At 41.8% G+C, this 288,358-nt stretch overlaps 7 protein-coding genes across 13 annotated transcripts; 3 read left to right on the top strand and 4 right to left on the bottom strand.

Annotated features, from left to right (window-relative positions):
* Positions 1-60,430: 60,430 nt before the first annotated feature.
* On the bottom strand, positions 60,431-184,874 carry sugct (succinyl-CoA:glutarate-CoA transferase). 3 transcript variants are annotated; one of them, XM_075451916.1, is made up of 15 exons: positions 184,705-184,874; positions 183,340-183,391; positions 183,184-183,257; positions 183,015-183,100; positions 149,162-149,212; positions 147,814-147,934; positions 143,981-144,072; positions 141,711-141,854; positions 131,270-131,365; positions 121,491-121,562; positions 119,030-119,127; positions 118,760-118,862; positions 77,945-78,191; positions 69,306-69,369; positions 60,431-60,790 (listed from the first exon to the last, which is right to left on the bottom strand). In XM_075451916.1, exons 1-15 carry the CDS (start codon positions 184,835-184,837, stop codon positions 60,685-60,687), a joined length of 1,539 nt encoding a protein of 512 aa, XP_075308031.1. In that variant the 5' UTR covers positions 184,838-184,874; the 3' UTR covers positions 60,431-60,684. The 3 variants fall into 3 exon arrangements, with proteins under 3 accessions (XP_075308031.1, XP_075308032.1, XP_075308033.1); XM_075451917.1 differs by lacking the exon at positions 77,945-78,191; XM_075451918.1 differs by lacking the exons at positions 69,306-69,369; positions 77,945-78,191 and having other exon boundaries at positions 60,646-60,790.
* Positions 184,875-186,709: 1,835 nt separating this feature from the next.
* On the top strand, positions 186,710-204,973 carry gal3st2 (galactose-3-O-sulfotransferase 2). The gene is made up of 4 exons (XM_075452421.1): positions 186,710-186,819; positions 196,406-196,495; positions 200,102-200,474; positions 203,813-204,973. The coding sequence occupies exons 1-4, from the start codon at positions 186,764-186,766 to the stop codon at positions 204,635-204,637; spliced, it is 1,344 nt and encodes a 447-aa protein (XP_075308536.1). The 5' UTR covers positions 186,710-186,763; the 3' UTR covers positions 204,638-204,973.
* Positions 204,974-207,320: 2,347 nt separating this feature from the next.
* Positions 207,321-219,928, bottom strand: eci2 (enoyl-CoA delta isomerase 2). 4 transcript variants are annotated; one of them, XM_075451922.1, is made up of 11 exons: positions 219,674-219,742; positions 218,024-218,085; positions 217,794-217,897; positions 213,244-213,342; positions 212,938-213,129; positions 212,793-212,862; positions 211,998-212,100; positions 211,621-211,741; positions 209,579-209,668; positions 208,060-208,203; positions 207,321-207,980 (listed from the first exon to the last, which is right to left on the bottom strand). In XM_075451922.1, exons 2-11 carry the CDS (start codon positions 218,025-218,027, stop codon positions 207,825-207,827), a joined length of 1,083 nt encoding a protein of 360 aa, XP_075308037.1. In that variant the 5' UTR covers positions 218,028-218,085; positions 219,674-219,742; the 3' UTR covers positions 207,321-207,824. The 4 variants fall into 4 exon arrangements, with proteins under 4 accessions (XP_075308037.1, XP_075308034.1, XP_075308035.1 ...); XM_075451919.1 differs by lacking the exon at positions 219,674-219,742 and adding an exon at positions 219,749-219,928 and having other exon boundaries at positions 207,322-207,980; XM_075451920.1 differs by lacking the exon at positions 219,674-219,742 and adding an exon at positions 219,749-219,927 and having other exon boundaries at positions 207,322-207,980; positions 218,024-218,082.
* A 188-nt stretch (positions 219,929-220,116) lies between these two features.
* rheb (Ras homolog, mTORC1 binding) lies at positions 220,117-231,963 on the top strand. The gene is made up of 8 exons (XM_075451923.1): positions 220,117-220,236; positions 223,524-223,595; positions 223,673-223,740; positions 223,827-223,909; positions 228,051-228,107; positions 228,586-228,633; positions 231,105-231,186; positions 231,253-231,963. Exons 1-8 carry the CDS (start codon positions 220,185-220,187, stop codon positions 231,343-231,345), a joined length of 555 nt encoding a protein of 184 aa, XP_075308038.1. The 5' UTR covers positions 220,117-220,184; the 3' UTR covers positions 231,346-231,963.
* Positions 231,964-239,456: 7,493 nt separating this feature from the next.
* crygn2 (crystallin, gamma N2) lies at positions 239,457-242,425 on the top strand. 2 transcript variants are annotated; one of them, XM_075452503.1, is made up of 5 exons: positions 239,457-239,477; positions 240,471-240,562; positions 241,169-241,325; positions 241,681-241,826; positions 242,253-242,425. In XM_075452503.1, the coding sequence occupies exons 1-5, from the start codon at positions 239,457-239,459 to the stop codon at positions 242,386-242,388; spliced, it is 552 nt and encodes a 183-aa protein (XP_075308618.1). In that variant the 3' UTR covers positions 242,389-242,425. The 2 variants fall into 2 exon arrangements, with proteins under 2 accessions (XP_075308618.1, XP_075308617.1); XM_075452502.1 differs by lacking the exon at positions 239,457-239,477 and having other exon boundaries at positions 240,437-240,562.
* Positions 242,426-250,328: 7,903 nt separating this feature from the next.
* nub1 (negative regulator of ubiquitin-like proteins 1) lies at positions 250,329-268,137 on the bottom strand. Its single transcript, XM_075451948.1, has 15 exons — positions 267,959-268,137; positions 265,263-265,379; positions 264,286-264,453; positions 264,114-264,178; positions 263,975-264,039; positions 261,785-261,943; positions 261,581-261,669; positions 260,615-260,721; positions 257,153-257,339; positions 255,601-255,708; positions 255,352-255,504; positions 253,463-253,609; positions 252,170-252,250; positions 251,895-252,081; positions 250,329-251,012 (listed from the first exon to the last, which is right to left on the bottom strand). Exons 1-15 carry the CDS (start codon positions 268,058-268,060, stop codon positions 250,870-250,872), a joined length of 1,878 nt encoding a protein of 625 aa, XP_075308063.1. The 5' UTR covers positions 268,061-268,137; the 3' UTR covers positions 250,329-250,869.
* A 242-nt stretch (positions 268,138-268,379) lies between these two features.
* On the bottom strand, positions 268,380-279,928 carry LOC142370443 (uncharacterized). The gene is made up of 4 exons (XM_075453021.1): positions 279,911-279,928; positions 278,139-279,378; positions 277,759-277,887; positions 268,380-270,016 (listed from the first exon to the last, which is right to left on the bottom strand). The coding sequence occupies exons 1-3, from the start codon at positions 279,926-279,928 to the stop codon at positions 277,856-277,858; spliced, it is 1,290 nt and encodes a 429-aa protein (XP_075309136.1). The 3' UTR covers positions 268,380-270,016; positions 277,759-277,855.
* Between the last annotated feature and the right edge of the window lie 8,430 nt (positions 279,929-288,358).

Here is a 288,358-nt window from a genome sequence, read left to right as displayed (position 1 = left end):
CTTCCCTTGATTTTGCTTAGTTTTTAGTTGACCAAAGAAAGCTCTGGATCTTCATCCAGCTCTTTTGTAGATTTGAATGTTCGTACATGTTGAATAAAGGAGTCCCCAGAATTGAACCCTGAGGAACTCCACAAGCCATTTGAGTGATTGGGCAGAAGCTTATGGTGTACAGCAGTTATTCTCTCCTCAGTACAGATGGCTTCATCCGTCCGGCAGGGTGGATGTGAGTGGGCGGGGCTTGCTTCTGACTTCAGACAGCCTATATTATTATTATATTTCATCTTGGAGGACACTGTGGCCGGGTTTTCATTCTCGTGTGAATAAAATCTGAAGAAGTATTTGGAAAAGCCTCGATAAGAATAAGACGCTGATGGTTTAAAGCAGTCAAAGGCCACATCAGCATAATCGTTGCTCTTAAAGGGCCAGATGTAACTTATAAATGTAACTACTCCTTAATATTAAATGACTCTTAATTTATTACTTATTCAAGTTACAAATATTACATATATATATTTGCATAGATGTTAAAAAAAAATATGTTAGCTTGTTGCTCTGTTATTTTATCATAAATCCTTTTAATTTGTAGGTTATGAAACCCACATCAACTCCATCCATCAACGATGAAACTATCCAAGTGAATAAAGAAAAATAACATCAAACACAAGTTATGATATTTACTTTGTTCAGAACTTGAAATATCAAACAAAGCGAGCTTTTACTCAATTCAATTCATTTTTATTTATGTAGCGCCAAATACAACAAATGTCATCTCAAGGCACTTAAATAATAAAGTCCAATTCAAACCAATGGGAATTCAATTCATTGTAATCATAATTATTTATAAAATAATCCAATCCATTCATATAGAGCCGATTCAAAAACAATTTCCTAGCAAAGGAAACCAACAGATTGCACCCAAACTTGTCTTCAGCCGCATTGTTTTCAGTTGTGGCTTTTAGCGAACACATTCTGCTGCGATCGCAGTTTGCCTTTTAATTCTTGGGCAGTTTGTTGTTTTTCTTGATGCCTGATGTCGGCACACTCACAACACAAAAGACCGTTTCTTCTCCTTGAAGCACAAACACGTATTCGCCTTCCGATCTTTGTTGAAACAGAAAAATTGATGCAGATTTAGGGCATCTGGGTATTTGACTTATTTATTTTTAGACAATCAGACCTTTTAAGCTTTCGCGGGCCACATTTGGCCTGGAGTTTGACTCACATTTAAAGTCAGTAAACTCGGCTGTGTGGTGTCATCAGCAGGGGGCGGTATAGGCTGTATTATTTGGGGTTGTAATTCAGTAGAAGAAGTACAACAACTTCTGTGTTTGACTTCCAGAAGAGGAAAAATGAAGGAAGCTCTTCTTGAGGAGTTACTTTAATCTCTGGGAATATCTGGGACATTAGATCCTATCTGGGACTGAGTTTACTGTTCAACAGCTGGTGAGTCGAGCATATTAATTTGAACCTTTTCTTATTCACATCATCTCCATAAACCGCAGAGGAAACCAGGCCAGTGATCCTGCAGATAAATTACAAGGTAAACCTCAGAATAAACAGAAGGCAGCTGCAGATTCTGCTGATTTTCTGCTGAAATCTCCCCACACGGACGGATAAAACTGCCCAGTTGGAAGGTTGGATGAGCTGATATGCTTCTTAAAGGGACAGTTCGCCTCTTCTGACATGAAGCTGTGTAACATCCCATATCAGCAGCATCATTTCTGAACATCTTCTTACCCCCTGCTGCGTCCTGTGAGCAGAGTTCCAGCCTCGTTTTGGTGTTGATGAAGGTAGTCCGGCTAGCTGGCTGGGGTTTAAAAAATAAAGCGTTTTGCTTCTCAGAACAATATGCGTTCAACAGAGTAATACATTTGCATCACAGAATGGTTCTCCAGGAAAAAGTCAGACCTCACAATCGCTTGGCCCTATTTTCTCTCCCTTCGTATCACTGCCTGCTGCCGCCTGCCGACAACCGCGCCTGTTACGCTGTTTGCTGCTCAGAAGCAGGGGACGGCTCGCTCTGCACTTCGGTCTGCACAGCACGGAAAGAAAAGACAAGGAAAGGAAAGGAAAGGAAACAAAGCAAAAGGAAAGGAAACAAAACAAAACAAAAGGAAATGAAAGAAGGAAAAGAAAGGAAAGGAATAGAAAGGAATAGAAAGGAAAGGAAACAAAATAAAAGGAAAGGAAACAAAACAAAACAAAAGGAAATGAAAGAAGGAAAAGAAAGGAAAGGAAACAAAATTAAAGGAAAGGAAACAAAACAAAAGGAAAGGAAACAAAATGAAAGGAAAGGAAACAAAACAAAAGGAAAGGAAACAAAATTAAAGGAAAGGAAACAAAACAAAAGGAAAGGTCTGACTTTTTCCTGGAGAACCATTTTGTGATGCAAATGTATTACTCTGTTGAACGCATATTGTTCTGAGAAGCAAAACGCTTTATTTTTTAAACCCCAGCCAACTAGCCGGACTACCTTCATCAGCACCAAAACGAGGCTGGAACTCTGCTCACAGGACGCAGCAGGGGGTAAGAAGATGTTCAGAAATGATGTTGCTAATATGGGATGTTACACAGCTTCATGTCAGAAGAGGCAAACTATCCCTTTAAAGCCTCACCTGCATGATAAGCATGCCTGTTCGGCTCATACAGACACGATGAAGACGGCAGTTTCCTCCAGGACGTGCGCTGACCTCGGGTCAGATGCCTCCAGACGGCCGCTGTGAGTCACGGCGTGTGACTCACAGCGGGGGGGAATCCTCGTGATGCAACAGCAGCCGCAGACGGTTGCTAAAGTAAAGCCGCCTCGCAGTGAGACAGCAGACACGTGCAGGCATGAGCGCTGCATCACCTCAGGCCGCACCTTTGTTGTGTTTACCTGTAAACCAGGATGGAGACACTGAGCCTTCCCTCCTCAGATTAAACTCGATTCATGTTCGACCAGTAGAAGATGATCCTCTCTCGTAAGAGGACGTTCAGTTAGCGTCGACCTGCTGCTACACAGAGACGAGGGCTGTGTTCGAAACCGCATACTACATACTGCATACTACATACTGCATACTACATACTGCATACTGTATACTACATACTGCATACTGCATACTATATACTGCATACTACATACTGCATACTACATACTGCATACTACATACTGCATACTGTATACTACATACTGCATACTGCATACTATATACTACATACTGCATACTGTATACTACATACTGCATACTGCATACTATATACTGCATACTACATACTGCATACTGCATACTATATACTGCATACTACATACTGTATACTACATACTGCATACTGCATACTACATACTGTATACTGCATACTACATACTGCATACTACATACTGTATACTACATACTACATACTGCATACTACATACTGCATACTGCATACTATATACTGCATACTGCATACTACATACTGTATACTGCATACTACATACTACATACTGTATACTACATACTGCATACTACATACTGTATACTACATACTACATACTGTATACTACATACTACATACTGTATACTGCATACTACATACTACATACTGTATACTACATACTGCATACTACATACTGTATACTGCATACTACATACTGCATACTATATACTGCATACTACATACTGTATACTACATACTACATACTGTATACTACATACTACATACTGTATACTGCATACTACATACTACATACTGTATACTACATACTGCATACTACATACTGTATACTACATACTGCATACTGCATACTATATACTGCATACTACATACTGTATACTACATACTGCATACTACATACTACATACTACATACTGCATACTGTATACTACATACTGCATACAGCATACTATATACTGCATACTGCATACTACATACTGTATACTACATACTACATACTGTATACTGCATACTACATACTACATACTGTATACTACATACTGCATACTACATACTGTATACTGCATACTACATACTACATACTGTATACTACATACTGCATACTGCATACTATATACTGCATACTACATACTGTATACTACATACTGCATACTACATACTACATACTACATACTGCATACTGTATACTACATACTGCATACTGCATACTATATACTGCATACTGCATACTACATACTGCATACTGCATACTATATACTGCATACTACATACTGTATACTACATACTGCATACTGCATACTACATACTACATACTACATACTGCATACTGTATACTACATACTGCATACTGCATACTATATACTGCATACTGCATACTACATACTACATACTGTATACTACATACTGTATACTACATACTACATACTGCATACTACATACTGTATACTGCATACTGCATACTGTATACTACATACTGTATACTGCATACTGCATACTACATACTGTATACTGCATACTGCATACTACATACTACATACTGTATACTACAGACTACATACTGTATACTACATACTGTATACTGCATACTGCATACTACATACTGTATACTGCATACTGCATACTGTATACTACATACTACATACTGCATACTATATACTGCATACTGCATACTACATACTGCATACTACATACTGCATACTGTATACTACATACTGCATACTGCATACTACATACTGCATACTACATACTGCATACTATATACTGCATACTGCATACTACATACTACATACTGCATACTGCATACTACATACTACATACTGTATACTACATACTGCATACTACATACTGTATACTACATACTACATACTGCATACTACATACTGTATACTGCATACTGCATACTACATACTACATACTGCATACTACATACTGCATACTACATACTGTATACTACAGACTACATACTGTATACTACATACTGTATACTGCATACTGCATACTACATACTGCATACTGCATACTACATACCAGAGATGGGACCAAGTCACACATGTGCAAGTCCCAAGTAATTTTTTCTTGGTCAAAGTCACCTTATCATTGCAATTTTACCTGCAGAATCTGATCTTAATAAAGTGAAAAGACAAAGATATAAGTAACTGTCAGTAAACATCATTGGCCAATGTGTCCAACCTGTCAGGGCTGTGCGATACTGCAAAATTTGGTATCGATCCAATACTAAGTAAATACAGGGCCAGTATTGCCGACACCAATACTTTCTACTACTACCATCTACTTTTGTGTAACATTTCGGAGAATCTAGTATGCATCCGGGAACTTCTCGCTTACTCAAACTCGCATACTAACTCAAAAAGTTAGTATGAGTAGTATGCGGTTTGGAACACAGCCAAGCTGTCCAGGACAAATCTGTCATACCTTTTAAAACCTGATGGAGGCTCAAAGAGACTTCAGTTTGTCCAGAATCAGAATCTCCTCTCAGTAATAAGTCTGAGCTGGATCACATCCATCCTGCCTGAAGTCTTCCTGTGACGGAGCAGCAGCATGTCCTCGCTGTGGAGCTTATTCTCTGTCACAGACCCGACGGAGGCTTTATTCCTCCGGGATTCAGTGCGTAAAGTGAGCTCGACACATGTCAGAAATATTCACTCTGTGTTTCTGAACATTTTCATTTACATCTGTCACATAATAGCCTCTGATAATGATCAAAACGTCTGTTTACAGCAACATGTGACCTCAACCTGTTTTCATTTGAAACGTAAGAATAGTGCACGTGTTTTCTGTTACCGAACCTGCTCAGAATCACCACGAGCTTGATCTGGAGGGGGAGCCGTTTGGAATGAAGCCATCCTGTTAAGTAATTATGTCCATCTGACAGGTTTCAAACATGATTTTTTGGTACTTGGATCAATGTGTTAAGAAATGCTTCTGTTGTCTGCCTTGGATAAAGAGGAAGCTGGGGAGAGAGACGGCGACCCAACTTTACTGTTTCTATCTGCATGAGGTCATCTGTACCTCATGCACACAGTGACTCATTCCTGATGGCTAACGTTAAACAGATATTCCCTGTTTTATTTCACTGAATGTTTGAACAAAATAAGCAGAATATATCAGGGCTCCTCTGACAGCTCGGTGTCGCAGATCCAGCTCTGCCTCTGCCGAATGAGCCGCCTGTACAGGTGCTAAAGGTGCATGGCTGTGGTTTCTGTCTTTGACTTTCAGAGCAAATGTTACTCTGTTAAACACAATGTGGCAGGGAGCTTTGTCATATCGTTGGTAACTCTGAGAAGAAGGCGAGTAACTGTCTAAGTAGCGGTGACTGTCAGAGACTGAGTATGGAAGACCAAAACTGCCACAAAATCAAGCAGAAATATTAAAATGGCTAAATAAATACGTTTATACAGTGGAAACCGCTTATAGTGGTCACGGATATAGTAATCAACCGCTTATATAGATCAAAAGGCTTGGGACAGAATCATTTCTATACAAATGCCGTTTAAATAATTTGTTTATTGTAATCAAGAAATCCGCTTATAATGTTCATTTTTGGCCATTTTATGAATGTAAACGTGCAAAAATAATTTTAAAACTACGTGTAGCTATTTTATTTTTTTACTCCCTTGATTCCTTTCTGGACGTCTGCTTCTGCCTCGCTAGCTAACGTAACGAGCTGACACCGGGCAGCAAGCGCGCGAATCATGGCTGGAAAAAGGAAGTCATTTTCTCTGAATGAAAAACGTAGTCTCCTCGAGGCATATGACAAATTACCAAAAACGAGCCAACGAGATGCTGCGGCGAAGCTTGGCATTCCTCAGGCTAACCTGTGTAGTCTAATTAAGCAACGAGAGACGGTCATGAATGCTGACGACGGAGAAAGAAAACGCCGCCGCCCGGGAAAAGCACCTGAGGAATGCCAAGCTTCGCCGCAGCATCTCGTTGGCTCGTTTTTTGATAATTTGTAATTAATACGCCTCGAGGAGACTACGTTTTTCATAGTATTTATAGTATAAGTCATTGACACTACTTTTTAAATAGATCCTGCAGAGGTTAAAGGAGGAAAGAAGCAAATCTAGTTGTGGTTTCAGCTGCTGGTTTTTATTTATTTTTTTATTTTTAGAACATTGTGAGAAAAGGCATAAAAAGAAGTTGGAGTAATTGACAACAAGCAGACTGTGGGTGATTGCAAATTAGTATATATTCTTTTTAATTGGTGTTGAGTTCCACTGAATTGTGTGTTTGAAATGTGAACCGGATGACAAAATGATGACAAAACTCTGGGTTTTTCTGCTGAAATCCTTCCACGATCAGACTAAGAAGCCAGAGCAGCACTCACCCTGACACATGCAAACATGTGTTTGTGTTCTCTTTGTGCTTTAATTATTTGTAGATTTTAGGGTGTGTTGTGACATCTGCATGCAATGTTTTGTGTGTGTGATCCACAGCAGTGTGCAGACATTACCCATTGTGACTCATCTCTGGTTAAAACCAACCCAGGACAGAAATTTCCACTTTTCGGTGACGTTGTTTTTTTTGTTTCCTTCCAGAAAATAATTTTAACGCACAGCGGGAGACAAAGAACCGAGCCGTCTTTATGTTTGTTGTTGAATTAAATCAACCCAAACAGACCTGAGGTCATTGTTCGGGTCCTTCGAGGGAAAGTTTCTCAAACAATCTGTTACTGGTTTACTTCTTCAGCCACCAAACCAAATCACTGCTGATTCTTTTGATGAGTTTCTCCTGAAAACATTCACCTGTTGCCTCCTTTTTCTGTCAGATTTTGTAAAAGTCGTCGTTCAGGATCTTGAACACATCCTCAAAGTCAAAGAAAAACTTCAAGAGGTGCTTGTAACGGTTGGGAAATACCTTGGAACAACATTGAATCCTTAAGCACTAGGGGTGGGCGAAAAAATCGATTCATGTACATATCGCGATTTATTTTTTATTTTTTATGGGATGATTTTAAAAATCGATTTTTCTCCCCTGAATCGATTATATTACGTCATATCCGTGTCCAGAAAAACTTCATTACATTAAGTTATGTTAAGACTAGCCCACATTTGTGCTGTGTGGACGTTTCAATTAATTTTGTAACTTTAAAAAATGCTGTACATGTTGAGTACCTCTTTTTGTCTCAGTTGAAATAAATGTCAGCTGCTGGAATGACTGACACAGACTGATGTGCATTGTTTATGGGAACGACATTCATTCCAGAAGTGTATGATTCAACTTGTTTGTTTTTTAAGGAGGAAGAAAATTGCAATTACTGATTATATCAAATCGCAATACTTGTAGAATCGCAATTATCAAGAATCGTGATACAATCGAATCGTGACCAAAGCATATCGTCCCAGCCCTAATGAGTAACAGTGTTTGAGAGTTGTTTTATCAGAGTTTGTAGGTCCTTAAAGAGGATTTAGAGGTCCTTGAACAAAGCAACCTCGAGAAAGTGTGCAAGTAATCCTTGAGGATGCATATGAGATGGTGAGTTTTTAAGGAGAAAAAATATGTAGGAAGCAGGTCTTTGAGAAGTTTCTAGGATGCAAACATCTATACGAAGGAGGCGTAGGTCCTTGGAGAAGTTTTGGAAAAGTTTTAAGAGGGTTCAGGTAACAATGAAGAGGAAGTTCTGGTCGTTTTATAGATTGTGGAGTTCCTCAAAAAGGCTTCGGGATCGATGATGGGGCTCCTGAGCTCCAAGAGTTCAGCAACCCTAAAAGAGGTTAAAAAGAAAAAAGGTCCTTGAAAACAGTCCAATGGTCCTTAGATGTGGTAAGCTTTCAGAGTTTCAGAGAGAGGAATCATTGGAAGGTTCTTGGCCAGCCACCAAGGAGAAAGATATTCCAGACATTCAGAGGTTTCCTTTTGGTTCTTGGTGTAAAAGTCAAGGAACACGTCCTTCAAGTGCCTCCAGTGGTCTTTAAAAAAAATAATAATAATTATATATGTTTATTAAATTTTCAAAAGACAAAACAGAAATGCACACATTTGGCTCACATACACATCCAGACTTAAATTAATACAGGCGAGAGATTCAGGAGTCATCCTGAATTTTATTTTATCCATATTTTATTGCTTTCACTGTTCTTTTATTGTTTTTTTTTGTTTTTACTTATTCTTCTCTTTATTTTTTACCTGCTGTAAGGCACTTTGGTACATTGTAATGATTGTTTGTAAAGGGCTGTATAAATAAATATAAATTAGATGAATAAATAAATAAATAATAATAATAAATGATAATAAGATAAGCATTCAAAATAAACCAGGTGTACACTGCCATGCATGATGCATTCACACGATCAAAGAAAGGTACACAGAAACAAAAACATATCAATTAAATGGTAGGGTGGTATTCTCAGCTATGATACAAACCCTCCTGCAAGAATGGTAGAGATATTCAATCCAATATATGACAAAAAGGGTCGCCATGTTTTACAGAAAGCATCCTCTTTGCTGTAATTTGAGCCTCAGATGGGGCTTTATCCATTATCCAGTTCAAAAGAATACACTTTCCAGCACAGAAAGCAAGCGTTTGGTGAAGTTTTCTCTTAAATCTGTCAGTAATGGACAAAGCAGCAGATACGAGGGGTCATTATTTCTATTAGTGGACAGAATCTTATTCATTTCTTGCTCAATGACCCACCAGAAACTGCTGGACTTTTCCACAGTGCCACAAACGATGTGTAAAACTGCCGGTTTCGGTTTTACACTTGGGGCACAGTGGTCTTTGAGCAGGATGCAGGCATGTTTTCTTAAAACTTTTCCAGAGGTCACAGCAGAGATTTAAGTGATCTGTCTTTGAAGATAATCTAGAAGTCCTTAAAGATGTTCCCGGGACTTTTGAGTTGGCCGTGCAGCTCCTTCAGGTGTGATTGAGATGGGCTCATTTCATGGGTCCTTGAAGAAGCCTTTGGTGATCTTTAAGGGGCTCTCTGGAGAACCGGGGCAGTTGAGTTGTGCCGGAGGAGGTTGTTGCTTCTGAACCGTCTCAGGATCCGGGCTGCCGAACACTTTAAACACAACAGTTAAGGCGAGACACCACAGGTGAATAGGGTAATATTCTAAAATAATAGATATCACCATGAAACTTCCTCAGTTGGTTACTTATACAAGTATGAAAAAAAAATGTATTACAAGTTTTAGAAATGTGTATGTTTAATTATGCAAATGAGGCATTATCTCGTTTAATATGCACAAATTTGCATATATTTCCGGAAGCTAGATCTGAACATATGATAAAGCCAGGTGCAAAATTCTTTTTTCATTTTGTTTACAAACAAAATGAAAAGAAAATTACAGAGGGATTTCAGGATATCTGCTTTCATCTCCTAGGAAATCAAAATATACTGCCCATAGCCTAAAAACATAAATTTTCGCCATATTTTTTATTATAATGTCACATAAATCAGGCCAGGAATGATTTATCAACAAATCCTTCTGTAAATATCTTCAGAATACTGCCAAGTGTATAACTGGAAAGTTTGGTGTTAGTAGCTGCTCCATAGGCTGAGATATTGATACTGGAAAAATACAAAAAACTGATTTCGAGAAAACGGCATTTAAAGATTTAAATAGGGGAATTAATTTTGGTAAATTTGGGCAAAACGTGCTGCCGCGATTAAACAAAATGTGATAAAATAAACATTTTAATTTATGTTTTGAAATAACACATATTGAAGGAGTAGACTGGCCCAAAATCTAAAAATTGACCACTGCATTAAATCACTGTTTCGCCTTAAACTTAAACAGTTCCAGTTAAACTGTTCATCTGGGCCACGCCGTCAGAGTTTCTGTGTAAACACAAACCGAACCGGGTTTCAGACCTGAATGGAAAAAATGCCCCTCCAAAAATAAGTAAAAAAACAACAAATAAAAGATGTTTTTGCTTGAAATAAGCAAATAAATCTGCCAATGGAACTAGTGAAAATCGGCTTGTCAAGATTTCTTGAAATAAAATGTGATATTTAGGACTTTTGAGTTAAAAGTGATCTCGAAATTAGCTTAAAAACCTCTTCAAATGATTAAAAAAAGCTTGTTTCATGTGAAATATGACTCAAAAAAATTTGTTTTTAAGACTTTTTTCATTTAACAAGATGTATTGTCTTCAAACAAGTCCCTATATCTGGCTGAAATAGAACGTGTTAGGCAGTTGTGTCTGATATTAAGTGTAATGAGATACTCAATGAGACAAATACACTAGGTAAGATTTAGATTTTTTCCAGTGTATGAATCAACTCTGACAAATGCTGATGCTTCCCCAGGGTGTCGGCTGACCTCTGCTCTGATGTCATCCAACCCGATGATGTCGTCTGGTTATTTTTCTGTATTTCTTGCAGAGTGAAGCTGTTGCTGCAGGAGGGTGAAACGAGGTGAAACGTCCCATCTGACCCTTCAGCTGCACACAGGCTGCAGTAAGTATGTGACTGCAGCGCACACACTGACGCGGTGATGATCTCTGCAGAGCTTCAGCTTGTTGTTTCCTGGTGGGAATGTTTCCAGCTGCAGAAAGTTTCCAGCTCGGTTTGAGGGAATTCCTGCAGAGGACGGAAACCAAAAGCCCGGTTTGTTTCCAAGCTGCGGTCTGAAGGAGGAGAGGGGACTCGCACACAACCGCTGGTTTCCTTATTTTCTGTCACGTTAAAGTGGGTCCAGGATCAGAAACTCATATTCCTGAGCATAAAAGTTACCAAAAAAAAACACAGTTTGATACCAATGTTTATTTATTAGGGCTGGGCAACGATTAAAATGTTTAATCTAATTAATCACATGATTTCCCTGATTAATCACAATTAATCGCATTTGTACGCAGAATCCAAAAATGAATCCAAAAGTAGCGTATAGCTTTTAGCATTTAGCTTTATTTTAAATGTGCTGCCATATGAATGAAAGTGCCATAACATTTGTTGTGCAAACACACTTTTAACATCAGCATCTTTCTGTAGTTTTTATGTAGAAGCCTCGCTCCACTGTCTGTTTCCTTGAATGACTTGCTGCTATCAGTTGTGTGTTTTGCCTTTAAGTGATATTTTAGACTGGAACTACTACGCTGAGAAGACAATTCAACTTGGCAGTGTTTACAGATGACTTTGGTTCTGTCGACTCCGCCGTCTGGAAGAACTTTAACATGAAAATGGCCGAGTAAAAGTTCCGTACCCTTCTCCATGTTTGGTGGATCCGCCGATTACTTTCTTTTCCTGTTCCACAGCAGACAGCAACAGACTTTTACAAAATAAAAGCCTGTGAGCAACAGACTTTTACAGAATAAAAGCCTGTGAGCAACAGACTTTTTCAAAATAAAAGCCTGTGAGCAGCAGACTTTTACAGAATAAAAGCCTGTGAGCAACAGACTTTTACAGAATAAAAGCCTGTGAGCAACAGACTTTTACAGAATAAAAGCCTGTGAGCAACAGACTTTTACAGAATAAAAGCCTGTGAGCAACAGACTTTTTCAAAATAAAAGCCTGTGAGCAGCAGACTTTTACAAAATAAAAGCCTGTGAGCAGCAGACTTTTACAAAATAAAAGCTTGTGAGCAAGAATTTTACAATAATAAAATAAATAAATAAAACCTGCGTTAATGCGCGATAAAATATTTGTCGGCGTTAAATAATTAACGAGTTAACTTTTCCAGCCCTACTAACATTACAAACAGCTGACAAACGGTAAATATAATTTCAGGCTAGCTAGCTAACCAGCCAAGTTGTTTTCCCTCAACTAAAGGAACACTTAAGGAATAAATTAAAGGTCAAATTCCGTCTTCTTGAGATGAGTCATGTCTGTCGAGGTGGTTTTTTACGCTGGAAATTATGGAAATTATATTCACGGGGGAGAGGGAATGCCATTGGCCCACACTGCCGGTTCTGACAGGGATCCAGTTCCAGGAGCCTCATAAGGATGAGGAACACAAACCTCAAGAAGAATTAAAGGAAACACCCGTGTTGCTCAAGCTCCAGCAGATGGAGGCGTGGATGGAAAACCTTTCCAGAGCAATCAACAACGACAAATGTATCGATGGCTGGGAAGAACACTCTGAAGCCAGAAATCAATAGCCTCCAGGGACGAGATGGAAATTTTGTTTGTAGGGAACACGCAACACAAAAAAAACATGAAAACGGCAATAAAAGGCGGCAAGTGACACACGATGGCTGGAAATCAAACAGTGAGCGTCTGTTTGGGTGAGGAACGAGCAGCAGTCGCCACCTCTGACCTCCCGAACAGTAAATACTGACGGCAGCTTCCAGTCTGGGACTCTGGCAGGGGTGGGGGGGCCCGGTCCTCCGAGGCTGAATATTTTTATAAACACAAGAAGAAGAAAGTGGCTGCCAAAGTCCCACTCTGTGATCTCCAATCCATTTCCAGCTGAACGCAAACAGATGGGCCCCCAACTCTGAGCAGAGATGGATGGATAATCAAAGCTTCGAAGAGAGCCACGAAAACATAAACGGACGGATAGAAGACTGATGAAGAGGACGGATAGAAGACTGACGAAGAGGACGGATAGAAGAGCGACGAAGAGGACGGATAGAAGACTGATGAAGAGGACGGATAGAAGACTGGAGCGACGAAGAGGACGGATAGAAGAGAGACGAAGAGGACGGATAGAAGAGAGACGAAGAGGACGGATAGAAGAGCGACGAAGAGGACGGATAGAAGAGCGACGAAGAGCACGGATAGAAGAGAGACGAAGAGGACGGATAGAAGAGCGACGAAGAGGACGGATAGAAGAGCGACGAAGAGGACGGATAGAAGAGAGACGAAGAGGACGGATAGAAGAGCGACGAAGAGGACGGATAGAAGAGAGACGAAGAGGACGGATAGAAGACTGATGAAGAGGACGGATAGAAGACTGGAGCGACGAAGAGGACGGATAGAAGAGCGACGAAGAGGACGGATAGAAGAGAGACGAAGAGGACGGATAGAAGAGCGACGAAGAGGACGGATAGAAGACTGATGAAGAGGACGGATAGAAGACTGATGAAGAGGACGGATAGAAGACTGGAGCGACGAAGAGGACGGATAGAAGAGCGACGAAGAGGACGGATAGAAGACTGATGAAGAGGACGGATAGAAGACTGATGAAGAGGACGGATAGAAGACTGGAGCGACGAAGAGCACGGATAGAAGAGCGACGAAGAGGACGGATAGAAGACTGGAGCGACGAAGAGGACGGATAGAAGAGCGACGAAGAGGACGGATAGAAGACTGATGAAGAGGACGGATAGAAGAGCGACGAAGAGGACGGATAGAAGAGCGACCACGAGGACGGATAGAAGAGCGACCAAGAGGACGGATAGAAGAGCGACCAAGAGGACGGATAGAAGAGCGACCAAGAGGACGGATAGAAGAGCGACCAAGAGGACGGATAGAAGAGCGACCAAGAGGACGGATAGAAGACTGACGAAGAGGACGGATAGAAGAGCGACGAAGGGGACGGATAGAAGAGCGACCAAGAGGACGGATAGAAGACTGACGAAGAGGACGGATAGAAGACTGACGAAGAGGACGGATAGAAGAGCGACGAAGAGGACGGATAGAAGACTGACGAAGAGGACGGATAGAAGACTGACGAAGAGGACGGATAGAAGACTGACGAAGAGGACGGATAGAAGACTGACGAAGAGGACGGATAGAAGAGCGACCAAGAGGACGGATAGAAGACTGACGAAGAGGACGGATAGAAGAGCGACGAAGAGGACGGATAGAAGACTGACGAAGAGGACGGATAGAAGAGCGACGAAGAGGACGGATAGAAAACTGACGAAGAGGACGGATAGAAGACTGATGAAGAGGACGGATAGAAGAGCGACGAAGAGGACGGATAGAAGAGCGACGAAGAGGACGGATAGAAGAGCGACGAAGAGGACGGATAGAAGAGCGATGAAGAGGACGGATAGAAGACTGATGAAGAGGACGGATAGAAGAGCGACGAAGGGGACGGATAGAAGACTGATGAAGAGGACGGACAGAAGAGAGATGAAGAGGACGGATAGAAGAGCGACGAAGAGGACGGATAGAAGACTGACGAAGAGGACGGATAGAAGAGCGACGAAGAGGACGGATAGAAGACTGACTAAGAGGACGGATAGAAGACTGATGAAGAGGACGGATAGAAGAGCGACCAAGAGGACGGACAGAAGAGCGAGGAAGAGGACGGATAGAAGAGCGACGAAGAGGACGGATAGAAGACTGACGAAGAGGACGGATAGAAGAGCGACCAAGAGGACGGATAGAAGACTGATGAAGAGGACGGATAGAAGAGCGACGAAGAGGACGGATAGAAGAGCGACGAAGGGGACGGATAGAAGAGCGACCAAGAGGACGGATAGAAGACTGACGAAGAGGACGGATAGAAGACTGATGAAGAGGACGGACAGAAGAGAGATGAAGAGGACGGATAGAAGAGCGACGAAGAGGACGGATAGAAGACTGACGAAGAGGACGGATAGAAGAGCGACGAAGAGGACGGATAGAAGACTGACTAAGAGGACGGATAGAAGACTGATGAAGAGGACGGATAGAAGAGCGACCAAGAGGACGGACAGAAGAGCGACCAAGAGGACGGATAGAAGACTGACGAAGAGGACGGATAGAAGACTGACGAAGAGGACGGATAGAAGACTGACTAAGAGGACGGATAGAAGACTGACGAAGAGGACGGATAGAAGAGCGACCAAGAGGACGGACAGAAGAGCGAGGAAGAGGACGGATAGAAGACTGACGAAGAGGACGGATAGAAGAGCGACCAAGAGGACGGATAGAAGACTGATGAAGAGGACGGATAGAAGAGCGACGAAGAGGACGGATAGAAGAGCGACGAAGGGGACGGATAGAAGAGCGACCAAGAGGACGGATAGAAGACTGACGAAGAGGACGGATAGAAGACTGACGAAGAGGACGGATAGAAGAGCGACGAAGAGGACGGATAGAAGACTGACGAAGAGGACGGATAGAAGACTGACGAAGAGGACGGATAGAAGAGCGACCAAGAGGACGGATAGAAGACTGACGAAGAGGACGGATAGAAGAGCGACGAAGAGGACGGATAGAAGACTGACGAAGAGGACGGATAGAAGAGCGACGAAGAGGACGGATAGAAGACTGACGAAGAGGACGGATAGAAGAGCGACGAAGAGGACGGATAGAAAACTGACGAAGAGGACGGATAGAAGACTGATGAAGAGGACGGATAGAAGAGCGACGAAGAGGACGGATAGAAGAGCGACGAAGAGGACGGATAGAAGAGCGACGAAGAGGACGGATAGAAGACTGATGAAGAGGACGGATAGAAGAGCGACGAAGGGGACGGATAGAAGACTGATGAAGAGGACGGACAGAAGAGAGATGAAGAGGACGGATAGAAGAGCGACGAAGAGGACGGATAGAAGACTGACGAAGAGGACGGATAGAAGAGCGACGAAGAGGACGGATAGAAGACTGACTAAGAGGACGGATAGAAGACTGATGAAGAGGACGGATAGAAGAGCGACCAAGAGGACGGACAGAAGAGCGAGGAAGAGGACGGATAGAAGAGCGACGAAGAGGACGGATAGAAGACTGACGAAGAGGACGGATAGAAGAGCGACGAAGAGGACGGATAGAAGACTGACGAAGAGGACGGATAGAAGAGCGACCAAGAGGACGGATAGAAGACTGATGAAGAGGACGGATAGAAGAGCGACGAAGAGGACGGATAGAAGACTGATGAAGAGGACGGATAGAAGAGCGATGAAGAGGACGGATAGAAGAGCGACGAAGAGGACGGATAGAAGACTGACGAAGAGGACGGATAGAAGAGCGACGAAGAGGACGGATAGAAGACTGACGAAGAGGACGGATAGAAGAGCGACGAAGAGGACGGATAGAAAACTGACTAAGAGGACGGATAGAAGACTGATGAAGAGGACGGATAGAAGAGCGACCAAGAGGACGGACAGAAGAGCGACGAAGAGGACGGATAGAAGACTGACGAAGAGGACGGATAGAAGAGCGACGAAGAGGACGGATAGAAGACTGACGAAGAGGACGGATAGAAGACTGATGAAGAGGACGGATAGAAGAGCGACGAAGGGGACGGATAGAAGACTGATGAAGAGGACGGATAGAAGAGCGACCAAGAGGACGGATAGAAGACTGATGAAGAGGACGGATAGAAGAGCGACGAAGAGGACGGATAGAAGACTGACGAAGAGGACGGATAGAAGAGCGACGAAGAGGACGGATAGAAGACTGACGAAGAGGACGGATAGAAGAGCGACGAAGAGGACGGATAGAAGACTGATGAAGAGGACGGATAGAAGACTGATGAAGAGGACGGATAGAAGAGCGACGAAGAGGACGGATAGAAGACTGATGAAGAGGACGGATAGAAGACTGATGAAGAGGACGGATAGAAGAGCGACGAAGAGGACGGATAGAAGAGCGACCAAGAGGACGGATAGAAGAGCGACGAAGAGGACGGATAGAAAACTGACTAAGAGGACGGATAGAAGAGAGATGAAGAGGACGGATAGAAGAGAGACGAAGAGGACGGATGAAGTCCACACCTCCATAAATGACAAACAGCTCTGAGGCCTCAAAAAACTGTGATCAGGGGCAGGAATGAGGGCTCTGGGAGGTGGGCCGAGTTCCTTCCTCACACCAGCTCTACTTCCATTTCCAGGCTAAAACGTACCTGTGAAAAGATCCCCAGGAAAACGGTTCAAATCCAGTTGTTATAACCGGTTTGCTACTGAAATAACTGAAAACTCAGGACAATCTCCAGAAATGTAGCTCCACATGTTGGTCACAGCTGCCCGAGTCGGTTTGTCCACATATCCAAAACACAATGGTTAAAATGGTCCAATGGCTCCGTATCCCCAGCCTTCTGTTAGTAGGGCAGTGCCCACGTGACATCACAAAAACCTCATTTTTATTCCCTGGCTTTTAACCCAGCCTGAGACTCTGTTTCTGTTATTGTTTTATTGTTTTTATTGTTTTAATATTGTTTTTTTTTTTGGGAAAGTAGAAACAAGCTAAATGACTGTGGAAAGTCTAATATCCTCGTATAGTTCCCAGCTTATCAACCTCTCGGCTAGCTCTCAGCAGAGCAAAGCTAGCTCTCTGCTAGCTCTCAGCAGAGCAAAGCTAGCTCTCAGCTAGCTCTCAGCAAAGTAAAGCTAGCTCTCGGCTAGCTCTACTGAGCGTTCGACCAGGAATTCTTGAGCTAGCTAAGCTAGTAGCCAAACAAGCTAGGACCTCTGGGCTGAGCACTCGGCTGAGATGATTGTCTGAGAGTCGAGTATGTCTGCCTGAACCAGGAGGTGTTCCACTGCAGGTCCCGAAAAAACTGAGCTGTTTTATGACCTGTGGTGAACTGAACCTTTATTTCAACACTTATCAGATCCTGAAGGAGCGAGCTGCTCTCTGACCTGCGGTGATTTTTAACAGTTTGGCTGTGTTCGAAACCTCATACTTCTCCTACTACTCATTCTAACTTTCTGAGTTAGTATGCGAGAAGTTCCCGGATGCATACTAGATTGGCCGAAATGTTGAGTATGCATCATGAGGTTACTAGTCATACTCAAACTACCCAAGATGCAACGTAACGTGTAATTTCCTGTCAAAACGGCAGTTTTAAGCTAGCTACAACGAGGGTAGGTTCACTTCCTGTTTTCAAAACAAAAGCACCAACTGTATGGTAATGGCTTTCCCTATGATAAAAGGCAACGGGTATTTTATTTTGTGAAAATAACCGGAAGTGCGTTAGCTCACTGCGGCTAGCTTTAGTAGCACCGAATTCGTGGGAACAAAATGGTAAACAGCCGGTATTTTGTCAGGTTTTCAACATGTTGGGGATCTAAACGACTACTTTCTCACCTGAAAATGTTTCAAATGTTGCTAAAGTTTACAGAGTTTAGAGCTTAAGGGAAATCAGCTTCAGGCCGGCTGATTTCAGCTCGGGCAGGAACGAAATGCATTGTGGGTAAACGCTCTGCATACTGTCTGATCGAACAGTATGTAGTATGCAGTATGCAGTGTGCAGTATGTAGTATGGAAGTATGCAGTATGGAGTATGTAGTACGCAGTATGTAGTATGCAGTATGCAGTATGTAGTATGCAGTGTGCAGTATGCAGTATGTAGTACGCAGTATGTAGTATGCAGTATGGAAGTATGTAGTATGCAGTGTGCAGTATGCAGTATGCAGTATGCAGTGTGCAGTATGTAGTATGTAGTGTGCAGTGTGCAGTATGTAGTATACAGTATGCAGTGTGCAGTATGTAGTATGCAGTGTGCAGTATGCAGTATGTAGTATGTAGTGTGCAGTGTGCAGTATGCAGTATGTAGTATGTAGTGTGCAGTATGTAGTATGCAGTATGCAGTATGTAGTATGTAGTGTGCAGTATGTAGTATGTAGTATGTAGTATGTAGTATGCAGTGTGCAGTATGCAGTATGTAGTGTGCAGTATGCAGTATGGAAGTATGTAGTGTGCAGTGTGCAGTATGTAGTATGGAAGTATGCAGCCTTTATCTCCTGCTGTCATCACGCTGCCACGTAGTCTGAAAACAGAGACTGTTGCACTGGTTCTTTAAAACTTCTGAGAGAAAACTTCACCGTTATGAATGAGAGGGGTGTGCATGTGTGCGTGTGCACGTGTAAACCCAGTAATGGAGGTGTATGGGTCCACCGGGAGAGCTGAGTCACTTCTCTCTCTGGCTGACCTGCCGGTGAGCGCCTCAGGTCTGGGAAACACATCGGAACTGACGGCCGCCACAGACAAAAGCTCTCCGCCAGTCTCACGTGCACGCACACACACACACACGCACACACACACACACACACAGAGGACGTGACGCTGACTTCCATTCATTTCCTGGAGACTTACCCTAAACATGGAAGCGGATCTGGAGCCTGAAAAGCAGAGATTTACCTCACGGTGACTCGAGTTTTGCTCCCATCAGAGGAGCCGGTCGCCGCAGTCTGACCGTGTGTTTATGTCAACGTGCACACACACACGTGCACGCGCACGGAGGACAAGAGGGATGAGGGAGAAGCTCTGAGGGAAGAAAATATTCCTGTGGAAACAGAAAACACAGGAAGCAGAGGGGAAAAGGAGGAGGGGGGTGGAAAGGAAAGGTTGGAAAAGGGCTGGAGCAGAGAAGCAGAAATTATTTTCAAGAGCGGCGATGACAGGTTATAAAAGAAATGAACATCATCATCTGTCTCTGGGATTCTTTTGCTTTACTTTGTAGTTATTTCTGTGTTGGTGTCACAGTTTCTGCTCTTTTAAACTTTAACGTGCAAAAACAACAAAGATTTATGAGAAGAATGTTGATTTAAATCATCAAAAAGTATGTTTCCGTTAACACTGAATCTCATTCATTCACAGAGGAAGAACAATAACGGCCGTGTTACTACCATAAAAGATGTGCAGAAGAAGAAAGTGGAGGGATGCTGTTTGAAGGAACACTTTTTAAAAATGGAGAATCACATTTATTACAGGATACAAGAACCTGAATCAAAGAAAACATCAAAAGAAAGAAGAAATATCAGAATTAACAATCTTCAGCGTCAGTCCTTAAAAGTTCTGTAGCCTTTAAAGTGTCCTGATCAGCAGTTCTGCAGCTTCCTGAAGCTCTCTCAGAGTTTCTCTTTGGACATTTTCTGCTTCTTCCCTCATCTTCAGTCCAGTCCTTGTACCTGAGCATCTTCAGAGGAATGTGTTTTTTCTTTGTTAAGCCACTTAACTGGGTTTATGTTCATGTTGGAACATGTTTCAGTGGATCTCTGCAGCTGTTACCATGGAAACATCTGCAGATATTCACTTTAAAGCTGCTCAGAACTGAACTAACTCTGGTTCTGCCTCAGATTCTGGGTTTATGTTCATGTTGGAACATGTTTCAGTGAATCTCTGCAGCTGTTACCATGGAAACATCTGCAGATATTCACTTTAAAGCTGCTCAGAACTGAACTAACTCTGGTTCTGCCTCAGATTCTGGGTTTATGTTCATGTTGGAACATGTTTCAGTGAATCTCCCTTCTTTTTATGGAAATATATTTAGACATGTAGATCTGTAGATTCAGTAGGTGGATGACATTCGAGATGGTTTCTCTCTATAAAATCAGTAATTGTCACTTTGAGGGTGGAACTCTGTTTTCTCTTCCTCTGCAGGGGTCCAACACTCATCCTTCCACCTTTAAGTCATCAGATATTCACGCTGTGATGCTGTTTAAATGCCCCGTTTCCTTCCACAGCTGCTAAATGCTGCAGATCACTTCAGCATCATCTGCAGCTCTGAACCAAACACAGATGACCTTCCTGTTGGAACGGGTCAGCTGTGAGAGTCGCACACATAATCAGGTCCTGCAGGTACGATGCAGCAACAACACCCTCTCAGAGCGGCTTCCACGTCCAACAAACATTATGTAAACAAATGATAGCACCTTTATATTTATGTAAGACCCTCAGCTCAGTGACTCACTGCACACACAGGAGCTGAGGCCTCACAGCAACACCAACATTTTCTTTGGGATTTCTTGACAGGAAGAAAAATGTGGAATAACAACAAATATAGTCTGCAGACAGGCCCGGACTTAGAATGCATGAGGCCCCTGGGCCACGAGTCTTAGAGGCCCCCCCAATGGCCACCCCGTCACCAACCAGCCTCCATATATATGTTGCACTGTTACAGATTACTGGATGAAGTGCAGCCTGTGGAAATACCTAGTTTATACAGAACCCAAAGCTTCAAGCTGTGATCAGATATGCTGTTGATCACATCCTCACAGACCATACCTGGTAATCACGTTTTCAACTGGGTACGGCAGCTGCCACACCTCGGCTCCAGGGGAAAATGTAAATGTTCGTTTTTCTTTTTTTTTTTTTTTAAATGAATTTATGGAATTACTCTGTGTCAATTTGTAATGATTATTCTATTATTTAATACATATAAATGAACTACAATTGAAATTCTGAACAACACAATCAATTTATCGAAGTATCATCTTCCCCAACACTTGTATCCCCTTTTGAAATGTGGTATCCCCCCCCCCCTCCCTCCCACGAGATGACGGAACCCTGGAGGTCAAAGCTGATGTTACTAGCGGGAGATGTTGTTTGCTAATTAATGTAAAATATGAAAAGGAAGCAGAAAACTTTAGATTTATTTATCACCAAAAAAAGGGTGATGATGGGTCCAATGTTGCCCCAGCGGAGGAGGAAGGAGGACCAGGTAGTGAAGGCGGGATTCAGGCTGTTAACGAGGCTGTCCACTTTAGCACCTCCGCCGCTAATGCTAATGCTAATGTTAATGCTAATGCTAACAGGGAGACGGAGATTGTCCATTGTTATGTTAGCGGCTATGTGAGTGAGACTGCATTTGCACACAGATAAGCTACATAGCAGACTTCTGTGGTGATTATTGTATATTTATTGATTGATACTGTAGTCATGTGACTATAGTGACCTTGCCGTACCTTAGCTTTGGCTGAATTGACGCCGCTGCTGGTAATACCGGTAATACAGACCGTACCTGTTCGTGATCTGTTGCACGGGACTTACTGATGTTTGCTGTAATACTTTCCGTTGGCTAGTAGTAACATTATTCGTTTTAATTTAAGGTAAACACAAGAAACTTGTGCTAAAGAAAAAATGGGCCAGACTCAGTGAATAATTCCCTATAATATAAATCTGTGAGCAGTGCTGACCAACATGTCATTGTGGTCATCAGGTGGGAACCTCCTTTCATCAGTGTTTCATCTAATTGGGCCCACGACACCTCCAGGAGGCTAGAGAGTGATCACTGGCGTCCCAGAGTCACTCCCCTAATAAGTATATAAAACAAACACTACTGGAGGAATGGAGTGGAAAAGAAGTACCCATTTCTTGGTAGGTTAGCCCATGTCACCATCTCCACCTGTTATGTTTTTATGATTTATTCAAAATTCAAATTCAAAATGTCTAGTTTAGATAATCACCTTTAGAAAATGATGGTACTTTACCACCACATCATTAAAGTCCAGGTTTCTGACGTCAAAGTCTAGGTTTTTATACAAGTGTATAGCTGGAAAGTTTGGTGTGAATTGGTGCTTCATTGGCTGATATATTAATACTGGAAAAATACAAAAATTTCTCAAAAAAGTTTTAGAAAACTGCTTTTAAAGATATAAATAGGGAAATTTAATACATTTGTATTGGAAACAATTGCTCAAAAACATGCACAGGGCCTTCGTAATAATAATATTGAATATTATTAATATAGAACACAAGCTCAATACAACACAAGATCGCGTATTAATCATTGAGAAGTGCGACATGTATGACCAACCACTGTCGTTAACTCCCTTCGGTTTCCTAACCACAGTTAGTCATCAGCTGATCTAATAGAATTTATTTTATTGCATCTTGCAAAGCGCAATTGTTAATTTCTTGTTGCATTATGGAAGTATGTAGTATGCAGCATGAAGTATGTAGTATGGAAGTATGCAGTATGTAGTATGGAAGTATGTAGTATGGAAGTATGCAGTATGTAGTATGGAAGTATGCAGTATGTAGTATGGAAGTATGTAGTATGTAGTATGCAGTTTCGAGCACAGCTACACACTTCAGAAGAAAAAGTTTCTGCTCACGTGATTTGTTTAGACGCATCACGTGGTCGACTCTGACACTTCCGTGTTTAGCTTTCGCCGAATCTCCGAAAATGCCCCATAAAACAAAACAAAAGCACCAGTTGTATGGTAATGGCTTTCCCTGTGATAAAAGGCATATTTTATTTTGTGAAAATAACAGGAAGTGCGTTAGCTCACTGCGGCTAGCTTTAGTAGCGCCGAATTCGTGGGAACAAAATAGTAAACAGCCGGTATTTTGTCAGGTTTTCAACACGTTGGGGATCTAAACGACTACTTTCTCGCCTGAAAATGTTTCAAATGTTGCTAAAGTTTACAGAGTTTAGAGCTTAAGGGAAATCAGCTTCAGTCTGGAAACGCCATGGAAACACCACCAGTGTGCAAATGCAAACTACCCAAGTCCATCAACACAAATCCCAATCAGGCGGCTGATTGGTTTAACGAAAGCTGAGGGTTTTAAACGTGAGGAAGTGGAGCTGGGTTCTGTTTCCTCTTTGTAGAAGTTGTGGGAAAGCTGAGTTTTGGGTTTGCTGAGGAGGAGGAAGGATAAACAAACAGGGTGGGACCTGCTGGTTTTTGTTCCTACAGACTGGGACTGTGGCACAGATTGTGGGGGATTCCCTCACTTTTTCCAGGAGAAGACGCCTGTCTGACGCTCGGCCCATCAACATCTGTGTTTCTGATGCACATTCATAGAACAAAGTCAGGGATTCGTGCACAGGAACACACCAAACATCTCGGTTTCTCTGTCTGCTGGAGTTTTCCACCACAAGCTCCTCTGCTGTGGGAAACCATTAAAGGTGTAACACGTGCTTTTCCACTCTCTGAATCGGCATTAACTGGTTTTATTGGAAAATTCTGTTTCTAATCAGTGTTGAAGATGCGGTGAAGCTTTTCTGTTCTGATGACGACGACAGCAGAATCACAGATTCTGAGTTTCAGAGTGTTGACCTACTTTTCTCAGAGCCTCTCTGCATCTGTGTGGCCATTTGTCCTTTTCAGGATGTTTCTTTTTACTTTTGTTTGGTGGTTGTTTTCCCTCTTTCAGTTATTTTGTGCCTTTTTGAGATTGTTTCATGTCTCTTTGAGATTGTTTCATGTCTCTTTGAGATTGTTTCATGTCTCTTTGAGATTGTTTGTGCATTCTGAGCTTGTTTTTTGTCCCTTTTCTGTGGTTTCTTGTCTCTTTGAGATTGTTTTGTGTCCCTTTTCTGTGGTTTCTTGTCTCTTTGAGATTGTTTTGTGTCCCTTTTCTGTGGTTTCTTGTCTCTTTGAGATTGTTTTGTGTCCCTTTTCTGTGGTTTCATGTCTCTTTGAGCTTGTTTAATGTCTCTGAGCTTGTTTTTTGTCCCTTTTCTGTGGTTTCTTGTCTCTTTGAGATTGTTTGTGCATTCTGAGCTTGTTTTTTGTCCTTTTTCTGTGGTTTCTTGTCTCTTTGAGATTGTTTTGTGTCCCTTTTCTGTGGTTTCTTGTCTCTTTGAGATTGTTTTGTGTCCCTTTTCTGTGGTTTCTTGTCTCTTTGAGATTGTTTTGTGTCCCTTTTCTGTGGTTTCTTGTCTCTTTGAGATTGTTTTGTGTCTCTTTTCTGTGGTTTCATGTCTCTTTGAGCTTGTTTAATGTCTCTGAGCTTGTTTTTTGTCCCTTTTCTGTGGTTTCTTGTCTCTTTGAGATTGTTTCATGTCTCTTTGAGATTGTTTGTGCATTCTGAGCTTGTTTTTTGTCCCTTTTCTGTGGTTTCTTGTCTCTTTGAGATTGTTTAATGTCTCTTTTAGGTTGTTTCATGTCTCTTTGAGGTTGTTTAGTCTCTTTGAGATTGTTTTTTGTCCCTTTTCTATGGTTTCATGTCTCTTTGAGATTGTTTTTTTGTCCCTTTTCTGTGGTTTCTTGTCTCTTTGAGGTTGTTTGTGCATTCTGAGCTTGTTTTTTGTCCCTTTTCTGTGGTTTCTTGTCTCTTTGAGATTGTTTTGTGTCCCTTTTCTGTGGTTTCATGTTTCTTTGAGATTGTTTAATGTCTCTTTTAGGTTGTTTCATGTCTCTTTGAGGTTGTTTAGTCTCTTTGAGATTGTTTTTTGTCCCTTTTCTGTGGTTTCATGTCTCTTTGAGATTGTTTTTTGTCCCTTTTCTGTGGTTTCATGTCTCTTTGAGCTTGTTTAATGTCTCTTTGAGGTTGTTTGTGTATTCTGAGCTTGTTTTGTGTCTCTTTTCTGTGGTTTCATGTCTCTTTGAGGTTGTTTAGTCTCTTTGAGCTTGTTTTTTTTGTCTATTTGAGGTTGTTTGTGTATTCTGAGCTTGTTTTGTGTCTCTTTTCTGTGGTTTCATGTCTCTTTGAGATTGTTTCATGTCTCTTTGAGCTTGTTTAATGTCTCTGAGCTTGTTTTTTGTCCCTTTTCTGTGGTTTCTTGTCTCTTTGAGGTTGTTTGTGTATTCTGAGCTTGTTTTGTGTCTCTTTTCTGTGGTTTCATGTCTCTTTGAGGTTGTTTAGTCTCTTTGAGCTTGTTTTTTTTGTCTATTTGAGGTTGTTTGTGTATTCTGAGCTTGTTTTGTGTCTCTTTCCTGTGGTTTCATGTCTCTTTGAGCTTGTTTTGTGTCCCAATTAAGATGTTTTCTGCCTTTTTACAGTTATTTGTGACACTTTGAGGTTGTTTTGTGCCTCTTTCCAAAAATGCAGTGTTTTTGCAGTTGCTTGAAATCATTTTGTGCTAATTTGAGGTTGTTTTGCATCTCTTTACAGTTGGTTGGGGTGACTTATGTGACATGTGTCTCTGTGTTTTGCTGTTTGTGTCCCATTCTTTACATTGTTTTTGTCTCTCAGCAGTTGTTTTCTGCCTTTTGCAGGGATTTCTTTGTCTTTTGGTTCAATGTTTTCTTTTCCTTTGTGTGTTTATCATATTTTTGTGTCTCTTTTCTGTTGTTTTGTGTCTCTTTGAGGTTGTTTTGGGCCTCTTTTCAGTTGTTTAGTTATTTTTTAATCTTTTTTTTGATCTCCTAACAAAAGTGTCGTACATTGTGCTGCTTGCAGGCTGATTGGGCCTCACCTGATGATGAGTGACGGGCATCGTCGGCAGCCAGTCGGCTTCAGGGACGGCTCGCGGTCCCACCTGAAGTCTTGGCAGGGAGCTGTGGATAAAGACGTGGACATTGTGTTCTTACAGTGCAACACCATGAACAACACGTCCAGACGAGAACAAACAGGAGAACAAAGACAGATTCTCTCATCCGTCCACGCCCGCAGTCTGACATTTCTCCTCCATCCAGACACAGCTGCTCGCTCGCACAGATAGCATCACGCCCCTAATTTCCCAGGGTGCATTGTAAACAGAACACACCCGTCCGCCTGTGGCAACACTTCAGACGGCGCGCACACAGCTGAGGCTGGTCCAGACGCTGCTTCCTGATCATGTCAGCCGGGCGCTTTTATGACCCTCGGAGCGCTCGGAGTCTGCTTCCTGACCTGAAAGGAGCAGTCCGACGTGCACGAGGCGCTGAGCCTGCAGAGAGTGAGTCTGCAGAGAGTGAGTCTGCAGAGAGTGAGTCTGCAGAGAGTGAGTCTGCAGGGAGGCTGCTGGACGACCTGCAGATTAAGATGCTTTAAACAGCTCCATGATGCAATCCGTGTCAGACTCAGAGCCGTAACTCACACACACGATGAAGACTTTTATTCGGTCCGGTGTGGCTCTACAACGTTCCTCATTATCCAGCCGGATGTCATGAAATCTCACACTGTCGTGTTTCTGTGTCGCTGTGGGAAAAATACTGGTGAAAAGGTTCAGATGAGTGTAAAAGACTAACAAAATGGGTCAGTCTGGTGACAGTTGTTGTACGTGTTCAGAGAAATGGAACCCGCTGTTTCCACTTCTGGACCAGCACCACATTCAGGGGGGGGGGGGGTTGCCCGGCTCCTGAACCTGCTGTCAGACGCTGCAAATGCAGAACTTCTGTGCGTAAACGTTGTGAAGCCACAAACTCCCAGCCGAGCTGCTGCTCTTATTTACAGTCTCTGCTCTGAAACAAAGCCGTCGTGTTCAGACTGTTTCCATCTGTGTGAACAGCTTAAAACTTTTACTGCAGATTAGATTACTGCACTCGTCTGTAAGTCACCTGAGACTGAAAGAATCCACTGGATCCCTGGATCAGGACCCACATGTCCAGGTTTGGTTGGAAATACAACCCCAAATAAAATAAAAAAAACACTTTTATTCAGACGTTATGAAGCCCAAATACTTCAGTCCTCGTTTCATTTGTTCATTTACATCCGTCTTTTTTATTAAAGACTCTTCTGGTTTTTGTGGATGTTTCAGCTCTTATCTGAAAGGCTTCTTTAGCTCCAACCCGCTGGTGGAGTTCAACATTTAGAAGCTGTTTACCAGCATGTTGGTCACATGACTCAGTGAATGCAAAGTGGAGGCTGCAGATGACGCCTCTGTTTAAAGATGGTGTTTCCGGGGTGGTCTGTAGCGTAGTGGGTACAGCAGACGCCCCATTTACAGAGGCTATAGTCCTCGGACGGCCCTTTGCTGCATGTTATTCCCCCTCTCTCTGCCCCCTGCTTCCTGTCTCTCTTCACTTTCCTATATAATAAAGGCATAAAAAAACAGTTAAAGATGGTGTTTCCAGTCTTCTCTGTACAGAAGTGTCCTCATCTAGGGCTGGGCGGATCGATTTAAAATATCGAAAGTATCGGTACTAACGTTGGTGTTGGGTATTGATCGATTCTTAAGTTTCAGTTTCTCTTCTGTACAACTCCAGGGGCCTCATGCACAAAGACTTGTGTGGATTTCCTACTGAAACATGGCGTACGCTCAAACCCAAATGCCCTCCAACGCACAAAAATATCCGGATGTATAAATCTGTGCGTACGCCTGAATCCAGGCACATTTCCTTTGTTCGTCCCAATCAACGTGGAACTGAGCGCACGTCGGAGCACCCGACTCCTCCCTGTCCACGCCCCGATATAAAAACATGCTCTTTATTTGCATAAACTTACTGAGTACATTTCAAATTAAAAAAAAAAAATGTTGAGTTTGTTAATTGCAAATGCAGATTATCACCCCAAACATTTCTGAGTTTCTTAATAAAAGTATTTCTATTTGCCTGAAAACTTTGTCCTGCGTTTAATTATCATCATAAACATGCTTGATTAAAGGAAAACTTCCATATTTCATTAAATAATCATGAAAATTCAAGTTTTCATTCAAATTTGCATCTTGATGATGCATTCACTGAATAAATTATGATAGATTGCTCTCCCCTACACAAAAGTAGATGGTAGTAGTAAAAAGTATCGGCAATACTGGCCCTGTATTTACTTAGTATTGGATCGATACCAAACTTTGCAGTATCGCACAACCCTATCCTTATCTTATGTGCCACCTTATGTTCCATCTTTTAGTAAAAACAGTAAAGTGTACATTAATTCCCAATAAAGCTGCTCTCATTCACAGACTGAAAATCAGCCCATTAAGACTAGAAGTCGGCTCACTGAAAGCTTCTCCAGACGGTCGCTCTGCTCTAATAAAATCCTGATTTTACAGCCACAGAATCAGCATTTAAGCAGCTTAAAGACGGCGTCTGAGCAGAGAACTCAGCTGGACTCAGCTGGACTGGATTCTGCTTGTGTGCATGTAAGCTCGGACACGGAGGGTAGTCCAGTGAAATAATAGAGATGTAACCGTTTAAACTCTTAGAGCCTGGATCCCAGATGCTGATAAATGTACTCAGAAGTAAACTTTTAGAAAGAAGTAAAAACTATTTCTGGATATTTTTTAGCTTTGAAGGAATGAAAACCTCGGAGATAGTTAACTGTAGTAAATTTATGAAGTGCGTAGACTCTGTAAAAACAAAGGACAGTTGGATTGTGAAACAATAGAGGCTCTAATGTTTAATATGCAGCAGCTGTGACCAGCCTGTCAGAGCGCGCTGAGGGCACAGCGGCCCACAGTCCCAGGAAAACGTGGCTCTGAAACCGAAGAAGTCGTCCTGGCATCGACATCAGATCCTCTGAGTTCAGGATGATTTTACTTCACTCACTGCTTTGTCTACACTCAAACCCGCAGAGCTCCATCAGAGATCTAAAAGTTTCAGTTAATGTCTGCTGCTCAGAGGGCTCAAAGGTGGGGCTTCAGCAGCTTGCTCGAGGGCACTTCAAGAGGACGAAGCCAACCGCCAACTGCTGCCAGAGAAGGACAGGAAACCAGGAAAATCTCTGATGAGGACGAAAGAAAAACAGATCAACTTTAAAGTCCCCCACTTTCCCCCACTGGGGGATGAATAAAGTATTTAATTAATATGAATATGAATAGAGTATTTTTCTATTATAAATACATTCTAAATATATATTTTCCACCGATTAATACATACATACATACATACATACATACATACATGCATATATATATACATGCATACATACATACATGCATATATATATACATGCATACATGCATACATACATATATACATACATGCATATATACATATATATATATACATGCATACATACACACATACATACATGCATATATATATACATGCATATATATATACATGCATACATACAAACATACATACATGCATATATACATATATATATATATACATGCATACATGCATACATACACACATACATACATGCATATATATATACATGCATACATGCATACATACACACATACATACATGCATATATATATACATGCATACATACATACATACATATATACATACATTCATATATACATATATATATATACATGCATATATATATACATGCATACATACAAACATACATACATGCATATATACATATATATATATATACATACATACATGCATACATACACACATACATACATGCATATATATATACATGCATACATACATATATACATGCATATATACATATATATATATACATGCATACATACACACATACACACATACATACATGCATATATACATATATATATATACATGCATATATACATATATATATATACATGCATACATACACACATACACACATGCATATATACATATATATATATATACATGCATACATACATATATACATACATGCATATATATATACATGCATACATACAAACATACACACATACATACATGCATATATACATATATATATATACATGCATACATACACACATACACACATGCATATATACATATATATATATATACATGCATACATGCATACATACACACATACATACATGCATATATATATACATACATACATACATATATACATGCATATATACATATATATATATATACATGCATACATACACACATACACACATGCATATATACATATATATATATATACATGCATACATGCATACATACACACATACATACATGCATATATATATACATACATACATGCATATATATATACATACATACATACATATATACATGCATATATACATATATATATATATACATGCATACATACACACATACATACATACATGCATATATACATATATATATATACATGCATACATACACACATACACACATACATACATGCATATATATATACATGCATACATACATATATACATACATGCATATATATATACATACATACATACAAACATACATACATGCATATATACATATATATATATATACATGCATACATGCATACATACACACATACATACATACATACATGCATATATACATATATATATATATACATGCATACATGCATACATACACACATACATACATGCATATATATATACATGCATACATGCATACATACACACATACATACATACACACATACATATATACATATATACATGTATATATATACATACATACATACATACATACATGCATACACACATACATATATACATATATACATACATATATACATGCATACATACATAAATACATACATACATACATACATACATATATACATGCATACATACACACATACATATATACATGCATTAGGGCTGGGACTTTAGCGCGTTAATTTCGATTAATTAACTACACACATATTAGCGCGTTAAAAAAAATAACGCATTTTAATCGCACACTATAATTATCATTATTATTTTTTATTTATTTATTTTTTTTAATACAGACAGATGGAAGCGTCGACAAGAGTGTGGTTGTGTGCAGATTATGCAACAAGGAATTCGCGTATCACCGCAGCGTATCAAGCCTCAAATATCACCTCAACGCTAAACATGTAGCAGCTAGCGTGGAAGCTAACGGGGGCCCAACGCAGCTTAACATCCAAGATTCTATATACTGTGTTTTCATGCATGCTACATTCAGATTTCAAATAGGGATATGTTCTGTGTTTGTTGAAATATTGTTGAAAATGTTAATTTTCTAAAGGATAAAGTATATGCGATTAAAATGCGATTAATTTCGATTAATTAATTTCAAAGCCTGTAGTTAACTCGATTAAAATTTTTAATCGAGTCACAGTCCTAGTTTTTTTTACATACATTTGTATGTGTTTTTTTCATAAATTTGCATGCGTGTTTGTATGCACTTTTTCTATTCACGTTTGTATGTGCATTTTGTACATACGTTTGCATGCGTGTTTGTATGTGTTTTTTTTTACATACATTTGTATGCGTGTTTTTTTCCCATAGATTTGTATGTGTGTTTTGTATGCACTTTTTCTATTAACGTTTGTATGAGTGATTGTATGTGTGTTTGTATGCGTGTTTTTTTCATACATTTGCATGCGTGTTTGTATGTTTGTTTTTTCATACATTTGCATGTGTGTTTGTATGTGTGTTTTTTTCATACATTTGCATGTGTGTTTGTATGTTTGTTTTTTCATACATTTGCATGTGTGTTTGTATGCGTGTTTTTTTCATACATTTGCATGTGTGTTTGTATGCGTGTTTTTTTCATACATTTGCATGCGTGTTTGTATGTTTGTTTTTTCATACATTTGCATGTGTGTTTGTATGTGTGTTTTTTTCATACATTTGCATGTGTGTTTGTATGTGTGTTTTTTCATACATTTGCATGTGTGTTTGTATGTGTGTTTTTTCATACATTTGCATGTGTGTTTGTATGTGTGTTTTTTCATACATTTGCATGTGTGTTTGTATGTGTGTTTTTTCATACATTTGCATGTGTGTATGTGTGTTTTTTCATACATTTGCATGTGTGTTTGTATGTGTGTTTTTTCATATATTTGCATGTGTGTTTGTATGTGTGTTTTTTTCATACATTTGCATGTGTGTTTGTATGCGTGTTTTTTTTATACATTTGCATGTGTGTTTGTATGTGTGTTTTTTTCATACATTTGCATGTGTGTTTGTATGTGTGTTTTTTCATACATTTGCATGTGTGTATGTGTGTTTTTTCATACATTTGCATGTGTGTTTGTATGTGTGTTTTTTCATACATTTGCATGTGTGTATGTGTGTTTTTTCATACATTTGCATGTGTGTTTGTATGTGCGTTTTTTTTATACATTTGCATGTGTGTTTGTATGCGTGTTTTTTTCATACATTTGCATGCGTGTTTGTATGTTTGTTTTTTCATACATTTGCATGTGTGTTTGTATGTGTGTTTTTTTCATACATTTGCATGTGTGTTTGTATGTGTGTTTTTTCATACATTTGCATGTGTGTTTGTATGTGTGTTTTTTCATACATTTGCATGTGTGTTTGTATGTGTGTTTTTTTATACATTTGCATGTGTGTTTGTATGCGTGTTTTTTTATACATTTGCATGTGTGTTTGTATGTGTGTTTTTTCATACATTTGCATGTGTGTTTGTATGTGTGTTTTTTCATACATTTGCATGTGTGTTTGTATGTGTGTTTTTTCATACATTTGCATGTGTGTTTGTATGTGTGTTTTTTCATATATTTGCATGTGTGTTTGTATGTGTGTTTTTTTCATACATTTGCATGTGTGTTTGTATGCGTGTTTTTTTCATACATTTGCATGTGTGTTTGTATGTTTGTTTTTTCATACATTTGCATGTGTGTTTGTATGTGTGTTTTTTTCATACATTTGCATGTGTGTTTGTATGTGTGTTTTTTCATACATTTGCATGTGTGTATGTGTGTTTTTTCATACATTTGCATGTGTGTTTGTATGTGTGTTTTTTCATATATTTGCATGCGTGTTTGTATGTGTGTTTTTTCATACATTTGCATGTGTGTTTGTATGCGTGTTTTTTTCATACATTTGCATGTGTGTTTGTATGTGTGTTTTTTTCATACATTTGCATGTGTGTTTGTATGCGTGTTTTTTTTATACATTTGCATGTGTGTTTGTATGTGTGTTTTTTTCATACATTTGCATGTGTGTTTGTATGTGTGTTTTTTCATACATTTGCATGTGTGTATGTGTGTTTTTTCATACATTTGCATGTGTGTTTGTATGTGTGTTTTTTCATACATTTGCATGTGTGTATGTGTGTTTTTTCATACATTTGCATGTGTGTTTGTATGTGCGTTTTTTTTATACATTTGCATGTGTGTTTGTATGCGTGTTTTTTTCATACATTTGCATGTGTGTTTGTATGTGTGTTTTTTTTATACATTTGCATGTGTGTTTGTATGTGTGTTTTTTTATACATTTGCATGTGTGTTTGTATGTGTGTTTTTTTCATACATTTGCATGTGTGTTTGTATGTGTGTTTTTTTCATACATTTGCATGTGTGTTTGTATGCGTGTTTTTTTTATACATTTGCATGTGTGTTTGTATGTGTGTTTTTTTATACATTTGCATGTGTGTTTGTATGTGTGTTTTTTCATACTTTTGCATGTGTGTTTGTATGTGTGTTTTTTTATACATTTGCATGTGTGTTTGTATGTGTGTTTTTTCATACATTTGCATGTGTGTTTGTATGCGTGTTTTTTCATACATTTGCATGTGTGTTTGTATGTGTGTTTTTTCATACATTTGCATGTGTGTTTGTATGCGTGTTTTTTTCATACATTTGCATGTGTGTTTGTATGCGTGTTTTTTTCATACATTTGTATGTGTGTTTGTATGTGTGTTTTTTTCATACATTTGCATGTGTGTTTGTATGCGTGTTTTTTTCATACATTTGCATGTGTGTTTGTATGTGTGTTTTTTCATACATTTGCATGTGTGTTTGTATGTGTGTTTTTTCATACATTTGTATGTGTGTTTGTATGTGTGTTTTTTTCATACATTTGCATGTGTGTTTGTATGCGTGTTTTTTTCATACATTTGCATGTGTGTTTGTATGTGTGTTTTTTTTATACATTTGCATGTGTGTTTGTATGTGTGTTTTTTTTATACATTTGCATGTGTGTTTGTATGTGTGTTTTTTCATACATTTGCATGTGTGTTTGTATGTGTGTTTTTTCATACATTTGCATGTGTGTTTGTATGCGTGTTTTTTCATACATTTGCATGTGTGTTTGTATGTGTGTTTTTTTATACATTTGTATGCGTGTTTGTATGTTTTTTCATACTTTTGCATGTGTGTTTGTATGTGTGTTTTTTTATACATTTGTATGCGTGTTTGTATGTTTTTTCATACTTTTGCATGCGTGTTTGTATGTGTGTTTTTTTTATACATTTGCATGTGTGTTTGTATGCGTGTTTTTTTTATACATTTGCATGTGTGTTTGTATGTGTGTTTTTTTATACATTTGCATGCGTGTTTGTATGTGTGTTTTTCCATACATTTGCATGTGTGTTTGTATGTGTGTTTTTTCATACATTTGCATGTGTGTTTGTATGTGTGTTTTTTCATACATTTGCATGTGTGTTTGTATGCGTGTTTTTTTACATACATTTGCATGCGTGTTTTTTTCATACATTTGTATGCGTGTTTTTTTACATACATACATACATACATACATATCTACATACATATATACATATACACATACATACATACATACATACATACATACATACATACATGCATGCATACATACATATATACATACATACATACATACATATCTACATACATACATACATATATACATATATACATACACACATACATACATACATACATATATACATATATACATACATGTAGTTATGTATGTATGTATGTATGTATGTATATCGGATTATCAGGTTCACTGATGATCCGACTGTTTCCGGCAGAATTAAATTCATCAGATGAATCATCAGGATGAACCAAAGAGTGGAAATAAATGTTTAGTTTAAAACAGGAACCAGGAAATTTTCCAGATGAAATATGTTATAAATCAATCTAAGAAAAGAATAAGAAAGAATGTGTTTTTGTGTCTATTTGTGGTCATATTCCATCTCTTCACTGGTATTTCAGTCATCTCGGGCCTCATTGTTCCCATCATAGAAGCAGCTGGTATCTGGAAATAATTACTCAAGAATAACAACTGAGTTTATTCAAATCTATCTCCAGTTTAGTATCTGTGTGTAAGTGTGTGTGGTGAATCCCTCTGGATGGGAGAATGGCCACATTATTACCTTATCAGACATGTAGAAGAAGAGTTCTGCTCAGAGGCAGATGGAGAAGAAGAAAGTTTGGGGCTGTTTGGTGAGAAATGGGGGGTCATCCTTTATTACATCACAGACAAAGAAGAGAAAACATCAAGAGAAGAGACTTCTGGGCATTTAAAGGCATAAAATAAGAATAAATCTAAGAATAAACGGGCGTGTTTGTGTTGTCTTCTGGTCAGAATGTGTAACTGACTGCATGTCAGAGGTGAACATACCCCTCAGCTGTCATTTCACGTGGGGCAAACATGAAATAAGTGTTTGGGACGGCTGCTCAACATGGATCTTAAACGAGAAGCGGATTTCTTTTCTAATGAGACTTCATTACAGACTGAACTTCCATCCAGCCAGACACAATGAGAAAATCCTGGATCCGACCCAGAAATCTGATGCTGGTAACATTTCACAGTAATGCTGCCAACAACCAGACAAACAGCAGCAGACAGCTTACCAGCGACTTTTAATGAATGTTAAACACGTTTATGTACAGTCATTCTTTAGATATTTCATGTAAAGTGTATTTATAAAATCATTTTATTTTATTACAACCGTGTTTATTGATGTTTTAAAACTCAGAATCATCGCGAACTGCGAAGATAGTCAGAAATTGATCCAAAATATGAGTCATTTGCTGTGGATTTAAAGCATTTCCATTTGAAGCTTTAACAGCCGGCTGAGCTGCAGCTGTGTGGCACACTGTCCCGTTCACGTGTTTACAGTCAGTTACTTTTACACCAGTACTTCCACACAGCTGTGAGGAATCAGAGGACTTCCTCCTGGTCCTCAGCGAGCGTCACCAACCTCCTGAATTCATCCCCGTGTCCCACGTATTTAGAGGCAGTTTCAAAGCAGAGCATCGCTGACCTGAGGGTGTGTGTGTGAACATGTCTGGTTATATAACAGTAACATGATCAATGTATTTACAATATCAGTTACACAGTGAAAATGTACTCCATCTGTGTGTGTTAATGATGTCCATGTGTGCTCTGCAGCTGGAGGGGACACAAAGCAATAAACACACACAGACACACTACCAGCTGGGAGGTCAAAGGTCGGCTGTTAGCTGGATGGAAACAGTCCTCGTCCATTTCCACTGCTGTGATACACAAATGTGCGTGTGGACACGTTTCAGTTTGGTCTAAACAACTTCCAATGTCTTTTTAAGGGTTCCAACAATAGAGGTGTTCTAATGACTCTCGAATAAAACTAATGGTCGAATTAGTTTGACCCAAACTGGACTCAGTAAATGCAGCTACAGACTGAATGCCTCCTTCCTGGAAAAAAACTCAGCTGGAGTCTGACGTGCTTTTCAAGCTCCAAAGTTACATCTTTCTGCATATTTCTGGGAGCATATATCAGGGCGTCTGAGGTGTAAAACTCCTTCTTCCTGTTCCTGGGAGCATATATCAGGGCGTCTGAGGTGTAAAACTCCTTCTTCCTGTTCCTGGGAGCATACATCAGGGCGTCTGAGGTGTAAAACTCCTTCTTCCTGTTCCTGGGAGCATATATCAGGGCGTCTGAGGTGTAAAACTCCTTCTTCCTGTTCCTGGGAGCGTATATCAGGGCGTCTGAAGTGTAAAACTCCTTCTTCCTGTTCCTGGGAGCGTATATCAGGGCGTCTGAGGTGTAAAACTCCTTCTTCCTGTTCCTGGGAGCGTATATCAGGGCGTCTGAAGTGTAAAACTCCTTCTTCCTGTTCCTGGGAGCGTATATCAGGGCGTCTGAGGTGTAAAACTCCTTCTTCCTGTTCCTGGGAGCGTATATCAGGGCGTCTGAGGTGTAAAACTCCTTCTTCCTGTTCCTGGGAGCATATATCAGGGCGTCTGAAGTGTAAAACTCCTTCTTCCTGTTCCTGGGAGCGTATATCAGGGCGTCTGAAGTGTAAAACTCCTTCTTCCTGTTCCTGGGAGCGTATATCAGGGCGTCTGAGGTGTAAAACTCCTTCTTCCTGTTCCTGGGAGCGTATATCGGGGCGTCTGAGGTGTAAAACTCCTTCTTCCTGTTCCTGGGAGCATATATCAGGGCGTCTGAGGTGTAAAACTCCTTCTTCCTGTTCCTGGGAGCATATATCAGGGCGTCTGAGGTGTAAAACTCCTTCTTCCTGTTCCTGGGAGCATATATCAGGGCGTCTGAGGTGTAAAACTCCTTCTTCCTGTTCCTGGGAGCATATATCAGGGCGTCTGAGGTGTAAAACTCCTTCTTCCTGTTCCTGGGAGCGTATATCAGGGCGTCTGAAGTGTAAAACTCCTTCTTCCTGTTCCTGGGAGCGTATATCAGGGCGTCTGAAGTGTAAAACTCCTTCTTCCTGTTCCTGGGAGCGTATATCGGGGCGTCTGAGGTGTAAAACTCCTTCTTCCTGTTCCTGGGAGCATATATCGGGGCGTCTGAGGTGTAAAACTCCTTCTTCCTGTTCCTGGGAGCATATATCAGGGCGTCTGAGGTGTAAAACTCCTTCTTCCTGTTCCTGGGAGCATATATCAGGGCGTCTGAAGTGTAAAACTCCTTCTTCCTGTTCCTGGGAGCATATATCAGGGCGTCTGAAGTGTAAAACTCCTTCTTCCTGTTCCTGGGAGCATATATCAGGGCGTCTGAGGTGTAAAACTCCTTCTTCCTGTTCCTGGGAGCATATATCAGGGCGTCTGAGGTGTAAAACTCCTTCTTCCTGTTCCTGGGAGCGTATATCAGGGCGTCTGAAGTGTAAAACTCCTTCTTCCTGTTCCTGGGAGCGTATATCAGGGCGTCTGAAGTGTAAAACTCCTTCTTCCTGTTCCTGGGAGCGTATATCAGGGCGTCTGAGGTGTAAAACTCCTTCTTCCTGTTCCTGGGAGCGTATATCAGGGCGTCTGAGGTGTAAAACTCCTTCTTCCTGTTCCTGGGAGCGTATATCAGGGCGTCTGAGGTGTAAAACTCCTTCTTCCTGTTCCTGGGAGCATATATCAGGGCGTCTGAGGTGTAAAACTCCTTCTTCCTGTTCCTGGGAGCATATATCGGGGCGTCTGAGGTGTAAAACTCCTTCTTCCTGTTCCTGGGAGCATATATCAGGGCGTCTGAGGTATAAAACTCCTTCTTCCTGTTCCTGGGAGCATATATCGGGGCGTCTGAGGTGTAAAACTCCTTCTTCCTGTTCCTGGGAGCGTATATCAGGGCGTCTGAGGTGTAAAACTCCTTCTTCCTGTTCCTGGGAGCGTATATCAGGGCGTCTGAGGTGTAAAACTCCTTCTTCCTGTTCCTGGGAGCATATATCAGGGCGTCTGAGGTGTAAAACTCCTTCTTCCTGTTCCTGGGAGCATATATCGGGGCGTCTGAGGTGTAAAACTCCTTCTTCCTGTTCCTGGGAGCATATATCAGGGCGTCTGAGGTGTAAAACTCCTTCTTCCTGTTCCTGGGAGCGTATATCGGGGCGTCTGAGGTGTAAAACTCCTTCTTCCTGTTCCTGGGAGCGTATATCGGGGCGTCTGAGGTGTAAAACTCCTTCTTCCTGTTCCTGGGAGCATATATCGGGGCGTCTGAGGTGTAAAACTCCTTCTTCCTGTTCCTGGGAGCATATATCAGGGCGTCTGAGGTGTAAAACTCCTTCTTCCTGTTCCTGGGAGCATATATCAGGGCGTCTGAAGTGTAAAACTCCTTCTTCCTGTTCCTGGGAGCATATATCAGGGCGTCTGAGGTGTAAAACTCCTTCTTCCTGTTCCTGGGAGCGTATATCAGGGCGTCTGAGGTGTAAAACTCCTTCTTCCTGTTCCTGGGAGCATATATCAGGGCGTCTGAGGTGTAAAACTCCTTCCTGTTCCTGGGAGCATATATCAGGGCGTCTGAGGTGTAAAACTCCTTCTTCCTGTTCCTGGGAGCAGATATCAGGGCGTCTGAGGTGTAAAACTCCTTCTTCCTGTTCCTGGGAGCATATATCAGGGCGTCTGAGGTGTAAAACTCCTTCTTCCTGTTCCTGGGAGCATATATCAGGGCGTCTGAGGTGTAAAACTCCTTCTTCCTGTTCCTGGGAGCGTATATCAGGGCGTCTGAGGTGTAAAACTCCTTCTTCCTGTTCCTGGGAGCATATATCGGGGCGTCTGAGGTGTAAAACTCCTTCTTCCTGTTCCTGGGAGCATATATCAGGGCGTCTGAGGGGTAAAACTCCTTCTTCCTGTTCCTGGGAGCATATATCGGGGCGTCTGAGGGGTAAAACTCCTTCTTCCTGTTCCTGGGAGCATATATCGGGGCGTCTGAGGTGTAAAACTCCTTCTCTTGTTCCTGGGAGCGTATATCAGGGCGTCTGAGGGGTAAAACTCCTTCTTCCTGTTCCTGGGAGCATATATCGGGGCGTCTGAGGTGTAAAACTCCTTCTCTTGTTCCTGGGAGCGTATATCAGGGCGTCTGAGGTGTAAAACTCCTTCTTCCTGTTCCTGGGAGCGTATATCAGGGCGTCTGAGGTGTAAAACTCCTTCTTCCTGTTCCTGGGAGCATATATCAGGGCGTCTGAGGTGTAAAACTCCTTCTTCCTGTTCCTGGGAGCATATATCAGGGCTTCTGAGGTGTAAAACTCCTTCTTCCTGTTCCTGGGAGCATATATCAGGGCTTCTGAGGTGTAAAACTCCTTCTTCCTGTTCCTGGGAGCATATATCAGGGCGTCTGAAACTCCTTCTTCCTGTTCCTGGGAGCATATATCAGGGCTTCTGAGGTGCCCCCACCCACTCAGTAATTAACGGTACACATGAGAAAGCATGGTTAGCTAGCATCTGCTGCTAGCTTCCAGCTGCCTGCTAACTGTTTCCCTGTGGGCCCCACAGAGGAACTCTCTGTATCTGTATGCAGAGCTGGAGGGTTGTTGGTGTGACTGCAGGAGCAGCTTCATTGTTATAATATAGATCTTCTTCACAGTTTTTTTTTGCTTTTTAATGCTTTAAAAATGGTTTAAATTATTCTTTCTAAACATGAGACGTCCATATCAGCTCTTTTTGAGTCTGCTGCACTACTTTCTTGTGTTTGTCCAGAACCGGGTTTCTTCTTTAACGGGTTCATCGCATTCCCCACCGTTCCAGAGGGGCGACCCATCGGGTCCGGACTGAATCTGAAACAGACATTTAAAATTGTTCCAGGCGAACACGCTACTGATATCAGATAAAGCATCTCTGCGTTCCATTAGGCCTCAGCTCAGCAATGTGTTCTGGATTATTCCCACAACAGACCTCAGTTCGACCCATTTCTTCAATCACTTGGTGCATTTCCTTCAGACAGCTGCAGAGACGTTGGCTGACCGCCGCCGCCTGCTTTCCACCATCTTGTTTTCATCGTAGTGACAAGCCTCCGACCCGGTGAGGACTCTCGGATGGATGTGGTTGAATTAAAGAGGAAACACTGACTTTGTTTGTTCACGCTCAGAAAGTCTCAATAAATCTAAAGCTTGTTGTTCGTTTCACTGCAGGAACTCTCTGTTTACCCATAATCCTTTGTGCCCATGAGTCGACCCGTTGGGCTCACCTGTTAGGCTCACCTGTTAGGCTCACCTGTTGGGCTCACCTGTTGGGCTCACCTGTTGGGCTCACCTGTTGGGCTCACTTGTTGGGCTGGGCTCACCTGTTGGGCTCACTTGTTGGGCTCACCTGTTGGGCTCACCTGTTGGGCTCACCTGTTGGGCTCACTTGTTGGGCTCACCTGTTGGGCTCACCTGTTGGGCTCACCTGTTGGGCTCACTTGTTGGGCTCACCTGTTGGGCTCACCCGTTGGGCTCACCTGTTAGGCTCACCTGTTGGGCTCACCTGTTAGGCTCACCTGTTGGGCTCACCTGTTGGGCTCACCCGTTGGGCTCACTTGTTGGGCTGGGCTCACCTGTTGGGCTCACCTGTTGGGCTCACCTGTTGGGCTCACCCGTTGGGCTCACTTGTTGGGCTGGGCTCACCTGTTGGGCTCACCTGTTGGGCTCATCCGTTGGGCTCACCTGTTAGGCTCACCTGTTGGGCTCACCCGTTGGGCTCACTTGTTTGGCTGGGCTCACCTGTTAGGCTCACCTGTTGGGCTCACTTGTTGGGCTGGGCTCACCTGTTGGGCTGGGCTCACCTGTTGGGCTCACTTGCTGGGCTGGGCTCACCTGTTGGGCTCACTTGTTGGGCTCACCTGTTGGGCTCACCTGTTGGGGTCACCTGTTGGGCTCACCTGTTGGGCTCACCTGTTAGGCTCACTTGTTGGGCTGGGCTCACCTGTTGTGCTCACTTGTTGGGCTCACCTGTTGGGCTCACCTGTTGGGGTCACCTGTTGGGCTCACCTGTTGGGCTCACCTGTTGGGCTCACCTGTTGGGCTCACCTGTTTGGCTCACTTGTTGGGCTCACCTGTTGGGCTCATCTGTTGGGCTCACCTGTTAGGCTCACCTGTTGGGCTCACCTGTTGGGCTCACCCGTTGGGCTCACCTGTTGGGCTCACCTGTTAGGCTCAACCTGTTGGGCTCACCTGTTGGGCTCACCTTTTGGGCTCACCTTTTGGGCTCACCCATTGGGCTCACCCGTTGGGCTCAACCTGTTGGGCTCACCTATTAGGCTCACCTGTTGGGCTCACTTGTTGGGCTGGGCTCACCTGTTGGGCTCACCTGTTAGGCTCACCTGTTGGGCTCACCTGTTGGGCTCACCTGTTGGGCTCACCTGTTGGGCTCACCCGTTGGGCTCACTTGTTGGGCTCAACCTGTTGGGCTCACCTGTTGGGCTCAACCTGTTGGGCTCACCCGTTGGGCTCACCTGTTGGGCTCACCTGTTAGGCTCACCTTTTGGGCTCACCTTTTGGGCTCACCCATTGGGCTCACCCGTTGGGCTCAACCTGTTGGGCTCACCTATTAGGCTCACCTGTTGGGCTCACTTGTTGGGCTGGGCTCACCTGTTGGGCTCACCTGTTAGGCTCACCTGTTGGGCTCACCTGTTGGGCTCACCTGTTGGGCTCACCTGTTGGGCTCACCCGTTGGGCTCACTTGTTGGGCTCAACCTGTTGGGCTCACCTGTTGGGCTCAACCTGTTGGGCTCACCCGTTGGGCTCACCTGTTGGGCTCACCTGTTAGGCTCACCTGTTGGGCTCACCTGTTGGGCTCACCTGTTGGGCTCACCTTTTGGGCTCACCTGTTAGGCTCACCTGTTGGGCTCACCTTTTGGGCTCACCCGTTGGGCTCACCTGTTGGGCTCACCTGTTGTGCTCACCTTTTGGGCTCACCTGTTGGGCTCACCTGTTGGGCTCACCTGTTGGGCTCACCTGTTAGGCTCACCTGTTGGGCTCACCCTTTGGGCTCACCTGTTGGGCTCACCTGTTGGGCTCACCTTTTGGGCTCACCTGTTAGGCTCACCTGTTGGGCTCACCTGTTGGGCTCACCTGTTGGGCTCACCTTTTGGGCTCACCTGTTAGGCTCACCTGTTGGGCTCACCTTTTGGGCTCACCTTTTGGGCTCACCTGTTGGGCTCACCTGTTGGGCTCACCTGTTGGGCTCACCTTTTGGGCTCACCCGTTGGGCTCACCTGTTGGGCTCACCTGTTGTGCTCACCTTTTGGGCTCACCTGTTGGGCTCACCTGTTGGGCTCACCTGTTGGGCTCACCTGTTGGGCTCACCCTTTGGGCTCACCTGTTGGGCTCACCTGTTGGGCTCACCTTTTGGGCTCACCTGTTAGGCTCACCTGTTGGGCTCACCTTTTGGGCTCACCCGTTGGGCTCACCTGTTGGGCTCACCTGTTGGGCTCACCTGTTGGGCTCACCTGTTAGGCTCACCTGTTGGGCTCACCCCTTGGGCTCACCCGTTGGGCTCACCTATTAGGCTCACCTGTTGGGCTCACCCGTTGGGCTCACCCGTTGGGCTCACCCGTTGGGCTCAACCTGTTGGGCTCACCTTTTGGGCTCACATCTGATGCATATCTGATATGAGTTTATTCTCTCCAATAAACACTAAGGTATGTAGAGAGGGCATGAATGATTGACAGGGTAGGGATCCAATCAGGACGCCATTCTCAGCCTGCGCTCCTACCGGGTAATCCATGTTATTTTTTTTATTAATTTATTAATTTTATATTCAAACTGAAAACATGAACTGAATAACTCTCAAGTCATTCAAGTCTTCGTGTCTCAAGTCAAGTGCCGAGTCTTTAACTTCCAAGTCCGAGTCAAGTCTCAAGTCTTTTATTTTTTGTCAAGTCACAAGTCATCAAAACAGCGACTCGAGTCCCCATATCTGCTGATTCTCCTTGGATATGTGGCGATGAATGAATGGGATCAGAGGCACAAAGCGTGTCATACCCCGGTATGAGAGGTGGCGCTGTACCCATTCCAGCTGTTGCTAATAGAGCCACTTCCTGTTGACCTCTTCACCACCAACAACAACAACAAACTCAGGCATTGGAGAAAGATGGAGAACGCAGAGCCAGATGAAGCTACGTCCCTCTACATTTGCTCTGTGATGAGCTGCTTGTTGCACAAACTCGATGCCCAACGGAGCATTCTCCATCGCGTTGTTTGTTTCTTTCTGACGGCGACAACAACAGGAATATCGTCTCCTTTGACTTCCGGGTCACGACCCCGGGAAAACATCTGGAGCATGCGCAGAACGCAAAGTCTGATTCACCACGTGCTTCAGCGTCTACAAGCAGGTTTAGAGTGACTTTCAACCCAGTTATCTCGGGGTCTGAATCCGATCCGATCCAATTCTTAGTCAGATTAAGGTGTCTACATGCACTTAATACCTCAGTCTGATTGTAATTTAGCCAATAATCCGATCCGGTCCAGTTCTTAGTCAGATTAAGGTGTCTACATGCACTTAATAACTCAGTCTGATTGTAATTTAGCCAATAATCCGATCCGGTCCAGTTCTTAGTCAGACTAAGGTGTCTACATGCACTTAATAACTCAGTCTGATTGTAATTTAGCCAATAATCCGATCCTTTCAGTGCCATGTGACCCCACTGAGTGGCACCTTGTTGGTCTGTGGCTATAATTCCGATTGGATCAGATTATTGATCCAAATGCTGTTCTCAGATCATTTCTTCGATCGATATTGTACTACACAAAATACAAACTGGTAGATTTGTGCTTCCACTGAAGTTATTATTGCTGTTTTATTTTATGTAAAGCACTTTGAATTGTTTGTACATGAAATGTGCTATATAAATAAATTTGATTTGATTTGATTTGTTTACTCAGTTCAGGTCAGTTTTATTCACCATACTCATTTCTTCAGATAATACCAGAAAAATGGCTTCTTTGTTAAGTTGTCTGTTCTGTGTGGACACAACACTGGTTCATCCCTTGAGTAAGGAGCCTTTCTCCTGCCTGAATGGTTCATAGCTCAGAGTTAAGTGGCTTAATAAAGAAAAAACACATTCATCTGAAGATGCTCAGGTACAAGGACTGGACTGAAGATGAGGGAAGAAGCAGAAAATGTCCAAAGAGAAACCCAACTGTTGGGATAAAACAGTCGTTATTAAACAGAGAGCAGCTCTGAATAAAGTCTTTATGTCCTTTGGTGCAGGAGTCTGTCTCTCTGGTTAGTGGACGGGTCCATGTAGGGTTCAGGTGGTCGTTCTTCTGGACCTCGGTTTGAACCGAGAACTCTTTTTAAACCGAGGCCCTAAACCAGAACATCGCTGGTCTAGTCAGGCAGGAGACTTTAAATGTTCCTCTTTTGTTCCTGACTGATTTGTGGGGAGCAGCACTTCCGCTTCAACTAATATTTTCAGTCAGAAAAGCCCAGAGACGCCCTCGTTTGGTTCATGTCCCGTCTCTGGGACTCCCTGTCCTCTATTGTTTCTTCTGAACGGGGGGAGGTCCAGCCTACCCAGAATGACCCACTCCTCCCTCCTGCCTCGGTTGTTCTGCCTGCACTTTATGTCCTGTGGGTTGCTCGGCTTTTGGAGATGGCGTGTTTGAAAAACAGAAACTTCTCTGGATGGGTTAGGGTTAGGGTTAGAAGGGTTAGAAGGGTTAGGGTTAGAAGGGTTAGGGTAAGGGTTAGGGTTATTGTTAGAAGGGTTAGAAGGGTTAGGGTAAGGGTTAGAAGGGTTAGGGTTAGGGTTAGGGTTAGGGTTAGAAGGGTTAGAAGGGTTAGGGTTAGAAGGGTTAGGGTAAGGGTTAGAAGGGTTAGGGTTAGAAGGGTTAGAAGGGTTAGGGTAAGGGTTAGAAGGGTTAGAAGGGTTAGGGTTAGAAGGGTTAGGGTTAGAGGGGTTAGGGTTAGAAGGGTTAGGGTTAGAAGGGTTAGGGTTAGAGGGGTTAGGGTTAGGGTTAGAAGGCTTAGGGTAAGGGTTAGAAGGGTTAGAAGGGTTAGGGTTAGGGTAAGGGTTAGAAGGGTAAGGGTTAGAGGGGTTGGAAGGGTTAGGGTTAGAAGGGTTAGGGTTAGAGGGGTTAGGGTTAGGGTTAGAAGGGTTAGGGTAAGGGTTAGAAGGGTTAGAAGGGTTAGAAGGGTTAGGGTTAGGGTAAGGGTTAGAAGGGTTAGGGTTAGAGGGGTTAGGGTTAGAGGGGTTAGGGTTAGGGTTAGAAGGGTTAGGGTAGGGGTTAGAAGGGTTAGAAGGGTTAGGGTTAGGGTAAGGGTTAGAAGGGTTAGAAGGGTTAGGGTAAGGGTTAGAAGGGTTAGGGTTAGAAGGGTTAGGGTTAGGGTTAGAAGGGTTAGGGTAAGGGTTAGAAGGGTTAGAAGGGTTAGGGTTAGAGGGGTTAGGGTAAGGGTTAGAAGGGTTAGAAGGGTTAGGGTTAGGGTAAGGGTTAGAAGGGTTAGGGTTAGAAGGGTTAGGGTAAGGGTTAGAAGGGTTAGAAGGGTTAGGGTTAGGGTAAGGGTTAGAAGGGTTAGGGTTAGGGTTAGAAGGGTTAGGGTAAGGGTTAGAAGGGTTAGAAGGGTTAGGGTTAGGGTTAGAAGGGTAAGGTTTAGGGTCCGTGTTGGGAGTAACAGCGTTTAAGTATAATGGCGTTACTAACGGCGTTATTTTTCCAGTAACGGAGTAATCTAATTAATTACTTTCCCCATCGTTACATCGTCGTTATCGTTCCTGAGCATATAAAGTGGCTCATTACTACAATTTGGTTGTAGTCTTTCGCCTACACATCAGCTGCCTGGAGAGAGCAGGGGTGGGGATGATGACACCGTTGCAAATGCGATGATGATTGGCTGGGTGGGCGAATCATGCCCTGCTCACGCTGTCTCACTCCACGTGCTAAACACACACAAGACAGCGGCGACAAGCCGGGGAAGTTCACAGGTAGCGTTCTCTAACTGGAAGTACCGGCACTACTTCTCACTCGTGGAGATAAAAGGCAAGAATGTGTATGTAACATGCACGCTATGCCCAGGGAAAAAAACTTTATCCACGTCTGTCTCAAGTGACTCAAATCTAATGAAGCACCTCACATCAACCCCTGCGAATATGTTGCTTCTGCAGCTAGCTAACCCAACCCCAAGCCCAAATGCAGCTAGCGTGAGCCCCAGCGAAGGAGACGGAGCCACTCGAAAACAAACACTCGATTTTTCGGGTCAGAATTTATTTATTAATTTATTTCTATGCATCATATGGCAGGCTGCAATCTATTGAGTTCAAATAAATACCGAATGTTCTAAATTACATTATTTAGTGTTTTTATATCTTCTATATAGGGAAATATTCACTGAGTCTGGTCCATTTATTTTTTTTTTTCCTTTAGCACAAGTTTCTTGTGTTTACCTTGAATGATTTCAATTAGTTAATATAAATATATTTGATGTTAAAGATGTTATAGAACATAACAGCATTATAGAACACAAAAAATAACGTAAGTAAGTAACTAATTACTTTTACAATGTGGTAACTGAGTTACTAACTCAATTACTTTTTGGGAGCAGTAACTAGTAACTGTAACTAATTACTTTTTAAAAGTAACCTGACCAACACTGGTTAGGGTTAGGGTTAGGGTTAGAACTGGTAAAAGGTTAAACTGGTGCTCTTTCTGTTGGTTCTCTGTGTTGTTCATGTCGTAGAATCACTGAAATAAAACCAGAGATTCCCTGAAAAATGGCAGCAAAAATGTTGCTTCAAATATCTGATTGATGTGAACTGTGACTCGGGTTCTGATTGGTCAGACCTCCCTCAGTGTGCTGATAGACCAGTTTCTGTCCTGAAGGAAATCCTTTAAGTCGCTCAGACACTTTGTCACATATGGAATAAATTTGTGTTTGCTGGTGTTCTTCTTCTCCTCTCCCACCCAGTTATCATCCACATATCTGAACCGGTCGGTCGGTCGGTCGAACTTTAGAGGTTCCCTCTGGGAAATTAAGGTTCAGGACCACCATACAATAACCGATTTTCTACCTCTGGGTTATGTTCAGTTAATAAAACAACAAAACTTTAACACAGCGGCGGTTCGGGTCAGAACACTGAAATACTTTCATTATATCTAATGAAATCCTTCCCCTCATGGATACCATTTCAACACTTTACATGCAGTTGCTCTCACGACCACTAGAGGCCACATGTTCTTTGAACATCGTTACAGGTAGTTTAGACATGATGTGAAAAATGAGGTGAGATCACACGACTCTGGGTCTCTCTCTCAGTAGAATGACTGGAACCAACCTAAACCTGTGAGATTTGTGCTTTTACTTTCAGTTCTTTGAGTTTGTGATTTTTATGACAAACTTTTTAAAGCTTTCTCTTTTGCCGAGTTGGCTTGAAAGACTTGGCTCTGATCTTTGAGCTCGTGACTTTGGAAGTCTGGTCCTTCTGGATCCGGCCCATATCCCTCCCACACCAGCATGCTGTCAAAGCGCCTTCACGTGTTGGTTCCACTTTCCTTCTCAGACTTTTACAGTCCTCGCAAATAGTTTTGACCTCCAACTGACCTCTGTCCAACAGAGGTGGAGATATGTCAGTCTGAACCGAAGTGGGTGGACCGAGCATCTGATGTCAGTGGTCAACAGAACGTTTATGCACTCATGACTGCCCTCTGGTTGAGCCGTGTTCAACGAGCCCATCGCAGGTCACAATGGAAACGGCCTCAGCGGCTGGTTCCTGGTCAGCAATCTGACTGTGACACAGTGAATCAGGAGGACATGTGTCCCACTTTGCTTCCCAGCAGAGTCACTGAGGACGGGCAGAAACGTGGCCGTGCTCGGCGGGGATGAACCCCGCAGCCAGGCACACAAAGGTCAGGTCACAAGCTCGCCATTGTTCCAGCGAGGATCGCCGCTTCTGATCCTGAACGTTCGCTGGCAGAGTTCAGGACGAAACAGGGGAGGTCAGAGGGTTCTGGGAGGGGTCGGGATGTAAAGACTGGAGGTTTATAATTGGACCGAGAGTCACGGCTGATAATCAGGAAAAGAGGCTGTGACTGATGGCGGTCCATGCTTTGTGTGAACTGAACCCGAAAGAGAAAAACTGAATTGTGTCAAAACTCTACTTCACAGGGAGTAATTATGGTGGAAAAATGGGGGGGGTGTTGTTTTACATGAACAGAACAGCAGCTGTGAGGGTGAAATCTGAAAACTTCCTGCAGAAAAAGAGCATTTCAACATCCATGTAATCATGATTACAGAGAAAAACGTTCTTATAAGAGCGAGTCAGCGACGTCTCATTCAACTGTCAGCTGAAGGAATGATGCAACAGATCCATTTTTATCACCGTAGTAACAGGTGGACTCGGAGAGTTCTGAGAGCCAATTTAAAGCCAATAATCAGCTGAATAAACAGTTTGTTACGCAGCTTCTAATCACCAGCAGTCACACGCTATTCTTTTTAATCTGTTTGTGGCTTTAACCCCCCGACAGAAAACACTTCATCACCCGAACATGACTTTTAATATCATTTAATGTTGACTAAAACTAATTAAGACGGTTGAAAAGACAGAGGAGAGCTGTGAGAAATGAATGTGGATGACAAGAGGAGGGTGGGGTTTCCAGCTGAAAACAGCTGGAGAAGCTTTGTTTTGTCACAGCATCATTAAAACACAGAATTTATGCTTCTCATGACTCAAACTTCAGTCTCATCACTTTTTTATGTTGTAAACATCCATCCCAAAGCAGTCCCAGGCCAGATGAAATATGTAATCCCTGCGGTCTGACACATGGCCTCCTTCCATAACACTCCAAAGGAAAGGAGGCATCCCAATCACACCCCGATCAGAACACGCATGCTTTTTAACCCCAGCTCTGTTCTTAGCGTCATTATTCACGTACCTACCTGTGTATCACGTTTGTTAGCGGAGGATTCCAACTCCGTATCCATATTCGAACTAACCTGAGTCTCAGGAAGATGAGAAGGTTCTTCTCATGAAGACGGGCTTCATAACAAAGCCACAGACACAGGAAGTGAGCCTAAGCTGCTCTAAGGTTTGACAGTAAATAAAACTTCAAATTTAACTTCAACTTCTTTCTTTACTTTTCCTGCCTCAATGAATTAAATGCCTCAGTTTTCAAACAAAGATAAACAAATAAAAGAAAATGAACTTAACACGACACTGTACCATCGACATGATTGAGGTCAAAGTTACACATAACCTGTTTTGACAATGTATCGATAAGAATAAGACAGTTTTTTAATCTAGTGAACATGCACTTTATTTCTTCATAACGATGCATTTAACAGGTGAGCTGCGAATGACCTGCCGATCGGCCTGAATCCAGAACGGAGTCTTTGAGACTCTATTCTATGAATAAAGAATATGTTAAACTCATTTGCTGGTGCATCAGTATGTGACCCTAACCCATCAGTATGTGACCCTAACCCATCAGTATGTGAGCCTAACCCATCAGTATCTGACCCTAACCCATCAGTATCTGACCCTAACCCATCAGAATCTGACCCTAACCCATCAGTATCTGACCCTAACCCATCAGAATCTGACCCTAACCCATCGGTATCTGACCCTAACCCATCAGAATCTGACCCTAACCCATCAGAATCTGACCCTAACCCATCGGTATCTGACCCTAACCCATCAGAATCTGACCCTAACCCATCAGTCTCTGACCCTAACCCATCGGTATCTGACCCTAACCCATCGGTATCTGACCCTAACCCATCGGTATCTGACCCTAACCCATCAGAATCTGACCCTAACCCATCGGTATCTGACCCTAACCCATCAGAATCTGACGCTAACCCATCGGTATCTGACCCTAACCCATCAGTCTCTGACCCTAACCCATCAGTATCTGACCCTAACCCATCGGTATCTGACCCTAACCCATCAGAATCTGACCCTAACCCATCAGAATCTGACCCTAACCCATCGGTATCTGACCCTAACCCATCAGAATCTGACCCTAACCCATCGGTATCTGACCCTAACCCATCAGAATCTGACCCTAACCCATCGGTATCTGACCCTAACCCATCAGAATCTGACCCTAACCCATCGGTATCTGACCCTAACCCATCAGTATCTGACCCTAACCCATCAGAATCTGACCCTAACCCATCGGTATCTGACCCTAACCCATCGGTATCTGACCCTAACCCATCGGTATCTGACCCTAACCCATCGGTATCTGACCCTAACCCATCGGAATCTGACCCTAACCCATCGGTATCTGACCCTAACCCATCGGTATCTGACCCTAACCCATCTGTATCTGACCCTAACCCATCAGAATCTGACCCTAACCCATCAGAATCTGACCCTAACCCAACAGAATCTGACCCTAACCCATCAGAATCTGACCCTAACCCATCGGAATCTGACCCTAACCCATCGGTATCTGACCCTAACCCATCGGTATCTGACCCTAACCCATCAGAATCTGACCCTAACCCATCAGAATCTGACCCTAACCCATCAGAATCTGACCCTAACCCATCGGTATCTGACCCTAACCCATCAGAATCTGACCCTAACCCATCAGAATCTGACCCTAACCCATCAGAATCTGACCCTAACCCATCGGTATCTGACCCTAACCCATCAGAATCTGACCCTAACCCATCGGTATCTGACCCTAACCCATCAGAATCTGACCCTAACCCATCAGTATCTGACCCTAACCCATCAGAATCTGACCCTAACCCATCGGTATCTGACCCTAACCCATCAGTATCTGACCCTAACCCATCAGAATCTGACCCTAACCCATCAGTATCTGACCCTAACCCATCAGTATCTCTGAGTGACTGAGTGGAAAAGGGTGAGATGTGTAGTTCCTTAAAAAAAAAGGTTTAAAAGAAACAACAAACACAGCAAGGAAACCTGTGGGCGGAGTTTTATGAGTCTGATTCTTTTACTCTATTTTCATTGAGCCAAAGGACAGAAGTTTATCATATTGTCATCATTATAATTCAAATCTGTGAATGTGTTTTGGTTTCTTTCAGAAAATCAGCCTGTGGTTGAGGCTGAGGCCGGTTCATGTTGAAACTGAAGCTGCTTGAAGCTGCTGAGCTGTTCCACAGGTGGGTTACTCATAACCCGCTTTGTTTCACACCGCTCCCCTCCTCCTCCGTCTGTTTTATCACCTTCCCTTCTGTTCCACATCACCGCACGTTTTAACGGCCCGAACCAGGAGATATCAAGTGGAGTAAGTTAAATAGTCCCTCAACATCAACACTATGTATTACATAGTATATTGAACCTTTTGAAAGTTTGCAATCCATGAGGGAGGGATGATATTAATAAGGTTATAACTTCGGTTTTAATTTCATCTGAATAAAGTCAAACAGTATGCTGATGATGTGATGTGATGAGTCCAGCAGGAACAAAGATGGATCCCAGTCGGTGACAAAGCTTACCCAGACATCCCTCCCTGTAACCTCATTCTTTGGGTCAGATCTGTGACCACAGGTGGAACAAAGATGGAGCAGTAAACTGAAAGCTTCTCTTTTTGAAGCAATCTGTAGCTATTGTAATCTTAGCTAGGCTACATCTTCTTTAACTGGCTCTGTGTGAATTGGACTTATCTGTAATGTCATTAAATTGATTTGATTGTATTACAGTGAATTGGATTTTATCTTTGGTGCTCGATGAATTAAACTAAACTGAATTCAGTTGAATTTTGGCTCAGCTCCTGTTTCACAATAACGTACCAGTGCACCGTCGTAGCATGCTAACGCTAACATGGCTGAACCAGAAAGAATATGCTGCTAAACTATCCATCACTCCCTCCCTCCCTCCCTCCCTCCCTCTTCTGATCATTCCATCCATCCAACATCCCTCCATCCATCCATCCATTTTCTATACCTGCTTATTCCAATTCAGGGGGGTGGAGCCTATCCCAGCTTCCACTGAATTCATTTTTAAAGTCAGTTAATCTTTTTTCGTTGGCACAGACGCTGTTGGCACCAACAGGGTTAATATATTCAGAAATTAATCAGCAGATTAAGTAATCATTTTATTTATTTTAAATAGCTGAAGTTGGTCCTATGCAGGATACTTTTGTTGGTTATCGGCTCTTTATGATTGATTGGTTCGGTAGACCTCGTATTACTGCTGCCTACCGTTTTTAGTGCAGCTTTAAGGACGTTTTGAACACTTTCAGAACATGATCAGTAGCTGCTCCGCACCCTGAAGGCCACGGATGCTGAACTTCTGCCGGTCGTCTCTTGGTTTGAGTGATTTTTTTCCCCCAGAATATCCGAGCCGAATGTCTCTGCTGAATCCATCTCTTTTCAAGTTCCTTCAGACAAAATGAGCGACACAACGAGAGGGAAAGGAAAAATAAAGAGGCCGCTGCGATGGCAACGGAGAGTCCACATCCTGCCCAGACAGGAGACGACAGGTGTGTGTGTGAGAGCTGCCTTCCTATTGGCTGCGGCCTGGAAAAGCAGCTTTAATGTGGAATCCAGCTGCCGCAGCTGCTCGACACCTCTGCATCTCCCTCCGTCTCCCTCCAGCTCGCATCAGGAAGTGGTTTCCTAAGACATTCCCGCCGGACGTCATATGAGGGAGACCCGGGTGTGTGCACATCTGTGTTTTCTGCATGCGTGTGTGCACTTCCACCATAAACACCTCGCACACTCTGCTGGCTGCAGCCGAGCCGCCATGTCATCGCTGTCACCTTCAATTTGCAGAGTAAACCGTCAGTCTGTGTGTTTCCTCGTGTGGAATCGGTGTGTTTACATGGTGACATTATGGGTTCAAATACAGAGCTCCCATAAAATAAAAATAACCGTCTTCAGCTCCTCTGAAGTGAGCGAAACTCGACTCCGAGTCCATGTTTGTTGTCGGTGTAACGAGTTGTGAAGCTGAGTAATAACACAGGGCGGTTCAGTTAAGATGATCAGGTCAGTCAGCACCCCCCCCCCTCCTCCGCCATGAGCAGCTGACTGGATGAAGTTTGACGTTTTCCATGATCATCATGTCATCGAATCCTTTGCTGTGGAGGAAAATAAGAAATCTGTTTCTTTAAACCAGCGATACTCACTGTTTATTTCACAGGAGCCACATTGGCAGCAAAATCACGGGAAGAGCCACTTTTACCACAACATAAAGTCCCCTTTTGCAAATATGCATTTCTACATATAAAACATCCCACAAACAAAGAAACAACACAGCCAATACATTTTCAATTCAGACCACATTTACCTTAATACTGGGATGAGCTGAAGCTGGCGTGCATGTCCTCGACTTTCTTCATGTTGTATTTGTAGTTTGTTGTTGTAATCATAGTGAGACATTCAGGATGAGCATGGTTTCTGTGCTGGTTTTTGCCCTTTTTTAATTAAAAACCGATCCATTGTGCCTGCATCTCGCGCTGGCTAAAGGAGCTAGCGTGCGCTGGCTAAAGGAGCTAGCGTGCGCTGGCTAAAGGAGCTAGCGTGCGCTGGCTAAAGGAGCTAGCGTGCTCTGCGGTCAAGTGTGAGGTGGTTTAAGCGGGCTGCGTTGCCAGGTTTAACAAAAACCCCTTTAGGAAACACCATTAAGCCTTAATTAATACTTAATAAAAAATATGCAAACTTAATAAAAATACTTAATACTGTGCAGTATTCGCTGTGTGTTATTTGAAAAAATGTATTGTTATTGTTAGCATATTGTTATAAGCTACTATGTGAGTGCGAGTCGCCAATTAAAGCGTGAGGAGCCGCACAATGAGTGACTCTCTGCTTTAAATAAATGTTCCATACTTTGTAAGGAGTTAAAACTCCTCCAGTTGGTGCACAAACTGTTTGACTACTTCTTCAAATTCAAAGCTTCTTCTTGGCTTCCCCACAGGTTTAAGCACTCGCCAACACACGCAGCCAGCTCAGCGTTATTTACACCACAATGATCCAGGCAATGGTGATAAAAAACATCCATTAACAAGATTATCCTGCACAGCACTGTGGTATAATCCACAGTCAAATGTTTGCATCAAAAAGGTAAAACCACCTATAAGACTGTGTCTGTGTTGAGCATCAGGCTGCAGCTTCCTGCACACACACACACAGACACACACACACACACACACACCAGATGTTAGGGAATAAGAGACGCTTAAAGAGCTGGTGAGTTACGTACATCCGAATTTTTCTCTCACACACTGAGTTCAACCCAGAGGCAGCCAACTGGGCGGCCGAGACAGACAGAGAGAAGCAGAGATCACCGGTCACACATGAAGACGGCTTCAGCAACAAGAATCACAACAACAGGGACAATAAGAACAGAAAAGCAGTAAAAAAACATCCCAAAAACAACAGCAGCAGCTCTGATCCTCCTCCTCTGATCTGTGAAATAACACAAACAAGAACAAAATGTGCCAAAAAGGCCTGAAAGTTGTAAACATTTCAGCGCTGCTGATCTTTGAAAGAGAATGACATCATCATTTAAATGTTCCTTAAATCCATGTGGAACCTCCAGCCGGCTTCTTCTCACAGATCAGTTTTCTATAAAATCTAATATCACGGGTCTACGGCACAGGTCTACGGCACGAGTCTAGGAAATGGGTCTACAGCACAGGTCTACGACACAGGTCTACGGCACGGGTCTACGGCACGGGTCTACGGCACGGGTCTACGGCACGGGTCTACGGCACGGGTTTAGGAAATGGGTCAACGGCACGGGTCTACGGCACGGGTCTACGGCACGGGTTTAGGAAATGGGTCAACGGCACAGGTCTACGGCAGGGGTCTACGGCACAGGTCTACGGCACAGGTCTACGGCACAGGTCTACGGCACGGGTCTACGGCACGGGTCTATGGCACGGGTCTACGGCACGGGTTTAGGAAATGGGTCAACGGCACAGGTCTACGGCACGGGTCTACGGCACGGGTTTAGGAAATGGGTCAACGGCACAGGTCTACGGCAGGGGTCTACGGCACGGGTTTAGGAAATGGGTCTACGGCACGGGTTTAGGAAATGGGTCAACGGCACAGGTCTACGGCACGGGTTTAGGAAATGGGTCTACGGCACGGGTCTACGGCACGGGTCAACGGCACAGGTCTACGGCACAGGTCTACGGCACAGGTCTACGGCACAGGTCTACGGCACGGGTCTACGGCACAGGTCTACGACACGGGTCTACGGCACGGGTCTAGGAAATGGGTCTACGGCACAGGTCTACGGCACAGGTCTACGGCACGGGTCTACGGCACGGGTCTATGGCACGGGTCTACGGCACGGGTTTAGGAAATGGGTCAACGGCACAGGTCTACGGCACGGGTCTACGGCACGGGTCTACGGCACGGGTTTAGGAAATGGGTCAACGGCACAGGTCTAAGGCACGGGTCTACGGCACGGGTCTACGGCACGGGTTTAGGAAATGGGTCAACGGCACAGGTCTACGGCAGGGGTCTACGGCACAGGTCTACGGCACGGGTCTACGGCACGGGTCTATGGCACGGGTTTAGGAAATGGGTCAACGGCACAGGTCTACGGCAGGGGTCTACGGCACGGGTCTACGGCACAGGTTTAGGAAATAGGTCAACGGCACAGGTCTAGGAAATGGGTCTACGGCACGGGTTTAGGAAATGGGTCTACGGCACGGGTCTACGGTACAGGTCTACGGCACGGGTCTACGGCACGGGTCTACGGCACGGGTCTACGGCACGGGTCTACGGCAGAGGTCTACGGCACAGGTCTACGGCACAGGTCTACGGCACAGGTCTACCGCAAAGGTCTACGGCAGAGGTCAACGGCACAGGTCTACGGCACAGGTCTACGGCACAGGTCTACGATACGGGTCTACGGCACAGGTCTACGGCACAGGGCTACGGCACAGGTCTACGGCAGAGGTCAACGGCACAGGTCTACGGCACAGGTCTACCGCAAAGGTCTACGGCAGAGGTCAACGGCACAGGTCTACGGCACAGGTCTACGGCACAGGTCTACGGCACAGGTCTACGGCACAGGTCTACGATACGGGTCTACGGCACAGGTCTACGGCACAGGGCTACGGCACAGGTCTACGAAACTGGTCTACGGCACAGGTCAACGGCACAGGTCAACGGCACGGGTCTACGGCACAGGTCTACGACAAAGGTCTACGGCACAGGTCTACGGCACATGTCTACGGCACAGGTCTAGGGCACAGGTCTAGGGCACAGGTCTAGGGCACAGGTCTACGGCCCAGGTCTAGGGCACAGGTCTAGGGCACAGTTCTATGCCACAGGTCTACGGCACAGGTCTACGGCACAGGTCTACGAAACTGGTCTACGGCACAGGTCTACGGCACAGGTCTACGACAAAGGTCTACGGCACAGGTCAACGGCAAAGGTCAACGGCACAGGTCAACGTCACAGGTCAACGGCACGGGTCTACGGCACACGTCTAGGGCACAGGTCTAGGGCACTGGTCAACGGCACGGGTCTAGGGCACAGGTCTAGGGCATTGGTCAACGGCACGGGTCTAGGGCACAGGTCTACGGCACAGGTCTACGGCTCGGGTCTAGGGCACAGGTCTACGGCACAGGTCTAGGGCCCAGGTCTAGGGCACAGTTCTACGGCCCAGGTCTAGGGCACAGGTCTACGGCCCAGGTCTAGGGCACAGGTCTAGGGCACAGTTCTATGCCACAGGTCTACGGCACAGGTCTACGGCACAGGTCTAGGGCACAGGTCTAGGGCACAGGTCTAGGGCACAGGTCTACGGTACGGGTCAACGGCACAGTTCTGGATACCTGGATCAGGGGTTCACTTAGTTTCTCACTCACTGCTGCTACCAGCTGCTGGATCAGGGGTTCACTCAGGATTTAACTTTTTTGTATGATGTTAAACAACTAAACCAGCTTGTAAAACCAGTTTGTGACCTTTCAGAGTGGCTTCGGCCTTACATAAGGAGGAATAAATCTGTCCTTACGGTGAAGCATCGGGGCTAATCAGGTCACGGTTAGTTCTGAAACTCCCCAGAGACGCTCATTACTTTACAGGCTGAAGAAAAGTCAAACTTCTCCTCAGAACTGTGTTTCGGTTCCATGTCATGACGTTCTCGGCGTGTTTTTGGACGCCGCCGACGCAGCGAGTCCCTCGCTAACGATGAATCACACCTGAGCCTCCCCCGTCCTCCCTTCCTCCCCCAGAACTCAAACAAACATGTCAGCCTGGGTCTCCCCTGGCAACCGCGCCACCGTCCAAATGCGTCACTTTCCCTCGAATTCAATAAACATCACGTTCGTTGGATTAATCCGCTTCTACCAGAGGATTTACTCCTCATTAATCAAGCTGTCGACCCGCCTGACGTCCTTCCACCAACGCTGTCCAAGCGCTCAGCTACACGCTCAGCCTCCCGACAGAAAGCAGCACGAATCCATCTGCGGGAGGTTTCCTCCTGACATGCGCCCGCGTTCAGAAAAGATTAATGTCATAAATAAGCTTCCACCGGTTTCCCAGAACAATATCTGCAGATGATGTCAGGACTCCTTCGCCCGGGCTCCCCACAGATTAGATCTGCTGAGAGGAGAAGCTGATGGAAACGGCATTAATCAATACTTTAATGTCAACGATGGATCAAACGTTCCAATAAAAGCTCCAAAAAGTGGAAAACTCTGCGTATGTGTCATCCCTGTAACCTTTAAAGTGTCCTGATCAGCAGTTCTGCAGCTTCCTGAAGCTCTTTGCCGTGTTGCTACCATAAAAGATGTGCAGAAGAAGAAAGAGGAGGGATGCTGTTTGAAGGAACACGTTTTAAAAATGGAGAATCACATTTATTACAGGATACAAGAACCTGAATCAAAGAAAACATAAAAAAAGAAGAAATGTCAGAATTTACAATCTTCAGCGTCCGTCCTTAAAATATAGTTTAGTCTACCTACTTATTTAGGATTGTTTTTAATACCCAGCAGTATGATGACACTTATCTTTTTCGATTTTGTTGTATTTCACTGTTCTTTTATTGTTTTTACTTCTTCTTCTCTTTATTTATTACCTGCTGTAAAGCACCTTGGTACACCGTAACGATTGTCTGTAAAGGGCTGTAGAAATAAAATACATTTCTGTAACCTTTAAAGTGTCCTGATCAGCAGTTCTGCAGCTTCCTGAAGCTCTTTCAGAGTTTCTCTTTGGACATTTTCTGCTTCTTCCCTCATCTTCAGGCCAGTCCTTGTACCTGAGCATCTTCAGAGGAATGTGTTTTTTCTTCGTTAAGCCACTTAACTCTGAGCTGTGAACCATTCAGGCAGGAAAAAGGCTCCTAACTCAAGGGATGAACCAGTGTTGTGTCCACATTTTAAACTGGATCTTTAGGCACTTTGTTCCCAGCAGCCTGTCACAGAGACACATCATTTGTTCCCATTTCTTTAGCTGCATCTGTGAAAAACAGCTTCATAGTTTCAACTTTTTTGTACATTTACGTTAAAACTGCTTTCAGTTACCAAAAGAGTCAAATTAATATAAGAAATTCAGTTTAAAAAAGATCCTAATCCCAAAAAAATGAACGTTATCACGTCTAAAAGTAGAAGAGTAGTAAAAAAACAGTCAATAATAAGAATTATATGTTATTCAACATCAAGAAAAAGTAAATAAGATTCAATTTAAAGCTTAAAAAAGGAATATAAGATATAATCTAATGACTAATTATGGAACAATTAATATAAATTAAATGATTAAACTGTTTTATGCCACCAGAAATGAATAATCTAGAAGCTCTTTGTGGGTTTTAGACTGGAATTAAGATTTGTTCCCATTTCTTTAGCTGCATGTGTGAAAAACAGCAAAGATAACACAGTGTGACAGACAGAAAACAGGATTTCTGCAGCAACAAGGTGATTCCCAAAGAGCTGTTAGCTGAAAACTTGGCATATCTCAGCATGGTGTGCAGTGTGTCCTTAAAACATTTGAGGAAACTGGACAAAAGAAGAAGTGTCAGGCCTAAAGAACTATCTCCAGCAGATGAACAGGATCTGAAAGTGAGCAAAGAATTCAAACGTTTCAGAGACGCTTTGCTGAGGCACAGAGCTCCACATCTGGGTGCAGACGATTGACAGATGTTGGATCTGATGCTGTTTAAATGTGTTGCAGTCAGAGTTTAACGCTGGAATATTTAATATCTTTCATGTTAGAATGAAGTTTTGATTTGAGTAATTAATCAAACGCCAGAAAGAAACTGGGAGTGACTGACGTGTTTTATTCAGAGAAAGCAGAACACGGGGAGTGCTTAGTGAGGAACGCCATCAGACGGCTGGAGTTATTATTATTATTTCACAGTTTCGTGTTTTTAAAACCTTCATCATGAGTTCAGTCCTCATCCATCAGCAGCATCAAACTCTCTGAGGATTTACCAGCTGTTCCCTCTCAGCCAATCAGCACACTTCGTTCTGAGCCACCGCCCTGGACTCCAGCAGCGCTTTGATGAGGTCATCACCGTAAGACAAGGTGTCCCGCAGCACCTGCACGGTGTGCTGGCCAATCAGAGGAGGGGGCGTCGGCCCGCTGGGGGAGAAGCTGCTGAAACGCACAGCTGGACCTGAACACAAACAAACAAACAAACAAACAAACAAACAAACAGAAGTCAGAGGTCTCCAGTCTGGTTCTACGTCTCTGACATCATCAGCATGACGGAGGACCTTCCTCAAACTTTACCGCCGTCTGACTAAAGTCAGCAAACAAACACGTTAAATCAGAAATACGTTTAATTTCACTCTTTAACATCAACTTAAAGGGATGGTTTGGAGTAGATTCAACCTGGGGTCATTTGAACCGTGATATCCAGCCAAGTAGCCCACCCGCAGTTTTTCCGATATTGGCTGAACATCAGCTGAGTTACTGAGTTATCCCGAATAGCTTCGTACAAGGGTTAATGGATCCTGGTCCGTATCTCCAAAATTACCACACTAAAATCACATGCCATGACACCAAACTTCTACAGTAGTACAAATATGGTCTGTACTCACAAAACGATGCATTTGGAAGTTTGAAAATAGTGCAGGAGTTTATTATTATCAACACAAGCCTGATAGCTTCTCTGCAGCTAAAGCTGCGTCGACGTCACTTCAGAGAGCTGGAAGCTTCAAAGTAAGATGAGGGTTGATCTACTACTGTAGACAACAAAGCAAGGCTGCTCAGTTTCTCCATTGATAAAATAATTTCACAACTCTACAACATAAAAATTCATAAAAAAACATGTAGAATATAGCATATATTTGTACAGTACAGGTTAACCTAGTCAGTTAGATGATCCTTGATGATTAGTTACTGGTCATCTTGGATAGTTAATTATGACTAATCTTACATGTACAGTACAGGTTAACCTAGTCAGTTAGATGATCCTTGATGATTAGTTACTGGTCATCTTGGATAGTTAATTATGACTAATCTTATATATACAGTACAGGTTAACCTAGATAGTTAGATTATCCTTGATGCTTAGTTACAGGTTATCTTGGACTGGGAATTACAACTAATCTTGCATAGTTGGTTACAAGTTAACTAACAGGTAATTTGTGAGAGATGTTCTTGGATAGTTACAAATTACCCTTGATCATTAGCTACTGGTTATATTTAATAGTTATAGTTTATAGTTACTAGTTTAAGGTTACCCTGGTTGGTAACGGGTTAACCTGGTTAGTTGGTTATGGATCATCTGGAACTGTTAGTTGCAGGTTTCTGAGGCCAGTTAAGTGATTTTTCTGACCTGTTGGTAACGGTTTAACCTGGTTAGTTGGTTATGGGTCATCTGGAACATTTAGTTGCTGGTTTCTGAGGTCGGTTAAGTGATTTTTCTTGCTTGTTGGTAACGGTTTAACCTGGTTAGTTGGTTATGGGTCATCTGGAACTGTTAGTTGCAGGTTTCTGAGGTCGGTTAAGTGATTTTTCTTGCTTGTTGGTAACGGTTTAACCTGGTTAGTTGGTTATGGGTCATCTGGAACAGTTAGTTGCAGGTTTCTGAGGTCGGTTAAGTGATTTTTCTGGCTTGTCGGTATCGGGTTAACCCGGTTAGTTGGTTATGGGTCATCTGGAACAGTTAGTTACAGGTTTCTGAGGCTGGTTAAGTGATTTTTCTGGCTTGTTGGTAACGGGTTAACCCGGTTAGTTGGTTATGGGTCATCTGGAACAGTTAGTTGCAGGTTTCTGAGGCCAGTTAAGTGATTTTTCTGGCTTGTTGGTAACGGGTTAAGTCGGTTAGTTGGTTATGGGTCATCTGGAACAGTTAGTTGCAGGTTTCTGAGGTCGGTTAAGTGATTTTCCTGGCTTGTTGATAACGGGTTAACCTGGTTAGTTGGTTATGGGTCATCTGGAACAGTTAGTTGCAGGTTTCTGAGGCCAGTTAAGTGATTTTTCTGGCTTGTTGGTAACGGGTTAACCCGGTTTGGACCTTTGGTCGGGCCCCTCTGACAGTGTCAGCGGGCTCCATGATCCCCTCAGTGGATCCACTTATATAAGGGGAGCTGCAGCCTATTAATGGACACACACTCTGTTTGTCCCGAGTTATTTTCTGGCTCTGGAACAACAAACACACACACAAACAAAGGCATGCCTCGACAGGTCAGCCAACGAATGTTCTGAGCTGCACGTTTTTACGCTCAATTAACCTCCGAGGTACAGACAACACACGCACACACCGCGCACAACGTGCACACACACAACACACACCCGGACAAACGGTGTTGTTTACTAAACAGAGATGAGCGGAGCGGGGGGTGCACGGCGAAGAAAAGGATATTGTTAGGGCTGTGAATGCGCTGAAACGCACACACGCACACGTGCACACGTGCACACGTGCACACTCAGATTCCTGCTTTGGATGGAGGGGCGCTGGAAACCAGAGCAGGAAGAGGGAGCCTCACGGGATGGTCCAGGTTGGGTGGGTGGAGGTGGTGGAGCAGGGAGGGAATTCGGCTTCCTTCAGGGGCAGAAAGCCCGTCAGCGGGGACTCGTTTCAGGGCCGGGACTAGTTTCAGGGCCGGGACTCGTTTCAGGGTCGGGACTAGTTTCAGGGCCGGGACTCGTTTCAGGGTCGGGACTAGTTTCAGGGCCGGGACTCGTTTCAGCGCCGGGACTCGTTTCAGGGCCGGGACTCGTTTCAGGGCCGGGACTAGTTTCAGGGCCGGGACTCGTTTCAGGGCCGGGACTCGTTTCAGGGCCGGGACTCGTTTCAGGGCCGGGACTCGTTTCAGGGACGGGACTAGTTTCAGGGACGGGACTCGTTTCAGGGCCGGGACTCGTTTCAGGGACGGGACTAGTTTCAGGGCCGGGACTAGTTTCAGGGCCGGGACTCGTTTCAGGGACGGGACTCGTTTCAGGGCCGGGACTCGTTTCAGGGACGGGACTAGTTTCAGGGCTGGGACTAGTTTCAGGGCCGGGACTCGTTTCAGGGACGGGACTCGTTTCAGGGCCGGGACTCGTTTCAGGGACGGGACTAGTTTCAGGGCCGGGACTAGTTTCAGGGCCGGGACTCGTTTCAGGGCCGGGACTAGTTTCAGGGCCGGGACTAGTTTCAGGGCCGGGACTCGTTTCAGGGCCGGGACTCGTTTCAGGGCCGGGACTCGTTTCAGGGCCGGGACTCGTTTCAGGGCCGGGACTCGTTTCAGGGCCGGGACTCGTTTCAGGGCCGGGACTCGTTTCAGGGCCGGGACTAGTTTCAGGGCCGGGACTAGTTTCAGGGCTGGGACTCGTTTCAGGGCCGGGACTCGTTTCAGGGCTGGGACTAGTTTCAGGGCCGGGACTCGTTTCAGGGACGGGACTCGTTTCAGGGCCGGGACTCGTTTCAGGGACGGGACTAGTTTCAGGGCCGGGACTAGTTTCAGGGCCGGGACTCGTTTCAGGGCCGGGACTAGTTTCAGGGCCGGGACTAGTTTCAGGGCCGGGACTCGTTTCAGGGCCGGGACTCGTTTCAGGGCCGGGACTCGTTTCAGGGCCGGGACTCGTTTCAGGGCCGGGACTCGTTTCAGGGCCGGGACTAGTTTCAGGGCCGGGACTCGTTTCAGGGCCGGGACTCGTTTCAGGGCCGGGACTCGTTTCAGGGCCGGGACTCGTTTCAGGGACGGGACTAGTTTCAGGGACGGGACTCGTTTCAGGGCCGGGACTCGTTTCAGGGACGGGACTCGTTTCAGGGCCGGGACTCGTTTCAGGGACGGGACTAGTTTCAGGGCCGGGACTAGTTTCAGGGCCGGGACTCGTTTCAGGGACGGGACTCGTTTCAGGGCCGGGACTCGTTTCAGGGACGGGACTAGTTTCAGGGCTGGGACTAGTTTCAGGGCCGGGACTCGTTTCAGGGACGGGACTCGTTTCAGGGCCGGGACTCGTTTCAGGGACGGGACTAGTTTCAGGGCCGGGACTAGTTTCAGGGCCGGGACTCGTTTCAGGGCCGGGACTAGTTTCAGGGCCGGGACTAGTTTCAGGGCCGGGACTCGTTTCAGGGCCGGGACTCGTTTCAGGGCCGGGACTCGTTTCAGGGCCGGGACTCGTTTCAGGGCCGGGACTCGTTTCAGGGCCGGGACTCGTTTCAGGGCCGGGACTAGTTTCAGGGCCGGGACTCGTTTCAGGGCCGGGACTCGTTTCAGGGCCGGGACTCGTTTCAGGGCCGGGACTCGTTTCAGGGCCGGGACTCGTTTCAGGGACGGGACTAGTTTCAGGGCATCGTTTCAGGGCCGGGACTTGTTTCAGGGCATCGTTTCAGGGCATGCCTGCTGTGTAGACCGTGCAGACCGAAGTGCAGAGCGAGCAGTCCCCTGCTTCCGAGCAGCAAACACCGTAACAGGCGCGGCTGTCGGCAGGCGGCAGCAGGCAGTGATACAAAGGGAGAGAAAATAGGGCCAAGAGATTGTGAGCTCTGACTTTTTCCTGGAGAACCATTTTGTGATGCAAATGTATTACTCTTTTGAACGCATATTGTTTTGAGAAGCAAAACGCTTTATTTTTTAAACCCCAGCCAACTAGCCGGACTACCTTCATCAACACCAAAACGAGGCTGGAACTCTGCTCACAGGACGCAGCAGGGGGTAAGAAGATGTTCAGAAATGATGTTTCTGATATGGGAGGTCATACAGCTTCATGTCAGAAGAGGCGAACTATCCCTTTAAGTATTTTTATTAAGTATTAATTAAGTCTTAATGGTGTTTCCTAAGGGGTAAACTGTTAAACCTGGCAACGCAGCCCGCTTAAACCACCGTCACACTTAACCGCAGTGCACGCTAGCTCCTTTAGCCAGCGCACGCTAGCTCCTTTAGCCAGCGCACGCTAGCTCCTTTAGCCAGCGCGAGATGCAGGATCGGTTTTTAATTAAAAAAGGGCAACAACCAGCACAAAAACCATGCTCATCCTGAATGTCTCACTATGATTATAACAACAAACTACAAATACAACATGAAGAAAGTCGAGGACACGCACGCCAGCTTCCACTCATCCCAGTATTAAGGTAAATGTGGTCTGAATTGAAAATGTATTGGCTGTGTTGTTTCTTTTTTTCTGGGATGTTTTAGATGTAGAAATGCATATTTGCAATAGGGGACTTTAGTATGTTGTGGTAAAAGTGGCTCTGACCTTGATTTTGCTGCCAATGTGGCTCTGGTGAAATAAACAGTGAGTATCGCTGGTCTGAAGTGATAGAAACATGATTCTGTGACTCCACCCGCCCCGGCTGTCAGTCGCTGTCACTCTGTCTTTGTGTCTCTCTGATCCAAACCAGGAGCGCTGGATTCCATCTCTGCTTCCAGTTTACGTCGCAGCCTCCACACATGCGACCGCTCAGCCGATAAACAATGAGATTGGGTTTAAACCAATCACCCGGCTGTGAACCAGGTCCTGCATTCTTGCTGTCGCTGGTGGAGTTGAAAGAGGATTCATAATTCACCATCTGGCAACGTGAAACAAAGTTTAATGTTCCCGACCAACATGAAGGGTCAGACGAGGCTTCCCCGCTCAGAGCAGACAGCGAGGTGTTCCTGACATGTGATCGGATGTTGTTGGATAAGAACGGCCGCAGGAATCCCTGAAGACGCTCAGCGACACAGTTTCCACGGTTACAAAGTCAGCTTTGAGCAGAAGAAAGCTCTGAACTGGGTTCTGGTGTCTGACACCTTCGGAGGCTAAATGTCACACTTTCCGCCCCAGGAAGGAAAAGACAGACTCAGAACCAAAAGCTCTCCGACATGTTTTGGCTGCCTCCCTAAAAGTGGCGCTCTGCTTTCACAACTCTGTCAGCTATGATTTTGTAGCACAAACGCAGCCAGACATCTGGCGTGTAACACTACCTGTGCGCCGGTCCGGTTCGCCCCGAGGCGACTGCCACTGAGCCGCTCAGGTTGGAGTTTCACGGACAAATCTGATCAAATATGACAGATTCATCAGTCGTGCTACTGAACGTGAGCTTTCCTCAGTCCGAGGCGCCAACAGGTCATCAGCAAAGCATTCGTGTTGCTGAGGTCTGTCCACATCTGTAATTACTCAGCCGGGATTCCTTCAGTGGTTGGACTGAGATCCATGAAGACGATTCCTTGTCTACAACATCCGGAGGATTCGCCCCTTCCTCACCGAGGCAGCGCAGGTGCTCATCCAGGCTCTTCATCTCCCGCCTGGACTACCGCAGCTCCCTCCTTGCTGCCATCAGACCTCTGGAGCTGGTTCAGAAAGCTGCTGCTCGTCTGGTGTTCAACCTCCCCGAGTTCTCCCACACCTCTCCCCTTCTCCGCTCTCTACACCGGCTCCCTGTAGCTGCAGCATCTGAGTTTCAGACTCTGGTGCTGGCCTACAGGGCAGTGGAAGGAGCAGCTCCTTCATACCTCCAGGCTGTGATCCAGCCCTACACCCCCGCCTGACCCTAAAGGATCTAGCATGGTTGCTGCGTCTGCTAGCGCGAGCGGTGTTGATGACGTCACGAGTTCGTGCCCGCCATATATAGTGGCGCAAGTCCGCTACTCTACAACCACGAAAGTGGAGAAGAAAACAATGAAGAGCAGGAACACTGTCAACAATGATGCTGCTGCAGTATCTGGATCATTTTAATTTTTTAATTCAGTTAAAAGAGGTGAAGGTCTGAAGCCCCCGGCATCAACAGAGTCTCTGCCCTCTTCTTTGCCTTCATGTATCTGTCCCGTAGCTTCTTCCACACATTCTTACAGAACTCTCCCTCTTTCCCCAAAGTTCTGCCCATCTCTGTGCACCAGTTTGGGGAGTTTACGTGCTCCCTGTGCTGTTTCACTGCAGTTTCGTACAGCTGTCTGTACAAACGCACCTCCTCACTGAGCCGGTCTCACATCGGTCCATCCGGTTCGTTGTGCTCGGCGCAGCACAAAAATTGACTGGTGCACGACACCGCGCTGCGCCGTCTTTTCAAGGGAAGCGCCAGGCCTGAAACGTCATTTTGACGTCACGGTGCGACACCGCCGTGACAGACGCGGCAGCTATAACTCCGGCTTAACCCTAACCCTTTTCTCTGTTCTGGCGCCCCGATGGTGGAACGATCTCCGACTGATGTCAGGACAGCTGAGTCGCCGCCCATCTTTGGCCGCAGGCTGCAAACCATCTCTGCAGGAAACACTCCCCTGATCCGCCCTCTGAGGACATCACCTGCTTCCTCCCAGCTCCGTACGCACTCCTTACCCCTTCCTAAATTGTCTTCCCATTTGTCTCTGTACCTAAATTACCGCACTTACTCTAGCACTAGTTGTGCTCTTAGCTGTTTGGTTTTGGAAGGAAACGGACTGATGTACGGAAGCCCTAAATGGCCATAGATACATAAATTTTATTCCATCTGTTTTCTCATGATAATGATTTTCCTCCTACCAAGTTTTCAATTGTTTAAAATAATTTAAGCCTTTAAATACTGGTTTATATGATGTAAACGCCAATTTCTTTAAAAAACAACAAAAAAAACCCCACAAAAAACTGCCATATTTTTACTATATAGAATGTACAACTGGAATCTAAAGGGTTAATTTTTTTTAAATACTTGAAAACTTGGTAGTTATGATCATAACTGAAGTGGAATAAAAGATTTATGGAAAAAAAGTGGAAAAAAATATTAACATATGTTTTTAGGTCGTTTTAAAAAGGAGACAAAAATTTCCCTTTTCAGAAATTAAGGAGTTTTTTTTGTCTACACAATGAAAAATTGCATTGAATATGATGTGTGTTTGAAATTCGAAAAAATAGTCAAAAATGCACAAGTGGACCAAATATGACGAGTATCAGTGTTTCCAGTGTGAAATTAGAGGAGAAAGTGCACCCCAAGTGGAGAAAGGAAGTCTGTTCTGAGGTGTTCAGAAACTCTAATTTTCATCAGCTTTAATGTGAGAAGCAGCCAAGATTTCCACAGCAAACACCACTCTGAAGGAAGGAACAAAGTCTTTTCTTTTGTCTTCATTTCAGAGTTGGAGACATTTTTAAATCCAGGTTAAAAACATTTCTGTTCTCATGTGTCTATGCATGAAATCTGTACGCTATCTTTGAACTTATCTGGACTGTTGCTTCTTTTTAAATTAATTTAAATGATTCTATTTGTTTCTCTTTATGTTCTTTTATGTATTTTAATGCTTCTTCCACTCCCTGCTGCAATGCTTTTATTTTATGTAAAGCACTTTGAATGGTTTTGGACATGAAATGTGCTACAATTTGATTTGATTTGATTTGATTTGATTTGAGACCGTAATGTAACGTCAGAGCCGTCCTGACAGTCAACAGGCGACCTCCCAGCTGAACGTCTTTACGTGTGGTTGGTACATGTCGGTGAAACACACACAACAAGCCGGCCCTGCTGGTTATGAATGTCTTCCTGCCGGGTTAAACACACACAGGGCAGAAGACGGATGACACTGTAAACACGCAGCGGTGGACCAACAGCTTCCTCTTAGTGGAAACACGCTGAGATCCATCACACCGGGCCAGCAGGACGTCCCCCCGGACCGGGGAGGACCTGTTTGTGTGTCGGTGGGTTAGTTCATAACAGTCCCGGCGGAGTTCGTGCACCACCACCACCTCCGTCATTTAACAAGCTGATGTCACAAAGTGAGGGTTACAGAGAGGACAGCAGTGTGTGCGCTGACCGGGTACGTTGATGCGTCCTGCCGTCGGATGGTCCATCTCCTGTATGAGGCCGTTGTGTTGCACCTGTAAACAAACAAACAAACAAACAAACAAACAGCTAGTTTCACACTGGTGCAGAGCGAGCTCTTTGTTCACACTGTGAAGCTCAGCGTGGTCGTCTCTGTGGGCGCCACCACAGATTAAACCTACGGGATAAAAACCTTTGGAGCTCCGGCTTCAGCCAACCTGAACGGTCGGTTCACCTGGAGTTCAACTGCTTTACAGCTCAGGTTAAATTAATTACGAAAAAGCAGAAATTGAACTGTATTTATTGTATTTTTGTGAGCTGAAGTAGAGCAACTTAAAGTAAGGCAAGGCATCTTTATTTATACAGCGTATTTCATACCACTGTGCTTTACATAAAGACAAGGCATTTAAAAGAGCAGCATAAAGCAGCATGAAAACAAGCAATTTAAAGAGAAAAAAAAATAGAATCAAAATTAAAACACAGTTAAAAGCAATCAAAGAAGAGGGGAAAAAGAAAAATATAGACGGATGAGTATAAACTAATTTACATGTTTGAGGGTTGGGCTAACCCTAACCCAGGCTGTTAGGGCTAACCCTAACCCAGGCTGTTAAGGCTAACCCTAACCCAGGCTGTTAAGGCTAACCCTAACCCAGGCTGTTAAGGCTAACCCTAACCCAGGCTGTTAAGGCTAACCCTAACCCAGGCTGTTAAGGCTAACCCTAACCCAGGCTGTTAGGGCTAACCCTAACCCAGGCTGTTAAGGCTAACCCTAACCCAGGCTGTTAAGGCTAACCCTAACCCAGGCTGTTAGGGCTAACCCTAACCCAGGCTGTTAAGGCTAACCCTAACCCAGGCTGTTAAGGCTAACCCTAACCCAGGCTGTTAGGGCTAACCCTAACCCAGGCTGTTAAGGCTAACCCTAACCCAGGCTGTTAAGGCTAACCCTAACCCAGGCTGTTAGGGCTAACCCTAACACAGACTGTTAAGGCTAACCCTAACCCAGGCTGTTAGGGCTAACCCTAACCCAGGCTGTTAAGGCTAACCCTAACCCAGGCTGTTAAGGCTAACCCGAACCCAGGCTGTTAGGGCTAACCCTAACCCAGACTGTTAGGGCTAACCCTAACCCAGACTGTTAGGGCTAACCCTAACCCAGACTGTTAAGGCTAACCCTAACCCAGACTGTTAGGGCTCACCCTAACCCAGGCTGTTAGGGCTAACCCTAACCCAGACTGTTAAGGCTAACCCTAACCCAGGCTGTTAGGGCTAACCCTAACCCAGGCTGTTAAGGCTAACCCTAACCCAGGCTGTTAAGGCTAACCCTAACCCAGGCTGTTAAGGCTAACCCTAACCCAGGCTGTTAGGGCTAACCCTAACACAGACTGTTAAGGCTAACCCTAACCCAGGCTGTTAAGGCTAACCCTAACCCAGACTGTTAGGGCTAACCCTAACCCAGGCTGTTAGGGCTAACCCTAACACAGACTGTTAAGGCTAACCCTAACCCAGGCTGTTAGGGCTAACCCTAACCCAGACTGTTAAGGCTAACCCTAACCCAGGCTGTTAGGGCTAACCCTAACCCAGGCTGTTAGGGCTAACCCTAACACAGACTGTTAAGGCTAACCCTAACCCAGGCTGTTAAGGCTAACCCTAACCCAGGCTGTTAGGGCTAACCCTAACCCAGGCTGTTAGGGCTAACCCTAACACAGACTGTTAAGGCTAACCCTAACCCAGGCTGTTAGGGCTAACCCTAACCCAGGCTGTTAAGGCTAACCCTAACCCAGGCTGTTAGGGCTAACCCTAACCCAGACTGTTAAGGCTAACCCTAACCCAGACTGTTAAGGCTAACCCTAACCCAGGCTGTTAAGGCTAACCCTAACCCAGACTGTTAAGGCTCACCCTAACCCAGACTGTTAGGGCTCACCCTAACCCAGACTGTTAGGGCTAACCCTAACCCAGGCTAACCCTAACCCAGACTGTTAGGGCTAACCCTAACCCAATCTAACCCTAACCCAGGCTGTTAAGGCTAACCCTAACCCAGACTGTTAGGGCTAACCCTAACCCAGACTGTTAGGGCTAACCCTAACCCAGACTGTTAAGGCTAATCCTAACCCAGACTGTTAGGGCTAACCCTAACCCAGACTGTTAGGGGTAACCCTAACCCAGGCTAACCCTAACCCAGGCTGTTAGGGCTCACCCTAACCCAGACTGTTAAGGCTAACCCTAACCCAGACTGTTAGGGCTAACCCTAACCCAGACTGTTAAGGCTAACCCTAACCCAGGCTGTTAAGGCTAACCCTAACCCAGACTGTTAAGGCTAACCCTAACCCAGACTGTTAAGGCTAACCCTAACCCAGGCTGTTAAGGCTAACCCTAACCCAGACTGTTAAGGCTAACCCTGACCCAGACTGTTAAGGCTAACCCTAACCCAGACTGTTAAGGCTAGCCCTAACCCAGACTGTTAGGGCTAACCCTAACCCAGACTGTTAAGGCTAACCCTAACCCAGACTGTTAGGGCTAACCCTAACCCAGACTGTTAAGGCTAACCCTAACCCAGACTGTTAAGGCTAACCCTAACCCAGGCTGTTAAGGCTAACCCTAACCCAGACTGTTAAGGCTAACCCTGACCCAGACTGTTAAGGCTAACCCTGACCCAGACTGTTAAGGCTAGCCCTGACCCAGACTGTTAGGGCTAACCCTAACCCAGACTGTTAAGGCTAACCCTGACCCAGACTGTTAAGGCTAACCCTGACCCAGACTGTTAGGGCTAACCCTAACCCAGACTGTTAGGGCTAACCCTAACCCAGGCTAACCCTAACCCAGACTGTTAGGGCTAACCCTAACCCAGACTGTTAGGGCTAACCCTAACCCAGACTGTTAAGGCTAACCCTAACCCAGACTGTTAAGGCTAACCCTAACCCAGGCTGTTAGGGCTCACCCTAACCCAGACTGTTAGGGCTAACCCTAACCCAGACTGTTAGGGCTAACCCTAACCCAGACTGTTAGGGCTAACCCTAACCCAGGCTAACCCTAACCCAGGCTGTTAGGGCTCACCCTAACCCAGACTGTTAGGGCTAACCCTAACCCAGACTGTTAAGGCTAACCCTAACCCAGGCTGTTAGGGCTAACCCTAACCCAGACTGTTAGGGCTAACCCTAACCCAGACTGTTAAGGCTAACCCTAACCCAGACTGTTAGGGCTAACCCTAACCCAGACTGTTAGGGCTAACCCTAACCCAGACTGTTAGGGCTAACCCTAACCCAGGCTGTTAAGGCTAACCCTAACCCAGACTGTTAAGGCTAACCCTAACCCAGGCTGTTAGGGCTCACCCTAACCCAGACTGTTAGGGCTAACCCTAACCCAGGCTAACCCTAACCCAGACTGTTAGGGCTAACCCTAACCCAGACTGTTAGGGCTCACCCTAACCCAGACTGTTAGGGCTAACCCTAACCCAGACTGTTAAGGCTAACCCTAACCCAGACTGTTAGGGCTAACCCTAACCCAGACTGTTAGGGCTAACCCTAACCCAGACTGTTAGGGCTCAGGGCATCTGAGGTCACCAGCAGATGTAAAACTCCCCAAAAACACAACCCTGGTATTTATTTAGTTCCCCTTTGTCTGAAAGTTCCTCATTTAACGAGCCGTTCTGATTTTCATTTCTGAAGCACGTCCCTCCTTTAGTTGACTCCGCCTCCTCAGCTAAGCCCCGCCCCCTCACATCCACTCTGCTGGATGTGAGGGGGCCAGCTTCTGGTGGAAATGTTCTGCTGTCAGCTGCACTGAGGAGCATTTTTCCACCATTTTCCATCAGCAACAAGAAGCAGAGTCGACGGAGCTAAACGACTCACACACTTATGAAATACAGATGTTGTGGCAGCGCCGCGATCTCGTGACGTTGGACAGACGTCGGCATCGGAACCACAAAGCTGCAGCCGACAGGGTCGCCCTGACCTGCTCTCAGGTCTCTGTGACCTGGAAGTCCTGACGAGTGCCGACAGGTTCAGAGAAATCTTTCATCGGGGATTTAAAAAAAGAACATCACAGCCGGGAGGCTGGCGACAAACTGCCGTCTGACCGGCTCTACCGACGCACCTGAGAGCAAAGCAGGAAGTAACGCAGCGGGCGGCGTCCGTGACTTCTGACGAGAGGCGAAGACGGAAAGCAGCAGGTGGACATCCTTAAATGATCAGTTCCCCACAGCACCGACTGTCTGATGAAGATTCACTACCTTACATCACAGCTGTGGTCACATGACACCAACCAGATGTGAGTCAGAGTACAGAAGGAGGTCCAACAGGAACCATCAGGTGGATTTTTACTGAGTTACAGAGAACCAGAACCAGGAGTTTAATGAATGACTATCTACACCCTGATATAAATCCCCTACGGGCCGGTTTTAGATGTGGATTTGGACTTTTTGGAATGCTATGGTCCTGGTTTTGTGTCTCCACTGAATCCGTTTTGGATCAGGCTGAGGGTCCGAGTCCCAGCCAGGGGGAACTCTCCTGTTCACCTGCTGGCAAATTACCCAAAAAAACACCTTTAAAAAAGAAAAGTCTCAGAAATGAACGTTTAAGACAGTGAAGACGTGGCTTTTATCATCCTTTTACATGATGAACGTTTTATTTCACTCCAGTTACAGCGAACAGCAGAGCGCACATCTGTGCACATCTGCGGGGGGAAACTTTAATAAAAGTCAAACTGATCGATGGCTTTAATCTAAACATCAAACTGTGCAGGAAGTCCAGCTCAGCTAAACCAATCAGCCTCCATCACTCAGAACCAGCAGCAGAGACTCTGCTGAAGATGTTCAGGTTCAGACGTCCGTCACAGGTGGACAGAGTCGCGCACGTGTGGACGCGCACGTGTGGACGCGCACGTGTGGACGCGCACGTGTGGACGCGCACGTGTGGACGTGCTCAGGACATGAAACCGGTCTTAAAGGAGAGGAAATGTGTCCAATATAAAGACTTTTTATACCAAACATCTGTTCCTGAGCGACTTCAACTCTATGGTTTCACTACAAAGAAAAGCCAAAAGGAACTATTATAAATCCATCCTTTATTCAGCTTAATTATTCAGCTTATTTATTCAGCTTAATTATTCAGTTTAATTATTCAGTTTATTTATTCAGCTTAATTATTCAGTTTAATTATTCAGTTTATTTATTCAGCTTAATTATTCAGTTTAATACACTGAAAATCAAAGATTTGCTCCATTATAACACACAGAATGTACTACTTTATATCCTGAAGCTGTTTAAAAGCAGAAAGAATCAACAGAAATGAAATTGTTTCCTTATAAAACCAACAGGCTGGAACTGAGGGGACAGGTGAAGATTATTAGAAACAAAGAGTTCATCTGTAGCTGATCAGGTGTTACCCTCCAGGTGTTACCCCTCCTCCAGGTGTTACCCCTCCTCCAGGTGTGTTACACCTCCCCCAGGTGTTACACCTCCTCCAGGTGTTACCCCTCCTCCAGGTGTTACACCTCCTCCAGGTGTTACCCCTCCTCCAGGTGTGTTACACCTCCCCCAGGTGTTACCCCTCCTCCAGGTGTTACCCCTCCTCCAGGTGTGTTACACCTCCCCCAGGTGTTACACCTCCTCCAGGTGTTACCCCTCCTCCAGGTGTTACACCTCCTCCAGGTGTTACCCCTCCTCCAGGTGTTACCCCTCCTCCAGGTGTTACCCCTCCTCCAGGTGTGTTACACCTCCTCCAGGTGTGTTACCCCTCCTCCAGGTGTTACCCCTCCAGGTGTGTTACCCCTCCTCCAGGTGTTACACCTCCTCCAGGTGTGTTACCCCTCCTCCAGGTGTTACCCCTCCTCCAGGTGTGTTACACCTCCTCCAGGTGTTACCCCTCCAGGTGTTACCCCTCCAGGTGTTACCCCTCCTCCAGGTGTTACCCCTCCAGGTGTTACCCCTCCAGGTGTGTTACACCTCCTCCAGGTGTTACACCTCCTCCAGGTGTGTTACCCCTCCTCCAGGTGTGTTACCCCTCCTCCAGGTGTTACCCCTCCTCCAGGTGTGTTACACCTCCTCCAGGTGTTACCCCTCCAGGTGTTACCCCTCCTCCAGGTGTGTTACCCCTCCTCCAGGTGTTACCCCTTCAGGTGTTACCCCTCCTCCAGGTGTTACCCCTCCTCCAGGTGTTACCCCTCCTCCAGGTGTGTTACCCCTCCTCCAGGTGTTACCCCTCCTCGCTTCCTGCTCACTTCCTGCGCTGCTTATTTCCTCTGCTCCCCCCACTTTATTCCAGTCCAAAGACACGTGGACTGGTGGTGTTAAACTGGTTTTAGCTGCCTCTCTGTGAGCGCTGCGATGGCTGAGGAACTTAAACTACCCCACAGGCCGTCTGTCAGCACGTCCCAGGGCAGATAGCTACCCCAGGGGGGTGAGTAAAGTTAGAAACAGGTAAACAGGCTGGGTGGATCACCGATAAAGAGACGACACGGAGCTGACATCATCGGGTCACATTTCTGCCTCCTCGGCTGCGTATTTTTTATATTTTTAATGTTTTTAATGTTTTTAATATCATCATATTTTTAATATAATATTACAAATATTGTAATATTTTTAATGTTTTTAATATCATAATATGTTTAATGTTTTTAATATCATAATATTTTTAATATAATATTACAAATATTATAATATTTGTAATATTATAATATTTTTAATATAATATTACAAATATTATAATATTTGTAATATTTTTAATGTTTTTAATATTCTAATATTTTTTATATAATATTACAAATATTATAATATTTGTAATATTTTTAATTTTTTTAATATTCTAATATTTTTTATATAATATTACAAATATTGTAAAATTTGTAATATTATTTTTAATATAATAATATTTTAATATAATATTAGAAATATTTTAATCATTTTAATGTAATAAAGAGTTTAGTGGCTGCTGCTCTGATCCTGCTTTCTAACCCCGGCGGTGACTTTAGCCCCGCCCACGTGTGCGATGACCTCGCAGTTACTCCCACAGACGCTTCAGGGTGAGTCTGAACCTGGTGGAGGAGAACGTTTCTGTACGTCTGATAATCGGAGCTGCTGGTTCCAGCACCAGTCAGAGGAGGCGGGAACTCTCTGCTGAGGCTGAAAGTGATATCAGCTTCACTTCAGTGATATTTCTTCCACCAACATCTGGAGGAAGGTTCCCGTCCCGACTGTCCTCATCCATCCTGAGCTCCCCGGTTCCCCCTGACAGCGGCAGGGTTCCCTCAGCTCTCTGTGGACTGCAGATGGATTCAGTCCCCGGTGAGCTTCCTCCCCGACTCTGACAGCAGCAGGTCAGACGGATAAATCAGCCTGAACAGGAGCTGCTGTGGGGCTCTCTGCTCCTGAAGGATGCCTCAGTTTGCAGAAGGAACCGCCCACCGACGGCTTTACGGCCGGTTACAGACGCCGCCGCCTTCGCCAGGCCTGAGAGGTGGAACCCCATCCTCACCATCTCCTGTCAGCCGGGCACAGGGGCGCCGCTAGGGATTTTGGGCCCCATGAAAATCATTTTTATTGGGCCCCCAAACAGCCGGCCAGGACGTCGGCAAAAATTTGTGATGCTATTTTACATAAAACTATGTATTTTAATGGTATTTCTGACTATCGTTCCCATATTTGTGAAAAAAGAAAAACATGACAGTTGAGGAAGGTAAACACTGAGCACGAGGAATCCAATGGAACTCATTTATTTGCTGCAACACTGATACTGATTCTAAACTCTAAATTAGGCCACCTGAAAAAAAGAACAAACGTAATGTTTCCAAAACAAATAAAGTTATTGTTACCAGTAAATTGTAAATAAAATATATTTGTGATTATAAGTTAGTTAGTGTCATATTATTTTTTGTCAGTATTATCATTTTATTAGGGCCTCTCTGGGCCCCTCTTAATCATGGGCCCCTAGAATCCTTCTCCTTTTACCCCCCTTTTCGGCGCCCCTGGCCGGGCAGATGAGAGCTGCTCGCTTCTCTTTTAACGCCTCCTCTTCCTCCTCTTCCTCCTCTTCCTCCTCAGAGCCTTTGAAGCTGGCTGCAGCGCTCCATAAAGCCGACAGAGCGCCCCCCGGGGGAGCCGTGCGGCGTGCTGTTACATCGTGTTACAGCAGCATCAAGGCGAGGCGGCGGCGGCGGCGCCCGGGTGAACCGGCTGCCCTCTGTTTGACCTCCACAATCAAAGCGTTTTCCTTCCTGTGAAGTGTCGGCGCTCATCCCCGCCGCCGCGCTCGCTCGGCCTCGCGCCGCCGCCTGACAGCGTTTAAGGCCTGCGTGCCCCCCCGGGGGGCTTCACCACACGACATGAATAATGGAGAGACATTTGTTTCTAACTCTAAAGGAGTGAAAGCACACATCTAAGGCAGATCTAACAGCTTCTCCGGACGGCTCGCAGCAGCACGGATCAGGACGCGGCGGCGGCGCTCAGAACTGGATGCAGGGCAGCTTCCCGGCGCGGTGCAGGTACAGCAGGGGCGTGATGAAGCTGCTGAGGATGCTGACGGCCAGGCCGAGCAGCGTGGCCTGCAGCACGAGCATCAGGGAGGCACGCAGCAGCGCCGGGCCCATCACCATGATCTGCAGCAGCTGCGTGCAGCTGGTGAACGCCAGCGTGATCACGATCACCTTGAAGGCCTTCCTCTTCACGGCGTTCCAGCTGTCGGCGGCGCCGTCGCCGGGCCCCGGCTGCTTCAGCACCAGCAGCACGCGGACGCCGCAGTACGACATGATGCCCAGGAACAGCAGCGACTTGGACACGAACAGGATGCCGGACAGCTGGAAGGAGGGCGCCAAGACGGGAAAGCTGGAGTCCAGCAGGATCAGCAGCCAGTCCACGCCGCAGCACAGCAGCCTGTAGCGCAGCGGCTTCAACCTGCAGACACAAGAAGAAGTCTTTGACCTTTGGCTCAGTGTCCATTGCAGTGGCCACGCCCACTAAGACACCAGTTCCCAACCCAATGGATGCCATCGCAGTGGCCACGCCCACTAAAACACCAGTTCCTCACCCAATGGATCCTATTGCAGTGGCCACGCCCACTAAAACACCAGTTCCCAACCCAATGGATCCTATTGCAGTGGCCACGCCCACTAAAACACCAGTTCCCAACCCAATGGATCCTATTGCAGTGGCCACGCCCACTAAAACACCAGTTCCCAACCCAATGGATCCTATTGCAGTGGCCACGCCCACTAAAACACCAGTTCCCATCCCAATGCATGCTATTGCAGTGGCCACGCCCACTAAAACACCAGTTCCCAACCCAATGGATCCTATTGCAGTGGCCACGCCCACTAAAACACCAGTTCCCAACCCAATGGATGCCATCGCAGTGGCCACGCCCACTAAAACACCAGTTTCCAACCCAATGGATGCCATCGCAGTAGCCACGCCCACCGCCGTCCAGTCTGTGTCCATAAGGACGCAGTGCGGTTATGGTTGATGGAGTGGAAGCTAAACTCAGCTATCATGCTGCTTCACCTTAATCTCCACACTGATGTTCTTAATAAGACAGTCAGCAACGCTCCGTCTGCTGGTGTTTCCACTTTAGATCAATAACCAACGCAAGTGGTTTTCCTCCTATCTCTCTGATAGGAATTTCTCTGTATCTGTTGGGCCATTCATGTCTCCTCTTTCCTGTGGCGTACCCCAAGGCTCTGTCTTGGGTCCATTGTTATTTGCTCTATACATGCTTCCATTATGGCACATTTTATTTTATTTATTAATAAAACAGTGGTGTATCTTATCATTGCTATGCTGATGACATTCAATTATATATCTCCTGCAAACCAGAAAACCAGTCCAACTTTGCTGTTTTACAAAACTGTTTGGGTGCCATTAGTGAGTGGTTGGCAAATAACTTCCTCCAGCTGAACACTGAAAAAACAGAGGCAGCTATTGATTTGGGAACTGGTGTTTTAGTGGGCGTGGCCACTGCGATGGCAGCCATTGGGTGGGGAACTGGTCTAATTATTGCACCTGAGAATTCAGCCCCCAAAATTACCCAGGGTATTGGGTTTGTTTCATCAGCTGCTCAGTCAAAGCTAAAAAACCTTGGGGTTACCTTCGACTGAGGGATGCGCTTTGTGGAGCACATAAAATCATTAGCACGTAATTGTTCCTTCCAGCTCAGAAATATACCAAAACTCCGGTCCATTGTGTCCCGGCCTGAGCTGGAGATGATTATTCATGCATTTGTGTCTTCCCGGTTAGATTATTGTAATTCACTTTTCACATGTCTCAACATATCATCTCTGAACCGTCTACAAATTATGCAAAACACTGCAGCCAGGTTACTGACTAGATCCAACAGGATGACTCACATCACACCCATTCTACTTTCCTTACACTGGCTGCCTATAAGGTTCAGGATCCAGTTCAAAATTCTTCTCATCACATACAGAGCCCTTAATCATCAGGCACCCGGTTACATCTGTGACCTGATCCACCCCTATAACACAACCAAAAAGACAAAGGGTGATCGTGCCTTTGAGGTAGTGGCTCCAACTCTTTGGAACTCTCTTCCTCTCTGTCTACGGTCTGCAACTTCTTTAGACATTTTCAAAAAAAATCTGAAGACCCACCTATTTAAAATAGCTTTTATCTGTACTTAAAGTGCCCATCTGCTCTGTAGCCTCATGCTGTTCTGCAATTACTGTTTTCTTATGTGTGTATATGATGTGTATATGAAATGTTGACTTGCGTCGTATTGTGAAGCACTTTGTGAATTTTATTTTCTGTGAAAGGTGCTATACAAATAAATTTATTATTATTATTATACTATCTACACTCCCTGCGGCAGCTTATAAGGCGACCTGAGCTGGGAAAGCTGCCCAAAGTCCACACAAGTCACCCCCAGATGCATCCTGGGTAAAATGGACCGAGCGAGAACACATCTGAGCACTTGGACCGCACTCGCCTTGACGCGTTCTTTGACTTGGAGCAGAACTCGTGCTGCGACTGGTGACGTTTCACCAGAACAGAACAACTTTATCCCAGGAAACGCGTCATAGGGACCTTCATCGTTTGGGCAGAAGTCTCACTTCCTGTTTCCTGTTTACCTTCACTTGGAGGAACATTTAAAGCAACAGATCTATGAGGATGCAGAACAATTGTATCATTAAAGTTTAGATTTCTTTTAGCATCTTTCCTAAATGAATCAATAGCCGCTTTGGGACTGTAGGAACCTTTGGCAGTTCTAATAACCTTTTAATCCGCGGGGCCGTTTTCTCCCGTGTTTGGACATACAGGAACTCGGGGCTTTCTCCCTTAGTTCCTATAACTATTTAGCTCCTTCTCCGAGGTCGGGTCTTTTCTGGGTTCTATAGAACGCATCTGACGGAGGTGTGTGGTGGTTGGTAGCTACGCCCCATGTCATGCTATCACGGCTGAAATGTTTCCTCATACGACACGGACACAACCGGCGGGTGTTTAATAAGTTAAACTTACACTGGTCTCCTTTGTCTGCAGCGCTCTGCTCTCCTTTCTTCCTTCATGAAATGAAAAAGTATCTCCTGACTCTCTCTGTGAGCTCTTCCAGCCTCCATGTTAGACGCCTGATGTGATTGTCCATGATTAATATCACCATCATGCAGACCATGAACACAGTGGCCTCCCCGCTCTCCATGTTAGCTTCTTTGTGGTGTTTTTTCTTCTCTCCTTACTTTTACCGGGTTTTGTTTTGTTTTGTTTTGTTGTTGAATGTGGCGCTAAACGGCTAACGTAACACGTCACTGACGCAGACGGCTGCGCATCAGTCCCTATCAGGTCCCGACTCATGTGCGAATGCAGACTGAAACAGTTCCGCTGGGGAAGGATAGTTATCAGAACGAAATTCGAGTAGGACAGTTCTGATAACTGCGTTCTTAGAACGGCTCTGTCCGAAAGCAGCTATTATGTTTTTTCAGACCTTAGAACGAATCATTTAAACCTATTTGTAACCATATTACCACCACAGAAGACATGTAGAAGAAGAGTGCTGTGCTGGAAGACGGCTAAAAGATGGAGGCTTGTGCACGTTAACTCATAAAGACCGTCCTGACTCTTCTCAGGTTGTTGGGTTAGGGTTAGCAGAGCTCCCGGGAAAACAAGCAGCAAAGGCATGAGGCGGGAATATCGTGCATATCTACTGCCTCTGGACCCAACTCCTCTCTTTGCCTGCACACTTAGACTTTTAGGTTGGGCGGCTGTACACGTTCCTTTAGCTGTGAGGGGGGTTCTGGTCCATTCAGATAGAAAGATGATCCCTATCCTCTGATTTCTTAAAGGTAGGGTAGGAGATCCTGGATTTTGAGTCCAGCGAAGCTGCATTTTGAAAATACACAGGTCAAAAGTCCCAACCCTTTTCTTCAGATTCCCCCCGAAGCCACGCCTCTAGAGTACATGAACGCGCAATGCTTGTTCACGAGCACGAAGGTGCACGAGCGCTGTTCTGACAGCAAGCATCGATCGTTGCCGTATTTAGTATTTAGTATATGCTAACTATACGTTTAATAATGCTAGGTGCTAGCCAAGCTGGCTGTAGTTTAGCTTCCTGCCAAGCTTCTGGGCGCGTAATTCGTTCACGGAGCAGGGTACGCGCACAGGGGGGAGGAGGGGGGGAGGAGCAGATTGCAGTTTGATAGAAGGCATCAGAATCCAATCATCGTTAACGATCCGTTCAGTATGATTGGATACTGTTTTTCCTGGATTGTTCGTTCTAGAGGCCACTAAAACTAAAACACATCAGTAGGCCATCAACATGTCCGTCCCTGCGGACTTTCAACTCGCCTTAGGCGCGGTAACTGACATTCAACCTCCACCTGATTGTAGAGTTATATTCAAAGCAGTGTTCATTTCGTCAACCAGGACGATGGCGAAAATATTTCATTAACGCCCCTTTTCCCGTGACGATGACGCACAAAAGTGCTTCCAGAAAATAAAAATATGACGAGAATAAAACATGATTTTCGTTAACGAGACTAAGACGAGACGAAATCTACAAGCTATGGATGAATGGACATTAAACAATGTAATTGTTTATAATTAATTTGTAATTTGTAATTGTTAATATAAGTGTTTCTTGAACTTCATAGAAGATTACGCGCTGTTGCCCTGTTTGTCCCTGCACGGCGCCTGTCCCACAGTGCCTCGCACGGCTCATTCAGTACAGAGCTATAGAATCAGTAGTTCAGTGAGTCGAGTTCAGTTGTGTTTAGGCCCTTCCCATGTCAAGTAACGTAGCCGGTAGCTAGCTATAACTTAACCGTAGCTAACCGTAACTTTGCAGTCCAGTCATGGCGTCGGGCTCGGATACCGGTATACGGTTTGTTGGAGCTGGGCGAAAACAACGCCTGGATGTATGGAGCCATTTCGTTTACAACGCGAAGGACAACAAAACAACCTGCATGATAATGATTGATCATGCCGCCGTGTGTGGAGAAGTTCTATAATGTACAGTGTTGACTAAAATGACTAAAATTTGATGAAGACTAAAATTGATTTTCGACACTGTGACTAAGACTAAGACTAAATTAAAAAAAGCTGACGAAATTAACACCGATTCAAAGTTAAAGAGGTGCGTCGGGCCCGTTTACCTGATGTAGAGGGTGGGGTGCACCACAGCCAGGTAGCGCTCCAGACAGATGCAGGTCTGGAAGAGGGGCCGAGATATCAGCATGAGCTGCAGGAACAGCTGCAGCACCAGCACGCCCACCGAGAGCGGCATGTCCAGCAGGAGGTGGACCGTCACGTACAGAGACGAGCAGCAGCACAGGACCTCGGCGACGGCCAGATTGAGGGCGAAGAGCTCGGAGACCAAGGAGCCGCCGGCCCCGCCGGCTATCAGCCACACCACGTACACGTTGGCCGGCAGGCCCAGCAGCACGTTGGATAACAGCAAGGCCGTCACTCCATCAAAGAAGAAAGTTAGGTCAAATGATGATGTGTAGTTCGAACTCATCTTCAGCAGATTCAAGAGCGGTCGTTAGAGGAATCTGCAGGAGTGGAACCACAGTTAAAAGAGTCCCCGAGAGTCGCTCTCTTTCATCTTATTCTGCCTCTGAGTTCTGTTTGACACGAAACAATCTGAGCCCTTTGAAACGACCTCGATGGAAACCAACAAACAGCCCAGAGTTAAAGCCGAGGCAGCTGTCGGCCCATTCCGTTTAAAGGGATTCACTCAGAGCGAGCCTCTAAACAAACAATAATCTAATAAGAAAAATGTTCACTCGTGTTTTACGCACCTTGATCTCGCTCGCTGCTGCAGCTAAACACCACCAATCCCGCCGTGGTTTTGCATTGAAGAGGCTCTCCTGTTTGTAATTTGGGCTTTTCGTTCCTCCGCCGGCTCACCACACGCTCCTTTTAAACTGGACCCACCTGCAGATTTGCATGACGGGCAGCGGAGTCTCGCTTTACATCTGCTGCATTCAAACAAGCCGAGTGGAGACACGGATATGGTTTCTGTGGACCGAGGGTACGGCCACATTTGCATTGGATTTCCCTCAGAATGCAATTTGTCAGCGGAATTTTATAAACAAAATGGCAAAAGCCGGCAGACGCAGAAAGATGAGCTTCGTCTGGAGATCCCAGAAACACACATGTAACGATGAGCGTTTCATTCATGCAAAAAGAGATTTAGATGTTTGGGCTGAAAATCTGACCTGCACCGTCTACCATCTGCCCCCAGTTCAAATCTGCCCCCAGTTCAAACCTGCCTCCAGTTCAAATCTGCCTCCAGTTCAAACCTGCCCCCAGTTCAAATCTGCCCCCAGTTCAAATCTGCCCCCAGTTAAAATCTGTCCCCAGTTCAAACCTGCCCCCAGTTCAAACCTGCCCCCAGTTCAAACCTGCCTCCAGTTCAAACCTGCCCCCAGTTAAAATCTGTCCCCAGTTCAAACCTGCCCCCAGTTCAAACCTGCCCCCAGTTCAAACCTGCCTCCAGTTCAAATCTGCCCCCAGTTCAAACCTGCCCCCAGTTCAAACCCGCGTCCAGTTCAAATCTGCCCCCAGTTCAAATCTGCCCCCAGTTCAAACCTGCCCCTCAGTTCAAACCTGCCCCCAGTTCAAACCCGCGTCCAGTTCAAATCTGCCCCCAGTTCAAACCTGCCCCCAGTTCAAACCTGCCTCCAGTTCAAATCTGCCCCCAGTTCAAACCTGCCCCCAGTTCAAACCCGCGTCCAGTTCAAATCTGCCCCCAGTTCAAACCTGCCCCCAGTTCGAACCTGCCTCCAGTTCAAACCCGCGTCCAGTTCAAATCTGCCCCCAGTTCAAATCTGCCCCCAGTTCAAATCTGCCCCCAGTTCAAACCTGCCTCCAGTTCAAATCTGCCCCCAGTTCAAATCTGCCCCCAGTTCAAACCTGCCTCCAGTTCAAACCTGCCCCCAGTTCAAACCTGCCCCCAGTTCAAATCTGCCCCCAGTTCAAACCTGCCTCCAGTTCAAATCTGCCCCCAGTTCAAACCTGCCCCCAGTTCAAACCTGCCCCCAGTTCAAATCTGCCCCCAGTTCAAACCTGCCTCCAGTTCAAATCTGCCCCCAGTTCAAATCTGCCCCCAGTTCAAACCTGCCCCCAGTTCAAATCTGCCCCCAGTTCAAACCTGCCTCCAGTTCAAACCTGCCTCCAGTTCAAATCTGCCCCCAGTTCAAATCTGCCCCCAGTTCAAACCTGCCTCCAGTTCAAATCTGCCCCCAGTTCAAACCTGCCCCCAGTTCAAACCTGCCCCCAGTTCAAATCTGCCCCCAGTTCAAACCTGCCTCCAGTTCAAATCTGCCCCCAGTTCAAACCTGCCCCCAGTTCAAACCTGCCCCCAGTTCAAATCTGCCCCCAGTTCAAACCTGCCTCCAGTTCAAATCTGCCCCCAGTTCAAATCTGCCCCCAGTTCAAACCTGCCCCCAGTTCAAACCTGCCTCCAGTTCAAACCTGCCTCCAGTTCAAACCTGCCTCCAGTTCAAACCTGTCCCCAGTTCAAACCTGTCCCCAGTTCAAACCTGCCCCCAGTTCAAACCTGTCCCCAGTTCAAACCTGCCCCCAGTTCAAACCTTCCCCCAGTTCAAACCTGCGTCCAGAATATTAAGAAGCTGCCGCCAGTTTTCCTTCAAATTGTATCTTATCCGGTTTTACCCCCAAAGAAAGCTTCTCATTTCCCCACCAGTTCTGTTTGGAAACATCCGATCCAGAACCCGGACTCACACCAGATCCCAGTCCAACCACCATCCGGAGGAACCTGAGCGGCTCTCTGGTGGTCCAGCAGATCCTGAACCGATCGATCCTGTACGACCGCGCTGATCGGCTCCATTAGAACAGCGTCCTGCTGAGTTTCCATCCCTTCGTTTGATCGTTGGATCGATCCATCCGACCCCCCGCTGGGGGCCGACCACTCTACAGAGACCCTGGCATTCATCCCAGATATATTCCAGCTGTAGTTTATTCATATTTTATGATATTTTCTGGGTGAATTAGACAGAAAAACAAGCATTTCTGCAGCTCAGACGACATTTAGATCTAATATTCTCGATGCTTTGGATGGAATGCGTCAGAATAAATAAATGTTGGGCCTCCGGCTCCGGTTCCACCTGCAGCATCATGTTTCTGTTTGTTCTCCGTGATGATGAGCATCATCTGCTAATGAGGGAAGATCAGACCATCACACGTCCGATTTGCATGGCTGCTGCCGTCTAGTTAAATCAGGAGAAGATTGCATTACTGAGCATCATCCAAACTTCTAATGGTTACATAAATGCCTTTACATAAAGTAAATGCACCAACAATAACCGGAGCCGGTTCAAAGCGTTTCCATGCCGACACCATCACCACAACACGAAGACCTGGAACTCCTTCTTATGTTTGTTTTAAGGTGCGTCGAGCATCTTAAAAAAAGATTCCAGCAGGACAAACCAGAGTGAAAGCAGCGTTTTTGAAAACATTACACTTCTAGGAGTAGTTTTAAATCTCTATACTTTTTACTTTTCCTTGAGTAGATGTGTGCAGCAGAAGCTGTCCTCTTACTCCGCTACATTAGGCTACAATGAGCTGGTTACTTTTCTTCTTACCTCTTTGGTATTCTACGCCTCATTATTTTTATCCCCCCGCGTACGCCTCATTTTAATGTTTTATTCTGACAGAGAGAGAGACTGTGTTCGAAACCGCATACTACATACTACATACTGCATACTACATACTACATACAACATACTGCATACTACATACTGCATACTGCATACTACATACTACATACTACATACTGCATACTAGATACTGCATACTGCATACTACATACTAGATACTGCATACTGCATACCGCATACTAGATACTGCATACTGCATACTAGATACTGCATACTGCATACTACATACTAGATACTGCATACTACATAGTACATACTGCATACTAGATACTGCATACTGCATACTACATACTAGATACTGCATACTACATACCACATACCACATACTGCATACTACATAGTACATACTGCATACTAGATACTGCATACTGCATACCGCATACTAGATACTGCATACTGCATACTAGATACTGCATACTACATACTACATACTGCATACTAGATACTGCATACTACATACTACATACTGCATACTAGATACTGCATACCACATACTAGATACTGCATACTGCATACTACATACTGCATACTGCATACCACATACTACATACTACATACTACATAGTACATACTGCATACTAGATACTGCATACTACATACTAGATACTGCATACTGCATACCGCATACTAGATACTGCATACTGCATACTAGATACTGCATACTAGATACTGCATACTACATACTACATACTGCATACTAGATACTGCATACCACATACTGCATACTGCATACTAGATACTGCATACTACATACTACATACTGCATACTAGATACTGCATACTACATACTACATACTGCATACTAGATACTGCATACCACATACTGCATACTGCATACCACATACTGCATACCACATACTCCATACTACATACTGCATACTGCATACTGCATACTAGATACTGCATACTGCATACTAGATACTGCATACTGCATAAGACATACTGCATACAACATACTGCATACTAGATACTGCATACTGCATACTACATACTGCATACTAGATACTGCATACTACATACTGCATACTAGATACTGCATACTACATACTGCATACTAGATACTGCATACTACATACTGCATACTACATACTGCATACTAGATACTGCATACTGCATACCACATACTACATACTGCATACCGCATACTAGATACTGCATACTGCATACTGCATACTGCATACCACATACTGCATACCACATACTCCATACTACATACTACATACTACATACTGCATACTAGATACTGCATACTGCATACTAGATACTGCATACTGCATAAGACATACTGCATACTACATACTGCATACTAGATACTGCATACTGCATAAGACATACTGCATACTACATACTGCATACTAGATACTGCATACTGCATACTACATACTGCATACTAGATACTGCATACTACATACTGCATACTAGATACTGCATACTGCATAAGACATACTGCATACTACATACTGCATACTAGATACTGCATACTGCATAAGACATACTGCATACTACATACTGCATACTAGATACTGCATACTGCATAAGACATACTGCATACTACATACTGCATACTAGATACTGCATACTGCATACTACATACTGCATACTAGATACTGCATACTACATACTGCATACTAGATACTGCATACTACATACTGCATACTAGATACTGCATACTACATACTGCATACTACATACTGCATACTAGATACTGCATACTGCATACCACATACTACATACTGCATACCGCATACTAGATACTGCATACTGCATACTAGATACTGCATACTACATACTATACTACATACTGCATACTACATACTTCCATATTGCATACTACATACTGCATACCGCATACCACATACTACATATTAGATACTGCATACTAGATACTGCATACTGCATACTACATACTTCCATACTGTATACTACATACTGCATACTACATACTTCCATACTGCATACTACATACTTCCATACTGCATACTACATACTACATACTTCCATACTGCATACTGATCGATCAGACAGTATGCAGAGCGTTTACCCACAATGCATTTCGCTCCTGCCTGAGCCGAAATCAGCCGGCCTGAAGCTGATTTCTCTTAAGCTCTAAACTCTGTAAACTTTAGCAACATTTGAGTATTTGAGTAGTAACCTCATGATGCATACCCAACATTTCAGAGAATCTAGTATGCATCCGGGAACTTCTCGCTTACTCAAACTTGCATACTAACTCAGAAAGTTAGTATGAGTAGTAGGAGAAGTATGCGGTTTCGAACACAGCCAGAGACTTCCGCCAAAGGCTCTACAGTCAGGTGGACTGTGTTCCACCAATCAGACGCAGCCGTGCAGTCTGGTCACGTGACCATACTCAATCTCAGTGGCGGGACGGGTTAGCTTTAGCATTAGCAGTCGTAGCAAACAAACAAAGAAACAGATGAAAAATGTCAGAACCAACGGTGGGAAATGAAGACGCAGACGAGGCCTCATACTGAAAGCATGTTTACCTTACAAAGAGTGAGAAACAGCAGCTACATTATGTGTCTTCTGTGGCAACCAAAACAAACGCACATTTCAGCAGAAACTCAACATCTAACTTGAGGAAACATGTAGCGGTAAGTTTCCTAAACTCGTTTTTCCCCCCATGGATAGGTGAATGTTTGTTTTTTAGGTTACATATGGGTTACACATGTTTTAAACATTTCCTAAGTCTCTGTTATTTTTTATTGAGGTGCTTGAATTTACCTGGATTATTTTAATTTAAGCTATTTAAGACTAAACATGGAGAAGCAGCATTTAGCTGTTATGCTGCAAACAAGTGGAACAAACTGCCAGTGGAGATTAAACTTTCACCAAATGGAGACATTTTTAAATCCAGGTTAAAAACATTTCTGTTCTCATGTGTCTATGCATGAAATCTGCACGCTATCTTTGAACTTATCTGGACTGTTGCTTGTTTTTAAATTCATTTAAATGAATTTATTTGTTTCTCTTTATATTCTTTTATGTATTTTAATGCTTCTTACACTCCCTGCTGCAATGCTTTTATTTTATGTGAAGCACTTTGAACTGTTTTGTACATGAAATGTGCTACAGATAAATTTGATTTGATATTTTGTAATTAATTAATTCATTTTAATTTATTTTATCAATTGGATGAACTCTAATTTGCCTAAAGATGATTATTTAGTATGTTTGTCTGTCTGATTGAATGCTTGTGTTAACAAATAAATCTGACGTTACTCAACAGTTACTCAGTACTCGAGTAGTTTTTTTAACAAGCACTTTTTTACTTGGATTACTTTTTTGGATGAATACTTTTTACCTTTACTGGTGTCATATTATTCTGAAGTAACAGTACTTTTACTTGAGTACAGTTTTTGGCTGCTCTACCCACCTCTGGTTACTTCACAGGATGACAGAAAGAGGCTGAAAATGGGTTTTAGTTATTGAAGTTGGCATGAATGGAAACTTTGGCATGTGGAATGTGTGTGTTTTGGATGGGAAAGGTGCCCACATGGAGGCAAACGGCAGGGAAAGCAGATTATCAGCGTGTTACTGCAGGAGTGTGTGAGCCAGCTGTGCTCCAGGTGTGCAGCAGGACACCAGGCGGTGTCCACTCCCACCCACACCAGCAGCCAGATATGAGTTCATGAGTGGAAAAGAGTCCCATGGCCGGTGAGATGAGAGCCGGGGAACAGACGGACGATCCTCAGCTCCCACCGGGACTCACTGACTTCATTTTCCCCTCAAACTCACTCATCTGCAGCCAGTAGCCTCCATCTCCCAGAATGCCGTTCAACAGCGTCTAGGACGTGCAGTCGGAGCGCAAAGGGCCAAACAAAGGATCTGAAGCATTTATCTTTTCTGTTTTTTTCCTGCTCTTTTCCTAAACTTTTCCTGGTCGTTTGCTGATGTTCTCGTAAACATTTACAACGTTGGAGTTTGGCCCAAAGCGGTGAGCCCCGATCCATCCTTGTTGGAGAGCCTGAACCTTTGGTGGATGCTGCTGTTATACCCGATCCTGACCCTCACCGGTCAGCAGCTAACCTGCTAACCTAAGGTAACCAGGTAACCTGCTGGTTGGAGAAGCTTCCAGAACGCCGTTCCTGTAGATTCTGTAAACTTTCTGTTTTTCTGTGACTCCAGAACAACTTTCACTGAGTGCTGCAGCAGCAGGTTCCACGTTTGGACTCTGAGAATCATTTATTTTTCTAACATAAAGGGTCGAAGTAATTAAGAGGTTACTGATTTAAGTCTTTCCACAGCAACTGATATGTACAGTATCATGTAATCAAATCAAATCAAATCACATTTATCCTAACCAGAGGGGGGGGGGGGTCCTCAACCTAACCACAGTGGGGGGGGTCCTCTTTCAAACACTTTTTTGCATTTTAGCTCGTTAGCTGCATTTTAGCTCGTTAGCTGCCGCTTTATGAAGAGTTCCACAAAAACACTTTCAGCCCCTAAAACGATCCAAAAATAACATGAAATACCAGCGGCTGCCCACATATTTCCCTCTCTCCTGCTCCCTGCTTTTGTTTGACACTCTGTCCACTCTGTTTATCTCTCCCGCTCGGAGTGTCACCGTTTAATTGGAAGCCCCTGCTCCTCCTCCGCCGTCCCCATGGGAAAGTATGCAGACACATTTTGATTTGATTATGGCTCTCAAACCAAATATGCTTTCGCTGCATTCCAGCTCCGACAAACAGACGATCTGAGATGGATGCAAACTTCCACCGACGTCGAGCCTCACAGGTTGTTTTCCACTCAGCTCAGCTCGTTACGCACAGGAAACCTGCAGCTCTCTGCACATTCAGACACTTAATGAGCCAATCAAATTCTGTCAGTGCAGAGGAAGTGCACAGACGCCCCCTACAGGCAGCCGGTGTCCCTACACAAGTTAAGCCACTTAACTCTGATCTGTGAACCATTCAGGCAGGAAAAAGGCTCCTAACTCAAGGGATGAACCAGTGTTGTGTCCACACAGAACAGACAACTTAGTCTAGTGACCCAAAGTCACCAAATAAAACAGAAAAAAACACTAAATAAAACAGAAAAAACACAAAATAAAACAGAAAAAAACAGAAAAACACAAAGTAAAACACAAAAAACACAAAAAAACACAAAAACCAGCAAAAACACCAAATTAAACGACAAAAACACTAAATAAAACAGAAAAAACAATAAATAAAACAGAAAAAACAATAAATAAAATCAATACACAGACAACTTAGCAAAGAAGCCATTTTAAACTGGATCTTTAGGCACTTTGTTCCCAGCAGCCTGTCACACATTCTCCTCCAGTGAAAGTGAAAAACAGGACTTTATATCACCAAACAGGAATAAAACTCCCTCAGATTTGGAGTCAGACGAGCAACAAAAAAATATTTGATTTGATTTTTTTTCATTCATTTACTCAAATAGTGGCCTAAAATGAACAGAAACACACATTTAATTATAATTTCTTGTATAACAATTAATGTCCAAACACATTTGTATGATTGTGACAGCCATATTAAGGATTTTATGTGGTTTTTGAAGCATTTTGGTCATGAGACGCCTCTTATTTCTTTATATTTTGCATCCAAGCAGCTTAAGTGATCTTCAGCAATTGTTTCAACACTTTCTGAAGCTCTTTCATAGTTTTTCTTTGGACATTTTCTGCTTTTTTCCTCATTTTCAGTCCAGTTTTTCCTTCGTTAAGCCACTTAACTCTGAGCTGTGAACCATTCAGGCAGGAAAAAGGCTCCTAACTCAAGGGATGAACCAGTGTTGTGTCCAACTTAGCAAAGAAGCCGTTTTAAACTGGATCTTTAGGCACTTTGTTCCCAGCAGCCTGTCACAGAGACACATCATTTGTTCCCATTTCTTTAGCTGCATCTGAGAAAAACAGCTTCATAGTTTCAACTTTTTTGTACATTTACGTTAAAAACTGCTTTCAGTTACCAAAAGAGTCAAATTAATATAAGAAATTCAGTTTAAAAAAGATCCTAATCCCAAATAAATGAACGTTATCATGTCTAAAAGTAGAAAAGTAGGAAAAAAACAGACAATAATAAGAATTATGTGTTATTCAACATAAAAAAAGTAAATAAGATTAAATTTAAAGCTTAAAAAAGGAATATAAGATATAATCTAATGACTAATTATGGAACAATTAATACAAATGAAATGATTAAACTGTTTTATGCCACCAGAAATGAATAATCTAGAAGCTCTTTGTGGGTTTTAGACTGGAATTAAGATTTGTTCCCATTTCTTTAGCTGCATGTGTGAAAAACAGCAAAGATAACACAGTGTGACAGACAGAAAACAGGATTTCTGCAGCAACAAGCTGATTCCCAAAGAGCTGTTAGCTGAAAACTTGGCATATCTCAGCATGGTGTGCAGTGTGTCCTTAAAACATTTGAGGAAACTGGACAAGTGGAGGACAGAAGAAGAAGTGTCAGGCCTAAAGAACTATCTCCAGCAGATGAACAGGATCTGAAAGTGATGTCCTTAAGAAAGAGGAAAACATCCAGCAAAGACCTGACACAGGAGCTGAGAGATGCATCTGGACCTTCAGCTGATCCATCTGCTGTTGGCCCAAGCCTCATCAGAAATGGGCTCCATGGAAGGGTGGCTGTCAGGAAGCCGTTCTTAAGGAAGGGAAACAGGGAGAAAAGGCTGAGCTGTGCCAAAGGACACAAGAAGTGGGCTGAAAACCTTCAGTTTTTCTGTATTTCATGATGCTCGACACGAGCAGCAGCTGTTCAGAAACCTTTCAGACAGACCGAGGCCGCCGCTACCAGGTCAGGGCCGTTAACTTCCTGACACCAGTTCCCAGCATGCATCACACCAACAGCCTCCGAGGAGAGTAAGTTAGAAAGGAAGAGTAAAGGAGGAGGAGGAGGAGGGCAGGAACATGGAGGGAAAGAGAATAAAACAACAGGACAGGAAACAGAGGGAACACACTAAATGACCTGAAGAAGAAGGAAAGTCACGGAGGGAAAGAACAGAAGGAAAACAGAGAAAAGAGGAGTGGAACTGAGTGAAGAAAAGGAGGAAAAAGGAGGACAGGAGGGAGGGAAACAGGAAGACTCTCCCCGTCTCTGACTGCAAATAAAACTGGAGCGACAACAAGGAGCCTCCTGGTATCTGTGTCCTCACACAACCCAGCAGCTGGAGGAAGCTGCGAGGAAACCTCTGCGGAACGCACCTTTACCCTCCCCCGAACACCTGAAACCTTTGCTGAACGCACTTTTACTCTCCCCAGAACACCTGAAACCTTTGCTGAACGCACTTTTACCCTCCCCCGAACACCTGACACCTTTGCTGAACGCACCTTTACTCTCTCCAGAACACCTGAAACCTCTGCTGAACACACTTTTACCCACCCCCGAACACCTGAAACCTTTGCTGAACACACTTTTACCCTCCCCCGAACACCTGAAACCTTTGCTGAACGCACTTTTACCCTCCCCCGAACACCTGAAACCTTTGGTGAACGCACTTTTACCTTCCCCTGAACACCTGACACCTCTGCTGAACGCACCTTTACCCTCCCCCGAACACCTGACACCTTTGCTGAACGCACCTTTACTCTCCCCAGAACACCTGAAACCTTTGCTGAACGCACTTTTACCCTCTCCAGAACACCTGAAACCTCTGCTGAACACACTTTTACCCTCCCCCGAACACCTGAAACCTTTGCTGAACGCACTTTTACCCTCCCCCGAACACCTGAAACCTTTGCTGAACGCACTTTTACCCTCTACAGAACACCTGAAAACTCTGCTGAACGCACCTTTACTCTCCCCAGAACACCTGAAACCTTTGCTGAACACACTTTTACTCTCCCCAGAACACCTGAAACCTTTGCTGAACACACTTTTACCCTCCCCCGAACACCTGAAACCTCTGCTGAACACACTTTTACCCTCTCCAGAACACCTGAAACCTCTGCTGAACGCACTTTTACCCTCCCCCCAACACCTTAAACCTTTGCTGAACGCACTTTTACCCTCCCCCGAACACCTGAAACCTCTGCTGAACGCACTTTTACCCTTCCCCGAAAACCTGAAAACTCTGCTGAACGCACTTTTACCCTCCCCCAAACACCTGAAACCTTTGCTGAAAGCACTTTTACCCTCCCCCGAACACCTGAAAACTCTGCTGAACGCACTTTTACCCTCCCCCGAACACCTGAAACCTTTGCTGAATGCACTTTTACCCTCCCCCGAACACCTGAAACCTCTGCTGAACGCACTTTTACCCTCCCCCCAACACCTGAAACCTTTGCTGAACGCACTTTTACCCTCCCCCGAACACCTGAAACCTCTGCTGAACGCACTTTTACCCTTCCCCGAAAACCTGAAAACTCTGCTGAACGCACTTTTACCCTTCCCCGAACACCTGAAACCTTTGCTGAACGCACTTTTACCCTCCCCCGAACACCTGAAACCTTTGCTGAACGCACCTTTACCCTCCCCCGAACACCTGAAACCTTTGCTGAACGCACTTTTACTCTCCCCAGAACACCTGAAACCTTTGCTGAACGCACTTTTACCCTCCCCCGAACACCTGACACCTTTGCTGAACGCACCTTTACTCTCCCCAGAACACCTGAAACCTTTGCTGAACGCACTTTTACCCTCTCCAGAACACCTGAAACCTCTGCTGAACACACTTTTACCCTCCCCCGAACACCTGAAACCTTTGCTGAACGCACTTTTACCCTCCCCCGAACACCTGAAACCTTTGCTGAACGCACTTTTACCCTCCCCCGAACACCTGAAACCTTTGCTGAACGCACTTTTACCCTCTACAGAACACCTGAAAACTCTGCTGAACGCACCTTTACTCTCCCCAGAACACCTGAAACCTTTGCTGAACACACTTTTACTCTCCCCAGAACACCTGAAACCTTTGCTGAACACACTTTTACCCTCCCCCGAACACCTGAAACCTCTGCTGAACACACTTTTACCCTCTCCAGAACACCTGAAACCTCTGCTGAACGCACTTTTACCCTCCCCCCAACACCTTAAACCTTTGCTGAACGCACTTTTACCCTCCCCCGAACACCTGAAACCTCTGCTGAACGCACTTTTACCCTTCCCCGAAAACCTGAAAACTCTGCTGAACGCACTTTTACCCTCCCCCAAACACCTGAAACCTTTGCTGAAAGCACTTTTACCCTCCCCCGAACACCTGAAAACTCTGCTGAACGCACTTTTACCCTCCCCCGAACACCTGAAACCTTTGCTGAATGCACTTTTACCCTCCCCCGAACACCTGAAACCTCTGCTGAACGCACTTTTACCCTCCCCCCAACACCTGAAACCTTTGCTGAACGCACTTTTACCCTCCCCCGAACACCTGAAACCTCTGCTGAACGCACTTTTACCCTTCCCCGAAAACCTGAAAACTCTGCTGAACGCACTTTTACCCTTCCCCGAACACCTGAAACCTTTGCTGAACGCACTTTTACCCTCCCCCGAACACCTGAAACCTTTGCTGAACGCACCTTTACCCTCCCCCGAACACCTGAAACCTTTGCTGAACGCACTTTTACTCTCCCCAGAACACCTGAAACCTTTGCTGAACGCACTTTTACCCTCCCCCGAACACCTGACACCTTTGCTGAACGCACCTTTACTCTCCCCAGAACACCTGAAACCTTTGCTGAACGCACTTTTACCCTCTCCAGAACACCTGAAACCTCTGCTGAACACACTTTTACCCTCCCCCGAACACCTGAAACCTTTGCTGAACGCACTTTTACCCTCCCCCGAACACCTGAAACCTTTGCTGAACGCACTTTTACCCTCCCCCGAACACCTGAAACCTTTGCTGAATGCACTTTTACCCTCCCCCGAACACCTGAAACCTTTGGTGAACGCACTTTTACCTTCCCCCGAACACCTGAAACCTCTGCTGAACGCACCTTTACCCTCCCCCGAACACCTGACACCTTTGCTGAACGCACCTTTACTCTCCCCAGAACACCTGAAACCTTTGCTGAACGCACTTTTACCCTCTCCAGAACACCTGAAACCTCTGCTGAACACACTTTTACCCTCCCCCGAACACCTGAAACCTTTGCTGAACGCACTTTTACCCTCCCCCGAACACCTGAAACCTTTGCTGAACACACTTTTACCCTCCCCCGAACACCTGAAACCTCTGCTGAACGCACCTTTACCCTTCCCCGAACACCTGAAACCTTTGCTGAATGCACTTTTACCCTCCCCCGAACACCTGAAAACTCTGCTGAACGCACTTTTACCCTCCCCCGAACACCTGAAACCTTTGCTGAATGCACTTTTACCCTCCCCCAAACACCTGAAACCTCTGCTGAACGCACTTTTACCCTTCCCCGAAAACCTGAAAACTCTGCTGAACGCACTTTTACCCTCCCCCGAACACCTGAAACCTTTGCTGAACGCACTTTGACCCTCCCACGAACACCTGAAACCTTTGCTGAACGCACTTTTACCCTCCCCCGAACACCTGAAACCTCTGCTGAACGCACTTTTACCCTCCCCCGAACACCTGAAACCTCTGCTGAACACACTTTTACCCTCTCCAGAACACCTGAAACCTCTGCTGAACGCACTTTTACCCTCCCCCCAACACCTTAAACCTTTGCTGAACGCACTTTTACCCTCCCCCGAACACCTGAAACCTCTGCTGAACGCACTTTTACCCTTCCCCGAAAACCTGAAAACTCTGCTGAACGCACTTTTACCCTCCCCCGAACACCTGAAACCTTTGCTGAAAGCACTTTTACCCTCCCCCGAACACCTGAAAACTCTGCTGAACGCACTTTTACCCTCCCCCGAACACCTGAAACCTTTGCTGAATGCACTTTTACCCTCCCCCGAACACCTGAAACCTCTGCTGAACGCACTTTTACCCTCCCCCCAACACCTTAAACCTTTGCTGAACGCACTTTTACCCTTCCCCGAACACCTGAAACCTCTGCTGAACGCACTTTTACCCTTCCCCGAAAACCTGAAAACTCTGCTGAATGCACTTTTACCCTTCCCCGAACACCTGAAACCTTTGCTGAACGCACTTTTACCCTCCCCCAAACACCTGAAATCTCTGCTGAACACACTTTTACCCTCCCCCGAACGCCTGAAACCTCTGCTGAACACACTTTTACCCTCCCCCGAACACCTGAAATCTCTGCTGAACGCACTTTTACCCTCCCCCGAAAACCTGAAAACTCTGCTGAACACACTTTTTTTTTTAAGCTCCTCCCGCCGGGTCCCCTTCTGTAAGCTCCTCCCACTGGTGACAGAATATTCAAAGTCAGTTTTTCTTGGGTAAAATCACGTTCCTGACCTAATGAACCCGATGAGTCCTTTTGGCGTCCCAACTTTTTGAGAAAAACATCTCATTGATGTGTTTTCTAAGTCGATTTGTGGATAAAATATTGAGGTTGTTGCTTAAGTCACTCAGGACAGAAGAAGCTCCACGGAGATGAGCATCGTTTAGACAAACATGTTTAGACAAACATGGAGACGTGAACCTCGACATCATCCCGAGTACAAACTGAAGCTGTGTGCAGAGGGAACAGAGTCAGAAAATATGTTTTATCTTTGGACCTGTGCACCAGCCTTTCATTACAGTTAGCATCAGTGGCAGAAATCCAGTCAGATATCTGGATCTTTGTGGTTTAATAACTTGTTCTTTGGCCTTCTTACAAACCGTTTCTGGGCCAAACTCAGTGAAACTCCAGCAGAGTTTGGAATCAGTGAATCCCTGTTATCTGCACCTTCACCGACCTGCTGCTGCAGGATGGTTTATGTTCAGTTACTGTTGTTTTCTGGTTCCTGTCCTGTACGTGTTGTTGGTGCTGTGATCCGTTCGTGTTTTATCTCCTCTTTTAAGCTGCCTCGGTGCTGCGAGAGGTCTGGGAGGTTTGCGGGCTCGGACCGAACATTTCTGCATCAGATTACAGCCGTTCTGAGAACTATCTTGTTGTGGTTATCGGTGTCAAACAGAAACATGTCAACGTTCTGCTTGGACTAACAAAGAAGATGAAGTCCTGGTTGTTTTTGGCCGCCACATGGCAGGAAAGTGATCGGGCCTTCGCACAATCAGGCTCTGTGAAATCCTATTTGTCTTCCAGGAAAGATTTCACTTCTGGTTTAGGTGATTTTGTGAAAATAAGCCGACGGCCTCTCGTCTCCTATCTCCTCGTCTCTGTTAGCGTTCCCAAATGTTTCCCACGGCGTTTCTATCTGATTTAGCAGAGGTCTGAACCAACGGCAACAAGAGGTGGGGTTGTTTTTTTTAAATGGTGTTATTAAAGGAAGCTGGGGGCCCAACAGGGTACCGAAGTGGGCCCCGCTCGGTTTCTGTGCCACGACTCAGTCAGATCCCGTTTCTTACCTGAGGCAGGTGAGTTTGTTGAAACCGTGACGATTAAAGGGCTCTCAGTGATATTGTTCTCAACATTAGAGGCTCAGCCCTCTCCACCTTTGTGCGCTTACCATGACTACAGGTCGATGAAACAGACTCTGTGAATAAGGTTAACGATGCACGTGCTCAGGTTAGCATTAGCATTACGTCTCAGTTCAACTGTTCTGTTTTCCTTCTCCCGCTCTGTGACGTTTCCTTCTCCCACTCTGTGACGTTTCCTTCTCCCACTCTGTAACGTTTCCTTCTCCCACTCTGTAACGTTTCCTTCTCCCGCTCTGTAACGTTTCCTTCTCCCGCTCTGTGACGTTTCCTTCTCCCACTCTGTGACGTTTCCTTCTCCCACTCTGTGACGTTTCCTTCTCCCACTCTGTAACGTTTCCTTCTCCCGCTCTGTGACGTTTCCTTCTCCCACTCTGTAACGTTTCCTTCTCCCACTCTGTGACGTTTCCTTCTCCCACTCTGTAACGTTTCCTTCTCCCACTCTGTGACGTTTCCTTCTCCCACTCTGTGACATTTCCTTCTCCCGCTCTGTGACGTTTCCTTCTCTCACTCTGTAACGTTTCCTTCTCCCACTCTGTGACGTTTCCTTCTCTCACTCTGTGACATTTCCTTCTCCCGCTCTGTGACGTTTCCTTCTCTCACTCTGTGACGTTTCCTTCTCCCACTCTGTGACGTTTCCTTCTCCCACTCTGTGACGTTTCCTTCTCCCACTCTGTGACGTTTCCTTCTCCCGTTCTGACGTTTTCTTCTCCCACTCTGTGACGTTTCCTTCTCCCACTTTGTGACGTTTCCTTCTCCCACTCTGTAACGTTTCCTTCTCCCGCTCTGTAACGTTTCCTTCTCCCACTCTGTAACGTTTCCTTCTCCCGCTCTGTAACGTTTCCTTCTCCCGCTCTGTAACGTTTCCTTCTCCCACTCTGTAACGTTTCCTTCTCCCACTCTGTAACGTTTCCTTCTCCCGTTCTGACGTTTTCTTCTCCCACTCTGTGACGTTTCCTTCTCCCGTTCTGACGTTTCCTTCTCCCACTCTGTAACGTTTCCTTCTCCCGCTCTGTAACGTTTCCTTCTCCCGTTCTGACGTTTCCTTCTCCCACTCTGTAACGTTTCCTTCTCCCGCTCTGTAACGTTTCCTTCTCCCACTCTGTAACGTTTCCTTCTCCCACTCTGTAACGTTTCCTTCTCCCGTTCTGACGTTTTCTTCTCCCACTCTGTGACGTTTCCTTCTCCCGTTCTGACGTTTCCTTCTCCCACTCTGTAACGTTTCCTTCTCCCGCTCTGTAACGTTTCCTTCTCCCGTTCTGACGTTTTCTTCTCCCACTCTGTAACGTTTCCTTCTCCCGCTCTGTGACGTTTCCTTCTCCCGCTCTGTAACGTTTCCTTCTCCCACTCTGTAACGTTTCCTTCTCCCACTCTGTAACGTTTCCTTCTCCCGTTCTGACGTTTTCTTCTCCCACTCTGTGACGTTTCCTTCTCCCGCTCTGTAACGTTTCCTTCTCCCGCTCTGTAACGTTTCCTTCTCCCACTCTGTAACGTTTCCTTCTCCCACTCTGTAACGTTTCCTTCTCCCGTTCTGACGTTTTCTTCTCCCACTCTGTGACGTTTCCTTCTCCCGTTCTGACGTTTCCTTCTCCCACTCTGTGACGTTTCCTTCTCCCACTTTGTGACGTTTCCTTCTCCCACTCTGTGACGTTTCCTTCTCCCACTCTGTGACGTTTCCTTCTCCCGTTCTGACGTTTTCTTCTCCCGCTCTGTGACGTTTCCTTCTCCCACTCTGTGACGTTTCCTTCTCCCGTTCTGACGTTTCCTTCTCCCACTCTGTGACGTTTCCTTCTCCCACTCTGTGACGTTTCCTTCTCCCACTTTGTGACGTTTCCTTCTCCCACTCTGTAACGTTTCCTTCTCCCACTCTGTGACGTTTCCTTCTCCCACTTTGTGACGTTTCCTTCTCCCACTCTGTAACGTTTCCTTCTCCCACTCTGTAACGTTTCCTTCTCCCGCTCTGTAACGTTTCCTTCTCCCACTCTGTGACGTTTCCTTCTCCTACTCTGTAACGTTTCCTTCTCCCACTCTGTAACGTTTCCTTCTCCCGCTCTGTGACGTTTCCTTCTCCCGCTCTGTGACGTTTCCTTCTCCCACTCTGTGACGTTTCCTTCTCCCACTCTGTAACGTTTCCTTCTCCCGCTCTGTGACGTTTCCTTCTCCCACTCTGTAACGTTTCCTTCTCCCACTCTGTAACGTTTCCTTCTCCCACTCTGTGACGTTTCCTTCTCCCACTTTGTGACGTTTCCTTCTCCCACTCTGTAACGTTTCCTTCTCCCACTCTGTAACGTTTCCTTCTCCCGCTCTGTAACGTTTCCTTCTCCCACTCTGTGACGTTTCCTTCTCCTACTCTGTAACGTTTCCTTCTCCCACTCTGTAACGTTTCCTTCTCCCGCTCTGTGACGTTTCCTTCTCCCGCTCTGTGACGTTTCCTTCTCCCGCTCTGTGACGTTTCCTTCTCCCACTCTGTGACGTTTCCTTCTCCCACTCTGTAACGTTTCCTTCTCCCGCTCTGTGACGTTTCCTTCTCCCACTCTGTAACGTTTCCTTCTCCCACTCTGTAACGTTTCCTTCTCCCACTCTGTGACGTTTCCTTCTCCCACTCTGTAACGTTTCCTTCTCCCACTCTGTAACGTTTCCTTCTCCCACTCTGCTCCTCACAGACTCAGCCTGTATGATATGAGGCTGCATGCTCCTTTTTAGTCGTGTATTTTTATTGTTCTGTACAGCGTACCTGGACTTTATCAAACCCGCCTCTCTAACTTTCCCAGATGTCGGAGCTCCCTTCCATCTTCCACTGGGGTTTCCTCCTGATTGTTTCCTTACATCACTCTCCCTCAGCTCCATCACATCCTCCACCCACTCTGATTATCATCAACAAAAGCCCATTCCACCTCCATACGGTCATTCAGAGGCCACAGAACTGTTCCAGGCGTCTGACCCTCTCACCACAGTTGGATTCTTTTTGTCTACATGGATGGGCAATTAAAATGTCTAATAAACGTTGCTCCTCATCATCTCTGATCGGATGAAGAACAGACATGTTCTGCAGGCTGTAAAACCTTGAAGGTCACAGCTTCACGAACAGCTGCCTAAATCAGATATTCATAAACTGCTTTTTGCTTTTTTCAGGAGAGAAAGTAGTCGTTTAGATCCCCGACGTGTTGAAAACCTGACAAAATACCGGCTGTTTACAATTTTGTTCCCACGAATTCGGCGCTACTAAAGCTAGCCGCAGTGAGCTAACGCACTTCTGGTTATTTTCACAAAATAAAATACCCGTTGCCTTTTATCATAGGGAAAGCCGTTACCATACAATTGGTGCTTTTGTTTTGAAAACAGGAAGTGAACCTACCCTCGTTGTAGCTAGCTTGAAACTGCCGTTTTGACAGGAAATGACGATCGGCGACGTCACGTTACGTTGCATCTTGGGTAGTTTGAGTATGAGTAGTAACCTCATGATGCATACCCAACATTTCGGAGAATCTAGGATGCATCCGGGAACTTCTCGCTTACTCAAACTCACATACTAACTCAAAAAGTTGGTCGGGGCGTCCTCTCGTTAGGGACCTCAGCCTCAGTGGAAACAGTGATTATCGGTCAGCTCCCAGCTCAACATGTGGGTGTTTGAAGCAGAGCAGAGCTCCGTCGGCCCTCCCTGGATAAATAAAGCCTCATCAAAAAGCTGATGAAACGTCTTCAGACCGTGACCTTCGAGCGCTGACTGGGTCACAAACTACTCAGACAGGAGAGCTCAGAGAACAACGCCCTGGACCCTGCCATGAATAACCCTGCCGTCCTCAGGAGGAAGAAACCGAAGGACAAGCTGATGGAGGGGAAGGAAAAGGAGGACAGAATCAAACACAACTCTTTCATTCTGACTGGAACCAAAGCATCAAAACATTTCATTTCTGGGACCTATAAATTCTGATGTCTTCATTCCTGGAAAGCCACAGTGAGGAATGCAAGTCCTGCAGGTGTTTCCAGGAAGGGATCCCCCCTCCTGTGACCTGCTGTCAGACTTAAACAGCTGTCAGGACGGGAGCCGAACACCAGTTCATCTGCGCTCCGACGCCAACCGAGAGGAGGCCGTCGGAGAGCAGCGAGGAGCAGGAAGGCTCGGCGCGTCACCGCGGATCAGAAAGTGTTCACCAGCATCTGCTGCTGACTTACAGCGAGGCGCGAGGAGCTGCTCCAACGTCTGTCCGATACATCCTTAAAGGGACACTTTGTAATTTCTTCCCCCATCTAGTGGTGAAATTTTATTTTGCAAAGTCGAATGAATTTGCTCTCTAGCGCCTCGCGTTTTCAAATGTGCGCTGCAACTTCTTGAACTACGGCAGGCGGTATGTGTCAAGATTCAAGACGCTAATAGCTTCAGACTCAAGGTCCATTCAAACAAAAAGACGTCAAGACACACAATACAAAGGATTACATAACACACATACAACAACACTATAAATACAGATGACAGATAACATGTCAGATAACATAAGTTGACATAGCCTTTGGTGTGCAAGCAATGCAATTAGTCATATTCCGGGAGTTACCGGAAGTGACGTCGACGCAGCGGTAGCGTTAGCAGCAGTGTTGTTATCTGGAAAGTGTTCTTTTAAATAAACTCCCGGTAAACTTACAAACTTTCTAATGCCTCGTTTTGTGAGTTAAGAGCCTATGTGTACTACGGCAGAAGTTTGGTAACAATCAATGCATTATTAGTGGGATAATTTACCAGATAAAATCTATTTACCATTAGAGTCGGTAATAAGCCATTCGGCGGACGTGAGGCCTGGCGTTGGGGAAAATGCAATTCGAAGTGCTTTATGTCCCTCTCGGCACTTCGTAGTTTTTCATAGACCGGAAGCACATGGCAGCCTCCATAGAGCTCGCCCGCTCTATGTAGATACAGACTAGTTATTCTTCACTCAGGAGGATACGTGAGATTGTTGACAAGAGATAATTTTACACCAATGAGGACTAATTTATGAATGAATATGTTGATTTGAGCTAATAAATTACTTAATTTATTACATAGTGTCCCTTTAAAAAGGCAGAATATGACCTGTGTATGGAAAAATACCGGAGGAGCTTTAACCTGTAATGAATCCTTCAGCAGAAGAATTACAGCGTTTATGTGTCGCCGTGATTAAAAACAGCAGGAAACGCCATCAGGACTCAGAGCTTCTTCACTGCGAGCTGTTTCTGACGGAGGCCACGACCGACGCTCAAACCTCGAGTGTGTTCAGAAATAAATGGAGGCCAATTACCGTGAAGAGGGAACAACGTGTTCAGCGGCGGGCATCAGGAGGAGGACGGGCTGAGGTCACTCTTCTTCTGTGTTTCTGAGAGGACGCGCTGACAGCCGGCGGGTTCATCCATTCACACCCGTCTTTAACCAGGAATAAAACTCTTTATCTCCAGGAAAGACTGATATACTCCATATAAGTAGAACCAAGCAACACATTTTAAAGCATCTTAAAATCACAGACACAACAGGCCAGGCGGGTCTGAGCACTCACAGTCGGACATATCCGCCTCCACGAGCTTTCAAATGTGCTTAAATTGCTCTAATGACAGGTTTAAAGGCCTTTTCCCCAACTCAGATAAAAGGAATCATTATTTTGAGTGGAGACAATAACTTCCTGTACTTTTCTGAACGATGTTCTGAAGGTAATTTGGGAGCAGACCAAGAATAGTTGCAGAAATGAGAATATCTTTGAGTCTCTGAGAGGACGAGGTCGTCTTATCGTCCCCCCCCAGCGATAAGAGGGTTTTAAAGGTTTGAGATGAACCTCAGAGCTCTGCTGACGGCATCCAGTTAATAACATCACCGTCATCCAGCACAGAAAGTGGTGGCAGCAGGTTTCTTCTTGGCCTCAAAGGAGAGGCGAGATTCGATTCTACAGAAAAAACCCAGTTTCAACTTAAGGTTGCCAGGTTTGACGTATAAAAGAGAGATTATCATCCATTTGGATTCCTACATGTCTGTATGGGGACCTTGAGTTTTCTTTTCTCGGCGTTAAAAAACAGTTTTAACCTACACAAAGTACGCTGGACAGCATCGAGCCCGTCGGAGCCGACAGATGAAGAACAGTTCAGCGCTGCATCATCAGCATAAAAACAGAGTTTTGGCATTCGTTACATTTTTTAATCAAGATTGTTTGTATATGAAAATGAAAGAAGTGACAGAAGTCCGCTCGCTGTTCTTTAAAGTATCGCAGCAGACAGTCCAGGTTATGATCAGTGTGCAGACATTTCAGAAGCAGCAGAAGAAGAAGAAGAAGTCGTCCTAACAGGAAACTAATCCGGAGGAAAAACAACAACACCTGTGGTGGAATTACTGTCATATCCCGGATATGATGTCAAATCTGGGAAGACGCCGGCCGGTCAGTCACTCAGTGGGGTCACATGGCACTGAAAGGATCGGATTATTGGCTAAATTACAATCAGACTGAGTTATTAAGTGCATGTAGACACCTTAGTCTGACTAAGAATGGGACCGGATCGGATTATTGGCTAAATTATAATCAGATTGAGTTATTAAGTGCATGTAGAGACCTTAATCTGACTAAGAATGGGACCGGATCGGATTATTGGCTAAATTACAATCAGACTGAGTTATTAAGTGCATGTAGACACCTTAATCTGACTAAGAATGGGACCGGATCGGATTATTGGCTAAATTACAATCAGACTGAGTTATTAAGTGCATGTAGACACCTTAATCTGACTAAGAACTGGATCGGATGGGATTCAGACCCCGAGATAACTGGGTTGAAAGTCCCTCTAAACCTGCTTGTAGACGCTGAAGCTCGTGGTGAATCAGACTTTGCGTTCTGCGCATGCTCCAGATGTTTTCCCGGGGTCGTGACCCGGAAGTCAAAGGAGACGATATTCCTGTTGTTGTCGCCGTCAGAAAGAAACAAACAACGCGATGGAGAATGCTCCGTTGGGCATCGAGTTTGTGCAACAAGCAGCTCATCACAGACCAAATGTAGAGGGACGTAGCTTCATCTGGCTCTGCGTTCTCCATCTTTCTCCAATGCCTGAGTTTGTTGTTGTTGTTGGTGGTGAAGAGGTCAACAGGAAGTGGCTCTATTAGCAACAGCTGGAATGGGTACAGCACCACCTATCATACCGGGGTATGACACGCTTTGTGCCTCTGATCCCATTCATTCACCATGTGACCCCACTGAGTGACTCAGACTGAATCAGGTGACTGTATTTAACCCTTTGTGCGGTCTTAACATTGTGTTTACTCCTCTTTGTCCTACCAAAGCCCCAAAATAAAGCAACTTAATTGAATTTTAAATCCAAAATCTATTTTGTATGATGAAACCACCTGTTATTTATCTATTCAACTCAATTCAATACATTTTTTATCATGTATTTTTTGTAACACAATACAAAAAGACTTTTTTTTTTTTACCACAAACCAGCTGTCAGTTGGACCAACAGTTTTCTTGTTTTCTCAGTTTTCTTTTACATAATAAAGGTTTATTATTACTATTATATAAATGTGAAGTGCTCTCTTCGGGTCGGGAATGAGATCCTTCCCCAAGTGGAGGAGTTCAAGTATCTCGGGGTCTTGTTCACGAGTGAGGGACGAATGGAGCAGGAGGTTGACAGACGGATTGGTGCGGCCTCTGCAGTGATGCGGGCTCTGCACCGGCCCGTCGTGGTGAAGAAGGAGCTGAGCCAGAAGGCCAAGCTCTCGATTTACCGGTCAATCTATGTTCCTACCCTCACCTATGGTCACGAGCTGTGGGTAGTGACCGAAAGAACGAGATCGCGAATACAAGCGGCCGAAATGAGTTTCCTCCGCAGGGTGTCTGGGCTCTCCCTTAGAGATAGGGTGAGAAGCTCGGTCATCTGGGAGGGGCTCGGAGTAGAACCGCTGCTCCTCCGCATCCAGAGGAGTCAGATGAGGTGGCTCGGGCATCTGGTTAGGATGCCTCCTGGGGCAGCTGGTTAGGATGCCTCCTGGACGCCTCCCCGGTGAGGTGTTCCGGGCCCGTCCCACTGGGAGGAGGCCCCGGGGAGAGATTATGTCTCTCGGCTGGCCTGGGAACGCCTCGGGGTCCCCCCAGAAGAGCTGGAGGAAGTGGCCGGGGACAGGGACGTCTGGGTCTCTTTGCTCAAGCTGCTGCCCCCGCGACCCGATCCCCGGACCAGCGGAAGATAATGGATGGATGGATGGATAAATCTGAAGTAATTACTTCTGAATTAATTATATTGAAAGGGAAAAAAACAGTGAACTTTTTTCTGGTGTTTAAATGTTTTTATAATTCACGGGTCAAAAATGACCCATAAGACAATCTTTGTACCCTAGTGGTGTACAGCCCACATGGAAACATAAACAAAAATAAAGTGTGACTTTTTCTAATGATGGGGTCCCTTTAGGAAAAGTCATAACATTTCAAGTTGGAAAAAAATAGTTTAAGGTATTTTTTCTACAGCTAAACATGGTGGTGGCTCACTTTGGACCCGCAGGACAACAGGTTGGCTTCTACCTTCTTTTAAAGAGGGCCAACAGAGACGAGCCTCTGTGTCTGGGACCTCCGGCACGTTTGAATCTGCAGGAACTTACAGGCTGAGTGGAATAAAACTCTTTTTATCTCTACTTATTCCAGACATCAGACCGTAACGAGACCGCTGCAAACACTGCTACTCCACTTTATAAGCAGCCAGCTGGGATCCACTTGATACACGAGGAATTAAAAACAGAAGCATGTTTCTCGGAGGAGAACATTTGGACTTAGTTCTGATTTCACCACAGTGACAGTGAGCTGCTGATCGCCGGATCGCTCGGCCCCCTGATTGATGACCATCTCACACAGAACATCTTTTAAAGAAGTCGAAACTCTTTCTTTGAGAGTAAGTTCCTCCTCGGCTGCGTTTAAGAGCTGTACAGTAAAGCGTTGTGAGGTCACGTCGGCCTCCGGACCTTCAGATGCCGTCATAAAGCTCCTCTGTGTTTGGGTCAGACTGCTCTTCATCGTCTGTGATTTCTATCTGAAGTGATGGATCTCCCACCCAGGAGAAGAACCAGAGCAGGAAGTCTGAGCAAAGCCTCTACCTACATGCGAGCTTCCCCATCGCTGCTCTTTGTGATTAATTCTCCTCGTTGGGTTTATTACAGAAGAATGCTGCCGTGCGGCCAAACCTCACTCACAGCAGACTTACGAGGAGCCGACTCAGCACTCGCTCTGATAACACGGCGATTCATCGTCTGACCGTTTATCTGCAGGCTGGGCCACGTCCAAACCACCAAAAACTCCCCGAGAGCACAAGCGGAGCAGAGCTGACACGAGTTTTATTCAGAGCCCAGGTCTACCAGACCTCCGGAAGCTCCTGCCAGCAGTTGCTGATATCAGCAGTTAGAGGGAACAAAGTCAACACAGCAGGAGTTTAACTGGGCCGGGGCGCTCCAGGGCTCAGCCTGACACAGATATATATCAGATACTGTGTCATATATGACTGATATACATGTTCATATCAGGCTTTACTTTTAGATAAGATGAGACACCGTTTACTGAGGTCTTACTGAGATGTACGAGACAGACTTTGGTTAAAATACCTGCTGGTTTAAGCACAGCGGCTCAGGATATATGCTCCCAGGAACAGGAAGAAGGAGTTTTACACCTCAGGCGCCCTGATATATGCTCCCAGGAACAGGAAGAAGGAGTTTTACACCTCAGACGCCCTGATATATGCTCCCAGGAACAGGAAGAAGGAGTTTTACACCTCAGACGCCCTGATATATGCTCCCAGGAACAGGAAGAAGGAGTTTTACACCTCAGACGCCCTGATATATGCTCCCAGGAGCTGGAAGAAGGAGTTTTACACCTCAGACGCCCTGATATATGCTCCCAGGAACAGGAAGAAGTAGTTTTACACCTCAGACGCCCTGATATATGCTCCCAGGAACAGGAAGAAGGAGTTTTACACCTCAGACGCCCTGATATACGCTCCCAGGAACAGGAAGAAGGAGTTTTACACCTCAGACGCCCTGATATATGCTCCCAGGAACAGGAAGAAGGAGTTTTACACCTCAGACGCCCTGATATATGCTCCCAGGAACAGGAAGAAGGAGTTTTACACTTCAGACGCCCTGATATATGCTCCCAGGAACAGGAAGAAGGAGTTTTACACCTCAGACGCCCTGATATATGCTCCCAGGAACAGGAAGAAGGAGTTTTACACCTCAGACGCCCTGATATATGCTCCCAGGAACAGGAAGAAGGAGTTTTACACCTCAGACGCCCTGATATATGCTCCCAGGAACAGGAAGGAGTTTTACACCTCAGACGCCCTGATATATGCTCCCAGGAACAGGAAGAAGGGACAACACGACTTTTTCTGTGAAACATTCACAAGAATCAGAAGTCTAAGTCAGTAGATGTGCTGTTATATCAAGCAGAAGTGAAGAGTGGAAACTCATTTTGAAGTGAACGTGAGTCATCATCCCCGACACACCTCCACCTTCATCAGCTCGTCGCTCATCCGGAGCAGAGTCATATTTCCCCGGAGCTGCGCTTCATCTGGGTCATCTGGGAACAAACGGGTTCGGCCTACGTGACCTGGAGGCTTTATCGAGTCCGTCAACGTGACTTTAACTCCAGCCTACCTTGAAAATAACCCCTGACGAGCTTTCTGTTTTCCACTCTGAGCTGCAGATGATGGATCTCTGGTTGTGTAACAGCGATGCTGCCCACTGCTGGTATTTATGCACCACAAGTGACAAATCTGCTCATGATATGACTGAATATTGACACTTAAAGGCTTCTCATCCCATTCCTCACATCCATCCATCCTCTCTGTGGGGAAAACTGGATCACATCAGGTGCAGCTTTAAAGGAAGAGTCCAGACCAGCAGAACCTGTCAACAGTCCCATCCATCCCATGGACAGGAACGCCGTCACACTTATGATGAATATGAAACAAATCTGACGTGCAGGAGTTGCACATTATCCTTCTATCACCTTAATGTCAAACAGCTGACAGGCTGAAGAAGAGTCTGGGTGTCCTGGGATGATGGATGAAGCTCAAACCTTCACACCTTCCCTTCGTTCGACCCTCAGACGTGGCTCAGGCTCACTTTGCTTTCCAGCACACAGCGTGAGGTCCTGACAGCTTGCTGGAAAAGTGACGTCGTCCCACTTCTGCTTGACACTTTCCAGACAGTAATAAAGGTTATTTACACAACCTTTGAGCAAACAAAGACACTTTGGTCTCTAAAGATGACAAAGAGGCCGTATTTCATCGATAAAACGGAACAGAGACAGAAAATAGATGAACGCTAACACAGCCAGAGTTTTGAGGTGAATTCCCAAGAAAAGAAGCCGGCGTTGCCAAGACGAGGAGTGCAGTGTTCAGAAACCCTCAAAGAGCGGCCGGCCTGCCAAGTTTACAGGCTTCATCTCCCACGGTGAAGCAAAACGATGAGGCCAAACTTTGTGTCCGTTACGGCTAAGGTTACAAGACCCCCACTGCCCAAAGGTAACATTACATGAAGCACATTAAGTCTGACTCTGGGTTTTATAGACCGACGAGTTACTGATGAGGATCTGTTCAGTTTAGATTCGTCCCTCAGCTCAAATCATCCGAGACTATTCCACATGTTCAAACGGATTTCAGTATTCAGCATTCTCTGAGACACAGTCGAGTTTATTTTCCCTAACAAAGCGAATCTGAAAGCAGAAACGTTTGGAGTGAGGAAACTCACCAGAGGGGGCGCTGTAGGCTGCGCTGTTAGTGGCTGTGATTCAGCAGAAGAAGCAGCTGTTCTGACAGGAAACAAGAAAAACAACAACTGTGGTGGACAGAAGTTAGATAACGATTAGGGCCGGGCAACGATTAAAATGTTTAATCTGATAAATCACATGATTTCCCTGATTAATCACGATTAATCGCATTTGTACGCAGAATCCAAAAATGAATCCAAAAGTAGCGTATAGCTTTTAGCATTTAGCTTTATTTTAAATGTGCTGCCATATGAATGAAAGTGCCATAACATTTGTTGTGCAAACACACTTTTAACATCAGCATCTTTCTGTAGTTTTTATGTAGAAGCCTCGCTCCACTGTCTGTTTCCTTGAATGACTTGCTGCTATCAGTTGTGTGTTTTGCCTTTAAGTGATATTTTAGACTGGAACTACTACGCTGAGAAGACAATTCAACTTGGCAGTGTTTACAGATGACTTTGGTTCTGTCGACTCCGCCGTCTGGAAGAACTTTAACATGAAAATGGCCGAGTAAAAGTTCCGTACCCTTCTCCATGTTTGGTGGATCCGCCGATTACTTTCTTTTCCTGTTCTACAAAATAAATGTTTTACAAAATAAAAGCCTGTGAGCAACAGACTTTTACAAAATAAAAGCCTGTGAGCAGCAGACTTTTACAAAATAAAAGCCTGTGAGCAAAATACTTTTACAAAATAAAAGCCTGTGAGCAAAATACTTTTACAAAATAAAAGCCTGTGAGCAAAAGACTTTTACTAAATAAAAGCATGTGAGCAGCAGACTTTTACAAAATAAAAGCTTGTGAGTAACATACTTTTACAAAAATAAAAGCATGTGAGCAGCAGACTTTTACAAAATAAAAGCCTGTGAGCGACAGACTTTTACAAAATAAAAGCCTGTGAGCAACAGACTTTTACAAAATAAAAGCCTGTGAGCAGCAGACTTTTACAAAATAAAAGCTTGTGAGTAACAGACTTTTACAAAAATAAAAGCCTGTGAGCAACAGACTTTTACAAAATAAAAGCATGTGAGCAGCAGACTTTTACAAAATAAAAGCATGTGAGCAGCAGACTTTTACAAAATAAAAGCCTGTGAGCAACAGACTTTTACAAAATAAAAGCATGTGAGCAACAGACTTTTACAAAATAAAAGCTTGTGAGTAACATACTTTTACAAAATAAAAGCCTGTGAGCAGCAGACTTTTACAAAATAAAAGCCTGTGAGCAGCAGACTTTTACAAAATAAAAGCCTGTGAGCAGCAGACTTTTACAAAATAAAAGCCTGTGAGCAACAGACTTTTACAAAATAAAATAAACAATAAAATAGGGGTAGTTTGTGGCTTAATGGGTACAGCAGCCGCCCCATGTACAGAGGCTATAGTCCTCGCTGCAGCTGGCCCTGGTTCGAGTCCAGCAATCGGACGGCCCTGTGCTGCATGTTGTTCCCCCTCTCTCTGCCCCCTGCTTCCTGTCTCTCTGAACTTTCCATCCATTAAAGGCACAAAAGCCCCCAAAAAATAATACTTTAAAATAAATAAAGTAAAATAAAACATGCGTTAATGCGCGCTGAAATATTTGTCGGCGTTAAATAATGGATAATAACGAGTTAACTCGCCCAGTTCTAATAATGATAAATGATGCAGCATTTCAGAAACACCGTTTGTGTGAATACAAACTGTGTTTCACAGAAGAATGAAAGTAAAAAAAACAGAATCTCAGGACGCTGTTGTTGGAGGTTGTTTGTTCAGTTTCCCTGTTTAGGCTGCTCAGTCAGCAGGGTTGAGAGTTCAACTCCCAGCCTCCAGCACAACAGTGGACAGAGCACATTATTCTCCCCGTTTAACCTGCAGCGAGGCGGTTTCAGCCTGGTTGCACATGTCGGGTATCCACTTCAGAGGCCGGTCAGCTCTCAGCTGGGACAGATCAAGCGCACCTCCAGTAGTCAGGATATTAAAGCCATGTTTAGCTGGATGTTCTCGCAGGACCTGGACGCTGCCCAGGGGGCGCGACGCACACATGAACGGAGGGTCTGAGGTTGTAAAAACAAGGCCGGTCGTGTAGAAATGACTGTGAGAACTTCAAGATGTGAAAATGTGTGTAAAAAAAAAAAAGACAGAAAACAGTGAGGATGTGGCAGAGAACAACAATAAAAAGCAGGAAATAATAACCAAGACGTGACAGAGGCTGACAAATATGAAAGAGATTGAGTTACAAAGGCGGAGGCCTTGTGTAATATCTCTACATTATTCTCCCAGACTCCATGTTTCTTGTCAGTTTTGCTCGCACAATTGTTCCAAGTCAGACTCATCGATCACCTCTAACTGCACAGACTGGCAGTAAATCATCCGTTTGAGCCTGATGGGTTCCTCCCGCTCGCAGGAAGCTTCTGAGCGTCGATCTCTGGCTTCATTAAAGGCCTCAGAAAGCTCGAATAAAACCGCCTTTTCAGCTCTCAGGGTGCTCGCTCTGTTTCCAAATTAAAATTCCAGACTTTTTCCAGACTGATACTTTTTTTCCCAAAGACCTTAACTTTATGTACTTGTAACTCGTGTGCCTGCTGCCTACTTCATTGGTTGAGATTGTACCAACTGTGTTTATTAGAAATGTTCATTTTTATAGGCTAGTATTCAATGAACAAATGCATTATTCACAGTAAATTATGCTTTTACTGATGAAAACGTTTCAAAACATGAAAATCACAAGTACATGAATTTCACATCAAACAAGTGTCACAAAAACTATCTATAAAAAAAAATGAATGGATGGATGAATGTATGTAGAATTCAGTCTCTGCACTCACATCTCATCCCATTAGGCTAATACAGTACGTGACCAGTTAGTAAAATTATAGTTTTATAGCCTACCTTCCTATTTCTCATTTCACAATGCCTTTGAGCTTACTGTAAAATTCTACCATACATTTATTTTCCATACTTTATTAAGACTTTCACACAAAATTCAAGACTTTTCAAGGTCTGGAAAACAGTGCTTCAAAATTCCATACTTATTAAGACTTTCAAGACTTGCACAAGCACCCTGCGTTCTGTTTGTCGCACACCGTGCGGCTCCGTGTCCTGCTGTCAGGAACCAGGAGATCCAGCAGGCAGCCGCAGACGGTCCAAAGAACGGTCCAAAGAACGGTCAAACGTTCCTGCAGCTGCCTGCGCTGTCGCCGGGCCAGGTCATGTTCACTGGGAAAAGGATGCGCATCCATCAGAGCGGACACAGCACCGGGGTTTCTGAGCTTCTCTGGAACAGTTTGGGTCACGTAAACACACCTCATGGGCTCACTTTGACCTAAGAAGTCAAGTCTGTCTCTAAAAGGTTCAACTTCAATCAGACTGAAGACATAACTCTCTGTGAAACATGCTGGAATTACTGCTGTGCTCAGGCAGAGAGCGACTCAAAGGATGGGCGATACTTTCCATCACACAAACAGGTTCGGAATGACATCGAAGCTTCAGTCAGAATCTGTTTACAATAATAAACACAGCTATAAATAATAATAAACAGATTAAATAATAAACTTTAATCTGTTAAAGGGCCCAGGTGGGAGGGGCTTACACAGCCAGAGCTAAGGTATGGCAAGGTCACTACAGTCACATGACTACAGTATCAATCAATAAATAAACATGCCCAGCAAATAATCACCACAAAAGTCTGCTATGTAGCTTATCTGTGTGTTAATGCAGTCTCACTCACATAGCCGCTAACATAAACACTTAACTACGCACGTCTTGATCAATTCAGTCAAATGCTCCTTTACGCATCCGTTGTTGTGGAAAATAAGTAATTGGAAAGTAATTCCATAAATTATTTGTTTCTTTTTTTTAAAAAGAAAAACAAACATTTACATTTTCCCCGGGAGCCAAGGTGTGGACAGAAGGGGACAGAGTGGGAGGAGCTTAAAGAAGGGGACCCGGTGGGAGGAGCTTACAGAAGGGGACACAGTGGGAGGAGCTTACAGAAGGGACACTGTGGGAGGAGCTTACAGAAGGGGACACAGTGGGCGGAGCTTACAGAAGGAGACACAGTGGGAGGAGCTTACAGAAGGGGAAACAGTGGGAGGAGCTTACAGAAGGAGACACAGTGGGAGGAGCTTACAGAAGGGGACACTGTGGGAGGAGCTTACAGAAGAGGACACAGTGGGTGGAGCTTACAGAAGGGGACACAGTGGGCGGAGCTTACAGAAGGAGACACAGTGGGAGGAGCTTACAGAAGGAGACACTGTGGGAGGAGCTTACAGAAGAGGACACAGTGGGTGGAGCTTACAGAAGAGGACACAGTGGGTGGAGCTTACAGAAGGGGACACAGTGGGCGGAGCTTACAGAAGGAGACACAGTGGGAGGAGCTTACAGAAGGAGACACAGTGGGAGGAGCTTACAGAAGGAGACACAGTGGGAGGAGCTTACAGAAGGGGACACAGTGGGAGGAGCTTACAGAAGGGGACAGAGTGGGAGGAGCTTACAGAAGGAGACAGTGGGAGGAGCTTACAGAAGGGGACACTGTGGGAGGAGCTTACAGAAGGGGACACAGTGGGCGGAGCTTACAGAAGGAGACACAGTGGGCGGAGCTTACAGAAGGAGACACAGTGGGAGGAGCTTACAGAAGGAGACACAGTGGGAGGAGCTTACAGAAGGGGACACAGTGGGAGGAGCTTACAGAAGGGGACACAGTGGGAGGAGCTTACAGAAGGGGACACTGTGGGAGGAGCTTACAGAAGGGGACACAGTGGGCGGAGCTTACAGAAGGAGACACAGTGGGAGGAGCTTACAGAAGGAGACACAGTGGGAGGAGCTTACAGAAGGGGACACAGTGGGCGGAGCTTACAGAAGGAGACAGTGGGAGGAGCTTACAGAAGGGGACACTGTGGGAGGAGCTTACAGAAGGGGACACAGTGGGCGGAGCTTACAGAAGGAGACACAGTGGGAGGAGCTTACAGAAGGAGACACAGTGGGAGGAGCTTACAGAAGGGGACACTGTGGGAGGAGCTTACAGAAGGGGAAACAGTGGGAGGAGCTTACAGAAGGGGACCCGGTGGGAGGAGCTTACAGATCACTTTATGGGCTCAGGAACCCAGTTCACTGTTCTGGACCAGGTTTATTTCGCTCCATCCATCCTCCCTCCAGTTCTGAGCAGCTTCCCGTTCCCTGCTGATGAAAATCATCCCGACAGCATGATGCTGCCCCCTCCGTGCTTCACTGCAGGGATGCTGTTCCAGCCGTTAGCTTCAGTTCAGTTTTGGTCTCATTTGACCGGAGGACCTGCTCCCAGAGGCCTTCTGGGGAACTTTTCTGGAAGCAGTGGCTCTTCTCTGGCCCGGCTCACTCGCTGAGGTTGTGTGAGGACACAGATACCAGGAGGCTCCTTGTTGTCGCTCCAGTTTTATTTGCAGTCAGAGACGGGGAGAGTCTTCCTGTTTCCCTCCCTCCTGTCCTCCTTTTTCCTCCTTTTCTTCACTCAGTTCCACTCCTCTTTTTCTGTTTTCCTTCTGTTCTTTCCCTCCGTGACTCTCCTTCTTCTTCAGGTCATTTAGTGTGTTCCCTCTGTTTCCTGTCCTGTTGTTTTATTCTCTTTCCCTCCATGTTCCTGCCCTCCTCCTCCTCCTTTACTCTTCTTTTCTAACTTACTCTCCTTCTCTTTTCATCCTCTCGTTCTTTTTGTGCATCTCTGGAAGTTTTGTGTCTCATTCTTCTTCTTCTTCTTCTTCTTCTCTCCTTTTCTTTTTCCATTTCTCCTCTTTTCTCCACTCGTCTTCCGTTTCCCGCCCCGAGCGCTCGGAGGCTGTTGGTGTGATGCATGCTGGGAACTGGTTTCCATAAAACAGTTTAATCTTTTAATTTATATTAATTATTCCATAATTAGTCATTAGATTATATCTTATATTCATTTTTTAAGCTTTAAATTGAATCTTATTTACTTTTTCTTGATGTTGAATAACATATAATTCTTATTATTGTCTTTTTTTGTTTTTTACCTACTTTTAGACGTGATAACGTTCATTTTTTGGGATTAGGATTTTTTTTTAAACTGAATTTCTTATATTAATTTGACTCTTTTGGTAACTGAAAGCAGTTTTAAAGTAAATGTAGAAAAAAGTTGAAACTTTGAAGCTGTTTTTCACAGATGCAGCTAAAGAAAGGGGAACAAATGATGCATGCTGGGAACTGCTTTCAGGAAGTTAACGGACCTGACCTGGTAGCGGCGGCCTCGGTCTGTCTGAAAGGTTTCTGAACAGCTGCTGCTCGTGTCGGACGTCATGATGACGACATTTTATAACGAGCGATTGTGAGAGAAGAAGAAATACGACTTGAGGAAAGGAAAGATGAGGAGGAGAATAAAAAAAGAGAGAAAGAAGAGGAGTAATTAGTCATGGCCTTTCAGACAGACTTCCTCTGGAGGACTTCAGCTTATTAAACCTAAACCCTCATCATCTCACCCTAACTCTCCCATAAGATGAGGATGAAGTTCATCTCTACCTGCTGGGAGGAATCGAGCTAATAAAAATGATTGTAACCCCGAGGTCAGCAGCACGAAGCCAGCCTCTCTGCTACCTCTCAGCTTCAGGAGTCAGATTTCCATCTAAATCTGCTGCAGATGTTCAGGAAAGTCTGTGTGAAAGAATGCTTGTTGATTGTTTGATGGAGATAAAGCAGGTGCTAACTCTCCAGGCAGCGCTGCGAGACCACCACAGAAGAAGAGCACGCAACAGATCCCAAGCTCAAACGCTGGAAACACCAGGACGCTCACAGTTTCCTCACCACACCTGATGTTTTCATGCCTTCAGCGGAGGCTCGGAAGTCACCAGATTCCCGTCGGCCATCAGTTATTCCCTCGTTCCCCTTTTTACCCGGCGGGCGCCTCCCACAGTCGCCGCCTTCATCAGCTGCTTCGTGAGATGAAGGTGTAACACACCAAGTGACTAAAGTGTTTTCAATGAGCGCACACAGAGTTAAGGCCTCGGTATGCTTCTCCGTGGTCACGCAGAGGCTGTTAAACCTTTCGAAGTTCTCCGTCGGGCTGTCGGATACCCGAGGCAGTTCCCCTCCCGATCAGTAGGCGGCGCTACGCTAGACGACCCAATCTCTTACGTCTATGGTGAAAGTGGTTGATTGGTTGCTCACCTTCCGGCTCCGTTCCACTCCTCACAGTGAACGATGGAGACCGAGAGAGAAAGACTGTTGTTGGAGTTGGAGCTCGTTGATGTTGAAATGCAAATAATTCTGACCAAATGTTGACCGGCACACAGTAAACTCTTTCAAAAATGTTGTTGTTGTTGTTCTGAGAGGAAGGAGCTAAACCGGGAAAGTGATTCAGGAAATGATGTTGTTAGCCGACCAATCACAAGCCTTGAGGTCTCCGCGAGTCTCCGCCTCCCCGGCGGATAGATAGATAGGAATGTTGGCCGACGCACGCAAGCGCCGGATAGCGTCGACGGAGACGCTCTCCGTAGACTTTACTTTAAACTTCTGGAGCTGGATTTCTTACTCAAGCAGCTTTTATCTTCCACCGAGACAAACTTTTCCTTTCTGACCACGACCTTATCTCTCAAACATCAGGCGGAACCAGAGCCGGAACGAGCCGTCTTTAGGTCTTCAGATCAATGAAACTGAGCTGATGAGGATTCATTTCTGGGTCTTTTTATTGTTTGGACCCCATAAAACCTGATTCCATTAATCCAGCTGTGGGGAAACAGCAGCTGAATCACAGTTAAAATGAGAATCGATCAATAACCTCATTGAGGTTCCACAAAGTACTTCACACTGACAGCACTGTGTACAGGGTGAAGAGTTATTTTCTCTACAATGTAGGGAACATATATACCTGATAGCTACGTCTTTAATATTTGTGTTACAGTTTGTCAGACTGGAAGTTTCAGGAATAAAAGGGGCCCCAGTATCGACCCTTGAGGGACTCCATTTTCACAAGTCTGAGGAGGACATGTTTAGATGTTCTGAAAAGAACTCCAATATCATCTCTGAAACCAGAAACTGATGTTACAATGAGGCGCTTTGCTTTGTCGTGTCTTTCTGATAAAATCTCTTCAGCAAAGAGAAACCAGAGAAACAAACAGAGAAACCAGAGAAACAAACACGGCTCAGGATGAACCTTGACACGTCGGTCATGAACATGGACTGACCTGTGGCTCGGAGAACACTTCCTGGATGGTGTTGATTGGTCCAACAGGAACACCTGAGCCCTCAAACCTTCTCAGCCAATCAGCTGTCTTCTCCTGCAGGAACCTGATGGCAACATGATGATTAAGAGTTTTAGACAGGAAACCAGTGTTTGAGGTTTCTGTTGGACACAACTAAATATTTTGGATCACTGAGACAATCATGAGAAAGATCCCTGAACCTCTGAGTTTGTGAGGTTCAGGATCCGATCCAGGATCTGGGATTGTGTGTACCTCTGTGACAGCGTGTGCAGCAGCTCTTTGCGGTTCTGGACTCTCAGCTTGTTGGTTTTGTATTGTGGCTCCTCTGTGAGTTCCTTCAGCTCCAGAACCTGCACACAGAATCAACAGAACTTCATGTACAGAACTGTGTCTCCAAACCCGTGATGACTGATGATCGACTATAAGCCCAATTCCCTGAAAAGTGTTTTGGGGTTTTTTGCTATATTTAAGGTAAACACAAGAAACTCATGCTCTTTTCATCAGTGTTTCGTCTAGTTGGGCCCACGACACCTCCAGGAGGCTAGAGAGTGATCACTGGTGTCCCAGAGTCACCCCCCTAATGCCAGTCATCACTGCTCTTCACACCACAACAACCATCTTTTACAGCCACAAGCTACCTCAGCCTCTCACCAACTGCACACCGGTCACAGCGGGGTGGGGATTCAAACCCTGGTTCGGGAAGGGGGTGGAAATAAAAGAGGTAAAGATAAGTAGGAATGCAATTCAAACCCTGGTTTGGGTAGGGGGTGGAAATAAAAGAGGTAAAGATAAGTAGGAATGCAATTCAAAGCCTGGTTTGGGTAGGGGATAGAAATAGAAGAGGTAAAGATAAGTAGGAATGGGATTCAAACCCTGGTTCGGGTAGGGGGTGGAAATAGAAGAGGTAAAGATAAGTAGGAATGGGATTCAAACCCTGGTTCGGGTAGGGGGTAATGAAAGTATAGAGGGTGGCAGAGGTGGAGGCAGGACAAGACACACTAGCAGATTCAGCAGACAAACTCACCTAAACAGTCCTATAATCACTAACAATGCCAGCAGAAACAAAGCCATACAGGCCAACTCACCTAAAAAGGCCGCCTGGTTTCAAAAGGCTCACATGGGCCACACCCTCCACTTAAATATCTTGAACTTCTTCTTTGCTTTCTCCAAAAGTCTGTTTACTCCCCCTGCTGGGCCCCCAGCTGCTATTGCTTCCTCTAACCCAAATCCACTGACTGGACTTTACTGCCTCATCTGACACTTCCTTCACTATTTTCCTCACACTCTGTCCACTTACACCCAGCTCCCTCAACAATGAGACAACAGACTTTGCAACAAATCCTCTACATCCTACTTCAACTGGACAGATTCTAACCTTCCATCCTCGCTGCTCTGCTTCTGCCCCCAACTCCACATACCTAAGCTTTTTCCTTTCATATGCTTCTGCTACTAATTCCTCCCAAGGAACAGTCAGCTCTATGAAATAGACTCTCATTCTACTCCGAGACCACAAAACTATATCAGGCCTTAGATTTGTAGAGGCTATTTCCTGGGGAACAACAAGCTTTCCTCATAAATCTACCTGCATCTCCCAATCACAAGTATCCTCCAAGCTGCCGTGCCTCCTTAACGTCTTTTTAACTTTCCCCCCTTCTTGAACAAACTGAATTGCCACTCTCCTTACCTTGGACCCTCCTAAGTTTACCTGCCTTCGTTTATCTTCAATACCTGCAGCTAAGCTTCTTAATACTTGGTCATGTCGCCATGTATACCGGTCTTGTGACAGACTAACCTTACAACCTGAATAAAATATAAATGTGTAGATTTTGGACCTTTATCTAACAGAACAAGGACAAGATTTTCAGTGTTTCCATCCATCTGCTTTCTGCCAGATCTGGAGAGGAACTGATCCATAGATCATCATCTCTCCAGCCTCCCCTCCAGCTCCTCCAGGAGGTCACCAAGTTGTTCCAGATCCAGCCGAACAGATACAATCTCTGCAGTGAGTCCTGGCCTCCTCCCAATGGAACATGTCCAAGAAGACATCTGGAAGGCACCCGAGGCCCAAACCACCTCAACTAGCTTTTGATAGGGCCGGGCAACGGTTAAAGGGGAACTGCGGTATTTTCAACATTAAGCCTCTTTTCTGAGTCGTCTGCAATGTTTTAGAACCCCTCTCACCGCTTTTTTGATGTTTACTGCTGTCTCCGGTATTTGCCTAATTTTGATGCTTCTCAACCTGCTTCAGAACGGCAAGCATGGTGCATGTCTAGAAAGGTCCGTAAAAGCACCATAAATGTCCGTTTTCAAAATCATCAACTCACCGGAGTGGTTACTGGTGTGCACTGGTAATCCATATCAAATTTCGTTGCAAAAAGTTGTTTCTGTCGTGTTTTATTTGACATTTTGTACTGGATGTTCGTTGATATTACTCCACCACCGCTAAGAAAATAGTGCGAGCATGAACGAGCTGTCAAATAAAACACGACAGAAGCAACTTTTCGCCACAAAATTTGATATGGTTTACCAGTGCACACCAGTATCACCATATACCAGTATACCAATATCGGCGTTAAATAATTAACGAGTTAACTCGCCCAGCCCTAGTTTTTAAACGATGCTTTCCCAGGTGTCAGTGACTAACAGGAAACCTGAAGAGAACCCCGACACCACCGTGTTGGCAGGTAACACCGTGATGGTCTGTGAAGCTCACCTGACACACTCTGACAAACTGCTTGTCGTTGCCTGCAGCTACAACAAGGTGTCCGTCGCTGGTTCTGAAGCCCTGAAACAGAAACCGATACCGAACGTCAAACATCAAACTCCACGTTTCACCTGCAGAAGAGAAACTTCAAATGGAAAGAAAACCCAAAACATGTGAATTTGTTTGGATTTTATTTTAAAGGGACAATTCATAAAAGCAATAAAACATGTAAAACCTTTTGCTGCATGTCACTCCCCCTCTCTCTACCCCCTGCTTCCTGTCTCTCTTCAACTGTCCATTAAAGGCAGAAAAAGCCCCAAAAAACAATAAATTTTTTTCTTTTAAAGGATGTAAAACATGAAGGACTTTTAACTTTGGCCTATTTGCAGATGTTGTTCCTGGTTCAAACTTTAAGTAAAACTTTCTAAAATAAACAGAGAAACTAAACAAAAGAAGAAGAAGTGTCAGGCCTAAAGAACTATCTCCAGCAGATGAACAGGATCTGAAAGTGATGTCCTTAAGAAAGAGGAAAACATCCAGCAAAGACCTGACACAGGAGCTGAGAGATGCATCTGGACCTTCAGCTGATCCATCTGCTGTTGGCCCAAGCCTCATCAGAAATGGGCTCCATGGAAGGGTGGCTGTCAGGAAGCCGTTCTTAAGGAAGGGAAACAGGGAGAAAAGGCTGAGCTGTGCCAAAGGACCAACCCGGTCTCACAGAAAAACGTGTAACAGCTACGTTGGTCAACAAGGGAAAACGTGCTATTGTCACAATTTGGCCCCCACAATTGTGACAATAGCACGTTTTATTTGGCCTTTTCATTTACATTGCTTCGCAACCAGGTCACGTGACTATCAAGTTTCCCTCAGCTAAAAAAAGAAAATGGCCGACTGTCGACCTTTTTTCTGTGAAAAACACAACATTTTAAGAAAGTATCTGCATTTCGATGGCATTTCTAGCGAGAACTATGCAAAACGTTTTCATAAGTCCAGAGTCCAGACTAAACATGGAGAAGCAGCATTTAGCTGTTATGCTGCCAACAAGTGGAACAAACTGCCAGTGGAGATTAAACTTTCACCAAAATGGAGACATTTTTAAATCCAGGTTAAAGACATTTCTGTTCTCATGTGTCTATGCATGAAATCTGCACGATATCTTTGAACTTATCTGGACTGTTGCTTGTTTTTAAATTCATTTAAATGATTTGATTTGTTTCTCTTTATATTCTTTTATGTATTTTAATGCTTCTTCCACTCCCTGCTGCAATGCTTTTATTTTATGTAAAGCACTTTGAACTGTTTTGTACATGAATGTGCTATATAAATAAATTTGATTTGATTTGAAGAATGTAGACGATCTTTCGTTTATTAGTTTCGCCAAAGATTTTAGCATCTCCTTGAAAAAACGTAACAATAAAACGTTTTGTACCGTTGTTAAGGTGGTTGCGAAGCAATGTAAATGAATAGGCCAAATAAAACGTGGTATTGTCACGATTTTGGGGGCCAAATTGTGACAATAGCACGTTTTCCCTTGTGGACCAACGTAGCTCTCACACGAGACGGAGTTGAAAGGACACAAGAAGTGGGCTGAAAATCAGTGGCAGCAGGTCTGATGGAGGGATGAATCCTCCCCAGAGCCCGGAGCTCCACATTACTGAAGCAGTGTGGGATCATGTTGGCAGAGAACGGAACAAAAGGCAGCCCACATCCAAAGAAGAGCTTTGGGATGTCCTTCAAGAAGTCTGGAGAACTATTCCTGAAGACTCCTTAACTCTTTCGGTGCCATTGACGTCTATAGACGTCAATTTAAAAAAAAACGTTCACTGCCAAAGACGTCTATAGACCTCAATTGCGTTTTTAACGGAGCGGGCTGGGGGACAATCTAGCGGAGTTCGTCACTAAATCTTAGGCTTGTAAACACTAAACAGAGAATATACTGGCAAAATTACCCGCTAGGTGGCAGCAGTGCCACTATGCACAAAAAAAAGGAGCTTGTTTTCTCCATTTTTTTGGGTCAAACAGCTGTTTTTGGTGAAACCAACCTATGTTCTACTGTCTATTACTAAAGGACTGAAAATGGTAGAAACAAATTTTTTTTCCTGATGAAAGAAGAGAGTCTACTCTTTCTTTTGGTAATTTCGGTGTGTACATAGTCATAAGACACACTTTTCTGTGGGTCTTGGAAAATCAGTCAAAATACTGAAAAACACTTGGCAGTATGGGTGTCTCTGAACTGAAAATGGCCGGCAGCCAATGAGTTAAAGAAAGGACTGAAAGCTCGTCTGAGAGGGTTCAGAACTATTCTCTGATTCCATGAAAGTAACGGTGATAAGTTATGACTTCACCCTTTATCTGACAGCAGAAATGATTCAGTTATTCTGAGAATCCCTCAAACCCAGATGATCCTCATTCTTCTGCCCGCCGGGTAAAAAGAGGAACGACTCGTGGAGGTGCAGAGGGAATAACTGATGGCCGACGGGAATCTGGTGACTTCCGAGCCTCCGCTGAAGGCATGAAAACATCAGGTGTGGTGAGGAAACTGTGAGCGTCCTGGTGTTTCCAGCGTTTGAGCTTGGGATCTGTTGCGTGCTCTTCTTCTGTGGTGGTCTCGCAGCGCTGCCTGGAGAGTTAGCACCTGCTTTATCTCCATCAAACAATCAACAAGCATTCTTTCACACAGACTTTCCTGAACATCTGCAGCGGATTTAGATGGAAATCTGACTCCTGAAGCTGAGAGGTAGCAGAGAGGCTGGCTTCGTGCTGCTGACCTCGGGGTTACAATAATTTTTATTAGCTCGATTCCTCCCAGCAGGTAGAGATGAACTTCATCCTCATCTTATGGGAGAGTTAGGGTGAGATGATGAGGGTTTAGGTTTAATAAGCTGAAGTCCTCCAGAGGAAGCCTGTCTGAAAGGCCACGACTAATTACTCCTCTTCTTTCTCTCTTTTTTAATTCTCCTCCTCATCTTTCCTTTCCTCAAGTCGTATTTCTTCTTCTTCTCTCACAATCGCTGGTGATAGAATGATGTGATCATGATGCCCGACACGAGCAGCAGCTGCTCAGAAACCTTTCAGACGGACCGAGGCCGCCGCTACCAGGTCAGGTCCGTTAACTTCCTGAAACCAGTTCCCAGCATGCATCATTTGTTCCCCTTTCTTTAGCTGCATCTGTGAAAAACAGCTTCAAAGTTTCAACTTTTTTCTACATTTACGTTAAAACTGCTTTCAGTTACCAAAAGAGTCAAATTAATATAAGAATGCTCTCTTCGGGTCGGGAATGAGATCCTTCCCCAAGTGGAGGAGTTCAAGTATCTCGGGGTCTTGTTCACGAGTGAGGGTCGAATGGAACAGGAGATTAACAGACGGATCGGTGCGGCGTCTGCAGTGATGCGGGCTCTGCACCGGCCCATCGTGGTGAAGAAGGAGCTGAGCCAGAAGGCCAAGCTCTCGATTTACCGGTCAGTCTATGTTCCTACCCTCACCTATGGTCACGAGCTGTGGGTAGGGACCGAAAGAACGAGATCCTACCCTCACCTATGGTCACGAGCTGTGGGTAGGGACCGAAAGAACGAGATCCTACCCTCACCTATGGTCACGAGCTGTGGGTAGGGACCGAAAGAACGAGATCCTACCCTCACCTATGGTCACGAGCTGTGGGTAGTGACCGAAAGAACGAGATCCTACCCTCACCTATGGTCACGAGCTGTGGGTAGTGACCGAAAGAACGAGATCGCGAATACAAGCAGCCGAAATGAGTTTCCTCCGCAGGGTGTCTGGGCTCTCCCTTAGAGATAGGGTGAGAAGCTCGGTCATCCGGGAGGGGCTCAGAGTAGAACCGCTGCTCCTCCGTATCGAGAGGAGTCAGATGAGGTGGCTCGGGCATCTGGTTAGGATGCCTCCTGGGGCCTCTGGTTAGGACGCCTCCTGGGGCATCTGGTGAGGATGCCTCCTGGACGCCTCCCCGGTGAGGTGTTCCGGGCCCGTCCCACTGGGAGGAGGCCCCGGGGAAGACCCAGGACACGTTGGAGAGACTATGTTTCTCGGCTGGCCTGGGAACGCCTCGGGGTCCCCCCAGAAGAGCTGGAGGAAGTGGCCGGGGACAGGGACGTCTGGGTCTCTTTGCTCAAGCTGCTGCCCCCGCGACCCGATCCCCGGACCAGCGGAAGATAATGGATGGATGGATGGATAATATAAGAAATTCAGTTTAAAAAAAATCCTAATCCCAAAATAATGAATGTTATCAAGTCTAAAAGTAGAAAAGTAGGAAAAAAACAGACAATAATAAGAATTATATGTTATTCAACATCAAGAAAAAGTAAATAAGATTCAATTTAAAGCTTAAAAAAGAAATATAAGATATAATCTAATGACTAATTATGGAACAATTAATATAAATGAAATGATTAAAGTGTTTTATGCCACCAGAAATGAATAATCTAGAAGCTCTTTGTGGGTTTTAGACTGGAATTAAGATTTGTTCCCATTTCTTTAGCTGCATGTGTGAAAAACAGCTTCAAAGTTTCAACTTTTTTCTACATTTACGTTAAAACTGCTTTCAGTTACCAAAAGAGTCAAATTAATATAAGAAATTCAGTTAAAAAAAATCCTAATCCCAAAAAAGTTCTCCTCCTCATCTTTCCTTTCCTCGAGTCGTATTTCTTCTTCTTCTCTCACAATCGCTGGTGATAAAAGTGTTGGCCACATGAAAGGAGTGCAGCCGCACACACACTCAGCTCAGTGTGGATTCAGAGCGCTAACCCCGCGGTCACACGGCTCCCACCGCAGCCTCGCTTTCATCCCCCGCCTCAGGGAACTGTGGGTAACGCCGTCCTGACGGGGACTTCGACGGGACGCTCAGCCACAAAACCCCAAACGGTCCTCGGAGAGGGCGCGCTGAGCGGTCAGGTCCCAGCAGGGAGGCCGCTGCCCCCTCGCCTCCCACCTCACACACTGACGACCTGATGGAGATCTCAGCTGCTCCAACACACCTGGAGCCATGGCCCGAGTGGAAACATCCTCTTTAATGCAACCAGATTTCCTGATGTGTTTGTGAAGCTCATTTCAACGCTTAGAAAATTCACAATTTTCTGAGAAATGATGCTGAAGACTAGCCTGGCTGACGCGTCCACATCTGGATGAGATGGTGGTCTGGGAACTAGGTGTGCATTTTCTCGTATTTGAGGCATGGTTTACGAATGCCTAGAGCCGTTTATTGGGCGCTACGAATTTCTATCAAATGGCGTCTGGTTCTTCCCATGCTGCTTTGCGCGCGATTCATAGCCAATTGTCTCACTTATACCAGATGACGTATGTAGAGCGACAGAAATTCGACGAGGCAATGAAATCTTTCAACGCCAAACGTTGCTCTTTTTTAAAAGTAAACTTGCGTTCTAAGCTACTTAAAACACTTTCTAAGGCTGCATCGAACGGAAACGTTGTGTCCGCTGCCATGTTGGATTAACACTCTACAAGCTTCGGTGTCACGCAAAGCAACGTCATCGTCTTGCTGCAGGTTGATTCTTCTCAACCTGCTTCAGAACGGCAAGTCATGCGCATGTCCAAAAAGGTCCGTAAAAGCACCATAAACGTCCGTTTTCAAAATCATCAACTCACCGGATTGGTTACTGGTGTGCACTGGTAATTCATATCAAATTTCGTTGCGAAAAGTTGCTTCTGTCATTTTGTAAATCCCAGTGAGTTCTATTGAAGACTGGATTTTTTTGTTGATATTACTCCGATTACGTGCCGAAGGACAATGAACAATCGCCATCAATGGCGCCAACAAGTGGTGTGGAGTATAGCAAGTCAGATTCAACTGCTGAGCGGAACTTTATCCACGGCTGTGAGGTGGCTAAGACAATAGTTTGAGCATGAACGAGCTGCCAAATAAAACACGACAGAAGTCGTGAAATTTGATATGGATCACCAGTGCACACCAGTAACCACTCCGGTGAGTTGATGATTTTGAAAACGGACGTTTATGGTGCTTTTACGGACCTTTTTGGACATGCGCATGACTTGCCGTTCTGAAGCAGGTTGAGAAGAATCAAAATTAGGCCCCATCCACACGTAGCCGGGTATCTGCTAAAACGAATATATTTCTCTACGTTTGGACCTGTCATCCACATGGAAACGAATTAAAAACGCATCGTAAACCAATGTTTTTAAAAACTCCGGGCAAAGTGAAGATTTTTGAAAACTCCGTTTATGCAGCTGCGTGTAGACAGAGATAACCGGAGTTTTGCGTTTTCGAACGTCACAATATGCGCCAAAACAACAACAAATCTGCTTTAAAGTCTAAAGTGCGACCTTTGTTAACTGAAGAAGCATAGATGCCTTGAGAACTGTGCTGGTTATTATTGTGCAGGCGCTGTTTACAGCCTTGATTTTACACGCCCAAGTCGTACTCCCAGAGGAATGGCGTGTAAATTTCAGCATGTCCCGGTCCTCACTCCTGTCGCTGTCGGAATTATTACGTCCTCATATCGAGGGGCAGTCCACTGTCATGCGATCACCTGTCAGTGTGCTCAAAAAAAGTTGCGTGCACACTTTATTATTTAGCTGACGAGGGCAGATTACGCAAAACAGCAAATGCATTTTGGTTGTCAAGACAGGTGGTCTCAAACATTGTCAGTGATTGAAAACGCAGATGTTCGGTTATGTGTGGAAGGTGTTATTTTCGAAAACGAGGTAATGTGGATACAAATTATTTTATAAACGTAGGGGGGAAATATTCGGTTTTAAAAATACCCGGCTACGTGTGTACATAGCCTTAGGCAAATACCGGAGACAGCAGTAAACATCGAAAAAGCGGTGAGGGGGGTTCTAAAACATTGCAGACGACTCATAAAAGAGGCTTAATGTTGAAAATACCGCAGTTATCCTTTAATGGAGAAAATAAATCCATAACTTATTTCTCGGTCCAACACACGGCTCAACGCGGCCCAACGCCACAGAGATGTTCAGAGGATCTCCAGTTTGTCCACAAATGTGTTTAAAACAAAGTTCCTTAGAGAAAGAGTGGAAGGGATCTGCATATTTCTCCCTCTGCAGAGCAGAATATCATTAAAGCATTCAGGGAATCTGGAGGAGTTTCAGAGTTTAAAGGACGAGGGAGCGAGCCTAAGCTGGACCCCCGTGACCTCTGACCCCTCAGACGGCGCTGGATCAAGAACCCTCATTCATCAGCAGCTGATAGAGGCACACGGACGAGGGATTACTGTGGGAAACCTTTGTCCGGCATCACGATCCAGAGTTCCATTCACAGACTTTGGAAAAGCATCTCCTGAGGGCTGAGCCCCCCCGTCCTCACATCCCGGAGACGCCCCTGGATTAAACTTCTTCCTCCGGAGGCTTTTATTCTACTTTCAGAAATGAGTTTTCAATGTTTCGGCAGCAGATGACGGTCAGAGAGGCACATGTGGACTCATTTATCCGATGACACGGATTAGGATCTGCGTTAATGTCGGATTAAAGGAAAGCAGCAGGTATGAAAGGACATTCATGTTTCACATCAAGAAGTTTGGGTTATGGGAGATGTTTTATCCCAACGCTCCCCCATCAGACCCTCTCATGTGTCTCCTCTTTGACACGCTGGATGTCTCAGTTTTGGGGGGATCATGGACGCCTCCTTCAGCTCCGACATCGTCCTCCCAAAGCTGCGACCGCAGCACCGCTGATTCTGTTGTTTCGACCGTCGCGATCGCCCGCTCGGCTTTCATCTCCCGCAGCCGGGGGGTGAGGACGGGGTCGGAGGGGGAGGGAAGAGGGAAGGAGCGCCGTACACATGAGGATCAGATCCAAACGTGGGACAATAAATCTGCGGCCGCGACCACAAGAATGGAGCCGCCGCGGCGTTCACACCGAGAGGAAGAAGCGAGACGTGAGGAGGAGCCATGAACCTCCCCAACCTCAGGAACATCTCCCTCAGGCTCCGGCGCTAATGCGAAGCAGACTCTGGAGCGAGCGTGGACGACTTCTTGTTCCCATTTACAGAAGATTGAAATGTTCATTTCACTGGAATGAAGAGAAGTTGGTCACAGACAGAAGAAGAAGAAGAAGATGAAACGCCACTTTCTTCCTGTCCGCCGCAAAGACAGCTGCTTTCCGTTAGTCAGATTCATTAAGCTCCAACACCAACAAACCTCGTGTGGAGGCTTTCATGTCGGCTGCTGATGTTCATGTTGCATCAGCAGCCTCTCATTTACAGCTTCATTAATTCACTTCATCCAGATAAATATGCATCCTGCTGGGTTTAAGGCCCTGATACAGAACCCCTTCCTTCTCTGCTCATCACTCAGTGGGGTCACATGGCCCTGAAAGGATCGGATTATTGGCTAAATTACAATCAGACTGAGTTATTAAGTGCATGTATACACCTTAATCTGACTAAGAATGGGCCGGATCTAATTATTGGCTAAATTACAATCAGACTGAGTTATTAAGTGCATGTAGACACCTTAATCTGACTAAGAATGGGACCGGATCGGATTATTGGCTAAATTACAATCAGACTGAGTTATTAAGTGCATGTAGACACCTTAATCTGACTAAGAATGGGATCGGATCGGATTATTGGCTAAATTACAATCAGACTGAGTTATTAGGTGCATGTAGACACCTTAATCTGACTAAGAATTGGACAATAATCCGATCCCGAGTGTTTTTATTCTCAATCAAACAGTTCAGAGAATGGGCCTTCCGCAATGAACAGAAGCCCCGCAGCCGTGGCTGGGAGTAAGAGAAGAACCTGAGGCCGAGGAAACGCTGACTTTATAGGAGCTGCAACACAGTTTGGTGTCGTTGAGGATGTTAAAGGGACAGTTCGCCTCTTTTGACATGAAGCTGCCTGCTGTGTAGACCAAAGCGCAGACTGAGCAGCAAACAGCGTAACAGGCGCGGCTGTCGGCAGGCGGCAGGCGGCAGGCGGCAGCAGGCAGTGATACGAAGGGAGAGAAAATAGGGCCAAGAGATTGTGAGGTCTGACTTTTTCCTGGAGAACCATTTTGTGATGCAAATGTATTACTCTGTTGAACGCATATTGTTCTGAGAAGCAAAACGCTTTATTTTTTAAACCCCAGCCAACTAGCCGGACTACCTTCATCAACACCAAAACGAGGCTGGAACTCTGCTCACAGGACGCAGCAGGGGGTAAGAAGATGTTCAGAAATGATGCTGCTGATATGGGATGTTACACAGCTTCATGTCGGAAGAGGCGAACAGTCCCTTTAAGCTGCGTTTGTGCTGTTAAAACATCCAGCTTTGAGTTTCCGTGCCGTGCAGAAAGTAGATCTTTCATGTTTAACGACACCGCAGAGACGTGTTTGACTCGAGTCTCTCGTGTTTTTAATGAACTTATCTGCATCTGAATCTATGAAAACAATTAACGAGACGAAGAAGCCACACAAACGCCGGCGATTAAAGGAAACGCGTCTTCAAAGCGAAGCTTCGGCGAGACCCGGAGGACACGAAGACAACACGTTAAATCAGAGACGTGTGAGCGTCCCGCCCACATCAGAGCAGTCAGCGAGTCTGACACTAATCGCCTCTAATTGTCGTATAATTGAACTCTGACGTCAACCTGAAAATCTTCCAGAGCTCCCAACGTTCTGACTCAGATGTGGGAACCTTTCCCTTGTTTATCCCATTAAGAAAAACACCAAAAACTGCCAAAAATAGATTCAAATCAGTCAATTTGATGCTTTTCCTGTCAGCGATTCTGTGCGTTTGGAGGTTTTTCTTTCCTTTGGTCAGCACAGAGGGTCGGATGGACAGTCGGGTAAGGTTACCTGGTAAGGTACGATGCTCTCGTGGGCCGTCCCCCAGCGCCTCGCCTCCTTCCCAGCGTTCAGATAGTTGGCAGCGATGTGGCTGAGGCAGGAAACCTGGCGGTGAGAGCACAGAGCGAGCTGTTAAACTGAGCCGTCAGCGCTGGTTCTGCAGCACGACCAGCAGCTCACCTCCAACCCTGCTGGCTTTACGGCGCGTTGTTCCCACATTCTGAGCTCATAAACTGAAGATAAACATGTCCCAGATTCTTACAGAGCAAGCATGAGCAGGATATGAATGTAAACAGATGATCAGTTAGCTCTCAGTTAAACATCTTTATTAGCTAAGAGCCACTTTAAGTGTCTTCGGATCAGAGTTAACAGCCCTGAACAGGATAAAACCTGCAGAAAAAGGAAGGCTGGATGCGTTTGGCGTCATATTCACAGTCAAAGCTGCACATTTATATTAATGTTATCCACAGAATTATGGATCTGTGGGACAAAGTGAACAACTTCGACATCTGGAACTGTTCTGTGACATCATCGGTGATCCAGGATGAAAATGATGTCATAATTTGTCAACATGAAATCATAATAATATTAATTACAGCTGGTGTAACTGCGTACTCCCCTCAGGGTCGCCCTGTGAGCTCCATATTTATGAGCATTATGTCAGAATCAGATCCAGAGTTATGTCTGTTAAGAAATTTAGGAGATTATTTAGTTTTTATCAATTTAACTCAGAAAAACTCAAGAAGGTTCTCTAGAAAGTTCCTCATTTAACCAACTCTCAGCCTGAGCTTCAGAGCAGGGAAATGGAAGCATCTGAGAAATAACTCCTCATGGTTTATTTACGGATGTATTTTCTCCTTTAGCAGCAGCTAACGCTAACAGCTCAGCTAATGAAGGTGACGTACACCAGCTTCTAAGGATTTATTGCTGCTCCTTTCTGAAAGATGAACATCATTGTTCCAACATTAGCATTTCTCCTTTAGCAGCAGCTAACACTAACAACTCAGCTAATGAAGATGACGTACACCAACTTCTAAGGAGTTATTGCTGTTATTTTCTCCTTTACCAGCAGCTAACGCTAACAGATTAGCTAATGAAGGTGACGTACACCAACTTCTAAGGAGTTATTGCTGTTATTTTCTCCTTTAGCAGCAGCTAACGCTAACAGCTCAGCTAATGAAGATGATCTACACCAGCTTCTAAGGACTTATTGCTGTTATTTTCTCCTTTATCAGCAGCTAACGCTAACAGATTAGCTAATGAAGATGATCTACACCAACTTCTAAGGACTTATTGCTGCTCCTTTCTGAAAGATGAACATTATTGTTCCCACATCACTTTGTTAGCTGAAGCCTTCTGACTGAACGGTTCCGTTCTGTAACTCATCAACCTGCAGCTGTGTGGATAAGGTGCGTTTCCAACACAACACCGAAGAGCAAAAACTCTACTTTAAGATGCATTTAGAGCATTGTTTTGTATTTCCATAAATCACCAGTTAACAGTGGACAATCAGTCGTGAATAAAAATCATTTCAACCGACAGTTTGTTTGTATTCTTGATGGTGAATTTAATTTATTTTAGTATTAACATGTAAAACCGTGTAAAGGAAATATTTAGGACCCAGAATTAGTTCTTATTATCTTTTCATTTCATAAATAAAATATATAAAACACATTTCTCATCATTCTTGAGGTGAATCATATAAAGTTTAAAGTTCTGGATGATTTCCAGGAAACCCACCGTGGTTCTGCCCCAGTTACAGACCTCAGTGATGCTTTCCTGCTTACAGACGGTGACCAAATAACACGAATCATTCGTAAAGTGTGACGTCAGGTTCAATAAACTAACAACAACTCTCAGCAAAGTGGACCCCAAGATTCAGGACTTTCAGGTACTTTGATTTCTTAATCTGACAACTGAAAACACACCGATGTGACGCAGTTTGAGGCCAACGTGAAGCTTTAAAATCAGATTAATTCAGAGTAAAACGGGGGACACTGAGGCTGAACCCAGAACACCTTTCCTGCTCACCTGAGTCTCAAAGGATTAAAAACTCTCTACAAAGGGTTTTCCTTCTTCTTCCGACTCCCCGACACACCACAACCATCCCTCAGCTCAGTGTGGAACCAGTTAAAAGCAACTGAAACCATCAGATTTCCCCCGACGCTCAAACCAAACTGGGCTTAAAGCCGTCCACATGTGGCCTCCTGGTGGATTCGCGCTGTGCCGGCATGCCTGTGGCTGCGTGGGGAGGGAGCAGAGGTGGATTGTGGGTATCTTGTGTGTAGCAGCTCCAGCGGTCGACCGCAGGGATCGAGACCTCGCAGCCTGGAAAAGCAATCGCAGCAACAGTTTCACGGTTTGTGTTGGAGTCGTGTACTCGATCAGGTCAATCCCTCTCTGGCTGGTTCCTTTAAAGCAGCTGTTAAAACATCAGCTGCTTAAAAAGCACAATATGGGTCAAACACACCGTATCTGACAGAAAAAGGTTTTCTAAAACTACTAATGCATCGTTTTCAGAACTTTAGAGTTCGTACTGAAGCCCTCATGGACACGGTTCTGTTCGACCTCAGTGCTGCATCTGTGGACACAGCTGTCCACAACATCTGGAGCAAGAGTGCTGCTGCTGAATGATTTCAGCCACATTCCAGTTTGTGGACCAACTGTGGAGTTCCACTTGGTTCTGGACTGGGACCACTTTTGTTTTTTACCGTAAATGCTTGAAATGATGGCGAACGTCATCATAAAACCTGATTTAAACCTTCTTTAAACACTTTGATAACAGCCAGCTCTATTTATCCTGATGAAAATAATCATTTACATCGAAACTGTTGAATTTAAATTGTTTCTGTAGCTTAGCAACAGCTCATCTGATGATGTCACACGCAGCGTCAGCAGGTAACTCAGGTGAACTCTCACAGCAGATGACATGGACAGAAACTCACAGCCAGCTGTTCAACATCTGGGCTGCAGAGACGCTGCTTCTCAGTGACATGTCCAGGATTACAGCATCTGTTGTTAACCAGCTCTGTGGTCCTCCTCCTTTCCTGTTAGCGCTCTGTCTGCAGTCTCTGTCTGCCCGGATAGTCTTAAAGCTGAGCAGAGAGCTGTTAGAGCTGTTCCTGCAGCCTGATATTCCTGCTATATTATATATTATATTCCAAGCTCGACCATTTTATCCTCCAGTGATCTCACATTTCCCATGATGATCGAGGGAAGAAATGGTTTGAACTTCCTCCTCCTTTTTAGCTCCATTTGGTTCCTCCCTTGGATCCTAGACGTCTCTCTCTTAATCTCAATTTGGGCTCTTACTCCAGGCAATACTTGGGCTTTTAAAAAGCTCAGTTAGCCGATCCAACAGGTTAACAATTATCCCGTTGCCATGGTTACGCATCATAACAGATGTAAAAAAATGAGTCCTTCCAGCAACTCAGCATCCAAAATAACGTAAAATGCTGAATGACATCACACTGGTTTCTTTTACTTCATATATTTAATCTTCATCTGCAGAAAATCACCAAAATCCGGTGCATCCTGTCCCGAAGTGCCGCTGAAAAACGTCTCGTCTGGATCACTGCTTCAGCATTTCAGCTGGGCGTCCTAATAATCCCATTAAAACCTTTTAGTTGGTCCCAAATGCTGCAGCCACAGTGATCCTGTTTCTCCAGTTTTAACTTTGCTGCACTGGCTGTAAAATAAAATGAAATTAAAGCTGCAAGCAGCCTTGAGCGGGAGCGAGATGTGCGCACGTTGGGGCATGCGCTGGACGCCGTAGTCGCGCAGCTCCGCCCACACGCACGATACCCTCTCCATACGTACGAGCACATAATAACCCCAATGCGGAGGGGCTTTTGAACATTTCAAGTTTCATGACTTTGCGATGATGATAAGGCTTTCAAATCACAAACGCCATCACACGATTTTCACCGCCTGGTCACGCCCACAATGTTCAGAGTTTGGAAAAGTTTTTCAATGAATTTTTCCCCCCATGTCCTAAGAAGTTTGGAGCTGTTACTATTAAATCTGTAGGACGAGTTTGTTCAAATGCGAGTTGTGGGAAAAAAAAGACGTTTCCAACCACCAGCAGGTGGCGCTGTAGGTGGATGTCACTATAATAATATGTGCGAGTTCAGGCCGGGTCCAGCATTCACCGTATGAAGTTTGGGACAGATTGGATAATGTATGTGGGAGTTATGAGCGACTTAATTTTTTGTGGCGAGTGACTGTGAGTCATCAAACTTTGGGGCGTAGCCACGGCCACGCCCTTTAAGTTTTGAAAAAGTTTCCCCATGATTCCCCCCCCCCCCCCCCCCATGTCTTAAGAGTAACCTGGCCAAGTTTGAAGTCTGTAGCATTAAATCTGTAGGACGAGTCTGATCATATGCAAGGCGTGGAATCGGTCAAAAATGGCACGAAAGCGCACTTTCCATCCAAAATGGCCGCCTTCCTGTGGACGTGTGACCATGGCGGCATGAGACTTTTCTGTGCGTCTGGGCATGATGAATGAGTGTACCGAATTTTGTCGTCCCACGTGAAACTAACCCCTATGCGGGGACCATTTTTAAGCATCGTAGGGGGCGCTACAGAGTCAATGAGCGACTCCCAAAAATATAAAGTTTAGATTCTTTCATGTCGTCGACTGGCAGGTGGCGCTCGCAAAATTTCCTGAGTTTTCGAGCACCACATAAACCCCTTATGTGGAGCCTTTTATATCAATTACCTAACTGTGCCATGCCGACTAATCAGGCGGCTTCATTCGAAGAGATGTGATCAGATTGGGAGGCAGTGGCTGTGTTCCAAACCGCATACTTCTCCTACTACTCCTACTACTCATGCTAATTTTTTGAGTTCGTATGCGAGTTTGAGTAAGCGAGAAGTTCCCGGATGCATGTTGCTAGAGTTTACAGAGTTTAGAGCTTAAGGGAAATCAGCTTCAGGCCGGCTGATTTCGGCTCGGGCAGGAGCCAAATGCATTGTGGGTAAACACTCTGCATACTGTCTGATCGATGAGTATGCAGTATGTAAGTGTGCAGTTTGAAAGTATGTAGTATGCAATATGTAGTACGTAGTATGCAGTATGCAGTATTTAGTATGCAGTATGCAGTATGTAGTATGCAGTATGCAGTATGCAGTATGTAGTATGTAGTATGCAGTATGTAGTATGTAGTATGTAGTATGCAGTATGTAGTATGCAGTATGCAGTATGTAGTATGTAGTATGCAGTATGTAGTATGTAGTATGTAGTATGAAGTATGTAGTATGTAGTATGTAGTATGCAGTATGTAGTATGCGGTATGTAGTATGTAGTATGCAGTATGCAGTATGCAGTATGTAGTATGTAGTATGCAGTATGTAGTATGTAGTATGTAGTATGAAGTATGTAGTATGTAGTATGAAGTATGTAGTATGTAGTATGCAGTATGTAGTATGCGGTATGTAGTATGTAGTATGCAGTATGTAGTATGCAGTATGTAGTATGTAGTATGAAGTATGTAGTATGTAGTATGTAGTATGCAGTATGTAGTATGCGGTATGTAGTATGTAGTATGCAGTATGCAGTATGCAGTATGTAGTATGTAGTATGTAGTATGCAGTATGTAGTATGTAGTATGTAGTATGAAGTATGTAGTATGTAGTATGTAGTATGCAGTATGTAGTATGCGGTATGTAGTATGTAGTATGCAGTATGTAGTATGCAGTATGTAGTATGTAGTATGAAGTATGTAGTATGTAGTATGTAGTATGCAGTATGTAGTATGTAGTATGAAGTATGTAGTATGTAGTATGCGGTATGTAGTATGTAGTATGCAGTATGTAGTATGCAGTATGCAGTATGTAGTATGCAGTATGCAGTATGTAGTATGCAGTATGTAGTATGCAGTATGCAGTACGTAGTATGCAGTATGTAGTATTTAGTATGCAGTATGCAGTATGTAGTATGCAGTATGTAGTATGTAGTATGCAGTATGTAGTATGAAGTATGCAGTATGTAGTATGTAGTATGAAGTATGTAGTATGTAGTATGCGGTATGTAGTATGTAGTATGCAGTATGTAGTATTTAGTATGCAGTATGCAGTATGCGGTATGTAGTATGTAGTATGCAGTATGTAGTATTTAGTATGCAGTATGCAGTATGCAGTATGTAGTATGCAGTATATAGTATGCAGTATGTAGTATGTAGTATGAAGTATGTAGTATGTAGTATGCGGTATGTAGTATGTAGTATGCAGTATGTAGTATGTAGTATGCAGTATGCAGTATGTAGTATGAAGTATGTAGTATGTAGTATGCGGTATGTAGTATGTAGTATGCAGTATGTAGTATGTAGTATGCAGTATGCAGTATGTAGTATGCAGTATGCAGTATGTAGTATGCAGTATGCAGTATGAAGTATGCAGTATGTAGTATGAAGTATGTAGTATGTAGTATGCGGTATGTAGTATGTAGTATGCAGTATGTAGTATGTAGTATGTAGTATGAAGTATGCGGTATGCAGTATGTAGTATGTAGTATGAAGTATGAAGTATGCGGTATGCAGTATGTAGTATGTAGTATGTAGTATGCAGTATGTAGTATGAAGTATGAGGTATGAAGTATGCGGTATGCAGTATGTAGTATGCAGTATGCAGTATGTAGTATGCAGTATGCAGTATGTAGTATGCAGTATGTAGTATGTAGTATGCAGTATGTAGTATGTAGTATGCAGTATGCAGTATGTAGTATGTAGTATGAAGTATGCGGTATGCAGTATGCAGTATGTAGTATGTAGTATGAAGTATGCGGTATGCAGTATGCAGTATGTAGTATGAAGTATGAAGTATGCGGTATGCGGTATGCAGTATGCGGTATGCGGTATGAAGTATGCGGTATGCAGTATGCAGTATGCAGTATGTAGTATGCAGTATGTAGTATGTAGTATGCAGTATGTAGTATGCAGTATGCAGTATGTAGTATCCAGTATGTAGTATGCAGTGTGCAGTATGTAGTATGTAGTATGCAGTATGTAGTATGTAGTATGAAGTATGCAGTATGTAGTATGCAGTATGTAGTATGCAGTATGTAGTATGTAGTATGAAGTATGTAGTATGTAGTATGCGGTATGTAGTATGTAGTATGCAGTATGTAGTATGTAGTATGCGGTATGCAGTATGTAGTATGTAGTATGAAGTATGAAGTATGCGGTATGCAGTATGTAGTATGTAGTATGTAGTATGCAGTATGTAGTATGAAGTATGCGGTATGAAGTATGCGGTATGCAGTATGTAGTATGCAGTATGCAGTATGTAGTATGCAGTATGTAGTATGCAGTATGTAGTATGAAGTATGCGGTATGCAGTATGCAGTATGTAGTATGTAGTATGCAGTATGCAGTATGTAGTATGAAGTATGCGGTATGCAGTATGTAGTATGTAGTATGCAGTATGTAGTATGAAGTATGCGGTATGAAGTATGCGGTATGCAGTATGTAGTATGCAGTATGCAGTATGTAGTATGTAGTATGTAGTATGAAGTATGCGGTATGCAGTATGTAGTATGTAGTATGCAGTATGTAGTATGAAGTATGCGGTATGAAGTATGCAGTATGCAGTATGTAGTATGTAGTATGCAGTATGTAGTATGCAGTGTGCAGTATGTAGTATGTAGTATGAAGTATGCAGTATGAAGTATGCGGTATGCAGTATGTAGTATGTAGTATGCAGTATGTAGTATGTAGTATGCAGTATGCAGTATGAAGTATGAAGTATGCGGTATGAAGTATGCAGTATGTAGTATGCAGTATGCAGTATGTAGTATGTAGTATCTAGTATGTAGTATGTAGTATGTAGTATGCGGTATGAAGTATGCGGTATGAAGTATGTAGTATGTAGTATGCGGTATGTAGTATGCAGTATGTAGTATGTAGTATGCAGTATGTAGTATGTAGTATGCGGTATGAAGTATGCGGTATGTAGTATGTAGTATGCAGTATGTAGTATGTAGTATGCAGTATGTAGTATGTAGTATGCGGTATGTAGTATGCGGTATGTAATATGCGGTATGTAGTATGTAGTATGTAGTATGCGGTATGAAGTATGCGGTATGAAGTATGTAGTATGCAGTATGCAGTATGTAGTATGCAGTATGTAGTATGTAGTATGTAGTATGTAGTATGTAGTATGCGGTATGAAGTATGCAGTATGTAGTATGTAGTATGTAGTATGTAGTATGTGTTTGGCTCTCATTAGTCGAAAGGAATTCCGGCAAAATGAGAAAAAGTGGGAAAAATGTGGATGGGAAAATACATTGAAAAGCTCTTAACAAGCCATTTTGGCGCTCAACTGGGTTTTCCTTCTAAACTCTGACTATAAACCGAGCTCCTCTCCGGGGGCCGTAAAGCTCCTAAATGAGCCGAGCTGTGTCATGTTGGCAGCCATGATGGTGAGGAATAAGAGAAGGAGACGCATAAAACACCGGTTTAAAGGCAACACTGTCACACAGGCAGCGTGTCCTGACACAGCAAATCAAACGCACCCCGAGCGTCCCGAGTCTTCAGAGTCCAAAACGCCACCCGGTCCCATCCGTCTGCGAAGCGCTGACGGTTTTAGGATCTCACGTGGCTGATTTGTTTAAACTCTCAGAGAAATACCGTTGGCCGTGTTTACAGGATAAATCTGCAGCTTGTTTGAATACCTGCAGCGTTCCTGGGTTTGTTGGGCTGGTCACACACACTCCTGCTTTCATCTCCAGACTAAAACATCTCATTGATCTAAATGAAACCGGACACTCAGCCTCAGTTATGAGATGAAGTCTGTGAAGAAAGCTCCAAAAATGCATTTAAAAAGGTTTCCGCTGATTTACTTTCTCTTTTTGGCTTTATTTCCACGATTCCTCCCCGTTTTTACTCTGCTGAAATGATCTGATTTTGATTTATTTGTCAGAGATCCAGCTGATAGATTAGCTCGATGGTTAAATGTGGTTGTTTTTCTTGTCCGTTTCTCTTTGACATCACAGTAAAGTGCTGCTGGTTTCCATCTGTTATCACATAATGAATCAGCTGCTGCCATGTGTTGGACGGTCAGACACAAAACTGAAGCTGAACCGGGTTTGTCTCGTTTCTTTGTGATGATGAAGATAACTTTAATAACCGATCAGCTGATCCAGCCGAGCAGCATGAAGAAAATAACTGTGATTCAGCTGCTGTTTCCCCACAGCTGGATGAATGGAATCAGCTTTTATTGGGTCCAAACAACAAAAAGACCCAGAAATGAATCGTGCTCGTGTCTTGTTTCTCTTGGTTCTCGTTTTTTTCCTCTGGAAAGACACGACAAAGCAAAGCGCCTCATTGTAACATCAGTTTCTGGTCTCAGAGATGACGTCGGAGTTCTTTTCAGGACATTTAAACATGTCCTCCTCAGACTTGTGAAAATGGAGTCCCTCAGGGGTCGATACTGGGGCCCCTTTTATTCCTGAAACTTCCAGTCTGACAAACTGTAACATAATTATTAAAGATGTAGATATCAGGTATAGATGTCCTCTACATTGTAGAGAAAAGAACTCTTCACTCTGTCCACAGTGCTGTCAGTGTGAAGCACTTTGTGGAACCTCGACGAGATTATTGATCGATTCTCATTTTAATGCTACTTATCCAATATTTAACTTTGACCCACGTTTGATATTAACACATCGAGAACGGTACACGGCATTCAATGTAGCATCGAGAGTGAGGAGAGGACCGGTGTTGTGTTGGAAACACATCTTATCCACACAGCTGCAGGTTGATGAGTAACAGAACGGAACCGTTCAGCTAGAAAGCTTCAGCTAACAAAGTAATGTGGGAACAATGATGTTCATCTTTCAGAAAGTAACAACAATAAGTCCTTAGAGGCTGGTGTACGTCATCTTCATTAGGAGAGCTGTTAGCGTTAGCTGCTGCTAAAGGAGAAAATAACAGCAATAAATCCTTAGAAGCTGGTGTACGTCATCTTCATTAGCTGAGCTGTTAGCGTTAGCTGCTGCTAAAGGAGAAAGTAACAGCAATAACTCCTTAGAAGCTGGTGTACGTCATGTTCATTAGCAGAGCTGTTAGCGTTAGCTGCTGCTAAAGGAGAAAATAACAGCAATAACTCCTTAGAAGCTGGTGTACGTCACGTTCATTAGCAGAGCTGTTAGCGTTAGCTGCTGCTAAAGGAGAAAATAACAGCAATAATTCCTTAGAAGCTGGTGTACGTCATCTTCATTAGCTAAGCTGTTAGCATTAGCTGTTAGCTGCTGCTAAAGGAGAAAATAACAGCAATAATTCCTTAGAAGCTGGTGTACGTCATCTTCATTAGATAAGCTGTTAGCATTAGCTGTTAGCTGCTGCTAAAGGAGAAAATAAATTGATAAACAAACCTACAGTATGTAATCTGAGCGTTATGGGGCAGACTGTGAGCTGATTGGCCGGTTCTCTGTGTGACATCACTAACTCACCTGTGAGGACAGCAGGTTGCAGTCGATGTGAATTCCTCTCCCCGTCTTGTGTCGCTGCAGCAGGGCGGCCATGACGGCTCCGTGTGCGTACAGCCCCGTCGCCAAGTCCGTCATGGCAACACCTGGACGCACCGGCTCCCCGTCCTGCGGGCAGAAGCAGTGCATTATGGGAGTTTCAGATTAAACTGTGGAGTTTGAGCTGTCTGTTGATTCAGTGTTAAAGGAATCTGATTGGCCGGTGGTGTTTACATGATCTGTGTAACATGTCCGTGCCCTTTGAGGTGTTCTTGGCTGTGTTCGAAACCGCCTACTACATACTCATCGATCAGACAGTATGCAGAGCGTTTACCTACAATGCATTTGGCTCCTGCCCGAGCCGAAATCAGCCGGCCTGAAGCTGATTTCCTTTAAGCTCTAAACTCTGTAAACTTTAGCAACATTTGAAACATTTTCAGGTGAGAAAGTAGTCGTTTAGATCCCCAACGTGTTGAAAACCTGACTAAATACCGGCTGTTTACAATTTTGTTCCCACGAATTCGCCGCTACTAAAGCTAGCCGCAGTGAGCTAACGCACTTCCTGTTATTTTCACAAAATAAAATACCCGTTGCCTTTTATCATAGGGAAAGCCATTACCATACAATTGGTGCTTTTGTTTTGAAAACAGGAAGTGAACCTACCCTCGTTGTAGCTAGCTTGAAACTGCCGTTTTGACAGGAAATGACGATCGGCGACGTCACGTTACGTTGCATCTTGGGTAGTTTGAGTATGAGTAGTAACCTCATGATGCATACCCAACATTTAGGAGAATCTAGTATGCATCCGGGAACTAAAAAAAGTTAAAGTTAGTAGGAGTAGTAGGAGTAGTAGGCGGTTTCGAACACAGCCCTTGATTGTGTTTTAACTTTATTTCCTGAATCCCTTCAGGAGGCCGGCGGACTCTCAGGTCTCTAACAAGCTTTATGTTTACATCTGTAATGGCTGCCCAGGAGTTGGAACTGATCGCTGTCGAGGAGCAAATGCTGCTGTTGCAATATGTGAAACAGCGTAGAAGTAGAAGGCGTCAGATGGTGGATTCCTGGTCAGGTTTCTTACACCTCCCTCCAGAAGCCAGCCTGGGAGCAGTTCAGCCAGTCGTGTCCGTCCTCTTTTCAGCACATTTGTTCTCTTCAACAATGCTTGAGACAGGAAGCTCCAGAGTACCGTGTCCACACAGGCCGTTTATTGTGCTGACAGCTCTCTCATTAAACATGTTTTTTGGGAGGAGAACGACCTCAGATATTCAGTTTCATTCATACGGCACTAATTCATAATAAAAGTCCAAGTCAATCCGATTCAACAGAGGCGTAACGTGAAGTTTTCCAAGTTACAGACCATGTTGAAATGAGACAGAAACAAGGGATAATCGGCTGGGAGTTCAGGGCAGATTTAGTCTCAGTCAGATAACACCGGTTAAATGAGCCTGACTCATCTCATAAAACCCTGAAATAAAGACTTACAAATGATCTGTGTGTCACCAAATAGAAACTTCCAGATCATATGATCTGTAAGGATCTGTAAGGCTGAGGGAGCAGTTCTGCCTTTAGGATTATTTCCTCCAAAAACTGTGTGTGTGATCTGAAGTGTTTTAATTAAACATCTGCAGCTCATCCAGAACGCTGCTGCTGGAGTTTTAACCCAGACTAAGAGATCTGAACACATCACAGCAGCTTTAAAATCTTTACTCTGGCTTCCAGTCAGTCACAGAATAGATTTTAAAAGCCTGCTGATGGTTTACAATCTGTGATCTGTTCAGAGAATATAAAGCCAGCAGAGCTCTGAGATCCAAGGACTCAGGTCAGCTGGTCCAGTCCAGAGTCCAGACTAAACATGGAGAAGCAGCATTTAGCTGTTATGCTGCAAACAAGTGGAACAAACTGCCAGTGGAGATTAAACTTTCACCAAATGGAGACATTTTTAAATCCAGGTTAAAGACATTTCTGTTCTCATGTGTCTATGCATGAAATATCTTTTAACTTATCTAGACTGTTGCCTGTTTTTAAATTCATTTAAATGATTTGATTTGTTTCTCTTTATATTCTTTTATGTATTTTTAATGCTTCTTCCACTCCCTGCTGCAATGCTTTTATTTTATATAAAGCACTTTGAATTGTTTTGTACATGAAATGTGCTACAAATAAAGTTGATTTTGATCTTCCAGGCCTGATCCTCTGATAACAGTGAGATTTTTGTCCTGAAGGTGGTGCTAAAGGGAAAGGTCAGGGAGTCTGACCTCTGGGCCGGTGATGTGCATCATCCCCGACACCGCCGAGGCGATGGAGTCGTAGCCTGGACTCTGAGACTGAGGGCCGGTCTGTCCGTAACCTGAACACAAACACACGGATTACTGCATCCGACCCGAGAGGAGAAAAATGACATTCCAGCTGCATGTTGAGTCTGCAGCTCTGACTAAACAACCAGACTGATTTCCTGAAGAGTTCAGACCCACCACTCGTTAAAACGTTCCCACCGACGGCTCTCTGCGGTCAGGGTCATGTTTACCCAGAAATGCTGAAACTTGGGAGTAACTCAAAGTGTTAAACAGACTCCTTCATCCAAATAAGGAGAAACAACATCCCCAGTTCAGACCTGCAGAGAACAAGTGAGCAGCGAGAAGCTCAGAAAATAAAAAAAGACTTTTACTTAAAGGTAGGGCAGGAGATCCTGGATTTTGAGTCCAGCGAAGCTGCATTTTTAAAATACACAGGTCAAAAGTCCCAACCCTTTTCTTCACTTTCCCCCCGAAGGCACGCCTCTAGAGTACATGAACGAGCACGAAGGTGCACGAGCTGTTCTGACAGCAAGCATCGATCGTTGCCGTATTTAGTATATGCTAACTATACGTTTAATAATGCTAGGTGCTAGCCAAGCTGGCTCTAGTTTAGCTTCCTGCCAAGCTTCTGGACGCGTAATTCGTTCACGGAGCAGGGTACGCGCACAGGGGGGGGGGGGGGAGGGAGGAGCAGATTGCAGTTTGATAGACGGCATCAGTATCTAAACATCGTTAACGGTCCGTTCAGTATGATTGGATACTGTTTTTCCTGGATTGTTCGTTCTAGAGGCCACTAAAACTTTTCATATTTGTGTCAAAACTTTTAATTAATTGGTTGCAATGGGGGTGTGAAGAGTATTTCAAGCAACATGTAAAAACAATGCTCCAGAAAAAGAACCCCTACCCCACCTTTAAAGGAGAGGAAAGAAAACTGTCCAGGACGACCGGAGGTACAGCTACAACAGGTTTATTTATAGGCGAGTTAGGGACAGACAGTTAGGATAGATATATTAGAGTCAGAGCGACATATAACGGGAGTTTGGCATGACATAGTGCAGCGTTTTTTTAGCATTAGATTGAGTGATAGCGTAGATTAAGATGGAAAAATCCATGTAAGAGATCCGTTCTCTGGTGTGGGAGCATTCCCACCTGGATAAAGTCAGGTATAGGAGTATGATTTGTAAGCCTATTGCAACAGTACATCCTCCATGATGCTCCATTTCAGAAGCATATCATCCTTCCATTTCAGCGACTGCAGAGGGAGATAGCCGCTCCGCGTTAAAGTAATTACACAACAATCATCAGCTGGTACCATTCGATTAAGCGGTCGGAGCCTCACGACCGCCACAACAAAATTAAACTAAACTATCAGAGCAGGCATCTGTGAAATGATTTCATTTTTTAACTTGTTCTGCTTTAATCCTTATTTAATCAGTGTGACTCATTTCCCACAAGAAAACTCTTTGTTTGAGCTCTAAGCTGCTTCCAATCACCCAGAACCGGCTGCTGTGCTTTCAAACAGGTGATGTGATGCCTGACGATCAATCAGCAGCCGTCTAATCCTTCCTAATCATCCCTTAATGCTTACAGAATGCTGTTAAAATTCATATATTAGTAAATAATGCTGTGTTTCAGGTGTTTTTCAGTTCATCACCAACAACGGGGACACGTTTTCCCCGTTAATGAGAACAGAAACACATGTTTAAAATGTTTCGGGGTGGAGCTCCACCAAAAAGTCTAATTAAAACACTGACCCCATCCCAACGTTTTACGTGACTTGGAAACGTCACTTTTGGTTTTAGCTGCCGCTTCATCGTGATTTCAGCCGCTGTTTGTTGGATTTTAGCATTAAAAACTGTCGCGTTAAGTGGTGAAATCTCAAAGTCTCCTTTCCCTGGACTCAAAGAGGTGTTTAACAGCAGGAAAGATGCAGAATCTGAGTGTTTTTCTTCTGAATTACAGTAACTGAGCGGGTTTGTTGTCTTTTTAAAGTTTCCATCAACACAAAAAGCTGTTTGTTTGCATCAGTGAATCAGATCTGATTGTTTTACAGTAAATCTTCCCTGAAACGTAAATAAACTGGAATCATTTCCTGTGACGCAGAGCGCTCACGGTTTCCCTCTGATGAATGACTGTAATCTGCTGCCCGCCTGCAGTAACTGCTGCTTCACATGTGAGGGAAGCTGTGAGTTACAGTCACTACGGCAACACATTCAGATCCTGCAGTGAGAACGTCCAGCAGCTCGTCACCGAGTTTAAAACGAAGGCCCAGAGAACGTTTCGGGTGAATAATGACGAGGAAAGAAGAAGAAAGAGTGAAACGGCTCAGGTTGAACAGATGGAAGAGTTCTGTGGGAGCACAATGAACCCTAAGAACGTTCTATAGAACATTCCTGTAGAACATTCTGTAGAACATTTCTGTAGAACCTTCTGTAGAACATTTCGGTAGAACATTCTGTAGAACATTCTGTAGAACATTTCTGCAGAACATTCTGTAGAACGTTCTGTAGAACATTCTGCAGAATGTTCTGCAGAATATTCTGTAGAACATTCTGTAGAACATTCTGTAGAACATTCTGCAGAACATTCTGTAGAACATTCTGCAGAACTTTTCTGTAGAACATTCTGTAGAACGTTCTGTAGAACATTTCTGTAGAACATTCTGTAGAACGTTCTGTAGAACATTCTGTAGAACATTTTGCAGAACTTTTTGTAGAACATTCTGGAGAACATTCTGTAGAACATTTCTGTAGAACATTCTGCAGAACATTCTGTAGAACATTCTGCAGAACTTTTCTGTAGAACATTCTGTAGAACATTTCTGTAGAACATTCTGTAGAACGTTCTGTAGAACATTCTGTAGAACATTTTGCAGAACTTTTTGTAGAACATTCTGTAGAACGTTCTGCAGAACTTTTCTGTAGAACATTTCTGTAGAACATTCTGCAGAACATTCTGTAGAACATTCTGCAGAACTTTTCTGTAGAACATTCTGTAGAACATTTCTGTAGAACATTTCTGTAGAATATTCTGCAGAACATTTTGTAGAACATTCTGCAGAACTTTTTGTAGAACATTTCTGTAGAACATCTGGAGTTTCAGAGCCACATCACAGCTCCTGAAGCATTGTTTCGTCCATCTTTCTTTAGACTTAACTTTTTCCAAACAAAGTCAAGGAAAAGATGGCCGGAGGCCACATCAGGAACTACGAACGCGATCTTCGACTAAAGGTGGGGGGGGGGGGGGGGGGGGTCGTGTGATGGAGGCGGAGCTTCCTCTGGAGGTCGAGGCCGTATCGAACACAGACTGAACTCTGAATGTTTCTGGCAGCGAACCTCATTAAACCCAAAGCGGTGTGCAGTCAGAGCAGAGCTGCAGACAGCAGGAGGAGACCCGAGGTCTCCAGAGTCGTTACTGTGGAGTCCGACGACACCTAGTGGTCAAAGGACAGAACTGCGGGAGGCGACTGTTTTCACGTGTTTGAGTTTGTTGAAGATTCTGATGAAAATTAATCCGATTTGAGTCTCGTGCACATTCCCCAGTAAAGTAAGTGAGTAACTTTTATTTAATGTGACGTCACAGACAGAGTCGCTGCACCTCAATGCTGCAAAAACATGATAATAATGAGCAATATGGGACCAGAATGGGACAGAAAGTCTGTAGATGGCCGTTCATACTGTTTGTGTTTGTCTTGTTTTAGGTTTCTATTGATCCATTTCACATTTTAAACACTATTCCATTGAACCTGTGACCATGACAACAAAGCCCGACTGCACTCAGAGGCGAGGCGGTACCTGAGATGGAGCAGTAGATGAGCTGCGGGTTCACTCGGCTCAGCCGGTCGTATCCTAAACCCATCTGAGGGAGTTTCCCCGGCAGGTAGTTCTCCACCAGCACGTCACACACTCCTGCAAGCTGAAACACAACAACTCAAGCTGTGAAACCCGTCCCCGTTCTTCTAAAATCGGTCGACACCTGGATAAAGGCTAAAATAAAGAAAGCTGAAGGCTCGAAGATGTTGTTATTTCCCCCATAAAAGCCTTCCTCTGGGAGTCAGACGGGCTTCATGGAGCCCCGAGTTTTCAGATGCTACCTACATCACATCTATTTTGGAATCTACTACGTTCCCCGTCCTTCTTAAAGGGACAGTTCGCCTCTTCTGACATGAAGCTGTGTAACATCCCATATCAGCAGCATCATTTCTGAACATCTTCTTACCCCCTGCTGCGTCCTGTGAGCAGAGTTCCAGCCTCGTTTTGGTGTTGATGAAGGTAGTCCGGCTAGTTGGCTGGGGTTTAAAAAATAAAGCGTGTTCTGACACTGAGGATATTTAAATATCTGACAAACCTGTAAGCTTAGATTTTCTATGTATCTGTACTTATTCTTTTAAACTAATATTCTTAATCATTTATCCCTTTTTTTATTTTATTTTCTCTTTTGTTGGCCTGTGGGTGGTCAGGGTGGGTTGGAGGTTGACAGAATTGTTGCTTCTGATTGTATTTTTGCTTTTATTCTGTCCCAACAATGTCTGTCTTGTTATGTTTAAAATGTTCAATAAACAAAGTTAAAAAAATAAATAAAAATAAAGCATTTTGCTTCTCAAAACAATATGCGTTCAACAGAGTAATACATTTGCATCACAAAATTGTTCTCCAGGAAAAAGTCTGACCTTACAATCGCTTGGCCCTATTTTCTCTCCCTTCGTATCACTGCCTGCTGATTACAATTAATTGAATCCCAATTGGCGCTATATAAATAAAAATTAATTGAATTGAATATCTCGCAGAAAGGCTTCCAACTGAATGTAACATCCATCCTGGTCTGATATGTTGGCAGCATAAAGGAACTAACTCAGAACAGCGATAAAACACGGTGAAACTGACCCTAGAACATAACCCGGGGAGCCCTGCCTGTGCTAACGCATGATGTCTCAACAGAACTGTGAACGGGAAGCTTTCAGAAGACCGGACCAGCAGATCTGAGCGTTCAGACCCAGTCAGAACCTCAGCTGAGTCCTGAACTCATCACTTCATGTGAGTCAGAGATGGAAATCAGTGTGAAACCAATCTGATCCCACTGAAACCGGACCGAGAAGCGCCGTCATACTGTCATAGAGTGTGGTGCGATGTTCTGAGCACCGACCTGCTGGATGATCTCTGCTCCTCTGGGATGCTTCAGGTCCACGGCGATGCTCTGAAACCACACAGTCCATCAGAAAGTCACCACCAGACCACAACCACAGAAAAAAACTAACACTACAAATATTAAATAAGCCCAAATGGAAAGGAACTTAATCTGGGAAAAAGTTGTTTTATTTAGGTCGACTTGATGTGACACAACATCACTGATAAATTCAGGTTCGGTTTGACCACTAATTTCTACTTTATTCTGAAAGTATTTCTACTTTATTATTTCTGCTTTATTCTGAAAGTATTTCTGCTTTATTATTTCTACTTTACTCTGAAAGTATTTCTGCTTTATTATTTCTACTATTCTGAAAGTATTTCTACTTTATTCTGAAAGTATTTCTACTTTATTATTTCTACTTTATTCTGAAAGTATTTCTGCTTTATTATTTCTACTTTATTCTGAAAGTATTTCTGCTTTATTATTTCTACTTTATTCTGAAAGTATTTCTACTTTATTATTTCTACTTTATTCTGAATGTATTTCTGCTTTATTATTTCTACTTTATTCTGAATGTATTTCTGCTTTATTCTGAATGTATTTCTGCTTTATTATTTCTACTTTATTCTGGATGTATTTCTACTTTATTATTTCTACTTTATTCTGAATGTATTTCTACTTTATTATTTCTACTTTATTCTGAAAGTATTACTTTATTATTTCTACTTTATTCTGAAAGTATTACTTTATTATTTCTACTTTATTCTGGATGTATTTCTACTTTATTATTTCTACTTTATTCTGAATGTATTTCTACTTTATTATTTCTACTTTATTCTGAAAGTATTTCTACTTTATTCTGGAAGTATTTCTACTTTATTCTGAAAGTATTTCTACTTTATTCTGAAAGTATTTCTACTTTATTCTGAAAGTATTTCTACTTTATTCTGAAAGTATTTCTACTTTATTGTTTCTACTTTATTCTGAATGTATTTCTGCTTTATTATTTCTACTTTATTCTGAAAGTATTTCTACTTTATTATTTCTACTTTATTCTGAATGTATTTCTGCTTTATTATTTCTACTTTATTCTGAATGTATTTCTACTTTATTATTTCTACTTTATTCTGAAAGTATTTCTACTTTATTATTTCTACTTTATTCTGAAAGTATTACTTTATTTTTTCTACTTTATTCTAAAAGTATTTCTACTTTATTCTAAAAGTATTTCTACTTTATTATTTCTACTTTATTCTGAAAGTATTTCCACTTTTTTATTTCTGCTTTATTATTTCTACTTTATTCTGAAAGTATTTCTGCTTTATTATTTCTACTTTATTTTGAAAGTATTTCTACTTTATTATTTCTACTTTATTCTGAATGTATTTCTACTTTATTATTTCTACTTTATTCTGAATGTATTTCTGCTTTATTATTTCTACTTTATTCTGAATGTATTTCTACTTTATTATTTCTACTTTATTCTGAAAGTATTTCCACTTTTTTATTTCTGCTTTATTATTTCTACTTTATTCTGAAAGTATTTCTGCTTTATTATTTCTACTTTATTCTGAAAGTGTTTCTACTTTATTATTTCTACTTTATTCTGAATGTATTTCTGCTTTATTATTTCTACTTTATTCTGAATGTATTTCTACTTTATTATTTCTACTTTATTCTGAATGTATTTCTACTTTATTATTTCTACTTTATTCTGAATGTATTTCTGCTTTATTATTTCTACTTTATTCTGAATGTATTTCTGCTTTATTATTTCTACTTTATTCTGAATGTATTTCTGCTTTATTCTGAATGTATTTCTGCTTTATTATTTCTACTTTATTCTGAATGTATTTCTACTTTATTATTTCTACTTTATTCTGAATGTATTTCTACTTTATTATTTCTACTTTATTCTGAATGTATTTCTGCTTTATTATTTCTACTTTATTCTGAATGTATTTCTGCTTTATTATTTCTACTTTATTCTGAATGTATTTCTGCTTTATTCTGAATGTATTTCTGCTTTATTATTTCTACTTTATTCTGAAAGTATTTCTACTTTATTATTTCTACTTTATTCTGAAAGTATTTCTACTTTATTATTTCTACTTTATTCTGGATGTATTTCTACTTTATTATTTCTAATTTATTCTGAATGTATTTCTACTTTATTATTTCTACTTTATTCTGAAAGTATTACTTTATTATTTCTACTTTATTCTGGATGTATTTCTACTTTATTATTTCTACTTTATTCTGGATGTATTTCTGCTTTATTCTGGATGTATTTCTGCTTTATTATTTCTACTTTATTCTGGATGTATTTCTGCTTTATTCTGGATGTATTTCTGCTTTATTATTTCTACTTTATTCTGAAAGTATTTCTACTTTATTTTTACTACTTTATTCTGAAAGTATTTCTACTTTATTTTTACTACTTTATTCTGAAAGTATTTCTACTTTATTATTTCTACTTTATTCTGAAAGTATTTCCACTTTTTTATTTCTGCTTTATTATTTCTACTTTATTCTGAATGTATTTCTACTTTATTATTTCTACTTTATTCTGAAAGTATTTCTGCTTTATTATTTCTACTTTATTCTGAAAGTATTTCTACTTTATTATTTCTACTTTATTCTGAAAGTATTTCCACTTTTTTATTTCTGCTTTATTATTTCTACTTTATTCTGAAAGTATTTCTGCTTTATTATTTCTACTTTATTCTGAAAGTATTTCCACTTTATTATTTCTACTTTATTCTGAAAGTATTTCCACTTTATTATTTCTACTTTATTCTGGATGTATTTCTACTTTATTATTTCTACTTTATTCTGAATGTATTTCTACTTTATTATTTCTACTTTATTCTGAATGTATTTCCACTTTATTATTTCTACTTTATTCTGAAAGTATTACTTTATTTTTTCTACTTTATTCTGGATGTATTTCTACTTTATTATTTCTACTTTATTCTAAAAGTATTTCTACTTTATTCTAAAAGTATTTCTACTTTATTCTGAAAGTATTTCTACTTTATTATTTCTACTTTATTCTGAAAGTATTTCCACTTTTTTATTTCTGCTTTATTATTTCTACTTTATTCTGAAAGTATTTCTGCTTTATTATTTCTACTTTATTCTGAAAGTATTTCTGCTTTATTATTTCTACTTTATTCTGAAAGTATTTCTACTTTATTATTTCTACTTTATTCTGAATGTATTTCTGCTTTATTATTTCTACTTTATTCTGAATGTATTTCTACTTTATTATTTCTACTTTATTCTGAAAGTATTTCTGCTTTATTATTTCTACTTTATTCTGAATGTATTTCTGCTTTATTATTTCTACTTTATTCTGAATGTATTTCTGCTTTATTATTTCTACTTTATTCTGAAAGTATTTCTGCTTTATTATTTCTACTTTATTCTGAAAGTATTTCTACTTTATTATTTCTACTTTATTCTGAATGTATTTCTACTTTATTATTTCTACTTTATTCTGAATGTATTTCTACTTTATTATTTCTACTTTATTCTGAAAGTATTACTTTATTTTTTCTACTTTATTCTGGATGTATTTCTACTTTATTATTTCTACTTTATTCTGAATGTATTTCTGCTTTATTATTTCTACTTTATTCTGAATGTATTTCTACTTTATTATTTCTACTTTATTCTGAAAGTATTACTTTATTTTTTTCTACTTTATTCTGGATGTATTTCTACTTTATTATTTCTACTTTATTCTAAAAGTATTTCTACTTTATTCTAAAAGTATTTCTACTTTATTCTGAATGTATTTCTACTTTATTATTTCTACTTTATTCTGAAAGTATTACTTTATTTTTTTCTACTTTATTCTGGATGTATTTCTACTTTATTATTTCTACTTTATTCTGAAAGTATTTCCACTTTTTTATTTCTGCTTTATTATTTCTACTTTATTCTGAAAGTATTTCTGCTTTATTATTTCTACTTTATTCTGAAAGTATTTCCACTTTATTATTTCTACTTTATTCTGAATGTATTTCTACTTTATTATTTCTACTTTATTCTGAATGTATTTCTGCTTTATTATTTCTACTTTATTCTGAATGTATTTCTACTTAATTATTTCTACTTTATTCTGAATGTATTTCTGCTTTATTATTTCTACTTTATTCTGAATGTATTTCTGCTTTATTATTTCTACTTTATTCTGAATGTATTTCTGCTTTATTCTGAATGTATTTCTGCTTTATTATTTCTACTTTATTCTGAAAGTATTTCTACTTTATTATTTCTACTTTATTCTGAAAGTATTTCTACTTTATTATTTCTACTTTATTCTGGATGTATTTCTACTTTATTATTTCTACTTTATTCTGAATGTATTTCTACTTTATTATTTCTACTTTATTCTGAAAGTATTACTTTATTATTTCTACTTTATTCTGGATGTATTTCTACTTTATTATTTCTACTTTATTCTGGATGTATTTCTGCTTTATTCTGGATGTATTTCTGCTTTATTATTTCTACTTTATTCTGAAAGTATTTCTACTTTATTTTTACTACTTTATTCTGAAAGTATTTCCACTTTATTTTTACTACTTTATTCTGAAAGTATTTCTACTTTATTATTTCTACTTTATTCTGAAAGTATTTCCACTTTTTTATTTCTGCTTTATTATTTCTACTTTATTCTGAATGTATTTCTACTTTATTATTTCTACTTTATTCTGAAAGTATTTCTGCTTTATTATTTCTACTTTATTCTGAAAGTATTTCTACTTTATTATTTCTACTTTATTCTGAATGTATTTCTACTTTATTATTTCTACTTTATTCTAAAAGTATTTCTACTTTATTCTAAAAGTATTTCTACTTTATTATTTCTACTTTATTCTGAAAGTATTTCCACTTTTTTATTTCTGCTTTATTATTTCTACTTTATTCTGAAAGTATTTCTGCTTTATTATTTCTACTTTATTCTGAAAGTATTTCCACTTTATTATTTCTACTTTATTCTGAATGTATTTCTACTTTATTATTTCTACTTTGTTCTGAATGTATTTCTGCTTTATTATTTCTACTTTATTCTGAATGTATTTCTACTTTATTATTTCTACTTTATTCTGAATGTATTTCTGCTTTATTATTTCTACTTTATTCTGAATGTATTTCTGCTTTATTATTTCTACTTTATTCTGAATGTATTTCTGCTTTATTCTGAATGTATTTCTGCTTTATTATTTCTACTTTATTCTGAAAGTATTTCTACTTTATTATTTCTACTTTATTCTGAAAGTATTTCTACTTTATTATTTCTACTTTATTCTGGATGTATTTCTACTTTATTATTTCTACTTTATTCTGAATGTATTTCTACTTTATTATTTCTACTTTATTCTGAAAGTATTACTTTATTATTTCTACTTTATTCTGGATGTATTTCTACTTTATTATTTCTACTTTATTCTGGATGTATTTCTGCTTTATTCTGGATGTATTTCTGCTTTATTATTTCTACTTTATTCTGAAAGTATTTCTACTTTATTTTTACTACTTTATTCTGAAAGTATTTCTACTTTATTATTTCTACTTTATTCTGAATGTATTTCTGCTTTATTATTTCTACTTTACTCTGAATGTATTTCTGCTTTATTATTTCTACTTTATTCTGAAAGTATTTCTACTTTATTATTTCTACTTTATTCTGAATGTATTTCTACTTTATTATTTCTACTTTATTCTGAATGTATTTCTACTTTATTATTTCTACTTTATTCTGAAAGTATTACTTTATTTTTTCTACTTTATTCTGGATGTATTTCTACTTTATTATTTCTACTTTATTCTGAATGTATTTCTGCTTTATTATTTCTACTTTATTCTGAATGTATTTCTACTTTATTATTTCTACTTTATTCTGAAAGTATTACTTTATTTTTTTCTACTTTATTCTGGATGTATTTCTACTTTATTATTTCTACTTTATTCTAAAAGTATTTCTACTTTATTCTAAAAGTATTTCTACTTTATTCTGAATGTATTTCTACTTTATTATTTCTACTTTATTCTGAAAGTATTACTTTATTTTTTTCTACTTTATTCTGGATGTATTTCTACTTTATTATTTCTACTTTATTCTGAAAGTATTTCCACTTTTTTATTTCTGCTTTATTATTTCTACTTTATTCTGAAAGTATTTCTGCTTTATTATTTCTACTTTATTCTGAAAGTATTTCCACTTTATTATTTCTACTTTATTCTGAATGTATTTCTACTTTATTATTTCTACTTTATTCTGAATGTATTTCTGCTTTATTATTTCTACTTTATTCTGAATGTATTTCTACTTAATTATTTCTACTTTATTCTGAATGTATTTCTGCTTTATTATTTCTACTTTATTCTGAATGTATTTCTGCTTTATTATTTCTACTTTATTCTGAATGTATTTCTGCTTTATTCTGAATGTATTTCTGCTTTATTATTTCTACTTTATTCTGAAAGTATTTCTACTTTATTATTTCTACTTTATTCTGAAAGTATTTCTACTTTATTATTTCTACTTTATTCTGGATGTATTTCTACTTTATTATTTCTACTTTATTCTGAATGTATTTCTACTTTATTATTTCTACTTTATTCTGAAAGTATTACTTTATTATTTCTACTTTATTCTGGATGTATTTCTACTTTATTATTTCTACTTTATTCTGGATGTATTTCTGCTTTATTCTGGATGTATTTCTGCTTTATTATTTCTACTTTATTCTGAAAGTATTTCTACTTTATTTTTACTACTTTATTCTGAAAGTATTTCCACTTTATTTTTACTACTTTATTCTGAAAGTATTTCTACTTTATTATTTCTACTTTATTCTGAAAGTATTTCCACTTTTTTATTTCTGCTTTATTATTTCTACTTTATTCTGAATGTATTTCTACTTTATTATTTCTACTTTATTCTGAAAGTATTTCTGCTTTATTATTTCTACTTTATTCTGAAAGTATTTCTACTTTATTATTTCTACTTTATTCTGAATGTATTTCTACTTTATTATTTCTACTTTATTCTAAAAGTATTTCTACTTTATTCTAAAAGTATTTCTACTTTATTATTTCTACTTTATTCTGAAAGTATTTCCACTTTTTTATTTCTGCTTTATTATTTCTACTTTATTCTGAAAGTATTTCTGCTTTATTATTTCTACTTTATTCTGAAAGTATTTCCACTTTATTATTTCTACTTTATTCTGAATGTATTTCTACTTTATTATTTCTACTTTGTTCTGAATGTATTTCTGCTTTATTATTTCTACTTTATTCTGAATGTATTTCTACTTTATTATTTCTACTTTATTCTGAATGTATTTCTGCTTTATTATTTCTACTTTATTCTGAATGTATTTCTGCTTTATTATTTCTACTTTATTCTGAATGTATTTCTGCTTTATTCTGAATGTATTTCTGCTTTATTATTTCTACTTTATTCTGAAAGTATTTCTACTTTATTATTTCTACTTTATTCTGAAAGTATTTCTACTTTATTATTTCTACTTTATTCTGGATGTATTTCTACTTTATTATTTCTACTTTATTCTGAATGTATTTCTACTTTATTATTTCTACTTTATTCTGAAAGTATTACTTTATTATTTCTACTTTATTCTGGATGTATTTCTACTTTATTATTTCTACTTTATTCTGGATGTATTTCTGCTTTATTCTGGATGTATTTCTGCTTTATTATTTCTACTTTATTCTGAAAGTATTTCTACTTTATTTTTACTACTTTATTCTGAAAGTATTTCTACTTTATTTTTACTACTTTATTCTGAAAGTATTTCTACTTTATTATTTCTACTTTATTCTGAAAGTATTTCCACTTTTTTATTTCTGCTTTATTATTTCTACTTTATTCTGAATGTATTTCTACTTTATTATTTCTACTTTATTCTGAAAGTATTTCCACTTTATTATTTCTACTTTATTCTGGATGTATTTCTACTTTATTATTTCTACTTTATTCTGAATGTATTTCTACTTTATTATTTCTACTTTATTCTGAATGTATTTCCACTTTATTATTTCTACTTTATTCTGAAAGTATTACTTTATTTTTTCTACTTTATTCTGGATGTATTTCTACTTTATTATTTCTACTTTATTCTAAAAGTATTTCTACTTTATTCTAAAAGTATTTCTACTTTATTCTGAAAGTATTTCTACTTTATTATTTCTACTTTATTCTGAAAGTATTTCCACTTTTTTATTTCTGCTTTATTATTTCTACTTTATTCTGAAAGTATTTCTGCTTTATTATTTCTACTTTATTCTGAAAGTATTTCTGCTTTATTATTTCTACTTTATTCTGAAAGTATTTCTACTTTATTATTTCTACTTTATTCTGAATGTATTTCTGCTTTATTATTTCTACTTTATTCTGAATGTATTTCTACTTTATTATTTCTACTTTATTCTGAAAGTATTTCTGCTTTATTATTTCTACTTTATTCTGAATGTATTTCTGCTTTATTATTTCTACTTTATTCTGAATGTATTTCTGCTTTATTATTTCTACTTTATTCTGAAAGTATTTCTGCTTTATTATTTCTACTTTATTCTGAAAGTATTTCTACTTTATTATTTCTACTTTATTCTGAATGTATTTCTACTTTATTATTTCTACTTTATTCTGAATGTATTTCTACTTTATTATTTCTACTTTATTCTGAAAGTATTACTTTATTTTTTCTACTTTATTCTGGATGTATTTCTACTTTATTATTTCTACTTTATTCTGAATGTATTTCTGCTTTATTATTTCTACTTTATTCTGAATGTATTTCTACTTTATTATTTCTACTTTATTCTGAAAGTATTACTTTATTTTTTTCTACTTTATTCTGGATGTATTTCTACTTTATTATTTCTACTTTATTCTAAAAGTATTTCTACTTTATTCTAAAAGTATTTCTACTTTATTCTGAATGTATTTCTACTTTATTATTTCTACTTTATTCTGAAAGTATTACTTTATTTTTTTCTACTTTATTCTGGATGTATTTCTACTTTATTATTTCTACTTTATTCTGAAAGTATTTCCACTTTTTTATTTCTGCTTTATTATTTCTACTTTATTCTGAAAGTATTTCTGCTTTATTATTTCTACTTTATTCTGAAAGTATTTCCACTTTATTATTTCTACTTTATTCTGAATGTATTTCTACTTTATTATTTCTACTTTATTCTGAATGTATTTCTGCTTTATTATTTCTACTTTATTCTGAATGTATTTCTACTTAATTATTTCTACTTTATTCTGAATGTATTTCTGCTTTATTATTTCTACTTTATTCTGAATGTATTTCTGCTTTATTATTTCTACTTTATTCTGAATGTATTTCTGCTTTATTCTGAATGTATTTCTGCTTTATTATTTCTACTTTATTCTGAAAGTATTTCTACTTTATTATTTCTACTTTATTCTGAAAGTATTTCTACTTTATTATTTCTACTTTATTCTGGATGTATTTCTACTTTATTATTTCTACTTTATTCTGAATGTATTTCTACTTTATTATTTCTACTTTATTCTGAAAGTATTACTTTATTATTTCTACTTTATTCTGGATGTATTTCTACTTTATTATTTCTACTTTATTCTGGATGTATTTCTGCTTTATTCTGGATGTATTTCTGCTTTATTATTTCTACTTTATTCTGAAAGTATTTCTACTTTATTTTTACTACTTTATTCTGAAAGTATTTCCACTTTATTTTTACTACTTTATTCTGAAAGTATTTCTACTTTATTATTTCTACTTTATTCTGAAAGTATTTCCACTTTTTTATTTCTGCTTTATTATTTCTACTTTATTCTGAATGTATTTCTACTTTATTATTTCTACTTTATTCTGAAAGTATTTCTGCTTTATTATTTCTACTTTATTCTTAAAGTATTTCTACTTTATTATTTCTACTTTATTCTGAATGTATTTCTACTTTATTATTTCTACTTTATTCTAAAAGTATTTCTACTTTATTCTAAAAGTATTTCTACTTTATTCTAAAAGTATTTCTACTTTATTATTTCTACTTTATTCTGAAAGTATTTCCACTTTTTTATTTCTGCTTTATTATTTCTACTTTATTCTGAAAGTATTTCTGCTTTATTATTTCTACTTTATTCTGAAAGTATTTCCACTTTATTATTTCTACTTTATTCTGAATGTATTTCTACTTTATTATTTCTACTTTGTTCTGAATGTATTTCTGCTTTATTATTTCTACTTTATTCTGAATGTATTTCTACTTTATTATTTCTACTTTATTCTGAATGTATTTCTGCTTTATTATTTCTACTTTATTCTGAATGTATTTCTGCTTTATTATTTCTACTTTATTCTGAATGTATTTCTGCTTTATTCTGAATGTATTTCTGCTTTATTATTTCTACTTTATTCTGAAAGTATTTCTACTTTATTATTTCTACTTTATTCTGAAAGTATTTCTACTTTATTATTTCTACTTTATTCTGGATGTATTTCTACTTTATTATTTCTACTTTATTCTGAATGTATTTCTACTTTATTATTTCTACTTTATTCTGAAAGTATTACTTTATTATTTCTACTTTATTCTGAATGTATTTCTGCTTTATTATTTCTACTTTATTCTGGATGTATTTCTACTTTATTATTTCTACTTTATTCTGGATGTATTTCTGCTTTATTCTGGATGTATTTCTGCTTTATTATTTCTACTTTATTCTGAAAGTATTTCTACTTTATTTTTACTACTTTATTCTGAAAGTATTTCTACTTTATTTTTACTACTTTATTCTGAAAGTATTTCTACTTTATTATTTCTACTTTATTCTGAAAGTATTTCCACTTTTTTATTTCTGCTTTATTATTTCTACTTTATTCTGAATGTATTTCTACTTTATTATTTCTACTTTATTCTGAAAGTATTTCTGCTTTATTATTTCTACTTTATTCTGAAAGTATTTCTACTTTATTATTTCTACTTTATTCTGGATGTATTTCTACTTTATTATTTCTACTTTATTCTGGATGTATTTCTACTTTATTATTTCTACTTTATTCTGAATGTATTTCTACTTTATTATTTCTACTTTATTCTGAAAGTATTACTTTATTTTTTCTGCTTTATTCTGGATGTATTTCTGCTTTATTATTTCTACTTTATTCTGGATGTATTTCTACTTTATTATTTCTACTTTATTCTGAATGTATTTCTACTTTATTTTTTCTGCTTTATTCTGGATGTATTTCTGCTTTATTATTTCTGCTTTATTCTGGATGTATTTCTGCTTTATTATTTCTACTTTATTCTGAAAGTATTTCTACTTTATTTTTACTACTTTATTCTGAAAGTATTTCTACTTTATTTTTACTACTTTATTCTGAAAGTATTTCTACTTTATTATTTCTACTTTATTCTGAAAGTATTTCCACTTTTTTATTTCTGCTTTATTATTTCTACTTTATTCTGAATGTATTTCTACTTTATTATTTCTACTTTATTCTGAAAGTATTTCTGCTTTATTATTTCTACTTTATTCTGAAAGTATTTCTACTTTATTATTTCTACTTTATTCTGGATGTATTTCTACTTTATTATTTCTACTTTATTCTGAATGTATTTCTACTTTATTATTTCTACTTTATTCTGAATGTATTTCTACTTTATTATTTCTACTTTATTCTGAAAGTATTACTTTATTTTTTCTACTTTATTCTGGATGTATTTCTACTTTATTATTTCTACTTTATTCTAGAAGTATTTCTACTTTATTCTAAAAGTATTTCTACTTTATTCTAAAAGTATTTCTACTTTATTATTTCTACTTTATTCTGAAAGTATTTCCACTTTTTTATTTCTGCTTTATTATTTCTACTTTATTCTGAAAGTATTTCTGCTTTATTATTTCTACTTTATTCTGAAAGTATTTCTACTTTATTATTTCTACTTTATTCTGAATGTATTTCTGCTTTATTATTTCTACTTTATTCTGAATGTATTTCTACTTTATTATTTCTACTTTATTCTGAATGTATTTCTGCTTTATTATTTCTACTTTATTCTGAATGTATTTCTGCTTTATTCTGAATGTATTTCTGCTTTATTATTTCTACTTTATTCTGAAAGTATTTCTACTTTATTCTGAAAGTATTTCTACTTTATTATTTCTACTTTATTCTGGATGTATTTCTACTTTATTATTTCTACTTTATTCTGAATGTATTTCTACTTTATTATTTCTACTTTATTCTGAAAGTATTACTTTATTATTTCTACTTTATTCTGGATGTATTTCTACTTTATTATTTCTACTTTATTCTGGATGTATTTCTGCTTTATTCTGGATGTATTTCTGCTTTATTATTTCTACTTTATTCTGAAAGTATTTCTACTTTATTTTTACTACTTTATTCTGAAAGTATTTCTACTTTATTTTTACTACTTTATTCTGAAAGTATTTCTACTTTATTATTTCTACTTTATTCTGAAAGTATTTCCACTTTTTTATTTCTGCTTTATTATTTCTACTTTATTCTGAATGTATTTCTGCTTTATTATTTCTACTTTATTCTGAATGTATTTCTGCTTTATTATTTCTACTTTATTCTGAAAGTATTTCTACTTTATTTTTACTACTTTATTCTGAAAGTATTTCTACTTTATTTTTACTACTTTATTCTGAAAGTATTTCTACTTTATTATTTCTACTTTATTCTGAAAGTATTTCCACTTTTTTATTTCTGCTTTATTATTTCTACTTTATTCTGAATGTATTTCTGCTTTATTATTTCTACTTTATTCTGAAAGTATTTCTGCTTTATTATTTCTACTTTATTCTGAATGTATTTCTGCTTTATTATTTCTACTTTATTCTGAATGTATTTCTGCTTTATTATTTCTACTTTATTCTGAAAGTATTTCTGCTTTATTATTTCTACTTTATTCTGAAAGTATTTCTACTTTATTATTTCTACTTTATTCTGAAAGTATTTCTACTTTATTATTTCTACTTTATTCTGAATGTATTTCTACTTTATTATTTCTACTTTATTCTGAATGTATTTCTACTTTATTATTTCTACTTTATTCTGAAAGTATTACTTTATTATTTCTACTTTATTCTGGATGTATTTCTACTTTATTATTTCTACTTTATTCTGGATGTATTTCTGCTTTATTCTGGATGTATTTCTGCTTTATTATTTCTACTTTATTCTGAAAGTATTTCTACTTTATTTTTACTACTTTATTCTGAAAGTATTTCCACTTTATTTTTACTACTTTATTCTGAAAGTATTTCTACTTTATTATTTCTACTTTATTCTGAAAGTATTTCCACTTTTTTATTTCTGCTTTATTATTTCTACTTTATTCTGAATGTATTTCTACTTTATTATTTCTACTTTATTCTGAAAGTATTTCTGCTTTATTATTTCTACTTTATTCTGAAAGTATTTCTACTTTATTATTTCTACTTTATTCTGAATGTATTTCTACTTTATTATTTCTACTTTATTCTAAAAGTATTTCTACTTTATTCTAAAAGTATTTCTACTTTATTATTTCTACTTTATTCTGAAAGTATTTCCACTTTTTTATTTCTGCTTTATTATTTCTACTTTATTCTGAAAGTATTTCTGCTTTATTATTTCTACTTTATTCTGAAAGTATTTCCACTTTATTATTTCTACTTTATTCTGAATGTATTTCTACTTTATTATTTCTACTTTGTTCTGAATGTATTTCTGCTTTATTATTTCTACTTTATTCTGAATGTATTTCTACTTTATTATTTCTACTTTATTCTGAATGTATTTCTGCTTTATTATTTCTACTTTATTCTGAATGTATTTCTGCTTTATTATTTCTACTTTATTCTGAATGTATTTCTGCTTTATTCTGAATGTATTTCTGCTTTATTATTTCTACTTTATTCTGAAAGTATTTCTACTTTATTATTTCTACTTTATTCTGAAAGTATTTCTACTTTATTATTTCTACTTTATTCTGGATGTATTTCTACTTTATTATTTCTACTTTATTCTGAATGTATTTCTACTTTATTATTTCTACTTTATTCTGAAAGTATTACTTTATTATTTCTACTTTATTCTGGATGTATTTCTACTTTATTATTTCTACTTTATTCTGGATGTATTTCTGCTTTATTCTGGATGTATTTCTGCTTTATTATTTCTACTTTATTCTGAAAGTATTTCTACTTTATTTTTACTACTTTATTCTGAAAGTATTTCTACTTTATTATTTCTACTTTATTCTGAATGTATTTCTGCTTTATTATTTCTACTTTATTCTGAATGTATTTCTGCTTTATTATTTCTACTTTATTCTGAAAGTATTTCTACTTTATTATTTCTACTTTATTCTGAATGTATTTCTACTTTATTATTTCTACTTTATTCTGAATGTATTTCTACTTTATTATTTCTACTTTATTCTGAAAGTATTACTTTATTTTTTCTACTTTATTCTGGATGTATTTCTACTTTATTATTTCTACTTTATTCTGAATGTATTTCTGCTTTATTATTTCTACTTTATTCTGAATGTATTTCTACTTTATTATTTCTACTTTATTCTGAAAGTATTACTTTATTTTTTTCTACTTTATTCTGGATGTATTTCTACTTTATTATTTCTACTTTATTCTAAAAGTATTTCTACTTTATTCTAAAAGTATTTCTACTTTATTCTGAATGTATTTCTACTTTATTATTTCTACTTTATTCTGAAAGTATTACTTTATTTTTTTCTACTTTATTCTGGATGTATTTCTACTTTATTATTTCTACTTTATTCTGAAAGTATTTCCACTTTTTTATTTCTGCTTTATTATTTCTACTTTATTCTGAAAGTATTTCTGCTTTATTATTTCTACTTTATTCTGAAAGTATTTCCACTTTATTATTTCTACTTTATTCTGAATGTATTTCTACTTTATTATTTCTACTTTATTCTGAATGTATTTCTGCTTTATTATTTCTACTTTATTCTGAATGTATTTCTACTTAATTATTTCTACTTTATTCTGAATGTATTTCTGCTTTATTATTTCTACTTTATTCTGAATGTATTTCTGCTTTATTATTTCTACTTTATTCTGAATGTATTTCTGCTTTATTCTGAATGTATTTCTGCTTTATTATTTCTACTTTATTCTGAAAGTATTTCTACTTTATTATTTCTACTTTATTCTGAAAGTATTTCTACTTTATTATTTCTACTTTATTCTGGATGTATTTCTACTTTATTATTTCTACTTTATTCTGAATGTATTTCTACTTTATTATTTCTACTTTATTCTGAAAGTATTACTTTATTATTTCTACTTTATTCTGGATGTATTTCTACTTTATTATTTCTACTTTATTCTGGATGTATTTCTGCTTTATTCTGGATGTATTTCTGCTTTATTATTTCTACTTTATTCTGAAAGTATTTCTACTTTATTTTTACTACTTTATTCTGAAAGTATTTCCACTTTATTTTTACTACTTTATTCTGAAAGTATTTCTACTTTATTATTTCTACTTTATTCTGAAAGTATTTCCACTTTTTTATTTCTGCTTTATTATTTCTACTTTATTCTGAATGTATTTCTACTTTATTATTTCTACTTTATTCTGAAAGTATTTCTGCTTTATTATTTCTACTTTATTCTGAAAGTATTTCTACTTTATTATTTCTACTTTATTCTGAATGTATTTCTACTTTATTATTTCTACTTTATTCTAAAAGTATTTCTACTTTATTCTAAAAGTATTTCTACTTTATTATTTCTACTTTATTCTGAAAGTATTTCCACTTTTTTATTTCTGCTTTATTATTTCTACTTTATTCTGAAAGTATTTCTGCTTTATTATTTCTACTTTATTCTGAAAGTATTTCCACTTTATTATTTCTACTTTATTCTGAATGTATTTCTACTTTATTATTTCTACTTTGTTCTGAATGTATTTCTGCTTTATTATTTCTACTTTATTCTGAATGTATTTCTACTTTATTATTTCTACTTTATTCTGAATGTATTTCTGCTTTATTATTTCTACTTTATTCTGAATGTATTTCTGCTTTATTATTTCTACTTTATTCTGAATGTATTTCTGCTTTATTCTGAATGTATTTCTGCTTTATTATTTCTACTTTATTCTGAATGTATTTCTGCTTTATTCTGAAAGTATTTCTACTTTATTATTTCTACTTTATTCTGGATGTATTTCTACTTTATTATTTCTACTTTATTCTGAATGTATTTCTACTTTATTATTTCTACTTTATTCTGAAAGTATTACTTTATTATTTCTACTTTATTCTGGATGTATTTCTACTTTATTATTTCTACTTTATTCTGGATGTATTTCTGCTTTATTCTGGATGTATTTCTGCTTTATTATTTCTACTTTATTCTGAAAGTATTTCTACTTTATTTTTACTACTTTATTCTGAAAGTATTTCTACTTTATTTTTACTACTTTATTCTGAAAGTATTTCTACTTTATTATTTCTACTTTATTCTGAAAGTATTTCCACTTTTTTATTTCTGCTTTATTATTTCTACTTTATTCTGAATGTATTTCTACTTTATTATTTCTACTTTATTCTGAAAGTATTTCCACTTTATTATTTCTACTTTATTCTGGATGTATTTCTACTTTATTATTTCTACTTTATTCTGAATGTATTTCTACTTTATTATTTCTACTTTATTCTGAATGTATTTCCACTTTATTATTTCTACTTTATTCTGAAAGTATTACTTTATTTTTTCTACTTTATTCTGGATGTATTTCTACTTTATTATTTCTACTTTATTCTAAAAGTATTTCTACTTTATTCTAAAAGTATTTCTACTTTATTCTGAAAGTATTTCTACTTTATTATTTCTACTTTATTCTGAAAGTATTTCCACTTTTTTATTTCTGCTTTATTATTTCTACTTTATTCTGAAAGTATTTCTGCTTTATTATTTCTACTTTATTCTGAAAGTATTTCTGCTTTATTATTTCTACTTTATTCTGAAAGTATTTCTACTTTATTATTTCTACTTTATTCTGAATGTATTTCTGCTTTATTATTTCTACTTTATTCTGAATGTATTTCTACTTTATTATTTCTACTTTATTCTGAAAGTATTTCTGCTTTATTATTTCTACTTTATTCTGAATGTATTTCTGCTTTATTATTTCTACTTTATTCTGAATGTATTTCTGCTTTATTATTTCTACTTTATTCTGAAAGTATTTCTGCTTTATTATTTCTACTTTATTCTGAAAGTATTTCTACTTTATTATTTCTACTTTATTCTGAATGTATTTCTACTTTATTATTTCTACTTTATTCTGAATGTATTTCTACTTTATTATTTCTACTTTATTCTGAAAGTATTACTTTATTTTTTCTACTTTATTCTGGATGTATTTCTACTTTATTATTTCTACTTTATTCTGAATGTATTTCTGCTTTATTATTTCTACTTTATTCTGAATGTATTTCTACTTTATTATTTCTACTTTATTCTGAAAGTATTACTTTATTTTTTTCTACTTTATTCTGGATGTATTTCTACTTTATTATTTCTACTTTATTCTAAAAGTATTTCTACTTTATTCTAAAAGTATTTCTACTTTATTCTGAATGTATTTCTACTTTATTATTTCTACTTTATTCTGAAAGTATTACTTTATTTTTTTCTACTTTATTCTGGATGTATTTCTACTTTATTATTTCTACTTTATTCTGAAAGTATTTCCACTTTTTTATTTCTGCTTTATTATTTCTACTTTATTCTGAAAGTATTTCTGCTTTATTATTTCTACTTTATTCTGAAAGTATTTCCACTTTATTATTTCTACTTTATTCTGAATGTATTTCTACTTTATTATTTCTACTTTATTCTGAATGTATTTCTGCTTTATTATTTCTACTTTATTCTGAATGTATTTCTACTTAATTATTTCTACTTTATTCTGAATGTATTTCTGCTTTATTATTTCTACTTTATTCTGAATGTATTTCTGCTTTATTATTTCTACTTTATTCTGAATGTATTTCTGCTTTATTCTGAATGTATTTCTGCTTTATTATTTCTACTTTATTCTGAAAGTATTTCTACTTTATTATTTCTACTTTATTCTGAAAGTATTTCTACTTTATTATTTCTACTTTATTCTGGATGTATTTCTACTTTATTATTTCTACTTTATTCTGAATGTATTTCTACTTTATTATTTCTACTTTATTCTGAAAGTATTACTTTATTATTTCTACTTTATTCTGGATGTATTTCTACTTTATTATTTCTACTTTATTCTGGATGTATTTCTGCTTTATTCTGGATGTATTTCTGCTTTATTATTTCTACTTTATTCTGAAAGTATTTCTACTTTATTATTTCTACTTTATTCTGAAAGTATTTCCACTTTTTTATTTCTGCTTTATTATTTCTACTTTATTCTGAAAGTATTTCTGCTTTATTATTTCTACTTTATTCTGAAAGTATTTCTGCTTTATTATTTCTACTTTATTCTGAAAGTATTTCTACTTTATTATTTCTACTTTATTCTGAATGTATTTCTGCTTTATTATTTCTACTTTATTCTGAATGTATTTCTACTTTATTATTTCTACTTTATTCTGAAAGTATTTCTGCTTTATTATTTCTACTTTATTCTGAATGTATTTCTGCTTTATTATTTCTACTTTATTCTGAATGTATTTCTGCTTTATTATTTCTACTTTATTCTGAAAGTATTTCTGCTTTATTATTTCTACTTTATTCTGAAAGTATTTCTACTTTATTATTTCTACTTTATTCTGAATGTATTTCTACTTTATTATTTCTACTTTATTCTGAATGTATTTCTACTTTATTATTTCTACTTTATTCTGAAAGTATTACTTTATTTTTTCTACTTTATTCTGGATGTATTTCTACTTTATTATTTCTACTTTATTCTGAATGTATTTCTGCTTTATTATTTCTACTTTATTCTGAATGTATTTCTACTTTATTATTTCTACTTTATTCTGAAAGTATTACTTTATTTTTTTCTACTTTATTCTGGATGTATTTCTACTTTATTATTTCTACTTTATTCTAAAAGTATTTCTACTTTATTCTAAAAGTATTTCTACTTTATTCTGAATGTATTTCTACTTTATTATTTCTACTTTATTCTGAAAGTATTACTTTATTTTTTTCTACTTTATTCTGGATGTATTTCTACTTTATTATTTCTACTTTATTCTGAAAGTATTTCCACTTTTTTATTTCTGCTTTATTATTTCTACTTTATTCTGAAAGTATTTCTGCTTTATTATTTCTACTTTATTCTGAAAGTATTTCCACTTTATTATTTCTACTTTATTCTGAATGTATTTCTACTTTATTATTTCTACTTTATTCTGAATGTATTTCTGCTTTATTATTTCTACTTTATTCTGAATGTATTTCTACTTAATTATTTCTACTTTATTCTGAATGTATTTCTGCTTTATTATTTCTACTTTATTCTGAATGTATTTCTGCTTTATTATTTCTACTTTATTCTGAATGTATTTCTGCTTTATTCTGAATGTATTTCTGCTTTATTATTTCTACTTTATTCTGAAAGTATTTCTACTTTATTATTTCTACTTTATTCTGAAAGTATTTCTACTTTATTATTTCTACTTTATTCTGGATGTATTTCTACTTTATTATTTCTACTTTATTCTGAATGTATTTCTACTTTATTATTTCTACTTTATTCTGAAAGTATTACTTTATTATTTCTACTTTATTCTGGATGTATTTCTACTTTATTATTTCTACTTTATTCTGGATGTATTTCTGCTTTATTCTGGATGTATTTCTGCTTTATTATTTCTACTTTATTCTGAAAGTATTTCTACTTTATTTTTACTACTTTATTCTGAAAGTATTTCCACTTTATTTTTACTACTTTATTCTGAAAGTATTTCTACTTTATTATTTCTACTTTATTCTGAAAGTATTTCCACTTTTTTATTTCTGCTTTATTATTTCTACTTTATTCTGAATGTATTTCTACTTTATTATTTCTACTTTATTCTGAAAGTATTTCTGCTTTATTATTTCTACTTTATTCTGAAAGTATTTCTACTTTATTATTTCTACTTTATTCTGAATGTATTTCTACTTTATTATTTCTACTTTATTCTAAAAGTATTTCTACTTTATTCTAAAAGTATTTCTACTTTATTATTTCTACTTTATTCTGAAAGTATTTCCACTTTTTTATTTCTGCTTTATTATTTCTACTTTATTCTGAAAGTATTTCTGCTTTATTATTTCTACTTTATTCTGAAAGTATTTCCACTTTATTATTTCTACTTTATTCTGAATGTATTTCTACTTTATTATTTCTACTTTGTTCTGAATGTATTTCTGCTTTATTATTTCTACTTTATTCTGAATGTATTTCTACTTTATTATTTCTACTTTATTCTGAATGTATTTCTGCTTTATTATTTCTACTTTATTCTGAATGTATTTCTGCTTTATTATTTCTACTTTATTCTGAATGTATTTCTGCTTTATTCTGAATGTATTTCTGCTTTATTATTTCTACTTTATTCTGAAAGTATTTCTACTTTATTATTTCTACTTTATTCTGAAAGTATTTCTACTTTATTATTTCTACTTTATTCTGGATGTATTTCTACTTTATTATTTCTACTTTATTCTGAATGTATTTCTACTTTATTATTTCTACTTTATTCTGAAAGTATTACTTTATTATTTCTACTTTATTCTGGATGTATTTCTACTTTATTATTTCTACTTTATTCTGGATGTATTTCTGCTTTATTCTGGATGTATTTCTGCTTTATTATTTCTACTTTATTCTGAAAGTATTTCTACTTTATTTTTACTACTTTATTCTGAAAGTATTTCTACTTTATTTTTACTACTTTATTCTGAAAGTATTTCTACTTTATTATTTCTACTTTATTCTGAAAGTATTTCCACTTTTTTATTTCTGCTTTATTATTTCTACTTTATTCTGAATGTATTTCTACTTTATTATTTCTACTTTATTCTGAAAGTATTTCCACTTTATTATTTCTACTTTATTCTGGATGTATTTCTACTTTATTATTTCTACTTTATTCTGAATGTATTTCTACTTTATTATTTCTACTTTATTCTGAATGTATTTCCACTTTATTATTTCTACTTTATTCTGAAAGTATTACTTTATTTTTTCTACTTTATTCTGGATGTATTTCTACTTTATTATTTCTACTTTATTCTAAAAGTATTTCTACTTTATTCTAAAAGTATTTCTACTTTATTCTGAAAGTATTTCTACTTTATTATTTCTACTTTATTCTGAAAGTATTTCCACTTTTTTATTTCTGCTTTATTATTTCTACTTTATTCTGAAAGTATTTCTGCTTTATTATTTCTACTTTATTCTGAAAGTATTTCTGCTTTATTATTTCTACTTTATTCTGAAAGTATTTCTACTTTATTATTTCTACTTTATTCTGAATGTATTTCTGCTTTATTATTTCTACTTTATTCTGAATGTATTTCTACTTTATTATTTCTACTTTATTCTGAAAGTATTTCTGCTTTATTATTTCTACTTTATTCTGAATGTATTTCTGCTTTATTATTTCTACTTTATTCTGAATGTATTTCTGCTTTATTATTTCTACTTTATTCTGAAAGTATTTCTGCTTTATTATTTCTACTTTATTCTGAAAGTATTTCTACTTTATTATTTCTACTTTATTCTGAATGTATTTCTACTTTATTATTTCTACTTTATTCTGAATGTATTTCTACTTTATTATTTCTACTTTATTCTGAAAGTATTACTTTATTTTTTCTACTTTATTCTGGATGTATTTCTACTTTATTATTTCTACTTTATTCTGAATGTATTTCTGCTTTATTATTTCTACTTTATTCTGAATGTATTTCTACTTTATTATTTCTACTTTATTCTGAAAGTATTACTTTATTTTTTTCTACTTTATTCTGGATGTATTTCTACTTTATTATTTCTACTTTATTCTAAAAGTATTTCTACTTTATTCTAAAAGTATTTCTACTTTATTCTGAATGTATTTCTACTTTATTATTTCTACTTTATTCTGAAAGTATTACTTTATTTTTTTCTACTTTATTCTGGATGTATTTCTACTTTATTATTTCTACTTTATTCTGAAAGTATTTCCACTTTTTTATTTCTGCTTTATTATTTCTACTTTATTCTGAAAGTATTTCTGCTTTATTATTTCTACTTTATTCTGAAAGTATTTCCACTTTATTATTTCTACTTTATTCTGAATGTATTTCTACTTTATTATTTCTACTTTATTCTGAATGTATTTCTGCTTTATTATTTCTACTTTATTCTGAATGTATTTCTACTTAATTATTTCTACTTTATTCTGAATGTATTTCTGCTTTATTATTTCTACTTTATTCTGAATGTATTTCTGCTTTATTATTTCTACTTTATTCTGAATGTATTTCTGCTTTATTCTGAATGTATTTCTGCTTTATTATTTCTACTTTATTCTGAAAGTATTTCTACTTTATTATTTCTACTTTATTCTGAAAGTATTTCTACTTTATTATTTCTACTTTATTCTGGATGTATTTCTACTTTATTATTTCTACTTTATTCTGAATGTATTTCTACTTTATTATTTCTACTTTATTCTGAAAGTATTACTTTATTATTTCTACTTTATTCTGGATGTATTTCTACTTTATTATTTCTACTTTATTCTGGATGTATTTCTGCTTTATTCTGGATGTATTTCTGCTTTATTATTTCTACTTTATTCTGAAAGTATTTCTACTTTATTTTTACTACTTTATTCTGAAAGTATTTCCACTTTATTTTTACTACTTTATTCTGAAAGTATTTCTACTTTATTATTTCTACTTTATTCTGAAAGTATTTCCACTTTTTTATTTCTGCTTTATTATTTCTACTTTATTCTGAATGTATTTCTACTTTATTATTTCTACTTTATTCTGAAAGTATTTCTGCTTTATTATTTCTACTTTATTCTTAAAGTATTTCTACTTTATTATTTCTACTTTATTCTGAATGTATTTCTACTTTATTATTTCTACTTTATTCTAAAAGTATTTCTACTTTATTCTAAAAGTATTTCTACTTTATTCTAAAAGTATTTCTACTTTATTATTTCTACTTTATTCTGAAAGTATTTCCACTTTTTTATTTCTGCTTTATTATTTCTACTTTATTCTGAAAGTATTTCTGCTTTATTATTTCTACTTTATTCTGAAAGTATTTCCACTTTATTATTTCTACTTTATTCTGAATGTATTTCTACTTCATTATTTCTACTTTGTTCTGAATGTATTTCTGCTTTATTATTTCTACTTTATTCTGAATGTATTTCTACTTTATTATTTCTACTTTATTCTGAATGTATTTCTGCTTTATTATTTCTACTTTATTCTGAATGTATTTCTGCTTTATTATTTCTACTTTATTCTGAATGTATTTCTGCTTTATTCTGAATGTATTTCTGCTTTATTATTTCTACTTTATTCTGAAAGTATTTCTACTTTATTATTTCTACTTTATTCTGAAAGTATTTCTACTTTATTATTTCTACTTTATTCTGGATGTATTTCTACTTTATTATTTCTACTTTATTCTGAATGTATTTCTACTTTATTATTTCTACTTTATTCTGAAAGTATTACTTTATTATTTCTACTTTATTCTGGATGTATTTCTACTTTATTATTTCTACTTTATTCTGGATGTATTTCTGCTTTATTCTGGATGTATTTCTGCTTTATTATTTCTACTTTATTCTGAAAGTATTTCTACTTTATTTTTACTACTTTATTCTGAAAGTATTTCTACTTTATTTTTACTACTTTATTCTGAAAGTATTTCTACTTTATTATTTCTACTTTATTCTGAAAGTATTTCCACTTTTTTATTTCTGCTTTATTATTTCTACTTTATTCTGAATGTATTTCTACTTTATTATTTCTACTTTATTCTGAAAGTATTTCCACTTTATTATTTCTACTTTATTCTGGATGTATTTCTACTTTATTATTTCTACTTTATTCTGAATGTATTTCTACTTTATTATTTCTACTTTATTCTGAATGTATTTCCACTTTATTATTTCTACTTTATTCTGAAAGTATTACTTTATTTTTTCTACTTTATTCTGGATGTATTTCTACTTTATTATTTCTACTTTATTCTAAAAGTATTTCTACTTTATTCTAAAAGTATTTCTACTTTATTCTGAAAGTATTTCTACTTTATTATTTCTACTTTATTCTGAAAGTATTTCCACTTTTTTATTTCTGCTTTATTATTTCTACTTTATTCTGAAAGTATTTCTGCTTTATTATTTCTACTTTATTCTGAAAGTATTTCTGCTTTATTATTTCTACTTTATTCTGAAAGTATTTCTACTTTATTATTTCTACTTTATTCTGAATGTATTTCTGCTTTATTATTTCTACTTTATTCTGAATGTATTTCTACTTTATTATTTCTACTTTATTCTGAAAGTATTTCTGCTTTATTATTTCTACTTTATTCTGAATGTATTTCTGCTTTATTATTTCTACTTTATTCTGAATGTATTTCTGCTTTATTATTTCTACTTTATTCTGAAAGTATTTCTGCTTTATTATTTCTACTTTATTCTGAAAGTATTTCTACTTTATTATTTCTACTTTATTCTGAATGTATTTCTACTTTATTATTTCTACTTTATTCTGAATGTATTTCTACTTTATTATTTCTACTTTATTCTGAAAGTATTACTTTATTTTTTCTACTTTATTCTGGATGTATTTCTACTTTATTATTTCTACTTTATTCTGAATGTATTTCTGCTTTATTATTTCTACTTTATTCTGAATGTATTTCTACTTTATTATTTCTACTTTATTCTGAAAGTATTACTTTATTTTTTTCTACTTTATTCTGGATGTATTTCTACTTTATTATTTCTACTTTATTCTAAAAGTATTTCTACTTTATTCTAAAAGTATTTCTACTTTATTCTGAATGTATTTCTACTTTATTATTTCTACTTTATTCTGAAAGTATTACTTTATTTTTTTCTACTTTATTCTGGATGTATTTCTACTTTATTATTTCTACTTTATTCTGAAAGTATTTCCACTTTTTTATTTCTGCTTTATTATTTCTACTTTATTCTGAAAGTATTTCTGCTTTATTATTTCTACTTTATTCTGAAAGTATTTCCACTTTATTATTTCTACTTTATTCTGAATGTATTTCTACTTTATTATTTCTACTTTATTCTGAATGTATTTCTGCTTTATTATTTCTACTTTATTCTGAATGTATTTCTACTTAATTATTTCTACTTTATTCTGAATGTATTTCTGCTTTATTATTTCTACTTTATTCTGAATGTATTTCTGCTTTATTATTTCTACTTTATTCTGAATGTATTTCTGCTTTATTCTGAATGTATTTCTGCTTTATTATTTCTACTTTATTCTGAAAGTATTTCTACTTTATTATTTCTACTTTATTCTGAAAGTATTTCTACTTTATTATTTCTACTTTATTCTGGATGTATTTCTACTTTATTATTTCTACTTTATTCTGAATGTATTTCTACTTTATTATTTCTACTTTATTCTGAAAGTATTACTTTATTATTTCTACTTTATTCTGGATGTATTTCTACTTTATTATTTCTACTTTATTCTGGATGTATTTCTGCTTTATTCTGGATGTATTTCTGCTTTATTATTTCTACTTTATTCTGAAAGTATTTCTACTTTATTATTTCTACTTTATTCTGAAAGTATTTCCACTTTTTTATTTCTGCTTTATTATTTCTACTTTATTCTGAAAGTATTTCTGCTTTATTATTTCTACTTTATTCTGAAAGTATTTCTGCTTTATTATTTCTACTTTATTCTGAAAGTATTTCTACTTTATTATTTCTACTTTATTCTGAATGTATTTCTGCTTTATTATTTCTACTTTATTCTGAATGTATTTCTACTTTATTATTTCTACTTTATTCTGAAAGTATTTCTGCTTTATTATTTCTACTTTATTCTGAATGTATTTCTGCTTTATTATTTCTACTTTATTCTGAATGTATTTCTGCTTTATTATTTCTACTTTATTCTGAAAGTATTTCTGCTTTATTATTTCTACTTTATTCTGAAAGTATTTCTACTTTATTATTTCTACTTTATTCTGAATGTATTTCTACTTTATTATTTCTACTTTATTCTGAATGTATTTCTACTTTATTATTTCTACTTTATTCTGAAAGTATTACTTTATTTTTTCTACTTTATTCTGGATGTATTTCTACTTTATTATTTCTACTTTATTCTGAATGTATTTCTGCTTTATTATTTCTACTTTATTCTGAATGTATTTCTACTTTATTATTTCTACTTTATTCTGAAAGTATTACTTTATTTTTTTCTACTTTATTCTGGATGTATTTCTACTTTATTATTTCTACTTTATTCTAAAAGTATTTCTACTTTATTCTAAAAGTATTTCTACTTTATTCTGAATGTATTTCTACTTTATTATTTCTACTTTATTCTGAAAGTATTACTTTATTTTTTTCTACTTTATTCTGGATGTATTTCTACTTTATTATTTCTACTTTATTCTGAAAGTATTTCCACTTTTTTATTTCTGCTTTATTATTTCTACTTTATTCTGAAAGTATTTCTGCTTTATTATTTCTACTTTATTCTGAAAGTATTTCCACTTTATTATTTCTACTTTATTCTGAATGTATTTCTACTTTATTATTTCTACTTTATTCTGAATGTATTTCTGCTTTATTATTTCTACTTTATTCTGAATGTATTTCTACTTAATTATTTCTACTTTATTCTGAATGTATTTCTGCTTTATTATTTCTACTTTATTCTGAATGTATTTCTGCTTTATTATTTCTACTTTATTCTGAATGTATTTCTGCTTTATTCTGAATGTATTTCTGCTTTATTATTTCTACTTTATTCTGAAAGTATTTCTACTTTATTATTTCTACTTTATTCTGAAAGTATTTCTACTTTATTATTTCTACTTTATTCTGGATGTATTTCTACTTTATTATTTCTACTTTATTCTGAATGTATTTCTACTTTATTATTTCTACTTTATTCTGAAAGTATTACTTTATTATTTCTACTTTATTCTGGATGTATTTCTACTTTATTATTTCTACTTTATTCTGGATGTATTTCTGCTTTATTCTGGATGTATTTCTGCTTTATTATTTCTACTTTATTCTGAAAGTATTTCTACTTTATTTTTACTACTTTATTCTGAAAGTATTTCCACTTTATTTTTACTACTTTATTCTGAAAGTATTTCTACTTTATTATTTCTACTTTATTCTGAAAGTATTTCCACTTTTTTATTTCTGCTTTATTATTTCTACTTTATTCTGAATGTATTTCTACTTTATTATTTCTACTTTATTCTGAAAGTATTTCTGCTTTATTATTTCTACTTTATTCTGAAAGTATTTCTACTTTATTATTTCTACTTTATTCTGAATGTATTTCTACTTTATTATTTCTACTTTATTCTAAAAGTATTTCTACTTTATTCTAAAAGTATTTCTACTTTATTATTTCTACTTTATTCTGAAAGTATTTCCACTTTTTTATTTCTGCTTTATTATTTCTACTTTATTCTGAAAGTATTTCTGCTTTATTATTTCTACTTTATTCTGAAAGTATTTCCACTTTATTATTTCTACTTTATTCTGAATGTATTTCTACTTTATTATTTCTACTTTGTTCTGAATGTATTTCTGCTTTATTATTTCTACTTTATTCTGAATGTATTTCTACTTTATTATTTCTACTTTATTCTGAATGTATTTCTGCTTTATTATTTCTACTTTATTCTGAATGTATTTCTGCTTTATTATTTCTACTTTATTCTGAATGTATTTCTGCTTTATTCTGAATGTATTTCTGCTTTATTATTTCTACTTTATTCTGAAAGTATTTCTACTTTATTATTTCTACTTTATTCTGAAAGTATTTCTACTTTATTATTTCTACTTTATTCTGGATGTATTTCTACTTTATTATTTCTACTTTATTCTGAATGTATTTCTACTTTATTATTTCTACTTTATTCTGAAAGTATTACTTTATTATTTCTACTTTATTCTGGATGTATTTCTACTTTATTATTTCTACTTTATTCTGGATGTATTTCTGCTTTATTCTGGATGTATTTCTGCTTTATTATTTCTACTTTATTCTGAAAGTATTTCTACTTTATTTTTACTACTTTATTCTGAAAGTATTTCTACTTTATTTTTACTACTTTATTCTGAAAGTATTTCTACTTTATTATTTCTACTTTATTCTGAAAGTATTTCCACTTTTTTATTTCTGCTTTATTATTTCTACTTTATTCTGAATGTATTTCTACTTTATTATTTCTACTTTATTCTGAAAGTATTTCCACTTTATTATTTCTACTTTATTCTGGATGTATTTCTACTTTATTATTTCTACTTTATTCTGAATGTATTTCTACTTTATTATTTCTACTTTATTCTGAATGTATTTCCACTTTATTATTTCTACTTTATTCTGAAAGTATTACTTTATTTTTTCTACTTTATTCTGGATGTATTTCTACTTTATTATTTCTACTTTATTCTAAAAGTATTTCTACTTTATTCTAAAAGTATTTCTACTTTATTCTGAAAGTATTTCTACTTTATTATTTCTACTTTATTCTGAAAGTATTTCCACTTTTTTATTTCTGCTTTATTATTTCTACTTTATTCTGAAAGTATTTCTGCTTTATTATTTCTACTTTATTCTGAAAGTATTTCTGCTTTATTATTTCTACTTTATTCTGAAAGTATTTCTACTTTATTATTTCTACTTTATTCTGAATGTATTTCTGCTTTATTATTTCTACTTTATTCTGAATGTATTTCTACTTTATTATTTCTACTTTATTCTGAAAGTATTTCTGCTTTATTATTTCTACTTTATTCTGAATGTATTTCTGCTTTATTATTTCTACTTTATTCTGAATGTATTTCTGCTTTATTATTTCTACTTTATTCTGAAAGTATTTCTGCTTTATTATTTCTACTTTATTCTGAAAGTATTTCTACTTTATTATTTCTACTTTATTCTGAATGTATTTCTACTTTATTATTTCTACTTTATTCTGAATGTATTTCTACTTTATTATTTCTACTTTATTCTGAAAGTATTACTTTATTTTTTCTACTTTATTCTGGATGTATTTCTACTTTATTATTTCTACTTTATTCTGAATGTATTTCTGCTTTATTATTTCTACTTTATTCTGAATGTATTTCTACTTTATTATTTCTACTTTATTCTGAAAGTATTACTTTATTTTTTTCTACTTTATTCTGGATGTATTTCTACTTTATTATTTCTACTTTATTCTAAAAGTATTTCTACTTTATTCTAAAAGTATTTCTACTTTATTCTGAATGTATTTCTACTTTATTATTTCTACTTTATTCTGAAAGTATTACTTTATTTTTTTCTACTTTATTCTGGATGTATTTCTACTTTATTATTTCTACTTTATTCTGAAAGTATTTCCACTTTTTTATTTCTGCTTTATTATTTCTACTTTATTCTGAAAGTATTTCTGCTTTATTATTTCTACTTTATTCTGAAAGTATTTCCACTTTATTATTTCTACTTTATTCTGAATGTATTTCTACTTTATTATTTCTACTTTATTCTGAATGTATTTCTGCTTTATTATTTCTACTTTATTCTGAATGTATTTCTACTTAATTATTTCTACTTTATTCTGAATGTATTTCTGCTTTATTATTTCTACTTTATTCTGAATGTATTTCTGCTTTATTATTTCTACTTTATTCTGAATGTATTTCTGCTTTATTCTGAATGTATTTCTGCTTTATTATTTCTACTTTATTCTGAAAGTATTTCTACTTTATTATTTCTACTTTATTCTGAAAGTATTTCTACTTTATTATTTCTACTTTATTCTGGATGTATTTCTACTTTATTATTTCTACTTTATTCTGAATGTATTTCTACTTTATTATTTCTACTTTATTCTGAAAGTATTACTTTATTATTTCTACTTTATTCTGGATGTATTTCTACTTTATTATTTCTACTTTATTCTGGATGTATTTCTGCTTTATTCTGGATGTATTTCTGCTTTATTATTTCTACTTTATTCTGAAAGTATTTCTACTTTATTTTTACTACTTTATTCTGAAAGTATTTCCACTTTATTTTTACTACTTTATTCTGAAAGTATTTCTACTTTATTATTTCTACTTTATTCTGAAAGTATTTCCACTTTTTTATTTCTGCTTTATTATTTCTACTTTATTCTGAATGTATTTCTACTTTATTATTTCTACTTTATTCTGAAAGTATTTCTGCTTTATTATTTCTACTTTATTCTTAAAGTATTTCTACTTTATTATTTCTACTTTATTCTGAATGTATTTCTACTTTATTATTTCTACTTTATTCTAAAAGTATTTCTACTTTATTCTAAAAGTATTTCTACTTTATTCTAAAAGTATTTCTACTTTATTATTTCTACTTTATTCTGAAAGTATTTCCACTTTTTTATTTCTGCTTTATTATTTCTACTTTATTCTGAAAGTATTTCTGCTTTATTATTTCTACTTTATTCTGAAAGTATTTCCACTTTATTATTTCTACTTTATTCTGAATGTATTTCTACTTCATTATTTCTACTTTGTTCTGAATGTATTTCTGCTTTATTATTTCTACTTTATTCTGAATGTATTTCTACTTTATTATTTCTACTTTATTCTGAATGTATTTCTGCTTTATTATTTCTACTTTATTCTGAATGTATTTCTGCTTTATTATTTCTACTTTATTCTGAATGTATTTCTGCTTTATTCTGAATGTATTTCTGCTTTATTATTTCTACTTTATTCTGAAAGTATTTCTACTTTATTATTTCTACTTTATTCTGAAAGTATTTCTACTTTATTATTTCTACTTTATTCTGGATGTATTTCTACTTTATTATTTCTACTTTATTCTGAATGTATTTCTACTTTATTATTTCTACTTTATTCTGAAAGTATTACTTTATTATTTCTACTTTATTCTGGATGTATTTCTACTTTATTATTTCTACTTTATTCTGGATGTATTTCTGCTTTATTCTGGATGTATTTCTGCTTTATTATTTCTACTTTATTCTGAAAGTATTTCTACTTTATTTTTACTACTTTATTCTGAAAGTATTTCTACTTTATTTTTACTACTTTATTCTGAAAGTATTTCTACTTTATTATTTCTACTTTATTCTGAAAGTATTTCCACTTTTTTATTTCTGCTTTATTATTTCTACTTTATTCTGAATGTATTTCTACTTTATTATTTCTACTTTATTCTGAAAGTATTTCTGCTTTATTATTTCTACTTTATTCTGAAAGTATTTCTACTTTATTATTTCTACTTTATTCTGGATGTATTTCTACTTTATTATTTCTACTTTATTCTGGATGTATTTCTACTTTATTATTTCTACTTTATTCTGAATGTATTTCTACTTTATTATTTCTACTTTATTCTGAAAGTATTACTTTATTTTTTCTGCTTTATTCTGGATGTATTTCTGCTTTATTATTTCTACTTTATTCTGGATGTATTTCTACTTTATTATTTCTACTTTATTCTGAATGTATTTCTACTTTATTTTTTCTGCTTTATTCTGGATGTATTTCTGCTTTATTATTTCTGCTTTATTCTGGATGTATTTCTGCTTTATTATTTCTACTTTATTCTGAAAGTATTTCTACTTTATTTTTACTACTTTATTCTGAAAGTATTTCTACTTTATTTTTACTACTTTATTCTGAAAGTATTTCTACTTTATTATTTCTACTTTATTCTGAAAGTATTTCCACTTTTTTATTTCTGCTTTATTATTTCTACTTTATTCTGAATGTATTTCTACTTTATTATTTCTACTTTATTCTGAAAGTATTTCTGCTTTATTATTTCTACTTTATTCTGAAAGTATTTCTACTTTATTATTTCTACTTTATTCTGGATGTATTTCTACTTTATTATTTCTACTTTATTCTGAATGTATTTCTACTTTATTATTTCTACTTTATTCTGAATGTATTTCTACTTTATTATTTCTACTTTATTCTGAAAGTATTACTTTATTTTTTCTACTTTATTCTGGATGTATTTCTACTTTATTATTTCTACTTTATTCTAGAAGTATTTCTACTTTATTCTAAAAGTATTTCTACTTTATTCTAAAAGTATTTCTACTTTATTATTTCTACTTTATTCTGAAAGTATTTCCACTTTTTTATTTCTGCTTTATTATTTCTACTTTATTCTGAAAGTATTTCTGCTTTATTATTTCTACTTTATTCTGAAAGTATTTCTACTTTATTATTTCTACTTTATTCTGAATGTATTTCTGCTTTATTATTTCTACTTTATTCTGAATGTATTTCTACTTTATTATTTCTACTTTATTCTGAATGTATTTCTGCTTTATTATTTCTACTTTATTCTGAATGTATTTCTGCTTTATTCTGAATGTATTTCTGCTTTATTATTTCTACTTTATTCTGAAAGTATTTCTACTTTATTCTGAAAGTATTTCTACTTTATTATTTCTACTTTATTCTGGATGTATTTCTACTTTATTATTTCTACTTTATTCTGAATGTATTTCTACTTTATTATTTCTACTTTATTCTGAAAGTATTACTTTATTATTTCTACTTTATTCTGGATGTATTTCTACTTTATTATTTCTACTTTATTCTGGATGTATTTCTGCTTTATTCTGGATGTATTTCTGCTTTATTATTTCTACTTTATTCTGAAAGTATTTCTACTTTATTTTTACTACTTTATTCTGAAAGTATTTCTACTTTATTTTTACTACTTTATTCTGAAAGTATTTCTACTTTATTATTTCTACTTTATTCTGAAAGTATTTCCACTTTTTTATTTCTGCTTTATTATTTCTACTTTATTCTGAATGTATTTCTGCTTTATTATTTCTACTTTATTCTGAATGTATTTCTGCTTTATTATTTCTACTTTATTCTGAAAGTATTTCTACTTTATTTTTACTACTTTATTCTGAAAGTATTTCTACTTTATTTTTACTACTTTATTCTGAAAGTATTTCTACTTTATTATTTCTACTTTATTCTGAAAGTATTTCCACTTTTTTATTTCTGCTTTATTATTTCTACTTTATTCTGAATGTATTTCTGCTTTATTATTTCTACTTTATTCTGAAAGTATTTCTGCTTTATTATTTCTACTTTATTCTGAATGTATTTCTGCTTTATTATTTCTACTTTATTCTGAATGTATTTCTGCTTTATTATTTCTACTTTATTCTGAAAGTATTTCTGCTTTATTATTTCTACTTTATTCTGAAAGTATTTCTACTTTATTATTTCTACTTTATTCTGAAAGTATTTCTACTTTATTATTTCTACTTTATTCTGAAAGTATTTCTGCTTTATTATTTCTACTTTATTCTGAATGTATTTCCACTTTTTTATTTCTACTTTATTCTGTTTTACTTTCTTCTCGTAGTATTTCTGGTAGAAAGTCACCACCAGACGCTCAGATTTCTGTTTCTCTTGAACCGCACAGTCCCACAGCAGGGCGGCGGTGGCGGCGGTGGCGGCGGTGGCGGCGGTGGCGGCGGTGGCGGCGGCGAACGCTCACCTTCTTATTCCGGTTGACGCTGAGGAAGTAGACGCTCTCCGAGCCGACAAACGGCGGACCCCAGGCTCTGGTGTCGTCGCCTGCACCTGCTCAGCAAACCCGACCCAAAAGCATCAGGTTTCCCACAATCCTTCACTGGCAGCCGGGCGGGAAGGAGCCGTGAACTCACCTGGTCTCTCCACTTTGATCACCTCGGCTCCCAGGTCTCCCAGGATCATGGTGGCGAACGGACCCGCCAGAACTCTGCCGAACAACAGAACCCTTCAGCTCCGATCAGAGGAAAGAAAACAACACGAGGAATCCTGCAGAACTGAGGGAGACTCACCTCGTCAGGTCCAAGACTCTGACGCCCTCTAGTGGCCGAAGGCTTCCTGCTTCTGAAATTACATTCAGAGGGCAAAAAGAGGGACAATTTAAACTTAAAGTGTCCAAACTTCCATCCCATCAGGTAAACTGTTAAAACCAGCTGATCTGAAAGTTAAAGGTTCCCAAACGTCGCTCTTCTTTTGGATTATTTTGTTTTGTTCTGAACAGATATTACAAACTTTAAAAAGCAGCTAAAAACACATCTATACACTTCTACTAGTTTTATAAATTATATTATTGTTATTGTTACTATTTGTATATTACATTTGTTGTGTCTCTATTTTGTTGGTAAATTCATTTTTCTGTTTTTAGTACTTTATCTTTCATTTATATCTATTTCCTCCTCACTCTACCCCCCCCCAACATGTTCTATTGTTCTCTATTTTGTTATTCTTGTAGTTATTTTACTTTATTTACTTTGTATATTGATCTTATTTGTAAAGCACTTTGAGCTACATTTTGTGTATGAAAGGTGCTATATAAATAAATTATTATTATTATGAAGGTTCATTCTGTCGTTGGTTCAGAACCAGTCGGTCACGTCACACTCTGCACACGGAGTATAAGTACAGTTTATCTCTGCTCAGTGTGGTTTTTCAGATAACATCTGTGCATATGTCTGACACAGCTGGAGTTAAAGATGTTCCCTTTTTTTTTTTACTGATTATGAATGTTTCCAGCTTTCTGGTGTCATCTGAACCCTGAACTAATGAGTCACATTATGCATGAGACTGTCAGGACCATTTACTGCCATCCTTATAGCTGAAGTTATCCATTTAAATCTCTTTTTCTGCTGATAATACGTCACTGCTTCTACATTTAAATGTTTCGATGCTGTGACAAACATGAAGTGAACTCTGTTATCAGGATATATCTCTTATTTCCACAGAAATCATTCATTTGGTGATTGTTTTTGGTTGTTTTATTGCTAATTTGCGTTTAAATCCGACGGTTAACCCACTTCCGGTTTGAAGTCAACCGTTTCAACCGTCAACTTGACGCACACGAAGGAGACTTTGACCAACACTTTGGTTAAATATTAAACACCTAATTAAAGTGTTAAATATGACTCATGTTACCTGGGATACGTATTTAATAAAGTGTTAAACAGGCTGAATTATTATCTTATCCGCGAGGATTCACGCGGTGTGTGATCTTTTTATCGATTAGCTAGCTGTAGCCTGCTAGCGTTAGCCTGCTAGCTGTAGCTGCGGGAGGCTAATGTTAGCCTGCTAGTTGTGGCTGCGGGAGGCTAACGTTAGCCTGCTAGCTGTGGCTGCGGGACGCTAACGTTAGCCTGCTAGCTGTAGCTGCGGGACGCTACCTGTGCTGGTGTCGGACATCCAGCGGCCGCAGACCGGACTCCCCGCCCGCTGATTTCTCTGTAGCAGCGACTTTAAACCGACTGGACACAGAGCCGTGAAACGGCTTTTTAAAACTCTGAAAGTCGCCGACATCTTTCCACCTGTTAGCTTCAAGCTAAAACCACCGCAAGCGTACATCCGGGCGGCGCTTTCAAAGTAAAAGATAAGTTGGAAGATGGCAGTTCAAAGTCCCCCAAACACACACCGAGCAGCTCCTTAAACACAAGGTATCAGCTGCCCAACACTTACAATGCAAATCAAATCAAATTTATTTATATAGCACATTCATGTACAAACCATTCAAAGTGCTTCACATAAAATAAAAGCATTGCAGCAGGGAGTGGAAGAAGCATTCAAAATACATAAAAGAATATAAAGAGAAACAAATGAAATCATTTAAATGAATTTAAAAACAAGCAACAGTCCAGATAAGTTCAAAGATATCGTGCAGATTTCATGCATAGACACATGAGAACAGAAATGTCTTTAACCTGGATTTAAAAATGTCTCCATTTGGTGAAAGTTTAATCTCCACTGGCAGTTTGTTCCACTTGTTTGCAGCATAACAGCTAAATGCTGCTTCTCCATGTTTAGTCTTAAATATCTTAAATTAAAATAATCCAGGTAAATTCAAGTACTTCAATAAAAAATAAAAGAGACTTAGGAAATGTTTAAAACATATGTAACCCATATGTAACCTAAAAAACAAACATTCACCTATCCATGGTGGAAAAAAACGAGTTTAGGAAACTTAGCGCTACATGTTTCCTCAAGTTAGATCAAATCAAATTTATTTGTAGCAGATTTCATGTACAAACAATTCAAAGTGCTTTACATAAAATAAAAGCATTGCAGCAGGGAGTGGAAGAAGCATTAAAAAAACATAAAATAATATAAAGAAAATGAATTTAAAAACAAGCAACAGTCCAGATAAGTTCAAAGATAGCATTAAATGCAGCACTGAACCCTCCTGAGAAGTTTCACACCTTGAATCATGTGACCAACCTGATGATAAACCACTCACAGGTGAAGAAAATGATCCCAGAATCACTTCCCTGCAATCAGTCAGCTGAAGCGTAAACAAGAATTTAGTTTTACTGTCTGCTTCACAGAGGCAGAATAAACTCTCTTAGCTGAGGTTTCTGTAAAAGAAGAGTTGGTTTAGGAAAGTATTAAGCAGCACTGAGAAGTTTGTGAACTTAAGACGATGAGCGTCTGAACTGCACTGATCTTTGTTCTGCACATTTCTGGGCCTGGAGACTAAATTCACTTCCAGTTTGCGTCCCAGTGCTGCAGCAGCCGCTGTGGGTTTAGTCTCAATCTGCCCCAAGCGACGTCGTCCCATTTCAGCAGGAAACTGTGCCACAACCACAGAATAAAACTAACACCACGAATAATAAAAGAGCTCAAATGGAAAGGAACTCTGTCATAATTACAATTAATTTGGGAAAAAGTTGTTTTATTTAGGTCGACTTCATGTGACACACCATCACTGATAAATTCAGGTTCGGTTTGACCAATAATTTCTACTTTATTCTTAAAAGTATTTCTACTTTATAATGGAAGTCTTTCTAAAGTACTTCTACTTTATTTCTTTAAAAGCATTTCCTGCGGGTATTTCTTGCCCTCAGTGAACCTGATAGATTCTGATAGATTCTGATAGATTCTGATCTGACTTTATTCCGGATCAATCCGCCCTCCTGAGGAGCAGAATCTTTATTTTACCCACAGCAGGCTGACATGTGATGAAATGAGCTCCATCACCACCGCGGCTGCTGTTAGGCCGCCGGTAATAATAGATAAACCGGGCTGAACCCCCGGTGGTCCCCCCGGTGCGTCAGGTGACCGGTCCCGCTCTGGGTGTCCCGGGTCCGCGGCTGGGGAGGGTTCGGGGGGAGGAGTCCGGACACTGTCCGTGCACAGCGGCGCGCACAGCCGCGCATGGCCGCGCGGAGCTCCGGGAGCGCAGACCGACCCAGAGGCCACCGGAGCGACAGTTGCGTCGGATGGTTCGGGGAGATGCTGCCGGTGCCGAGGAGATGGATCCGGAAGTTTCCTCCGAGCTTCAGCAGCCCGTAAGTCCGCCTCGTGTTGCCCTGACCCTGATTAAACCTGCTCTGACCGAAGCCCGCATTTTATCCTGAAATAACTCAGATAAAATCCTGAAATAACTCAGATAAAATCTTAAAATATCTCAGATAAAATGAGGAAAAGTTCCTCCAACAGAGGATTTAAGCTGCAGCTGCTAAACACTGGGAATACTTTCAGCCTGGAACGGTTCTGCGTGCACGGCCCGACACGCACGGATCGGGTTACGGCGCACAGGGATCGGTTTGCATGCGTGCGTGCGTGTGCGCGCGTGGAGCTGTGAGACCGCTGTCAGGCTTCTGGATGTCTCAGAGCCGTGCACGCAGCTGGTGCAGGTGGAGAGCTGCGTCATCAGGCGCATTTCACCCTGAAAATGTGAATAAAGACGCGGGTTCAGGTTCTGATCAGCATCAGCAGCAGGGAGAGAACATCCAGGGGAACATCCAGGGGAACATCCAGGGGAACCAGATGTTCCAGAGGAGCCAGATGTTCCAGAGGTGAGCATCCATCTGAAGGAGGCTGCAGCCGTTTCTGAGCTGCTCTGAGGGATCAGAGCCGTGGGTCAGGGAGGAGAAAACAGTTCCAACTGAGGAGAGATTTATTATTTCTCTGGGTCTGTTCTCAGAGTTTTACAGCAGCTCTGATGCTCGCTGGGTTGGATAAAAGCAGCATGAGTTAAAGGGACAGTTCGCCTCTTCTGACATGAAGCTGTGTAACATCCCATATCAGCAGCATCATTTCTGAACATCTTCTTACCCCCTGCTGCGTCCTGTGAGCAGAGTTCCAGCCGAGTTTTGGTGTTGATGAAGGTAGTCCGGCTAGTTGGCTGGGGTTTAAAAAATAAAGCGTTTTGCTTCTCAGAACAATATGCGTTCAAAAGTGTAATGTCATGTCCATGCAGGGGATTACTTTTTCCGAACACCAGAATCTCAGTTTTATCTTTATTTAGGTTCAAACATGCCTGTACCTCCCCGAGACCATCCTGCAGCATCTGTACTGCGGACCGGCTGCCGTTGGTGGTTACAGGCAGATACATTTGAACGTCGTCTGCAAAGCAATGAAAAAGGACTTTGTGCTTTTTAAAAATGGAACCCAGGGGGAGCACGTACAGGGCAAAAAGAACAGGTGCTAATATCGACCCTTGGGGTACACCACAGTCACCATTCGATTGATCTGAGTGTGTATAGATTGAAGGTTTTGACATCAGCGGTGTTCCACAGGCTTCTGGGTCCTGGAGCCACCTTTATTTATTCTATATATCAGAGGTCTTCAACAGGAGGTACTGCAGGGGGGGGGTCGCGAAATCTTTGGTTGATTAGACTTTTTTTTTTTTTTCAAACAGTTTTTTCTCACAAATTGTGTGCAAACGTGTGCCATCCACAGATGGTTTGAGGATTCATTGTCCCATCTACATGCATGTTTAAAGTTCAAATCTGAGGATTATTTGAATAGCTCAGTGTTGTATGCAAGATGTTTGTTTATAAATGGCAGTGGCACGGCCACCTTGTACCTTGCACATGTTTAAAATAAAAACATGAATATATTAACCTGTGTATTATTTGAATAGCTTAGTATTGAATGTACGATAACAGAGTAGCTATGTTTATACACGGCACTAGGCCCCGTTAAATATAAAACACAATTGTGTGCCATATAAATAGTAGGGGGGTCCCTGCTCCAACTCTCCATCAGTTTGGGGGTCCCTGGCCTGAAAAACGTTGAAGACCCCTGCTATATATGATCAATCGTATGTAGTAATAAGAAGGGAGAGAAAATAGGGCCAAGAGATTGTGAGGTCTGACTTTTTCCTGGAGAACCATTTTGTGATGCAAATGTATTACTCTGTTGAACGCATATTGTTCTGAGAAGCAAAACGCTTTATTTTTTAAACCCCAGCCAACTAGCCGGACTACCTTCATCAGCACCAAAACGAGGCTGGAACTCTGCTCACAGGACGCAGCAGGGGGTAAGAAGATGTTCAGAAATGATGCTGCTGATATGGGATGTTACACAGCTTCATGTCAAAAGAGGCGAACTGTCCCTTTAAAGAGGCGAACTGTCCCTTTAAGGTCATTTCCTGTGAGAGTGCACGTGAGAGTGCACGTGAGAGTGCACGTGTCTGCATCCACCCTGAATCCATGCTCACATGAACCAGGTTGATCGGGTCTCGGGTAACAAGACGAGTCAAATGTCTGAATCAGATCCCCGCCTGCTGATTGGCCCAGAACCAGGAAGTGTTCCGGTTGGTTCACGGGTCCTGTTCACTGTTTGTCCCTCAGTTAGAAGAAGTGGGACTTAGTTTCTCATCTAAAGTGTGTCGGTTAATAACCGAAGCGTGACGAACGCTGTGGACTGTGGGAGGAAAGCTTCCCGCCTCCTGCTGCCGCTCACCTCTGTGGGAGATCCATGTGAGTCCAGCTGAGTTCTCCGTCTTTGAGCTGCTTTAATGCTGCTTCTGCGGTTCTGAAATCTGGATTTTATTAGAGCAGAGCGACCGCCTGGAAGTGCTTTCAGTGAGCCGACTCTGAGGCTCAATGGGCTGAGTTTCAGTCCCAGTTTCTGACAGAAGAAACAGAAAAATGTGTGAATGAGAGCAGCTTTAATGGATTAATGAACACTTTCCTGTTTTTACTGAATGATGGAAGTTTGGAGCCTGAACGGAGCAGCTGGGACCATCTGAAATATAAATTTATTCTATTTGTTATATTCACATTTGAACAGTTTATTAACAAAAGCTTTAAACTTTAAATGAATAAGAAATATTCTGATTTCACACTTTAAACTAATCGTACTTCAGTTGAGAGGAAAATATATCTGCAGTTACTGAAGTGTATTTTCTGTTAAATATATTTAAGTTGTATTAATGGTATTCTCAGAGTTATTATTGTAACTGAACTTAAATCAGAAAGTTTTAGTTTCATCTTAAAGTGACATTTTTACACTTTTATTTCATAAAAGAAGAGCAAAGCACGCTGGTGAGTTATGGTTAAAAACTCATTTTCATGAATAAAATGAGCTCAACATTAATAAAATCTGAACATATTAATGACATATAGTCTGAATATTAGAGGCATTTTAGAATAACTGTTTAGTATGCTTATAAAACAAAGTATGTGTGAACTAAATGTACTATAAAAGTACAATAAATACACTTCAAACTCTGCTGTTCTACAATTTAACTACAACTAGAATAAACTAGTTGTTCCAGAATAGTAAACTTTAAGTTAACTGGTCATTCCCACAATTTAAGTTTAGGATTAAGGATCAGTCTGACTGCAGCTACGCAGAACATTCAGAACATTTAGAACATTCAGAACATTTAGAACATTCAGAACCTTCAGAGCATTTAGAACATTCAGAACCTTCAGAACCTTCAGAACATTTAGAACCTTCAGAACCTTTAGAACATTCAGAACCTTCAGAACATTTAGAACCTTCAGAACATTTAGAACATTTAGAACCTTCAGAACCTTTAGAACCTTCAGAACATTTAGAACCTTCAGAACATTTAGAACATTCAGAACATTTAGAACCTTCAGAACATTTAGAACATTCAGAACCTTCAGAACCTTTAGAACATTCAGAACCTTCAGAACATTCAGAACCTTTAGAACATTCAGAACCTTCAGAACATTTAGAACCTTCAGAACATTTAGAACATTTAGAACCTTCAGAACCTTTAGAACCTTCAGAACATTTAGAACCTTCAGAACATTTAGAACATTCAGAACATTTAGAACATTTAGAACCTTCAGAACATTCAGAACCTTCAGAACCTTTAGAACATTCAGAACCTTCAGAACATTCAGAACCTTTAGAACATTCAGAACCTTCAGAACCTTCAGAATATTTAGAACCTTCAGAACATTTAGAACATTCAGAACCTTCAGAATCTTTAGAACATTCAGAACATTCAGAACATTCAGAGCATTCAGAACATTTAGAACATTCAGAACATTTAGAACATTCAGAACATTTAGAACATTTAGAACATTTAGAACCTTTAGAACATTTAGAACTTCAGAACATTTAGAACATTCAGAACCTTCAGAATCTTTAGAACATTCAGAACATTCAGAACATTCAGAGCATTCAGAACATTTAGAACATTCAGAACATTTAGAACATTTAGAACATTTAGAACCTTCAGAACCTTCAGAACATTTCACCCGATCAGAGTGGAGCTGTGTCTACACGCAGCAGAAGCTCGGTTATCTGGATGTGTCGGTTGATTTGAACTGATTTCAGGCAGACTTGTCAGAATTACACGGCTGCGGACTTCAAAAGAAAGGTTGATTTATTAAGGCAAAAATAACTATAACAAAGTTCAAACTAAAAGCGCGGCTGAGCCGGATTCAAAAAGCATAACTGGGAAAAAACAAACAAAAGACTTTCATGGCATGGAATAAATAAATACTTAGCTTTGGTCAGAACAGGTTGTGGCATGGCATGAAGGGCAGGTGACAAACAAAGAACCCACAAGCTGAGAGGGGAGACTGGAAACTAAAGAGGGAGTGAGTGATTAGGTGCAGCTGGTGAAACTGGACAGGTGAGGGGAAAACCAATGGCAAGACTAAAAATCAACCAAGACATGAACCGAAACACAGAGCCCCCCCCCCTCAAGGGGCGGATCCCAGACGACCCTAAAAAGTCTGAGGGTGGGAGGGAGGGGCTCGAAGCCGGTCAGACGGGGGACCAGAACACCGGTGGCGTGGCTGCAGTGGCCGACCCGGCATGCGGGAAGAGTTTAAAGGTGCAGTTTAACTTTTAGAGGTGCAGTTTAACTTTTAAAGGTGCAGTTGAACTTTAAGAGGTGCAGTTTAACATTTAAAGGTGCAGTTTAACATTTAAAGGTGCAGTTTAACTTTTAAAGGTGCAGTTGAACTTTAAGAGGTGCAGTTTAACATTTAAAGGTGCAGTTTAACTTTTAAAGGTGCAGTTTAACTTTTAGAGGTGCAGTTGAACTTTAAGAGGTGCAGTTTAACGTTTAAAGGTGCAGTTTAACTTTTAAAAGTCCAGTTTAATTTTTAAAGATGCAGTTTAACGTTTAAAGGTGCAGTTTAACTTTTAAAGGTGCAGTTTAACTTTTAAAGATGCAGTTTAACTTTTAAAGGTGCAGTTTAACTTTTAAAGGTGCAGTTTAACTTTTAAAGGTGCAGTTTAACTTTTAAAGGTGCAGTTTAACTTTTAAAGATGCAGTTTAACTTTTAAAGGTGCAGTTGAACTTTTAAAGGTGCAGTTTAACTTTTAAAGGTGCAGTTTAACTTTTAAAGGTACAGTTGAACTTTTAAAGGTACAGTTGAACTTTTAAAGGTGCAGTTTTAAGGTACAGTTTAACTTTTAAAGGTACAGTTTAACTTTTAAAGGTGCAGTTTAACTTTTAAAGGTGCAGTTTAACTTTTAAAGATGCAGTTTAACTTTTAAAGGTGCAGTTGAACTTTTAAAGGTGCAGTTTAACTTTTAAAGGTGCAGTTTAACTTTTAAAGGTGCAGTTTAACTTTTAAAGATGCAGTTTAACTTTTAAAGGTGCAGTTGAACTTTTAAAGGTGCAGTTTAACTTTTAAAGGTACAGTTGAACTTTTAAAGGTGCAGTTTTAAGGTGCAGTTGAACTTTTAAAGGTACAGTTGAACTTTTAAAGGTGCAGTTTTAAGGTGCAGTTGAACTTTTAAAGGTGCAGTTTTAAGGTGCAGTTTAACGTTTAAAGGTGCAGTTTAACTTTTAAAGGTGCAGTTGAACTTTTAAAGGTGCAGTTTAACTTTTAAAGGTGCAGGTGAACTTTTAAAGGTGCAGTTTAACTTTTAAAGGTGCAGTTGAACTTTTAAAGGTGCAGTTTTAAGGTGCAGTTTAACGTTTAAAGGTGCAGTTTAACTTTTAAAGGTGCAGTTTTAAGGTGCAGTTGAACTTTTAAAGGTGCAGTTTTAAGGTACAGTTTAAAGGTGCAGTTGAACTTTTAAAGGTGCAGTTGAACTTTTAAAGGTGCAGTTTTAAGGTACAGTTTAAAGGTGCAGTTGAACTTTTAAAGGTGCAGTTTAACGTCCTGATGGAGACGCAGACCTGCGCTCACACCGGCTCTGGATTTGTGTCCAGTGCAAACAGGAGAATACCTGAAATTCAACCTCCATGCTGCATCTTACCTTTCACAGAGAGGTCAAAGGTTTGTGTGCGCAGCAGAAAGAGGCCCATGAGAGGAGCCGGCTGGATGTCTGCTGACACAAAAGAGTCTTTATGAACTTTTCTGCTGATCGAGTCCAAATATGAGATAGTGTTGGTAAAATGTCAGTGTGTTGCTCCAGTGCGACTTCACAAAACAAAAGAAGCCTGGAACCTTTGGCAGAGGAGAGAAACAAGTTGGAAATGTGAAGCAGATCAAACGAGTCTGGACTTGGTTTGGAAGCCCACAGACTGCACCAACAAACACTTAACATACATGAAACATACATTAATGTTAAAGGCGTGTGTGCAGTCAACATTTGAGAGCCCAGAGGTCAGCGTCAGTGTTGCTCTGCTGGGAACGTTGAGACAAGAAACAACCTGCAGCTCAAATCTGCATCACAGTCTACGTTAAATAGGGCAGATTATTTCTAATCAACCAATTCATTGAGTAATCAGATAAGAAATACTTTGGCAATAAAAAGCATTTAAAGGAAAAATGATCACATCATGAATCAGCTTTTAGCTTCCAGTTATTTCTGGGTGATATGAACAAAAAACATATTTATCTCCTCCTGATACTGATAACAGGACTATAGAACGGCAGCTATTAGCTTTCTAGCTAACATCCAGCTGTGCTAACATATGTTAGCTTCTCTCCTACTGTCTCTGCTTTCATAAACTGTATTTTAATGCAGCTGAAATCCTAATAAAGCCTCTTATTTCCTGTTTTATTGTCTGTTATCAGACAGCACAGTGACTCAGAATAACAGCAGTTAACACGACACCTTAACCAGTAGCTTCCTTCTGTTCTCTGCTAGCTTCCTTCTGTTCTCTGCTAACTTTCTTCTGTTCTCTGCTAACTTCCTTCTGTTCTCTGCTAGCTTCCTTCCATTCTCTGCTAGCGTCCTTCTGTTTTCTGCTAACTTCCTTCTGTTCTCGGCTAGCTTTCTTCTATTCTCTGCTAGCTTCCTTCTGTTCTCTACTAGCTTCCTTCTGTTCTCTGCTAGCTTCCTTCCATTCTCTGCTAGCGTCCTTCTGTTTTCTGCTAGCTTCCTTCTGTTCTCTGCTAGCTTCCTTCCATTCTCTGCTAGCGTCCTTCTGTTTTCTGCTAACTTCCTTCTGTTCTCGGCTAGCTTTCTTCTATTCTCTGCTAGCTTCCTTCTGTTCTCTGCTAACTTCCTTCTGTTCTCTGCTAACTTCCTTCTGTTCTCTGCTAGCTTCCTTCCATTCTCTGCTAGCGTCCTTCTGTTTTCTGCTAACTTCCTTCTGTTCTCGGCTAGCTTTCTTCTATTCTCTGCTAGCTTCCTTCTGTTCTCTGCTAGCTTCCTTCTGTTCTCTGCTAGCTTCCCCCTGTTCTCTGCTAGCTTCCCCCTGTTCTCTGCTAGCTTCCCCCTGTTCTCTGCTAACTTCCTTCTGTTCTTTGCTAGCTTCCCTATGTTCTCTGCTAACTGTGTTCTGTTCTCTGCTAGCTTCCTTCTAGCTTCCTTCTATTCTCTGCTAGCTTCCTTCTGTTCTCTGCTAGCTTTCCTCTGTTTTCTGCTTGCGTCCTTCCCAGCTAACAAGTTAATATGTCATTAATATGATGCTCAATCATCACATTTCTATCAATAAAAAATAGTCAAAGACAGTAACTCACCAACAAACAAGTAAAAAGTGTTTTAAAACTACATCTGATATAAAATATATGTATCTCTACATTTTTTTATCTGGCAGGAAGTGGCATCACCAGACCCACAAAGTAAAAGTCCTGGTTCATCAGGTGGTTTTTATACCAAATCTAACAGGATGGAGGCACATCAAAGATCCTTACCGCCTATTATCTTAAACATCTAAACCAGGTTGTACAAATGAAGGATATTTACTCACAAAACTGTTACATGTGGAGTTCCTCAGGGATCGATCTGAGGACCACTGCTGTCATTTTCAAACCACTGGCCACCTGGAAATTTCAAAATAAAGTCCAGTTTAATCCACAATTGAATTCAGGGTGTAAGGTCCCCAACACATCTGTGAGATACTAAACTCTGATTTAGTTTAATAGTCCATATTGTATGTTTGAATAAATAAGAAACAAAAGAACTTCAGCTAGAAAACTGACCATAAAAAGAAAGATGTCTCAGTCTGATGGTGATATTTTCCTTTTGAAGTCGTGCTGTGCAGCTGAAACTGGATATAAATCCAGTCCTGGTGGAGATAATTCAAGGACCTTCGATGAGGTTATTGTTGGAGGAAGACACAGACTCATAATAATAATTCCCCATCAGTGAAAGACAGCTCTTCCTGCTCAGATGCTTCACATTAAAAAATGAAAGGGCTGCAGACTAAATCTGGTGACGTTTTATGGCCAGTTTCTGCTTTAGAGGATAGAGAGTAAGAAGAAAAGCAGTGTTCAGAATCTACTGCGCTTGGTTACAGCCACAGTTTGCAGAGTTGGTTTGATTTGAGCCTGAATACTGAGGCTGAAGCCTGACGTGAGGAGGTTTCCTGCCTCTCTTCTGACTGTCACAGCGGCTCCATCAGTGGGACGGCTGCTTCTACATCCTCATTATCAGGATGATAAAACTCTTGGTATCCTGAAACCTAAATCTGGATGTTAATTAGCAGATTAAATGAAGCTGATGAGACAGAACAGGAAATATGTTGAGTTCAGACTGCCTGCAGGGAAATAAAAGTCAAAAGAAAGTTAGATCTTGTTTGTTTAACAGACTCTAGATGTGGAGGATATTATGACTCTTAGTGGACGCCCTCCTCCCCTTTCATGCCCCACTTTACTGTGAGATCAGTCAGATAGTCTCACTGAATGATGGTCTGAGCCTGAAATATCTTCACGCTGATGTGGTTTCCACTGATCTGAGCGCCTCGCTGTCTCAGCCCTTATCTGGAGTGAAGCTCCGGGTTGATCCTGGATCTGACTCCACATCTGACATTCATGCTGTTTAAGCCTGCTTTCGTGTCTTTAACTCGACTAACAGTTGGACGGTGTGAGCGGTTTTTGTTTTTGTTATGTTGCTCAGACACAGTCTGACTTCTGGCTCCGTGACTGGATCCTCTCCTCCAGGAATCTGCAACTCCTCAACTCTGGTTTGATTTATTAAAACGCAGCTCCACTTGCTTTTGGCACAAACGGAGCGAGGCTGCAGGAGCCAGCCGAAGATAAAGTAAATAAGAGCATTTTTTCAAACTTGAATCATGCAAAGTTATCAGAATAAAGATAGCAGAGGTGGAAAAAGGCCTCGTGCGTCCACTCTGAGGCAGCAGTGATGGAGAATGTCAAGCTTTCCATCCCAAAATATGCTCTGAACAACGTTTATCGTTCAACGATATTTCTAAGACATGTTTATGAAACTGTTTTCATCAATCAAACTGCATCAGAGTGTTTTTCAGCCCTTTTCTGTGTGCCGGTGGTGCGCCCCCTGCAGGTCCACCAGGAGGCGCCACTGTCTGTGGATGCTGCTCATCCTGCTGCTCGTCTGCGTGACCATTCAGACCTTCCTCATCCGCCACGCCAGGTGAGCTCACAGCGACTCAAACACAGAACCCCTGAGACCCGACTCTGTTCACCAGCTGAAGAAGTTAACTAAAAACAGCAGATTTTCCTGTGTGACTCATGGAAAGAATCCGTTTGTGTTGTTTTGGAAAGTCTAAACGTCCCTGAACAGAGTCCAGCTCAGAGTTACTGACATGTTTCCCTGTTTTAGGTCTGACTGAGACGAATGAGACAGGCTCAGATTTTAGGGTCTCATGTCATTAGATTAGGGCTGGGCGAGTTAACTCCTTATTATCGCGTTAACTCGTTAATTATTTAACGCCGATAAATATTTTATTGTGCATTAACGCAGGTTTTATTATTTATTTTATTTTGTAAAAATCTGTTGCTCACAGGCTTTTATTTCAAATCAAATCAAATTTATTTATATAGCACATTTCATGTACAAACAATTCAAAGTGCTTTACATAAAATAAGCATTGCAGCAGGGAGTGGAAGAAGCATTAAAAATACATAAAAAAATACATAAGTTCAAAGATAGCGTGCAGATTTCATGCATAGACACATGAGAACAGAAATGTCTTTAACCTGGATTTAAAAATGTCTCCATTTGGTGAAAGTTTAATCTCCACTGGCAGTTTGTTCCACTTGTTAGCAGCATAACAGCTAAATGCTGCTTCTCCATGTTTAGTCTGGACTCTGGACTGGACCAGCTGACCTGAGTCCTTGGATCTCAGAGCTCTGCTGGCTTTATATTCTCTGAACACATCACAGATTGTAAACCATCAGCAGGCTTTTAAAATCTATTCTGTGACTGACTGGAAGCCAGAGTAAAAATTTTAAAGCTGCTGTGATGTGTTCAGATCTCTTAGTCCGGGTTAAAACTCCAGCAGCAGCGTTCTATTTTGTAAAAGTCTGTTGCTCACAGGCTTTTATTTTGTAAAAGTCTGCTGCTCACAGGCTTTTATTTTGTAAAAGTCTGTTGCTCACAGGCTTTTATTTTGTAAAAGTCTGTTGCTCACAAGCTTTTATTTTGCAAAAGTCTGCTGCTCACAGGCTTTTATTTTGTAAAAGTCTGCTGCTCACAGGCTTTTATTTTGTAAAAGTCTGTTTCTCACAGGCTTTTATTTTGTAAAAGTCTGTTGCTCACAGGCTTTTATTTTTGTAAAAGTCTGCTGCTCACAGGCTTTTATTTTGTAAAAGTCTGTTTCTCACAGGCTTTTATTTTGTAAAAGTCTGTTTCTCACAGGCTTTTATTTTGTAAAAGTCTGTTTCTCACAGGCTTTTATTTTGTAAAAGTCTGCTGCTCACAGGCTTTTATTCTGTAAAAGTCTGCTGCTGTCTGCTGTGGAACAGGAAAAGAAAGTAATCGGCGGATCCACCAAACATGGAGAAGGGTACGGAACTTTTACTCGGCCGTTTTCATCTTAAAGTTCTTCCAGACGGCGGAGTCGACAGAACCAAAGTCATCTGTAAACACTGCCAAGTTGAATTGTCTTCTCAGCGTAGTAGTTCCAGTCTAAAATATCACTTAAAGGCAAAACACACAACTGATAGCAGCAAGTCATTCAAGGAAACAGACAGTGGAGCGAGGCTTCTACATAAAAACTACAGAAAGATGCTGATGTTAAAAGTGTGTTTGCACAACAAATGTTATGGCACTTTCATTCATATGGCAGCACATTTAAAATAAAGCTAAATGCTAAAAGCTATACGCTACTTTTGGATTCATTTTTGGATTCTGCGTACAAATGAGATTAATCAGGGAAATCAGGCAATTAATTAGATTAAACATTTTAATTGTTGCCCAGCCCTACATCAGAGGTTTGTTTTTGGACTAATATTGTGGGCTGAATGACGCCATCTGCTGCATGAATGAATCCATTGTCTGAGTTTGCTGTGGCAGGAGAACAACGATGGACAGTCCCACCACCGGTGTAAAGTTCCTGCTGGTGGAACTGGACTCCAGTCGGTCTGTAATGAGCTAAAAGTGGGCCATGAAAATAAAGAGCGCCTTTAATTTTGACCAAATTTAGCCGCATCTTTGTCACATTTCTTACAGAATAACTGACATGGAGTCGTCTCCTCCAGCAGCTTCTTTAATTCCAGGTTTAAAACTCATAAAAGCTTGTTTTGGTGTGTAAAAGAATCCTGAAACGACTGAACAAATGTTTAGGATTAGTTAGTTATCCCAAGTCTAGTTATAATAAGTCTGATAAGTTAGTTATCACAAGTCTGATTAGTTAGTTATCATAAGTCTGATTAGTTATTTATCATCAGTCTGATTAGTTAGTTATCATAAGTCTCATTAGTTAGTTATCATAAGTCTGATTAGTTAGTTATCATAACTCTGATTAGTTAGTTATCACAAGTCTCAATAGTTAGTTATCATAAGTCTGATTAGTTAGTTATAATAAGTCTGATTAGTTAGTTATCACAAGTCTGATTAGTTAGTTATCATAAGTCTGATTAGTTAGTTATCATAACTCTGATTAGTTAGTTATCATCAGTCTCATTAGTTAGTTATCATAAGTCTGATTAGTTAGTTATCACAAGTCTCAATAGTTAGTTATCATAAGTCTGATTAGTTAGTTATAATAAGTCTGATTAGTTAGTTATCACAAGTCTGATTAGTTAGTTATCATAAGTCTGATTAGTTAGTTATTGTAAGTCTGATTAGTTAGTTATCACAAGTCTTGTTAGTTATCATAAGTCTGATTAGTTAGTTATCATAAGTCTGATTAGTTAGTTATCACAAGTCTGATTAGTTAGTTATCACAGGTCTGATTAGTTAGTTATCATAAGTCTGATTAGTTAGTTATCACAAGTCTCATTAGTTAGTTATCATAAGTCTGATTAGTTAGTTATCATAAGTCTGATTAGTTAGTTATCACAAGTGATTAGTTAGTAATCACAAGTTATCATAAGTCTGATTAGTTAGTTATCACAAGTGATTAGTTAGTAATCACAAGTTATCACAAGTCTGATTAGTTATCACAAGTGTAGTTATCACAAGTCTAGTTATCACAAGTCTTATTAGTTAGTTATCATAAGTCTGATTAGTTACTTATCATAAGTCTGATTAGTTAGTTATCACAAGTCTCATTAGTTAGTTATCATAAGTCTGATTAGTTAGTTATCACAAGTCTCATTAGTTAGTTATCATAAGTCTGATTAGTTAGTTATCATAAGTCTGATTAGTTAGTTATCACAAGTGATTAGTTAGTAATCACAAGTTATCACAAGTCTGATTAGTTAGTTATCACAAGTCTCGTTAGTTATCATAAGTCTGATTAGTTAGTTATCATAAGTCTCATTAGTTAGTTATCATAAGTCTGATTAGTTAGTTATCACAAGTGTAGTTATCATAAGTCTAGTTATCACAAGTCTTATTAGTTAGTTATCATAAGTCTGATTAGTTACTTATCATAAGTCTGATTAGTTAGTTATCACAAGTCGTGTTTCTTACAGAATAACTGACATGGAGTCGTCTCCTCCGGCAGCTTCTTTAAAGCGCAGGTTTAAAACTCATAAAAGCTCGTTTTGGCGTGTAAAAGAATCCTGAAACGACTGAACAAATGTTTCGGAGCAGCCTGCCATCACGCTGACTGTTCGGGACTCTTTCCAGGGGTGTGAAGCTGATGGGACTCCTGAGTCTGACGTCTTCGCTCAGCGAACACAAGCCGACTCTCCCAAACTCTGCGGCGGCGAATGAGGACCCCAGATGGAGGACCCCGACCCAAAGACCCGCCAACACCGAAGCAGCCTGCCGCCCCAAGTCTCACATCGTTTTCCTCAAGACGCACAAAACAGCGAGCAGCAGCATCCTGAACGTTCTGTACCGATACGGTGAGAGCAGGAACCTGAGCTTCGCCCTGCCGCTGAAACAGAGCAGCCAGCTGTTCTACCCGTTCTTCTTCTCCTCTCACTTTGTGGAGGGCGCCGGCAGCCGGAGACGCTTCCACATCCTGTGCAACCACATGAGGTTCAGGAAGTCTGAGGTGAGCGTCCAAACGGGTTCAAAGGGGTCCATACGGGTCCAAAGGGGTCCAAACGGGTTCAAAGGGGTCCATACGGGTCCAAAGGGGTCCAAACGGGTCTAAAGGGGTCCAAACGGGTTCAAAGGGGTCCATACGGGTCCAAAGGGGTCCAAACGGGTCCAAAGGGGTCCATACGGGTCCAAAGGGGTCCAAACGGGTTCAAAGGGGTCCATACGGGTCCAAAGGGGTCCAAACGGGTTCAAAGGGGTCCAAACGGGTCCAAAGGGGTCCATACGGGTCCAAAGGGGTCCAAACGGGTTCAAAGGGGTCCATACGGGTCCAAAGGGGTCCAAACGGGTTCAAAGGGGTCCATACGGGTCCAAAGGGGTCCAAACGGGTCTAAAGGGGTCCAAACGGGTTCAAAGGGGTCCATACGGGTCCAAAGGGGTCCAAACGGGTCCAAAGGGGTCCAAACGGGTTCAAAGGGGTCCATACGGGTCCAAAGGGGTCCAAAGGGGTCCATACGGGTCCAAACGGGTTCAAAGGGGTCCATACGGGTCCAAAGGGGTCCAAAGGGGTCCATACGGGTTCAAAGGGGTCCAAAGGGGTCCAAACGGGTTCAAAGGGGTCCATACGGGTTCAAAGGGGTCCAAACGGGTTCAAAGGGGTCCATACGGGTCCAAAGGGGTCAAAACGGGTTCAAAGGGGTCCATACGGGTCCAAAGGGTTCAAAGGGGTCCATACCGGTCCAAAGCGGTCCAAAGGGGTCCATACGGGTTCAAAGGGGTCCAAACGGGTCCAAACGGGTCCAAAGGGGTCCATACGGGTCCAAACGGGTTCAAAGGGGTCCATACGGGTCCAAACGGGTTCAAAGGGGTCCATACGGGTTCAAAGGGGTCCAAACGGGTTCAAAGGGGTCCAAACGGGTTCAAAGGGGTCCATACGGGTTCAAAGGGGTCCAAACGGGTTCAAAGGGGTCCATACGGGTCCAAAGGGGTCAAAACGGGTTCAAAGGGGTCCATACGGGTCCAAACGGGTTCAAAGGGGTCCAAACGGGTTCAAAGGGGTCCATACGGGTTCAAAGGGGTCCAAACGGGTTCAAAGGGGTCCATACGGGTCCAAAGGGGTCAAAACGGGTTCAAAGGGGTCCATACGGGTCCAAACGGGTTCAAAGGGGTCCATACGGGTCCAAACGGGTTCAAAGGGGTCCATACCGGTCCAAAGGGGTCCAAAGGGGTCCATACGGGTTCAAAGGGGTCCAAACGGGTCCAAACGGGTCCAAACGGGTCCAAAGGGGTCCATACGGGTCCAAAGGGGTCCAAACGGGTTCAAAGGGGTCCATACGGGTCCAAAGGAGTCCATACGGGTCCAAATGGGTCCAAATGGGTCCAAATGGGTCCAAATGGGTCCAAACAGGTCCATGAGATTCATGAGGTTCAGGAAGTCTGAGGTGAGCGTCCAAATGGGTTCAAAGGGGTCCAAACGCGTTCAAAGGGTCCATATGGGTTCAAACGGGTCCAAACGGGTCCAAACGGGTCCAAACGGGTCCAAACGGGTCCACATCCTGTGCAACCACATGAGGTTCAGGAAGTCTGAGGTGAACGGCATCAGAAGGTGATCCAGGTCCGTCTGCTGCAGTTGGTCAGTTACAGCCGAGATTATCAGAGCAAAACAGGGTTAATCAGGTCCAAACAGGTCCAAACGGGTCCAAACGGGTCCAAACGGGTCCAAACGGGTCCAAACGGGTCCAACGGGTCCAAACGGATCCAAACGGGTCCAAACGGGTACGTAGCCGTGGGCCGCTGGACTTAACCCTCTGGGGTTCGAGTAGAACTGGCTGCATTTGATTTAATTTGAAATCTGTTACTTTTACTTGTTTGGTGTCATTTTATTTCAGCACAACCTCACACGTGACTTTAGAGTCATTTTTTCATTCTAACAGTAACACATTGAACGTAAAATCACACGAGTTCAGAGAAAGAAAACTTTTCTGCTGTGAACAGCACAGCGAAAAAGATAATAAACTAAACAAAGATAAACACACTGAGCTCTTTCCTGAGAACGCTTCTTCCTGCACCAAACCTGACGGCAGTATACGCCGGAAGCTAGTTATCACAAGTCTGATTAGTTAGTTATCACAAGTCTGATTAGTTAGTTATCACAAGTCTGATTAGTTAGTTATCACAAGTCTGATTAGTTAGTTATCACAAGTCTCATTAGTTAGTTATCACAAGTCTCATTAGTAGTTATCATAAGTCTCATTAGTTAGTTATCACAAGTCTCATTAGTTAGTTATCACAAGTCTGATTAGTTAGTTATCACAAGTCTGATTAGTTAGTTATCACAAGTCTCATTAGTTAGTTATCATAAGTCTCATTAGTTAGTTATCACAAGTCTCATTAGTTAGTTATCATAAGTCTCATTAGTTAGTTATCACAAGTCTCATTAGTTAGTTATCATAAGTCTCATTAGTTAGTTATCACAAGTCTCATTAGTTAGTTATCACAAGTCTCATTAGTTAGTTATCATAAGTCTCATTAGTTAGTTATCACAAGTCTCATTAGTTAGTTATCATAAGTCTCATTAGTTAGTTATCACAAGTCTCATTAGTTAGTTATCACAAGTCTCATTAGTTAGTTATCACAAGTCTGATTAGTTAGTTATTACAAGTTATCACAAGTCTGATTAGTCAGTTATCACAGGTCTGATTAGTTAGTTATCACAAGTCTGATTAGTTAGTTATTACAAGTCTGATTAGTTAGTTATCACAAGTCTGATTAGTTAGTTATCACAAGTCTGATTAGTCAGTTATCACAGGTCTGATTAGTTAGTTATCACAGGTCTGATTAGTTAGTTATCACAAGTCTGATTAGTTAGTTATTACAAGTCTGATTAGTTAGTTATCACAAGTCTGATTAGTTAGTTATCACAAGTTATCACAAGTCTGATTAGTTTGTTATCACAAGTTATAACAAGTCTGATTAGTTAGTTATCAAAAGTTATCACAGGTCTGATTAGTTAGTTATCAAAAGTTATCACAAGTCTGATTAATTAGTTATCACAAGTTATCACAAGTCTGATTAATTAGTTAATTATCACAAGTCTGATGATTTAGTTATCACAAGTCTTATTATTTAGTTAGTTATCACAAGTCTGATGAATTAGTTATTACAAGTCTGATTAGTTAGTTATTACTAACACTAATACAAACTGCTCTGTTTCTCACCTGAAATGTAAAAACTGATGCATAAAAACAGATCAAATCCAGCTGATGAGACCAAACATGAAGTATGTTGGCTTCAAACAGCCAGCAGTGAAATGTTGAAAATGTACCTCAAGTTCATCTTTTTATCATTCAGGTGGCTAAAGTGATGCCTCAGGATGCCTTCTACTTCTCGGTTCTGAGACACCCGGCGGCCATGATGGAGTCCATCTTCATTTACTACAAGAGCATCCCGGCCTTCCGGAAGACTCCCAGCCTGGACAGGTTCTTGGACAGCAGCTGGAGGAACTACAACTCCTCAGTGAGCAACAACCACTACGCGCACAACGTCCTGGCCTTCGACTTCGGCTTCGACAACAACGTGGCAGATGAGGACCTGGATGAGAGAGCCAGCGCCGCCATAGCAACCATAGAGCGGGACTTCCACCTCGTCCTGATCTCCGATTACTTTGAGGAGTCCATGGTCCTGCTCAGGCACGCCCTCTGCTGGTCGCTGGAGGACGTGGTTTCCTTCAGGCTGAACAGTCGCAGCCAGCACACGCGCCACCGGCTGTCAGCAGATACCGCAGAAAGAGTCCAGCGCTGGAACGCCTTGGACTGGAGGATTTACCTGCACTTCAACGCCAGCTTCTGGCGCAAAGTGGAGCGACTGGTCGGGCAGGAGGCCATGAGGCGGGAGGTCTCTGAGCTGAGGGGGCTGCAGGCCAAGCTGGCCAACACCTGCCTGAAAGAAGGGGGAGCGGTCCACCCGTCCAGGGTGAGAGACGCAGCGCTGAAGCCGTTCCAGTACGGCGCCGCTGTGATTCAGGGCTACAACCTGAACCCGCAGCTGGAAGGACGGACCAGGACAACGTGTCAGAGGCTCATAACTCCTGAGCTGCAGTACACAAAACATCTGTTCACACAGCAGTTCCCCGAGGTGGCGGCGAAGCTCAGACAGAGGTCCAAAGGCTCCGTGTGATGTTCAGATGGGACAGAGAAGGATTAAATGTGCTCCCAGCGTAAACTCTGGGTCAGAATGTTTCCCTCCGACCCTCCTTCAGATGCAAAGCTGCTTTAAAGGAGCCTCGGTGCTTTTCACCAGGTTCTGAGGCAGGAACCACCAACCGGAGCCGTGCAGCAGGACTGTAACAGCTGCTCAGAAAATGAGTGAAAGTCTGGAGTAATCTGCAGGAAAGGGACCGAACCCGGTTCCGGTGAGCCTGACGATGGCCGGGCTGGGACTGGATGTAAAGACTGGTGCAGAGCACGCTGGTTCAGGAGGCATCTGACAGTCCTTCATCCTGTGATCGTTTGCAGTTTGGATTTGAATATTTTCCTTCTGATAATAAATCTTTTTATCGGCTGATATGTTCATCTTGTGTTGTTCTGTCAGAGGCCGCCACCTGCCCGCTCACCTGCTCGCTCACCTGCTCGCTCACCTGTCCGCTCACCTGCCCGCTCACCTGCCCGCTCACCTGTCCGCTCACCTGTTTACTCGCCTGTTTGCTCACCTGTTTGCTCACCTGTCCGCTCACCTGTTTACTCGCCTGTTTGCTCACCTGTCCGCTCACCTGCCCGCTCACCTGTTTGCTCACCTGTCCGCTCACCTGTCCGCTCACCTGCCCGCTCACCTGTTTGCTCACCTGTCCGCTCACCTGCCCGCTCACCTGTTTGCTCACCTGTCCGCTCATCTGTCCGCTCACCTGTTTACTCACGTCCGCTCACCTGCCCGCTCACCTGTTTGCTCATCTGTCCGCTCGCCTGTTTATTCACGTCCGCTCACCTGCCCGCTCCCCTGCCCGCTCACCTGTCCGCTCACCTGTTCACTCACCTGTCCGCTCCCCTGTTTGCTCACCTGTCCTCTCCCCTGCCCGCTCACCTGTCCGCTCACCTGTCCGCTCCCCTGCCCGCTCACCTGTCCTCTCCCCTGCCCGCTCACCTGTCCGCTCACCTGTCCGCTCACCTGTCCTCTCCCCTGTCCGCTCACCTGCTCGCTCACCTGTCCGCTCCCCTGCCCGCTCACCTGCCCGCTCACCTGTTTACTCCCCTGCCCGCTCACGTGCCCGCTCACCTGTCCGCTCACCTGCCCACTCACCTGTTTACTCGCCTGTTTGCTCACCTGTCCGCTCACCTGTTTACTCACGTCCGCTCACCTGTTCTACCGCTGCCCGCCTCCTCTGTTTTTTCATTCATTTTTGTTCCCGTTCAACATTATTTCTTCACCTGCATTTAATCCTCTTTTCTAACCTGAACTGTGACAGTTACACAGGACTCAGTGCTCGGACCTAAAGGTGACATATTCCACCTTTTTTTAACAAGTTAACACCTTTACTGAGACGTCTGAAACGGGCTCGGGTCAGAACACCTGGTGGTTGAAGCACAGCGGCTCAGTCCTACTGAAACCGCTCTGCTAACACCAGACCAACCTCCCTTCCTGAGAAAGACTTCTTCTCCTCACGGTGACACCTGCTGTTGGTCCCACAGGGAAACAGTTTAGCATGTAGCTGTAAGCTAGCAGCAGATGCTAGCAAACAATGCTTTCTCATCAACAGTGATGGACCAAGCCGGAGATGTACACAGTGAAACTCGTAGTAATGCATGTGTACCGTTAATTACTGCCTTTAAACATTTTAAATACAGGTTTGCTTTAGTAGAATGGGAGGCGGAGCCTTCAGTTATCAGGTTTCTTCCTGTTAAAACGGCTTTTTTTCTGAGAAACTGATCCAAGAATCTTTCACACAAACAGGAACAAACCGTTAAATATGAGAACGTGTTTTTATTAAAGTTAACAGAAGAAGAACAAACATGATTAGCAGCGTCGATCTAAACTTAATTCAGTGAGTCGAAGGCACTTTAACTCCAAGGTTTTCATGACGTCCCGACAGAACAAGCATCGGATCAGGATCCAGGTTCGGTCCCAAAGAGAAGTGAAGGCAGCTGATTCTGTTAAAAAATCAAACATTAAACTACTTGATCTCTGATCCACGGTGGATCCATCATGACAAAAAGGATGTCACACATGTAGTAGCCTGCAGGTCAGCTGACTGCCAGCGACCGGGAGAACGCCATCCGTCTGCAGCCGGGCGCTCAGGACGACTCGACTTGTTCAGAAGTCGTCCTGGTGGGGGCGCTGAAGGAGTCAGGGGAGCTTCTGCATTTCAACCCCCAGAGCTGAGCACAGGTCTGGCTAACAACTGGAGCCAGTTCACATCAGAGCTGGTGTCCACACAGCACCATCTGAGGTGGTGCAAGATGGTGTAAGTGTCCCATTGATGATCTGAGATGGTGCAAGATGGTGTAAGTGTCCCATTGATGATCTGAGATGGTGCAAGATGGTGTAAGTGTCCCATTGATGATCTGAGGTGGTGCAAGATGGTGTAAGTGCCCCATTGATGATCTGAGATGGTGTAAGATGGTGTAAGTGTCCCATTGATGATCTGAGGTGGTGCAAGATGGTGTAAGTGCCCCATTGATGATCTGAGATGGTGTAAGATGGTGTAAGTGCCCCATTGATGATCTGAGGTGGTGTAAGTGCCCCATTACTGATCTGAGATGGTGTAAGTGTCCCATTGATGATCGGAGGTGGTGTAAGTGCCCCATTACTGATCTGAGGTGGTGTACAGTTCCCATTGATGATCTGAGATGGTGTACAGTTCCCATTGATGATCTGAGATGGTGTACAGTTCCCATTGATGATCTGAGATGGTGTACAGTTCCCATTGATGATCTGAGATGGTGTACAGTTCCCATTGATGATCTGAGATGGTGTAAGATGGTGTAAGTGTCCCATTGATGATCTGAGGTGGTGTAAGATGGTGTAAGTGTCCCATTGATGATCTGAGATGGTGTACAGTTCCCATCAGGTTCCCCCTGTGACCCCATCAGGTTGCCCCTGTGACCCCATCAGGTTGCCCCTGTGACCCCATCAGGTTGCCCCTGTGACCCCATCAGGTTGCCCCTGTGACCCCAACAGTTCCCACCAGGAGATCTAAAGTGCTTTTCATTCTGCCAACAGGCCTCAGCGAGCTGCTGAAATCTGGAATATTTCCACAAGAACACAGAGTTAACACAATGAAAAGCACGTTAGAGCCGCCCGATTCCCCCAGAGGACATGATTCATCCTCCGTGGACGAACACGCCCCTCTTTAAGTGTGTCGGGGCGTCCATCAGAGTTTGGCCCTGGCCTGGAAGAAGCTCATGACGGCGTTGAAACACTCCTCTGACGTCCAGCGCTCCATCAGGCGCTCCACCTCGGCGTCGTTGACGGCGTACAGACGCTCCTTCTCCATGGACCGGATCAGCTGCTTGGACAGAGCCAGAGACTGGCAGAGACACAGACAGTTAGTATTCCAGGGGACGCCTCAGCACATAGAGCCAAAACAACAGAAGAAGAAGGCGTACATCACGGGGCAGCTGGGCGTAGGCCTTCAGCCGGGTCCAGACCTCCGACTGGAAGCTGCTGTCGGGGAAAACCTCGGTGACCAGGCCCAGCTCGCAGGCCTGGACCGCCGTCAGCTTCTTGTTGAACAGCAGCATCTCATTGGCCTGAGGAGACGGCGGCGGCATCAGAGAACAGCGTTCCAAACCGCATACTACATACTGCATACTACACACTACCTACTGCATACTATATACTGCCTACTACATACTGCCTACTACATACTGCATACTACATACTGCATACTACACACTACCTACTGCATACTATATACTGCCTACTACATACTGCATACTACATACTGCATACTACACACTACCTACTGCATACTATATACTGCCTACTACATACTGCCTACTACATACTGCATACTACATACTGCATACTGTATACTACACACTACCTACTGCATACTATATACTGCCTACTACATACTGCATACTACATACTACATACTGTATACTACCGTATATACTGCATACTATATACTGCCTACTACATACTGCCTACTACATACTGCATACTACATACTGCATACTACACACTACCTACTGCATACTATATACTGCCTACTACATACTGCCTACTACATACTGCATACTACATACTGCATACTGTATACTACACACTACCTACTGCATACTATATACTGCCTACTACATACTGCATACTACATACTACATACTGTATACTACCGTATATACTGCATACTATATACTGCCTACTACATACTGCCTACTACATACTGCATACTACATACTGCCTACTGCCTACTACATACTGCCTACTACATACTCCATACTGCATACTACATACTGCCTACTACATACTGCCTACTACATACTGCCTACTACATACTGCCTACTACATACTGCCTACTACATACTGCATACTACATACTGCCTACTACATACTGCCTACTGTATACTACCGTATATACTGCATACTGTATACTGCATACTACATACTATATACTACATACTGCATACAACATACTGTATACTAAATACTACATACTGCATAGGCTGTGTTCGAAACTGCATACTTCTCCTACTAACGTTTTGAGTTAGTATGCGAGTTTGAGTAAGCGAGAAGTTCCCGGATGCATACTAGACTCTCCGAAATGTTGGGTATGCATCATGAGGTTACTACTCATAGGGGAAGCCATTATGATACAATTGGTGCTTTTGTTCTGAAAACAGGAAGTGAACCTACCCTTGTTGTAGCTAGCTTGAAACTGCCGTTTTGACAGGAAATGACGATCGGCGACGTCACGTTACGTTGCATCTTGGGTAGTTTGAGTATGAGTAGTAACCTCATGATGCATACCCAACATTTCGGAGAATCTAGTATGCATCCGGGAACTTCTCGCTTACTCAAACTCGCATACTAACTCAGAAAGTTAGTATGAGAAGTATGCGGTTTGGAACACAGCCGATGTTCCTGCTGACAGCAGATCATGTGACCTGTGGGTGGGGGTACCTTGGCATTGCCCATCATTTTGGGGAAGGTGTAGGAGGAGCAGCCCTCGGCGCTCTGACCCAGCTGGCTGAAGGGAGTGTGGAAGCTGGCCTGAGACACACAGAGACGACATGAATGTGGTGCAGATGCAAACATCTGGAGCCCGTTAACCACCCCACAGCTGCTGGTTCCTGTTCTGATACGGATCGTTAAAATCTGTGATCTGTATCAGAACATGAAGCTTTATCATCTCCTGGTTGATAGAAGCTTCCTTCACAGCCAGAGCCATTTAAAGGTGACATATTCTGCCTTTTTTTTGTTAACAATTTCACGTGTTTTTGGGGAGTTTTACACTCGTTGGTGACTTCAGACAGCCCGACATATGCTCCCAGGATCAGGAAGAAAGGGTTTTTACACAATACGTCACCTTTAAAGGAGCCATGGCATGAGATTTTCACTTTTTAAGGTTGTTTAACATTAATATGAGTTCCTCTAGCCCGCCTGCGGTCCCCCAGTGGCTAAAAATGACGATAGACCTAAACTATGCACTGGAAATTATTCTCCGCCTTTGGAAATGTGAGCATGCAGAAGGCCTGATCGGGAAAGCCGCTGCTTATGACGTGGAGGTTGTTTCCACCCAGAGCCAATAAACTGCCTTTCCCCGCCCACAGCTCTTTGGCCAGCTCATCGCTCTGTACATGGATGTAAAAAATCTGTTTAGAGCTCCTGCATCAGAACCATCTAAAGAGCCAGTGGACAGATTTTGTTTTTTTCTGGGAAAGTGACGACAGAACCGAAGAGATTTGTGTGTACGCCAAATATTTCACAGACGAATGTTTCCAGAACTTGGGCTAATACCGAGCCCAAGGGAGAGCCCAGACACGCTGCGGAGGAAACTCATTTCAGCCGCTTGTATTCGCAATCTCATTCTCTCGGTCACTACCCACAGCTCGTGACCATAGGTGAGGGTAGGAACATAGACTGACCGGTAAATCGAGAGCTTGGCCTTCTGGCTCAGCTTCTTCTTCACCACGACGGGCCGGTGCAGAGCCCGCATCACTGCAGACGCCGCACCGATCCGCCTGCCAACCTCCTGCTCCATTCGTCCCTCACTTGGGGAAGGATCTCATTCCCGAGAGTAAGTAATTTAACGCTCTATAATTGTGTTGCTTTCCTGTATGTACAGTATAGTTATATAGCTTGTTATCACAGGAAAGGGTTTTTTATCGTTAGCTATGCAGCTAATAGCATCAGGTATGCGTGTGTCATGTTAGCAAGCTCTTATCTCTGCCAACTGGGCTGTTGGAGGTGTTTGCATGCCCATGAGATGGTTAGCTCGCTCATTTTAGACCAAAGCCCCCGACTTCAAGCTTCCTGAAGAAGAATGAATCCGCAAATTCAGTGCATTTCATCCGGATAATGATTCATTCATGGTTCCAGCGCTAGCGCTACGTGCATCTTTGCAAATCAGAGCAATCAGATGAGAATGTCAAAATCCTCACTCCTGCTTTCCCCTTCATGCACGCCTTTTTTGCTGTGTCTTGTGTAGCACTTGCTTGATGTTTGACTGTGGTAGGAGAGTTCACTAACTAGTTCGTCATATTGTCAAAGTAAGCTAATTTCAACAGGTTTCGCTAGTTTTACGGCATAGGGCTGCCGCGCCATCTACGTGCCATAGCGATTCACAAAACATTTACGCAAGGTACCACGGGCGTAAGTAAGGCCACACCCCCACCCTCCGCTTTGGATTTAAAGCTGCAGACCCTAAACGGCTCATTCTGAGGATCCTAAGGAAAGCTCATTTTTGGGACTGGCTGTAATTCTGCACCAAGGCAGAATTTGGGGGAAAAAACTCAGATACTGTATTAGGGGACCACTAAAGCCTATAAAAATATATTTCATGCCATGGCACCTTTAAAGGCTCGTAGAAACCAAGCAGAATAATCAAACGGCCGAACCGGACAAACAAGCTGCACCTGCACAGGAAAACGAGACTCTCCCGTGCAGCAGGGGGCGGTGCTGCGCACGTTACACAGTAAAGGAGACCAAAAGTGTGTGCGTACCCTCTCTGTGGCGTAGACCAGGTCAAACAGGCCCAGCACAGTGACAGAGACTCCAACAGCTGGGCCGTTCACCACGGCAACCAGTGGTTTGGGGAAGTCGATGTAAGCCCTCACGTACTTCCTGCAGAGGAGAAAAACATCGAAAATGTTGCTTCATCCTTCAGAAATCAGGCTCCGCTTGTTGTTGTTTATCCTCCTCCATTAGAGGATGACTTCTTCTGCTGAATTACTGACACCCAGAACACAGCCTGCACCGCCCCCCTGTGGTGACGCCGCGCAGCCCAGTTAATAAACTTCAGATTAGCTTGGTTGGCTAATGTTTGACCACAGGACAGAGCGTCTCAGCTGCTTCTTCTGCCAATAAATCCATCGATCACCTGAGCAGCTCTCCTCCACTCTTGGCCATGGCCTCCACCCCTCCGTCTGGGATCTTAGTGAAGTTTGTGAGGTCGTTTCCGCTGCAGTAGAAGTCGCCGGCACCTGCAGCGAACAAACAAGACACGTTTAATCACCTGCAAACACAGACTCAATGAAAGACCCACAGCTGTTTGTAAAAGCTGTTCCAGTTCCAGTGGACAGGAAAGTTTGTACATTTTGTGTGGCTAACTAGCGGTTAGCATGTAGCAGCGTAGCCTCTGTGTTTCTGTGGCTAACTAGCGGTTAGCATGTAGCAGCGTAGCCTCTGTGTTTCTGTGGCTAACTAGCGGTTAGCATGTACCAGCGTAGCCTCTGTGTTTCTGTGGCTAACTAGCGGTTAGCATGTACAAAGTAGCCTCTGTGATTCTGTGGCTAACTAGCGGTTAGCATGTAGCAGCGTAGCCTCTGTGTTTCTGTGGCTAACTAGCGGTTAGCATGTAGCAGCGTAGCCTCTGTGTTTCTGTGGCTAACTAGCGGTTAGCATGTACCAGCGTAGCCTCTGTGTTTCTGTGGCTAACTAGCGGTTAGCATGTACCAGCGTAGCCTCTGTGTTTCTGTGGCTAACTAGCGGTTAGCATGTACAAAGTAGCCTCTGTGATTCTGTGGCTAACTAGCGGTTAGCATGTAGCAGTGTAGCCTCTGTGGCTAACTAGCGGTTAGCATGTAGCAGCGTAGCCTCTGTTTCTGCTCAACCTCTTTCAATGACCAGTGGGCGGGGCTTAAAGCCTGTCCGCTTGCTGTGCGTGTGTGCGTACCGGTAAAGACGGTGATGACAGAGTCGTCCTTCGCCGCCTGCTCCAGAGCGGCGATGATCTCGTTGTACATCTGAAAGAAATCACGGATGATGTCACTTTAACCCCTGACTTCCTGTTTCCCCCGACACCTCGAGCACACGCCCACCTCTGTTGTGATGGCGTTCTTCTTGGCCGGTCGGTTCAGCTGGATGGTGGTGATGTCATCCTCCGTGGTGACCAATAGTGTCTCGTAGGCCGCCGCACCGCCAGCGGGCTTCGCTGCAACCCGGGCGGCGCTTCCACCCTCTGCTGCCACCAGGGAGCCAATCAGGTCGCAGTACTGCTGCCTGGCTTCATCCTGAGAGATGCAGATGTTTGTTTACAGATGTTGAAGGACAAGGGGCGGGCACAGAAGTGATCAGGTGATTTCAGAAAAGGACAAACAGAAGCAGAACAAGGAGTTGAACGCCACCTGAGATATGGCGCCCAGAGACTTCCACGCGTCCCACTTAACCTTGTTGACAAAGTCCAGCATCCCTGGTTTGGGGGTGTTGCAGGGACCCTGAGTGGCCTGAGGGAGGAAGAGGAAGAGGAAGAGGAGGAGGAAGAGGAAGAGGAAGAGGAGGAGGAAGAGGAAGAGGAAGAGGAAGAGGAGGAGGAAGAGGAAGAGGAAGAGGAAGAGGAGGAGGAAGATGAAGAGGAAGAGGAAGAGGAAGAGGAAGAGGAGGAGGAAGATGAAGAGGAGGAGGAAGAAGAGGGTTGTATTAGTGACACAGAAAGTCTGAATCTGAAGATCAGACCCAGAGATTTAACCTCTGTGTCAGGACAGACGGCTGATGCACAGATGATGCATGTGAATCCTAACATGTGAATGTGAATCCTAACATGTGAATCCTAACACGTGAATCCTAACACGTGCATCCTAACACGTGAATCCTAACACGTGAATCCTAACACGTGCATCCTAACACGTGAATCCTAACACGTGAATCCTAACACGTGAATCCTAACACGTGCATCCTAACACGTGAATCCTAACACGTGAATCCTAACACGTGAATCCTAACACGTGAATCCTAACACGTGAATCCTAACACGTGAATCCTAACACATGCATCCTAACACATGCATCCTAACACGTGAATCCTAACACGTGAATCCTAACATGTGAATCCTAACATGTGAATGTGCATCCTAACGTGTGAATCCTAACGTGTGAATCCTAACGTGTGAATCCTAACGTGTGAATCCTAACGTGTGAATCCTAACGTGTGAATCCTAACGTGTGAATCCTAACATGTGAATCCTAACGTATGAATCCTAACGTATGAATCCTAACATGTGAATGTGCATCCTAACACGTGCATCCTAACGTGTGAATCCTAACGTGTGAATCCTAACGTGTGAATCCTAACGTGTGAATCCTAACATGTGAATCCTAACATGTGAATGTGCATCCTAACATGTGCATCCTAACATGTGAATCCTAACGTGTGAATCCTAACGTGTGAATCCTAACATGTGAATCCTAACATGTGCATCCTAACATGTGAATCCTAACATGTGAATGTGCATCCTAACATGTGCATCCTAACATGCGAATCCTAACGTGTGAATCCTAACATGTGAATCCTAACGTGTGAATCCTAACGTGTGAATCCTAATGTGTGAATCCTAACGTGTGAATCCTAACATGTGAATCCTAACGTGTGAATCCTAACGTGTGAATCCTAACGTGTGAATCCTAACGTGTGAATCCTAATGTGTGAATCCTAACGTGTGAATCCTAACATGTGAATCCTAACGTGTGAATCCTAACGTGTGAATCCTAACATGTGAATCCTAACGTGTGAATCCTAATGTGTGAATCCTAACGTGTGAATCCTAACATGTGAATCCTAACGTGTGAATCCTAACGTGTGAATCCTAACATGTGAATCCTAACGTGTGAATCCTAATGTGTGAATCCTAACGTGTGAATCCTAACATGTGAATCCTAACATGTGAATCCTAACGTGTGAATCCTAACGTGTGAATCCCTAACGTGTGAATCCTAACATGTGAATCCTAACATGTGAATGTGCATCCTAACATGTGCATCCTAACATGTGAATCCTAACGTGTGAATCCTAACGTGTGAATCCTAACATGTGAATCCTAACATGTGAATCCTAACGTGTGAATCCTAACGTGTGAATCCTAACATGTGAATGTGCATCCTAACGTGTGCATCCTAACGTGTGCATCCTAACGTGTGCATCCTAACGTGTGCATCCTAACGTGTGCATCCTAACATGTGCATCCTAACATGTGAATCCTAACATGTGAATCCTAACACGTGAATCCTAACATGTGAATCCTAACGTGTGAATCCTAACATGTGAATCCTAACATGTGAATGTGCATCCTAACGTGTGAATCCTAACGTGTGAATCCTAACGTGTGAATCCTAACATGTGAATCCTAACATGTGAATGTGCATCCTAACATGTGAATCCTAACGTGTGAATCCTAACGTGTGAATCCTAACGTGTGAATCCTAACGTGTGAATCCTAACGTGTGAATCCTAACATGTGAATCCTAACATGTGAATCCTAACATGTGAATGTGCATCCTAACATGTGAATCCTAACGTGTGAATCCTAACGTGTGAATCCTAACGTGTGAATCCTAACGTGTGCATCCTAACGTGTGCATCCTAACGTGTGCATCCTAACATGTGCATCCTAACATGTGAATCCTAACGTGTGAATCCTAACGTGTGAATCCTAACGTGTGAATCCTAACATGTGAATCCTAACGTGTGAATCCTAACGTGTGAATCCTAACGTGTGAATCCTAACATGTGAATCCTAACGTGTGAATCCTAACGTGTGAATCCTAACGTGTGAATCCTAACGTGTGAATCCTAACGTGTGAATCCTAACATGTGAATCCTAACATGTGAATCCTAACATGTGAATGTGCATCCTAACGTGTGCATCCTAACGTGTGAATCCTAACATGTGAATGTGCATCCTAACATGTGCATCCTAACATGCGAATCCTAACGTGTGAATCCTAACATGTGAATCCTAACGTGTGAATCCTAACGTGTGAATCCTAACGTGTGAATCCTAACGTGTGAATCCTAACGTGTGAATCCTAACATGTGAATCCTAACGTGTGAATCCTAACATGTGAATCCTAACGTGTGAATCCTAACATGTGAATCCCTAACGTGTGAATCCTAACATGTGAATCCTAACATGTGAATGTGCATCCTAACATGTGCATCCTAACATGTGAATCCTAACGTGTGAATCCTAACGTGTGAATCCTAACATGTGAATCCTAACGTGTGAATCCTAACGTGTGAATCCTAACGTGTGAATCCTAACGTGTGAATCCTAACGTGTGCATCCTAACGTGTGCATCCTAACGTGTGCATCCTAACGTGTGCATCCTAACGTGTGCATCCTAACATGTGAATCCTAACACGTGAATCCTAACATGTGAATCCTAACGTGTGAATCCTAACATGTGAATGTGCATCCTAACGTGTGCATCCTAACGTGTGAATCCTAACGTGTGAATCCTAACGTGTGAATCCTAACATGTGAATCCTAACATGTGAATGTGCATCCTAACATGTGAATCCTAACGTGTGAATCCTAACGTGTGAATCCTAACGTGTGAATCCTAACGTGTGAATCCTAACATGTGAATCCTAACATGTGAATGTGCATCCTAACATGTGAATCCTAACGTGTGAATCCTAACGTGTGAATCCTAACGTGTGAATCCTAACGTGTGAATCCTAACATGTGAATCCTAACATGTGAATCCTAACGTGTGAATCCTAACATGTGAATCCTAAAATGTGAATCCTAACGTGTGAATCCTAACGTGTGAATCCTAACGTGTGAATCCTAACGTGTGAATCCTAACGTGTGAATCCTAACGTGTGAATGTGCATCCTAACGTGTGCATCCTAACGTGTGCATCCTAACGTGTGAATCCTAACGTGTGAATCCTAACGTGTGAATCCTAACGTGAAATCCTAAAATGTGAATCCTAACATGTGAATCCTAACATGTGAATCCTAACGTGTGAATCCTAACATGTGAATCCTAAAATGTGAATCCTAAAATGTGAATCCTAACGTGTGAATCCTAACGTGTGAATCCTAACGTGTGAATCCTAACATGTGAATGTGCATCCTAACGTGTGCATCCTAACGTGTGCATCCTAACGTGTGAATCCTAACGTGTGAATCCTAACGTGTGAATCCTAACGTGTGAATCCTAACGTGTGAATCCTAACATGTGAATCCTAACATGTGAATGTGCATCCTAACATGTGAATCCTAACGTGTGAATCCTAACGTGTGAATCCTAACGTGTGAATCCTAACGTGTGAATCCTAACGTGTGAATCCTAACATGTGAATCCTAACATGTGAATCCTAACATGTGAATCCTAACATGTGAATGTGCATCCTAACATGTGAATCCTAACGTGTGAATCCTAACGTGTGAATCCTAACGTGTGCATCCTAACATGTGCATCCTAACATGTGCATCCTAACATGTGCATCCTAACATGTGCATCCTAACATGTGCATCCTAACATGTGCATCCTAACATGTGCATCCTAACACGTGAATCCTAACACGTGAATCCTAACGTGTGAATCCTAACACGTGAATCCTAACGTGTGAATCCTAACATGTGCATCCTAACGTGTGAATCCTAACGTGTGAATCCTAACGTGTGAATCCTAACATGTGCATCCTAACGTGTGAATCCTAACGTGTGAATCCTAACGTGTGAATCCTAACACGTGAATCCTAACACGTGAATCCTAACGTGTGAATCCTAACACGTGAATCCTAACACGTGAATCCTAACGTGTGAATCCTAACATGTGAATCCTAACGTGTGAATCCTAACGTGTGAATCCTAACATGTGAATCCTAACATGTGAATCCTAACGTGTGAATCCTAACATGTGAATCCTAACATGTGAACGTCCTCCCACCTGTTTGAAGAGAGCGTAGATCTTCAGCTTGACCTCGTTTCCCGGGTCTTTCTGCAGCGCCGACAGTTCGCTCTTCGCCTGCTCGAACTGCTCCACCGTCACACCTGCAAACACGTGACATCATCACCACCGACACCGGCCAATCAGATCTTCACCCGACGCAGCCACTGGAAACCAGCAGAAACCTGCGGCGACCTTCAGGGGGACGTGAAGCTGCGGCAGAAACTCACCCATCAGAGGAGACGCCGCGGTGTGGAACTTCAGGCTGGAAACACTGGATCTGACCAAACTGCTGACAGAGAAGGAGACATTCAGAGGTTCTGAGGAACCGCCGACCTGCTGTGAAGCCTTCTGATGCGTAAACTCACAGTTAGAGCCACGAAAACCAAAAAAAACAATCAGATGACCCAACGATACAGTCCGTTAGTCTCATATGGGAGGAACATTTGAACCCCAATCATCATCAGCAGGAACTAATAATATACTAACACATAAATATATATATATGTATATGTATATATATGTTCGCGACACGCATCTCAGAAGCTGTTCCACAGTACAGATATATATATATATATCTGTGTAGATATGATGTAGATACATGTATACATTTTATGAATATGCAATAGTGCAGAGTGTGGGGCCTTCCTCTAGAAAATTTTGCATTTCTTAAATGCAATTTCTTCCATTCTAGTCAATTTTAGGGTGACTAAGCATTCGGAAATTATAGACTGAGAGTGAAAAAAAAAAAAAAAATCAACACAGAAAGAAAAAATGATCTAGCGTGAGATTTCTTTGTTAAGTGTGAGAGCGTGACACTAAGGCTACGGCCACACGAAAACGAAACGAGGTTTTTTTTAAAAACGGGTACGAAAATTCTTGCGACCACACGGCAACGCTGCTGTAAAGACACAGGTCCAGACGAAAACGGATGAAAACGATGAAACGATGCAGTACACACGCCACTGTGTCACGCCACGCTGTGAGACAATAGAGAAGTCTCACAGCGTCAACGTTTGACTGACGCAAAAACGTTTTCGCTGTAACAATGGAAACGAAACGACCTCGTTTTCAAATCTTCCCACTCTGGAACCCGTTCTCAAAAACTATCGTTTTGGGGTAGTGGGAACCCCGGCTCCGTGTGGCCGCGACAGCCAAACGATAAGAAAAAGTATCGTTTACAGTGAAAAACGTTTTCGTGTAGCCGCAGCCTAAGTCTGAAAGAGTGAGTGTCACGGCAGATGCGTGAGAGTTGGCAACCCTGGCTGCCATGTTCTTTTTAGAGAGAAGAGGCTTTCTCCTTCCACACAAGCCACACTTGTTCAGTCTGTTTCTGACTGTGCTGTCATGACCTTTAACCTTTAACATGCTAACTGAGGCCCGCAGAGTCTGAGATGTAGCTCTTGGGTTTCTGACCTTGGGGTGACCTTTACCCTTTAACCTGCTGACTGATGATCGGTTAATCAGAGCATTGATCAGCAGCTCCCGGCTGCTTCTGACCCTCTTCCTGTGGAAGCAGGAAGGGTTCACTTAAGTTTTTGTTCCATAAATAATGACACAGTATTATGTGTCATGTGTTCATCTGAGGCTGGATTTACTGAGTTTTAACACCTGATATTATTATTTTTCATCACTGTGACGGGTCGTGTCAGAGCTGCCAATCTGGAGCAAAGGTCGCAGCTAACTGAGGCTGCTAATATTTTCAAAGTTATCCCCTTAAATTATAAACCCAGAGAAAAATAAAGCTTAAAACTAAGCTAAGATTGAAACATTTAACGGTTCGACACAGTCTGACTGATGTTCCAGTCCAGTTTAACGGAGGTTAAAAGTCATTAAACTCTCCTGGATGCTAACGGCTAACTGCTACATACATTTCTTACCCAGTTTCTGAAGTATCGCGATAACAGCGAAAACAGCAATAACGTTCACTAACGCACTCGATATTCAAATGTCACCTTCTTAATTTGACCAAACGCCAGGAAGCGGATAACTTCAGCGCGACGCCGGCCATTTAATCACAAGTACGGGGGTCCAAAGTTCGGAAGGACGGTCAGAGATCCGGAAGGGTTAACTAGCTTCTCCGCGGCGGCTAACGAACGTCCTGCCCGGCGGAGCTGCTGTTTACACCACTGCTCCCGCCCACTCCACCTTCTCCTGTTCTCCTATTGGCCGAAAGGCAGCGTCTATATTCTATTGGCCAATGGCTGGAGGTCTACGGAGCAGCTGTCTGCTTTAAACCAAACGGAACGCGCGGTGGCAACAAAGTCCCGCCTCCAAACGTGTGCGTGTCCAATCAGCGTTGAGGGTTCATTAATAACGCAGTGCTTCGTGGAAAGATGATGCAGAGGTTGTAAGACTCAGTCCGCCCGTCAGGAAGCTGGAAATAAGAACATGCCGCAGCCCAAATCCCGGAAAATCGCCGTGCTGGGCTACAGGTCGGTGGGTAAGTCCTGGTCATATGATAACCTGCCGGAAATAACCGCATTGGGCGGTGATTCCCAGCATAGGCCAGCCTCCTGCCAGCTGTTCTGCAGCAGGAACATCTGTCTGTACGTTCTCTCACAACTTCACAGGAAGCTGAAAAGACATTAAAATCCCACAGTGGATCATAATTATGTGACTAAATGTGTTCAAACCAAACTTAAAGCCAGTCCCTCCATCAGCTACAGTTGGCTTAAAGCTGGGATTGGTCAGCAGACAGCCAATCAGGTGATGCGGCAGGTGTGGTCCTGATGCTGGGCTGGCAGCATCTTGGCTGGTGGGTTTTACCCGGACCCCACAGTGCTGCAGAAATCACACCAATCTGTTGAAAACAACTTGATAAAAAATGAGTTTAAGGTTCAGCTTCCTGCAGCATTAATAAAGCCTATGATTCTAGGCCGTAAGGTGAACCCCGTTTTCGTTTAGGCTCGCTCCGTGCTCTCCGAACTACATGCCCGTTAGCTGATAAAAATGACCAACTTATTTTGCACATATGAAAAAAGTTTCGCGTCACAGAATCCTGTACTTTTTTTAAACCGAGACGTTTTCTGAAGATATTTTCCGCAGGGCTGAATGACGATTTTGACGTCACAAGACACCACGTGACCGCGCTGGACCAATCACGTTGCCGATTTACGACAACAAACTGGAAAAATGACAACCTGTCTGATGCTGTCAAAACTAACCTACAGAAAGGAATCTCGCAAAATATCATTTTAAAGTGAACATAAAATAATAATTATCAACGATAATGCTCATTCATGTATTTCTGAATTGAGCCAATTTAGCCATTTACCATTCAGGTATTCATTTACTGATTTATTCACTAATAATTATACAACACATAACAAAATCAAAACAAGTAGGGCATACACATCAACCGGCATAAACTTATATACATAACCATAATAAAAGGAATGATACAAATGGAATAGAATAAAGGTAAAAAAAAAATTTAAAAAAACGCACGCACACACATACACTATTCCTCACTGTCAGTGTCAGGGCAGCTGTCGTCTTCTTTATCCTCTGTTTCCTTTGTGGTGTTTGAACAGCTGGAACACCTGCACAAGTCTACTTTATTAATACTTTATTAATCCCAATTTGGGAAATTGTTTTGTTGCAGCAGCATACAGTATATGAAAACAATTAAAGTAGTGAAAAACAAGCAAATAGAAGAGAATAAAATAAATATAATATAAAATAAATAAAAAATAGTGAATAAACATTTACTATGTACAAATCTACAGTATTTTTTGTTTTTTGTTATTGTTTTTTAGGAGAGACTTCAAGCCTATTGAGGTTGAAGTTCTCTTCCAGCCAGAGGGGGGGTGTTGTAGATGGTGATGGCTGCTGGTAGGAAGGATTTCCTGAATCGGTCCTTGTGACAGTGGAGCTGGATGAGCCTGTTGGAAAAGGAGCTCCGCTGTCCAACCAGCAGCTGGTGGAGAGGATGGGTGGGGTTATCCATGATGGATAACAGTTTGTTCAGTGTCCTCCTCTCCACCACCGATTCAAATGAGTCCAATCTTTTGCTTTACACATGACCTTATTATTTTAGCCTGATAATTTGCCCTTTTGCAGTGCTGGTGGAGGGCATCACTTGTTGGGGGGATAGATAATTCTGGCAAGGCTGATGATGCCATACAGAAAGCTTTGTACCTAGTCCCATTGATGTTTTCTGCGGTTGGCTGATCGTACAAATGGCATACATATTTGCAAAGTAATGCAAATGTAGAGTGGTCCAAGTTAAATTCAGTCCCCAGATTTCTGAAAGCCTTCAGGTAGACATCTTTCTCGCATGCTACAGCAAATGTCTTCTTTTTGCCTTGAGGTGTCACACAGTGAACGTATGGATCCCAATCAAGGCAGAACACACACTGGCTCCGAGAGCTGATGACACCTTGGTAATGTCCATTATGCGTGTTCTGTTGTCCGTCCCTGTGAAAAAGTACAAGCTGCATGGCAAATCTTTCTGCAGACTCACAGCAATGACTGCTACATCAGTGTCAGGGCTCTTAATAATGACAGTCTTATGTTCCTGTGCAGCATGTTGTGCATGCAAAAACACCAGTGTCACATTCTTCGTGGTCACACTGCAGGTCTTCCACAGCATGAACAGACTGCACACCTTCCAGTACAGTCACACAGTGACATTGGTGTTGATGTGCTATGTACAAGCTGAGGTTTCTTCCCACTGCTGTAAGAGCAGCAAGTGGCCACGCATCGTATAAGAACTCAGCAAGTGCTTCTTTATTTGTTCCTTCTGATTCCTTCCATTCCACCCTGTGCAGGTGACATTCTGTGTTTCCTCATGCTTAACAGAAGATATGTGCATGTAACAAATCTTTCGGTCGAAATTTCGTCTTCTTCAGTACTGCTGGATGATCGCGCTGCTGCTGCGGTGCTGTTTTTGTTTACCAGCCCAGCTGACATACCAGCTATCCGATTCGTCCATTCTGATGACGTCTCAACCGTGGCACCTCTCGCGAGCCAAACTGTTATTACGCCTGCCGAATATGTACATACGCCTTGCCAGGCACTAGTTATTCCTTTAAACGTTGCGAACTAAAAAAGTACTGTGTTCTGAGCGGCGAAACTTTTTTTTAAACCTCAACATAACTCAAATCTTTTTATGAGCTGAAGCGTGTTTGGTTCGGAGAGCGCGGAACAAGCCTGGTGTTCTGAAGGAGTTTTCCAGGTTCACCTTACGGCCTATTAGGTCAGTTCAGCTTTATTTACAGAGCACCAAATCACAGCAAATGTCACCTCAAGGCACTTCAAAGATACAGTCAAATTCATTGGAATACAATCATAATCCAATCAAATGAATTCAATTCATACAAAGCCAATTAAAGAAAGAGTAGCCAAGCTAAGGAAACCAACAGGTTAACTTGTTTTAAGAAGCAAGACGCTTTATTTTTTAAACCCCAGCCAACTAGCCGGACTACCTTCATCAGCACCAAAACGAGGCTGGAACTCTGCTCACAGGACGCAGCAGGGGGTAAGAAGATGTTCAGAAATGATGTTGCTGATATGGGATGTTACACAGCTTCATGTCAGAAGAGGCGAACTGTCCCCTTAAACGTATCAGAGCGAACAGCTCTAAAAGATCTCTGATATGGAGACACGCCATCATGGGCTCTACTGTCCTCTGGGCCACCGTTAGGAAAACCCTATGACTGGTTCTGGGATCCATCCCGGTTCGGATGGTACCTTCAGCATCTTCTGCTCTGTGTGTGTTTCCAGGGAAGTCTTCCCTCACCATTCAGTTTGTGGAGGGCCAGTTTGTGGACTCCTACGATCCCACCATAGAGAACAGTAAGTCCGCCTCAGTCCTCACGCCCACCCTGCATCATGACTTCCACCGCTAACGTTTCCGTCTTTGTGTGCGTCAGCGTTCACCAAGACGATGACCGTAAACGGTCAGGAGTACAACCTGCAGCTGGTGGACACGGCCGGCCAGGTAGGACCATCCCTAGGTGGCTTCCTTTCTAAAACCACCAGTTGGTGCTGGAGGAGAAGCTGTTCATCGTGTTGTATGTGTTGCAGGACGAGTACTCCATCTTCCCTCAGAGTTACACCATCGACGTCGATGGGTACATCCTCATCTACTCTGTGACGTCCTACAAGAGGTAACAGCGGCTGCCTTTCCTCGTTATTTACAGTTTACTGTTAGCTTCACTGCTATGTTCCTGTTAGCATCACTGATGATCCGTTCCTGGTTAGCATCACTGATGACCTGTTCCTGGTTAGCATCACTGATGACCTGTTCCTGGTTAGCATCACTGATGATCTGTTCCTGGTTAGTATCACAGATGATCTGTTCCTGGTTAGCATCACTGATGATCTGTTCCTGTTAGCATCACTGATGATCTGTTCCTGTTAGCATCACTGATGATCTGTTCCTGGTTAGCATCACTGATGGTCTGTTCCTGGTTAGCATCACTGATGATCTGTTCCTGGTTAGCATCACAGATTATCTGTTCCTGTTAGCATCACTGATCTGTTCCTGGTTAGCATCACTGATGATCTGTTCCTGGTTAGCATCACTGATAATCTGTTCCTGGTTAGCATTACTGATCTGTTCCTGTTAGCATCACAGATGATCTGTTCCTGGTTAGCATCACAGATGATCTGTTCCTGGTTAGCATCACAGATGATCTGTTCCTGGTTAGCATCACAGATGATCTGTTCCTGGTTAGCATCACAGATGATCTGTTCCTGGTTAGCATCACAGATGATCTGTTCCTGGTTAGCATCACAGATGATCTGTTCCTGGTTAGCATCACTGATGATCTGTTCCTGGTTAGCATCACTGATGATCTGTTCCTGTTAGCATCACAGATGATCTGTTCCTGGTTAGCATCACTGATGATCTGTTCCTGTTAGCATCACTGATGATCTGTTCCTGGTTAGCATCACAGATGATCTGTTCCTGGTTAGCATCACTGATGATCTGTTCCTGTTAGCATCACAGATGATCTGTTCCTGGTTAGCATCACAGATGACCTGTTCCTGTTAGCATCACAGATGATCTGTTCCTGGTTAGCATCACAGATGACCTGTTCCTGTTAGCATCACAGATGATCTGTTCCTGGTTAGCATCACAGATGACCTGTTCCTGGTTAGCATCACAGATGATCTGTTCCTGGTTAGCATCACAGATGATCTGTTCCTGGTTAGCATCACAGATGACCTGTTCCTGGTTAGCATCACAGATGATCTGTTCCTGTTAGCATCACAGATGATCTGTTCCTGGTTAGCATCACAGATGACCTGTTCCTGTTAGCATCACAGATGATCTGTTCCTGGTTAGCATCACAGATGATCTGTTCCTGGTTAGCATCACAGATGATCTGTTCCTGGTTAGCATCACAGATGACCTGTTCCTGTTAGCATCACAGATGATCTGTTCCTGGTTAGCATCACAGATGACCTGTTCCTGTTAGCATCACAGATGACCTGTTCCTGTTAGCATCACAGATGATCTGTTCCTGGTTAGCATCACAGATGATCTGTTCCTGGTTAGCATCACAGATGATCTGTTCCTGGTTAGCATCACTGATGATCTGTTCCTGTTAGCATCACAGATGACCTGTTCCTGGTTAGCATCACAGATGATCTGTTCCTGGTTAGCATCACAGATGACCTGTTCCTGTTAGCATCACAGATGACCTGTTCCTGGTTAGCATCACAGATGACCTGTTCCTGGTTAGCATCACAGATGATCTGTTCCTGGTTAGCATCACAGATGATCTGTTCCTGGTTAGCATCACAGATGACCTGTTCCTGGTTAGCATCACAGATGACCTGTTCCTGGTTAGCATCACTGATGACCTGTTCCTGGTTAGCATCACAGATGACCTGTTCCTGTTAGCATCACAGATGATCTGTTCCTGGTTAGCATCACAGATGACCTGTTCCTGGTTAGCATCACTGATGACCTGTTCCTGGTTAGCATCACTGATGACCTGTTCCTGGTTAGCATCACTGATGACCTGTTCCTGGTTAGCATCACAGATGATCTGTTCCTGGTTAGCATCACTGATGATCTGTTCCTGGTTAGCATCACAGATGATCTGTTCCTGGTTAGCATCACTGATGATCTGTTCCTGGTTAGCATCACTGATGATCTGTTCCTGGTTAGCATCACAGATGATCTGTTCCTGGTTAGCATCACTGATGATCTGTTCCTGTTAGCATCACTGATGATCTGTTCCTGTTAGCATCACTGATGATCTGTTCCTGGTTAGCATCACTGATGGTCTGTTCCTGGTTAGCATCACTGATGATCTGTTCCTGGTTAGCATCACAGATTATCTGTTCCTGTTAGCATCACTGATCTGTTCCTGGTTAGCATCACTGATGATCTGTTCCTGGTTAGCATCACTGATAATCTGTTCCTGGTTAGCATTACTGATCTGTTCCTGTTAGCATCACAGATGATCTGTTCCTGGTTAGCATCACAGATGATCTGTTCCTGGTTAGCATCACAGATGATCTGTTCCTGGTTAGCATCACAGATGATCTGTTCCTGGTTAGCATCACTGATGATCTGTTCCTGGTTAGCATCACTGATGATCTGTTCCTGTTAGCATCACAGATGATCTGTTCCTGGTTAGCATCACTGATGATCTGTTCCTGTTAGCATCACTGATGATCTGTTCCTGGTTAGCATCACAGATGATCTGTTCCTGGTTAGCATCACTGATGATCTGTTCCTGTTAGCATCACAGATGATCTGTTCCTGGTTAGCATCACAGATGACCTGTTCCTGTTAGCATCACAGATGATCTGTTCCTGGTTAGCATCACAGATGACCTGTTCCTGTTAGCATCACAGATGATCTGTTCCTGGTTAGCATCACAGATGACCTGTTCCTGGTTAGCATCACAGATGATCTGTTCCTGTTAGCATCACAGATGATCTGTTCCTGGTTAGCATCACAGATGACCTGTTCCTGTTAGCATCACAGATGATCTGTTCCTGGTTAGCATCACAGATGACCTGTTCCTGTTAGCATCACAGATGATCTGTTCCTGGTTAGCATCACAGATGACCTGTTCCTGGTTAGCATCACAGATGATCTGTTCCTGGTTAGCATCACAGATGATCTGTTCCTGGTTAGCATCACAGATGACCTGTTCCTGGTTAGCATCACAGATGATCTGTTCCTGGTTAGCATCACAGATGATCTGTTCCTGTTAGCATCTCAGATGATCTGTTCCTGGTTAGGATCACTGATGATCTGTGCCTGGTTAGCATCACAGATGACCTGTTCCTGGTTAGCATCACAGATGACCTGTTCCTGGTTAGCATCACAGATGATCTGTTCCTGGTTAGCATCACAGATGATCTGTTCCTGGTTAGCATCACAGATGACCTGTTCCTGGTTAGCATCACAGATGATCTGTTCCTGGTTAGCATCACAGATGATCTGTTCCTGGTTAGCATCACTGATGATCTGTTCCTGTTAGCATCACAGATGATCTGTTCCTGGTTAGCATCACAGATGACCTGTTCCTGTTAGCATCACAGATGATCTGTTCCTGGTTAGCATCACAGATGACCTGTTCCTGTTAGCATCACAGATGATCTGTTCCTGTTAGCATCACAGATGATCTGTTCCTGTTAGCATCACAGATGATCTGTTCCTGGTTAGCATCACAGATGACCTGTTCCTGTTAGCATCACAGATGACCTGTTCCTGTTAGCATCACAGATGATCTGTTCCTGGTTAGCATCACAGATGATCTGTTCCTGGTTAGCATCACAGATGATCTGTTCCTGGTTAGCATCACTGATGATCTGTTCCTGTTAGCATCACAGATGACCTGTTCCTGGTTAGCATCACAGATGATCTGTTCCTGGTTAGCATCACAGATGACCTGTTCCTGTTAGCATCACAGATGACCTGTTCCTGGTTAGCATCACAGATGACCTGTTCCTGGTTAGCATCACAGATGATCTGTTCCTGGTTAGCATCACAGATGATCTGTTCCTGGTTAGCATCACAGATGACCTGTTCCTGTTAGCATCACAGATGACCTGTTCCTGGTTAGCATCACAGATGATCTGTGATGCATCGGCAGCATTTTAAATATTGGACGATCACGTTTGTTCAATCGCAGGAAATCAGAATCAGGATTAAAACTTGATTAGTTGTGCCTCCCAAAGAGAGACCAAACGTGGTTACTTCCCTTTGGGTGAAACCTGAAACGTCCGTCAGTGAGTTTAAAACGTCTTTAAGTGTGTTTCTGTGTCTGTGTTCAGCTTCGAGGTGGTCAGAGTGATCCACGAGAAGCTGTTGGACATGGTGGGAAACGTCCAGTACGTGCACACACACGTGCACACACACAACCGTCCTGGAGAGAGACACGTAAAACATGTGAAATTGTAGAATTATTATAAACACGTGACAACCAGTGAGTGTTTCATGCTTTTTAACTGGAGTCTGTTACAGCCACAGGTGTTTGGGAGCAGCACCTAGTGGCAGTTAGTGGTATTACACCCTCCTTACAGGTGTTGTGCTGCCCGACACATTTAATCATCTTATAGGCGTGTTTGCTTTTTAAATATTTACTTTCTTGTTTGATGTAGACTAAGGTTTCCTTTCTTGTGAGGGAACGCTCAGTGATCAAATCTCACTGTTAGTCCTGAAAGAACTCTCAGCTCAGAGGTTTAATAAAATCAGACGTAACATACATATTCATTTATTTAACAAACCTTGCCACCTTCATCTGTGTGAGGATGCTGATGTGCAACCAGTCTTAACTCAGAGATTAACATCCTCTCTATTTCTCTCCAGAGTCCCGATTATTTTGGTTGGGAACAAGAAAGACTTACACATGGAGAGGTAACGCACCGGATCAAACTTTATTTCTTAGGTCTTAAAGCAACACTCAAGAAGTTTGTGAACCATAAAACCATGTGCTTCTGACTCGTTTCATAATACATTATCCTGGGAGCATATATCAGGGCGTCTGAGGTGTAAAACTCCTTCTTCCTGTTCCTGGGAGCATATATCAGGGCGTCTGAGGTGTAAAACTCCTTCTTCCTGTTCCTGGGAGCATATATCAGGGCGTCTGAGGTGTAAAACTCCTTCTTCCTGTTCCTGGGAGCATATATCAGGGCGTCTGAGGGGTAAAACTCCTTCTTCCTGTTCCTGGGAGCATATATCAGGGCGTCTGAGGTGTAAAACTCCTTCTTCCTGTTCCTGGGAGCATATATCAGGGCGTCTGAGGTGTAAAACTCCTTCTTCCTGTTCCTGGGAGCATATATCAGGGCGTCTGAGGTGTAAAACTCCTTCTTCCTGTTCCTGGGAGCGTATATCAGGGCGTCTGAGGTGTAAAACTCCTTCTTCCTGTTCCTGGGAGCATATTTCAGGGCGTCTGAGGTGTAAAACTCCTTCTTCCTGTTCCTGGGAGCATATATCAGGGCGTCTGAGGTGTAAAACTCCTTCTTCCTGTTCCTGGGAGCGTATATCAGGGCGTCTGAGGTGTAAAACTCCTTCTTCCTGTTCCTGGGAGCATATATCAGGGCGTCTGAGGTGTAAAACTCCTTCTTCCTGTTCCTGGGAGCGTATATCAGGGCGTCTGAGGTGTAAAACTCCTTCTTCCTGTTCCTGGGAGCATATATCAGGGCGTCTGAGGTGTAAAACTCCTTCTTCCTGTTCCTGGGAGCATATATCAGGGCGTCTGAGGTGTAAAACTCCTTCTTCCTGTTCCTGGGAGCATATATCAGGGCGTCTGAGGTGTTAAACTCCTTCTTCCTGTTCCTGGGAGCATATATCAGGGCGTCTGAGGTGTAAAACTCCTTCTTCCTGTTCCTGGGAGCATATATCAGGGCGTCTGAGGTGTAAAACTCCTTCTTCCTGTTCCTGGGAGCATATATCAGGGCGTCTGAGGTGTAAAACTCCTTCTTCCTGTTCCTGGGAGCATATATCAGGGCGTCTGAGGTGTAAAACTCCTTCTTCCTGTTCCTGGGAGCATATATCAGGGCGTCTGAGGTGTAAAACTCCTTCTTCCTGTTCCTGGGAGCATATATCAGGGCGTCTGAGGGGTAAAACTCCTTCTTCCTGTTCCTGGGAGCATATATCAGGGCGTCTGAGGGGTAAAACTCCTTCTTCCTGTTCCTGGGAGCATATATCAGGGCGTCTGAGGTGTAAAACTCCTTCTTCCTGTTCCTGGGAGCATATATCAGGGCGTCTGAGGTGTAAAACTCCTTCTTCCTGTTCCTGGGAGCAGATATCAGGGCGTCTGAGGTGTAAAACTCCTTCTTCCTGTTCCTGGGAGCATATATCAGGGCGTCTGAGGTGTAAAACTCCTTCTTCCTGTTCCTGGGAGCATATATCAGGGCGTCTGAGGTGTAAAACTCCTTCTTCCTGTTCCTGGGAGCATATATCAGGGCGTCTGAGGTGTAAAACTCCTTCTTCCTGTTCCTGGGAGCATATATCAGGGCGTCTGAGGTGTAAAACTCCTTCTTCCTGTTTCTGGGAGCATATATCGGGGCGTCTGAAGGTGTAAAACTCCTTCTTCCTGTTCCTGGGAGCATATATCAGGGCGTCTGAGGTGTAAAACTCCTTCTTCCTGTTCCTGGGAGCATATATCAGGGCGTCTGAGGTGTTAAACTCCTTCTTCCTGTTCCTGGGAGCAGATATCAGGGCGTCTGAGGTGTAAAACTCCTTCTTCCTGTTCCTGGGAGCAGATATCAGGGCGTCTGAAGTGTAAAACTCCTTCTTCCTGTTCCTGGGAGCATATATCAGGGCGTCTGAGGTGTAAAACTCCTTCTCCCTGTTCCTGGGAGCATATATCAGAGCGTCTGAGGTGTAAAACTCCTTCTTCCTGTTCCTGGGAGCATACATCAGGGCGTCTGAGGTGTAAAACTCCTTCTTCCTGTTTCTGGGAGCATATATCGGGGCGTCTGAAGGTGTAAAACTCCTTCTTCCTGTTCCTGGGAGCATATATCAGGGCGTCTGAGGTGTAAAACTCCTTCTTCCTGTTCCTGGGAGCATATATCAGGGCGTCTGAGGGGTAAAACTCCTTCTTCCTGTTCCTGGGAGCATATATCAGGGCGTCTGAGGTGTAAAACTCCTTCTTCCTGTTCCTGGGAGCATATATCAGGGCGTCTGAGGTGTTAAACTCCTTCTTCCTGTTCCTGGGAGCATATATCAGGGCGTCTGAGGGGTAAAACTCCTTCTTCCTGTTCCTGGGAGCATATATCAGGGCGTCTGAGGTGTAAAACTTCTTCCTGTTCCTGGGAGCATATATCAGGGCGTCTGAGGTGTAAATCCAAAACAAAGACCTCTCTTCTGTTGTTGTTGTGCAGAGCGATCAGCTATGAGGAGGGGAGAGCTCTGGCCGAGTCGTGGAACGCTGCCTTTCTCGAGTCTTCAGCCAAAGAAAACCAGGTGAGGACAAAGATTCATCTAACCTCCCCATCCGAAGCTCCCATCTAACCGTCTGCTCCTCCTCAGACGGCGGTGGAGGTGTTCAGGAGGATGATCCTGGAGGTGGAGAAGATGGAGGCGGGCCAGCCACAGGTCCGGCCCCCCTGCTCCGTGATGTAGCTGCCACCACCGACCAGGAGACCGCTGACATGTTCCGTCTCCTCCTCAGGTCACACAAGACTCTGTTCAGAAACCCGCAGATTTAACCCAGCCTGAGATTTTCTGTCCTCGTCCAAACACCAACAACACGGCGGACACACGACCTCAGAGCTGAGCCCAGAGTTTCAGGGGCCACGTTTAAACTGAATAAACACTCAAAGTTGTTCTTAAGTAGATTGAAAAGAGAGTTTTAAGGTAATACAAACATTTATACATTCATTCTTAGACTGCGGGAGGCACAAAGTCTGCTTCCTCAAACTCCTTTTAGTGGCAAACTGCAGGAAAACGCTAAATGAACAGATTTTTTAATGGAGTTTGGTGACGTTCGCTCTACATTCAGAACCAGCTGGAATCGGACGTTTGTCCCGTTAGTGGAACCAGAACATAGAAAGAAAACATCAGCGTGGGAAACGAGATGCGATCTGTGTGTTTTACGCTTTTCTTTGCACCTTTGGGAGCCGTTTGATTCCCACATCCTGCTTCCATCCACACGCGGTCGCTCAGCTGATGCTTTTATCCACACGCGGTCGCTCAGCTGATGCTTTTATCCACACGCGGTCGCTCAGCTGATGCTTCCATCCACACGCGGGCGCTCAGCTGATGCTTTTATCCACACGCGGTCGCTCAGCTGATGCTTTTATCCACACGCGGTCGCTCAGCTGATGCTTTTATCCACATGCGGTCGCTCAGCTGATGCTTTTATCCACATGCGGGCGCTCAGCTGATGCTTTTATCCACACGCGGTCGCTCAGCTGATGCTTCCATCCACACGCGGGCGCTCAGCTGATGCTTTTATCCACACGCGGGCGCTCAGCTGATGCTTTTATCAACATGTAATCGCTCAGCTGATGCTTTTATCCACATGTAATCGCTCAGCTGATGCTTTTATCCACACGCGGTCGCTCAGCTGATGCTTTATCCACATGCGGTCGCTCAGCTGATGCTTTTATCCACACGCGGTCGCTCAGCTGATGCTTCCATCCACACGCGGGCGCTCAGCTGATGCTTTTATCCACATGCGGTCGCTCAGCTGATGCTTTTATCCACACGCGGGCGCTCAGCTGATGCTTTTATCCACACGCGGGCGCTCAGCTGATGCTTTATCCACATGCGGGCGCTCAGCTGATGCTTTTATCCACACGCGGGCGCTCAGCTGATGCTTTATCCACATGTGGGCGCTCAGCTGATGCTTTTATCCACACGTGGGCGCTCAGCTGATGCTTTTATCCACACGCGGGCGCTCAGCTGATGCTTTATCCACATGTGGGCGCTCAGCTGATGCTTTTATCCACATGTGGTCGCTCAGCTGATGCTTTTATCCACACGCGGGCGCTCAGCTGATGCTTTTATCCACACGCGGGCGCTCAGCTGATGCTTTTATCCACACGCGGGCGCTCAGCTGATGCTTTTATCCACATGTAATCGCTCAGCTGATGCTTTTATCCACACGCGGGCGCTCAGCTGATGCTTTTATCCACATGTAATCGCTCAGCTGATGCTTTTATCCACATGTGGTCGCTCAGCTGATGCTTTTATCCACACGCGGGCGCTCAGCTGATGCTTTATCCACATGCGGGCGCTCAGCTGATGCTTTTATCCACACGCGGGCGCTCAGCTGATGCTTTATCCACATGTGGGCGCTCAGCTGATGCTTTTATCCACATGTGGGCGCTCAGCTGATGCTTTTATCCACATGTAATCGCTCAGCTGATGCTTTTATCCACATGTAATCGCTCAGCTGATGCTTTTATCCACACGCGGGCGCTCAGCTGATGCTTTTATCCACATGTAATCGCTCAGCTGATGCTTTTATCCACACGCGGGCGCTCAGCTGATGCTTTTATCCACATGCGGTCGCTCAGCTGATGCTTTTATCCACACGCGGGCGCTCAGCTGATGCTTTTATCCACACGCGGGCGCTCAGCTGATGCTTTTATCCACACGCGGGCGCTCAGCTGATGCTTTTATCCACATGTAATCGCTCAGCTGATGCTTTTATCCACACGCAGTCGCTCAGCTGATGCTTTTATCCACATGTAATCGCTCAGCTGATGCTTTTATCCACATGTAGTCGCTCAGCTGATGCTTTTATCCACATGTAATCGCTCAGCTGATGCTTTTATCCACATGTAATTGCTCAGCTGATGCTTTTATCCACATGTAATCGCTCAGCTGATGCTTTTATCCACATGTAATCGCTCAGCTGATGCTTTTATCCACATGTAATCGCTCAGCTGATGCTTTTATCCACATGTAATTGCTCAGCTGATGCTTTTATCCACACGCGGTCGCTCAGCTGATGCTTTTATCCACACGCGGGCGCTCAGCTGATGCTTTTATCCACATGTAATCGCTCAGCTGATGCTTTTATCCACATGTAATCGCTCAGCTGATGCTTTTATCCACATGTGGGCGCTCAGCTGATGCTTTTATCCACATGTAATCGCTCAGCTGATGCTTTTATCCACATGTAATCGCTCAGCTGATGCTTTTATCCACACGCAGTCGCTCAGCTGATGCTTCCATCCACACGCGGGCGCTCAGCTGATGCTTTTATCCACACGCGGTCGCTCAGCTGATGCTTTTATCCACACGCGGGCGCTCAGCTGATGCTTCCATCCACACGCGGGCGCTCAGCTGATGCTTTTATCCACACGCGGTCGCTCAGCTGATGCTTTTATCCACACGCGGTCGCTCAGCTGATGCTTTATCCACATGCGGTCGCTCAGCTGATGCTTTTATCCACACGCGGTCGCTCAGCTGATGCTTCCATCCACACGCGGGCGCTCAGCTGATGCTTCCATCCACACGCGGGCGCTCAGCTGATGCTTTTATCCACACGCGGTCGCTCAGCTGATGCTTTTATCCACATGTAATCGCTCAGCTGATGCTTTTATCCACACGCGGTCGCTCAGCTGATGCTTTTATCCACACGCGGTCGCTCAGCTGATGCTTTTATCCACACGCGGTCGCTCAGCTGATGCTTTATCCACATGCGGTCGCTCAGCTGATGCTTTTATCCACACGCGGTCGCTCAGCTGATGCTTTTATCCACACGCGGTCGCTCAGCTGATGCTTCCATCCACACGCGGGCGCTCAGCTGATGCTTTTATCCACACGCGGTCGCTCAGCTGATGCTTTTATCCACACGCGGTCGCTCAGCTGATGCTTCCATCCACACGCGGGCGCTCAGCTGATGCTTTTATCCACATGCGGTCGCTCAGCTGATGCTTTTATCCACACGCGGGCGCTCAGCTGATGCTTTTATCCACATGCGGTCGCTCAGCTGATGCTTTATCCACATGCGGGCGCTCAGCTGATGCTTTTATCCACACGCGGGCGCTCAGCTGATGCTTTATCCACATGTGGGCGCTCAGCTGATGCTTTTATCCACATGCGGTCGCTCAGCTGATGCTTTATCCACATGTGGGCGCTCAGCTGATGCTTTTATCCACATGCGGGCGCTCAGCTGATGCTTTTATCCACACGCGGTCGCTCAGCTGATGCTTTTATCCACACGCGGTCGCTCAGCTGATGCTTCCATCCACACGCGGGCGCTCAGCTGATGCTTTTATCCACATGCGGTCGCTCAGCTGATGCTTTTATCCACACGCGGGCGCTCAGCTGATGCTTTTATCCACATGCGGTCGCTCAGCTGATGCTTTATCCACATGCGGGCGCTCAGCTGATGCTTTTATCCACACGCGGGCGCTCAGCTGATGCTTTATCCACATGTGGGCGCTCAGCTGATGCTTTTATCCACATGCGGGCGCTCAGCTGATGCTTTTATCCACATGTAATCGCTCAGCTGATGCTTTTATCCACACGCGGGCGCTCAGCTGATGCTTTTATCCACATGCGGTCGCTCAGCTGATGCTTTTATCCACACGCGGGCGCTCAGCTGATGCTTTTATCCACACGCGGGCGCTCAGCTGATGCTTTTATCCACATGTAGTCGCTCAGCTGATGCTTTTATCCACATGTAATCGCTCAGCTGATGCTTTTATCCACACGCAGTCGCTCAGCTGATGCTTCCATCCACATGCGGGCGCTCAGCTGATGCTTTTATCCACATGTAGTCGCTCAGCTGATGCTTTTATCCACATGTAATCGCTCAGCTGATGCTTTTATCCACATGTAGTCGCTCAGCTGATGCTTTTATCCACATGTAATCGCTCAGCTGATGCTTTTATCCACATGTAATCGCTCAGCTGATGCTTTTATCCACATGTAATTGCTCAGCTGATGCTTTTATCCACACGCGGTCGCTCAGCTGATGCTTTTATCCACACGCGGGCGCTCAGCTGATGCTTTTATCCACACGCGGTCACTCAGCTGATGCTTTTATCCACACGCGGGCGCTCAGCTGATGCTTTTATCCACATGTAATCGCTCAGCTGATGCTTTTATCCACATGTAATCGCTCAGCTGATGCTTTTATCCACATGTGGGCGCTCAGCTGATGCTTTTATCCACATGTAATCGCTCAGCTGATGCTTTTATCCACATGTAATCGCTCAGCTGATGCTTTTATCCACACGCGGGCGCTCAGCTGATGCTTTTATCCACACGTGGGTGCTCAGCTGATGCTTTTATCCACACGTGGGCGCTCAGCTGATGCTTTTATCCACATGTAATCGCTCAGCTGATGCTTTTATCCACACGCGGGCGCTCAGCTGATGCTTTTATCCACATGTAGTCGCTCAGCTGATGCTTTTATCCACATGCGGGCGCTCAGCTGATGCTTTTATCCACATGTAATCGCTCAGCTGATGCTTTTATCCACATGCGGGCGCTCAGCTGATGCTTTTATCCACACGCGGGCGCTCAGCTGATGCTTTTATCCACACGCGGTCGCTCAGCTGATGCTTTTATCCACACGCGGGCGCTCAGCTGATGCTTTTATCCACACGCGGGCGCTCAGCTGATGCTTTTATCCACACGCGGGCGCTCAGCTGATGCTTTTATCCACATGTAATCGCTCAGCTGATGCTTTTATCCACACGCGGGCGCTCAGCTGATGCTTTTATCCACACGCGGGCGCTCAGCTGATGCTTTTATCCACATGTGGGCGCTCAGCTGATGCTTTTATCCACATGTAATCGCTCAGCTGATGCTTTTATCCACATGCGGGCGCTCAGCTGATGCTTTTATCCACACGCGGGCGCTCAGCTGATGCTTTTATCCACATGCGGTCGCTCAGCTGATGCTTTTATCCACATGTGGGCGCTCAGCTGATGCTTTTATCCACATGTAATCGCTCAGCTGATGCTTTTATCCACATGTAATCGCTCAGCTGATGCTTTTATCCACATGCGGGCGCTCAGCTGATGCTTTTATCCACACGCGGGCGCTCAGCTGATGCTTTTATCCACACGCGGGCGCTCAGCTGATGCTTTTATCCACACGCGGGCGCTCAGCTGATGCTTTTATCCACATGCGGGCGCTCAGCTGATGCTTTTATCCACACGCGGTCGCTCAGCTGATGCTTTTATCCACATGTAATCGCTCAGCTGATGCTTTTATCCACACGCGGCCGCTCAGCTGATGCTTTTATCCACACGCGGGCGCTCAGCTGATGCTTTTATCCACACGCGGGCGCTCAGCTGATGCTTTTATCCACACGCGGGCGCTCAGCTGATGCTTTTATCCACATGTGGGCGCTCAGCTGATGCTTTTATCCACATGTGGGCGCTCAGCTGATGCTTTTATCCACACGCGGGCGCTCAGCTGATGCTTTTATCCACATGTAATCGCTCAGCTGATGCTTTTATCCACATGCGGCCGCTCAGCTGATGCTTTTATCCACACGCGGGCGCTCAGCTGATGCTTTTATCCACATGCGGTCGCTCCGCTGATGCTTTTATCCACATGCGGCCGCTCAGCTGATGCTTTTATCCACATGCGGCCGCTCAGCTGATGCTTTTATCCACATGCGGTCGCTCCGCTGATGCTTTTATCCACATGCGGGCGCTCAGCTGATGCTTTTATCCACATGTGGGCGCTCAGCTGATGCTTTATCCACATGTAGTCGCTCAGCTGATGCTTTTATCCACATGGGGGCGCTCAGCTGATGCTTTTATCCACATGTAGTCGCTGGAGGCAGATACAGCCGGAGACATGATGAGAGACCCGAGTGGAGGAGATGCATGTTTGTTCTTATCTTCTTTAAGAGTCTGTTTTCATCGGTCCATCACAGGACCAACACAGAGACGACCAACGGCCCCGAAGCTCAGAGGCAGCACAGCTCTCTGCCTCCTCTGACCCACCGTGAACTGAAACATCTGTAGGAACCGTTTGGTTCGCTCACTGCAGTGAAACGTGGCCTGAAGTTCTTTTTTTTTGCATGAATAAAAGACTTTTGACCCTTTAGTTTTGATATATTTCCAACCTGATCATCGGATTCTGTGAGAGCTGCTGCCTGAACCCTCGGCTGATCCCTCCTCTGTATTTACAACGTTTTTATATGTGAAGAAGAACTATTTCTGTTTCTATGATTGAATCATTAAAGCTGTGCTAAAAACCTGCCGTCTCATGTCTGCACAACCTTTAGCTCTAACCAGGCTCTGAATGGCTGCATGATGCAGAAACAGTGAAACATGAGCAATAAATGAAGTCAGACATCTTCCTCTTGATCTTAAACATTAATTTTAACGCTCTGAAGGGAAGTCGGCTGCTGCCCCCTGCTGGATGCTCCAGCTGCATACGTGTTAAACCTGCAGCCTGAAGCATAATCCGTGGCTCTGATTTCTCTCGTTTTCCATCCATCTTCAGTATTTTGTCACTTAGCACAAAGACGAGCTGCACATTATTACATTAAGAATTTACAAATAAGCCAAATATTCAGTTGTTTAATAAAGTTGTTGCAGCTGGAGCATCCAGCAGGGGGCAGCAGCCGACTTCCCTTCAGAGTAAAACCTGAGCGTTAAAATAAATGTTTAAGATCATGTCTGAACTTCATTTATTGCTCATGTTTCACTGTTTCTGCATCATTAAAAAGACTCAGTCACATTTCCCTCTGAATCACCTGTAAAAGGTGAAGAAATGGGACGGACTCCCTGCTTACCTGTGGCTGTACTGAGCATCTTTAAGTTCAGCATATCTGAGTGTAGCTGCAGTCAGATTCACTTAGTTTATCCTCTGGAACAGCTCAGTTTATTTAGTTTTATTGGTGTATTTATTGTACTTTTGTGTTAAAGTGGAACAACATAAAGAATATTTACATGTTTGATCAGTAAAGTTCACTTAGTTTGTTTTAGAAGAAAAAGTGATATTAGCTCACATTAAAGCAATCTGTCATGAATATGTTCCGATTTATTTAATCTGCAAATAAAAGTGTTTAAAGATCCTTTAAAATCATAACAGAGAAATGTTGAATAAATCAGAACATTTAACAGTAAAATAAAGACGGCAGGCGGCCACTGGGGCGGCGATATTGTAGGTTAATAGGCTCCGCCCCTCAGGACTCTGACCAGGATGACGCGGTCGGTGGATGTTTGGATCTTTATTGATTATATTTGTTCTCACACTCAGTCTTTTACGTGAATCAACTTGTTTTTTACGTCACTTTTCATTTCATCTCATGAAAAACTTTTTTTTTTTAGTTAACTTAATAATTCAGACGTATAAAAAATAAACCCGAAGCTTTCACAAACTGCAGCAAACCATCTGCTCCCATAACTTAGAGATAAACGATCAGTCAGCTGATCTGAGCCGTGCTGATGAAACTTCTGGCGTCACAGAGCGTTTAAACGCCGCGGTGAAGCCAGTCGTGCCGCCTTTCAGCGCCTGTTTGTCCCCGCAGAAACGTGGCATGTGCATTATCTTTGACCTGCAAAGCTGTGGCCAAGCACTTTCTATTGAGACCCCCCCACACACACACACGCAGCAGAATCAGCAGACACGCCAGGATGAAGGGAAAGCGCCGAGGCAGCAGAAATCTGTAAAGCCGCGGCTTTGTCCCCCCGCCGGGCGCTGGCCCCCCTGCCGTATATATTGGGGTGTCCAACTTTCTCTCTGTTACACTGTGTGTGTGGTTGTGGGCCAGGTTGGACGACATCCAGTGGGCTAAAATGTCGCAGTACTCTGGAAAGGTGAGTACCCGCAGGGGGAAGCTCGGGCCGTCAGCAGCTTTTAAAACTTTCGGTTTCGGGGTTTGTCTGCTACTGCGGTCCAGCTTTTTACATTTAAGACACGAAGATAAAGAAAAATATTAATGGTTTTGTTCTGGCCGTGGTTAGATTAAGTGTTTAACGGTTTTTAATTTGCACTCTGTGTCACATACAAACCAACATTTGACATTTGTAGGTATTTTTAAATGCCTTTAAATGTGTTTTAGCTGCTTTATCCAACTCAGGGGTGTGTACTAACTTTATAACCAATTGAATACTTGGGCGGAGCCTGATCAGGCCACTGGAGCTGACCAATCAGAGCAGGATGGGCGGGGCTAATGTTAAAATATGATAAATCGCTCATTTTTTTCTCAGCTTTAGTGATAAAATGGATGTTGATGCTGTTTTATGCTGATTATTTTAAGCAACGAGCTTCTTATTCCAAAGTAATGTGTAACTTTTGTGGTTTGTTAAGATGAATCTCATCTTTTTCCAGGGTGGAAACTTTATGGATTTATCTTCTAATCTATTTCATGACGAAGGCTTTAACCAGTGTTGATGTGTTTAAAAGCTTTTTTAAATCTCAGGAACTGAACTGAGCTGCACTTTAAGCTTCCAGTTTCACACATTTGTTTCTGATAACTTGTTAAAATCAGAAGTTTCTTGGATTCAGACTTGATGCGAGCTTGTTTTAAGCAAACTGCAGCTCAGGACAGATGTTCAGGACAGATGTTCAGGACAGCTGGAGTAGATGTGTTTGTTTCAAAAGTCGTCAAATTGACCCAAAGCGGCGGCTGAAAGTGGAAAATATCAGATGACCATCGTCCAAACTCTCGTTTCTGTGAGAGTAACAACTCTTATCGAGGCCGAAGCTCTTAATTAGTAACTGTGCCTTCAACATCTCCGTCTCTGATCTGGGTTTCATGTGAAATAAACGCCGGCGGCATCATGAACGCGTCTCTGTTCTCTCTGCAGATCACCTTCTACGAGGGGAGATGCTTCACCGGCAGGAAGCTGGAGGTCAGAGGTGACTGTGATAACTTCCAGGACCGTGGCTTCATGAACAGGTAAAAACTCAACTTTTACTCATGAACCCACACAAAGACGAACCAAAGCTACTGCAGGAACTTTGTCTGCAACTTTTCTGATAATCGCTTCGTGGTTTCTGTCATTTTCAAATCAGAAATGACATCAAAGGGTTGAAGACGAAGGAAAAAGGGGCCCAAAAAGGCCAGAATTTCAGCTAAAACTGGTGTATTCCATCTCAGAATTATACTAAAAGCATATTTAAGACAACACTCAAGGCCAATAAAAACAGTCCGATGGTTGTTAGCGGTCCAACATCAACCAGAACCGACTGTTTCCTGCAGGTTGGAACCATTTAAACAGGAAGAGAAAGCAGAATAAGCCCTGATGCTTTATTCCGTTAGAAGCTTTTTATTCTCAGAGATGCTCTGAGTTTATCTGGATCAGCAGTTTGGTTCTGATGAGAAGAACCAGAGAGCATGGAAGCAGAGTTCTGCTCACAGAGGAGAGGAAGGAACTTATTATTTCGGCCTGCAGTCAGCACACACTGATGTGAGGCTGAGGCGCCTCTGTTCCATGTGTCTGACGTCATTTTTCATCAAATAAGAAGCTAAAAATGTTTAAAAAGCGTAACGTGTGATTTCCAGGGTGAACTCCATCCGTGTGGAGAGCGGCGCCTGGATCTGCTACGACCACCCCGACTTCAGGGGCCAGCAGTACATCCTGGAGCACGGCGAGTACCCAGAATTCCAGAGGTGGAACTCCCACAACGACCACATGGGATCCTGCAAGCCTATCCGCATGGTAAACACCTCGCACAGTAACTAACACCAGTAGTTTAAAAGGCTGTTATCAAAGGATAAACTGTTGGGATTTAAACACCGAGCAACAAGTAGCCGCTCGTTGTCCTGAAACGTCTTCAGTAAGATGAGAAGTTCAGGAACATTAGAGCAAAAATAAAGTTTCTTTAGGCCTGAAAGTCTGCTTATATGGGCTGGAAACGCATTCCTGGAGGTTTGGTTAACATTTAAACTCAAAATTTAAACTTGAACAGGAAATGAATCCTCAGTTTTTATGAGTCTTTACCTCCAACCGGAAGCCGTTTAGTCAGAAACTTGAACATCCTTCACCATCTGCCCTCCATGTTTCTGCCCCTCAGCACGGAGAGCATTACCGCATCGAGCTGTTCGAGAGCTGCAACTTCTCCGGTCAGTGCGTGGAGATCTGCGACGACTGCCCCTTCCTGCAGAGCCGCGGCTACCCCTCCAACTGCATCAACTCCGTCAGGGTCTACGGAGATGGAGCGTGAGTGCAGCACAAACACCGTCACACACGCCTCGCTTCAGGAGGTTTTTAAATCTCAGCACTGAGCACCGATACTCCTGCTCCCAGGAGGATGAAGCCAAAAGATTTCATGATCCCTGAGGTCTAGATAATCCTGAAAATAACTGGGAGCTGTTTAAAACGATATTAAGTGTTCGGATTGAACCAAAACGGGAAGATTCCTCATTTCATTTTGACAAAACATTCACAGAAACAGCAGTTTTTATATGTTTGAACATTTAAAGCCTTTGCATATCAGGTCTGATTTCTGATCTTAGAGAAAAACACTCGGATTAAAAGTGAATGTTGGAAGTTTCCTTTAAAAACCAAAGCAGAGGCATCTTTTCTGTCCTAAAAAGAGGAGAATTAAAAGCGTCATTAAACCACATGTCTTCCCTCCGTCCTCAGCTGGGTGATGTACGAGGAGCCAAACTTCCGCGGCCGCATGTACATCGTGGAGCGTGGAAACTACTGCAGCCACAACGAGTGGCAGGCCCAGAACCCCAACATCCAGTCCATCCGCAGAGTCGTCAACTACTTCTAAACCACCTTTACCAGCGCCTAATCATGTACAATAAATAAACCCGCTAAGATAAGAAAAGAGGTTTTTTATCAAACACTGTGTGCGTTGATTTGTGTGGCCGCACCTAACCAAACACTCCAAACACACCCAAACAAACCAAACACACCAAACATACCCAAATACACCCAACACACCCAAACAAACCAAACATACCCAAATACACCCAACAAACCAAACACACCCAACACACCAAACACACCCAAAACACCCAAAACACCTCACCCAAACACACCAAAAACACCTAAACACCAAACCTAATCATGTACAATAAATAAACCCGCTAAGATAAGAAAAGAGGTTTTTTATCAAACACTGTGTGCGTTGATTTGTGTGGCCGCACCTAACCAAACACTCCAAACACATCCAAACACACCCAAACAAACCAAACACACCAAACACACCAAACACACCCAACACACCAAATATACCCAACAAACCAAACATACCCAAACACACCCAAACACACCCAACACACCAAATATACCCAAATACACCCAACAAACCAAACACATCCAACACACCTCACCCAAACAAACCAAACATACCCAAACACACCCAAACACATCCAACACACCCAAACACACCCAACACACTCAACACACCCAAACACATCCAAACACACCCAACACACCCAACAAACCAAACACATCCAACACACCTCACCCAAACAAACCAAACATACCCAAACACACCAAAAACACATCCAACACACCCAAACACACCCAACACACCCAACACACTCAACACACCCAACACACTCAACACACCCAACACACTCAACACACTCAACACACTCAACACACTCAACACACCCAACACACCCAACACACCTCACCAAACACACCCAAACACACCCAACACACCTCACCCAAACACACCCAAACAAACCAAACACACCCAACACACCCAAACACACCCAAACACATCCAAACACACCTCACCAAACACACCCAAACACACCCAAACACACCCAAACACACCTCACCAAACACACCCAAACACACCCAAACACACCTCACCAAACACACCCAAATACACCAAACACACCCAAACACACCCAAACACACCTCACCAAACACACCCAAACACACCTCACCAAACACACCCAAATACACCAAACACACCCAAATACACCAAACACACCCAAATACACCAAACACACCCAAATACACCAAACACACCCAAATACACCAAACACACCCAAACAAACCAAACACACCCAAACACATCCATCACACCTCACCAAACACACCCAAATACACACAAACAAACCAAACAAACCAAACACACCAAACACACGTTCCTGGTTACAACAGGTTAAAGTGGAGATGAGCTCCCGTTCAGCTGGCTTAAAGACAGAAAAACAAGCATCCTGTGGTTTTAAGGAGCTAAACTGGGAGAAAGACGTGAGCTCGTTAAGGAAGCTGAAGAATACACATCAGGAGCGCCATCAGATGCTCAGTTAAAAAGCCCGAATAATCTGATCTACACCTTTCTATGAGGTGCTCACATTTAACCAGCATCGCCCGCTGCTGTTCAGGTGATGATCCTCTGCATCCCGACCCGCTCTGAGAGCAAGCGCCACGAAAGCAGAATATTTTCTGCTCTCACGGCGTTCGGCATGAGCAGTCGGACGTATAGTTCATGCGTTCAGATGTCCAACATTAGCAGTTTTAAGTGTTCATTTGGTTGGGTTTGACCAGTGTTTCTGAGGCGGGTTACAGCTCTGAGCTGGAGACTGAACATAAGCCCCTTTCACACTGAGACCCGCTACCTTAGCGAGTCCAAATTGCACCTTCGACCCGCGTCGAGCAATGTGAACGCTTGGCGTGTTGGTGAGCCGTGTCGCCTGAAGCCGAGTTCAGGGGGCGTGGCCTAGTGGCAGAGCGTCACACGAAACACATAAAACGCTGGGCGTGTACAATGACGTAGGCACAAGCCATGCGTCGGAGGTAGGGTTAAATACACCTGTCTGCAAGGGAGTCACGTGGGTGCAGCAGCCAAGATGGTCGCGAGTTGGGGAGGCTCTTGTCCTGCACATGCTATTTTCAGAGTTATTGGTGTGAAAACGCATATATTTAAGTAATCTTACGCTCACCCTGACAACTTTAACTGTTCAGATATAATACTTTCGGTCAAAGAAAGGTTTAGAGACATGGCGACATCGAAGTATTTCAAAAACCCTCCGCGCTCGTCTGCCCGGCGCATGAAGTTGAACTCGAGGCCGCTGAAGCTCCCCTCACAACTATGAACACATCGGATAGTTTGGAAAAGCTGATGGCAGAAATTTCAAAGATGAATGATACGCTGCAGAAGGTTGCAACCGATGTTTCCTCTATTAAACAAACAACGGCGGAGCTGAATAACACGGTGACGGCCATGCAGGAGAGGCTGGATGAGGCCGAGGTGCGTATTGTACACCTGGAGGAGACGTCGCAGCAGCTGCTGAAGGACAAGGGCAGCAAGGATAAACAGACGGAACAATTATGGAACCGAGTGCAAACCCTTGAAAACCAAAGTAGACGAAACAATGTGAGGTTGGTCGGTCTAAAGGAAACCCTTGGTACAAATGGGACGCTGCTTGACTGTGTTAAAAAGATTCTGGCGGAGGGACTCGGCGTTGAAACTGACGGGGAGATGGAGATAGAAAGGGCGCACAGGCGACTGGCACCGATGCCGAATATAGATCAGCCTCCAAGGCCGGTGTTGATTCGCTTTCTGAGGCAATCAGCGAGGGATGCCGTGATCAATGCAGCCAAGGTAAAGCGAGGATTCGTTTGGGAAAAATGTCGCTTATCTGTGTTCCCGGACATGTCTAGAGAGCTGGCGCAGAAGAGGAAAGCGTTCACACCGGTGAAGCGCAAATTACACGAGCTCGACATTAGATACACACTGGCTTTCCCCGTTACGTTGCACTTTAAATGGAGAGGGAAAAGCGTGAGCTGCAACACTGTCGAAGCCGCGGAGAAAGTCATGAATGAGCAATGATCGGGAGGAGCTGTGGACTGAGATGAATGGAGAGAGGTGAGATGTTGTTTATACTTGTAAGACTGCGTTTTGTACTGAACTGGAGCAACCCCGTGCAGGCCAAGGAGAAGCTTTTCCAGACACGGACCGGTCTCCATGGAAGCGGCGTTAATCCCACGGACCTTTTGCGTGTTATTTCTTTACTTTCCTTTTTCTTTTTTTAGCAGCGAGGAGCGTTCAGCACTCGGACTCTGGCTGAGTTTTAACAGCCGGACACCTTTTGTTTCAACTTTATGTTCAAGCTCAGTTTGCATTGTCATACTGTGGTTCTGTGTTATGTGTTCAAAAACAGGCAGGTACATGGTAATGAGTGGTTATTATAAGGAACCAAAAATGGTAATTTTCTATATTATGAATGGTTACAGACAGACATTGAAAGCACGGAGTACTTATCTCACCTTTTGTTTCCTATGGATATTTTTATCATTATTTAATTTTACTTTAGAGTGGAGAGAAAAGCATAACCAGTAGACCAGTTAAGTTTATTTCTTGGAATATAAATGGATGCAGCAGCCCTATCAAAAGGAGGAAGATATTATCTTTCTTGAAGAATAACCAGGCAGACATTGTGCTGATACAAGAGACCCACATGCAGGGTTGGGAGGTGGAAAAATTTAAAGTGGGATGGGTGGGACATATATTCCACAGCTCATTTTCGAGTAAACGTAATGGTGTTCTGATTCTGGTACATAAGAATGTAAGTTTCATTATGTTAAAACAAACTAAAGATGCAGAGGGAAGGGTTATCTGTGTTGAAGCAGTGGTGGAAGGAGTGCCTCTTGTAATATGCAACATATATGCACCTAATAAGGGAGATCCCAATTTTTACCACGAGGTAAATAAAATACTGGGAGATACTGAGGGTGAAATTGTCCTAGCTGGCGATTTTAATGAAGTTATGGATCCAGTACTGGATAAGAGTTCATCCAGACCTCTTCTCATGACCAAGGAGAGAGAAGCCTTGCATATGTTGAGTAGAGATGTAGGACTAATCGATATATGGAGGTTGACAAATCCCAAGGTGAAGGATTTTACTTTCTTCTCCCACTGCCACAAAACTTATTCCAGAATAGACTTTTTTCTGATAAGTACCTCCCTGGCAAATAAGGTGGCTGACTGTGATATAAGGGCAATCTCCCTTACAGATCATGCACCGGTCGAATTGATTATTAAAGCCAATCTAAAATCTGAAAGGAGAGGTAGATGGAGACTAAACATTGGCTTAATGTCAGACTCAACTTTTAAAAAGACTATGGAAGAAGATTTAAAAACATTTTTCGAAATCAATATTGGTAGCACTGAAGATATAACTACTGTGTGGGAAGCCTCAAAGGCATATATGAGAGGAAAATTTATAGCACAAGCTGCAAAAAAGAAAAGAGAGAATGTTATCAGGATTAAAGATTTGGAGAAGGAGATAAAAGATATGGAATTGGACCTGTCAAAACACTTTTGTAATGGGAAATTTCAAGAGCTTTGTAAGCTTAAATACTCTTTACATGACATTTATAATAAAAAAGCAGAATATGCTCTTTACAGATTGAAAACAAACTTTTATGAAGGTGGGGAAAAAAAATGGGGAAATTGTTAGCCAGACAGGTGAAGGAAAAAATCTTTGCTAGTGCCATACCAGTTATAAAACAGGGAGATGTACAACTATTTGATGCTAAAGATATAAATAGAGTTTTTCAACAATATTATGAGAAGTTATACACATCCTCTATGTCTCCTAATGCTTCGCAGGAAGATATGGAACAGTTTCTCCTTAATATAGACGTACCCAAGCTCCCACCTCAGGAAGCAGCTGGTCTAGAATCACCTATAACTGAGGATGAAATAAGGAAGGCAATTTCTTCGATGAAAAATGGAAAGTCCCCAGGTTATGATGGGCTCCCAGTGGAATATTATAAAACCTTTGCAGATATTGTCATACCAGTTTTACAGAGGGTGTATGAGGAGATATTTGATAAGGGTTGTGTAGCTCCAACTTTTAATGAAGCGGTAATCTCACTAATTCCCAAAACAGGTAAAGACCCAGCAGATCCCTCCAATTTCAGACCCATCAGCCTGCTCAATCTTGACTGTAAGATTCTTACTAAAATCTTAGCGACACGTTTACAGTTAGTTTTACCAAGCATCATTCATCCCAGTCAGGTTGGTTTCATGAAAAATAGAACTTCAACTGATAATGTTAGACTCTTGCTACACCTAATGTGGCTGAGTAAATCCCAAAATAGTCCTATAGCTGCCATCTCCCTAGACGCAGAAAAGGCCTTTGATAGGGTTGGAGTGGCAATTTCTGTTCTCCACTCTATCTCATTTTGGTTTCAACTCCAACTTCATTAAATGGATAAAAATGCTGTATAAAGAACCCAAGGCTGCAGTGATGACAAATGGGATAATCTCCCCCTTCTTTAATCTGACTCGGGGAACTAGACAGGGATGTTCATTGAGCCCATTACTGTTTATCATTTTTTTAGAGATTTTAGCAGTGTCTGTTAGAGCACACCCTGGAATAAGAGGTGTAAGAGGAGGAGACAATGAACACAAATTACTATTATATGCTGATGACATTTTAGCAGTAATATCTGAACCTCTGACTTCGCTGCCACATCTGATGGACACCATCCAGTCTTTTTCAAAATTTTCAGGCTACTCCATCAACTGGAGCAAATCCGAGGCAATGCCTCTCTCCAATTCGTGTATATCATCTATGGTGGAGAAGTTTAATTTTAGATGGGTACGACAGGGAATGAAGTATCTTGGCATTAAACTTCATGAGGATATAGATGAAATAGTGGCACTAAACTTTAACCCGTTACTTCAAAAGATGAAAATAAACCTTGATAAGTGGGGGAAACTAAAATTGACATTGTGGGGAAAAATCAATGCTATAAAAATGATAATTGCCCCACAATTCAGTTATGTAGCAATGATGTTGCCAATTAATATACCATCTACCATCTTTAGACAATTGGATGATATTATAAAATGTTTTCTATGGGCTGGGAAAAGACCACGAATTAAATTGAGAAAGTTATGTGCACATAAAGAGAAAGGAGGGCTGGGCCTGCCAGATCTTAGATTGTATTATTTAGCTTTTGAAATGGCTAAAATAGCAAGATACCGGCAGGCTGCAGAGGATGAAACAGCTTGGATGAAGGTAGAAAAGGAGATGTGCTCGCCTTTCCAACCTATGGAAGTGTTATCACAAAGAAGGTCTAACATTACAAATCCAATACTTCTACATTCAAGGGATGTCTGGAGTAAAGTACATAAAATGTTCAAACTTACACATACTCTACAAAGATATTCATCATTGTGGGAGAATCCTGATGTATGCATTGGGAAGAAACCAGTGAATTGGAAACAGTGGCACGTCGGAGGTTTAAGCACCATTAATGATCTATTTGAAGATGGAGTATTTTTGCCATATAATAAGCTTTTGCAGAAATTTGACTTGGTGGGAAAAGATAACTTTTGGAAATTTTTGCAAATGAGAAGTTGCATCACTTCAAAGCCATACAATATTACCGATAATATGATAAGCGATTATATGAAACTTCCACTTAGAAAACGAAAAGCCTCACAATTTTATAAAATGGCTATTTCTTCTCTCGCAACTGACTATGACCAGTTAAAGATAACTTGGCAGAGGGACCTTGGTGGAGAGATTGATTTTGATAGATGGGCAGTAATAGTGGCTGATTGTGGTAAATATGTGAGAGAGGCAAGGGGTAAACTTACACAATATAATGCATTACATAAATACTATTACACACCATCCAGACTGTACAGGATGAAACTATCGGGTGATGACTTGTGTTGGAAATGTAAGGAGGAAACTGGAACCTTTGTTCATTGTATGTGGTAATGTGTCTTGGTTAGACCTTTCTGGACTCAGATTTTAAATATGGTGAGTAACTGGCTTGGAGCAGAGATTCCCCTAAGCCCAGAGCTCTGTCTACTGGGGGACAAGTCTCAATTACCCAATATAACCAAATGTAATTTTTCTGTAATCTCGGTGGGTACAGCAACAGCTTGTCGAGTAATCTTAAGACATTGGAAGGCATCAGAAATTCCACATGTGAAAGAATGGGTGTGTGCAATGACTGAAACTGCGTCTTATGAATGTATGCTTAGTAGATTGAGTGGTGATAGGGAAGAGGGGGTGACACCCTGGGGCAGGTTTTGGAACTATATAAAGGTAAACAACTAGGACTTTTTTTTGTTTGTTTGTTTGTTTTTTTTGTGCTTTTCCCAAGTGGGGTCCTGTAATACTGTATGCCTCAGCAGTTAAATATCATCATGTACTCAGCTTGTCTTTGTGTCAGCAGCCTAATTTTGGGACAAATATGTGCAAAGTCAATTATTAGAATTATTTGTATTTTTTTTACTCATACACTACTTGTTCCTGTATAAAGAAACATGTTTAATTTGCCATGTACCAAGCCTAAGAAAAGTTCAATAAAAAGAAAAATATAAAAAAAAAAAAAACAGAGTGAAACTTGTCCTCACCTGTCGCTGTTGTTCTGAATCAGCTGTCCATTCTGTCTTTTAACCTCACGTCACGCCACGCCCACGTCCGACCCGCGTCAAACGCTTTCACACCAAACTCGGCTCGGCAAAAAGACTAGGGTCCGACGAAAGGCGAGTCGAGTTGACAGGTCATCAGTGTGAAAGGAACAGCGGACACGCTAAATTCGCGAATTAAACGCGGGTTATTCGGCAGTGTCAAAGGGGCGAGAGATAAGAAATGGACTTCTATGAGCCCTGAAGCTCCAAACTGGAACTGTTCAGGACTGAGCTGCTCCAGCTGGGACCAAACAACTGGGCCACCTCTGAACACATTTCAGCTTCTCAGACAAATCAACTGAACAGAATCCTTCATTTTTATTGGCGCCATCAGCACGAGGCGGTCGACACAAAACTCAAGTGGAAAGAAAATCAACATAATGAAAATCAACAGAATGATCAGAACAGCGACAAACCAACGACGCCTTCCTTTGGTCGACCCAGAGTCCAACGTCCGTCACACAGAACCGATCATTTCCATGAACAAACTTAGTGGGAAAAGTGTGGATTTGTTAACTGAAATCAAACCTGCTCGGTCAGTCGGAACAGTTTCAACCATCCAAACTGAACCAGTGCAGGAAAAAACAAGCTTTAAAGTTACTGGGGGTTATTCTGAGGCCTCGTCAGACTGCTTTGGCACTTTAATCTGAACTTTTTTTAACTTCTGGAGTGCATGTGAATCCACTATGTGAGCAGTTGGCGCCTCACTTTGGAGTCAGACATTTTGAGGTCTTTTTCGGGGGTTCAGATTTGTTTCTGGGTTTAGGTTAGAACAGGGCGTGTGGTTAAAGGCCTTATGTCGATGAGCGTCCTCCATAGGGCCACACAGAGCACACGGTGTCACACGGTGAGGGTGGGCTCCCGGTTCAGGTAGGTCTTCATGACGGCGATGAGGTCGCTCTCCTCCTCCAGCGTCAGGTCCAGATAGTCCTCCTCATGACGGGAAATGTCCTCCAACACCTCGTTGACCAACTCGTTGTCCTCTGAAGACAAAACAGGCACATTTCTGTCACACGAACACCAACCGATCAACAAAAGCTACACTTTGAATTACACCATAGTAATAAGATAGAAATAACGAGGTAATAACAAAGTAATATCAAAGTAATAAGATAGAAATAACCAGGTAATAATAAAGTAATAAGATAGAAATAACGAGGTAATAACAAAGTAATAACAAAGTAATAAGATAGAAATAACCAGGTAATAACAAAGTAATAACAAAGTAATAAGATAGAAATAACCAGGTAATAACAAAGTAATGACCAGGTACAAACAATGGCCACATGGAGGCATAAGAGAGCAGAACTGAAGTAACGGGGGAATAAAGAGCTGCAAAACCATCTGGTAACAGTTAGGCAACACTGTAGAAATAAGAACAATGGTGCCATAAATGCTGTAATAACATAATAATAATGTGGTAATACACGTAGAATATAATATAATATAGAATATAATAAAAATGCGTTAGTACCTGGTTAGTACCTGGTTATTGCCTGGTGTTTACCTGTTTATTGCCTTGTTATTATGTGTTTATTGCCTTGTTATTACGTGTTTATTGCCTGCTTATTACCTCTTTTTCAATCTTATTATCGCAGTGTAAAGTGCTACTGATCAACTAAACCAGAACACATGGTTGAAATGATAAAAAGGTCAAAAGGTCTGGACTGGTTTAGTGTTTTCTTCCTCCAGGTTTAGTTTCCTGTACAGACATGTGAGAAATAGCCTACAGCACCACCTGCTGCTCGCATTACAAAAACATTTATTTACTAAAAGCTGGCCGATGGAGACGAGTCTGATGAAGAAACTTTAAAAAAGTTTGCTTCTTGATGGATACACAGACACAGCTGAGGTGTGCGTTTCACCTGGGGAGTTGGAGGAGGTGCTGGGCTCCTCGGAGGATGGGGAGGAGGAGGTGGAGGGTGGGGACAGGAGCTCTGAGGAGAGGACCCCCTGGTTGTCCAGCAGCAGCTGAGTTGCTGATGGAACGTCTCCGTCCGTCAGTCTGAGCGCCGCTTCAGACGAGTCCCTCTCGAAACCCAAATACAGCAGCTGCAGACGCACAAACAACATCTGGATGACAACAGCTGGGTTGAACACAAACACACAGGGGACAACGGCATCTGGAATGAAGTCCCACCTGCTCCACCTTCTCTGGACTGACCGCCCCCTCTGTGTTGTTGTTGGTGGCCTGAGCAGCCTGACTGGAGTCCAGCAGGATCTGAGATCAGTGACACACAGCGTCAGAGATGCAGGAAAATACTGAAATATTACAGATATTGTGAAATATTTGTTTTTCAACTAGGGCTGGGCGAGTTTACGCGTTAATTATTTAAAGCCGATAAATATTTTATCGCGCATTAATGCAGGTTTTATTATTTAAATTTTTTTTTAAATGTAAAAGTCTGTTGCTCACAAGCTTGTCTTTTGTAAACGTCTGTTGCTCACAAGCTTTTATTTTGTAAACGTCTGTTGCTCACAAGCTTTTATTTTGTAAATGTCTGTTGCTCACAGGCTTTTATTTTGTAAACGTCTGTTGCTCACAGGCTTTTATTTTGTAAAAGTCTGTTGCTCACAGGCTTTTATTTTGTAAAAGTCTGCTGCTCACAGGCTTTTATTTTGTAAAAGTCTGTTGCTTACAGTCTTTTATTTTGTAAAAGTCTGCTGCTTACAGTCTTTTATTTTGTAAAAGTCTGTTGCTCACAGGCTTTTATTCTGTAAAAGTCTGTTGCTTACAGTCTTTTATTTTGTAAAAGTCTGTTGCTCACAGGCTTTTATTTTGTAAAAGTCTGCTGCTCACAGTCTTTTATTTTGTAAAAATCTGTTGCTCACAGGCTTTTATTCTGTAAAAGTCTGCTGCTCACAGGCTTTTATTTTGTAAAAGTCTGCTGCTGTCTGCTGTGGAACAGGAAAAGAAAGTAATCGGCGGATCCACCAAACATGGAGAAGGGTACGGAACTTTTACTCGGCCATTTTCATGTTAAAGTTCTTCCAGACGGCGGAGTCGACAGAACCAAAGTCATCTGTAAACACTGCCAAGTTGAATTGTCTTCTCAGCGTAGTAGTTCCAGTCTAAAATATCACTTAAAGGCAAAACACACAACTGATAGCAGCAAGTCATTCAAGGAAACAGACAGTGGAGCGAGGCTTCTACATAAAAACTACAGAAAGATGCTGATGTTAAAAGTGTGTTTGCACAACAAATGTTATGGCACTTTCATTCATATGGCAGCACATTTAAAATAAAGCTAAATGCTAAAAGCTATACGCTACTTTTGGATTCATTTTTGGATTCTGCGTACAACTGTGATTAATCGTGATTAATCTGGGAAATCATGCGATTAATTAGATGAAACATTTTAATCGTTGCCCGGCCCTATCTGTGAAACACTGAATGTATGAATGAGCTGAAGGAGGCGGGGAAGCGACTGACGGCGTAAGCTTTGTCCACATTTCCCTCGGCGTGGTGCAGAGCTCTGGCAGCGTCTCTCCGGGAGAATCCCAGCTCCACCAGGGTGGAGATGGCCTCCACCCTGGTCCTCCTCCTCTGCCTCTCCCGGTGCATCAGCTCCTGACGCTCCTGAACGCAGCAAACACAACGACATCACTTTTACAGGCGCAGACGAACCAAACGTGGACCGAAACCTCAGAGTTCCTGATCTGTTACGGAGGCAAAAAATACATTTCTGGGCAGCGATTTACTAAGTCTGACTATGTTGCCCTGAAAGACAAATTAAAAAGATAAAGTGAGTTTCTTTTGTTAAAGGGATAGTTCGCCTCTTCTGACATGAAGCTGTGTAACATCCCATATCAGCAACATCATTTCTGAACATCTTCTTACCCCCTGCTGCGTCCTGTGAGCAGAGTTCCAGCCTCGTTTTGGTGTTGATGAAGGTAGTCCGGCTAGTTGGCTGGGGTTTAAAAAATAAAGCCTTTTGCTTCTCAGAACAATATGCGTTCAACAGAGTAATACATTTGCATCACAAAATGGTTCTCCAGGAAAAAGTCAGACCTCACGATCTCTTGGCCCTATTTTCTCTCCCTTCATATCACTTTAATACTACAAAAACGCAAACTTGATAAAAATACTTAATACTGTGCAGTATTCGTTGTGTGTTATTTGAAAAAATGTATTGTTATTGTTACCATATTGTAATGAGCTACTATGCGAGTGCGAGCCGCCAATTAAAGCTTGAGGAGCCGCACAATGAGGATCTCTGGTTCAGACGATGGTCTGAAACGAGTCCCGGCCCTGAAACGAGTCCCGGCCCTCAAACGAGTCCCGGCCCTCAAACGAGTCCCGGCCCTCAAACGAGTCCCGGCCCTCAAACGAGTCCCGGCCTCAAACGAGTCCCGGCCCTCAAACGAGTCCCGGCCCTCAAACGAGTCCCGGCCCTCAAACGAGTCCCGGCCCTCAAACGAGTCCCGGCCTCAAACGAGTCCCGGCCCTCAAACGAGTCCCGGCCCTCAAACGAGCCCCGGCCCTCAAACGAGCCCCGGCCCTCAAACGAGTCCCGGCCCTCAAACGAGCCCCGGCCCTCAAACGAGTCCCGGCCCTCAAACGAGCCCCGGCCTCAAACGAGTCCCGGCCCTCAAACGAGTCCCGGCCCTCAAACGAGTCCCGGCCCTCAAACGAGTCCCGGCCCTCAAACGAGTCCCGGCCCTCAAACGAGTCCCGGCCCTCAAACGAGTCCCGGCCCTGAAACTAGTCCTCACGGTCTGCACAGCAGGCAGTGATACGAAGGGAGAGAAAATAGGGCCAAGAGATTGTGAGCTCTGACTTTTTCCTGGAGAACCATTTTGTGATGCAAATGTATTACTCTGTTGAACGCATATTGTTCAGAGAAGCAAAACACTTTATTTTTTAAACCCCAGCCAACTAGCCGGACTACCTTCATCAACACCAAAACGAGGCTGGAACTCTGCTCACAGGACGCAGCAGGGGGGAAGAAGATGTTCAGAAATGATGTTGCTGATATGGGATGTCACACAGCTTCATGTCAGAAGAGGCGAACTGTCCCTTTAAGGGTTAGGTTTCTGTAATCCCCTTCTCTGCCACCAGGGGGAGCCCAACTGAGCCTTTAAAAGGACACCTGACAGAGGAAGGAAACTGGAATAATTCAGTGTAAAGCACCCAGCCGGGATGTCTCTCCTCTCCCTAAGAGCCGTAAACTTGAAACTTAAGACTTCTGTGAGGCAGTTTGAGCTGCATTTGTTCCTCTTAAAGTCTGTTTGGGTGGACGCTCTTTGTGTTCAGAGTCAGTAAACCCGAGTAAACGGTCCCACGTTCAGACTCCCGTGCCTGGAACTGGTGCGTCTCACCTGTCGGCGGTTGCTGATGTGGATGGCGGCTTCCTGCAGGTCTCCCTGACACGCTCTGAGTCCCAGGCGAGCTTCTCTCTCCGTGAAACCCAGCGCCATCAGCTGAGCCATCTTCTCCGAGTCCGGACACAGGCGGCCGTACAGAGACTCCACCTGACGGACGGACACACGAGCTCAGGTTACAGACGCTGAACGCAGAGGGAGCCGCTCCTGCAGCGAACATCTGGACGTACGAACATCTGGACGTACTTTGGACAGCTGCAGTCGGGCCTGGGAGTCGTTTCCTTCGATGTAGGAGAGGAGACTCTGCAGGAGGTACAGACGGAGGAACAGCACCTCCTCTCTGCCCGAGTTACCCTGAAAACACACGCCAACACGTCTGAAAACACCTGGTGGCAGAACCTGGTACTGCAGCGTCCTCCTCCTAAAGAACGCATAACTTCCTTAACTTAAAGCAAAAACAGGGATTTTTCATGCCGTGGCCAATTTGGGCCAGTCTACTCCTTCAATATGTGTTCTTTCAACCTGCTATAAAGATTTTTTATTCAATATTAGCATTACTAAGGGCCTGAGCATTTATTCTGTTTTTCAGCAATCGTTTCTAATACAAATGTATTGAATTCCCCTATTTAAATCTTTAAATGCCATTTTCTCAAAATCAGTTTTTTGTATTTTTCCAGCATCAATATCTCAGCCTATGGAGCACCTACTAACACCAAACTTTCCAGTTATACACTTAGCAGTATTCTGAAGATATTTACAGAAGGATTTGTTGATGAATCATTCCTGGCCTGATTTATGTGACATTATAATAAAAAAATATGGCGAAAATCGATGTTTTTTAGGCTATGGACAGTATATTTTGATTTCCTAGGAAATTAAAGCAGATATCCTGAAATCCCTCTAATATTCTTTTCATTTTGTGTGTAACAAAAAATGAAAAAAGAATTTTGCACCTGGCTTTATCACATGTTCAGATCTAGCTTCCGGAAATATGTGCAAATTTGTGCATATTTAATGAGATAATGCCTAATTTGCATAATTAAACATACAAATTTCTAAAACTTGTAATACATTTTTTTTAACCAACTGATGAAATTTCATGATGATATCTATTATTTTAAAATATTACCCTATTCACCTGTAGTGTCTTGCCTTAAGGTATTAAAATCTAAGATTTATTTAAGAACTTTTGTCACTGATAATCACTTTAAACTGACTTCACCCACACTGATATGTCAATAAATCATAGATATATATTCAATTAACCAGCAACGAGTGTTAAATGTGACATTTCTGCTCTATTTTTGGGGGGGGTCCGTGCCGTAATGGGCTGAGCAGGCCCCCCATGTACGGAGGCTATAGTCCTCGCTGCAGCTGGCCCCGGTTCAAGTCCCGCATCAGACGGCCCTTTGCTGTGTGTTGTTCCCCCTCTCTCTGCCCCCTGCTTCCTGTCTGTATACACTGCCCTATCCATTAAAGGCATAAAAAGCTAAAAATAAATAAATAAATACAATAAAAAATTAAAAATTCTGCTCTAATTCCAAGCTGCATACAGACTTTTTGTTTTATTTTGCCTTATTTTCACATTAAAATGCCTTAAATAAAAAATACACATTAAATACTTTCATAGAGGATTTTATTCCGTATAATTTTGCAGAATTTAGCAAAGTGTCGATAAACACGGAGATGAATGAGTAAATGTGTAAATGCATGAATGATAAATGACAAAGTGAATAAACATGTGAACGACAGGCTGTCAAACTGCTTGCTGTGGGGTTTAAAGGTTAACGTGTCTCACCTTGATCATGAGCAGCCTCTGCTGCTGCTCGCCGTAACACTTGAGGAAACAGTCCTCGGCTCTCTGCAGCCGGCTGCGGCTGTCGTCCAGGCAGGACAGCGCCTCCAGCGCCCGGTAGCACCACACGATGTCCAGCTGCAGGACGGCGAAGTTATCCACCGAGCTGAGCAGAGCCGAGCCGCACTTACTGCTCACACAGAGACGTCAACGCATCACTGAACCGCTGCCGGCAGCACCACAACAAACCCAAGACTCGGGCTGTGTTCCAAACCGCACACTTCTCCTACTACTCATACTAACTGTTTGAGTTAGTGTGCGAGTTTGAGTAAGCAGAAGTTCCCGGATGCATACTAGATTCTCTGAAATGTTGGGTATGCATCATGAGGTTACTACTCATACTCAAACTACCCAAGATGCAACGTAACGTGACGTCGCCGATCGTCATTTCCTGTCAAAACGTTTCAGTTTCAAGCTAGCTACAACGAAAAGCACCAATTGTATGGTAATGGCTTTCCCTATGATAAAAGGCAACGGGTATTTTATTTTGTGAAAATAACACGAAGTGCGTTAGCTAACTGCGGCTAGCTTTAGTAGCGCCGAATTCGTGGGAACAAAATTGTAAACAGCCGGTATTTTGTCAGGTTTTCAACACGTTGGGGATCTAAACGACTACTTTCTCACCTGAAAATGTTTCAAATGTTGCTAAAGTTTACAGAGTTTAGAGCTTAAGGGAAATCAGCTTCAGGCCGGCTGATTTCGGCTCGGGCAGGAGCCAAATGCATTGTGGGTAAACGCTCTGCATACTGTCTGATCGATGAGTATGCAGTATGTAGTATGTAGTATGCAGTATGTAGTATGTCGTATGAAGTATGTAGTATGTAGTATGCAGTATGTAGTATGCAGTATGCAGTATGTAGTATGCAGTATGTAGTATGCAGTATGCAGTATGTAGTATGTAGTATGCAGTATGTAGTATGCAGTATGCAGTATGTAGTATGTAGTATGCAGTATGTCGTATGTCGTATGAAGTATGTAGTATGTAGTATGTAGTATGCAGTATGCAGTATGCAGTATGTAGTATGCAGTATGTAGTATGCAGTACGCAGTATGCAGTATGTAGTATGCAGTATGCAGTATGCAGTATGTAGTATGCAGTATGTAGTATGCAGTATGTAGTATGCAGTATGTAGTATGCAGTATGCAGTATGCGGTATGCAGTATGTAGTATGCAGTATGTAGTATGCAGTATGCAGTATGCGGTATGCAGTATGTAGTATGCAGTATGTAGTATGCAGTATGTAGTATGCAGTATGTAGTATGCAGTATGTAGTATATAGTATGCAGTATGTAGTATGCAGTATGTAGTATGCAGTATGTAGTATGTCGTATGCAGTATGTAGTATGCAGTATGTAGTATGTAGTATGTAGTATGTCGTATGTCGTATGCAGTATGTAGTATGCAGTATGTAGTATGCAGTATGTAGTATGTAGTATGCAGTATGTCGTATGCAGTATGTAGTATGCAGTATGTAGTATGTAGTATGCAGTATGCAGTGTGTAGTATGCAGTATGTAGTATGTCGTATGCAGTATGTAGTATGCAGTATGCGGTGTGTCGTATGCAGTATGCGGTATGTAGTATGCAGTATGCAGTATGCAGTATGTAGTATGCAGTATGTAGTATGCAGTATGTAGTATGCAGTACGCAGTATGCAGTATGCAGTATGTAGTATGTAGTATGCAGTATGCAGTATGTAGTATGCAGTATGTAGTATGCAGTATGCAGTATGTAGTATGCAGTATGTAGTATGCGGTATGTAGTATGCGGTATGCAGTATGCGGTATGCAGTATGTAGTATGCAGTATGTAGTATGCAGTATGTAGTATGCAGTATGTAGTATGTAGTATGCAGTATGTAGTATGCAGTATGCAGTATGTAGTATGCAGTACGCAGTATGTAGTATGTAGTATGTCGTATGCAGTATGTAGTATGCAGTATGTAGTATGTAGTATGTCGTATGTCGTATGTAGTATGTCGTATGCAGTATGTAGTATGCAGTATGTAGTATGCAGTATGTAGTATGCAGTATGTAGTATGCAGTATGTAGTATGCGGTATGCAGTATGCGGTATGCAGTATGTAGTATGCAGTATGTAGTATGCAGTATGTAGTATGCAGTATGTAGTATGTAGTATGCAGTATGTAGTATGCAGTATGCAGTATGTAGTATGCAGTACGCAGTATGTAGTATGTAGTATGTCGTATGCAGTATGTAGTATGCAGTATGTAGTATGTAGTATGTCGTATGTCGTATGTAGTATGTAGTATGCAGTATGTAGTATGTAGTATGCAGTATGTAGTATGCAGTATGCAGTATGTAGTATGCAGTACGCAGTATGTAGTATGTAGTATGTCGTATGCAGTATGTAGTATGCAGTATGTAGTATGTAGTATGTCGTATGTCGTATGTAGTATGTCGTATGCAGTATGTAGTATGCAGTATGTAGTATGTAGTATGCAGTATGCAGTGTGTAGTATGCAGTATGTAGTATGCAGTATGTAGTATGCAGTATGCAGTATGTAGTATGCAGTATGTAGTATGCAGTATGTAGTATGTCGTATGCAGTATGTAGTATGCAGTATGTAGTATGTAGTATGTCGTATGTCGTATGTAGTATGTCGTATGCAGTATGTAGTATGCAGTATGTAGTATGTAGTATGCAGTATGCAGTGTGTAGTATGCAGTATGTAGTATGTCGTATGCAGTATGCAGTGTGTCGTATGCAGTATGTAGTATGCAGTATGTAGTATGTAGTATGTAGTATGCAGTATGCAGTGTGTAGTATGCAGTATGTAGTATGCAGTATGTCGTATGCAGTATGTAGTATGTAGTATGTAGTATGCAGTATGTAGTATGCGGTTTCGAACACAGCCTTAGAGAACAAACTGTTACGTTCCATCTGTGAATCAATCCCCACGTTTTAAAATAAGATCTTTGCAGCCAGATGATCAGCCAATAGGTGAGAGGCCCTGTGAAAGACCGCCCCCTCATTTGCATAATGAAGCAGAAAAGCATTCATGAATGTAGCAACAGCAAACATGGAAATAAACGGGTTTAAGGTAATAAACTGGAGGAGAAAATGCAAAGAGGAAAGAATATAAATGTCCTGAAATCATTTTTTTTCTTAATTGTTTGGTGAAATCAAAAATAGATCAACACGATGGAAGGAAAATAATACAAAAATAAATAAACAAAGAACTCCAATTTTCAAACAAATGCCTCGAGTGGCAGAAAAAATTAACTTTAAACGATGAAAATCAAAGCAGGAAAAAAGCATTTATTTAACTTTCTACCGAATTAGATTAGCATTTACAATAATACTAACTTATCTATTCAGTCATTTACGTATTTCTTTATTTATTCCGTTCTGGGGTAAGAACCAGAACTTTAGCCGGTTTGTACCTGAACTGCTGGTCGGCCTGCAGCAGGTGACACAGAGCGTTGTCGTACTGCTTCCTCTTCATCAGAGAGCGGCCTTTCTCGTGGAAGCCCATGGCCAGAATCAGAGCCTGAGCACACACAGGAAAGGTAAGTCAGACAGCCTGCAGCGCCCCCTGCTGGTGTGGATGTACGCAGCAACACTAAATCACAGGAACAGGGCCGTGAATACAACTTTTAAAAACAAATAATCCTCAAGAACCTGGAATACCCCATGTGAGCCTTCAGTTATCAGGCCCCTCTCTGTGGAACCAGCTGCCAGTTTGGGAGGCAGAGCCTTCAGTTATCAGGCCCCTCTCTGTGGAACCAGCTGCCAGTTTGGGAGGCAGAGCCTTCAGTTATCAGGCCCCTCACTGTGGAACCAGCTGCCAGTTTGGGAGGCAGAGCCCTCAGTTATCAGGCCCCTCTCTGTGGAACCAGCTGCCAGTTTGGGAGGCAGAGCCTTCAGTTATCAGGCCCCTCTCTGTGGAACCAGCTGCCAGTTTGGGAGGCAGAGCCTTCAGTTATCAGGCCCCTCTCTGTGGAACCAGCTGCCAGTTTGGGAGGCAGAGCCTTCAGTTATCAGGCCCCTCTCTGTGGAACCAGCTGCCAGTTTGGGAGGCAGAGCCTTCAGTTATCAGGCCCCTCTCTGTGGAACCAGCTGCCAGTTTGGGAGGCAGAGCCTTCAGTTATCAGGCCCCTCTCTGTGGAACCAGCTGCCAGTTTGGGAGGCAGAGCCTTCAGTTATCAGGCCCCTCTCTGTGGAACCAGCTTTAGTCCAGAAGTGGCCCACAGTATGACTAAAGAGGTCTAAAAGAAAACTCGAACGTCACACAGACCTACGGGATTGATGATCGACCTTTTTCAGGAGCTCGACCCATTTTTAATTCGTCTACAGCCCTGGTGTGGAAGTTACTGACTCTAACGTCAGAGAGACGGCGCTCAGCTTACCTTCTTCTCCTGGTGGGGGATCTTCAGAGGGTTTCCCCTCTGGTCTGCGATCTCCAGGTACGGCGTGGTGTCTGGATCCTCGCTGCCGTCTAACAGATGGGGATTTGTTCAGATAAACATGAATCATGTGCAGCAGGATCCTTTGGCACATGGCAAAGAGAAGCTCCAGGACAGACAACAAAGATGGGAAAGCAGAGTTAGCACCTCTCTCAGACAGGATCTGGAAGCCTTTCTTTGTCCGCTGGAGGCTCTCGCTCTGGTTCTTCTTCTCCTCTTCCTCCCTGGTCATCTGCTCGGCGTCACTCACCTTCAGCACCATCATCTTGCTGTGGTTCTTCACGCCCTGCTCGTCCAGACGCTGGTCTGCAGGGAACCACACGTTAGAACATCCTCCTCAGAACTGCAACAATGGCTTTATTCTTAGTTTTATATCCACAGAATGACAAGAATAAAGTTTTAAAGTGTCCTGAGGCCGCCTTATACATGGAGCCGAAGGGTTTTTGGTTCATTATGTCGGTGTTTCCTGCAATAAATGTTCAGCTGTTGGTGAGGAGCAGACCTCACAGAGAGGGTGGAGCTGAGCTCCTGCTGAGCCTGGAAGGTCCCGCTCAGAGCTCAGGAAACAGCAGAATACGCCTCCTTTAAAGGGACAGTTCGCCTCTTCTGACATGAAGCTGTGTAACATCCCATATCAGCAACATCATTTCTGAACATCTTCTTACCCCCTGCTGCGTCCTGTGAGCAGAGTTCCAGCCTCGTTTTGGTGTTGATGAAGGTAGTCCGGCTAGTTGGCTGGGGTTTAAAAAATAAAGCCTTTTGCTTCTCAGAACAATATGCGTTCAACAGAGTAATACATTTGCATCACAAAATGGTTCTCCAGGAAAAAGTCAGACCTTTCCTTTCCTTCTCTTTCCTTTCCTTTCGTTTAGTTTCCTTTCCTTTCGTTTAGTTTCCTTTCCTTTCATTTTGTTTCCTTTCCTTTCCTTTCGTTTAGTTTCCTTTCCTTTCCTTTCCTTTCGTTTAGTTTCCTTTCCTTTCCTTTTGTTTCCTTTCATTTCCTTTAGTTTAGTTTCCTTTCCTTTCCTTTTGTTTCCTTTCATTTCCTTTCCTTTACCTTCTGTGCAGAGGGAGCAGTCCGCTGCTTCCGAGCAGCAAACACCGTAACAGGTGCGGCTGTCGGCAGGCGGCAGCAGCACAGCCCTTTTACAGACAGCCGTTCCACTTCCTATTTGCCCCATTATAAAAAATTTGGCTGCAGTTCAGTTGATTTTCTCTGGGGGCGCTGGCGAGCGAGTGCAGAATGACCATTGGCCATAGGGCTGGCGCTAATAACTCAAAAAATGTCCCCGCTAGCGGCTGAAACCTGAAAATAATACTGTGATTTCTGACAGAGGGATGTGGATTTATATCGAATATACAATAACCTGGGAGTTATAGCTTTCTGTTTTCTTACAGGTCTGGCATTTGCGAGTCAGTATCTGCTAGCATCTAGCTAACGGAATCTGAAGAACGCACAGCTGATTACGACCGGCTGCTTTACGGCACTCGTCCACTGTGCCAGAGTGCTAACCTGGTGCCGCTAACAACAACCGAAGCTAAACCAGAGGCTAGTCAGAGAGTATGTAAAAGGGCTGTGCTGAAATCTGTAACTATTTGAGCTAACACCTCTCTGCTAGCTCAGCGCTAGGACTGACCATGCCGTAAAGTGATGCCACATGCGTGACGTCACTCGGGATGCAATACTGACAATAAATGTGTATTTTAAACAAATCTAGTGAGTCTAAAAAAAATCAAACCAAGTGCCGTTTGACAGGATAATTTATCCTGCCTTTAGGAAAATTAAAATGAAAAAATATAAAAAATTATATCCAAAGCAATGGCTGCATCTAAGGTGGATCTCATAGTACCACCATAGAGTTCTGCCTGCTCTGCACTGCTTCGTTGGCGTCCCCTAGAGTGCAGTACCACCCGGAAATAGCCGCCAGTTTTCCCTCTCCTCATAATAGAGACTCTCTGGCAGCAGGCAGTGATACGAAGGGAGAGAGAAAATAGGGCCAAGAGATTGTGAGGTCTGACTTTTTCCTGGAGAACCATTTTGTGATGCAAATGTATTACTCTGTTGAACGCATATTGTTCTGAGAAGCAAAACGCTTTGTTTTTTAAACCCCAGCCAACTAGCCGGACTACCTTCATCAGCACCAAAACGAGGCTGGAACTCTGCTCACAGGACGCAGCAGGGGGTAAGAAGATGTTCAGAAATGATGTTGCTGATATGGGATGTTACACAGCTTCATGTCAGAAGAGGCAAACTGTCCCTTTAAAGAGGCGAACTGTCCCTTTAAAGAGGCGAACTGTCCCTTTAAAGGTGGGGAAAGCCCTTTGATCTGCGCTGACCTGCACACAGAGTCCTCCCGTTCAGGATCAGCTTGATGTGCTTCAGACTGAACTCCTCCCCGATCCTGCAGCACACAAACACACTCAGCACGCCCGCCTGCAGGTTGCCGTGGAAACGCGACGCCCGGAGCCGATTTACCTGTCCACCACCTGCTGCACCGGAACGTCCAGCCTGGTCTCCAGGAAGTTCTTCATCTTGGGGTCCTGAAAGAGAAACACCTGCTTCATGCCTGCTGTTTTTCTGGTTCAACAACCACCTTTAACATCAGATAAAACATCTTTATTTAGGCGTCACCGAGCCGAGCCCGCACCTTCTTGCTGTCTCTGGGCAGCAGCAGCTCCAGCGTCGCCACACTCGTCTCCCTGAACGTCTTGTTACCTTTTCCTCGGTTCACCGCCTGAGCTCGGATCGTCTCCAGAGCGCCGCCGACGTCCGCCTCCGGCAGACGGAGCAGAGGGGCGTAGCGCTCCGCCAGCTCCTGAGGGCAGAACAGCCACACGGGGTCTAAGCTGTTTGGGTAAGGTGGGCCATGTTTGCACCAGGAGCTGTGTTCCTCTGTCCATCATTTCAGTCGATTCGAGTTAAACTTTCCTATTTTACCTCTCATAACTGCTTTTCCTGCTTCCCAGAGAACCCGAGCCGACGTTCCTGGCAGGTCATTATTATTATTTCATTATTTCCTAGATATACAGATGGTTCCCTTATGAAATAATCCACATTAAATCTCCAGTTTCCAGCTGGTGGAACTCTGTAATTCTTCACTAACTGGGGTCACATGGCCCTGAAAGGATCGGATTATTGGCTGAATTACAATCAGACTGAGTTATTAAGTGCATGTAGACGCCTTAGTCTGACTAAGAATGGGATCAGATCGGATTATTGGCTAAATCACAATCAGACTGAGTTATTAAGTGCATGTAGACACCTTAATCTGACTAAGAATGGGACCGGATCGGATTATTGGCTGAATCACAATCAGACTGAGTTATTAAGTGCATGTAGACACCTTAATCTGACTATGAATTTGACCGGATCGGATTATTGGCTAAATTACAATCAGACTGAGTTATTAAGTGCATGTGGACGCCTTAATCTGACTATGAATTGGACCGGATTATTGGCTAAATTACAATCAGACTGAGTTATTAACTGCATGTAGACACCTTAATCTGACTATGAATTGGACAGGATCGGATTATTGGCTAAATTACAATCAGACTGAGTTATTAACTGCATGTAGACGCCTTAATCTGACTATGAATTGGACCGGATCGGATTAAGACCCACCTGCATGTGCTGCCGTCCCGCCTGGTTCTCCTCATCGGTGTACGGAGGGTTCCACAGCTGGATCTTCTCCTGCTTCAGCAGGTTCTTCAGCTTCGCCTCCGTGTTCTGCTCGGCCATCTGAGAACAGCAAGAACACCAGAGATGGGTCACAAGCAACGTTCCCTCTGAGCTGCTCGCACAGCGCACAAGAAAATCTATGCAGCGCATTAAATAAAATACACCATAAACGTATTCATTAATATCTAATACCAGGCGTAATGTTTTTCAGTACCATTTTCCAATGTAACGCAGTGAGTGACAGGTGTTCAGCCAATCATACGATACGGTTTACTTACGCTAATGCAGCCAATCAGAGCATTGATGGTGCTTGCATATGCGCCGTGCAGGTTAGCTAGCTAACAACACTCACCACGCCAAAGTAAAAAAGAAATGCGGTTCTTTTAGGATGGAATGGCGGTCTGAGTGCAAACAGAAGAACAAGCGGTGAAACTGGGGGAGAGTTTTTCTTTTTCGAGTCAGAAAGGTCTACTCTGCAAAACATGCAGGCTGCGTGCATGACTCTCACACTTAACAGATAACATACTGCACATCTCATGAACAACAAGATTTTTGTCTTTTTCATTTTAAGTGGGCCAAATCACTTGTATTAAAAGTAAACTAATGAAAATTGCTGCTGTGATTTGATTCTTTTAATAAGCCGTGTAACTCGCTATGATCCAAGGTTCTGAACAGGTGTGATGCTGGTGTTTGGCCACAGCGTGCACATCTGATGCTGCTCACAGTGCTCCTCAGTGTGCTCAGGGAGCTGGTGTGCTTGCCCAGACACATGATAAAAGTACAGGGAACATTGGTCACAAGCATCGGCTCCCAGTTTGTTACATTCGCTGCTGAGGTTTCACTCTCAATGCTCAGCCCCAGCTCTGGTTACAGAGCTTTGTTATGATTGGCCGGCACGGAGACCGGCACGTAGACCGGCACGGAGACCGGCACGGAGACCGGCACGGAGACCGGCACGGAGACCGGCACGTAGACCGGCACGTAGACCGGCACGGAGACCGGCACGGAGACCGGCACGGAGACCGGCACGGAGACCGGCACGTAGACCGGCACGGAGACCGGTATGGACCTTCATCAGCACCAAAACGAGGCTGGAAATCTGCTCACAGGACGCAGCAGGGGGTAAGAAGATGTTCAGAAATGATGCTGCTGATATGGGATGTTACACAGCTTCATGTCAGAAGAGGTGAACTGTCCCTTTAAAGAGGCGAACTGTCCCTTTAAAGAGGCGAACTATCCCTTTAAAGAGGCGAACTATCCCTTTAAGGCGAGACACGGCAGGCAAAAACAGTGATTTTTCATGCAGTGGTCAATATTTAGATTTTGGGCCAGTCTACTCCTTCAATGTGTTATTTCAAAACATAAACTAAAATGTTAATTTCATCAAATTTTGTTTAATTGCGGCAGAACGTTTTGCCCAAATTTACCGAACTGAATTCCCCTATTTAAATATTTAAATGCCGTTTTCTGAAAATCATTCTTTTGTATTTTTCCAGTATCAATATCTCAGCCTATGGAGCACCTACTAACACCAAACTTTCCAGTTATACACTTAGCAGTATTCTGAAGATATTTACAGAAGGATTTGTTGATGAATCATTCCTGGCCAGATTTATGTGACATTATAATAAAAAAAATATGGCGAAAATCGATGTTTTTTTAGGCTGTGGACAGTAGATTTAGATTTCCTAGGAAATGAAAGCAGATATCCTGAAATCCCTCTGTAATATTCATTTCATTTTGTGTGTAAACAAAATGAAACATTAATTTTGCACCTGGCTTTATCATATGTTCAGCTCTAGCTTCCGGAAATACATGCAAATATGTGCATATTTAATTAGCTAATGCCTAATATTGCATAATTATACATACAAATTTCTAAAACTTGTAATACATTTTCATACTTGTATAAGTAATCAACTGAGGAAGTTTCACGGTGATATCTATTTTTTTTTTTTTTCCCAACATTATCTTTATTGAGTTTAACATGTTTCCAAAACACACATATATAGAAAAATAAGAGTGCTCTTATGTTCAAGGAGACATCATGGGCAAAGTTATTATCCAACATTCAAATTGTCCTTCCTTGCAAGTCAGATATTTTTGAAATAATATAGAGCAACACTTAGTACAAGTATAAAACAAAACAAAAAAAAACAAACAAAAAGAAAAACGAAAAGAAAAGAAACAACACGGTGATATCTATTATTTTAAAATATTAACCCATTCACCCTGCTCTGCGTGGATCCTCTTTATCAGAAACTTTTCTTAAATTTAAAAAAAAAAAAAAAAAAAAAACGATGGGGACGAAAAGATAGACGTTATCCCAGTGCATTCTGGGAAATGTAGGATTCGGCGTACTGTGGGGGAGGACTCGCAGAGCAGTAAATATCACCTGATTTCACCAGCTTTTGTTCACACAGGTGTGTCCGCAGAGCAAACCCAACACCGGAGAAGTTTAATAAATAACCTGAACCCGCCTCCGTGTTAAGCTAACCGTGTTAAGCTAAGCTAGTTAAGCTAAGTGACAAGTTTCCAGAGTCGGCTAACGGCTAAGCTAAGCTAGCTGCTGAAGCTTTCTGACAGCTGCTAAATGTTGATATCGGCTGCTGTCGGTGTTAAAGCTGTTTGATAGTTACCTTGATGTGATACAACTCAATGACCAAGAGCTGCGCGGTGATAAATGTCCTTAAATATCCGTTAAAGACTCCGTGTCTGCAGCTCGATGATGTTGTTGTCATGAATCAGGCGTTTCTGAAGGAGGTGAAGAGGAGGTCTCACTCTGACTTATTTTCACCATCCGAGGAACGGAAGCTTGTCTGAACCAGGCGGAACCGTCAATATAAAGACATCCTCCTACAAATACACCATCTTTGCTGCAAGACGGTGCCTTACGAGGGTCAAAAGTCACGCGGGTCCTCATTGAAAGAGATATGGCGAAGAGGAGGAAAGAATGACATGAAATAATGTAAAATTTAAAGTATTTATGAATATAAAAAGACAGTTATTCAAAGATTATGAAATAAAAAGAAAATAATAAAATGTAATATAATGAAGTAAAATTTCATGACGAGAAAAAGGAATGAAATGAAAACAAATCAAAGGGAAATAAACTGAAATGTATTAAAATGAAGACGATCTGACAACAAAATATTAAAATGCATCAACTTAAAAATCATCAAATAGTCAGACTAAATAAAGATAAACACAAATAAAAAGGACAAAAATGGTGCCATCCAGTAAAAAACTTCTGCTATCATTGTATGGACGTATTTACAGTAGATGTTATCATTAATATTGTTTCTAAATGTCATGGTGAGACTGTTTAGACGGGTCCTCATTGAAAGAGATATGGCGCAGAGCAGGAAAGAATGACATGAAATAATGTAAAATTTTTAGTATTTATGAACATAAAACGACAGTTATTCAAAGATTATAAAATAAAAAGAAAATTGAAAAGAATACAATGTAATATAATGAAATCAAATTTCTGAAAATAAAAGACAACCTGATGCAGGGACAGAACAAAGAAATAAAAATCATGACCAGAAAAAGGAATGAAATGAAAAGAAATCAAAGGGAAATAAACTGAAATGTATTCAAATGAAGACAATCTGACAACAAAATATTAAAATGCATCAACTTAAAAATCATCAAATAGTCAGACTAAATAAAGATAAATACAAATAGAAAGCCAGTAAAAACTTCTGCTATCATTGTATGGATGTATTTACAGTAGATGTTATCATTAATATTGTTTCTAAATGTCATGGTGAGTTTAGGCTTTTAAGACAAAAAGGTTTTTTCCAAAAACTATTTCATTAGTATACTATGACAAATTGAACAAGAAATAAAAACAGAAAACAAACTCTTTGCCACTATCCTGGTGAACTTATTTCACGTTAATCCTTCAACTTCAACTTCAACGAAAATAAAAGACAACCTGATGCTGAGAAACCTTCGGGTAACATTGTTGAACTACTGCCACCTAGTGGTCAGAGCTGGAGATAGCAGTCATCTCACTGGAGCTCCAAACTGCATCTGTATACATTGTGTAATACGAGCGTTCTGCTGGGAAGAAGTCAGAAATGCTTCTTCCTACAGTAAGAAAACCATTTCTGTTCATCCAGCAAAGCTTCCAGATACTAATAGAAACAGTTTTTAATCTTTTTTTCCTCACAGATTCTTGTTATTGTGGCACATTACAACTTTCAGAGGAAATGAGTTCTGAACTGTGGCTTTTAAAGTCTGAAGTTTGGCCCAGAAGAGGCTCTCTCTGTCCGTTCAGACGCAGCGAGTGCGTTGCAGCCATTTCATGTTGGGAATTCTTCCTGCTCCTGGTGATCCTGCTGATGTTTAGACAGAGCAGATGCTGAGACGAACACTGCAGCACACCGGTAACAGTGGAACAGTTCATATTCAGGGTGGGAGGGCTTCTGAGCAGCGGACCGACTGGTGTCGCGGCCGAGCTGCTCCTCAGTGTGAACGCGCTCGTGAAGCGTGCGCTGACCTGCTGATGGGAAGCTTTTCTCACAGTGTCCGCAGCTGAAGGATTTCTGTCTGCGCTGGATTGTTTGCTGTCTTCTGAGGTCCGCTGCAGTGGTGAATGATGAGCCACCCTGCTGACAGCAGTCCTGTTCACCACTGGGACGGTGCCCACAGGGCTCAGAACTGGCTCCATCTGAGCCGCTCTGCTTCTGAAACAACAAAGACACAAAGACAGGGAAGGTCAGGGTTTCCTGCTGCTTTTTACAATGAACACAGCGGCTCTGAACTCAACCAATACCACCGAAGAAGAAGACAGACATCTGCCAATGTTGTAGGAAACTGAAAGCTAAGAGTTTGATTTCAGTCTAATATCTGGAGGTTAAAACTAGAAGTTGGGAGCATTCAGTTAGAAAACAGATCACAGTTTGATGCCTGATGAAGTCGAATTCCTTCTTAGCACAAAGAACAAATACTTTCCACAATTCTTCTGAGGAAATGTCCTGATTTCTGCACTTTGGGCCGTGTTTACTTTACTGATTTATCTAAATGAAAACAAACTGTGGTGCTTCTGCTCTGTTAGTGCCAATAATCTGGCATTGAAATCCTAAACCAAACCAAACAAGCAAACAGAGACCGCTTGAAGAGGCGTTTTAGTCGAGATGGAGATATGAAAGCAGCACGGTCCAAAGACGTCCAGGAGTTTAGATACATGGAATGGGACAAACATACGGAACAGATTCTTGATTTTAGACGTCAGTCAGTTCTAAACCTAGCAGCTGTGTTGCTCATTAGAGGTCAGCATAGGCATCAGAACCACATATTGTCTTGATTTGTGTCCGTTCAGTTGCTGGATGTGGTCACTGAGTCCATTTGTAGTGCCATCAACAACAGGAAACTCTTCAAACCATCATCCCACCAGATAACATTCATTAGAACAGGAGAACATCCCAGCTCCTGGCAGAATACTCAAGCAGATGCGGGTGGACCTGGGGAAGCAGCTCAGATTTACTAAAGACATCAGAGAAAAGGCTTAGACTGGACCTTATGCTTTTTGCAAAAACATCGAAACAGTTGGTCCTGGAGGATGGGGTTTACCTTGAAAGACCCAAAACCCTGTATGACCCAAGGTACTATCACTGATGATGTATACAAGAGTATCAAGAGATGCACGTTACAACCATGATAACCTTTCTTTGCCAGGGAACTCCAGCATTAGGATGGTGGATGACCATGAGTAAACCAGGATCAACTGGAGGGAAAGCTGACAGATGCATCCGGGTCGGAAGGGGCAGCAACTCAACCTGCAGCTTTTGTGTGGGAGGACGTAAACCTGCATTAAAGACTCCCAAAGAAACATAACCCAAAGAGAGGCCAAGGAGATGAAACTGAGCACCCCGAAAGACAGATAAGCAGGCAACAAGCCATGCGATCACACAAATTACATCAAAACAACTTAATGTATGTGGCAAGACCTCCAAACACTCCCAAGGCCTGAAATCCACCAGGTCGAGATGAAATTGCAGGGAAAGGTGACATGAGGAGCCGTGCCGGGAATCTGGCTAGAAAAGCAAGAACCCCCAAGCCCTGAAAGCTCAAGCAACAGGTGCTTTAAAACACCAGCCATGGTTAAAGTGGGCCATTCAGAGTCAAGACTATAGCCGCACTCGGACAGAGCCGTTCTAAGGACGGTCAACCTCGAATTTCGTACTAATAACTGCCCTTCCCCAGGGGAACTGTTTCATTTTGCATTCGCACATGAGTCGGGACCCTGATAGGGACTGATGCGACGCAGCCGTCTGCGACAGTGACGTATTACTTTAGCGCCACATTCAACAACAAAACAAAACCAATGAAAAGTAAGGAGAGAAGAAAAAACACCACCAAGAAGCTAACATGGAGAGCGGGGAGGCCACCGTGTTCATGGTCTGCATGACGGATGTCAGATGTGTTCCTATGGAAACCAGAACAGACCCAGCTCCTGCTTCTGAAGAGTGCAGACGTGTCTCTGCTTCCTCCTGCTGCTTATCGCTTTATTTGCTTTTAAATCATTTTACTTCTTTCCACAAGTCTTGGATATAATTTTATTCTTTTTCTTTTAAGTGAACCAAGACTTTTTAAAATCATTTTTATTCTTTTTACATCTTATCTGACGAGCCAGCGACTACAATCCTTTCAACATGCCCTGTGAAAGCTGTCGGATATATCAACAAGAAATTTGGGCGCTACAAGTAAGGATTTTTGCCTTAGAAACTGAAATGGGACTTCATGAAACGCTCCCAATGGAATCCAGTGGTAAGAAGTCCACATTTACTTCCAAAGGAAAGGGTGAAAAAACTGCTACCTCCAACTTAAAGCTAAATGATACTGTGTCTTTTCCAAGACTCTGTAAAGGCACGTATGATGGACTTGGTGCAAAGCCGAAGAATCGTCAAACTGTTGGTATCAACAGAGAATATGTAACATCACCCGGAATAAAGTTAACAAACAGATTTTTACCACTGTCAGAGCCAAATGTGACTGAGTGTAACAGACAGAGAGACGGTACAAAGCAGCAGATGGACAGAGAAACTGTGCCGAGTGTCAAGGTCAAAGATACTCTTGTGCTTGGAGACGGAGCCATATCTAATATAAACATAAACAGAATGGTTACATGCAGCTATCCAAGTGCCACTGTCTCTGACATCACAAGATTACTACCAGAGGTACTGGCAAAACACCAAGGGGTGAAACAGCTGATTGTGCACGTGGGTGCAGTGGACATCAGAGAGAATCAGTCTGAAATCTTAAAAAAAGACTTTGAGAAACTGTTTGAGAGTCTTGATAAAGTGACAATACCAACATTCATAAGTGGACCTCTCCCAAACATCGACAGGAGGATCAACAAATTCAGCCGGCTGCTTCAGTTGAACACATGGCTGTCCAAAGTCTGTGAGTCCAGAGGACCTCATTTCATCGAGAACTTTAATCTTTTCTGGCAAAGAGATGATCCCTTTCAAAGAAAAGGCCCACACCTGAACAGAGGTGGAGTGAGACGACTGACGGATAATCTTCTCCACGCTCTGAGGCATCAGAAGGGGCCAGGGCCAGGACCAGGACCAGGGCCAGGACCAGGACCAGAGCCAGGACCAGGACCAGGGCCAGGGCCAGGACCAGGACCAGGACCAGGGCCAGGACCAGGACCAGGACCAGGACCAGGACCAGGACCAGGGCCGGGACCAGGACCAGGACCGGGACCGGGACCAGGACCAGGGCCGGGGCCAGGACCAGGACCAGAACTGGGTCCTGTGCTGCCGCAGAGAGAGAAGATGAGCCAGAGAAGAGCTCCTGCCTCGCCACCCAAGGACCCAACAAAGGATTCAGCCACAGCAGCCACAGCAGCACCTCCAGCATCCCGAACACAGGATTCAGCAGCTCCACCATCGCCTTCACCACGGGCCTCACCACAGGCCTGGGACCCACCTGCTGCATCTACACCCTCCAGAGATGTTTCACCATCGTTCTCTTCTCCACCGTCACCCAGGAGATTTCCTGATCACCTTGAAAGCTTGGTGAAATCGGGGATTAAAATGGTTCCTCTCACGCCAAACATGGCAAGATCAAGAATTCTATCCTCAAAGAAGCATCGAGCCCCTCTCCCTCCCCAGCCTACTCCATCGACTAAAGCCCCCCCAGCTTGGCCCCCACCACCGGTGCTCACAGCTGTCATTTCCAACAGCGTCAATGCTGTTGTCTAGGACACTAAGGGCCTCTGTGTTGGTAAACACCATCTCAACCAGAGGTCCAAGGATGGAGTGAAGAGAGGGACAATCAGACTGTCCAATCAGAGAAATCTGATCCATATCCCTTGCAAGAACATAGCATCCAGTTCAACTATAACTAATCTCAAACACGCAGTACTCAATGTCAGATCTTTAAGTAACAAATCATTCCTGATAGTTTTATTTCCTCTCATAATCTTGATTTTATGTTTTTAACTGAGACGTGGCTCGACAAAAACACAGCAAATGCAGTCCTGATTGAGTCTAGTCCACCTCACTTCAATTTTGTGTCTGAAACAGGAGAAAACCAGAGGGGTGGGGGTGTTTGTGCCATGATCAGGGACAATATACCCACCCACAAGTTGTCATTTGGGTTTTTTTCATCATTTGAGTATGTGTCATTCAAAATGGAGATAAAACAATCTTCCATACTTTATATCACCATTTATAAACCACCACAGAATTGTTTTATTGATGATTTTACTGAACTACTTTCAATTGTGTGCACTGCTTTTGACTGTTTAGTCATAACAGGGGACTTGAATGTGCATGCGGACGTAGCGCATAACAAGGAAGCTAAAGAGCTCACTGCTGTCCTTGAAATGTTTGGTCTAAAGGCCCATTTATCCCCTACGGAACCGGACGAAATTTGTCTGTCCGGTCCATACGTTGCTCCCGGAGCTTCTGTTTATGCCTCCGTCCGTGTTGCGCACGTCCGTAAGAAATCCTCTAGAGGGCGGTATATATTGAGTCATTGTCGGCCGCGGGTTTGAGAAACATGGCGTCAATTGAGGAAGTTGCAGTCATACAAATGTATATACCCCCTGACCATCTCACAAATCCTCTCCTCCATTACCTGGCATTTTTAAATCTTAAAATGTTTTGATCTCCTACTCTTCGTTCTTCTTCTTCCTCCATAACTTCCGGAGCCAACACGCTCCTGACTCTCTACTGCCCCCACAAATTCCTCTGGTATTGCTCCGTTTCGCCCGGAGCTCACCGGATTGCTAAGCTCTTGACCTACGGACAAACTGACGGATGAAACGCCCCCCGGAACCGGGTGAAAGCGTCCGTTTCCGTAGTTAACGTAGGGTAAAAATGGGCCTTTACTCAGCATGTGACTGAGCCCACCCACAACAGAGGGCACACTCTAGATGTGCTCATTTCAAGGGGTGTTGTTATTTCAAACGTGAATGTCGTTGATGTTGCTTTATCTGATCATTTCTGTGTTTTCTTCGACCTATCTACTTTACCCAAAACACCAGCTGGGTCTGCAGTTGTTCGGGGAAGACTCATAAATGACAGAACAGGGACACAGTTTATGGAAATGATTAGGTTTGAGAACACCCTGTGTTCTGATGTTGATGATCTGTTGAACTCTTACACATCAAGTCTCTTAAATGTTTTGGATACCATTGCTCCTGTCAAGGTTAGAATGGTTATAAGTAGGCAAAGGGCGCCATGGAGGAAAGAAGAGTCGGTCAGGGCACAGAAAAGGGAGTGCCGGAGAGCCGAACGGAAATGGCGCAAGTCAAAGCTCCAGGTTCATTATGAGACTTACAAAGAAAAGCTATGTGTGTTCAACCAGACTTTGCGTAGAACGAGGGAGAGTTATTTTTCTGAAATCATCAAAAACTGCAGTAACAACTCTCGTGTCCTGTTTGCTACAGTAAACAGATTAACAAACCCTCCAGTTTCACTGCCTTTAGAACTCATTTCTACATCCAAGTGTAACGAGTTTGCAATATTCTTTAATGACAAAGTTCAAGGCATTAAAAATGCAATAATTTCCGCAACACAAATAACTACTCTGCAGCCAGCTAGACACCTAGAGCTGACACATTTCACACCTGTTACTGACAAAACAGTCAGAGACCATCTGCAGTCTGAGTTCATCAACGTGCTGCCTTGATGAGTTACCCACTAGATTCCTAAAGTCTGTGCTGAGCAGTTTGTTACCACAACTCGCTCATCTAGTCAACATCTCACTCCAGACTGGAACATTTCCAAAGGCCTTAAAAACCGCTGTCATTAAGCCTCTTCTAAAGAAGAGCAATCTTGATGCCACAGTACTGAACAACTACCGGCCCATATCAAACCTGCCATTCTTAGGCAAAGTCCTAGAAAAAGTTGTATACCAGCAGCTTAGTGACTTTCTCCTTAATGCTTTTGATACTTTCCAATCAGGCTTTAGGCCCCACCACAGCACTGAGACAGCTCTGATCAAGGTGACAAATGACATCCGCCTGAACACAGATGCAAGCAGAGTCACAGTCTTAGTTCTGCTGGACCTGAGTGCTGCCTTTGACACAGTTGACCATGCGATCTTATTACAGAGGTTAGAAGACTGGGTGGGAATCTCTGGTCATGCTTTAAACTGGTTCAAGCCCTATCTGGAGGACAGGAAATATTTTGTTGAAAATGGTAAGTGTGTCTCAGACCAAATGGCTATGACCTGTGGGGTTCCCCAGGGGTCAATCCTGGGACCCGTATTGTTCAATCTGTACATGCTTCCACTAGGCCAGCTAATACGCAGCTATAATGTGTCCTACCACTACTATGCAGATGACACTCAGATCTACGTGTCACTGACGGCAGGAGAACACGGGCCTGTAGATACATTGTGTCGCTGCATCGAACAGATCAGTGTGTGGATGCAAAACAATTTCCTCCAGCTAAACTCAGACAAAACTGAAATCATTGTCTGTGGCCCACAGAAACAAAGAGAAAGTGTTATCAGTCACCTTGAGACTCTCTCTCTAAAACCTAACTATCAAGTTAGAAATCTCGGGGTAATATTGGACTCAGACCTGAACTTTAACAGCCACATTAAATCTGTAACATCAGCAGCTTTTTACCATCTAAAAAACACTGCCAGAATCAAAGGAATAGTGTCTAAAGCAGACTTAGAGAGACTGATCCATGCGTTTGTCTCCAGCAGGTTAGACTGCTGTAACGGCCTGCTCACTGGGCTCTCTAAACGGGCTGTAAGACAGCTGCAGTACATCCAGAACGCTGCTGCTCGAGTCCTGACCAGAACCAGGAAATACCACCATATTAGTCCAGTGCTCAGGTCTCTGCACTGGCTTCCTGTCGCTCAGAGAATAGACTTTAAAACAGCTCTGCTCGTGTACAAGTCTCTTCATGGTCAAGCACCAAAGTACATCTCTGACATGTTAGAGCCATATGAACCAACTCGGGCTCTGAGAACCTCAGGGAGGGGTCTCCTGCCTCAGGGAGGGGTCTCCTGCGTCAGGGAGGGGTCTCCTGCCTCAGGGAGGGGTCTGCTGCCCCAGGGAGGGGTCTCCTGCCTCAGGGAGGGGTCTCCTGCCCCAGGGAGGGTTCTCCTGCCCCAGGGAGGGTTCTCCTGCCCCAGGGAGGGGTCTCCTGCCCCAGGGAGGGGTCTCCTGCCTCAGGGAGGGGTCTCCTGCCTCAGGGAGGGGTCTGCTGCCTCAGGGAGGGGTCTCCTGTCTCAGGGAGGGGTCTGCTGCCTCAGGGAGGGGTCTGCTGCCCCAGGGAGGGGTCTGCTGCCCCAGGGAGGGGTCTGCTGCCTCAGGGAGGGGTCTCCTGCCTCAGGGAGGGGTCTCCTGCCTCAGGGAGGGGTCTCCTGCCTCAGGGAGGGGTCTGCTGCCTCAGGGAGGGGTCTCCTGCTGGTGCCCAGAGTCAGGACTAAACAAGGTGAGGCTGTGTTTCAGTTTTATGCTCCTAAAATCTGGAACAGTCTTCCAGAAGATGTGAGACAGGACTCAACTCTGACAATGTTTAAATCCAGGCTGAAAACAGTTCTATTTAGCTGTGCATATGACACCTGAAAGTATTTTATCTGCACTCTTCACTTTTTAATTAATTAATGATTATTTTAATGGGTTTTAAATTTCTTTCTTTTTTAATTTCTTTCTTTTATTTTTTTATACCTTTTTAATGGTTTTATTGCCTTCTTGTAATTTTATGTAGCTGTAAAGCACTTTGAATTGCCCTGTGTATGAATTGTGCTCTATAAATAAAATTGCCTTGCCTGAGGAGAAGGAGCTGAAATGGTTCCAGGAACTGAGGGCCGTGGTCCCTAGTTCCTGTATGTCCGAATGCAGGAAAAAAACATTGCTGTCCTTCTCCAATGGGAGCCTCTTGCCTACTTGCTCAGTTAAATCCTAAACTCATCAGGAGATGGGAAAATAAGTGTTTGATGTACATACCTCACAGTGATTCTTCTTGGATCGTCTCTTTCTGCCGTGGCTTTGTTGGTGACTCTGAAAGCCACGTGGAGTCGTTACATTTTCATCACACTGGGAATCACTGCATGCTTCTGCTCCATTGCAGACAAGCTGATGTTTTTTTAAGGCAAGGAAGTAACCAAAGGACTTCCCACACTGTCCACAACCAAAAGGTTTAATTCCACTGTGGATACGTTGATGTGTTATTAAGGTACCTTTCTGACTAAAAGCCTTCCCACACTGTCCACAACTGAAAGATTTAACTCCACTGTGGATACGTTGATGTGTTATTAAGACACTTTTATCAGTAAAAGCCTTCCCACACTGTCCACAAATGAAAGATTTAACTCCACTGTGGATACGTTGATGTGATGTTAAGTTACTTTTATGAGTAAAAGCCTTCCCACACTGGTCACAACTGAAAGATTTAACTCCACTGTGGATACGTTGATGTGATATTAAGCCACTTTTATCAGTAAAAGCCTTCCCACACTGGTCGCAACTGAAAGGTTTAACTCCACTGTGGATACGTTGATGTTTTATTAAGACACTTTTATAAGTAAAAGCCTTCCCACACTGGTCACAACTGAAAGGTTTAACTCCACTGTGGATACGTTGATGTGTTATTAAGACACTTTTATGAGTAAAAGCCTTCCCACACTGTCCACAAATGAAAGATTTAACTCCACTGTGGATACGTTGATGTGATGTTAAGTTACTTTTATGGGTAAAAGCCTTCCCACACTGGTCACAACTGAAAGATTTAACTCCACTGTGGATACGTTGATGTGATATTAAGCCACTTTTATCAGTAAAAGCCTTCCCACACTGGTCACAACTGAAAGGTTTAACTCCACTGTGGATACGTTGATGTTTTATTAAGACACTTTTATCAGTAAAAGCCTTCCCACACTGGTCACAACTGAAAGGTTTAACTCCACTGTGGATAAGTTGATGTGTTATTAAGACACTTTTATAAGTAAAAGCCTTCCCACACTGGTCACAACTGAAAGGTTTAACTCCACTGTGGATACGTTGATGTGTTATTAAGACCCTTTTATCAGTAAAAGCCTTCCCACACTGTCCACAAATGAAAGGTTTAACTCCACTGTGGATAAGTTGATGTGTTATTAAGACACTTTTATAAATAAAAGCCTTCCCACACTGGTCACAACTGAAAGGTTTAACTCCACTGTGGATACGTTGATGTTTTGTTAAGGCACTTTTATGAGTAAAAGCCTTCGCACACTGATCACAACTGAAAGGTTTAACTCCACTGTGGATAAGTTGATGTGTTATTAAGACACTTTTATAAGTAAAATCCTTCCCACACTGGTCACAACTGAAAGGTTTAACTCCACTGTGGATACGTTGATGTGTTATTAAGGCACTTTTCTGAGTAAAAGCCTTCCCACACTGGTTACAAATGAAAGGTTTAACTCCACTGTGGATACGTTGATGTGATGTTAAGTGACTTTTCTGGTTAAAAGCCTTCCCACACTGGTCACAGCTGTGTGCTTTCTCTCTGTTTGCTGTTTTTGACAGAGCTTCATCATTAACCTGAAGGGAATTAGGTTCCACTGTGTTTGGGCTTTTAAACTCCTAAAGAGACAAAAAAGAGAGACAATGAAGAACAAAGTTTATATGTAATTAGCATCTCAATAACATGAGCCAACTCCTTCTCACTGCTATTAGAAATAAACACCTCTGTAATAACAGATCTATGACACAAAATGACTGAAATTTACCAGACTAACATTGAAATATCCTGAATTCATATATCTTTGGTAATATCTTTATATAGATTATTCACTGATCCTGTAACAGAGTCAAACTGAATACTGAATGAATTTGTAGTTACACAGTGGGATACTGCACATATCTCCATTCAGATCTGTCATCAGGAGGACTCTGATGGACACTACAACACTGAGGCAGGTAAACTACCTGTTAAATATTGATAACTGAAGATCATCCCATCAGAAACAGGGATATCAGAGCATCATGGTTCATCCTCAACTCCGAAACCTAAACATTCTCCCTCTTCAGAGGTCTGTAGCACTAACACAGCTGACCGATATGTAATCGGCCAGAATACATTTTTGGGAACTATATCATAATGAAACCGTCTCACCTCTTCTGAAGAAGCCATTTTCCATCTGTAGCGGTTGAGTTGAGAAAACAAAATGTCTGCCAACGTTCCTCCTGCGTCACCTGTTGAGCCCACTGAGCACCTGTAGCATCAGATATTCATTAGCCCCCATCATTGTTTCATGTTCATCAGCCAAAACAGTATGTTGGACAAAGACAGTCTGGGAGAGGACCTTTAAGTTCAAGATCCTTTGGGACAGATAGGATAAAGTGAAAAAGCACACTCTCCTTATTTTAAGGATAACATAAATCCATTACATTCCACTCAGTGGAGGTCAGGTTGTGGAGGGAACATGTCCAGTTGGGACCTGATATATTATCAAATGACCAGTCCACTCCCTTTATTGAGCTGTTAGCGTTCCCCTGATGGACACGCAGTTCTCCATATAACACTGGTGTTAAGATCTACCGGTGAAACTACAGTATCTGAGAAAGATGTTTCATAGGCGTCGTTTTTGGGGATCAAAGGTCAAAAATGTTCACGTGAGGAAGCAGACTGCAAGAAAGCTGGAGAGACAGTGGCGTTCCTCTAATTTAGAAGAGTCTCAATTAGTCTGGAAAGATAGTTAAATAACGTATAAGAAAGCCCTTCGTAAAGCTAGAAATGCTTATTATTCATCATTGATAGAAGAGAATAAGAACAATCCCAGGTTTCTCTTCAGCGCTGTAGCCAGGCTGACTAAAGCCCTATTGGGACGGGACTAGTTCAATGGGGGGGGGGCGTATGGTAATGTTGGTTAACCAGACGACGCCAGGGAGAAGAAATGACCAATTCGGACGGGACAAGAAATCCGTGTACTATTCATCTAACATGGGAGGAGGAGTTGTTGGTTACGCACAACCGTCACATCCTGGATGCTATGCACGTCTTCATTTCACTTCCGTAAACCCCATCTGTACACAGACATGGCGCCGACCAGGTAAAAGGATGTGACGACATATTCCGTACTTATTACCGAAGGTCGCATTCGCACGGGATTAGTATTACCTATGGTAGATACTCCGGAACGTTTCACAGGAGGTAGAATTCTCAACAAAGTTTACCGACATACTCCGCTATCTTTACTGACATGGCGCGTTCGGACGGGACTAGAGTTCCCGGTTATTATTACTTTACCCCAGGTCCCCCCATTAAACTAGTCCCGTCCGAATAGGGCTCAGAGTCCGAGCTCTGCTGAGCCAGGTATTCCTTTAACTCTCAGCAGTGATGATTTCATGAGCTTCTTTATCAATAAAATTGTTTCTATCAGAGAGAAGATTGATGGAGTCCTTCCCACTATTATCAGTGATGTATCATCAGGTACAGCAGCTGTAGAAGTATCTTTAGAACCTGATTTGTATTCAGACGGCTTCTGCCCAGTTGATCTCTCTGATCTAACAACAGCAATAGTCTCTTCTAAACCATCAACTTGTGTTTTAGACCCAATCCCAACCAGACTGTTGAAGGAGGTTTTCCCATTAATTGACACTTGTGCAAACTTCCCTGCTCTTCCGTGCGTGTGACGTCACCATCACATCCGGAAGGACCCGATTAGTCCTGGATTTACACGTGAACAATATAGCCTGACTGCAGCAGTGTTACCTGTTGGTCGCTGAGCACATTCATAACGGTGTAAACCGAGCCGGGCCGAACCCGTCATTACTGTTATAAGTGTCGGTTGTGCGTGAGTACAATGTAAGTGTGCATTGACTGTTTAACATTATCATGCCATTTCTAATGTGTGCGCCGTGGTTGCTAGCAGGCCGCCATGTTGTAGAGTTTGTTCTCACTCACGGAGTTTTTATGTTAGATATATATTTCCACAGACCTATTCATATGTCCATATAAGTTACATATGTGTTATAAAACATACAACACTGTTGGGATTGAGTGTCTATGATCGTGGATGGGTTTTATATCGGACAATATCTGCTTTATTTACTTTCTGTTGTAATGATGTGGTCTGAAGCGCCCCTGTGTGGCCGTTCTATAGTATTACTGATTATCGTCACTAGATTCATTATTCACTGCATTCTGCATGTAGTACTGTGTGCTTGTTTAATTGTTTATTCAAGTCAGTGACATATTTCTTTATTATTGTTTATTTATTTCCATATTTAGGAAACCACAACTAACACAAATGGTGTGTCCTGTTCCGATCTGTGTGGATCAATAAATAAGATTTAAAGAAACCTCTGGAGTAGCTGCAGTTTTTCTAGCAGAAGACTAAGGCCAGACTGTGTACGCCAGCATCCAAAATATATTCTACAACACTTCCATATTGGATTTGATCAATCTGTCTTTGTTGACAGGATATGTACCTCAGACTTTTAAGGTTGCTGTAATTAAACATTTACTTTAAAAACCTACTCTTGATTCAGAAGTGTTGGCTCATTATAGACCTATATCCAATCTCCCTTTTATGTCTAAAGTTCTTGAAAAAATAGTTGCAGCTCAGCTTTGTGATCACTTACACAGAAATAATCTGTTTGAAGAGTTTCAGTCAGGATTCAGAGTGCATCATAGCACAGAAACAGCACTGCTGAAAGTTACCAATGATCTCCTCTTAGCCTCTGATAGCGGACTTGTGTCTGTGCTTGTCCTGTTGGATCTCAGTGCTGCATTTGATACGGTCGATCACAGTATCTTATTACACAGACTTGAACATGTTATTGGGATTAAAGGAACTGCATTAGGCTGGTTAAAGTCATATTTATCTGATTGTTACGGCCCCTGGCCTCTAGAGGCTGTGCATGTGCATGTCTATTTGTTTATGTCTATGCAGATTCAAGTGTGGGAGCGCTTTCTGGTGATTGGCTGCCTGGGAACTGCACAGCAACGCTATTGGACCAGCGAAGATGACGAACCAATTAGTGAAGGATGAGTTCCACCTGCATGCTGTAAAAGGCTCCTGAACTCATTTCCCCACGGGGACAGCCTCAGGAACTCATTGTGTACAGCTGATCCCACTTTGCTTGCTGCAGTCGTTTCTTTGATGGTTTATGGAAACTTTGATTGAATTTGTACTTCCACTTGTTTGTTTGGTTTAGCATTTTGAGTTAGCCGACTCTAGTGTTTCCACTCAGCGGTTTGTGTGGTTAGAGTCAGGACCATATCAAACACTGTCACTGCAGTTTCATTCTTTTGATTCTCCTAAAATAATTTTGTTCTATTTCTGAAGAATGCAAAATTCAAAGTCATGACAGAAACTTTGATTCACTCGCTTAGTGAATTTTTTTATAGTAAATGTAAATCTTTGAAATTAGTACTATACCCTTTATTTATGTATTTATGTTATTTATGTATTCATTATTATTTATGTATCAATTATTTATTTAATTATAATACAAGTGAATATGTTTGATACTGAGTGAGTGAACAGTCAGGATGGTCCTGAGTTCAAGTGTACACGCCTTTGTCAGAAATTATGGATCAAAAGGATTTAACAGTTTGTTTGTTTGTTTTGTTTTTTTATATATCGTTTGGGGGCTTTTTATGCCTTTAATGACAGGACAGTTGGAGAGAGACAGGAACGCAAGGGGCAGAGAGAGAGGGGAGACATGCAGCAAAGGGCCGCTCGCAGAGCCGGCCCAAGGCATATGTCAACTACGTGGTCGCTTAGGCCCCCCACGCCACCAGGGGGCCCCAGAGAGCACCGAGACGTTGTAATAAAAAAGTAAATATATACATGAAATTAAAATAATATTGAATAATTTAAACGAAATTGTATTACATCAGAAAAAAATACATCAATTTTGACAAAATACTAATACTAGGTTAATTTATGGCTCCTGTTGGCTGCTGCCACTGTTGGGCAAAATTATTTAAGTATTTAATTTTGATTACAACTTTATTTTTCTGTAAGATAATATGAATGTCATTTGATTCTATTTTGTATTTGGATTTTGAACATTTTGCACACCATTGCACATCTGAAAGAAATTAAACTATTTAACATGTTTACTATAAATGCAGTCTCCAGCCTGCTGATGTTACTTTCAAATAGTTAAATCAATGAGCCATACTTATACATCACTCTTTATGTAGAAGTTAATTAAACCATATTTATGAGTTTGCTATCCCTTTAAAGGTAGGGTAGGAGATCCTGGATTTTGAGTCCAGCAAAGCTACATTTTGAAAATACACAGGTCAAAAGTCCCAACCTCTTTCTTCAGAATTCCCAGAAGCCACGCCTCTAGAGTCCATGAACGTGCAATGCTTGTTCACGAGCACGAAGGTGCACGAGCGCTGTTCTGTCAGCAAGCATCGATCGTTGCCGAATTTAGTATATGCTAACTATACGTTTAATAATGCTAGGTGCTAGCCAAGCTGGCTGTAGTTTAGCTTCCTGCCAAGCTTCTGGACGCGTAATTCGTTCACGGAGCAGGGTACGTGCACAGGGGGGAAGGAGGGGGAGGGGGAGCAGATTGCAGTTTGATAGACGCATCAGAATCCAAACATCGTTAACGGTCCGTTCAGTATGATTGGATAGTGTTTTTCCTAATTTGTACGTTCTAGAGGCCACTAAAACTTTTCATTTTTGTGTCAAAATTTTTAATTAATTGGTTGCAATGGGGGTGTGAAGAGTATTTCATGCAATATGTAAAAAATGCTCCAGAAAAAGAACCCCTACCCCGCCTTTAAACCATATTTATGAGTTTGCTATCCCTTTAAGGTTAAAAACAAGAATGACACCTGTATGATGTAAGATGATTACAAATAATGCTAATGATTGAGGGTCTGTTACACACATAACAGTGCAGCCTATGGAATAATGAGGCATCTGGAGCTGAGGTGGTGGTAGGGGGGCCCCAAATGAAATTCTGCTTAAGGCCCCATAAAGGCTTGGGCCGGCCCTGGCCGCTCGGTGTGGGACTCGAACCTGGCCAGCGACAGCGAGGACTGTAGCCTCTGTACATGGGGCGGCTGCTTCACCCACTACGCCACCGACCGCCCCAAAAGGATTTTACAGTAGAGTAAAATATGTGCACGCTCCGTATCATGGACGTCCTGCATTTGCCATAAATTCTGTAATCCGGGCGCACTTTAAATGACCGCAGTGATTTAAAACGCTGATAAATGAGTCTCTGCGGCTCCAAGAAAGAAAAACGTTGATAAAACACATCGTCAGTGAAGTGATCAATGCACATTATGGGTCAATATTTATGGGAAACTGCGTCGTAAATGTTAAAGTTGTTGTTTTTGTGCTCCGTCCCGCTAAGACGACAGTGACGTCATCAACAGCGCTCACGCGAGCCATGGCGGTGTTATGCAGAGAAATGCATCCCCTGACGCGGGAACGTAGACCATTTTCTATTTGCAACCATTCCAGAGTTTTATTACGAGTTCAAAAGTTTGGGTGTTACACAAGGCTTAAACTATTACAGTGTTGGTAGAAAAATGAGGAATGTCACCCGTAAGTGCAAACCACCAAACAGAACATTATTCATCAGACAGTGTGACCAAAGCATTCGCCTCCAACCAGTTCAGATAAAGGTGTCAAAGTCGTGTTTCCTAAAATGAATCTTCCATAAAACTCCACCTTTATAGGGCATTCATAGCTAAACAGCACGATTATATCATGAATATGTTTAAATATTTGGATCCGTTTTCTCATCGATATGCAGGAGTTAGAGCGATGCGCGTTCCCGCGTCAGGGGATGCATTTCTCTGCATAACACCGCCATGGCTCGCGTGAGCGCTGTTGATGACGTCACTGTCGTCTTAGCGGGACGGAGCACAAAAACAACAACTTTAACATTTACGACGCAGTTCCCCATAAATATTGACCCATAATGTGCATCGGTCACTTCACTGACGATGTGTTTTATCAACGTTTTTCTTTCTTGGAGCCGCAGAGACTCATTTATCAGCGTTTTAAATCACTGCGGTCATTTAAAGTGCGCCCGGATTACAGAATTTATGGCAAATGCAGGACGTCCATGATACGGAGCGTGCACATATTTTACTCTACTGTAAAATCCCTTTCATCCAAAATGTCTCACAAAGGCGTGTACACTTGAACTCAGGACCATCCTGACTGTTCACTCACTCAGTATCAAACATATTCACTGTATTAGAATTATATATATATGTATATATATATTAAATGAATACATAAATAAAGGGTATACTACTAATTTACTCTTAAAAAAATTCACTAAGCGAGTGAATCAAAGTTTCTGTCATGACTTTGAATTTTGCATTCTTCAGAAATAGAACAAAATTATTTTGGAGAATCAAAAGAATGAAACTGCAGTGACAGTGTTTGATATGGTCCTGACTCTAACCACACAAACCACTGAGTGGAAACACTAGAGTCGGCTAACTCAAAATGCTAAACCAAGCAAACAAGTGGAAGTACAAATTCAATCAAAGTTTCCATAAACCATCAAAGAAACGACTGCAGCAAGCAAAGTGGGATCAGCTGTACACAATGAGTTCCTCAGGCTGGGCATACACTGTGCCATTTATGGCCCGATGTCGACAAGATTTTCACTCGGGCGACTATTCTGGAGATCGGGCCGAGCTTTGGCTCAATCGTGCGTCTCGCATCGTGTAGTATACACGGGGTAACGACAAACGATTAAGCCCTCCCGGCCACCTCCCGATCGATCGGATGAAAATCAAACTTGCTTGAAATCCTGGTCGGCGCTCGTGAGGCTCTCGCACAGTTGAAGCAGTTGCACGAGCCGGTTGACCTCATCCTGTCACACTGCGCATGCGCCAACATAGAGACGGAAGAGAAAGTTGACAACAGAACAGCGTGGCAGAGCCCTGGACTCCCACGGGACTCGCGGGACCCAACGCAAAGCAGTGCGGCGCGGGACACATTTCCAAAGCTCATTGCGGGAGCGTGATAAGCTGCAGTCCCGCTAACTAAAAACGTGTTTAATATAAAAGCTATAAATGATTGATTTATGTCTATCACACAGGCTATACAGTAGGAATGCTTTACAAATGCTGGGTTAGCCAAATGTTTTGTATGGCTGAACAATAAATATACAAAATTTCCACTTGGAATTACGCGCTGTCTGTCTGTCTTCCCTTCCTCGTATTACTACTACTACTATTATTATTATTATTATTATTAGAGAAACTGGCGAATGCATAAGCCAAGACTTTGATCTCCTGCTGCTGAAAACAACTGAGAAGAAATAAAGCCTAACTAAAAGAAGTTCAAAAGCACGATCCATCTCTCCTTTTATTCAGGAGATGCGCATTGCACAACGAGGCGCAGGGCATGGGTAACCTGCTTAAATAATAAGTGGATTACATGTTACATTTTCAACATTCTGGGTTCAGAAAAGGTAGGGTAATTAATAACACATATTGTTTTCATTCCACTTGTTTGCATTTAAATCAATGTAACGTGAGCTGTAGGCTTAGATATTTATGCTCAAATCCACTCAAAGTAGGGGGCGGGGCTCCATCACGCTGCGTTTAAAATCATATTAACTAAAAATATACTTTTACTTCCAAGAATGGAAATGTGAGGAGTGGCATATGACATATGTACAATGTATTATTCTTAATCTTCACGGCAGAGTTTGGCAGGTATGTTGGGTAGGCTTATTGCTGGAAAGCCTCAGCTGCTTGTGCCATCTGATGCGCATGCGCTCCTGCACTATGTGCCCCACGTGAAGGATCGGACAGTGGTGTGCGCAGGCGCAGCTGAGTGCAGTGTGAGAACAGGAATCGTGCTGCAGCGTTTTAACCCTTGTTCGCTCGTACAGTGTGAGCAGCAGCTGATACCGCGGTTGAAAAAAATCGCGCAGTGTATGCCCAGCTTTAGGCTGTCCCCGAGTTGGAGCGATGCGCGTTCCCGCGCCGGGGGACGCATTTCTCGGCATAACACCGGAGCCGAACCGAACAGCGGCCACCATGCTGGAAGCTTCCCGCTGTGTTTAGCTGCGTTAGCTGCCATCAGCAGCTGGACCTCTGCTGTGTGCTTTAATGCAGAAACACAGACAGAATGAAGCTGCTCCTGCAGTCACACCAACAACCCTCCAGCTCTGCATACAGATACAGAGAGTTCCTCTGTGGGGCCCACAGGGACACAGTTAGCAGCAGCTGGAAGCTAGCAGCAGATGCTAGCTAACAATGCTTTCTCATCAGCAGTGATGGACCAAGCCGGAGATGTGCACAGCGGAGCGCGCAGTAATGCATGTGTCCCGTTAATTCCTGTTAATTACTGGAAAACTTACCTGCGGCGCTGCTTCAGAGCTCCATAAAAACCAAGAAGACAAAAGTCTCTGGTGGTCTTCTGCTCTTTAGACCAGAGGGGCGCACACAGAGAGCAGCGCGCCCCCCACAGACTTCTGAAGAGAGGAAGGAATGCGGAAGTCACGTGGCTCACGGAGCCGCGCAACAGAGTTTTTTTTTTAAGAACTTTATTTAAACAATATTAGTATACAACAAACCAACATATTGAAGTATACAATACAATAC

This window comes from Odontesthes bonariensis, chromosome 20 (assembly GCF_027942865.1).
Source record: "Odontesthes bonariensis isolate fOdoBon6 chromosome 20, fOdoBon6.hap1, whole genome shotgun sequence".
NCBI lineage: Eukaryota > Metazoa > Chordata > Actinopteri > Atheriniformes > Atherinopsidae > Odontesthes > Odontesthes bonariensis.
This window is presented reverse-complemented; position numbering and strand designations above follow the sequence as displayed.

Bases quoted from the DNA above. Each gene is read 5' to 3' on its own strand.
- sugct (XM_075451916.1), bottom strand. From the start codon at position 184,837: ATGTCGGCGACTTTCAGAGTTTTAAAAAGCCGTTTCACGGCTCTGTGT. The intron at 147,935-149,161 runs GTCGGTGCTCAG...GTTGTGTTTCAG, and splicing joins GAGCAGAGATCATCCAGCAG to CTTGCAGGAGTGTGTGACGT. The intron at 78,192-118,759 runs GTCAGTCCATGT...TTGTGTCTGCAG, and splicing joins AAGTGTTCTCCGAGCCACAG to GTTGAAGCCGCTGCGCTACA.
- gal3st2 (XM_075452421.1), top strand. From the start codon at position 186,764: ATGCTGCCGGTGCCGAGGAGATGGATCCGGAAGTTTCCTCCGAGCTTC. The intron at 186,820-196,405 runs GTAAGTCCGCCT...CGCCCCCTGCAG, and splicing joins CCTCCGAGCTTCAGCAGCCC to GTCCACCAGGAGGCGCCACT. The intron at 196,496-200,101 runs GTGAGCTCACAG...GACTCTTTCCAG, and splicing joins TTCCTCATCCGCCACGCCAG to GGGTGTGAAGCTGATGGGAC.
- eci2 (XM_075451919.1), bottom strand. From the start codon at position 219,804: ATGGCCGGCGTCGCGCTGAAGTTATCCGCTTCCTGGCGTTTGGTCAAA. The intron at 212,101-212,792 runs GTACGCACACAC...TGTTCGCTGCAG, and splicing joins TGTCATCACCGTCTTTACCG to GTGCCGGCGACTTCTACTGC. The intron at 208,204-209,578 runs GTACCCCCACCC...CCGTCTCCTCAG, and splicing joins AAATGATGGGCAATGCCAAG to GCCAATGAGATGCTGCTGTT.
- rheb (XM_075451923.1), top strand. From the start codon at position 220,185: ATGCCGCAGCCCAAATCCCGGAAAATCGCCGTGCTGGGCTACAGGTCG. The intron at 220,237-223,523 runs GTAAGTCCTGGT...GTGTGTTTCCAG, and splicing joins GCTGGGCTACAGGTCGGTGG to GGAAGTCTTCCCTCACCATT. The intron at 223,741-223,826 runs GTAGGACCATCC...TATGTGTTGCAG, and splicing joins TGGTGGACACGGCCGGCCAG to GACGAGTACTCCATCTTCCC.
- crygn2 (XM_075452502.1), top strand. From the start codon at position 240,444: ATGAACGCGTCTCTGTTCTCTCTGCAGATCACCTTCTACGAGGGGAGA. The intron at 241,326-241,680 runs GTAAACACCTCG...TCTGCCCCTCAG, and splicing joins CCTGCAAGCCTATCCGCATG to CACGGAGAGCATTACCGCAT. The intron at 241,827-242,252 runs GTGAGTGCAGCA...CTCCGTCCTCAG, and splicing joins AGGGTCTACGGAGATGGAGC to CTGGGTGATGTACGAGGAGC.
- nub1 (XM_075451948.1), bottom strand. From the start codon at position 268,060: ATGACAACAACATCATCGAGCTGCAGACACGGAGTCTTTAACGGATAT. The intron at 264,040-264,113 runs GTAAATCGGCTC...TGTGTGCTGCAG, and splicing joins GTGCAGCAGGTGGTGGACAG to GATCGGGGAGGAGTTCAGTC. The intron at 253,610-255,351 runs GTGAGACGCACC...TGCTGCGTTCAG, and splicing joins ACATCAGCAACCGCCGACAG to GAGCGTCAGGAGCTGATGCA.
- LOC142370443 (XM_075453021.1), bottom strand. The intron at 277,888-278,138 runs GTATCCACAGTG...AAAAAACATCAG, and splicing joins TAACTTAACATCACATCAAC to CTTGTCTGCAATGGAGCAGA.